General features: G+C 41.6%; 3 protein-coding genes and 1 long non-coding RNA gene across 10 annotated transcripts in view; 2 read left to right on the top strand and 2 right to left on the bottom strand.

The window, feature by feature from the left end:
* Positions 1-14,453, top strand: part of RNLS (renalase, FAD dependent amine oxidase) — a 137,773-nt gene extending 123,320 nt beyond the window's left edge. For 2 of the 4 annotated variants that reach the window (XM_006121453.4, XM_075935090.1), the window contains one exon: positions 14,167-14,452. In XM_006121453.4, coding sequence (XP_006121515.1) covers positions 14,167-14,319 — 153 coding nt within the window. In that variant the 3' untranslated portion in view covers positions 14,320-14,452. Of the gene's footprint in view, positions 1-14,166 lie in introns of all 4 variants that reach the window. The other 2 variants (XM_075935089.1, XM_006121454.4) reach the window with 2 other exon arrangements.
* Positions 14,454-153,164: 138,711 nt separating this feature from the next.
* Positions 153,165-244,026, bottom strand: PTEN (phosphatase and tensin homolog). Of its 3 annotated transcripts, XM_014572722.3 has the most exons (9): positions 243,805-244,026; positions 214,800-214,884; positions 205,855-205,899; positions 196,713-196,756; positions 192,564-192,802; positions 179,315-179,456; positions 174,116-174,282; positions 161,437-161,661; positions 153,165-156,635 (listed from the first exon to the last, which is right to left on the bottom strand). In XM_014572722.3, the coding sequence occupies exons 1-9, from the start codon at positions 243,881-243,883 to the stop codon at positions 156,450-156,452; spliced, it is 1,212 nt and encodes a 403-aa protein (XP_014428208.2). In that variant the 5' UTR covers positions 243,884-244,026; the 3' UTR covers positions 153,165-156,449. The 3 variants fall into 3 exon arrangements, with proteins under 3 accessions (XP_014428208.2, XP_075791198.1, XP_075791200.1); XM_075935083.1 differs by lacking the exons at positions 196,713-196,756; positions 243,805-244,026; XM_075935085.1 differs by lacking the exons at positions 196,713-196,756; positions 205,855-205,899; positions 214,800-214,884; positions 243,805-244,026 and adding an exon at positions 193,853-194,675.
* Positions 244,027-255,756: 11,730 nt separating this feature from the next.
* LOC106731896 (uncharacterized) lies at positions 255,757-258,927 on the bottom strand. Its single transcript, XR_001368154.3, has 3 exons — positions 258,789-258,927; positions 256,727-256,820; positions 255,757-256,012 (listed from the first exon to the last, which is right to left on the bottom strand). It is a non-coding gene; the product is annotated as an uncharacterized LOC106731896 (long non-coding RNA).
* On the top strand, positions 255,887-286,427 carry ATAD1 (ATPase family AAA domain containing 1). Of its 2 annotated transcripts, none has more exons than XM_025183842.2 (10): positions 255,887-256,025; positions 264,678-264,851; positions 267,529-267,627; positions 268,074-268,194; positions 269,964-270,164; positions 272,116-272,222; positions 275,985-276,074; positions 278,007-278,057; positions 283,335-283,468; positions 285,547-286,427. In XM_025183842.2, exons 2-10 carry the CDS (start codon positions 264,690-264,692, stop codon positions 285,665-285,667), a joined length of 1,086 nt encoding a protein of 361 aa, XP_025039627.1. In that variant the 5' UTR covers positions 255,887-256,025; positions 264,678-264,689; the 3' UTR covers positions 285,668-286,427. The 2 variants fall into 2 exon arrangements, with proteins under 2 accessions (XP_025039627.1, XP_006121517.1); XM_006121455.4 differs by lacking the exon at positions 255,887-256,025 and adding an exon at positions 259,218-259,504.
* Positions 286,428-288,358: the final 1,931 nt, after the last annotated feature.

The following is a 288,358-nucleotide window of genomic DNA, read 5'->3' as shown; positions in this document are numbered from 1 at the left end:
AGTTACCCATAGAGAATGAGGGATTAGTGCTTCCAAATTTTGATATTACTTAACAGCACAGCTGCTCTTCTGTATCCCATAGTTTAATTATGGAAAGACTATATTGGCATCTAAAAATCACAAATACTTGCCTCAGGATGTGTCTCTGATATAAAAAGGACTCTATCAGGGGTGAGAAAGTAGGGAGAATAGCCTACACATTGTGGCTAGAGGATGGCTTTGTGACAGCTTTCTGGGCAGTATCTTTAAAAGAAAGACCAGAAGTGTCCAGCATTGACTCCCCATTATTACATGTAGAATTACCAAAATAGATCTCAAAGACATTATTTTGAATAAAATATATAGATCAAACACGATCACCCTGTCTCATTTGATTAGTTTAAAGTCATATTTAAGGTTGAACGCTCACCATTCTCTTATGATTTACAAATCAGAAACAATTAAAAAAAATTCAGAAGGGGAAGATGAAAGATTGAACAAGCAATATACAAAGACCATTCCCCTGCAAGTCCTTCCTCTGATGTTTATGCACGATGTTATTAATATGCAAGAAAAACTTAGAAATAAAATTGTCTATTGACCTGAATAGAAACGTGACCTCAGGCAGGATATATACAGTATGCACACAAATGAAATTATTTCTCATGTTTAATATTAGATGATAGATTATAATTTGCTGTAAATTCCCCTCAAAGAGTTGACTTCTGAAAAAGAAGGTGCAACTCCAACCTACTAATAAAGTAAAACACAAAAAGATGGAGGATGGGAGTTTTTTGTAGGTGGCCCACACAGAAAATCCAAGGTATTCTATGCCATAATGTGTTTTGATACCATTTGCAAGAGAGGGAGGGATTATAAATGAAGCCCATAGTCTTTTCAATGTCTATGAATATTTGAGCTTCTTTAAATGTATCCTCACTGGTCAAAAGCATAAAAATGATGCAACTGTGGTTGTAATGGGGGGAAAATGTTACCAAATGGTGAGGGGTTCTTTATCTTTGTAATTATTTAGCTATTTTATTTTTATATTTTTAAGGGCCTTTTAATACTCCTGACATTACTAAATATTGGTGGTCTTTTGTCACCATGCCCTGGTATACAGTAGGGCATTTATTTAAAAATAACCCCCCTTAGGTCAAATTTATAAACAAAGAGTTCACACTACTAAGCCCATTATTTCAAAATAACGAGCCGCTTATTTCTAAATCTGTACTCCTGCTTTCCTCAGGGAATAATGCTAATTTTGAAATAGTTATTTCAAAATAACTACTCTTTAGAGTAATTTGAACTAATTACTCCCCAGTGCTTCCTGGGGCTCTAAGGCTGTCTACACAGCAGCATTATTTCGGAATAACTGAAGTTATTCCAAAATAACATAGTGTGCATCTACATTGCCAGCCTATATTTCAAAATAACATCAAGCTGGAGGACTTCTTACTTCGTCTCCTGTAACTCTCTTATTTCTTGAGGAATAAGGGAAGTTGAAGGAAAAACGTTCTTCCTTCAACTTCCTGCTGTGTAGATAGCGCCAAAAGCAAAAATAAGCTATTTCAACTTAAGCTACACAATTGACGTAGCTCAAGTTGCATAGCTTGTTCCGACTTCAGCCCTGCTGTGTAGACATACCCTAAGTTGAAGTAGTGCATCCACATTAACAGAGCCTTTCTCTGACCAATTTCGAGGCTTCTCCCTAGTGGAGACACATTATTTCAATTTTGTAAAATTGGGAGGTAAGTCAAATTTAGTTATTTCAAAATAATTTCCTAGTGTAGACATGCCCCATGATTTGGTCATTCCACTTTGATCCTTAATTTGCCCCATAGCATCCTGCAGTATGTGTGCTCTCGATTTTTCCCCTTCTTTTTTCTACTTGCGAAGGTTATTACATGTCCAATGAGAATTATTTTCTGCAGAGGATTCATTTCTATTCCTATTAATTACTGAGTGAAGTATGTGTGACCTTCTGTTGTCAATGGGAAGTGAAAAAACATAACTGGTGAAGTTCTGATAACACTGAAGTCAAACAGCAAAGATCCCATTGATTTCAGTGGGCCAGGATTTCTCTAATTGACTGGAGTTTACGACTGTACTGAAAAGTGACCTGAGTCAGCCAAAATACGTTTTTGATCTGAGAAAGTATAGACAGTTAAGGAAAGAAGGAGGAGAAAATTGAATCTTCCGTATTTTTCTCCTTAATTTCCAGTAATGTTTTCCTCATTTCTACCTTGTTCTCTCCCAAACTTCTGTTGTTCTTTGTTTTCCTTTTCTTTGTCTCTCTCTGGATTATTTTCTTTTTCAAATTTCTCCAGTCTCATTTTCCTTCTCTCCCTCCATTCTCTGCCTGTTTTTTCCCCACGCCTCTCCTCTGCCTGTTTCTGTCATCAACTTCCAACCCAGTTCTTATCTTCTTTATCCCCTCTCCTTTCTCTTCCAGCTTCATTTTACTTATTTTAAGTCCAGACTCCTGCGTTAGCTCATACAGCATTGAATAACTGGTATCAGCTGCATTGAGAAATAGTGATTTCATACAATATAGACATTCAGTCTTGTCACGTACAATGGAAACATGTTAGAACAAGGTGTGAAAATGAGAAGCATGATTTAAAAAACCATCATGGTCTTTTACTATGTTGTTTAACACATTGATGCCATTATTCAAGTTTTCCTGGCATAAAACATCTTACCAAAAATAAACCCTTTTCTCCCCATGAATTCCAAGTACCTTGAAATTAATAGACATTGACTAAATAAAACTTTAAAACCATTTTATTGCAGTAAATGTTGGCATTATCTGGATTCTCCCAGATGATGTTCATTTTAAACTGGATTTTCCCTGCAAGGGTGCCAATTTAAAACTCTCCAAATATCCTATTGAGTTATTTTTAATTATTGATATATTATATAGGTTTGGGTCAAGAGGTTTGTAGGTTTCTATTACTGAGATGCAGTACTGAGGAGCAGCTGCATGGGCTTGATATTATCAGTGGAGAAAACTGGGTAATGATTGAATCAATTGTTTGCCACTATACCCATTTGGTGTTTCACTATACCCATTTGGTGTTCAGAGATTTCCTGTTTCACCAGCAACAAGTAGTCCTGTGGCACCTTAGAAACTAAGCAAAATATATAGAATCATGAGCTTTTGTGGGTACCCACCCACAGAACCCACTTCAGATTAATTGAAATGGAAATAAGAGAAAGCAAGAGAGAAATACATAACTGATGAAGTAGTACCCATGTTAATGAGACCAATTAAGTGGGCTGGAGGTGTCCCATACATAGCTTTTGATGTGGAAATGCAGATGTTAAAGGTGGGAGAAATTAGTTTTTAATGCACCAACCAGTTAATGTCTTTGTTCAAGCCTAGGGCAACAGAGTCTAATCTGTAGATGAATTCCTGTTCTGCAGATTCGCTCTGTAATTGGGTACTGAAATTACTTTGTAGATGAATGGCTGGGAGCTGTAGGTGATGACCAGTGGTGTTCTGTTATTTTCCTTATTGGGCCTGTCCTGAAGTAATTGACTTCTGGGTACTTACTTGTCTGTCTCTGTCAATCTGTTTCCTCACTTCCCCAGGTGGGTATTTAAGGTTTAAGAATGCTTGATAAAGATCTTGTAGGTGTTTGTCTGGGTATTGGAGCAAATCCGGTTGTATCTTAGGGTTTGGCTGTAGACAAAGGATTATGTGATGTGTCCTGGATGGAAACTAGAGTTAAGAATGGCAGTCAGTAGGCTTCTGGTATAGAGTGGTGTTTATGTGACCATCATTTAATTGTACTGTAGTGTCAAGGAAGTGGATCTCTTGTGTTGACTGGTCCTGGCTGAGATTGATAGTGGGGTGGAAATTGTTGAAATCCTTGAACTCTTAAATCTTATAGTACATTTACGTGATGACAGATTTACTCAACATTTTTGTGGCACCTCTCCTAGCATCTCATCTTTTGAAAGGATTTCTGCTCGTCTTTTACAATGTAGCTTTGGGAGAAGTATACGGATGATTAGATGGCTATGAGAAATACTGACTATAGTCTATATGGAATGAGAATTTACCAACTTGCCATTGTGTCTTTGAATGTTTCTCCCAAAGATATTTTGTGGTACCACTGACATCATTAAAACATTTACACCTCTGAAACCTTTTTAAAAGAGGAGCATATTGGCTATGCATGGGATTATTTTTACCCTGCTTCCTTGACCTCGGTGTATAGCCATGTCTTCTTCCTTGGTATAGAATAGTTGTGCTTTCATTATAGGAGAAGTTAAGATGCCCACTCTTCTCTCCACGTACTAGAATTTTCACTAAAATTAACTGGAGTAAACTCTGTGGCTATGTCTACACTACAAGGTCTTTGCTCAAAAACTGGTGGAGCGTCCACACCTCAAGCACGTTTTGCACCAGAAAAAAAAAATACAGTAGATCGACAGGACAGAGAGTTTTTGCCAGTAGAGTTATTCCTCTCCCCACGAGGAATAACTCCTTTTTGCACTACAGCTCTTGCGCAAAAAGGCATGTGTGGATGCTCAGGGGTTTCTTGAGCAAAAAGAGCCTATCGGAAAAAACATAGGTGCTCTGATGGCCATTCTGTTAATGGCAATCAGAGCTTTCTTGTGCAAGAGCATCCATGCAGTGTGATATGCACAAGGTGATATGCTGAGACACAGAAATCAAAGGGAGCTGAAACTGTTTCCCTACAAGTAGAATTGGGGCTTTAGTAAGAAACGCATTCGATTTTTTTTTTTACCAATGCATTCACTTCTATAGTTATGTGCTCTTTTAATCATGTTCCAGTAGTTAAGTGACAAGAGTAATGCATGTTTTGAACAAAGCAGTCATCTCAATGTTAAAGGCGGCAGATGTGTTTTGCTGTAAAAGGATGCTTAAAAAAGAAATAACCCAGGCTAGATTTACAGGTTGCAGATTGAGTCTGCAAAGCTTGGTACTTAGAAAAAACATTTTATTTGATCTGGAAGTCACTGAAACACAATGAATCTGGGATCTCATAATACCATTTTTATAGTCACTTTTCAGAGTAGAACTATAATTTCCACTGGCTAAGCTATATTTATTTGATGGACAGTAAACTAAGAGGCTGGAATTGTGACTTTTCTAATAAAACTTTCAGAAGCCCTTGTGTATCAGTTTTCCCTCCCCACGTTGATAAATGTCCAAACCAAACTATACTGGCATAAACATGTTTGTGCTGATCACTGTCCTCACTAGGAAATTGTACCCATTTAACAAAGTCAGGTATTGTACCAATTTAATTAAATCAGTACAAAAACTGTTTTTTGACAAACACTTCATATGGACACAGTTATTTTCCCCTACTGAATAAGTGGTAAGCTGTGCTATCTTGAATTTCTTTTAATCAGTTGCTAAATCACAGTAAATTGTAAGTAACAAGCCACTTTTGTATGGCTAGGAATGGCCATTGTGGCCTGATGAGTAGAGAATTAGATAGTATTCAGGAGACTTGAGTTCTACTTCTGACTCGGCCAGTGAGCTTATGAGTGATTATGGGCAGGACTCATTGCCTCAGTTTTCCCATCTCTAAAATGGGGATAATGGTACTGTCCTCCTTTTTAAAGTGCTTTGAAATTTACTGATGAAAAGTGCTACATAATAGCTATATATTCATAGTGTAGTGTAGACATAGTCTGGGACACTGCTTCCCAGAGCTCCCATTGGCTGAGAATGGTGATCCACGGCCAACAGGAGCTGCAATGGCCAGTACCTGAGGAGGCACAGGTAAACAAACTAGCAGCTTGCCATTATTAGTCATGACACAGAGTTTGAAAACCTCTGCCATGATTAAATTAGATAGTCTGTCCATCCATTTGTTTGTTCAAGAACTCCTCCTAACAATAAGAACTAGGACCACCAAATTTGGTATACATCTTCCTCTTCTCCTAACTTAAAAAAAGGGTAGGGTTTAGCTGCACTGGGAAAATGGGACTGTGTTTCACAACATGGAAAAGGAGGGGCTGTTTAGAGGGATGTTATATTCACAATCATCACGGGGGGCAGCAAGCACAGGAGAGAGCTATACCGTAGCGTGACCACTGGGAACAGCTGTACCACCAAGAGAATGGCCAGTAGGTCTGGGGCTTGCCAGTCTGGATGTGTGGAGTCCCTCCACCCAGGAGACAACCCGCATTGCTCCTCTGCCCCAGCAGGGGATAGTGGGGAGGGAGAAAGCCCCCGCCAGTCCGGGAGGAGGGACGAGAACACCCACCGGTGCCCTCTAACCTGGGAAGAATGGAAGAAGAAAGCCCCTGCACCGCCCCTGGGGAGAAGCCAGCAGCCACCTGCCACCCCCTGCTCTGAGCCCTCCTTCTCCTTACCGTGCCCTCCCTTGAATCCCTGCTCATCTCCCAATCCTCACTCACACCTCCTCCTTTCTCCAGTCCCTTTTCCTGAGCCCCTCCTCAGTCTCCCACCCTGGCTCCTGCATCCCCCCCACGCTCCTGGCCTCCTGCCCTGACTCCTTCGCCCTCCACCACCAGGCCCCTGCCTTGAAGGCCCCTGGCAATAAGTCTTCTAGAATATATATATATATATATATATATTTGAGAGAGTTTGTCTGTTCAAGAACGTCTCTTAAGCGGTAAGAGTTAGGACTTCCACACTCAGTGTACAGCCTCCTCTGATCATAATTTAAGCCAAGGTGAGGGTTTGATTGTGCCAGGAAAATGGGATTGTGTCTCATAAAACCATATGGAAAAGTGAGAATCACCAGGCAGATGAAAGGGGCTAAATGGGAACACCCCTCCTCTGGGACTGCCCCAGCCCTGAGCCTTCCATCCCCAATCACTTGAAGCTCCCCTCCCCCTGATTCATATAGGGAAGTGGTCTCCAACCTTTTTAAGCACAAGATCACTTTTTGAATTTAAGTTCAATCCAGGATCTACCTCAAACCCAAACACCCTTGCCCCTCCTCCTTCCTGTCCTTCTCTGAGGCACCGCCCCATCTCACTCCATCCTCCCTCTGCTATTCTCACTCACTTTTATCAGGCTGGGGGCAGGGGTTTGAGGTGCAGCAGGGATTCAAGACTGGGGCCAGGGTTTGGAATGTGAGCTCCAGCTGGGCACCGCTTACCACAGGTGGCTGCTGGGTGGTGGTGCAGTGGGGCTAAGGCAGACTTACCCCTACCCTGGCCCTGCACCATTCCCAAAGCAGCCAGCCAACTCTCTCCATCCCTGTCCCCCTCTGTTCTGTGGAGATGGGGTACAAGGTTGAGGGAGGGGCACCCTGACATCATCACCCCCTTCCTCTTCTTCCTGTGCCCTGCACAGCAAGCTGGAGGCTCCAAGGGATGAGGGGCACCTCTAAGGCAGAGGGCAGGAGCAGCACAGCAGTGCTAAGATGGGCAGCTAAAGTGCTGGCACTTGATAGCCCCCGGCCAAACCTCTCGGGATCACCTGTCAAAGGTTCCAAGATCTAGCAATATATCCCCGATCTACTGGTGACCACCGGAATAGGGACATTGCTGTCTGTTCTCCTTTGTCAGGGAGCAAGGGGAAATTGCATGGTTTACTGCATTCCTTACTCTTGTTGGGAAGCACGGGGGCAGACGAACCTTGATCTGCCCCATCTGGGTGACATGTACACCCTGCCAGCTGTGACCACTGAAGCTGAAGTGCCATGGAGAGGCACTTCTCACCTGGCCTCTAGTGGCTTTGGTGAGAGTTGTCTGGAACAGTCCTCTCTTCCCATGGTAGCCTTCATTCTGAACCCCTCATCCCGGCCCCACCCCAGAACAATGATTCAAACAAAGCAGGCACATTTTTATTTTATTTTCCAAAAAGCAAAAATTGAGTTAAGGACCAGAGCAATGCTGGGTAAATCTCCTAGAGTGTGCATATGCACGTACCACACACATTCTAATTTTGGACTTCTGCTTTTTGAGAGGAGACAAGTTATTAGGACATAGGTGAAATCTTATCCTTCTTTGTTTGTATAATCTAGTGTGATCCTGGTCTTAAAGCATTTCAGCATGCTGCTGTGGTCAGTGTTTTATTTTCCTTTATGGTGTGTGTTGAAGTTGTATTTATTTATTTATTTACTTACTTACTAAATGTAAAAACAATATATAGTACAGGTTGAACACCTCTCTCTAGTCTGGCACCCTCAGGACCTGACCAGTACCGAACCAGAGAATTTGCCTAACCACAGGGGGTCAATATTGTTTAGCAGCATTACCAACACTTCTACTGCTTACTAGGCTCTTAGAAGACACTTGGGGATAAATTAGAGCTAAATAAAGGCACAGAACACTGAGAGCCAGGACTGACATCTGTAAACAAACTTTATGGGACCAAGCTCATCTCATCTGAAGAAGTGGGTTTTGCCCACAAAAGCTCATATTATATAGATATATCAACATATATACCCCACTTCTTTTGAATACACCTGCTATTTCAAGATAGGTCTCAAAATAGCGGACACGCTATTTCAGCATCCCTGTAACCCTCGTTCCATGAGGGTTAAAGGATGTCATGAAATAACGTGTTATTTCTAAATTGGGCATTGTATAGACCCACCAAATTTCGAAATATGCTATTTCAAAATTAAAATTGAAATAAAATATGCAACTTGCATAGCACAAATTGCATATCTTATTTCAAGGATAGGGTGCTATGTAAGATGCACGTAGGGTGCCACCAGACTACTTGTTGTTTTTATGGGACCACGGGAAACTTGACCACATCCATGATAAGTGGGCTTCCAGTTAACTAAAATCATGCCAGACCATGAATGTTGCCAGACTAGAGAGTGCCACTCTAGAAAGGTTCAACATGTACAAGGACTTTCAGTCATGAGTCCCCAGTGTGATGAATATAGTGACAAACAGTGAAAATTGTTGCAGATACTCTGTAAGGACAGTGGAAAATCTGCATCTAACATCTCTACCTAGAGTAGACTTCCAATAGATTGGAGCCTTTTGTGCAGGTTATAAATATATAGTTAACTATCTTAGTTCTCTTTCCTCAGTGACAGTTAACCAAACATGATCAGTTTCTAATACAACTTAGAAGTATTAATTAACTCACTCAGTCTTCCACTCACCAAATATTAATCTACTTTCTGTAATAAGATAGTGATAAGAGTACAGAATGCTTTAGAAACAGTGACCATAATGCCATCAGAAAGTACTATATGTAGAAATGCTCCTCTAGAACAAGCAGGGAGACAGCTTACTGGTGTGGGGCGATACAGTGAGCTGAAGTTTAAGAAACCTAGGTTCAAGAACATGCTTGTGCTCCTAGACTATAGGCAACAGAGATGAAAGTTTATAGAAGTGTCTCATTTGATTTGCAAAGTACAGCTCTGGGGAATGAGAAGGGAAATTCAGATATATTCTAAAGCACATAATAAAACATACCCTGCGCATTTTTAAGGATCTGCCTTCTAAACCTCAGGCAATAAAGTATTAAGGCTGCCACACTATCCATAATCTGCTGTACTGGGCTATGTATTAAAGAAATTGCAAGCAAGTCATTTTTCCTGGATAATCTGCCTATCAGCTATGTGAGAGTGACTCTTCTCACTAATGTAAGAAGCCATATCTAGCCCTCTTCCACCAGAGGCCTGATGATTGTACTGCACAGTTTCTGAGGGAGGGGCTAAACAAAAGGGCAGGATTGAACAAAGAAAGGAAAGATTCTGCATGAACAAGAATCATAGAATCAGAGCTGGAAGAGACCTCAGGAGGTCATCGAGTCCAGCCCCCTGCCCAAGGCAGGACTGATCCCAACTAAATCAACACAACCAAGGCTTTGACAAGCCGAGATTTAAAAACCTCTAGGGATGGGGATTCCACCGCCTCCCTAGGTAACCCATTCCAGTGCTTCCCCACCCTCCTAGTGACATAGTTTTTCCTAATATCCAAGCCTGTAACAATGTTTGGGATTCTTCCGTCCCAAGAATGATTCCTAGAAGACCTCCCATCCATTCCCTCAGGAGAGAGGAAACAAAGCTCATTGAGCCCATTTAGGTAGATGCCAAGTTATTGAAAATGGCAATAAATAGGGGTTTTAAATACCTCCCAGTTAGGCCCCAACACACACAAAAATGGTAATTTTCTTCCTCAGGATGATGAGAGCTTCTAGCAACCCATGGAATACATAAATCACAGACTGTAGAATAGAGATGGGGTGAGCCCATGCTACCTTCCCATTCCTTAAACCCCACACCTTGCACTGCCAGAGCCCAAACTAGAGATGAGGCAGGCTTTCTGCACTGGCTGCTGGTCTGAGGACAGACTCTTTATTTACTTCATATTGGCAACATGTTCAGCACTGGACAAGGCACAAAGCTGAAGACCATTGGTGTCCTGGTATGCTGTGCATCTGGAATACACTAGGAACTTAAGGAACACTGTGCAGACCAGAGGAGGGAATAATTTAGGTTAGGGATTATGATTATGGGGTGCGATACGCTACTCCCTCCCCCTCATATGCATTCCACAGCATCTTTGGGATCAGTCTGCCTCGCTCTAGTCTTTGCAGGCAGATTGCCATTCCTGCAGTGCCCCTTGAGCAGCTGTGGCTTTACAAGCTACAGTCTGGCCCTACATTACAGTTCAGGGCAAAGCAAATTTTTTTCAGCCAAGTTAGCCCATCAAAATGGGGCTTTTTAACAAGCAGTCTTACAGACCCGTAACTAGGCTGGCATAGCAGATGTCACTATAATATAGTTCATGACTCAATCTACTATATTCTTGGCCATCCAGCAAGACTGCTTTTATATGGGCTTGTTTTTCATGGGGTTAGGTTTTGTTTTGTTTTAAGAGATTGAGTGGAGTGAAATCAACTGACTACAGGATGTTGTGGCTTAAAACGGTTTCAGAAAAGCAGGTTCCTTCCATTATTACAAATCTAACGCTGCTGCATGGCCCATATTCTGTCAGTGATTTGTAGCGTACTGTACACCATGGCAAGTTTGAAGCATAGCCCATGCTTCAGAATAACCTATATTGAGGCAGAGGAAAACCCTACTGAGAATTCACCAATTTACTACATCACCAGTTCTCAGCTGTGGGTCACCATTACAAGATGGCTCACGAGGGTCTAGAAAGGGATATCAGTCAAAATCCTCACATTTAAAACACATCACATTGCTTCATAGTACACAGATACAAGGATGTAGGCTGAAAGACATGAAATGCTAAAAATCACTCCCTCATCCTACTGCTGCTTTCACTACATCTCATGATTAGCTCTGGGAGAAAAGCAGGCTGCAGGTATCCATTAAGGATAATACAGGCTGCCTGAGCACCAAAGAAGCTAGTGCACATAACATTTAGTTGGGTTCACACCATCTCTGAATAGCTCCACCTCTTCAACCAGAGCATAAGAAGAGGGAGAAAGGCAGAGAGATTACTACTCATGTATGCAGCACCCAATCTCAGCTTTCTCACAGCCATCCCCTATGATCTATGGTCCATCCAACCAATCACAACTACTTCCTACACATGTAGTAAGCAAATACTATGATAAGACTGGATCCAGATCCCATTGAAAGATTCCCATTGATTTCAATCAGGTATTAAAATGGGCTTTCAATAGGCCTACAGACTTCAGTCATTTTCACAGCAAGTAACTATTACCAACAGTAGGCATCCATGTGCCTATACTGCATATGATATTCCTCCCCAAAATACATGTTTTATAATAAAAAAATAAAGGTAATGAAACAGTGGCAAGAGAGCAATGTATAGACAAAAAAAACAACTAAATTCACTACCATAAGGCACTGAAAAATTGGAATCTATGCAGGATACCTGTGCAGGATTGTCATATCACAATTTTACAAATAACGATGATTGACGGGAGCACACACAAAGAGAAGGAATATGGGGGATGGAACTAGAAAGCAAATTCTAAAAAACACTGAAAACAACACCTTATATTAAAATTATTTGAAGTATTATAAATAGTAGCAAAATATACCCAGTATGATAGAGAGAGCTATATAATATAAAACATAACTGCTTATTGAATTTTTGCCATTGAAGCATTAAGTTTAATATGCAAAACTTCTGCTCTCTAATCTTGCCAGAAAGTTTATATAGACATGTCATTCTTAAATTTAATTACATTGCAGTTTCAGACATGCAAATATCAGAGAGATCATTATGAAGAAAAGTGCCATCTCTCATGCATAGTGTTGATCAGAAAATCATGATGAAAATTAAATTTAAGTGAAAAATTGAAATAAAAGTGTTCATAGTCAGAAAATGGAAGGATCTTTCTTTACTCATGACATGCCCCCTCCCCCATGACTCCATCCAGTTGAAAGTGCCAGGGAGATTCTCAAGTATATTAGTATTTATTACTCAGTAACATAAAAATCCAAAGCACCCTATGATGCAGATGAAGAAAGACTGTACACAAGCACATTTAAGGTTTGAGGCAGAAAAAGTAAACTAGCTGGACATGAGAAAGTGAGACAAAGATGCCCTTTTAATAATTAAGCGTTGGTTCTTTTATCTGTGCTGAAAGTTTGTTAAATGCTAGACAGAATGTTTGAACTGTTGACATCGATCTGTGGTTCTAGCCTTTTAAAGAGACTGGACAAATTCCATATCTGCAGATATATAAACAGCTATTGCCATTTACATCAGCGTTTGGGCTGGTCCCTGCTCTGTTTATTTATATTACTCTGTGTTTCTGTAAACAGGCCTATAGATGCTAAAATAAGTACCTTGGGAATTCCAGAGCACAGCCTTTTCCCCAAAAAGAAAGCACAATGGATAAGTTAGAAAAACATGTGAGGCACATTCCATCCTAGGATACATGCACATGATTCCTTGATATTTACAAGGACCTGAGGTCCATCTTGACTTGCCCAGATTAAAGCCTGGCTATGGAACCAGGGTTTTTTCCTCAGATACACATAGGGTATGTCTGCACTAGCCCCCTAGTTTGACCTAGGGAGGCTAATGAGGGCGACTGAAATTGATAATGAAGCGCGGGATTTAAATATCCCGCACTTGATTAGCATATTCCCAGACGGTCGCCATTTTGGAAACTGACTAGCCCTAAGTAACTGCCCACATCTACACGCAATAGAGAAGCGCGATTCCGAGATAAACCCCTTAGTTCAAATTAACAGTTAAACCTCATTCCATTTGAACTAAGGGGTTTATCTTGGAGTCGCACTTCTCTGCTGCGTGTAGTTACTTCGGGCTAGTCAGTTTCCAAAATGCTGTCTAGACATACCCTAGGATCCCTTTTTGACTCGGCATTCTGGTCGCAAACTGGACACCTGGCACCCCTACTCTACAAATCGTCACAATCCTTAGTTATTGTGTTTCACTTATAGATCTCAAAATTCTTTACAGGTGAATGTTCAGGTTTTGTAGTTGAAAAGAAAATGCAGCTTGTTTCTCACAATAAGTTACTTGTCTTTTTCATGCATGATACAAACTGCCTGAATCATTCACAAGGCCTCTAATCTATCCATATTTAAATCCCACCTGTAGATCCACTTCAACTACACTTCCTAACAGTCAATCAGGTTGACATCCAAATAAAAACTACTCACTGTCATTCCCCTAACTTGTGTCCAATTGTCTCTGTCTTTTGAACTTTCTGAGCCTGGACCATCTCTTGGTTTTTTGGAAAGCCCAACCATCCAAAATTAATATTGTAATAATATGGGGAGGTGTATGTGAATGATCTATGGCAGGGGCAGGCAGTAAAATGACGGTGGCTCACCAGAGTTAGCCCCTGGTGAGCCTCTGCCACTATATTTACCTGCACCTTCACAGGAACGGGCCCTCACAGCTCCCATTGAGTAGGAATGGCGATCAGTGGCCAGCAGGAGCTGCAATTAACCATACCTACATAGGCGCAGAAAAAAACAGCAGTATGGGGGCTCACCAGAGGCTACCCTAGCAGACCAGAACTGGCCCATGGGGCAGTATTTGCCTACCCCTGATCTAAGGTTTTAGCAAAATGGTTCTAAGGGTCAAACTGTCAGTGACACTACTCATGTGAGCAAGGTAATTGCAGTTTGGCTATGAAGTATTTTCATGAGCAAAACCAAAATGTAAACATTGTGTGTGTTGTTTTGGCCCGTATTGTTAGAGTCTAATACAGCATCACAGTAATAAGTATTTGGCTATCCTTCTTTCCATATATTTTTCTTTTTTCAGGTTACAAAAGCCATCCCAAATTCTCCAGGACAGATGACTCTTCACATCAAACCTCTCCTGGTGTGTGGGGGTGATGGATTTACTCATTCCAACTTTGATGGGTGCATCGATTCTGCCATATGTATTGTGGAGACTTTAAAGACTAATTTATAAAGCTGTCTTCATATAATTTTAGTTCCATGGTGAATTTTACTATGATGTTAAATTTTATTGCATTGCTGACCTGATTGGTCTATATTTTACATTAAAAACAGTAAAAAAAAACCACAATGTGCTTATATCTGAATGGAAGTAAATTTTGAAGAACCTGGTACATTTTTAGCTGTTCAACTATAAAAGAAACTCCATGGGCCTGATTCCACTATCTTTCCGCCTTATGTCTTCATCTGGTATTATACACTTAAAGGGTAAAAGATGCTTTTACTAAGCAACTCTCTACATTTAAAAAGCCCCCTTGGTATGTCTAATAATTTTACCCTAGGAATGCACACTATTGTCAACACTTCGTCTTTGCCCAGGACTTTCAGTGAAATCTGTGGGCATAGGTCAGTGGTGCAGCACATCGGGATTCTATGTTGGGCCCACGAGACATTTTGTTTACTGCTGCCCATGATTCCACTGGCTACTGTCCAGATGTATTTTCCCCCTATTTGTATTACTAAAAAGACAGGGACTTAAAGCAAGGACACATGAAGCAAGGTGAATGCTAGATTGCACACAACATTGACTGGGAGAGCTGAGCACTCCTGCTACATTCGAAGTGCTGCTATGGTTCATTTGGCACACACTGCAAATCTTGGGATGCAGGCACAATTAGAAAAACTATCCTGTCCTAGTATCAGAGGGATAGCCGTGTTAGTCTGGATCTGCAAAAGCGACAAGGAGTCCTGTGGCATCTTATAGACTAACAGCCATATTGGAGAATAAGCTTTCGTGGGCAAAGAGCCCCTTCATCAGATGCATGTAGTGGAAATTTCCAGAGGCAGGTATAAATAAGTAAGCTAGAGATAACGAGGTTAATTCAGTCAGGGAGGGTAAGGCCCACTTCTAGCAGCTGATGTGGAGGTGTGAACACCAAGAGAGAAGAAACTGCTTTTGTACTAGCCATTCACAGTCTTTGTTTAATCCTAAACTGATGGTGTCAAATTTGCAGAAGAACTGTAGCTCAGCAGTTTCTCTTTGAAGTCTGGTCTTGAAGGTTTTTTTGCTGCAGGATGGCTACCTTTAAATATGCTATTGTGCGTCCAGGGAGATTGAAGTGTTCCCCCACAGATTTTTGTATATTGACATTCCCAATATCTGATTTGTGTCCATTTATTCTTTTACGTAGGGACTGTCCAGTTTGGCCGATATATATAGCAGAGGGGCATTCCTGGCACATGATGGCGTATATTATATTGGTAGGTGTGCAGATGAATGAACCAGTGATGGTGTGGCTGATCTGGTTAGGTCCTGTGATGGTGTCACTGGTATAGATATGAGGGCAGAGTTGGCACCGAAGGTTGTTTCAGGGATTGGTTCCTAAGTTAGAGTTACTGTGGTGCAGGATATAGTTGCTGGTGAGAATTTTCTTCAGGTTGGCGGGTTGTCTGTGGGTGAGGACTGTGAAAGTGAGAGATCATTGTCCAGGATGGGTTGTAGATCACTGATGATGTGTTGGAGAGGTTTTAGCTGAAGACTAGGTGATGGCCAGTGGTGTTCTGTTGGTTTCTTTCTTGGGCTTGTCTTCTAGTAGGAGGCTCCTATCCTAAGGGACCATCTTGGTGTTAACAATTTTGCGCCAACTGAGATGAAGGAGGGTCAGTCATGCAACCCACTCACTAGCCTAGGTTGCCCATTGCTGGCCTAGGTGCTGGAACTAGGAGAGCGGGGGGTGCTGCTGTACATCCTGGCATGACGTGGTGTCTGTTATATACAGGATTTACAGTCTTGTTTAATAGCTCTTGGTGTGCTCACTTCAAAAGTTATCCTAATACCCATCTCAAAGGGGCACTACCACCACTAGGGCAGGGAGGGAACAAACACACCCACACCGCCACCACTACTGCAAAAACACACCAAGAAGGGGGTGTGGCATCTCAGAGGAGTGGCCCTTGTGACAAGAACCACACATCAGGGAGCTAAGCCAGCTCTGCGGGACAGGTGATGTGGGGTGACATGGGACAGGCTTACTATCCAGTACCGCCCAGGGACAGGACTTGACATCCCACACCCCACAAGAGGAACACGTACACCCCAACTGTCATATGGCATAGGGCCACAAAGTTCCTTCATATAACACTGCCCCCCTAGCCATCCAACATACTTTTGACGGATTCTCCTGGAACAGAGTGGAATGAGTAAGGTTGATCATTGGGGCTCTGGCAAATGTGGGGTGGGACATACCTTTCTGCTCTTGTAAAATGAAACAAAATGTAGTCACTATCTAGAGCCAGCTGCACTACCCTTGGGCTAGTCACAGGTCTGACTGTTCCTAAGCCAAAAAATCACACATCCATGCGGCTAAGAGGTGCTAAACCAGGGTAGTTGTTGCCTGCACATTCCCATCCCTGTCCCCACACTGTTATGTTGCAGTCCTACCATGCACGTAAACAGTGACTCCCTCTCCCCTCACTACCACACTTCTGAGCACAGGATTGTGCCCAAAGGGAATAGAAAATCCAACTTGTAGGCTGTGTCTAGACTGGCCAGTTTTTCTGGAAAATCAGCCGCTTTTCCGGAAAAACTTGCCAGCTGTCTACACTGGCCACTTGAATTTCCGCAAAAGCACTGACTTCCTACTGTAAGAAATCAATGATTTTTGCGGAAATACTATGCTGCTCCTGTTCGGGCAAAAGTCCTTTTCATAGAACCATAGAACTGGAAGGGACCTCAAGAGGTCATCGAGTCCAGCACCCCACCCTCAAGGCAGGACCAAGCTCCGTCTACACCATCCCTGACAGATGTCTATCTAACCTGTTCTTAAATATCTCCAGAGAGGGAGATTCCACCACCTCCCTTGGCAATTTATTCCAATATTTGACCACCCTGACGGTTAGAAATTTTTTCCTAATGTCCAATCTAAACCCCCCCCTGCTGCACTTTAAGCCCATTACTCCTTATCCTGTCCTCAGAAACCAAGAGGAACAAATTTTCTCCTTCCTCCCTGTGACACCCTCTTAGATATTTGAAAACCGCTATCATGTCCCCCCTTAATCTTCTTTTTTCCAAACTAAACAAGCCCAGTTCATGAAGCCTGGCTTCATAGGTCATGTTCTCTAGACCTTTAATCATTCTTGTCGCTCTTCTCTGTACCCTTTCCAATTTCTCCACATTTTCTTGAAATGTGGCGCCCAGAACTGGACACAGCACGCCAGCTGAGGCCTAACTAGTGCAGAGTAGAGCGGCAGAATGACTTCACGAGTTTTGCTTACAACACACCTGTTGATACAACCTAGAATCATATTTGCTTTTTTTGCAACAGCATCACACTGTTGACTCATATTCAACTTGTGGTCCACAATGACCCCTAGATCCCTTTCCGCCATGCTCCTTCCTAGACAGTCGCTTCCCATCTTGTATGTATGGAACTGATTGTTCCTTCCTAAGTGGAGCACTTTGCATTTCTCTTTATTAAACCTCATCCTGTTTACCTCTGACCATTTCTCTAACTTGCTAAGGTCATTTTGAATTATGTCCCTATCCTCCAAAGAAGTTGCAACCCCACCCAGTTTGGCATCATCTGCAAACTTAATAAGCGTACTCTCTATCCCAATATCTAAGTCATTGATGAAGATATTGAACAGAACGGGTCCCAAAACAGACCCTTGAGGAACTCCACTTGTTATCCCTTTCCAGCAGGATTTAGAACCGTTAACAACAACTCTCTGACTACGGTTATCCAGCCAATTATGCACCCACCTTATCGTGGCCCTATCTAAGTTATATTTGCCTAGTTTATCAATAAGAATATCATGCGAGACCGTATCAAATGCCTTACTAAAGTCTAGGTATATGACATCCACCGCTTCTCCCTTATCCACAAGGCTCGTTATCCTATCAAAGAAAGCTATCAGATTAGTTTGGCATGACTTGTTCTTCACAAACCCATGCTGGCTATTCCCTATCACTTTATTACCTTCCAAGTGTTTGCATATGATTTCCTTAATTACCTGCTCCATTATCTTCCCTGGGACAGACGTTAAACTGACCGGTCTGTAGTTTCCTGGGTTGTTCTTATTCCCCTTTTTATAGATGGGGACAATATTTGCCCTTTTCCAGTCTTCTGGAATCTCCCCTGTCTGCCATGATTTTTCAAAAATCATAGATAAAGGCTCAGATACCTCCTCTATCAGCTCCTTGAGTATCCTGGGATGCATTTCATCTGGACCTGGTGACTTGCTGACATCTAACTTTCCTAAGTGATTTTTAACTTGTTCTTTGTGTATCCTATCTTCTAAACTTACCCTCTCTCTGCTTGTATCCACTATGTTAGGCACACCTCCAGACTTCTCGGTGAAGACCGAAACAAAGAAGTCATTGAGCATCTCTGCCATTTCCAAGTTTCCTGTTACTGCTTCTCCCTCCTCACTAAGCAGTGGGCCTACCCTGTCCTTGGTCTTCCTCTTGCTTTTAATGTATTTATAAAAGGTCTTCTTGTTTCCCTTTATGCCTGTAGCTAGTTTGATCTCATTTTGTGCCTTTGCCTTTCTAATCTTGCCCCTGCATTCCCGTGTTGCTTGCCTATATTCATCCTTTGTTATTTGTCCTAGTTTCCATTTTTTATATGACTCCTTTTTTTATTTTGAGATCATGCAAGATCTCCTTGTTAAGCCAAGCTGGTCTTTTGCCATATTTTCTATCTTTCCTACACAGCGGAATTGTTTGCTTTTGGGCCCTTAACAACGTCCCTTTGAAATACTTCCAACTCTCCTCAGTTGTTTTTCCCTTCAGTCTTGCTTCCCATCGGACCTTACCTACAAGTTCTCTGAGCTTATCAAAATCTGCCTTCCTGAAATCCATTACCTCAATTGTGCTGGTCTCCCTTCTACCTTTCCTTAAGATCATGAACTCTATTATTTCATGATCACTGTCCCCTATACTGTCTTCCACTTTCAAGTTCTCAACTAGTTCCTCCCTATTTGTTAAAACCAAATCCAGAACAGCTTCTCCTCTGGTAGCTTTTTCAACCTTCTGAAACAGAAAGTTGTCTCCAATGCAGTCCAGAAACTTATTGGATAGCCTGTGCCTCGCTGTGTTAGTTTCCCAACATATGTCTGGATAGTTGAAGTCCCCCATCACCACCAAATCTTGGGCTTTGGATAGTTTTGTTAATTGTTTAAAAAAGGCCTCATCCACCTCTTCCACCTGGCTAGGTGGCCTGTAGTAGACTCCTAGCATGACATCACTCTCATTTTTTACCCCTTTTAGCTTAACCCAGAGACTCTCTACACAGCTATCTCCTACGTTCATCTCCACTTCAGTCCAAGTGTGTACATTTTTAATATACAAGGCAACCCCTCCTCCCTTTTTTCCCTGTCTGTCCTTCCTGAGCAAGCCGTACCCTTCCATACCAACATTACAATCATGTGTCCCATCCCACCAGGTTTCTGTAATACCAATGATATCATAGTTGTATTTATTGGTTAGCAATTCCAGTTCTTCCTGCTTATTACCCATACTTCTTGCATTTGTATATAGGCATCTAAGATACTGATTTGATCTTGCCTCCCTGTTGTGCCCTGACCCTCCTTTCTCCTTGCCATTATAGGCCATAGTCCCCCCCATTTCCAACCCATCTCCCAGTCCTGCACATTCAGCACTTACCTGTGGGTTTGCTCACCTGTCCCCGTCGAACCTAGTTTAAAGCCCTCCTCACAAGGTTAGCCAGACTGTGTCCAAACAAGGCCTTCCCGCTCCTGCAAAGGTGAACTCCATCTCCGCCAAGCAGTCCTTCCTGGAAGAGCACCCCGTGATCAAGGAAGCCGAATCCCTCCTGGCGACACCATTTTCGCAGCCAGGCATTCACCTCCAGGATGCACCTCTCTCTGCCCGGGCCCCTACCTTTGACAGGAAGGATAGAAGAGAATACCACCTGCGCTCCAAACTCCTTCACCCATACTCCCAAAGCCCTGTAGTCACACTTGATCCGCTCAGTGTCACACCTGGCAGTATCATTTGTGCCCACGTGGATGAGTAGCATGGGGTAGTAGTCAGAGGGCCAGATAATCCTCGACAATGCCTCCGTAACATCTCGGATACGGGCCCCTGGCAGACAGCATACCTCTCGAGATGAACTGTCAGGGTGACAGATGGGTGCCTCCGTTCCCCTCAGAAGAGAGTCTCCAACCACCACTACCCTACGTTTCTTCCTCGCAGTGATGGCAGGAGACTGCTCAACCTTGGTGGTGTAAGGCCTGGTCTCCTCCACTGTGGGGGGTGACTCCTTGTCTCCTGCAGAAAGTAAAGTGTAACGGTTATGTAATAACACAGTGGGAGGGTTAGGAGCAGGGGTGGAACAAAACTTTTGCGCAAAAGGGCCAGTGTAGACAGCCCAGATTTCTTTTCTGCAAAAAAGCCCCGATCGTGAAAATGGCGATTGGGGCTTTTTTTGCGGAAAAGCGTGTCTAGATTGGTACGGACGCTTTTCCGCAAAAAGTGCTATCTAGACGCTCTGTTCCGAAAATGCTTTTAACGGAAAACTTTTCCGTTAAAAGCATTTCCGGAAAATCATGCCAGTCTAGACGTAGCCGTAGTGTAAGATGACTTACAACATTATATTTACTTAATTAGATAATAATTTGTCCTCTGAGGTAATCCACTTTTCATGGTTTTAGGTGGTATATTTATCTTCATTCCTAGTCAAGTAACACTGGCTTTAAATTCAGAAGACATTACTGACAGCTTTCTGCCAGCTCAGAGAAGGATTTATTTCTTTACTTGTAGAGATGAAATACCAATAAAATTTGTTGCCTCTCTTAGAGTGGTGCAACCAGAAGCAAAAAGTATGTATGTGAGAAAGGAAGAAAGAAGAGCATGCTTGAAAGAATTCAGGTGAGCATACAAATGAACATATCCTTTCACTAGATTTGTTACTTTGTAGTATTTTCTAACATATACTTTTGCACCTGAACTATAAAAATATATTGTAACACGAAGGTAACATGAGTGAATTTAATGAACACACACAATTACTGGACCAGAAAACAGATTCACGTAAAATAGTTCAGTATTTGCCAGATTAGTGGTCCAGCAAATGGTGAATCATGTCTCAATTTTTTGATCCTGTACTGCCCAAAGAGAAATTGATCCTTAATCTTTTAAACAAGGATGCACTCCAGCAAGTATTGAAAAGGTGCAGGAGCAGCAATAGAAGAATTTGCCATTGCTTTAACGGATACCAAACGCAAAGAAGGAGTGAAAAAAGGACTTTACATGAGCATGATTACATAAAGTGGTAATAAAAGAGCTTTCTGGGTTCAGAATTACAGTAGTCACAATAAAGACATTAAAATACATTTAACTACTCACATCTGGTGGTAAACTAGACTTAGACACTTTCTTTTGATAGAACATTTATAGATGTGTACACTTAAGTAAAACAATTAATTCAATATGACCAGACCTGAAACAGATCAATAAATACAGTTCAATTGCTTTGAAAAATATAAACTCTCAAAATGTCAAATATTTCAAAGCTACCCATGCGATGGCATGTTGTGATAACATGATACATTTTTAGGCCCAAATTGTGAGCTCAACAATAAAAAGTACATGATTCATAGAGTCAAAACTACGAATGTTGACGGTAAAAGGTACAAGAAGGAGACAGAAATACTGAATCAGTCCAAATAAAAAGGTTCACTGATACAAACTTAGGGCTGTGATAAAATCATGCTTCATAAACAAGAAAATAGGGATCCAGAAAGTAATTAACCAAAATTGATGTGTTGGATATTAGGCCTAACTGGTGCATAAAATAATGAAGGAGATGGGCTATTGCACCCATCCCTCCCTTTGGGGGTCCTTAAAATAAGAAAAAATAATTGAGGCCGGGGAGAGAAATATGAAAATACAGTTGGAAACTACTGGAGAAACTTCACCATCATGGCTGCTATCCCCTAGATAGCTCGTTTCCTGGAATCCAAGCCCTCATCAGCATCCTGATTCTAAAAAGTTCTTGACTGGACAGGGCCAGAGAAAGGGACCCAGAAGCATAGGTGCTGAAAAATTAGCGCGTTCTCAGCACCCACTGGCAACCAAGGTCCTGTCTCCACCCCACCCCCCCAACACCTCTTGCTCACCAGTAACCTTGCTGATCAACTCCTCCCTCACCATCCCAGAGACTCCCATCTGCCACAAGCAGCTGTTTTGTGGTGTGCAGAAGGCTCCAGGAGGGAGAGAGAGGATCAGAGATGGGGCACGCTTGGAGAAGGGGCTGGAAAGAGGCACTGTGGTGGCAGTGTGGAGGCCAGGACTTGAGGAAAGGGTGGAGTGGGGGTAGAGGTGAGTAGAGGTGTGGCAGGAACTTGGGGGAGGTGTTGAGTGGGGACAGGGCTTGAGGAGGAGGTGGTGTCAGGCACCTCCAGCTGGAGGGGAAGCGGACGCCTATGCCCAGATAGCATCTCCATCTCTAGTCAGTACAGCTGAATGCCAACTACCATCTTTGATGAAATGGCAATAAGCAGGCTGAGGTCTCTTATGCCAAACCTCACCTTTGGCCCATATATTAAAACTACATTAATACAACAGATACTCCCTGCTGAAGCTAACCACATTTCAACTAACTCCTCCACTAAGTCACAGTTAGCAGTTTGGGAGTACTAGGTATTCTTTGGATTACAGCAAGGAAACAAAATGTCACTCTCAGCACAGACAAGATGGGTGAGGTAATATCTTTCATGGCACCAACTTCCGTTGGTGAATGAGACCAGCTTTTGAGGCACACAGAGCTCTTCTTATCTGGAAAAGGTATGCCCAGTGTCACAGCAAAATGCAAGGTGGGATAAATAGTTTAGGACAAGTAGTTATTGTAAGGCAGTGGTTCCCAAACTATTTTATACTGTGAACCAGCAAAGCCAATCACAAACTTTTGGTGGACTGGTAACATTTTATTTTCATGTTCATTATGCAAATAATGAATATGCAAATAAAATGTTACTGGGCCATCAAAAGCCCTGGCCCCCAGAGCTGCTGCAAGAAATGGCTTCAGCTCCACCAGCCCTCTGCCCTTTAAGACATAGAGTGCCACACCAGATCCCCGTGCCTCCCCCACTGGTGCCAGCCTACTATTTCCAAAGCCCCACTGCACCTGCCTCCCCCCAGTTCCAGCCCTCAGTTCCCAATAATAGCCCCATCCCCAGAGTTCCCCAGTGCCAGCCCTGCGCCAAAGCTGACCCCTTACTAATCCCAGCTCCAGAGCCCCCCAGTGTCTCCTAGTGTCAGCCCCCACCTCTTAGAAATCCCCCCCTGTACACAACCCACAATTCAATAACCGAAGGGTGGGGCACCAAGAGCTGGGAGAGGGGAAGGAGGCTGCTTAGAGTGACCCACATGTGTACTTGAGCAGAAAGTGACAGATCCCAGAACGTGGGAGCAGATGCACAGGGATTAATGGGTTGTCATTCGTGCAGCTGTGAGCCCCAGTGGTGCTGCACGGGAGACTTGCACCACCAGTCTCAGGCCGCTCCCACCAGCCTGGGCAGACTCTAGGCCCAAGTCCAACCCAGCAGCCCCTGCTGGCCAGAAAAGGGCACAGGCAGGGCAGCCGGTGGCCAGAGAGGCCCCTGTCATCCCTTCATGGTGCAGCCTGGTGGGGCCAGGATCCGCGCTTGGCATGTGTGCAGCTAGCAATGTGGCTAGCGCTTCGGCACTGGCCGTTCATCCTGAGGCAGCTCCATCTGCACATGGGCCTCAGGCTGCCCGCATTCCACCCTGCCTGCCGACGTGACCCCCTCTCCTCACTTCCCCCCGCACCACGCCTGGCTGTGGCGTGACTAGCCCAGCGCTGCGCAATACTGCCCATGTGACCTCTCCCCAAGCTGTTCCACAGGAAGGAACTTGCCAGGCTCCATGTGGCTCTCCCGCCACACAGTGAACCGCATCCAGGACGAGACCCCCATCCCTGCCTGGCACTGGTTGGCTGAGAGGCAGGGCAGGACATGCCTCTCCCAACAGCCGTGATGGCACGGGAAGCACTGGACAGTGTTCCCCAGCCCCAGTCCCCAGAGCAGCCAGCAATTCACAGACCAGCAGTGGTCGCAGACCAGTAGCTGGGAACCACTGTTGTAAGGGAGCATTCACGATAGAATGGCCTGTCGGTACATCTTCAGAAAGAGGGGGCTTGGCTGTGGAGACTGTTTTATATCTATGAAGAGACCCCTCATCCTAACCTAACCCAAACCCAAACCATAATAGGCCCCTCAAAGTAGAGGGGCCTATTATTACCTCATTTATTTTGTCTCTACATTATCCTGGGGTCCGACAGCACAGCAACTGCACTGCATACTCTCTGGCCAGGCCTCTACGATAAACTTACATCTATACAATTATGTTCTTAAGGGGTGTGAAAATTCCACACCTCTGAGTGATGTAGCAATACCCACCTAAAACCTGGTATAGTCAGCGCTGTGTTGACAGGAGGGCTTCTCCCATTGACCTAGCTACTGCCATTAACTATGCCAGTGTTTCCCAAACTATGGGCCATGGCCTGGTACCAGGCCACGGGAAAAAATAGTAGGCCTCATCGTGGCTGCCGGGAGGGGAGCGGGCGGGACGGGGTGGGCTGGGAAGAGGTGTGTGGGCGGGGGGGAACCGGCTGCTGGGAAGCAGGGTTGGGGGAAGCAGGGCTGTCCAGCGGAGATCGGGGAGGGGGAGGGGAGGGTGTGCGGCCAGCGGAAGCAGTGTTGGGGGCAGTGGGGCTGTCCGGCAGAGATCAGGGCGGGTGGGCAGTGGAAGCAGGGCTGGCCGGGGGGTGGAGGGGCTGGCCGGGAGAGATCAGGAGGAGGAGGACTGGAGAACCAGCCTCTGGAAGCAGGGCTGGATGGGGGCAGTGGGCTGGCCAGGGGACGGGGAGGAAGGAGCTGGATGGGGGAGATCATGAGGAGGAGGTTGGGAGAAGCAGGGCTGGATGGGGGCAGTGGGGCTGGCTAGGGAAGATCGGGAGGAGAAGCAGGGGGGGGGAGCGAATCGGCCAGCGGGACTGACCCAGGCACATGCAGACCTGGGCACATGAGTGAGTCCGGCCCTGGGGATTCCATTTCCCCCCCCCCCCCCCCCCGCCCCACCCCACCCCCATATCTTCCCTCAAGTAGTTGAGAATTGCCTGGCTGGTAGACACACTCACACAGCATGAGCACATCTGCCAGTTGGGCGGTTCGCAGCTATGGACTGATACACCTAATAATAATAAAACTTACCTAATTAGAAAATACCCGACATTTTATATATTGGGTATTTTCTCAATTTGTTTGCTGGACAGAACCCTCAAATACCAGATTGTCCAATACAAAACTGGACACCTGGCAATCCTACCCCTCCTTGCACCCTCCCTCTTAGCCAGATACCCTACCCCCAATCTGCTCCCACCTCCTGGAGTGCCCATGCGGCACCAGGTCCCCCAAGCTCTGGGCCAGGCTGGGTGGAGCATACAGCTGGGTGAAACACTGAAAATTTATTCATTTTTAATTCTTTTTTATATATGTGTTTATATTTTTGGGTTGCAAAAAACAATACTGAAAAAAAAAACAGGTTCCAACTAAAGTAAAAAGTTTGGGAATCCCTGATCTAGCCAGCTTTCTATCCATCTTACAGTCTATTTATCCAATCCATATTCCCTTAACTTGCTGGCACGAATATTATGGGTGATCATATCAAAAGCTTTGTTAGAGTTGGCACTGGGGGCTTTGGGAGGACCAGAAACAACTTATCTGAATATTCATAATTTTCTTAATGAATATACAAATATGCAAATGAATGTTGCCAGTCTTCCAAAAGCTCATGAATGGATTTACTGGTTCCCGTGTCAAAAAGTGTGGGAACCCCTGAACTATGCCATAAGGAGAAGCTCTCCCACCAACACAGTAGCATCTTCACTGAAGCACGACAGCTGCACTAGCACAAATGTTTTGACCCATACCTTCAAGAAGTAACTACAGCTCAGACTATTTTTAATTAGTACACCTGCACCTTTTGGGGTATTTGAAAGCTCTGACAAGAAGCCAAAATCTGATACTCACAACAAGAAGATCACTATGATTTATTCCTTCAACAGTGTCCATTATTCATGTTACATTTTAAGCTACACTGAATGTAAAAACTCCCTTAAATAATTTGAAAAGCTTTTATGAAGTTCCTAAGTATGCTTCATAGCACTTCTGCTTTTAATGTCAACGTCTTTCTATTAGGTATATATAATTAAACAAAAACCTGTAAATGTGCAGCACTATGCAAATCACAGAGGAAGCCAGATTTCAAGTGATCCATGTTGTTTAAAAGACTTTTGAGACCAATCTGTGGAGCTGTCTCATGAAACCTTTGCCAGGCACAGAATGGAAAGTGTTGTAAACGTGCCCATGTCACTCTTGGAGGAGCAATGCATGGACACAATAATTGCAAACAAATGCTTTACGGGAAAAAAACAAAAAGAAAGACACCAGAGCAGTCGCAAAACACTGATCACTTTTAAAATAAATGTATTCAGGTGAGAAATGGATTTAGCTGTTGCTTGATTTAATACATACTGGCTAGTAAGCACAGTCTTATTTGAAATAACCATGTGATGCAGTGTTGAAGAAACTTTATTAATAAACTGTCTCCTCGAGTCCTACTCAGGAGCTGAGGATGACAAATTATAGTAACTGAGCAGTATTTTTTACCTTTGATAGTTCTAAAGGGAGAAAGAAGACTTGGGGTAAAAAAACCAGGTATGTTTTACTAACATATCTACTGAAAAAGAGTACATCATTGAAGTGCTGGTCCTTATTCTCATCTCTGATACCTCAGATTAATTTTATTAAATGCAATCAGGATGTTAAAATGTGATTATATGACTAATTGTATAGCTGATACAATTTGTATCGACTATACAATTAGTCAATAAGCGCCTCTGCAGAGCCGCAGGGGAGATAGCTCCAGGAGCCAACTGGCGCCGGGAATGAGCAGTCCTGGCTCGTGTTGGCTTCGGAGACACCCCCGCTGCGGCTCTGCATTTTAAATATAGTAAGAGCCACTGGGCTCTTACTACGTTTAAAATGCAGAGCCGCAGTGATCAGTGCAAGCTGGGACTGCTTGGTCCTGGCTTGAGCTCAGTTCAGCAGCTCCTGTTCGCAGCAGCCAGGGTTGGCAACAACCTTTCCGTGGACCCCCTGGGCCCTCTGCAGACAGGCGATGTTTCTTGGCAGCATCTCCTATCCCTATCCCCTCCCCTATCCCTCTGATAGAGGCAGCGGTGGGGAGAGGCGTGCACCCTCCAGATAGTTCGGGGGGGGGGAACTGGCTTTTAAGCCGGCTCCCCCAAACACCACTCCTGTCCCCCTTTCCTCTTCCCCCTTGCTGCCTCTGATAGAGAGAGCAAGGGAGGACGCAACAGAGAACACTGGGTGAGCAGGGACTGCTTGAGTCCCCACTCCCATGCTCCCTGCAGCACTTCTGCTTTGGAAACTTAGAAGAGCCCTGCAGTGCTCTTGTACATTTAAAAAGTGCCTGCAGTAGGAACGGGCGCAAGCAGGGCAAGCAGGGACTGAAGCAGTCTCCACTTGTGCCTGGATGTGCCTCTGCCTCCCTGCAGAGACAGTGCTGAGGGGAACCAGTTTTACCAGTTCCCCCCAGCACTGGCTCCTGCTCCCCTCCCCTCTTGCTGCCTCCATCAGAGAGAGGCAGCAAAGGGTTGGGGGGAGGGGAGCTTATCCAATAGTCTACTGATTGCTTACATCCCTAATACACAGACAGCTGATCCTAGTCGAAATGACCATAGACTCTCACAAAAATTCTAGTGCAAATAATTTTATACAAGAAGGGAAAGTACCTAATTTCTTTCATGGGGCCTATCATCAGGACAGCACGTCTGCAGTTTAGTGTAAATTTCTTTCTCTCTCTTGCTCTCATTCTTCCAAGCAGCAAGGCCTGGATTTTTGTATTTAAATTCCCTTACCGGAGATTTAATGGCACAAGTAAATGCAGACTATTTACTCAATCAAATTCTGAGTAACTGCATTCACTCTAACAATCTTCACAAAGATTCCTTGAAAAAGGGACTTGTGGAAAACAAAGGAAAGGACAACATAGCCATGTAAGAACAGGGCATCCTGCTCCCCCAAACTCCTTATAAATTCAACTGGAGATCTGAATGCTCAAGGAATGCACAGTGAGATTCTTACTTCTCCTGCTTTCCCTTTGCTACTATGAAAGATGTGCCTTCTAAATAGGGCACTTCCCCTTGCAGCCCAGGTTTTTTTTCTGCTTGAATCTGCAGTGAAGTCATTATCTTGTGTTTATGACTCCATGGTCTGTTGCAGAGAAAACTATTGACAGGTCACAAATTCAGCATTATGTGGCGTCAATACAGGATGAAAAAGGAGATGGCGTGTGAGGGAGAAAAGCCCTTGTTAAAACAAATGGCTTTGGTAACTAAAGTTGATATGACAAATTACGCATTTTGAAAAAAGTGAAGGGTGAATAGATTTATATTCCTCCTTGAGATAGTGATTTCATTCCTAAGTTAAAACCATCCAATTCAAAATCTGTCAGCCTTTTAAAAAATTGGACTTCAAATAAGCCACGTATGTATTTCAATCAAAGTCCGCTTTAACAACCATGTTATATGGCTCTTGATTTCTGGTGATATCATAGGCTAATGGAGAAAATAAATTGTAAGGGATTCCTGTTCTGCAGCAAGAACGTACCCTGAATCGCAGAACAGTATTTCCATGCTGGTTTCATTGCCCTGCAGGGCATAGATGCCTGTCAGTGTAGTTGCCCACGAGAAGGACAAAAGTAGTGAAAGGGTGTAAATTACAGAAATTTGAATCACAGCTTTGGGAGACTTTGCGCCAGATAAGTCTGTAGAAAGACATACTGCGAAGTCAATTCTCAGAAGTCAATACAAGGTGTTGAATTCTCAGAAGTCAATACAAGGTGCATGGATGAATGAGGTAAGAATACTGATTTTTTCTGATTCACTCAATCCATGGCTGTTGAACTGCAGCTTTCATTTTGACAAGAGGCAGTGTGTTTAAGTTGAAAGTCGACCACTAACTCCAGGATGTGGAGACTGGCTGAATGGTATGTGTGAGACAGAGGGACAGATTCTGATATTGGTAACACCAGTGTAAATCTTCAGTAACTGTAATTGATTTTGCTATTGTCCATTGCTTTTTAGGGTTGTAAGTGACTACTCGACTATCCAATGCTTTTCGAATAGTCAAGTAGCGACTTGACTAGTCGCCTTCCCCCACCCCCTTGCTGCCTCTATCAGAGAGAGGCAGCAGGATGGCGAGAGCAGGAGCCAGTGCTGGGGGAACCGGCTCTGCGGAGCACCACGCCATCTCTGTGGAGGATAGGGGAGGCAGAGGCACAGTGGGGAAATGGCACAAGTGGAGACTACTTCAGTCCCCCCTCATGCCAGTTCCCACTACAGGCGATTCTGCTTTAGAAATGTACAAGAGCCCTAAAGCAGAAATGCCACAGGGAGCACAAGGTGAGCAGGGACTCAAGAAGTCCTTGCTCGCCCCCTGTTCTCTGCGGCGTCCCCCTCCCACTCCCCACCTTGCTGCCTCTGAGATGCAGCAAGTGAGGGACAGAAGCTGGTGCTGGGGGGGAGCTGGCTTAAAAGCTGGTTCCCCCCAGCTCTCCAGGGTACCACCTGTCCCACACTGCCTCTATCTATCAGAGGCAGTGGGGGTGGGGATAAGGGACACTGCTGCGAAGCAGCCCCTGTCTGCAGAGGCCCTAGCAGGGAGCTAGGCCCCCCTGCAGACCAGGGCTGTTGCTGCCAAGCACCCCCTGTTTGCAGCATGGTCAGGGGCCGCAAACACCAGCCCCTATTCACGGCAGCCAGGGGCTATTGGACTCAGCATGAGCCAGGACAGAGCAGTCTCAGTTCTCGCTGATCACTGCGCCTCTGCATTTTAAATGTAGTAGGAGCGCAGTGGCTCTTACTACATTTAAAATGCAGAGTGTGTAGCTGCAGAACAGGTGGCTCCAGAGCTGGCACGAGTCAGGACTGCTCATTCCCAGCTCCAGTTGGCTCCTGGAGCTACCTCCACTGCAGCTCTGCAGAGCTGCTTATTGACTAATCAAATTGTATTGACCATACCATTAGCCAGATTATCACATTTTAACATGTGTAAGTTATATGTAACTGGCAAGCAACATTTTTGCATTGTTGAAATATAGTAGTTACAATATAAAGCTGTCTTAGAAATTAAGCAACAACAAAAAAGAGTGCTGAGAGCAGAAATATCCTCAGACAATAGTACTGTGTTGAATTGCCAGGTAAGCAATGACATATGATGAGGATTGATTGGGTTGAAATCTAATAACTGCTTACCTTTGGTATAAACATTGAGGAGTCTGGTGGCACCTATGGGCATGTCTACACTGGGAAATTATTTCAAAATAACTAAATTCAAAATAACAACTCCCAAAATAACTATTTTGAAATAAGCTTATTTCCCAAGGAAAACAATAGTAGAGATTTCAGAATAACTAGCCTGTTATTTCAAAATAACGGGCTTGGTAGTGTGGACTCTCTGCTTATTATTTCAAAATGAGGGTGTATTTTTAAATAACTCCCTCATGTAGACCAGGGCTAAGAGACAAACAGATTGATTAGGGCTTGTGCCCTAATCAATCTATAAGTCTCTAAGGTGCCAAAGGACTCCTCATTGTTTTGGCAAATACACACTAACACAGCTACTCTTCTGAGACTTTTACCTTCGGTATGTTCAGCGCCATAACTAAGTATTTTTGCACCTGGGGCAAAATATTAATGATGTGCCCCCTCTCCTTAGGTTAACACCCATCATGCTCTTTACTTTCGCAGCTTATTATTTTTACTTATTGCATCTTTGCGCCCCTGATATGATGCGCCCAAGGCGAGCATCCCCTTGCCCAGTCCTTGCTACAGCCCTGGGTATGTTATATGACAAAGAGCACATACTTCTGGGACTTGATAACTGAAGTTAATAAATTTTGAAAAGTCTGTTTTGGTGGGGAAAGGTTTATTATTATGGTTTACAAATAAATATAAGCAAAACAATTCTATGAATAGATAAATTCACCACACCATCTTATTCACTAAGAAAAAGTTTCAAATTGTCATTAACGTTAGCATTCATTCTCGTCAGTTTAGCTAATGAAATGTAAAGTCTTTGGCCCATCCAACATTCTAAAACTCTTGACAGCTTTTATCACAATGTGTAAATCAAAGTGAGACCTCAATCATGCAGAGACTGATGCATATGCTTAATTCTACATGTGTGTGAATGTCAATGAATCTACTCACACAGATAGGTCACAGTCCTGCAAAGACCTGTGTTATGGCTTAGGCTGTTCAAGCAATCCCTGTTGCTGCATTTGCTCAATGGTGTCTTAGATTACATGATCATGCTACACTGCAGTGAGATGGTAGCTCTTAGCAAGAGCCACCAACAGGTACTGTTATACGCATATTGAAAATACTCACAACCTGAAAACTGTCCTGAACATGAATCTTGCATTTCTTTGGCTCCTGTACTCTTCTGCATTTGTAAAACTGAGAAAGCACAGAGCCACACAGCTGCTCCCCCTTTTCTGAGTTACTATTTTGACCTTTTTGGGAGGCACAGCCAGTGCCAAATCAGAACAACCAGGCCTCATGAGGGGTACTTCTAATCAGAAGGCTGAGATTGAATTGCCCCAGATGTTCCTGCCAGACAGCTGGACCAATCTGAATGCCCCACCTCTCCTGAGCATACACTGATTTCACTGGCTTCTCATTTTGTGTCTCTGCTACGTAGCCACTGATTGGCAGTGTCTTCTTACATAGTATGTTATACTGCTATATGAAGGGAAAATACAATTCTATAAAGTCATATGTAGCTTAGATGCCTCTTGCAACATACAGACAATGATGCAGCAATTGTGTAGAGACCACAAAGAGTAAGTGTGAATACACCAGGGGAAGCATACTACAACACAATTGTCTTTCCCTTTTTTGTAACCTTTGGCCCTCTCTGATGATGTCTGTTCCATCCCCACTCTGCAATGGAAAGGAACAGATGGCTATCATGTAGTTATAACATTTTTAACAATCTAAAAAAAAAAAATTCTGGTGTTATGCTACCATTAATGGCCCCTATCAACCTCTGTGATTCAAAAAGTCTGAGTTGCAGGGAGCAAAATTTCAATGAAATTGAAACTCCTGAAATTCAACATTTTGCACATTAAAAACAAAAACAGGTTAATTTTTGTGGAGTTTTTTGCTACGATAAGCACATTTCTTAGCTACAAGGTAAGTGTTTCCTGGTACAAATGGGACCCTTTGTCCAAGTGAGGATGGATTTGGAGAGACAGGCTAACATTTGCTTTTTCACTTATTTTTGATTGGAAAAGAGCCATCTAATTGAAACTGCAACTAAAGCCGAATCTGAAACTGTTAAAGTCAGAACATTTTGTACAAAATCCTGGAAAACAGAAACTGGGAAGATAATACAGCTCTGACTGCAAATCCTATGGTTTTTACTTTGTGCAAGTGAGACCTGGAAGTTTGAAAATCTCAGCTATTAAGAATAAATCAAAACGTTCCCCCCAAATCAAAGAACTAAGATTAAGATTGCTAATTGTGGTAGCAATGCCTATGCCTTCTATCAATCAGAATCAGACTAGAATACCACAAGCCAAAGACAGATAAAGGGAAATGATTATGACTCCATCCTTCCAGCAATCCAACTTCTATGGTCATTATTAGATCTCAAGACTTCTGATAATATAAAGGGCATTGATTTTTAAGGCCAAAAGGAATTACTGTGACCAGACTAGTTTGACCTTCAGTCATGACTGGTGTTATGTTCTGTCCTGCAGTCTCATGACTGTTCACTAGTTAGTTTACAAACTAACAAATGCCCACTGTAGAACTAGAATACATATTTTAAAAAAAATAAAGTCACAGGAATGAACAAAAATTAATATATCTTTTAAAAACATTTTAACTCTCTCCTTGTGAGAAAACCATGCCTACAATCAGCTAATCAAGAATAAATCTAAGACAAAATATTGTCATCTGGTGGATTTATTCCATATTAGTCTTTCAGTAGCTGATAAAACGACACCCTAGCTTTCTTTCCATTTCTCTTTGGTCTATCAATCCTCATCGTCAAGGGAAACCTGCCCAACACTTTCCAGCTACGAGTCTGAAAGCTTACATTTGTTACTTTACTAGACACCAAAAAACATAAACTGAGCAGACATACTGGATTTATGGCTTATTACAATAATTAGTAATCCACTACCCATTCTTTTGTTCTATAGGGCCTTAACACTCCTCTCTACTTTGACTGGTCCCTTACAAAATATGCTAATTACCTATGCTAAACAATTTGTATTTTTCTGTGATACTGGGACTCTCTGAAGAGCGATGTATAACTCCAAAAGCTTGTATCGCTCACCAGCAGAAGGTGATACCATAAAAGATACTCTCTCACCCACCTTGCCCCTCAGATAAACCAAACACCAAGGCCCCTCTCTGATCAATTTAACCATTAAGTTCAAGGGAAACTGGAAAAACCTTTTGGAAAGGTTTTTGGTTATTTTGCTATCTAGATTGTCTGTGGTGGAGAAGGACATGACAGACATTCCAGAGGATTTGAATCTGCAATGTTTTGTAGTCTAGTCGCACATCACTATTATCTTCACACTACAGAGGAAAAAGATGAGTCACGAAGAGACTGACCTTCACACAGGAAGGCCAGGGCTTGCTGCTGATACTGCAGAGGCCACTATCTGTAGTTGACAGCAGACTCGATCTTTCAAGGGCACTGAAGAAACTAGTCAGATAAATCTGTTGCACTTTTGCCTGGTTAAGTAAATCAGGTATAACCTGTAACTTCCGGCTGCCAATGTGGTATCTCCGGGCCACACTTCATCACTAAATGCAGCAGTTAATGTCTTTGCATCTCCCTCTCCCCTCCCCCCAACCGATACCTCCACTGCAGAAACTCCACAGGACTTAGCGATTTAAGAAACAGATACTATTCAGCATTGTTAACACAAGATCACAGCATTCAGAGTGGGCCTCGCATATTACTTGGCTAGACAGATGTGTGCGCTCAGGAGCTGGATTGGGTGAGGTCAAACTGGGTTGATGGGCAGGTACGTTCTCTTGCAATCTGCCATTTTGAGCTCCAGAACATAATCTTTCACTTTAAAAGTCCTTGTGCTCACAAAGAAAGCCTTCAGAAGCGATGGCTATGTAGTCTGTAGACACCCTGAAATGATAGCTCAGGGAAAAGTGGACTGACCTACTTAATCTCAGAGGATGTTGAATCTGGAACCCAATGGTGCTGATTTAATTATTGATTTTGATAGACAGATGATCATGTTACGAATAGCTTCACAATCTACTCTGAGCAGTGTCTCTTTTTGGCCTCACAAGTCCAGCTTGAGTAGGTATAACAAGGGCCTAGTCTCTTCGTAGTACCCCCCCTCAATTCATGGCAGGGCCATTTATTTACTCATGATAGAGTCATGCTGGTTCAGGCAGTTAATATCAGCCTAAGGCCAATATTCAGCTCTCTAGAACTGAGGGGAAACAAAAATAAAAAGTCTTAAAGATGCCACCACTCGCTTTTCCTTCAGGGGCGTAGGAGCAAGCCACATTCCAACTTAATATTTTCTCAATCAATCATTAGGAAGCATTTATGGTCATTGTTTATAGCGCAGTTCACCTTCCTCTCAGGGAGCTCCGACACTCCTCAGGCATGGCAGCAGACTCTACCCTCTCTCTATACTGTTCCACATAGAATGATCAGAAATCTACTGTCCTCCCAAAGCTACTCACTGGTGGGTTAGGCATCTCCTCTTTTTAAGCCCTTCCTCTGGTCTTGACACTCCTGCAGGTGTTCTGAGGCAAGGCCCCTCAAGCCCATTGGAACATTTAACCCCTTTCTTTTTGCTCTCAGCGTTATACACCATTTATTTCTGTCTGATCACTGTGGCTACGTCTAGACTGCACGCCTTTTTTGGCAGAGGCTTTGTCGACAAAGCGTCTGACAAAAAAAAGAGTGTCTAGACTCTGATCAATATTGTCGAAAAAGCAAGCTGCTTTTTCAAAAGAGAGTCTAAATGCTCTCTTTCAAAAAAGCACAGTTTGCACACAATAGCGCCTTTTGTCAAAAGAGTACTTTTTAAAAAAAGGCATTATTCCTTGTAAAATTAGGCTTACCACTGTTGACAGAACACGGTGGTAGTGTAGACGCAGGTATAGTTTTTTTGACAGAAGTAAACTTTTGTCAAAAAAACTCTGTAGTCTAGACACAACCTGTGTGTGCCAGTGTCAGGACAACCTGTTCCAGATCTTGTGGATGCTGAAACACTTAGGGTACGTCTACACTAGCCCCCTAGATCGATCTAGGGAGGCTAATGAAGGTGACCAAAATTGCAAATCAAGCCCAGGATTTAAATATCCCGCGCTTGATTTGCATGTTCCCATCCGGTCGCCATTTTAGAAATTGACTAGCCTGAAGTAACTGCCCGCGTCTACATGCGGCAGTGAAACGGGATTCCAATTTAAAGCCCCTAAATCAAATTAGCTGGTAAACCTCATTGCAGGAGGAATACCAGCCAATTTGATTTAGGGGCTTTAAATCGGAATCCCATTTCACTGCCGCATGTAGACGCGGGCAGTTACTTCGGGCTAGTCAATTTCTAAAATGGCGACCGGACGGGAGCATGCAAATCAAGCCCGGGATATTTAAATCCCAGGCTTGATTTGCAATTTCGGTCACCTTCATTAGGCTCCCTAGATCGATCTGGGGGGCAAGTGTAGACGTACCCTTAGTCTATGCGGCAAATAAAACCTTGTGACCAGTTGATCGGACAGGCAAAAATACAAATGATGTAGCAGACAGGCTTCCTTCTGAGAATTCTCCATTCTCCTCTCAACTACATACACATACTTTGACACAGAATTACCACTTTTGCTTTGAAGTATCAGCACCCCCAAGCTAACAACAATTTCTACCAGTCTCCCCACATGGGAAGAGCAGTTCTGAAGGACAACACGTAAAGCATTAGAGAGCTGGCTTGGCATCAGGGCACTGGCTGGGAAGTCAGGAGATATGGGTTCAGCTCCTGGTTCTACCTCAGGGCTCGTCTAGACTGCATTCCTCTCTCGAAAGAGGGATGCAAATGAAGCAGATCGAAAATTCAAATGAATTGCGGATTTGAAAATCTTGCACTTCATTTTCATAATCGTGTCCGAGTGCTTTTTCGAAAAAGGGTTTTTCGAAAAAAACCCACAATCTAGACAGGGTTCTTTCAAAACAACTTTTTTTAAAAGAACTCTGTCTATATTGCCGGGGCGGGGGGGGAACCCCTTTTTCAAAAAAGCTTTCGGACGCGATTATGCAAATGAAGCGTGAGATTTGTAAAGCTGCGCTTCATTTGAATTTTTGATCTGCTTCATTTGCATCCCTTTTTTGAGAGAGGAATGCAGCCTAGACATAGCCTCAGACTAGATGTGTGACCTGAGATAAGTCACTTAATCTCTCTATACTTCAGCACCCAGTGTTTAACTGGGAATAATACTACCTCCCTGTCTCTCTAGTGTTTGTGAGTTGCTCAGATACTCGGTGATGGTGCCAAGTACGTACTATACATAGACAGATAGGGACAATGGGGAGAGTGTCTGTTTGCACTGGCTAGAATAGAAGGAAAGAAGATTGGGAATAGACATTTTCCTTATACAAGTGAATGTTTTGAGACCATGATATAGGGGAAAAACTTGGAGAGGAGGGTGGTTAGGAGTTGTCACTGGGGAGTAACATGTGATTGTAGCCTAGCACCAAGGCATGAACTCAATTTGTCTTCTCCTAGCCCATGTACACTATGTAAATTTGCTGAGGTTCATATCATCTCATAGATTTTAGAGGTTAATTCCTACATCTTACAACCTCCACTCACTACACTCATTGTCTGCTTGTAAGATGTCAGCAACATGGCCCTGAGCATGCTTTTGCACTTTACTTTTAAAAAAAAATGAACTACAACCAAATCCCAAGCTGAGGTGAGTTGCTGTTCAGTGGACAGGTAGCATTTCTGAAATGTATAGGCTGCACAATTTTTCTATTAAGAGCTAAATAAATCATAATGTTTTCCGATGGATTTAAAAAACACACCTTGGGTTTTTAGAGTAATGCTTATAAATTGTGTATCAGAGTTACATCAACACGTCACCATAAATCTGTTCATCCATAAGAAATGTTCAAGGATCAGTTGAAGAAAAAAAAAAGAGAAGCAGTAAAAACTGGCAGGGAGAGGAGCAAGAGAGAAAGGGGGGTGGCGGAAGGCCAGAGTTTAAACAGCAGGTCTCAAGTATGGCACTGATGATGAAATAAAAGCAGCAAGGACTATATATTGTTGTGAGGACGCTTAACTCCTGTTCTATAAGCCTAGTTGAAAGAAAATAATTTCACCACTTGAAAAAGAAACAAAATTAGAGACAGGAACTTGCTGGCATAGAGCACAAAGCATCCAGGGACTTTTGTGAGCATCCCATCATGCTGTGCTAATCAGGAGAAGAAAAAAAGCCCTCGGTTTCACCAGGAAAGAAGGAGAGGTATTTTTGAAGACAGTAGTTAATGGCCCATGTACACTGCAAAGTGTGCTCCCTCCTCTAGCGTCAGGCTACGAAACACTTTATTTTTCCCTTAAGTCCTCACCCACAACCCCCTTTCATACTAGCCACCTGCACTAAGGGCATTTACCTTCATCAGGCAGGATGGGTGAGTATGTCAAAATAATTACAGGCAGTCCCCGAGTTACGCGGATCCGCAGTTACGAATGGGACTTTTCTCGCCCCGGAGGATGCGAGCAGCGGGACGCCCAGATGCACCGCGGTCCCGCCGCCCGCGTCCTCCGGGGCCAGAAAAGCTGCTCCGCGTCTCCCTGGTCTGCTGGGGGGGGCTCCCCCCAGCAGACTAGGGAGACGGGGAGCAAAGCCTTGGAGGACACCGGCAGCGGGTCAGCCGTGGCGCGTCTGGGCTGTCCCGCTGCCCGCGTGCTCCGTGGCTTTGCTCCGCGGCTTTGCTCCGCGTCTCCCTGGTCTGCTGGGGGGAGCCCCCCCAGCAGACCAGGGAGATGCGGAGCAAAGCCGCGGAGGATGCGGGTGGGACCGCGGCACATCTCGGCGGTCCCGCCACCCACGTCTCCCTGGTTTGCTGGGGGGGTGCAGCTGGTGTGCCCCCCCCCAGCAGACCAGGCTTTTCTCGCTGATGACACCTGGGGTAGAGCAGCTGGGCGCTGCTGGGTTGGTCCTGCAGCGCCGCTCCTCAGCGCTACTGGACCAACCTGGCAGCACCCCAGCTGCTCTGCCCCAGGCGTCCCCAAGTCAGCCGCTGCTGAAACTGACCAGCGGCTGACTACAGGAAGCCCGAGGCAGAGTTGCTCTGCCCCGGGCTTCCTGGAATCAGCCGCTGATCAGTTTCAGCAGCGGCTGACTTGGGGACACCTGGGATAGAGCAGCTGGGGTGCTGCCGGGTTGGTCCCCGCAGCGCTGAGGTGTGGCGCTGCGGGGACCTACCCGGCAGCACCCCAGCTGCTCTGCCCCAGGCGTCCAAATTCAGCCGCTGTTGAAACTGATCAGCGGCTGATTCCAGGAAGCCCGGGGCAGAGCAACTCTGCCTCGGGCTTCCTGTAGTCAGCCGCTGGTCAGTTTCAGCAGCGGCTGAATCTGGACGCCAGTTCCGACTTACATACAAATTCAACTTAAGAACAAACCTACAGTCCCTAACTTGTACGTAACCCGGGGACTGCCTGTATTTTGATCTCATTCACTCCAAAGCAAATCTGGTACAGCTCTGCTGAAGTCGGTCAAGTTCCACCAGAGATTTCTGAATTAGACATAAGATCAGTGTCAACACCTCTCTCTGTGTCCCAGCCCATAGGATCTGGCACTGACATAATCAGTGATATAATCAGTGCAAGAGCTGAAAAATCTACTACTTGCTGCTGTGAATGTGCCCATGTGACAGACAGAAGGTGACAGACCCAGGCTGTTGGCTGGCAGGATCGCACATGGAACCCCTGGAGCTAGATGCATGAGCCTCTGCTACACAAGCTAAAAGCATCACAAGAAGCAGACATGGGTTATGCCAGGTTTCCATCAATTCAGAGTGGAGTGGCAACTTATTAACCTGGTCCATTGTAATCCTGACTCCCTTATTCCCTCATAGGTACAAACTATGGTAGTCTCCTTGACAGCAGATTCAGGTATCCTGGTGTCCATTGCATTGTGGGAGCACAGTGGCTACTGCCCAGCATCAAAGAGGTTAAGGGATGTACATCCAATAGACCAGGTCTTAAGGGACACTGCCAAAGTAATTGGCAGAGTATTTGTCAATGCTGAGAGGATCTTCTGCATGTGCCTATCTTCAGCCTCCCCACCATGTAACTGGGCATCATCCATATGCATGGTGAATGACTGGTTTGATTCCAGCTCAAGTCCAAGCAATATCTGATGGCAATGTTGTGAGATACTGTATCCTGTGTGAGCATGAAAGACCTTAAAACCATTCCTAGAAAGGAACTTTCCACCCTCACAACTTGTTCTTTCATGGGCTTGAGATCTGGGAGACTGTGCAGCACGCTTTCCCCTAGAAGGTGCCTTTCCAGCACTGGGTTGTACCATTCTGGCTGTGTGAGGGAGATGACTGCAGTAGTGTTGCTTGTGCCCTCTCCCTGTCCCAAGCATTTTATGTGAGCACTGTTAGCAGATTACCATGCTGGTCCAAAGTCTCATTCACACAAACAAAGAACTTAGATGGGGGGGGGGAGAGATTTAAGTTTCAAATGAAGCTTAATAATTTGGGCCTATAGGATTTCCTCAGAGCCACATTGCCTGTCTCCAAAATGTGGCTTTAATTATGTGTTTAAAGAGCTCACAGCCATTTCTACACCCACTTGCAGACCTGCAGTTTCCAAAAAGGCAGATCTGCATGTCTACTTAGTTGGAGCTGGCAGATCCTCCCCGCTCCCCCAAGGGGATGTGGTTTGAGCAGGCGGCACTAAATACTAATCACAGTCAAAGAGAGGCAGATCTGGTGAGAAAATGTTCAGTTCAGCTTAATACAAACCTTATCTGAAATAACTTGCACTCTTTGGCATCTACATCTGTGTAGTCACTGCTTGGTTACAAGTGTATTTACACAACTGTCAGCTGAGTCAGTGACCCAAATGCAAAGTGTAGCACTCAGGAACATTATGTGATGCTCCCTGGAGGGCTATGGATCCACAAACTAAGATATCAATGTGACAGACATAGGAAATCAGTCAATGTTAATTTTGCTACAATAGTACTCAGATTATGCAAACGAAAACTCTGCCCATTTTGCTGAAACTGGTACAGTGGCATGGAAAAAGATTAAACATGCCTTTTTATCCAAACATCCCACATTAGTAGCATCCCTGAGGTGATCACAGATCAACAGGACCTGCCCCTCTCTGCAACTGACTCATCTTTCCCGCTCAGGGCCAACCCATTTCTTTTACTCCTTCCTCAGATCTTCTTTCTAGTTTCCCAGGCCTAGCCCAGTCATTGAGTCAATGGCGTCCTTCTGAGCCTAAAGACAGCCTAGAGCAATGAGTCTGAGTGGTAATCAGAGAGCCATGGTGTGGAGAAAAGGGACTCCTGAGCCTTCCCAAATAGGAAAGGGGGACTATTCCCATGAGCACAGCCCATAACTGAGACTCCTCAAAAAAGCATCAGACATCCATATGGATAGGAAAACATCCAGCATTACAACACTAAGGACTAAAAATACAAAAGTTATGAAGAGATATAAGCACTTTGGGTTTCAGGATTTAAGACTCCCATTAAGGTGGGATAGAGGGGAAAAAGGTTCCGGGGGAGGGAGGAGGGAGAATTATTCTATACTTGCCTTCAGCAGAACTTTTTGCACCTTCTTCTGAAGACTCTCCTATTGACTGCTATCAGAGTGGACGAGAAGGAGCACTGGCCTGATCCAGGCTGTCTATTCCCATGTTACAGCTGGCAGCTCTTATGGAGAGCCCCTGTCAACCCAAGCAGAGGCATGGCCACAATTCTGGGCCAGTCCCACACAAGTTTCCATGTGAGTATACCTAGAGATCTGAACTTGTCTGTCTGAATATCTCTAGCATAGCTGGAATTTTTAATTTCCCTGGTAGCCTTGGACACAGCTGGTTTTGATTCACAGCAGCTCAGCACCCACTCAATAGTCATGCAGCTGCACTCTGTGCCAATAGGCGCCTCCAGCTCACTGTGTAGCAGACAAGTGAAAGGTGACAAAGTTGAGGGTGACCTTTACAATGTCTGCATTAGACAAGAATGAGCACAGGTACTACGGGTTTACATTACTATTTGAGTCAAGGAGCATGCAGTGGATCCAATGGGACTCAGAGGATATGAATCATTATAGTAAAAACTGAACATATGATTCAGCTGAGGGACAGACACAGCTTTTGGGCATCCCTTAACCTGCCCCACCCCACCAATTGGATTGATCTCCCTCTTAGCAAGATTGAATTTAAGGTATTTTAAAAGAAACAACTCAAAAACCCTACAAATCCTATATGCTTGTTCCCTTGTCTCCGGTCCCTTCAGCTACCTAGAGTTAGATTGAAATTAAATATCGCTTGGATCAAACATCTGAGGCTCAAACATGCAGGAGTCCCAAGGTGGAATCACAAAATGGCAACATTAGGAGAAGTGGGTGTTCAGCCCCTTGTTGGACTAATCCCTGTATCAGTCTCTTCATTCCCTAGAATGAAATAACTGCATTTTATTAAAGAACATCTCTACTCCACTCTGGTCTACTTGCCTTTACCCTTAACTGTTTCCATATGTATTCCAGTTGCTTTACAAAAATCTCTCCTTGGTTGTACTTTCCCATTTATTCTAATGGTGCTAGTTATGTATCATATATGTTGCAAGAAGCCCTGTGGTGAAGACTTAAAACATCCTGGAGTGCATTCAATCCCCTCATTTTCCTCCCCTCCCCCCACCCACTTCTTTCTCCGCTAATGCCTTCCCTCATTAATGAGGAAAATTTCTCTGCCCTCCTTTTCCCTAATTGTACAAGATCAGCTTTAAAACTGCATTTCAGTGATTCTCTGGGTTTGGTTCCCTGTAGAAAGACAATTCTGTGATGAAAACCACAAATGTCAGGTTAGTGGGCCAAACAGGTCTGTCTTTTTCCAGCATGTATCTACTGCATCAGCTGTGAGAGGGAGACAGAGTTTGTACTGACATGCTTCTGTTATGCATTGATAGAGCAACAATTTGAAAACATGCTCATATTTCTGAACAGTTGCACCAAAATTGCAAATCATTGTGACTGACAAGTTCCTGTTTGAAAAATGCAGAAATAGTAGCTGAATCGACATAGCATGAACTGTGCAATTATGTTTAAGCATCACATCACTGAGCAACATTTTTTCAGGATTTAACTTAAACTAAATGACTTTGAAGTGAAATAATGAGCTGTGAGGCTTATAACGTGTTATTAAGAGTTTGAGATTGGGTTTGGCAATTGTGATAGGGTTTGGCAGTTCAAATGATCTCTAAGGGAAAAAGGGATATTTCTGAGCTGTTGCACTTTGAATATTTTGAGCCACTGAGAAGATATTTATGAGAAGTGAGGGCTGTTTTTGTCTCTAATCCAGGTTCTGACTCTGATGTGCAGTTTGTAAGCTGCTTTGCACTGCAGAGCTGAAAGCCTGAAATATCAATGATGTCACCTTCTGCTGCTGCTCTGTATTTGCTGCTGCACAGACTCAGTATTAGCTCGGTTATAATTTTGTTAATTCTCTCAGTTGGGTTACAGTTTCAGCCAAAACAACATGGATCAGAGATGATACAACTGCACCATTTTGAAACAAGCCTGAAGCTTGCTGAGATTGGAGTGTTATGAAAAATGTACAGCACTAAAAACAAGACAGTCAGATTTCCAGGAAAATGGATCAGCACAGTGGTGCTCTTGGGCATGGCTCTTTATAGGAGGATTGGTGCCGGCTGTCTTATGCCTTGTGTAAAATATTTCAGTGAAGCCTTCAAATGATGTGCGTTTGTGTTTTTTTATTTTTTTGGTCTTGACAATTTCTGAATTTTCTGAACCAGATTTATTATCCAGAATCATGTAAATAGAAAGCGTTAACAGCAGCCCTATTTGATACATTGTTCAGTGTTCTCACTAAATTAGAAATGAAGTCTATTTAATCATAAAAGAGAACGAAAGTGTACTAAGACAACGTACTCACAGGAAGAATTAGTAGTAAAAGCTATTTCTGCCATCACAGATGATGCTTTTAACTCTTACAGTTCCATACCTCACTCTTAGCCTTTTAACATTGTCCTGCTGTACCACTGGTATATACTGTAAGTCAGTCAGAAGGCAAATGATTAACCTGCTGATGAGTGTTAAATGTCTAGGGAGCACAGAGCATTAAGTGACAAGAAAGTTAATTTTCCTGAGTTCTGTGGAACCTTTTTTTTTTCTCTCTCTCTCAAACCAGATTTGTAGTAGTAAGGAGAGCATTTTAAAGCTCTTCTGCCTTACTGCTCTATGGGAGTGTGTACAGAAGGAATGTACTAAAAGGCTGCATATGGTTATAAAATAATAGAATGAGAGAAAGGATTATGCTAATGAAAGCAAAAACAGAATTTTTCAACAGGTCGGTTGAAGTATGTGTCATAAGGGAGAGAAAAAAATTCAAAGTTTGCCACAGCCAAGGTCTGAAATGTAGAAGTTTTTTCTCCTATATGCACAGGGTTTATGTGAGTGTGTGTGTCTCTCTCTCTCTCTGCTGTGGGAAAATGAACTTTTTTTCAGTCACCCCTGACATCTGACCGCTCAGCTGATCACGAGAACATTGTGGTAAACCACAGCTCAACATGAAATTATCTTTTTTAGAACATAGTTCCTGTCAAGTTGGATGGCACCTCCTGCATCACCTGCTCTTCAGCTGAAAAGCCCTTCCTTTATCTCAACCTTTTGCTCAAATCTGTATTAGTATAGATTGTGCATTTCCAAATTTTTAAAAGCAAAACATATTCATCTTTAAGATCCAAATTTTGCAATCCATTGGGACTGATGGTGTGATTAAGTGCAATTCAGCATGATCGGGATGCCAGAATTTTGCCCAAAATGGGCAAAGGACATTTAAAGAATGTTGGGAAAAATACACAGGGCACCCATTTTGCAATTTGAGCTTGATTTTTATAACATGATGTATGGAAGCATTAGGAACTCATAAGCCAAAATGAACTGTTCCCCAGAACAGAGATCAAGCAAGGTTGTATATATACCATATTCCTGCTGTTGTAACACCCTGACAGTTATGGTATCACTCTATGCCTAAGTAAGGGCAGGCAAATGTACTTAAGTGAAAATAGGAGAGGAAACAAAGTAAGTAGAGTGGAACATTAGAGTTACAAATATCAGTGTAACTGACCAGTCAACCACACACCTCATTTGGAACCGGAAGTACGCAATCAGCAGCAACAGAGAAAAAAAACACACTACAGTACCATGTTAAACCTACCAAAAAAAGGGAAATCAGCATTTTTCTTCTGCATAATAAAGTTTCAAAGTTGTTAAGTCAATCTTCAATTGTAAGCTTTTGAAATAATCACCACAACAATTTGTTCAGTTATGAACATTACAGAGTTACAAACTACAACCACTCCTAAGGCATTTGTAACTCTGAGGTTCTACTTTAAACAAATGCCATCTTATTTCTTACATATTGTGGCTGAGTTTTAGCCATGGGGGTCTATCTCCCTTGTCAACTGCCCTACAGCACTGTCCTCAGAGTGCTTCTCTCAGCCCAAAGAGTGATGACATGTTGATTACCCAGAACACACAGGAGCCCAGTGCACAGAGCTGGTTGTACTGCTCAATTTCCAGTCTGAATGGAAAGGGTTCTGGCCATAATGCAGTGCTCAGCTCCTAATGCATGTCACTGAAATATAGGTCAACTTTTACTGGTCTCTACTCCAAGCAAGCATGGGTCACTAGGGTCACAGCCCAGCACACTGCTTTAGCTACAAGAGACACAAATAAAAGGGGGTAAGAGACAGATTGGGTAGGGAAAACGAGATAGAAGAAGAGGAGAGGATCAGTCTTCATTTTCTGTCTAGCACATTTTAAGTCCCAAACTTTCTTGACCTTTTTCCTCAGTCTCTAAGCTAAATAAAATGTCTCAGTCCTGCAGCCAGGCCAGCAGGCTGAAGGTCAGCATGCAAGGCAGAACACAGCTGCCAATTATTTTTGCTAGAGGCAATAACTTTTCCTTAACACTCGATTCCACTGCAGAAGTGAACAGATAACATGTGTAGCTGTCCCTGAACGTTGGAGAAAACCAGTGACTTTCAATTACTGAACAATTCAGATACAAAGATATGGACCTGCAGATGTTCTTTATCTAGCAGGTCAGTGATATGTCACCTTAATAACTACTGGCCTTGTAAAATTATTACCTCTCTATCAAAACAGTGTGTGGCACTTTAAGTCCAAAACTCAGATTTTTGATATTTCCAAGTTCTGCCATTTTGTATTTAGTGTTTTCATTAAAACCCCAGTTCCTGGAGTCATGTTATATGCAAATCTTAGCTTTCATTTTTTTAAAGGAAATTTTCAGTCCTCATGATATGGAGGAAAAAAGCTTGAAAATATGCACCCAACAGGTTAAAAAAACAGAAACTGAAAAAGAATTTCAAATGTATTATATTTTAATCTCTTGATTTTGAATCAAATCTCAGTTTCTGGGGTCCTGGATCGGGATTTTTTAAACATTTGCTGTTGGAGTACGGGGTTTTGCAAAAAGTTAGGTAAGCTTAATGAAAAACAGGTTTTTACAACACATAGTAGAAATGGAAATGTTTTCAGAATATTTTAACAGTCAAAACCATTTGTTTTCTTTAACTACTCTCCCAGTAGTGTTTCCAGTTGCACCCTGACAGGGTTTGAGTAGTGAGCTGGAACCAGAAAGTGAAATGGAAGATGAAACTGACCAGCCTGTTTTGTGCTCCTTTTCCAATGTAGTTCAATAGCTAGTGTGTCTTATAATGACTATGAATTAAATGTGTTTTGTTTTTAAGTTTTAAGAGAAAACTCTGGTGATTTTGAAAAGGGTTGGGATGATTGGGCTTCAGACCTCTTCTGTGGATTTCCTGGATAACCGTGTGCAAGTTTTCTTTGCATTCACCCACCTCTGTTTTCTGTCCTCAGTAGAAGGAGCCAAAGGCACAGTATTTCATTCCATGCACATTAGGGCACTTCTGTGACCTTTCTCTTGAGAAACAACTCCCCAAGTCTCCCAAACTGGGTTTGATGCAGCCCTGGGACATCACAAATTCCACTAGTATAATCCAAGTGCAGAACCCTGATAGCAGAAAGTACACATGGAAATGAGTTTCAGTAGCTTAATGTCTCCTGTGGAGAGTTAGTTATGAGTGGCTGGTGCTGGCTGTGGAGAAGGCATAGCACGAGCATCAGAACGATGAACTCGTTATCTCCAAACCAGAAGGCACCTGTGCCTTGGTACCCTCCAAAGCAGGTCTCCTAAGGCAGAACATTCAAGGATAGTAGCAGTGTACATGGTGCCTGTCCACCTATTCCACAGAGAGAAAGTAGAGATTGCACCCTTCCTTTCACTGGTGGGGGCCTGCTGAGAGCCAATCTACTACCTGGAGCAGTTGCCAGGCTGTTCTAACTGTATTTTGCTGAGCTGGCCCCAAAGGCAACAGTTCATGCAAGAGATAGCTATGGTGCAGAGGTGTTCCAGTCATGCCCCTTCCTCATGGCCATTCCTCCAACACACTTCGTACACTGGAGCCAGTTGCCTTAAGGCTGACTACACAGCTGTATGCCAGCCAAGGATCCCCTTATACTACTAGCTCCCCCTGTAACCAGTTAAGCATGTATTAATAATCTAGCTTTATGTTGCTCAAACAGTACACCTGTTTGACATCTAGTTACACCGATTTACTGACATGTTACTTACAAGTAGGTATTACTTGCATATTCCTAAGTGGGTGCAGGTAGATGTAGCTTTTGAACTGCAGTGGCAAAGGAACACAAAGCAGGCTGGTCAGTTTCATTTTCCCTTTTGCTTTCTGACTCCAGCTCACTATCCAAGCCCTGTCAGGATGTATTATAAAACCCTTTTTTTCCATCAGGTTTACTTATCTTTTGCAAAATATATCACCACAGACACCGCCTCTGAAGGCTGTTGTAAGTGAATAAAATGTTAAAGATCAGATAAAAAAGTCTGGGGGAAAAAGTTATTTTGCATTGCAGTGAACTGAAGTCTTTTTCACACACAGGTTTACACTGAGTTTATAATATGCTCCGGGCATTCTTCAGTATGGCTGGAAGACAAAGAGAGCAGAAGAGCTGTCTTTTCTTCTGTGGAGAAGAACGGTGAATATTCCTCTCTCTCCAATAAATGGTTTGCCTTCATTGTCCTTGCAAAGGAAGAAGCAGTGCAATCCCTGTCTAAAGAAGCAGCAGCAAATCTGGTTGTAAATGGAGTATATCAGCAGTACAGTGAATGGCTCAGAAAGTGGTGGGAATTTGCAGAAAGCTAATGCTCTAACAAGAGTAACAGACAACTTTCCAGACATTATGAAAACAACAAGAATAGCAATAATTGAGCGGGCTAAGAGAAGAGATGACATCACTCAACTGCAGTTGGAGAAATGCACGCAGGAGCAGAGTGTACTGCCGAGATTTCTGCTCTACAGCTGTCATTTTAGGAGCTGCTTTAGATCTGTTATGTGATTTTGCTGAGGTATTTTCACTGAAGTCAACATTTTATTCAATTTAGAACAGAAATACAGAATTCTGAAAGCAGCCAGGGAAAAGAGAAATGAGAGTAGATCCTTTTATTAGTCAGAAGGGATTGCCTACTGCTTCAGTGACAACAACAGTATCCGTTGTAGGGCAGACATTTTTTCTCAAGTGACTTGAAAAGATTTTAGTTCCATTGTGGTTAACCCATCAGAGGCCTCTTCCTGTAGCTCAGAGAGGACAGCAAGATTCAGCATGTGCTGACCATTTGGGGAACAGATTCATAATGAACAGATATAAGATTTCAGGGGGCCACAGAGACTTAAAGTAACCTCCTGACACTAATTTAGCAATTCATTTTTCCCTTTTATTTGATGCATGGCAAACATATATTATACCAAATATTAGTGAGCCTGGATAGCCTATTATGGCTCATCAATTTGTTTGTAAAACACTTTAGGTTAATGTATTAATGTATCTAGTTGATTTGTATCTAGATGGGGACATGGAAGGACAGATATTAACCAAAATTGCACAACAAGCCTCTTGCAGACCCAAAAACATAGTTCAGAGCTCCTGATTCCCAAATCTCTGACTTAAACAGTTTTGTAGTAGCAGTAGTGTTTAATGTATATTGCTGAAGCATCTCATAGTTGCAACCAGGTTAGAGCCCCATTGTGCTAGACTATGCACAGACATAATAGACAGCTCCTGCCCCAAAATACTGCCCCGTTTGTCTTGAAGATTTCAAACAAAATCACCAAATGATGAAATTCTAGAGCCAAATACTATCCTTGGCTGGGTGTCTTCATGGGGCTGGAGCACTCATACAAGAATGGAAGTTTGTTGGGGCTGTCATTTTGTTCCATTTACATAATAGGAGCCTCACCCAAAAGTTAACTCTCCAAGGGCACACTTACACAGCAGGGCTAAAGCCAAAATAAGCTACACAACTTCAGCTACATCAATTGTGTAGCTTAAATCGAAATAGCTTATTTCGGCTTTTGGCGCTGTCTACATAGCAGGAAGTCCAAGGAAGAGCACTCTTCCGCCAGTTTCCCTTAATCCTCATAAAATGAGGGTTACAGGAGTTGGAGTAAGAAGTCCTCTAGCTCGACATTATCTCGGTAATATGTCAGAATAACTGCTTGTAGTGTAGACACGGACTATGTTGTTTCAGAATAACATCAGTTATTCCAAAATAACACTGCTTTGTAGACACAGCCTACAGGCCTAGTCAAGAGCAGAGTGGTTTCTAGCCACTGCCCATCATGGGAAAAGGGAAGAGGTCCACCTTGTGTCTTCTCAATCACCCACAGGAGGCCAAACTGCCCCCTAAACTAAGAAGCTTGACTTGTCTTGGGTAGCATTTCTAATCCTGGTTGGAGCTCTTCTGCCACCTTTCCCACATATCCTCTACTTCACTTTACTCTCATCTGCTGCATTGCCCTCCTGGTATAGGATGACAATAGAGTCCTGTCAGACTCAGATTCTTAAAGGTGTTCAGATGCTTAACACCTCTGAAATCAAGAGGAGTTTGGTGACCTCTGAGGATCTGTGCCTAAGTCTCTCTGTTGCTATGACTCATTCATTACAAGTTGTGATGGTCTTCAAGACTGGTGAAATTAAAGTTTGTAAAAACCAAGTTTTGTTTTTTATATTGAAAGTAAAACCTATTGAAACATTTATTTAAGGAATGTAGAGTATGTGAGAAAGAAACATTAGCAAACCTTGGGGGGTGAAATCTTGCCTCCATTGAAAGACATTTTGTCAATGACTTTCATTCAGGGTATTTTATATCTTTCCTGGAATGGGGGGAAGGGGAAAACATAGTATAGAGACGATAGGTTTTATTCTGTGTAAGAAGGTAATGTGTGGAGGGTAGTTTTTGCATAGCTCTAATTGACTGATTATGAGCACAAAGGAATAAAGATGGTTGAAAAAAGCAAGAGGTAGATTTTACAAAACCATTGGCTTTGACTTTAGAATATGGTTTTTTCAGCCCCATTTTGGTCCATCCTTGTGTTTCAGGCCTGTAAATGAAGCTCAGGCACCATGGAGAGTAAGGACTGTATGCAAAGGTCCACCAATCAAAGCTTCTTTATATTCACAAACTTGAACTATGTATACATCCACACCCTGAGTTTTCTCTGAGGCCTCTACTCAAGATCATCTAAAAACAACTGGGGGAGGAGGGGAAGAGCTTTCTTATGGGATTTACCCATCCATTCCTCATCTGCAATTGGTGGTTCCCTTTTAGTCCACAGAGTAATAAAAAGACCAATGAAATTTTTATATTCTGTTACATGATGCATGTTCTAGAGAGCTGGATTTCTTTGGTATTAATTGTTTACAGACAAAAATCTGAAGTGGCATTCATTGATTTGTCAACTCAAAGGACTCCATTTTAGCCAGCCAAGTTTGTGGCTAGTAAAACTCAGAGTTTTATAAAGGGACATCTGTTTAAAATGAATGTTTACACTGATCACAAAAGCTAAGGAGCAATACTATATATTACACCAATGCTGCTTTCTTACATGGCCATATGCGCATACCACTATTTCCTTGGATGAAATAGCACATATTTAAATATCAAGAGGACAAAAAAAAAAAAAACCCTCACAAGGAAAGCTCAGAGAGGGTTAATTTTATCCCTCCCCCGTCCCCTTCTTTGAATAATGAAATTAGTTGTTCCATAGTCTCTTGAAGGGCCAAGCTTGGTCTTCTTACAGAACAATACATGCTGTGCTCTCTATGTGAATGCACTTATGGTGAACTTTGAGCTACACATCTGCTACAGAAAAGTAACTTTTATTCCCAATTGGCCATTACTAGCAGAAGATGCAGGATTCATCCATGCTTTAGCATATTTTTATTAGATATACTTCAGCCCTACAGGCATAATAGATTGGTAGTTACTATTTATACACCTCATTAAAATGCACCCTCAAGTTTTATTATTTCCATTTGGTGAATGAGAGCAGGAGCTCTATTTTACTAAAGGTGAACGTTTGACTAATATATAGCTTATTAACAGCATAATCATCTTTAAAAAAAAAACAGAACAAAACATTAACTCCTGACTCTCAGCCACAGAAGTGTAAATGAGACTGAACTAGGAATTTCCTTGGGCCATTTTTGTTTTCTGTATGAATTAAGATGAAGGGTCTGGAAGAAGTGATTGCTGAAAGTTATTGATAAGAATCCATCTTTAGGGAATAACTTTACCCTTTTGGGCTCCAATTTTTCTGGTCTCTTTTCTCTTGAACTTTGATTAAATGAAATAATGGAAGGGAGAAGAGAGGGTTAAGCTGCAAGAGGTTGAATGAGATAGTGCCACTTATCTGCAAAAAGCACTTCTCTTGCTCTCAAGCTGATTTACACATACTCTGAGCTGATTATAAGTAATTTATAGAAAAACTGATTCCATGACCCCTGTTCAAAAGATCAGAGGTTACATTCATATTTGTTGGGTTCTGTAAAATCCCCTCTATCTGGCAGCAAAAATGTCTCAGTTTGTTAGTATGTCTTTGTAAACAATATGTTTGTCTTAGTGGATGGCTTGGTAAAATATTTTAAATAAATATAACTCCCTGCATTTATCACATTGACCTTTGTCTTCTGGTACCATGTGTTACAATTCCAGGTGTAGAATTAATCTCATGCTAAGATTTAGGATTGCTGATACATTCCTCATTAGCTCTATTAATTCCCCAAATTCCATCAGTGGTTGAGTGGGATGGGAATGAGCACATTCAGAGTCTAGTCATCTACCAGCTATAACACTTTGTTGGTCTAATAATCCTGACAGGGATTGGTGAGTGTCACAGAGGTTCTCAGTCTTGAAAAGCTTTCATGGGTAGTTTAAGTGTGCAAGCCATCCCAGGAATTCAGTGACACTAATTTTGTAAGTAAGGGTTGCTAGATCAGTGCCTGTACAATGTAAAGGCAAAGAGTGTGCATCTAGTTGTAGTGAGATGTGTATTAGACAAGTTAGGCTTTTTTCAATTGTTGTTCTTAATGAAATGTATTTGATATTTTCAGAAATATTCAAATATGTTTATCACGGTGTAAAATCAGGAACAAATTTGTTACCTTAAAAGCTTTCATTTGGCTCACATTAATTGAATTTCATTAAAAAAATTCAGTTACCACAGTATTACTGTACAATGATCCTAATACAATAGTTATTTACACAATAGAAGTGAGGGCTATGTGTGTCATTGACGTCAGTAAAAGCTAAAAGGCACTAGATTGCTGCGTAACTTATATTACCTTGACTAAACCCAATATCTGCTGGGACAATGGAGGCACAACACTTAGCACTGCAAGCAGATGAAAGAAGAGAGAGGCCCCCTATCTGTATTTTTTAAACAGCTTTTATTGCAGTAATTTATACACTACCACTCCAAGTAGCAATATGATGACAGATGGTTTCACAGACTGTGATCACAAAACCACGTGAGCAGTGTTGTTATGTTGCTGGTCACCTCTTATACATGACTGAGTCTTCAGATGCTATTCATTTTGCTATGTATGTGCTGTGGTTAAAAAAAACCCAAAGGAAACTAACATATACGAAACCATATTTGATTACAACTGGGAGCAACACAATAACCCAAAGCTATGACTCTTCTGACGAAAGCTGACACACTGATCTCTATGGCTTGTGGCTTTGCAAAGCATTTTTAAGGCAAGTTGCAGAATTTTTTAAAGCAGGTACAGAAGGGTTATTTTTGCTGTTCTCATAAGCCACTTCTTGCTACTCAGTAAGGTTGCCAACCTTCTGGTAGACTCCTGGCCAATCCTGGAATTAGCATCAATCTCGCCCGGGGTGCGCGAATAGCTCGGGCTGGCCCTGTTCTGGAAATTTAATTTAATATTTTAGGAACGTAACATTAGGCCACTGTGGGGGAAAATGTCAGTCAGAATTGGCAACTCTACTACTCAGAAGTCCTAGAAGTTTAAAAATTGTTCAGTCAAGAATGTTTCTGGAGCCTACAGGATAAGAGGAGAGAATAGAACATAGCTGCGAAACCCACCTCTGATAGTCACTCTAAGAAATCCTACTAGTTATCCTAGTTCCTTATAGCCATGGAATTTTGTAACTACAAGTCAGTTAGTTGTAAAGAATGTATGTTATAGCAAAAGGTGTGGATTAAATTTAAATACAAGATGTAGGCCTCAAACAGGCCAGGCAGCTTTGTTAACTTAGCTCCAGCTCTGTTTGATGTTAGCATGTTCTGATGTTGAAGTTAGGAGATGGAATATTGTAATGCATAGTGATGTCAGCATTATATAATGCCTTGTAGAAGACAGAAAGAAGTTTAATATTGAAAGACTTTGTAAGTTTGTTAAAGTGACTAGAAGTACCCCTTTGTTCTGTGCTGCAATTCTGTAAAAGTATTGTTTGTGTGAATGAGAGAGTGTTTTAGGAGAGAGAAGTGTGAAGGACACTGCTTGCTCAAATGGTCAGAGAAGGAGCTGGAGACTCAGAAGCACCAAATAATTATCAACTAAGTGAAAGCATACTGAAGACACAGACTACCAGGGCACACTGATGAACCCTGATGTTAGTAGCAAGAACCCCTTGATAGGGAACCAACTACAACTTTCGCCAGAAAGGCAACACCCCTGAGGGGTCATCAGCATAGGGATATCAAATAACTGTGAGAACAACTTCTTCCTGATAAGCATTTGTTGTAGGAAGATTGATTGTGATGCTGAGTGACTGATTAAGGCCTGACGGGGCAAAATGCATAGACTTGCATGGAAGGAAAATCCTATAAGGATAGTGATAGAGATGCAGCCGTGTTAGTCTGGTCTGGGGTGTCTTGTATGGTTCTTCGGGTTCCCATCCTTCCAGTGGAGAATCAGTCGAGACTGACAAGAACCTGGCTCCTTCCTCACACCCGACCTATCTGGCCAATAGGTTGGGCCGAGTAACAGACGGGTAACTATTCCATCAGCAGGGCGTATGTATGTGTGTGTAAATGCATATGCTACTGTATTATACTATCAATAAATGCGGCATGTTGCCTTATCCCCCTGAAAAATATCCGATCCCTTGTGCTTCTTTTAAGCATAACATCTTGACTAGATACAAAGTCATTTTTCAGCTGGCACTAATTAAGATATATCTTATTAATTTTGACCAGAATATCAAAAGATTCCATATCAGTGGGGAGTATGTATATTATCTGTAACATACTTAGGGAATGTGTGTGTATTTGATGTAGTGTTAGCTTGTATACTGAGATGAAGGAAGGGCACGACGACCCATATTTGATTTACTGTTTCTTATTTTAGTGTCAATTTGCTTTAGCCATATAATTCTTTATCCTGTAAACAGCTTCAGTGTTTCTCCCTATCCCTTAGAAAATTAAATGCCAACAACCCAGCAGTCAGAGGGTAAGACTATACAATATCATACCAGTATGCTGTCCAGAAAGGGAACAAATCTTCAGCAAAGAAACAGATTTATAAGCTTCCAAATTGATATTCAAAGTGACAGTGTGTAGAGACAGGGAAAGGGGAGATTTTTATATATACACCAAAAATTAGGGATGGAAGCAACTAGTCGACTACCTAATAAGTATATGTTTATCAGGTAGTTGAGTAGTAACTCTACTAGTTGCCTCCGGCCCCACACTGCCTCTATCACAGCAAGGCAGCAAGGCGGGGGAGGGGGTGGAAGAGAGAGAACAGGAACCAGTGCTGGGGGGAGCTGGAGTGACAGAGGCACAGTTCGCGACATTTCCCTGCTGCTCTTCTGTCTTTTAAAGGGAGGGCCACAGACCGTTCTTACTACATTTAAAAGGCAGAGGCACAGTGGGGATAGTGAGTGACCCACCTCCACTGAATTCCATCAACTACTCAATTAGCTGATTAATCAAAATTTAACATATCCCTCCAAAAATCCCTTGTCAGGGTCCTTGTAATTTTAAAAAAAAAAGGTATTTTTTTACCTATATAGGTTATCAGTATGTCAAGAACTAGTTTCTGTTTGTATGTAACATAATTAAGGCTTTAGCCATTATTTTTATTTATGAAAGGCTATTTTGTGCCATTAGGGTTTCAAAAATGTCCTCTGGGTAATACCCAAATATGGGATTTTGGGAGGGGAAACATCATGGATATTAGAAAAACAGAATCCTTGTCTCCAACCCTGGCACAAAGCATACGTGCAGCAACAAAAAATGGGCTGCCGCAGTAGTCATGAGCTTTTGGTCTAAATTCTCCACTCCTCCCTCCAGAGTCGTGTGCACTTCAGGCAGTTCCAGGGTTTGTGGTCATTTGATGAGTGCTGTATGGGAATGACATTTTACTTTCTCCTCAGATGTCCTCTCTGTACTTGTTCACTCATATAATTGTCATGGACAGAAGGATCAGCAGCTTGCTCGCATCTCAAATCATTCTCTCTCTGATCCTAAGACTGACTTTCAAGGGCATCAGTGAGCAGCAGCGTTGTGTGTCATGAGTTAGCTAAACTGTGCTCAAATTATTTATGTGAGCATCTGCAAGAGAAATGGGAAGTCACTGAGTCACTGCACACAGCACCTCTGTAGCCATGCAGCTGTTAACTTCAGAGCTGGGTAAAAAAGTTGGTATTTCACAGAATTTAACTCCAACTTTTACCATTCCACTTGACATGACTCCTCCAACTCCCAAAATTTTCTCTTTTTTTAGGTGAAATATTGGTAAAGTGGAAATATGTTGTAAAAGTACATTTCTACATGTATTTTAAAGTCACTTTTGAGTAGATGATTCCTTTTCACCTTAACATGGGCCAAGGAATGTGGCTTCAGCTTCCAACCATTAGTTCTTATTTCAGCTTGCTCTGCTGGAGGAAGCATTATTTTCTCACCATGAAGGTAGATATACACTGGAATTGAATCACTTCTCAGACTTCTTTTTGATAGATCTAGGCTGTCTGTACCTCCAGGAAGATTTTAGGGTAGAAGACAGATACTTCCTTGCAGTAGCAGAATTTTGTAGCAAGGATTGTTATATTCTTCTGTATTAAACATCATGTACTGTCTTCCACTCTCGGTTACACTAATGTCCGTCTTCAGCAGCTACTTTGAAGTTGGTGGCGTTTTTCCAGATTAACACCAGAGCAGATTTTGTCCCCGAGCATCTCTGGCACTGGTTAGTTCTGCTTCTACAGAATAAACATCAGGAACTGTTTAGAAAAAACCTTATGGGATTAACTCAGCCCACTACACAGTAGAGTATCAGTGGTTTGATTCCCTGGTGCAGTAAGCCTGCCAAACCTAGAAGGGCAACAATTCCACCTGGGAAACAGATGAAACTGTTTTAGTACCTTGTCCTTATTTGGGAACAATAAAATTAGATTCAGTGCATTTGGAAGAAGAGTAGTTTTGGCTTCTTTCAATAGCATTTGATTATATATTACTGTATATAATCTAATGATATCCTGAAACACAAGGCATAGAAGAGATCATTTTAAAGGATTAAATTTATGAGTGAGTATAACAACACCACACCAAGTGAAAAAAAATATGTGCCACTGATTCCCATCCTAACATATAAAGGTACACTGGCAGAGTTTAGTCTCTGATAGCAAAAATGGTTTGAAGGTGGGAGAAATAAAAGCATTTCTGTATTTAATGAGATGGCAGCTTCTTTCTCTATTAAGATGGAGGGAAGGGGGTTGCTTCGGTTCAAACCTAAGTCTAATGTAAGAGCCACACACAGCACTGATTCCCCGCTTTCCTCTCTGCTGTTTTAACAGCATATTTCTCTTATACACGAGGGAACTAGGGATCTGAAGGTCACATTGATAGTTTGTAAATAATTGTTTCCATATGTGGTAGGCCATATTTCGCTGATCTGTATAAGGAGCATAAAGAAAAGTTTATAGTAAAATGAAAATGACATGCTTCCAAAATCCAGAATCCATGCTATTTGTGGGAGTCACACAATACAGAACTAGATCCATGCCACCTAAAGCCAGTGCTGATCTGGGGTTCTCATTGGAAAACAAATAGAATATTACAATTGTTCTATTATTATGTGTGTGTTTACAGCTGTGCCAGCCTGAGGGGGAGGGACAGAATAGCCAGCCAGTTTGCAAATACTGAAAGGTCAAAGGGGTATGGCCAGCTGCCATAATTCTTGGAGTACATCAGGAATCAAAAGTTCTAATGGCTTGGCTGGATAATTACTTACATGTAGTTCAGATTAGAACATTGAACTGAGACAGATTCTAGAGCTTGTTAATAGTGATTTTTAGAAAGTGAAAATAGCACTTCCCACTCTTTGGCCCCAAGGCAATCCATTATAGTTGTATTTACTGATTACTTGTACAATGTTTTATACATTGTGAACCCAAGGGCCTGTTTTTCACCACTGATTTACACAATGTGCAGTTATTTACCCCTCTGAGAGCTGAAAGTGCTACCTGATGAGAATTCAGTCACTTCTGCACCCACTTTGTGCAAATCTAAGCCACACATATGATGCAAAGCAGCAGAGAAACCAGCACAACACTTTACTGGGGAAGGTGTTAAGGTTATTAGGGTTTTGGAAAAGTTGTGTTTTAAAGAGGGTCTTGAAAGAAGAAAGGGTAGAGTCACAGCATATTGGTTCAAGAAGGGGTCTGAGCATTAAGGGCTGAAATGAAGAAATTCCACAGAAGAAAGTAATAAAATCTTTGGCAATGTGAAAACAGGTTGAGATAAAAGTGATTTAATCCTTTTGACTCTAGTCAAACCCCAAACCTGGATCACTTAACTGGTTTTGCCTTTGCATTTCTTGGTGCGCCATGAGAGGGACTGTTCTTGTTAGTTTTGGTCCAGATGAAACCAGGAAGGGATAGAAATCTCACATGAGGGCCCATATTTCCAGATAATTGAATTTCAGCCAAGGTCAGACAAGCATCCAAACTTTGTACTCATAGAAGCCAAAGGGTAATTTATTAAAAAAAGATTTTTCCTGCAGATTTGTAGCTGTACAGTGAGAAAGGAAAGTATCTGATATGTACATCGGACTCACCTTAATCATTAGCTGGGGCTTCCACATACTTTGCTACAGTGTTTCACATGTATACTCTGTGGCTTCCAGATGCATTTAAGGCCATTTTAAATATAACTGAAAGCAGAAGAGAAAGTCCTGAGACTACTAAGGAGCAATGCTATGAACTAAAAGCCAAATCAGGGTTCTGACTTGTCTGCACATAATGCAAGAGGGGTGTATTTGGCAGGTGGCGTAATGCTCACCTATGCATGTCTCAGGTCCTGTTTCAGCAGTTTGAGGTACATAGGCAGGCACTGGCCAGACTCCTCACAGCAAAGACAAGAGAGCCTCTTCCACCTACTACCATTGGAAGATCATCCCAGTGCAAAGGTTATCTGTCCAGGGCCAGTTTCACCAGCTTTAGGGCCTGTTTACATTGCTGGTACTCAATCTGCATGTTTGGAAGATAAATTCAGTTATACTCTTATCTTATCTTATATTAAAATCAATATAGCCCTGCTAATTACATGTAGCCCCTTTCTGGAGTGCTTCTAGTCTCCAGACATGGTAGATTCCTCCCACCTGAGGGCATGTCTACTTTGGGGGAGGGAGGATATTTTGAAATAACAAGGTGAGTGTCCACACTACCAGGCCTGTTATTTCAAAGTAATGGGCTTGTTATTTCAAAATAACTCCTGCTTATGAAAAGGAATAAGCTTATTTCAAGAGAGTTATTTCAGGAGTTATTATTTCAAAATAACCTGGTTGTACGCACCTAGCCTAAGCGGCTCAGTGGCTCACTAAGGCTGTGTCTAGACTACATCCCTCTTTTGACAGAGGGATGTAAATCAGACACTTTGAAATTGCAAAAAAAGCCGGGATTTGAATTTCCCATGCTTCATTTGTATAATCGCGTCATGGTGCTCTTTCGAAAAAGCGCTGTTTTGAAAGTGAAACCGCAGTCTAGACATGGTTCTTTCAAAAACAGAAGCCTTTTTCGATAGATCCTGTAAACCCAGTCTGAGGTTTAGACACATCCTAGAGGATCAGTGGATCCTGGCCATTCTTTCCTCTGCAGCAATCATGGGGCCACTTCTCTTCTGGCTGCAGCTGAGCCTGTCCCCACAAACACTGTTCTTGTCCATGTTCTATATACATGACTGGGCAGTCCCACCATGCAATCTATCCTACCTTTGGTAGCCATTACTATGCTAACCAGGTTCCAGACCTAATAACTACTTCTCTTCCATCCAGGCCTGGCCCCCACAGCCTCACATTACTCAGCATCGGCAGACACTGGTGTTCATGAGGGTCCTCCTTCTTCCAGGAACCCCCTAATAAGTGTTGCTAAACAAACTTGTTCCGTGGTCACCCAGCTGCAGCTTCCAAGCTGGTGCTCATGGGAGAAAGTTCCCTTAGGTCCCCAAAATAGCAAAGAAAGAAAGGCAAAGAGCTTCTGCACAACCTGCTGGTTTAAATTGACTCATGTTTTGCAAATCTACAGAACATATTCCCTTTTCACATAAGGATGTCAATTCTCAGTCTTGGTTTGCACAGAAATGTTATAAAGCAAATCCAATTCAGTAGAAGGTTTCATTATGAAATCATATTTTATTGCTGTCTCCCTTCAGTCAGTCCCCCCTCTTCTAAATGTAACCATACAAGAAACAGGCCAGCCCAACCTTCAGTTGCTTTTTGGAAGACATTATACACATTTGCATTCTATATCTTTGGCCCTCCAGGTTCTCTAGGCCTGTCTCCTCTCCCTCCTTCCCCCCCTCCCCCAACACATCTCTCCATCAGATCTTCACAAAGCAGCCATTTGACTCACTTTGCTCAGCCTTCTTCCTCACATGGAGATAGTAGGCTGCCTTTGGCTTTAAATCCTCCTGGGGGAACAGCCACAAAAGCTTTTCCACTCTCACTGCTATAGCGTTACCCATAGCACAGTGCAAATGCAAAGCCATTCGGGGGGAGACCACACTCCAGGGATTCTGGTTTTTTTAATCTGCCTATGTATCTCTACCATACACATCACTGTGCTATCTAAGAGTTAGGTACTCCATAAAGCCTAGGTGCTTTATAGAGTTTTCAGACTTGTTTAGCTGCCTAACTCTCATACCTGGGAGGATTTGAAAAAGCCACTTGGCTCTTATCTGCATCATTAGGCACCTAAATACTTTTAAAAAAATCTGTCCTTAAGTGCCTCCCACAGATTGCATAAACAAGCAGATCCTTGAAACTTTTTCACAGTTCTACAGTTAATGAGACATAGCAAACACTTTTAAAATGATCATATTGGTACAAAGCAAAAAAAATTGAGCATAAAGGGTTAGAAAACAACCCTAAATGCTTACATTTTGTGTATTAGTAACCCTGCACACATCCAGGATTTCCAGCCTCTCTTTTCCATAGTAGGTAATAGTTCACAACAAAAGTGATAATAAAGGAGCACAAGGGTTTTACATGCAGATGTGGTACCTTTTGAAGATGCTGGAATATGTCCCTGAAATGGAGAAATTCTCTTCGGAAGAATTAAAAATCAAATGGATTAAACAAATCATGGTTTGTCTTTAGTAAGTGAGATTTTGATTTCAGTGAGTCCAGAAGGAAGAATCAATAGAAATCTCAAAATAATATGACCTTTACATGGTCTCTACTTACCCAAAGCTAATGTCTGGTAATTGTACACCAGACTCTGCAACTGTTCCATTATTCACTGACAAATTTAAGGATAACCTAGCACACCCACACAAAAAATTTGAAGACAAAAATGTTGTTAGATATTTTAGTAAAATAGTGTCTCCTGGCCAACAAGTGCTTAAGCTAGAAAGTTTGCATCAAGATCTAACTTCTTAAAAGTTTGGAGATGTCCAGCTCTGGACAAATTGGACCAATTCCTAATATTCAAGTTTAAGGGATTCCATGGAAAGAAAATCTTTTTAGTCCCAGTGACCTCCCAAAAATGTGAGTCTACACACTAGCTTAACAACTAGTACCTCTCTTATTAAATACCCCCAGAAGATGCATCATTCTTTGCATGTGCAAATCACACAGGCTCTGCACATATTGTGGTTTTTCATCAATCAATGAAAAAGATCATTGTTATATCTGAAATACTTTCCTTCGTGTATATGTACAGGTGTATATATATATATATATATATATATATATATATATATATATATATTATAGGTTGTATCTGTTTTCGTGTAACTAATCTACAAAATATATACTTTTCTTACTGTTTCTTGGGCAGTTCAGGTTAAGTGCAGGACACTAAGGCTATGTCTACACTCGCGGCTTCTTGTGCGAGTAATATGCAAATGAGGCTAAATGTAGAATATCGCCGAGCCTCATTTGCATACCTAATGAGCCACCATTTTTTTCAGAAGAGGCTCTTGTGGAAGAAGGAGCGTCTACACTGCCCCTTCTTGCGCAAGAAAAACCCTCTTGAACAACTGCGTTACACCTGTTACTTTTCAGGAAGAATGGCATTGCACAAGAGGATTTTTCTTGCACAAGAAGGGGCAGTGTAGACGCTCCTTCTTCCGCAAGAGCCTCTTCTGAAAAAAATGGTGGCTCATTAGGTATGCAAATGAGGCTCGGCGATATTCCACGCTTAGCCTCATTTGCATATTACTTGCGCAAGAAGCCGCAAGTATAGACATAGCCTAAGGGAATGTCTACAGAGCAGTGTTATTTCAGAATAACCGGCATTATTCTGAAATAACAAAAAGTGTGTCTACACTGCAAGCCATTATTTGAAATTAACATCGAGCTGGAGGACTTTTTACTCTGACTCCTTTAACCAGCATTTCACAAGGAGTAAGGGAAGTCAAAGGAAAAGTGTTCTTCCTTCAACTTCCTGCTGTGTAGATGCACCAAAAGCTGAAATAAACTATTTTGACTTAAGCTACGCAACTGACATAATGCAAGTTGCGTAGCTTAATTTTACTTTTGTCCTGCTGTGTAAACACGCCTTAATATTCTGAAACTAAACATAGTGCTGAACAGAGACAGTTAAAGCAAAGCAAAACAGATTCTGCTCCATGATCTTTACCCAATGCTGTGAATTGGCTCAATGTAAGTGTGTGTGTCATTAGCCTCTTTCTTATTATAAATGAAATTTTAGCAACTGTTTTTAATATTAATACCTGGTTCGGATTAGGCCAATAAGTCTCTAAACAGCAGTCTTGTCTACCAGAATTTCAACTTTTTTTAAAAAAACTGAAGGACACTGACTTGTCAGAACTGAAACTGCTCACAAGAAAGGGTCAGTTTCCACAAAATAATTGATTCAAAAACATTTGCAATTGTTTTTAATTGTTGAAATGTCATCTCCAGACAGTCTGTTCCCTTCCCCATATGAAAATAGTTTTGCTCTAAATCTAAGCACAATAAAAATGAAATATGCTCAAAAACAAAAAAATGTCCCAAACATTGAAATGAAACATTTTGTTTGGTGTGAACTGAAATCTTGTTGGACTGTCTGTTCCTGAATATTATCTGGTTTTGACCCAATCCAGAATGGCAAAAGTTTTCAAAAATAAAGTTTTTCCTTTGATGGGAAACCTCTCACTTGTCCAGCTCTAGAAGATATTCATATTTTTTTTCTCTATCTGATCAAGAAGAATGCAATTCTAGCATCCTATGGGAGCCCCATCAAGGATAGCCAAGCTAGAGGAAGCAGCATTTGAGAGCTGGAACTTGAAAGAGTATTTTTTTAATCCCAATTCAACCCATTTTGGAAGCATGCTCTGCCCACCCCCGCCTCCTTTATGATACTCCCACTTCTCTCTCTTTGCTGGCTGATGTCGATTGTGCAGTTTTGAGTGTGGCAGCAGAAAGCTGTACAAAGCTTCCATTAAAAATATCTAGGCCCATTAATGTGGTTTCAATGGATGTACATCTCTCTCGACTATTCTATTCACCATGATAACTGAATGCCTTTCAGCAGGGGAGAAAAATGTGAGTATGTTTCAGGGCATGACCCAAGTTTACTTGTCTAGCACTGATGATGATTCTGACACGTGTTTGGTTTAATTAATTTAAGAGACACTGATAAGCAAAGCTTGAAGACGACAATAAATGCCTGTATTTTGAGGACCCTGAGTGCAGCCCTCTTGGTTTCAGTGGGATTGCTAAAATTTAAGTGAGAAAAGAATTTGACCTATTCAGAATGGCTAATTTAGACCATGAAGTTTTTAGGGATCAATTCACCATAACTCAAACTTTTGATGGGTGATGCTGGCAGATAATCCCGTTCCTTGCTAAAAACTTGGCTCCCACTGAGCCACTTCCTGATTCCAAAGACAGAATTGCCCATTGGCTATTCACTAGCTACAAAATATCATTTGTAGGCTATTTCTTCTTCTCCTTTACTGCTCCAGATGATCCTCCTGCCTCAATAATCTCAGGAGAATAAAGCTGCACAAATGCTCTCCCCATAAAAAACTGTTTGGCAAAAGGGTGATTTTTTTTCTTTCCCTGCCTCCCTTTCACAAATCCTGGCCCCAGCTTTCCTGCACAAGTAACTCCACTGACTGTTGGGAAATTCTGCACCCTCCCTGCAGGCACTGGAATGGAAGCAGACCACTCAATGTCTATTACTCAAGCCTAAGGTTAGAATCGCTTCCCAACTCTGGGAGGGAACAAATGATTCTCAAAAGAGGAGTTCCTGCTTCCCCACCTCATCATGGGTCACCAACCACGAAGCCTTTGCAAGACAGGAATCCACTCATGGATCTCCCCAATCTGTTTGCCTCTATGAAAATTCCTGCACTGGTTCCTTTGTATCCAACATCTCTACATTCTGGAATCAGGATTTTTACATACGTGCCCAACATATTGCATTTGCACTCCAGCTTGGATCTTATTCCACAATGAATATTGGCTTTCACCCCACTAGACCAGAGATTTCACAAACAGACAAGGAAAAGCCTTTTTTTATACTTACCAACTTAGGTTTTACTTACTGAGGCCCGAACTATCAAGTCTCATCTCAGTGCAGAGCTTTTGCTTTTCAGGCTGACAAAAGGAATGGAATTATGGATGGAGTGTCCACATTTTTACCATACAATTGTTATTTTACTTATCGTTGTGCGTAACAGCTCCAGTCATGGATCAAAATGCCACCATATTAGGTTCTTCACAGATAGAACAAAACATTGGTCCCTGGCTCCTGAAACAATGGATAAGTGCCATTTTTGGCTAATGCGTGACAATGAAATATTTACTTCACACACTGGTAAAAAAATTGTAAAATGCAAAAATTAGGACTTTCACCAAACTCTGTGGGAGAATACTCTGAAGTCTCAGTAGGATTGGCAGAATAGGTTCATCAGCATATTACACACCCAGGCTACGTCTAGACTGGCATGATTTTCCGGAAATGCTTTTAACGGAAAAGTTTTCTGTTAAAAGCATTTTCGGAACAGAGCATCTAGATTGGCACGGACGCTTTTCCGCAAAAGCACTATTTGCAGAAAAGCGTCCGTGCCAATCTAGACATGCTTTTCCGCAAAAAAGCCCCGATCGCCATTTTCGTGATCGGGGCTTTTTTGCGGAAAACAAATCTGGGCTGTCTACAGTGGCCCTTTTGCCCAAAAGTTTTGCGCAAAAGGACTTTTGCCCGAACAGGAGCAGCATAGTATTTCCGCAAGAACACTGACAATCTTATATGAGATCGTCAGTGCTTTTGTGGAAATTCAAGCAGCCAGTGTAGACAGCCGGCAAGTTTTTCCGGAAATGTGGCTGATTTTCCGGAAAAACTGGCCAGTCTAGACACAGCCCCAAAGACTGCTTAACAGAGTCTGATCATTGGGCTCAAATAGCAGTAGCAAACTGCAATGCAGGATTGTTGAATTAGAACAGAGAAGAGAAACCAAGGATTTTGTTTGTTTGCTTTGTTAAGGAGTAATCTAGCCACCAGCAAGCCATGGACATGTGCTTAGTGGGGAATCTTTGGTTCAGCCTCAAGAAGTTCATTATGCTGGAACATAAATCTAGTTCCTTTCCCCTCGTCCCGCCCTTCATTCTCCAACCCACTTGTGGCTGTCCCCATATAGCACTTACAGAATTAGGTGAAAGTGGTAGAAAAACTTAGAAACAAGCTGGCAGCTACTAAGCTTGAGGGGGGAGCAGAAACAAAGACCACAGCCTTCTATGGGTTTACACAATGCACTTCGCAAAATACTTGTGTGGTAAACAGAACTCTGAACAGTTATAAAATAATTGCAGTATGAGTCAGAGTATTAATGACCAAATCTGTGGCTGCTTTTAACCTAGGTCTACAATAAGACTTTTCTTATTCAAGCTCTGCTGTGAATCTGTCAGCTACCAGATTGATTTTTTATTTTGTTTTGTTGTTTCATACACTTTTAGACTGAAATTATTTCTTTTTCCTCTACCTTGGAATTTTTCAGTGCTGTCTAATGAAGTCATTTAGAAAATGGGCCAGATCTGAGAAACAATCATGATTTAACCTAATTCTATTCCAGTTCTCTGAAGTATAAGTATAATGGGATTCTGTTTTAGTGATTCTCTTTTTCATTTTTCTATATAGGCCAAATATTGGGCTCCAATCTTGCGATGCAAATCACCTAATCTCTCTACCTTTGTGGAGCCCAGATGACTTCTCAATCAAGGGTTGAGGCCTGACTTTCTCAAAGACATTCCTTTTAATGCTGATGTATTTTCCCACTTGTTCATAGTACCCAGTAAGGATTTAGACCCCCTCTTGCAAAGAGTCATATCATGCATAACTTTCCACGCAGAAGAAATCCCAACTAAACAGGACTACTCGTATTCTTAAAAATTCAGGAGGTAGCCGAGTTAGTGTCTAAATAAAAAAAAAAAAAATGGTCTGGTAGCACTTGATAGACTAACAAAACATGTAGATGGTATGGTGAGCTTTAATGGGCACAGCCCACTTTGGTCATCTGAAGAAGTGGGCTGTGCCCACGAAAGCTCATGGTACCATCTACATGTTTTGTTAGTCTATAAAGTCCTGCCAGACAATTTGTTGTTTTTTTCATATTCTTAAAGTACAGCATATACAGAAGTCTTTGCAGCTCTGGGTTCTTGGTTTTTCTTTCTAAATCAAAAGTGCATCTTAAAGTCTCTCACAATCCTATTTGCTTTTAAAGGATAAATTATATGGACAAATGATAGTTACAGTCTATTATAATTTGACTTATTGACCATTGCACCACAATCTCTGGATGACTTCACTTTCTCCTAGCAAAATAGAAAGTTTGGTCCTAAAGAAATTTATAAAATCATAGAAATGCCAGACTAGAATGGGCCTCAAGAGGTTCTAGAGTCCATTTAAAGCAAAACTAACTCAACCTAAACTGTCCCTGACAAGTGTTTGTCCAACCTGTTCATGGAAAGTGCAAATGATGGGAATGCCACCACATCCCTTGGAATCCTAATCCAGTACTTACCCACCCTTATAGTTGAAAAGGGTTTCATTGTTGTGTGGCTCTGCCTAGAATGATCAAAATGGGGGTTCTACACACTCATTCTTAGGATACGATTCCAGTGAATTAGTAAAGCCCAAGCAATAATAGCAAGTTAAAATTGGTTCTGATTGTGCAATTCATTCCAGGCCCTTTAAGTAATTCAAGGCTGTGTCTAGACTGCATCCCTTTTCCGTAAAAGGGATGCAAATTAGACACATCGCAATTGCAAATGAAGAGGAGATTTAAATCCCCCCACTTCATTTGCATAAAAATGGCTGCCGCTTTTTTTCCGGCTCAGAGCTTTGCCGGAAAAAAGTGCCAGTCTAGACGCGGATCTTTCGGAAAATAAAGCCTTTTCCGAAAGATCCCTTATTCCTCTTAAAATAAGGAATAAGGGATCTTTCGGAAAAGGCTTTATTTTCCGAAAGATCCGTGTCTAGACTGGCGCTTTTTCCCGGCAAAGCTCCGAGCCAGAAAAAAGCGGCAGCCATGTTTATGCAAATGAAGCGGGGGGGATTTAAATCCCCGCTTCATTTGCAATTGCGATGTGTCTAATTTGCATCCCTTTTACGGAAAAAGGATGCAGTCTAGATACAGCCCAAGTGTTATAAATGGTCCAAAACCCAGCAGATATCCCAAATAGGGAATTCCTATGGTGCAGAGATGGTAACAGCCTTACCCCATACTCTGCTAAAGCAATACGTTGGGGTAGGTCTGAGGGCAGTTCAGAATCTAGCCCAATACACTTGCTCACAATGCTGATAGTGCATTATATAACCACGAATAAATGGATGTACTTGAAATTTTAGAAAAACCAAGGGGCCAGCTCCCATTTCAGCAACAAAGCAAGCTGCCACATTTTAAAGGGTGTCCAGACATCACTGCTGCCCCTGAGTCAGTGGGAGCTGTTAGAAGCAGGGCATTTTTGAAAATCAGGATACTTTGCTCCAGCCAGGAGCTGGGCTCTTCTGAAAGTCTAGCCCATTATTTACATTCCTAAATGGGAACTGTTGGCTGCTGAGCTCAGTTAAAGCCTGACCCATAATGTACACTTAAATCAGGAGGGAGATGTGTTTAAGTTACATTTGCATACAATTTTATATGGCTAATGTTACTTTTCCTAGTTTTCTGACTCTGTAAACTTTGGATAGAGAAGTTTTAATCAAATTCTTGTTTATATGCAAGAACAGTCTTCTGATGCACTAAATTGATGTCAATGATTGTAACTACCAGTTTCACTTGCTTTACATTTCATTGGGTTTCTCTCATGTCCTTGTTTGTATCTGGATAAAGACAGTGTTAAGTCTCTCCAAAAATTATTTACTTTGCTGTTGTCAATGGAAACAGAGTTCAAAATAATCACAGCTGAGCCTCTAGTTATAACTTTGTACCTGTTTATATTTGTTAATCTTCAGCAGGGGGAGGTGCACCTAGGGATCTGTTTGAGAAGAGCACAAAAATAGGACTTGAAGCATCCAAGCACTAAGAACTCCAAGAGGAAGTAAGGTTATCTGCAGTACTCCTCAAAAGTGCATATCCAGGAGATACTGAGAGAAAACATGACCTTGCAAAGGCCTTGCTTCATATACTGACTGATATGAGAAGAGCAACTTCTAGCAAAGATAAGCATAGCACAACTTTATTAACCCACAGGAGAGCTGATGCTAGCACTGACTATGGTAGGAGTTTCAACTAAAGTAACACACGTGACATACTCATATACTTCAAGTGGACCTATACTAGCATTCCCTTCCCTCTTCCTCTCTCTGCCCCCTACATGCAGACTGAGTATGTCTGGCACCAGCAGAATGGTAAGAAAAAGTCTCGTGTTGACCTAGCTATTGAGTCCAGCCTTCAGATGGGTGAAGGGAATCTACTAATAAGTTAAGTGAACAGGAGACCAAGTTCCAGAGTGGTCATAAAGGATGCCTGACAAAAGCAGGACACTTCTAAAATTCAATAGGCTTGGAAAATGCAGACTGGGCCTTCTCCTTGCTGACAAACAGCTCTGCAGAGCTCCTGGAATAAAGTAACCCTTTGAGCTTTGTAAGAGCAGCTCAGTCCTAAGCCATTTCTGTTGCTCCATTCATTCATGACCATGGCAGCTCCCACTTTGCTTCTGAAGCAGGCAGGCCTGGCTGCCTCTTTCCCAGCACACTTCAACCTGAGCCTCAGGGGCAGATTAGGGTGCCCAGATCTGCAAAGGGTAGTTCAGAGAGAAGGTACATGGTAAGTGTGTGGTGTTGGGGAAGCAGGAATCAAAGAATAAAAGGCAAGGGAAAGGTCAGAAAGGAAAAATAAGAACAGACAGGAGAGTGGCTGGATCTATAAGGAGAAAAGTTAATGGGGGGGCAGTGTGGGGGAGAGAACTAGGCAGGGGACAGAAAACAGACATCCAGGCAGCAAAACTCAATGATAAGAAAGCAAACTCAGGCCTTCTGCAAGGCAATGTACATCTCTACTACTAGTTTTCTGATGCAGCTCATTTTGTACGCCATCCAATGGAATTTTTTCTAGGTTTCTGGTTCAGATAAGCCAACATACTTGACTTATTAACAGGTGATTGACACCCCTCATTCCATCTTCCTGACCAACTGATAAGATGCCTGAGTGAGTTAGCTTCTGCTTGAGCACTGATCCAGGCTATATTTTATAGAACTCTCCCATGTTATCACAGAAATCATTGAATCTTTGTGATGTGCAGTGTAGTGCATGCTGCCATACTCATGACCTAATTACCCATCAGGTAACTTGCTGTACGAGTCAAATGTAAACAATTTTTTAAAATCCCAAAATGTTCTGTGCAAGAGACTTCCTCATTAAGAGTTAGGTGCCTAAATACCTCTGAGGATCTGGCCCTTGGACTTTCAAGATAGTAGTGTTAAGCAGAAAAAAAACCCAATAACTTTAGTTGACTTTCAAATTATTTTCTTTACAAATATTTTTGGTGTCTGGTGTTCTCTCCAGTTCTAATTTCAGCAAAAGCATTGTCTTAATGGACGAGTAAATGCAATTTTGAGAATCAATGGAACATCCCCATTGTATGGAAGTGTTCAATAGCACACAAATCTAGTTTCCAATCAGAGCAGCAACAGATGTTACTGGCTCAATAAAATAATAATTAGAAAGTGTAAAAATATACAGTGGAACAAATCTTTATACAATTAGATCTGCTGGCTACATTAAGATGTATTTCCTTTGAACAGGTGTGAGTTTGGGAGAGCAATGGCAGCTTAGTATAAAATTATGGCCCCAAGTGCTCAAACATAGCAGAGCTTGGGCAACATTGGGATTTGGTTTGGGTCCCTCATTCAGGGCTGCCTGAGCCTGGCAGAAGTTAATGGCATAGGTGCGGGATGCCCAGCATCATAAGGTCCCTTAGAGGATTTAAGATCTCTCTGTCTCATCTACCTGCCTCCTCTCACCCCTCACCTTCCCCCCCCATTCTAGACTACCACCAGAAAACCCCACTCCTTGCATTTACACCTGGGAAAGCTCAGGAGAATCAGGTGGTTCTGGCAACACACAAGAGAAATTTTGACTCTAACCAGAAGCTTTAAGGCTATTTTAAGCTGTTAGTGATACAGAGTGGCCTGAGTGGATTAGAGAATGCAGCCCGATACATTTGTTTTAGGGTCTTATTGCTGCCAATGTACGCTTTACATTACAATGCAGAGATAATTTTTGCTGTGGACTGTATTAGCAATGTGTGGACACGTTTGGATAAAATAAGATCTAGCACAAAACTTGAACCAAACCTTAACTTTTGAGACTTGAAAAGGTCCTCGGCTCTCATTTTTAAATCCTCATGGGACCCTGTACTCTCTGGGTTCAGCAGGGGACAGGTAGCAGCTATCCTTATGTATCATGCAAAAGACTATCCCTGGAAGATGTACACCTATTTACAGAACAAATAGGTTTGTATATTACCTCTTCCCTGGAGCTGGTCAGGCTATTTTCAGTAAGCAATTTATTCAACAAATAAAATCCTTTTCTGTTAAGAGAGCTATCTGGAGATAGGTCACGACTTAGTATTTGTTCAGTACTGTATTCAGAAATCTACACATTTTAATGTGAGCAAATTTCAGCTTGTAGACTGTTATTGTCTTAACTGTTTGCTATTTGCACTGTCACCATGTTTTTCTGCTCAGTGATTAGCAAAAATTTACATTTGTGAATATGTTTTTTATTCAAGCCCTTCTCTTATTTACAAGAGTTTTGGTCACCCAGCATTCAGCCTGCATACCATTAATGAAACTTAAAATTCAGAGTATTATACTGAAAAAGAGTTTAAAGCAAGTAAGACTTGTATATGGACTACAGAAGACTAATTTCACGATTGAACATCTCCCTCTCCCTCCCCCTCCCCCATGCCAATGTTTGTGTCTCCCTCTTTTTGACGGTTACCAGAAAACACAAAAACTTAAAAAGCATGTTCCCCCCCACAGCTTAGAGTGAAATCCTAGCCCCACTTAATTTACCAGAACAATTTGTCTGACTTCTGAAGTTGAATAGTTTAAAACTACTACACAAAGTAATTAGAACTTAAAAGTGAAAGCTTTTGGGGTAGGACTTGTTCATCCGTGGTTTGTAGAATGCTTAGCACAATGGAGCCCTGACCTGGTTAGCTTCTAGATGCCACCACAAAACCAAGAATGTTTTCTTTTTGTTTTTTTATTTTGCAAGTGTGTAGAAGGAGGCAGTGATGTAAGCACCTCCCAAAGACCACCTATACACTGCAAAAGCAATACAAACCCATACTTTTTTTGGCTTTTAACATCCCCATGCCTGGCCCTCACCTCTTCCCCATCCTGGACAGCCTGCTTTTGATAACTAATTCCCAGTATGAACCAGTGCCAGTTAAGGAAGAGGATATTTTAACATAATACTCCCAACTCTTTGGCAAGCCCCAGTACCTCTCCCCCTATCATTCATATAATAGAAGAGTTACAGAAAAGTCTTTCCATGCCCCAAATTAGTCAGGTGTAAATTGAGTTGATGAAGTGAGAACTAGGTGCTGAGTTCTTGACTACCTGGCTTCTTGTGCAGAACGATCACACTAGTGACTTTTCTTCAGGTTGTTGGGCTGGAGCCCACATGCACAGATAGACAGGATTTTGTTTCCTAAGATGTTGTGAAGAAATAAGGCATCTGAAGCATCTAACCACTGATAGGTAAGATAGGGGGTTTTATTTGTACAATTTAGGCATTTATGGGGCTTCTAGCCTTATATTACCACTCCCTCACACAGAGTGGCCCTGCAATCAAACACCTTCAGTTCCTCTTCCCAGGGTTCCACAAAAGTATTTCTCCAACACAGTCATGGGCAACTAGCATCAATTTCACAGAGATACATATTAATATAGAGACTCTAAGTCACAAGAGAGTTCAATGTCATAACTCAAAAGAACCACCTTCTGTGAGTGCAGCTTCTCCATGAGTCTTAACCTTCCTTCAGATTCCCTCCACAGTCCCCTTCTAGACTCCAAAACACAAAGTAATTACAGAAACAACAGCCACCCACCAAAGACTCAGTAAGAGTCTGAGATCATTCAAAGGCCATTTCCAGCACCCTTCCACTTATTCAGGACTAGCATCGTAAGGCTACATTCATGGGCATTCCCCTAGGTTTCCACAGCCTGCTAGTCAGACTGTGTCTATGCCCTTTGTAGACAGAGAATATCTCCCCCCCCCACACACAGTTTTGTGCTAAGTGAACCAGGCTCTTCCTTTTAAGCCCATCTCTGGAAGTCTGCCTCCCACACCAGATGTCTCAGTTTGTGCTGATTCCCAAATTTCAGGATCTTCTGAACCCAGGTGCTACCTCATCCCTAACCAGGTTGCAGCTGTTTAGTCAAAGGTGCTTTAAAACCCCCTTCCTTAAAGGGGCTCTGTCAATTCCATCAGCCTAATATCTGAGCACCTCACCAACAGCAATTAATTATCCTCATGAGTCAGGCCTCAAAAAACCATGAGATTGGCTTAACAATAATGAATTTAGTGATTCTTTTTTGTAGATACTGCCATAGGTGCAATCTTGCGCAAAAGCGGCCGCTCTTGCGCAAAAGCTTGCTGCCTGTCTACACTGTCCGCGTGTTCTTGCGCAAGTAAACTGATGTTCTAATGTATGAAATCAGGGCTTCTTGCACCAGAACTCTGACGCTCCCACTCAGGAATAAGCCCTTTTGCACAACTGTTCTTGAACAAGAGGACAGTGTAGACAGGCAACATTAATTTCTTGCGCAAGAAAGCCCTATGGTTAAAATGGCCATCAGAGCTTTCTTGCGCAAGAGAGCGTCTACACTGGCATGGATGCTCTTGCGCAAAAGCACACCAGTGTAGACACACTCTTCTAGAAGAGTTTTTGCAGAAGAACTCTTCCGCAGAAGAGTTTTTGCGTGAGAACACGCCAGTGTAGACATAGCCTATGTGTTTTAAAATCAATGTATTTGACACTGCAACATTTACACTGTATTATATTGGGTTAGCAGCTCTGCATCTTGGAACATCACATGGTAGTGTTCTGTAGTACTGCAAAAGGAAATTTCAGCCATAGAGTCTTTTTATTTATTAGCAGGTCTACATTTTCTGTCATTTTCCGCTGAAAACTGTTCAATTGAAATTTTGAAAGGGTAGTAACTTGTGCTGCCTTTCTGGAAGAGCATCTTGAGAGAGATAAGATTTATTATTATCAGGAAATATTTCCACCACTTCATGCTTAATCAAGCACAATTTAATTTAGATTTCCAATAATCTTCTTCAATTACCAGGCAAAGGAAAGTCCCTTTGAAAAAGAGATCAGAGAAGCTCTCCATTTGTTAGCTAGGGCAAATATTTGTGAGAGAGCACAACTTTCCCTGCTATTGTGAATGGTTTGAACAAAAACACATCTACAATTATGTTATTTTTAAAATATCACAGAAGCTGGCATCTCTTTTGCTAGATTTATAGGTAGCATGACTTTTGGATGAGGGAAACCAGAGCTGTAATCCTGACCCTATCATTATTTTGCTCCATGGCTTTCTCCCTGCCTCAGTTTCCCCCTCCATAAAATGTAAAAATGAGCCCAAATCTGCCTGCAAAGTTACACCTGTGCAGCACTCAGTGGGTTTGTTCAGTGTGACTGAGGGTAGAATTTTGCCCAACTGTTTGTACATACTTAGCTCAAAGGGTTGTTGTGAACATTAGCTAATTAATGGTGGTACACCACTTCCAAATGTAAAACAACATATACATGCTAAGAATATTCCTCCTTTACCACAATGTCTTCAAATTGGCAGAAGATATTATTTCTTTGTCATGCATGACCATAGAGAATGCGTTAAGCTGGGTAACAGCCTTTTCATAAGGCAGTAGGCACTTGACATGGAAATTAGCAACAGGGTAGGAGAACAGGGGCTACTCTGTTGAATAGGGGCTTGAATCTTCATCAGCCTCTGTATGGCTCCTCCCCCATACCACCACATAATTTCATTTTTTATCATTATAAATTGTGTTTTAAATGGGTTAAATCCTAGAGATCATTGGTGGAGAACACTTTATAATAAAAGGCCAAGATCCACAACTCTTAACTGCCGTTAATATCAAAGCATGTTAGGAGTCTAATAAAGGACCCACCATGAAACTTGGTGCTGCAAAAATTAGTATCACGATACCTAACTTTTAGGCATGTAGAAAAAATCACAGGCTCAGCACTAGGATCCACATACGCCTGAGTGAGTCACCTAGGTTCCCTATATCATGAATGAGGAGACATGGTGTACTCTACACAGCAAAAGAAGAAACCTGATGCAGTAAGTCTGAGACCCTGGATCAATGACTGAGGCTCAAGTTACAGGCTAAAAATAGCAATGTAGAAGCTCTTGCACAGCTGGGAGCACAGGCTCTGAAGCCCAGGAAGGGGGAAGGAAGTGCAGAAATTAACATTTTCCCCTGCAGCAAGAGGAGAATGCTCTGCTCCCAAACCCAAGCTATTGTCTCAGCTGCCAAGGCCAGAGGCAACCACCTCCAGATGAGGAGGCCGATTGGATGATGGAGAGAGCTCAGCAATAAGAAAATCCATTGGGATCAATTAAAGTGTAATTATCTCACTAGCACTTTTTTATTTATATGCAAGTCATGCTAACTATACCTAACCTTTATACAGTCTAAGTCTGTCTCTGAGATATGATATTTATGTTTTTCTGTAGGAAGAAACACATTTAAGACCAACACTTACTTTATTAGGAGCCTGATATGTAATAATCTTAAGATAAATAGACTTGTTTGCATGCTGAGAAAAATAGACACTTATGACATCACTTGGCTATCATATGTTGCATGTAATTGGCCGGTTTGACTTTATCTGAGGTAGCCAACCCACAGATATAAAATAGCTGGCCTTGAATCAGCTTGGAAAGGAAGAAGTCCATTCTTTATCCTCCTGGGTGAATTACTGAGCAATAAACAGTCTTTAAATGAGCAGTGCTGGGTATTTAATGGTATTTTAACCTTTATACAATCATTACCCACATTATGGAGTGTGAGCCCTAGGGTGTCATGAAAGGGTAGAGGATGTTGATGAGAAAAAAAGGGGGGGGGAAGAAGGTCTGCAGCAAGCCATGGTGATCTCAAGTGGGGTGTGGAGCAGTGGATTCCCCACCCAAGCCACAGGCTATGTTGACTGTACAGTGCTCTAACTACACCCCTAGACCCTTCTCAAAGGAACCTAGAGAGCATGCCAGCAGGTTTATACAGGGCAGTTAGTGTACCTGTAGCTTGGGCAACAAATCCAGCCCCCTACACTCAGCTGTGGCTGGTGCTGACTTGGATCAGCAGCAATGGTAGCAGGGGCTCCAGCACCCTGGAGGAGCTGTCAGAGAAGTTGTTCTTTACTGGTCCCCCCTCTTCTTCGAGTAGTATGCATGCACACAGGGGAGCTTGAGAGGGAGCACAAGAAATCCCACCACTGAATAGGCTGCCAGGAGTGTGGACTAGCTTTGGCATGAGTTTGCTCGACTTTTTGTTTGCATTTTGTTTCTGTTGCAGGTGATTTCAATTATTGTGGCAATTGGGATTGTGTGTCTGGGAGTGTTTGCTCTTTTGTTCTTTATTACTTTTGATCAGCCTCGGGAGCAGACTCCCCCTGTGTGGCTAATAAGGGGGGGGGGCCTGAGCAGACTTTAAAAGCCAGAGGCAGAAGGACTAGGAGAGCCAAGTGGACAGAGGGCTGCAGACAGGGGAGTTTGAGAGGGAAGTCTGCTGTGGTTAGGAAGGCTTGCTGCCTGACAGACCACCTGACCATGGCTGCCTCTACCCAGATCCTGGTGTGGTTTGCAGGGACTAGGGCTTGCAGTTCCCACTGAGGCTATGTCTAGACTACATTCCTCTGTCAAAAGAGGAATGTCAATGAGGCAAATCAAAAGAGCAAATGAAGTGTGGATTTAAATATCCTGTGCTTCATTTGCATATTAGCATCCAAGCACTTTTTCTGAAAAAGGGTTTTTCAAAAGTGAAAGCATAGTCTAGATGTGGTTCTTTTGTGGGGGGGGGATTCTTTTTCCTCAGTAGTATGGGTTCTTTTGAAAAAATGATTCCCCCCCCCCCCCCCCAAAAAAAAACCTGTGCCTAGACTGTACTTTCACTTTTGAAAAACCCTTTTTTGAAAAAGCGGTTGGACATGAATATGCAAATGAAGCCCAGGATATTTAAAACAGTGCTTCATCTGCACTTTCGATTTGCCTCCTTTACATTCCTCTTTTGACAGAGGAATGTAGTTTAGATGTGCCCTTACTTAAATCCAGGTTGTGGGGACCATTCAGTATGAAATGGTCTGCTGGTGGTATCTCTCAGGAAGCAGGTAAGAGAACTATTGGAGGAGATGGCTAGGCTGAGGAGAATCCAAATCCATAAGGAATTTCTTGAGAGTATTTATGTGGGGACAATTGAGTCTGAGGAAGCCATCCCATTATAATAGACTGACACACCAGTGTGGGAGGAAGAGATGGCTCTGTCTTGGGGCACACTAGCAGCTGGTCACTTCTGGCAGTGGGCAGAGTTCCACCCCTTCTCCTAACCCTCCCACTGTGGTACTAGGGAACTGTTATACTGTTCTAGAAATGGGAGATAAGAAATCACCCCCTAAAGCAGAAGAGGAGAAGCCTTATACCCCGACCACTGGGAAGCTCTGCAGGCACCACTGTAAGGAGGACACGTAGTATAGTGATGGTGGACACTCTCTTCTGAGGGTCACCCATCTGTCACCCTGACATGACATCTCGGGAGATATGCTGCCTGCCAGGGGCCTGTATCCAAGACATTATGAGGACAGTATTGAGGATATATGGCCCTTTGACTTCTACCTCATGCTACTCATCCATGTGGGCACTAATGATACAGCAAGGTTCAACTTTGAGCAGATGAAGAGTGACTACAGGGCTCTGGGCATACAGGAGAAGGAGTTGGGAGCACAGGTGGTGGTCTCTCCAGTCTTTCTTGTCAAATGTAGGGGCCCTGGAAGAGACGGGCATCCTGGAGGTGAATGCCTGGCTGCAAAGATGGTGGCGCCAGGAGGCTTTGGCTTCTTTGACCACAGAATGCTGTTCCAAAAAGAAGGGCTGCGAAGCAGGGATGGGGTTAACCTTTAGAGGAAGGCTAAGAGAGTGTTTGAATTCAGACTGGCTAACCTAGTGAGAAGGGCTTTAAACTAGGTTTAATAGGGACAGGTGAACAAAGCCCACAGGTAAGTGAAAAACATGGAGACCTGGGTGATAGGTCAAATGGGAATGAGCATAGGATATAACAGTAGAGATAAAGGAGGAGCAAGACAGAACTGGGGGTCAAAATCAAATCATTATCTTAGATGCCTGTATACAAATACAAGGAGTATGGGAAATAAGCAGGAAGAACTTGAAGTGTTAATAAATATGCACAACTATGACATAGTTGGTATCACAGAGGCTTGCTGGGATAATATAGATGAGGGGAAGATTGGTATAGAAGGGTACAGCTTGCTCAGGAAAGATAGGCAGGGGAAAAAGGGAGGAGGTGTTGCCTTATATGTTAAATGTTTATACTTGGACTGAGGTGGAGATAAACATAGGAAACAGATTTGTTGAGAGTCTCTGGGTTAGGTTAAAGGGATAAAAAACAAGGGTAATGTCATGCTCAGGGTCTACTACAGACCACCAACCCCAGCAGAAGAGGTGGATGAAGCTTTTTTTAAACAACTAACAAAATCATCTAAAGCGCAGGATTTGGTGGTAATGGGGGACTTCAACTATCCAGACATATGTTGGGAAACTAACAGCAAGACACATTATCCAATAAGTACTTGGACTTCATTGGAGACATTTTTTTATTTCAGAAGGTTGAAAAAACTACTGTGGGGAAGCTGTTCTAGATTGGATTTTTAACAAATAGGAAGGAACTGGTTGAGAATTTGAAAGTGGAAGGCAGCTTGTGTGAAAGTGATCATGAAATCAGAGTTCATGATTCTAAGGAATGGTAGAAGGCAGAACAGTAAAATAGACACAATGGATTTCAGGAAGGCAGATTTTAGTATACTCACAGAGCTGGTACGTAAGGTCCCATGGGAAGCAAGACTAAAAGGAAAAACAACTGCAGAGAGTTGGCAGTTGTTCAAAGGGGACATTATTAAGGGCCCAAAAGCAAACTATTCCACTGCATAGGCAAGATAGAAAGTATCGCAAGAGACCTTTTTGGCTTAGCCAGGAGATCTTACATGTTCTAAAAATAAAAAAGGAGTTGTATAAAGTGGAAACTAGGACAAATTACAAAGGGTGAATATAAGCAAACAATACAAGTATGCAGGGGCAAGATTAGAAAGGCGAAGACACGAAATTATCTCAATCTAGCTAGAGACATAAAGGATAACAAGAAGACATTCTACAAATTAGAATTCTACATATTAGAAGCAAGAGGAAGACCAAGGACAGGATAGGCCCATTTCTCTGTGAAGGAGAAACAATAACATGAAACTTGGAAATGGCAGAGGTGCTTAACAACTTTTCTTTTGGTTTTTGTCAAGAAGATTGATGGTGACAGAATGCCTAACATAGTGAATACTAGTGGAAATAGGGTAGCTTTAGAAGTTAAAATAAAAAAGAACAAGTTAATTACTTAGAAAAGTTAGATTATTCATAGTCTAGGATACCTGGTGAAATGCATCCTAACTATGCAAGGAGCTGATAGAGGTGGAATCTGAGCCTTCAGTTATATCTGAAAAGTCATGGAAGTAGGGAGAGATTCCAGAAGACTGGAAAAGGGCAAATATAGTGCCCATCTATAAAAAGGGAAATAAGAACAACCCAGGAAACTACAGACCACTCAGTTTAATTTCTGTGCCAGGGAAGATAATGGAGAAAATAATTAAGGAATTAATCTGCAAACAACTGGACGATAATAAAGTAATAGGTAACAGCCGGCATGGATTTGTAAAGAACAAATTATGTCAAACCAATCTGATTCCTATCAATCAAAGAAAGCTTACCAACTCTTGCGGATAAGGGAGAAGTAGTGGACATGCTATAGTAAAGCATTTGATATAGTTTTGCATGAATTTCTTATCAATAAACTAGGGAAATACAACCTAGATGGGGTCACTATAAGGTGGGTGCATAACTGGTTGCATAACCATTCTCAGAGAGTAGTTATTGATGGTTCACAATCATGCTGGAAGGGCATAACAAGTGGGATTCCGCTGGGGTCTGTTTTGGGACTGGCTCTGTTCAATATCTTCATCAATGGTTTAGAAGATAGATGGCATAGAGAGTACGCTTATTAAGTTTGCAGATGATACCAAGCTGGGAGGCGTTACAAGTGCTTTGAAGGAGAGGGTCAAAATTCAAAATGATCTGCACAAACTGGAGACATGGTTTGGGATAAATAGGGGGGAGTTTAATAAGGACAAGTGCAAAGTACTCCGCTTAGGAAGGAACAATCAGTTTCACACATACAGAATGGGAAGTGACTGTCAAAAAAGGGGTACTGCAGAAAAGGATCTACGGGTTATAGTGAACCACAAGCTAAATATGAATCAATAGTATGACACTGTTGCAAAAAAAGAAACATGATCCTGGAATGCATTAACAGGAGAGTTGTGAGCAAGACACAAGAAGTCATTCTTCTGCTCTACTCTGCACTGATTAGGCCTCAGTTGAAGTATTGTATCCTGATCTAAGCACCACATTTCAACAAAGATGTGAAAAAACTGGAGATGGTCCAGAGAACAAAAACAAAAACAAAAATGATAAAAGGTCTAGAAAAAATGTCCTATGAGTGAAGACTGAAAAAACTGGGCTTGTGTAGTTTAGAAACGAGAAGCCTGAGGGGGGACATAACAGTTTTCAAGTATCTAAAAGGGTGTCACAGAGAGGAGGGAGAAAAATTCTTCTCCTTGGCCTCTGATAAGACAAGAAGCAATAGGCTTAAACTGCATCAAGAGAGGTTTAGATTGGACATTAGGAAAAATGTCCTGACTGTCAATGTGATTAAACACTAGAATAAATTGCGTTGGGGGGCGGGGGTGTTGTGGAATCTCTATCACTGGAGATATTTAAGAGCAGGTTAGATAGACATCTATCAGGGTTGATCTAAACAGTGCTTGTTCCTGCCGTGAGAGCAGGGGACTGGACTCTATGACCTTTTGAGGTCCCTTCCAGTCCCAGTATTCTATGATTCTGTGATTGTAATCCAGAGCCAACTCACAAGCAAGTACAGCATCCCCGACACAGGGCAGTTCTGTGCTGCCTGGGATACTCTCCACTGTGGTAGTCTTGCAGCATAGTGGGTGGCCCCTGCTGTAGCCTGATGCTGAACCAGTCCCACGTAGTTAGGTGGGGAAAGATCCTGGCCAGTCAGCATCTCTTCAGGGGAGGGTAGAGATTATGGCAATAAGAAGGAAATCTTAAGGGGGAACACAATACCACTGCCACAGAGTTCACTTGCCACCACTGGACTTTATAACTTTTAATATAAATTTAAGCTGCTATTTACATGTTTGGTGTAGTAGGGTGGTCTAAATGTCTAAAGTCCGGTCCTATTCTCAGACTTAAGTTAGCAGCAGCATCTTTATACAATGCATGCTGAGAGGCGGATGCCAAAGAATGGGAACCCAGGTGAGCACACTAAACACTAGACTAAAAAACCACTCACTCTTGCTAGCCTAATGAGTATTTAAGAACACAAAATAGAAAAGCTTTTACAGAAGAGCCTGAGAGGAACCTCACCACAGAGCCTAGAGGCTAAGGCATTTATTTAGGAAATGGGAGACCTGGCTACAAGTCACAGGTTCGAGTGCCTGAGTAAAGCAGTATTGCCTACATGGGAGGGGAGTTTGCAAACCAGCAGGATAAAGGAATAATACATCCTGTATTTTGTGCAAGGCTTGTGCCATTAGGCCTGCTCTTAGGCGGTCTTTGAGAAATCTAGGAAGAGAAATGCCTACTTTGAGACTCACACAGGCATTTATGTTCTGAGAAGCTTGATGGTATCCAAGTTTGAGCAGCTTTGGGCATGTCCTCTGGGTGAAATTTTGGTCCCTTGTGAGTTGCAGGATTAGGCAGTCATTAAGAGGGAAGGGATGGTTTTGAGGAGCTAAATTTTCACTTTGAATGTCATATGTTACTTCCGAAGGCAAAACACCAGAGCTGCATCTAGACTGGCAAGTTTTTCTGTCTACACTGGCCGCTTGATTTTGCGCAAAAGTACTGACGTTCTACTGTCCGAAATCAGTGCTTCTTGCGCAAATGCTTTGATGTTCCCGTTCGGGCAAAAGCCCTTTTCCGGAAATGTTTTTGCGCAAGAGGGACAGTGTAGACAACTAAAAACTATTTTGCGCAAAAAAGCCCCGATGGCGAAAATGGCGATCGAGGCTTTTCTTGCGCAAAACCACATCTAGATTGGCACGGACGCTTTTCCACAAAAAGTGCTTTTGCGGAAAAGCGTCCATTCCAATCTAGACACTCTTTTCCGCAAATGCTTTTAACGGAAAAACTTTTCCGTTAAAAGCATTTGCGGGAAATCATGCCAGTCTAGATATCCCCTCTGGGCTACAATGACATATGTTGTAAGTGAAATTGATTTTTATCCTTCTGAGAGAGTTCACAGTATAGCAAGGTCTCATTTATCTCCACCAATGCCTAGCTACCAGATTCACCTGACAGATCACTAGTAATAGAAATTTGCCCGGCTGTGCCTTGAAATAAACCATCCAGAATCTTTATGTGACTGCTCCATCAATGGACTGCTTCATTTGGAATGAAAGATGCCAGGGCTCAAGCAATTAGGTGCTGGTGCTCATGCATTTTTTTTTTTATTATTTTCATAACTGACTCAGCAAGTCCAAAGGTACTAGGAACATGAACTGCCAACACTGCTGCTCTTCAAGGAAGAAATGAGCAAGATTTGGACCTCCTTCTCAAAGCTGTGAGAAGGCACTGAGGGCAAATTGAGCACTGAGGGCAACTCCTACTGGCATCCAGTAATCATTTTGTGAAGAAAAAGGGAAGCCGACAGGAACAGTTGCTCCTGGTGGCCTCCCATGGCATGGATGCCTCCAAAGCTTGGTTTAAGGTAAGCTGATTTCAGTTATGCATTTTGCATAGCTGGAGTTGCATACCTTAAACCAACCTTCTTGGTTTACTGTAGACCAAACCTCAAGCTCTGCTGAGAGCCCTGTAGCTGTGCAGAGACCTAATGGCCCTGGGGACTGGGACAGTACAAATCAGTTTGAAGGGAATAGAAACTGGTCCTTCCATAATTTTTCTGTACTCTTTGGAAACAGCAGGTCAGAAATTTAAACTACCTTTACAGAGTCTATAATATTTCCACATTCTTTTTCAATCTTTTCCTCAGGCCCTTCATTTTACTTCTTCACAGATTCATATAATTCTTATCAGCGCTGTTCAACTCTTACCATTGCCTTTGCATCTCTGCTTGATAAAGAAAATTCTCATGAGAGCAATGTGGAAATAGAAGATTTAAATTGTGATAAAATTGCAATTTTTCTCAGTGCTGCAAAATTTTCTTAAACAAGCCAAATTATTTCCCATTTAACTTTCAGATGATGCTGGTTTTAGTTACACAATTGCTACCAAAAACAAAACAAAACCACTAAATGGAGATATTGTCAAGGTTTCTAAAGAGTCACTTACTTTCATGTTCTTTGTTTCATTAAACTTCTTGGATATTATCTGTCGTGGTATTTAAGAGGTCAGAGTTACATTATTCAGACTCAATGGAGATAATGTATAAGTTTTGATGATTCATCCTCAGATTCTACTTTTGGTTAAGCTTTTTTAAATGTGTAGTAATGTTTTTGTTTTTCTTCCCTGAGATAATATTTTCGCTTCCTTGCTTTTCATATTACTGCATACCAGGATTGAATTCTTTGCACACTATCTGAAATGTTTTGGATGTCATGTTCACAAGCCCCAACCCAGCAAACATATTTGACAGATGCTTAAATGTAAGCATCTGCTTAAGTATTTTACTGGATTTGAGATGTTAATGTCAATAAGTTTATCCTGAATAAACCATTTTGAACACACAAACTAGTTTTGTATTCAAAACTGTCTCGGTTAGTTGATGCATTTACCCACTCTTTACATTCCATTCCTGTTTAGATACTGTAACATACAGAGGATCCCCTGTATATAAGCAAAAGTGCATTTTATTAAGGTACAATACTTGTAGATTCACCAGTATTTATCAGATACATACTTTGTTATTTGAAATTATATCTATATATATAATAAAGGCAGAAAAACACCTACAATACTTTGTTTAAATAACACTTTGATCATTCCCTTTCTGAAATGTCTCCTGTGTCAAGTACATTGTCAATCAGAAAATATCCTTAATTGTTAATATCAGTTTCTTTCCATTTAGCTGATTCACCCTGTTTACACTCAATATCTAGAAAGTATAACTGATAATGTACAGGGGTGGTTGGTGCTTTATCCTATTTATAATCTTTAAACCTGTTTCCCTGGAACCTGTTGTGGGTATCAGAAGGGTACGTTACTTTACCAATCTGCCTGTGAGGGGAAAAAAAGCACAGTTCTTCCAATGTTTGTCCAGACCTCAAATGTCCTTCAGCTGTTCTCCCTTGTTCTAGGAAAGGAAGATGAAACTTGAAGACCCATTGAAATAGTGAACTCCAAAAAATGTCCTATTAATTGAAAGGTCCAACAAGCAGCCCTATATATTCAATAGGCCTACTTATGGGCTCTGGTTTGAGTCCAGCTGTGCACCTGTGCAGGGAGTATGGCAGTAAGGGCTTCCTTTTTTTCCCCTGTATGGTCTACCTACTTAACTAGACCCTGTGTGGTGGGAAACTCAGGCCCCAGACCTTGGGTGTGTCTAGACTACATGCCTCCTTCGACGGAGGCATGTAGATTAGCCAGATCGGAAGAGGGAAATGAAGCCGCGATTAAAATAATCGCGGCTTCATTTAAATTTAAATGGCTGCCCCGATCTGCCGATCAGCTGTTTGTCGGCAGATCGGGGGAGTCTGGACGCGATGCCCCGACAAAGAAGCCTTTCTTCATCGACACAGGTAAGCCTCGTGAAACCAGGCTTACCTGTGTCGATGAAGAAAGGCTTCTTTGTCACGGCATCGCGTCCAGACTCCCCCGATCTGCCGACAAACAGCTGATCGGCAGATCGGGGCAGCCATTTAAATTTAAATGAAGCCGCGATTATTTTAATCGCGGCTTCATTTCCCTCTTCCGATCTGGCTAATCTACATGCCTCCGTCGAAGGAGGCATGTAGTCTAGACACACCCCTTGTGTGGTAGACTGCTATTCCCCACACTCCACCAGTGGGAAGCAGACCATGTAGTGGACTCTGCCCTATCCCCATCATTCAAGTGCCCCTCCAGCTAGTCTACTTTATAGCTCACAATCAGTATTCTGCTGTTTATTTCCTGAGGGAAGTACATGAGTGTTGCAAAAAAGGGGGAAATAAAGGATCTTTTTAGAGTGCAGGTCTTAGGGGAAAATTTGAGAGAGACAGAACAGACTTATCTGTCTAGTTTGAACTGATAACTTTTCTAGTAGAAGAGCACTTTACAACACAGGGCTAATTTTTTCTCATTGAATATGAATTTTGTCACTGACTTCAGACAGTGTCTAATAAATAAAAGCTAAAAGCACTAACATGTATTTATTTCCACAATAGATGAAATTGCTATTTCTTAACTACCAGCTATTTCAACATTCAGACTTGTTCCAGTGATTTAAAAATCACTATATTGCTATACCATCTCACATAATGAGGATTCCAAAATTTATTCTCTGATTGTGATATCATACTTAACATTTGTAGCAATGTGTGTCATTAAGATGTGAAGATGCACTAATTTATTAGAAGACAGCAGATTTGAAAAGAGAATCTTAGTAGTAAAGAGAAATGCTTTCAAAGATGCAGTGTGAAGGCTGAATTTTATAATAAAAGGAAAAGAACAAAATTTGCTGAAGATCAAATTAAGTGAGGGGTGGAAAGAGAAGGTCATACATGACTGAAATTTACCTAACAATAACAGCAAAATCTTTTTCCAACTTCCGTCTTGCTGCTTCAAAATTTTCAGGGCTTATAAACCCTTGTTTGTAAGCCAGAGTAAAATTTTAAAAATCTGCAACCCTTCAGAATTAAATAAAAGATATAGCAGAGACTTTAGATAGTAATAGAAGTCACAGGAAAAAGTACAATCTTCTACTTTCAGTTACTGCTCAGTGCAAGTCTATCTGGTTGCAAAACAGGTTCTATACCTGCTGCCATATATAGAGGAAATCAATCAACAAGGACTAAATTCAGCCTTCCACTACAACACAAAGTGCTTAACTCGGTATTCATATAAATGACTGAAGAACTTCTTAACTTACAACCTATCTTCCAAAGACTACTGATTTCCAGAGTAACCCATGTCTGTAAACCACTTCTTCCCATCCCCCAACATCATCTCCCTGCAAACTGAAACATTTCATTTCCTGTGTCAGTGTTAGCTTTGGGCTTACAGTTACGCTGTTTTCATGTAGACATAAACCAACACTTTAAAATGTCCATTAATTTTGAGTGCTTCTGTGGGTTGCAGACATGGGTTAGTCACTCTTTGGAAGATAGGTTGTAAGTTGTTATGCAACACTTTGAAATATTAGTTTATGTCTACATGCAAACAGCCCAACGGTATCTTCACTGGGGATAGATTTTGTTCAGTAAATACTTTTAAAGTATGAATGGTATATGCTTTTTAAAAGTTTGTCAAATTTCACTGAAGTACAACTCCACAAACCTCTTTTTAGACCCAGGAAAAGTTCTTGTTTATTTTATTATGATGGCCTATGTTTTGTAGACATTACTATATTATTAATATTAAAATAAGTTTCCAACTCCACAGATGTCCACGTCTGCCCTCGTCAAAGAACTACAGAACCACCTAGCCATGACAAATCTAAGCCAATGAAACAAAGGAGCATATAAGATATTCTGGTCCAGATACTCATCTGCTGTAAATTGGCATAGGTTTTCAATGGAGTATGGTGTAGATCTGGCCCTCACCATGGAAATGTTTTAAAAACTATCACAACAAAGTCAACATTATAAAAATAACAAACAACAAAAGGCATTTTCTACTCCAGGATTTTCAGTGTCACTGCAATCACCCACCTATTTCATTGGGGCAGGGATAAAAAGAGTTATTGCAGAATTGTACATCTTTAATTCCATTGTTAGATTCTTCTGCCACTATGTTCTCACATTTCATTAGCTGACTTTCTTGGAAGACTTTGCTGTTAGTTTCTTATCGCCTGTATTCTTTGTAGAATTTGCACTATGGCTATGTTAAAGATGGAGACTTGAACAATATAAATTCCAGAAGTTTTAGGAGCTCTCTCTCAGAAATGTTAACCACCTCTCAGAAAATTTTGCTGATAAATATGATTAATAAGATCAGAGTCATATAATGGCAAATACATTTTGCAAATTAACTTGTGGGTCATTTGAGTATAAGAGCAGAGTTCCCCCAAAACTGTGACTTTACCTCCAGGATAGCAGTTTACAGAATACTGGGAATAACATGCAAAAAAATTGTTAAATTTAGCAAACAAAATAATTCAATGAAATTGACATTTAAAACTGACAATAAATGGAAACACAATATAAGCCTAATCGTGGTATGTCACTTTTGTTAAATATCATGCCCTTGCTAGTGGTTAATGAGGATGATAATCCTAATAAACGTCTATTAGAAATACACATTTTTAATCTGCAAGCCCAGCATATCCTATTCAATCACAGAATTAAAGGATGGGTTTTAAATGCCATTCAACATGGTTTATGGCAAATAGATCTTTTTAGAAAAAATATCTTTATTTGATGAGATTACATATTTGGCTGATTAAGATAATATCTAGCTATAGGCTAGTTTGCACAAACATATAGTTTGCAACAAGTTGGGTGTGTATCTATACCACACTAGCCTGCCAGGGACTGTCTCTATAGACTCTGCTGACACACTTTCACAGTTCCTCAATGTACTTTGATCTAATCACTTTGAAATAGGACGAGATCAAAGCACATTAAACTGGCTGACGTATGGTAGGTTCACATCCCAGCTTGCCACAAACTAATTGTTCATAAAAACAAGCCCTTAGATTTTTGTAACATGTTTGACTTAGAGCTTTGCAACATTCTGATTAAAAAATAGCACTCCACCCCATTAACAAAACCCACATTAAATGGACTGAGAACTGGCTAAGCTGGACTGAACTCCAAAACTAGTTGTCACTAAGGATCACCACCAGCTGGGCACACTTCTAGTGGGGCTTTATGGGAATCAGTTCTAAGCCAGATACTATTCAATATTTTTATTTGCAATCGGTAAGTAAAAATAAAATCTGATAAAATTAGAGAATCATGATACAGACTGACGTTGCGAGAAATAATAAGGACAGCGCTGTCATATAGAATGAGTTGGATTGCTTGATAAGCTGGGCCCAGTCAAACAAAATGTGTCACAGTATGGCCAAAGATAAGGTTATTAGGGATTTTGAAATGAGATTAATCAACTAATCGAATAATTGATGGATTTTCCAGCTGGGGCTCTTGTACATTTCAAAGTGGAAACACTGCATGGATCTAGGAGCCAGCGGGGGACTTAAAAGTTTTTGCTTATCAGATAGTCAACTAGTCACTTACACCTCTAAAGGTCATACATCTAGGAACAAAGAATGCAGGCCATACTAACAAAATGAGGAAATGTACCCTGCAAAGCAGTGATTCTGACAGGGACTGAAGTCATGGGGCAAGAAAAGGAAGTATGACCTTTGGATGTATAAATAAGACCTTAATGAACAGGATCAGGGAGTAGATTTTTTACTTCTCTACATGGCTTTGATAAGATCAATAGTGCATCTAGTTCTGGTGTCCAAATTTGTCAAAGGATGTTCAAATACTGCAGAGGGTACAAGAAAGACACAAACACGCACAAAATCAAGAGCAAGAAAATATATTCCCCAGTGGAAAATTTAAGGCACTGCTAACCAGGCTGTTAAAGGTCTGATTGGCAGCACAGTGGGGTTAAGGGAGGCTCACTGCTATGCATTGGCTCTGCCCGGCTCCCAGAAGCTGTGGTGTCCCCCATTCCGCTTAGCCAGGGGGCTCCTCATGCTTCCTCTGCCCCAATTGCCAGTTCCGCAGCATTCCCAGAAACCCCAATGGGAACTGTGGGGGTGGTGCCTGTGAATGGGCCAGTGTACAAAGCTTGATGATTTCCCTTTTCTGTTCATTCCCTCTGGGATACCTAGCACTGAGAACTATCAGAGAACAGGACACTGGGTTTCATGGACCTGACCCCTTATGGCCATTCACATATTCTTAAATCTTGTTGCTATACAAGTTGCATGGCTGAGGCCGTCTGGCAGCAACTTCACTGTTTGGAAAAAATATCAAGGAAACGTGCACATGGCCTAATCAAACACCAATATACCTAAATATGTCTACCTTTGTCCTGATTTACATGAAGCCAAATATTACTGCAATCTCACTTGACCCTATTATGTAGTGTTGTTTATAATGGGATAGTTCAGCCAGTGCAGCAGAACAAAGCTTATTGCAAAACTTCAATAAGTTGTGAGGTACAGATTCCACTAATCCACCTTTGTGACCCTTTGATCCTGAGGCCCATAGGTGCTCACATCTAGACTCCACCACACATTAAAGTAACGGAGGGATGCTCTAACTTGTAACACCTGCTCCCTGGGGCAATTCCAGCTATATTCCTGGCACCAGTTCAGCTACTTTGCACCACTCCATTGGTACAAAGCATCTCTACAGTTGGTTTAACTAGCTCCTTAGAATTCCCACTGTGTTATAGAATCCTTATTTGGCTTAGCCATACTCCAATCTTATTCTCTTTGGTCAGAAGCTGGAAAGAACATAGGTGCTATTAAGGTGGCTCTAAGCCAGCTGAAGACTACATAATGCAGTGCAAAATAGCTGAAACAAAACCAGAAATCTAGCCCAACATCCTTGTGTGGTAACTTTGCCCCTATACTAAATTTCACATGCTGAAAAATTTCATGTTTTTGCAATAAGATACTAGCAATGATTTTTATTTACAAATTATTATAAACAAAGCAATCAGCTGCATAAATGGAACAGAGCTAATGTGACTCCTGTATGTAGGCTCTCACTTTAACAGTTTACGCTACAGTCTAACTGCGTGTTTTCATAAGAACATGTTGTATACAAAAGTTTTCCGGAGTTTATTTCAGCTGGTCCAATTCATAAAAATCATTTGACTTATTTCCATGTCATTCTTCTGTACTTTGCTGAAGGAAATATGTTTTTCCTCAGCAATTACTGTTTTATAGTCATGAAATCCCAGATTCTCTTTTATATGTGGCATCCTCAATGACATAAATAAGGCTTGTGGTTAGAACATCAAGAAGACACTATTTAATTCTAAAGGGCTCCTGAGTTCAGTCTATAAAAGGCAATTTCTTAATCGAGACACATCCCTTTTGCACACATCCTGGGCTGAAACTATATTTATCTTTATGGAAAAAGAGATATGGTGCAGTTTTCTGAATGCCAGAACAAGTAACGTGACAAGAAACACCAAGAATATAATGGAAAAAAGGCAACACTACCAGCTGCACAAGTGAGGAAAGTTGGTAGTCTTTGAAAGAAAGAGAACATTGATACTGAAGATCAATGAAGGCATGTGCCAACAATGAAAATAGGATGGCTTTAGAGTCATGGGGCTTTGGGGTGATTTCTGACAGATACACGCTATTTAGCTTGTAGCTACCAGAGCTTGCAAGGCATTTTTAAAAACCTGACCATACAGAAGTGCTGTGTTGAACAAAGGCAAAAACTGCAGGGGGGTCATTTATAGACTTTCAGGACTAGATGAATATAGAAGTGAAAAAAAAAAGGCCTTTCAGGAAGAAGTGGTGTATATAGATTTGGAGTAGACAGGCTGTTAGCTCACCAGTGCCTGTTGATCCTAATTCCCGATCAGCTATAGAGGAGTTTGAAACAGTGGGCTATTTAACTCATGATAGACTTTATACCAGGGCTACTCAGCATGCGGCCCGCAACCCATTTGTTTGAAGCCCACAGTGCAGTTTGGGTTTACACGGGGCTCAAGATGTGGCGGGATCCTGGGAACACGCTCCACAACAGCGAGGTAAGTATTTGAAAGACGCAAGTGGATGGGCTGGCTGGAACAGATGAGTACAGAGTGTCAGTGTTTTTAGTCCCCAGGGAGGAGGTGCCAGGAGCGCCAAGGCATTGTGTTAAACAAGCTATTTGCATATATATATATATATATGCCATGTATATGCAACCACACTTAAGTTGCAGCCCTCGGTATATGCTGTGAGTATCATTGTGGCCCTACGGCTTCCAAAGTTGAGTGGCCCTGCTTTTCACTGTGGCCCAAACTATACAGGTCCATATTGGTCAAAGAAATACATAAATTCCACTGTGCCAAATCCAAAGCTTATTGAAGTCAATAGCAAGAGTCCCATTAACTTCAATAGATATGACACCAGGTCAAGGAGAACAATTTTATAGACCAAACAAAAGATAATCCAAACAAGATAGAAATCCACCTATTTGCTGACCAACCAACTCAAGGTACATTTTGAAAGGGGGCCAGCAGCCTTCCCGAGGAACTTATTGGGATATCAAAGAGATTCCTTGTAAGGTCTCTCCACCTTCCACATCTGTGATGATGCAGAGACATCAAACATCTGCCACTGAAATAAACCTGCATATCCCAAACAGATTCCGTACAGACACACCTACCCAGCGCCCTGCCAGATTAAATGTGGATGTGAGCTCAGAGCCTCCACAAGGCAGTGCATAGTGCTGCCATTATTTAGTTTATAGAATACTTTAATCCTTCCATCCCCAGACAGTGTATGATTGGTAGGATCTTATTTCTGAACACATGGCTCTGTAGCAGTAGAGCTTCTAAAACTAACCAAAACCTCCCATATCTGTTTCAGAAGACAAGAATTCATCTTTACTTTTTTTTAAAAATTGTAAATTAATTTTAGACTCACTTTCGCAGTTTCTATGCTGGCAGATGTCCCAGTGTAATCAATGAGAGTCTTAAGTATTACAACGCCTATAGAATCTTCAGTCTTCATTTGAATTCAAACCACCTTGGATGTGGATTATTTAACACACAGCTAATATCCTATTTGGCTAATATCCTTATAGAATGTTTTCTGTTGCTATTTTTTTTTGCTACCAAAATTATGCTCCATATCTTTCACGACAATTCCAAGTTCTAGAGCAGAATTTCTGGAGCAAATGTTGGCATTTACATAAATACGTTGGCATGTGTCTCCTCTCCCAGCCTAGTGACTCCATACATCAGTGATGATGTTAGCACTGATGACATGTTTTGGTTATCAGCTTCAGTCTTTATTTTTGTCAGTTGTTTTGTGAGAATTCCACTGGCGCCTCACTGGCAAGTAGTGCTTCTTAATAAGTTGAACTTTATTGTTTTGCTCTAATAGAATGATGTGATTGCCTCATATGGTCAAGAAAAAGAGAATCCGCATGCCCAAGCTTAAATACTACATTTAATTTCTACTTGCTGTAACTCTGTCCAGATGCTGGTACTCTATGTGCCCATGAAAATTAGACGGTTTTCTTTCTTTTCAGTCTCTCTGAGAATCTCTGTGCTCTGACTCACATTGAAAAAAGAATGGAAGGAATGTGAGGCAACTGCATACAGTACATAGTATTTTGAGAGTCCAGGATCTATTGAAATTGGACTCAAAGCCTCAACACTTCCAACGGTAAGATACTGAAGGTTGCTGAAATTGTATTTCTCGGTGAACAAATTTTAGGCTTAGCTGGCCCTCCTGCTGAAAAGACAGTTGTCTTTTTATTCATTTGTGGTTGAGGTTTCATATCTTGTTGTATGGAAAGCATATTGGTTAGTTCTCTCAAAATTTGCTGCCTCAACTTTTTGCCAAGGGAACATTATTGGGACATCAAAAGCAACAGAGCCTACCTCAGTCCCACTTTATCTCTACACAAGGACCTGATCTCGTACTCTTTTGAAAGCCACGGGCTAAAAAAATCTTATGAATAGTCATAAGGCCCAACTCTCCTCTGCATCCAAATGTTAAAGCCTTATTGACAGATGTGTACCTGCTTGATGTGGGTCCACATAAAAAGGACTTGAGCACTCCTTCTATAATGTGATATTTTCAGTGTACCCCTCACAACCCAAAGTTTGGTAGGACTAAAAGCACACGTAGGATTATCTAAATGATGTTGTCTGGGTTTAGAGGTTAAGTTGTGTTTTCTGTACCCAGCATTTGGTTACCAAATAGAGTAGTAATACCCAAATCCTGAAAAATACACCTGCTATAAAAGTCAGCTAACTCCAAACCTCTCAGAATGTATTGAAAAAAACCAATCCTGCAGGACTACTTGTGACAAGCTGCCACGTCTGCAGCTGTAATGATTCCATGAAGGTCCTGTTTTCTGTTTGCTCCCAGAGCCCACTGGTTTTAATCTAAAAATTTGGATATTTTGCCAAAATGTCATTTGTTCAGAAGAGCAATCTTCTTGTGTGGGAGAAATCATGGATCCAAACAGTGATCATTTTGCCAAATTAAAGTAAAAAGAAGGCTGAAATGGAAAATTTTGTTTAAATCACAAGCCCCATGGATTCGGGTGAATGGCAATAGCTGGGACTGCAAACCACATGTAACATGTTAACATCTTAATACAATAGAAGAATCATAGAATCAGAGCTGGAAGAGACCTTAGAAGGCCATCAAGTCCCGCCCCCTGCCCAAGGCAGGACCAATCCCTGTTAAATCAACCCAGCCAGGACTTTGTCAAGCCAAGACAAACACCTCTAGGGATGGAGACTCCACTACTTCCCTAGGTAACCCATTCCAGTGCTTTACCAGTGTCCTAGTGAAATATCAGAGGGGTAGCCGTGTTAGTCTGAATCTGCAAAAGCGATGAGGAGTCCTGTGGCACCTTATAGACTAACTGAAGTGTAGGAGCATAAGCTTTCGTGGGCAAAGACCCACTTCGTCAGATGCATGTAGTGGAAATTTCCAGAGGCAGGAATAAATATGCAGGCCAGGATCAGGCTGGAGATGACCAGGTGGATCCAATCAAGGAGGATGAGGCCCACTTCTAGCAGCTGATCTGGAGGTGTGAATTCCAAGAGAATAGAAGCTGCTTTTGTAGTTAGCAAGCCATTCACAGTCTTTGTTTAATCCAGAGTTGATTGTGTCAAACTTAAAGATGAACTGTAGCTCAGCAGTTTCTCTTTGAAGTCTGGTCCTGAAGTTTTTTTGCTGCAGGATGGCTACTTTTAGATCTGCAATTGTGTGTCCAGGAAGATTGAAGTGTTCCCCTACAGGTTCCCCTACAAGAAAGAAACCAACAGAACACCACTGGCCATCACCTACAGTCCCCAGCTAAAACCTCTCCAACGCATCATTAGTGATCTTCAGCCCATCCTGGACAATGATCCCTCGCTCTCACAGGCCTTGGGAGGTAGGCCGGTCCTTGCCCACAGACAACCCGCCAACCTGAAGCATATTCTCACCAGCAACTACACACCGCACCATAATAACTCGAACTCAGGAACCAATCCTTGCAACAAACCTTGGTGCCAACTCTGCCCACATATATACACCAGCAACACCATCACAGGACCTAACCAGATCAGCCATACTGTCACTGGTACATTCTCCTGCACATCCACCAACGTAATATATGCCATCATGTGCCAACAATGCCCCACTGCTATATACATCGGCCAAACAGGACAGTCCCTACGTAAAAGAATCAATGGACACAAATCTGATATTAGGAATGGCAACATACAAAAACCTGTAGGGGAACACTTCAATCTTCCTGGACACACAATTGCAGATCTAAAAGTAGCCATCCTGCAGCAAAAAAACTTCAGGACCAGACTTCAAAGAGAAACTGCTGAGCTACAGTTCATCTTTAAGTTTGACACAATCAACTCTGGATTAAACAAAGACTGTGAATGGCTTGCTAACTACAAAAGCAGCTTCTATTCTCTTGGAATTCACACCTCCAGATCAGCTGCTAGAAGTGGGCCTCATCCTCCTTGATTGGATCCACCTGGTCATCTCCAGCCTGATCCTGGCCTGCATATTTATTCCTGCCTCTGGAAATTTCCACTACATGCATCTGACGAAGTGGGTCTTTGCCCACGAAAGCTTATGCTCCTACACTTCAGTTAGTCTATAAGGTGCCACAGGACTCCTCATCGCTAATGAAATAGTTTTTCCTAATATCCAACCTGAACCTCTCCCACTGCAACTTGAGATGGGGGGAAGGCAAACTGGGATTAGCAGGGCCAGAAGAAATCTATTTAAAGCAACAGTGGATTTTTGTAGGCTGTCCTATCTTAATTTCTATATATCAAGTGTATTGCTCCCCACAGGTGTACTGAAGAAGCAATAAAAGCAAAGATAAAGGGGTCCACAAATATTTAGCACCCATTGAAGAAAACTCCTCTAACAAAACCCTGAAGGTTCAAGCTACTGCTGAGGACTAAAGTTAAGAAATGTGAGAACCAACTCAATATCTACAGGAAGTAAGTGCTCTGTACAAACCTCTTGGCCCTTGTGCTTTCATGGAATAAAACTGAACCCTGAAAAGGATCCTAATTATTTACACAAGGTGCTACTGTATCAATGGCTAAACGGAGCTACTGCTGCATAATCTAGAGCTCCATCGTTCTCAGATTTCAAGAATGGATTCTGAAAGCAACAAGGGCCTTCAACATGCCTTTTTGAGGTGAGGGCTTGGGGGTCATTAATTCAATTAACCAGATACTTTGGAGGTGAATATGGAAGAATAAAGCTGCTAATACCAAGGGAAAGGGTGAATTTGATTATGATCAAGAGGAGATTTGAAACAATTGTTTAAGTTCTACCTTGATAACCCAGCAGTATTAGTGATAGCATTCTTTGAAAATGCTTCCAGTCTCTCTGGAGGGTTAGCAAGGTGATCATCTGCAATTGCTCTTTGATCCTTTCCTCCCAATTGAAATGGGGGTGACACACTATTTAATGATGAGGTTGAATACCTGGCTGCATAAAGTCTTACCACCATATCAACTCTCCTGGCTTGAAACTTGTGGGACAAGTTTTTATAAGGAAGAATCTCCACAAGGAAATTTTACCAGAATCTCATCATTCCTTCTGGAATAGGACTCTTTGCTTACAACTCCCACACATCCTAGGAAATCAGCAGAGATCTTCATATATCCAGAAAGCTGGAAACCTCTAGATGGAGGGCCTATGAACATGAAATAATATGGACTAGACCCAGGATTGTTATAACAGACATGAGATTTTAATTCTCTGGGTGAGAGTACAAGGTACAAATGTATGTCTTGTATTCACTATCTATTTCATCTTAATACAAACCCAGAACTCTCAAAGAAGGTAAACACACATCAGGAAATGCATCTACATCAGCTTGCCTCCTCACTGTGTAAAATGTATTCAGATAGCCCAGAGCCTCTCTCCCTAATTCTTTCTTGGCTGACAATTCACCCAGTGCCCTTCTGGAGAAAGCTGAGGTAACAAAGGCCCAGTTGAATCATATAGCTACACATTCCAAGTCAGGTGATTTAAACCTGATTGAATCATTGGAGGTAGGATCTTTATCAAAGCCTTTAAATACCCAAAGAGAAGTAACATAAAAGACTAAATAGTACTAGTCACAACATTCACTAGCCTCAAAACTAGGAATAACTGTCTACGGCTGAAAGCAAAACAAACTCTAGCATGGATATTGTTCAAGAAATGTTTCCCAGTAAAGAGAATGGAAAAAAATGGAGCTACTTTCTTACAGAACTTGTTATGGGGTACAAACACTAGATGTGTTCAGGGCAAAATTAGTTAAAATGGTCCAGTGTGGATTCTTTCCTATGTAAGATGATTGAGGAATAGTGTTATACAGTGATTGATAAAGATGTTAACTTGGTTTTCCTCTTCAGTTTTGAGTTCAAATGATTCAGTAATTCAAAACAAAACCAAACAAACTGTGAAGTTTCATATCATAACATTGTTGAAACTGAGAATTTGTATTCAATACACAATCACAGACTAACCCATGTTTCTTAGTCTTTATGTTGAGTAAATAACATTTTTGAGCTTCAATGCAAGTATTTCCTATGGCTCCATCCAGGAGGCTCACCAATGTGATGATGTTGTGCTCTTAAAATAGGGTAGGCTATTTGTATCCTTTTGTTTCCAAAACATTTAGTGCTATTCGTCATATTGCACTGAAATGAGAATTGCCAATTCCCGATGTTTGAAGCAAAACAAAAAGATAAACGGACATCCAGCCTACGAACTGTAGGAAATCTCAAATCCAAACCTAGATCTAAGCATTGCCATTGTCTCTGCTCTGTAATGAGTCTAACCACAACCAATAATATGAGCCCCTGGAACAGCAAATGTTTGGATCTGAACTTTATAACTCTGGTCCATTTCTAATTCAAATAGAACGTATGGGTCTGAGCACAATGCATTGAAGTCACTGGAAAAAACATTTAATGACATCATGAGGCTTTGGATCAGACCCTATTAGAGCTATGAGATAGAAATGACAAAGGCAGCACCAGGTTCAGTAGCTGTGATTTTAGCCCCATTGCCCACAACAAGTATCTAATACTCAGTTGTCTATGCTACAAAGCACAGGAAACATGTTAAAGGGATTTCTGATGGCCAGACTTAAAGAAGGGACATAGCCATAAGATAGTGTCCTGTGCCTTTAGGTCACTGTTTTTAATCCAAAACAGGGAAACAGTAACCAAAAGCTATTACATTTGATGCCTTGTATGCCGTGAACTGGACATTGCAGAACAGTTTCTAGGGAATGAGTATCCACATCACAAAACCCACCACCACAAAGGACTACAACTTCGAGAAATCAAGGACCTAATGAACATGGAGTTTTAGCCCCTGCCTGAGAGATCATCTGTCCATAACAGGTGCAAGAGAAATTGATGGGATTGTGTGGGGAGGTTGGTATTGAGACAACCAGTGCATTCTCTATCCTGTGGGTAGAAAGTGCATCTTCCAGTATCCTTCAGTTGAACTAACTACACAGTTTAAAAAATTAAAATAAAATGTGCAACAATTCTTTTCAAACAAATGAAGAACATAGACCTGTATTTTTGAGGAGACATTCACGAATAGCTTCGTATGACTGCAACTGCCATATATGTGGCCTTTGTTGATAAAAGCACTGTGAATAGGAATATCCTTTTGTTAGACATGTCCCATGCTGATAACAGTCAAACAAAAATACTCGAAGCAGGCAGCGGTGAGATTACAGAAGCAAGCACAGTAGAAAAGATGTGTTTTTACTAAGCTCCCTTTGGGTCCTGAAGGGGGAGGGAGGTGGACACACTGCTTTATTTTGAGTCTGCATTTCAATGAAGAAATAATCTCAGTGTCAAGTATCTTGTTCAGAGGCCAACAGAGGAAAAAACTATAGTCATGATTTATTCATGGAAAATGGAGCCAATTGAAGTCCTTGGCTACTCCCTCCATATCACAGCAGGCTGACATGCAGGTTATTACCTCTGCCCTATCTAGGACCATAGTCAAAAGTAACTATTTACTGAAGGAGGAATTTCATTTTTTAAAAAAACCCTGGTAGATATGGGTTCCATATCTGATAAATCCTTACTTACAATCATTGAGAATCAAGCCATGTATAGCAGAAAGAAGCAAACTGAATTTCAAAATGGGTCAGTGGCCCAGCAAGAAAATAAGGATCTAGCCCATCGTTTACAGAGACTCAATAGGATTAGCATTCCTTTTGTGTTTCTGCACAGAGAATATTTTTGAAAAGCTATCCACCTTCAAGTTGTGGTTGCCAATGCTCATGTTGACAGAGAGCGCTTGCATATTAACATGCCCTCACGAGCCAAAATCTGCCTTCAGAGATATACATGCTGACTTTATGGAGAGTTATAAACTTATCTAAAAGCAAAATAAGTCCCCAATGAAAATGTTTTCAAACTTCATCTGTGCTAAATATTGCACTAGATCATGGTTAAACCCAGCAACGAGAAGTGATCCGTACTATGGGCTGAAAAACAGTGCTTCATTCACTACAATACAGAGAGATAAAGAAGTATATTAATTGTATAATCTCAAAAATTCGCAAGTGCTCTTTCAAACATTGCCCATACACACTCCTAATGTAAACACAATAAAGTCAGTGGAATTACAACCATGGATTAATTTGGCCAAAAAGTCAGCAAGAGGTTTGCTTGACTGGACTCCAGGAGAAGAGCCCTGAAAAGCCATGCATTGCTAAAGCGGATACCAATTTTGTATCAGTGCAGAGCTCTATCCCTAACAACTTTTATATCGAGGGTAAAAAGACAGAGTTAGGAACATGGTTTGATTGATAATTTTGGTGTTTTTTCCCCAGGATATTTGAAATGGTATTTAGTCCTTTTCTGTGTTATTACGGCTTTTAACAGGGTCCTTTGCCGGAATCTCTGACATTTCCAAATCCTTTGTTCCAATACAGTGTTTTATTGCATGATTAGAACTATGTAACACTCTTGTGAACTTTCCTGCAGGCATTGACAAGTTGAAAGCCACAGTTGAATTTTGTTTGTTTTACAATTATACATTTCAAAGCAAAGTAGGAGAAGTGTCCTTGCAGTTTGGAAAACAGTACTACTATGTCACAAACTTGTTTTCACTGTCTTTCAATACCAAAACGTTTCTCCCTTTCCTTCATCCATATCCAACATCTGCTTGTGTTTTCTTTTCAGTCTTCACATTTGCTCTCCTTTTCAAGTGTTTTTGTAACTATAAAAGCATAGAGAAAATTTGCTTATTAAAAGTGACATATAAGGGTATCTTGAGTGCAGTTCCCTCAGTACCTAGATAGTCAAACTATTGTAAATAAAAGCTACATCTAAGTCCTAGCCAAACGAAGGAGAGTTGCACTAGTGAAGCTATGTTGGTTTTGTTGTATTAGTGCAAATCTCTACAGTAGGCACAATGCTTCGGGTGAAGCGTATTTCTGTATGCAACTAGATTAACAGATCCATATAATTACACAAGGCTGTCCCAATTTCCTTAGTGTAGACAAGACCCATGTTCTCCCTGCAGCAGGCTGATATATACATCAAAATTGCACAGCATCAGCAGTCAAGTGATGTTAGAACAGGGGTGGGCAAGATACAATCCACAGGCCAAATCTGGCCCACCAAGCTGTTTGATCTGACCCACAGCCTGCTCTGACACCCCTCCATCTCCAGGCTAATTGTGACCCGCAAGTAGGGGAGCACATGAAGTCTCCTTCCCTGCCAGGGCTACATGGCACCAGAGAGAACTGCCAGCTGTTCAAAACTTCTGGCGGTTCCCTCTAGGCATTGTGTGCCCTGGCAGGGCCGGGGTGGGAGACTTTGCATGCTCCACCATCCTCAGGCCAATCAGGGCCTGGGGGAAGGGGAACATGCGAAGTCTCCTCCTCCTGCCAGAGGCACACAGCACCAGAGAGAACTGCTGGCTGTTCAAAATGGCTGTTTCCCTCTGCGTGCTATGCACCCCTGGCAGGGCGGGGTGGGGTGGAGACACCTCCCATTCTCCCCCACTCCACGGGGGAGCGTGCAAAGTCTTTGCACATGGTGCCTAGAGGGCCCACCCCTTCTTCCTGAGGCCCCACCACTTCCAAGATTGCCTGCGACCATTACCAATATTTGTAAAGTGTCCCCCTTGCAAAAATTACTGCCCACATCTGTGTTAAAATGTGATGGCAAAAACTTCAGCATGAAGTGTTCTTGTAACATGATCTCTTTTCTGTGGTTCTGACTAGTATGGCTGTTAAGCAATCACTAGCCTCTATATAGAAGCTGAAGTGCTGAATAAAATCTAAAATCTACAAAGCCCAACATGCTTTGAGATAAGACAGCTGGCGCTGGGGGCCTACAACACAATAAATGAAGCATTAGCTTTGCTAGGACTATAAAAAAATGAATTCTCTTTACCTTCTCTTGACTAACACCTTGAATGTAACACAGTGTAATGTACAATACCAAGACTTGGATTTCTACCCTGTTAGTGAACCTAGCTTTTGAATTCTTTTCATGTGTCTTGATTTGTCAAGGTCTGGCTAAAGGAAACATCTGGCTTCCAATCTTCAGCCCTAACCTTCAGTCCATTAACATCCCAATATTAGATAAGACATACATTTTTTTAAAGCAGTGTTTGTGGTTTTCTTTTTCTTGTTGCTTGTTTAACAATAATTTACTGAAGAAGCAGGCTGTGTGTGTTCTTGAGCATCCCAGTGAATTGGTCATGCAATAGAACACATTTCCCATTCAACAAGGAGCTCACCAAGCTAGACCAATACACACACACACACCCCACCCACCTACCCCATGGAACTCCACTGACATCAGTAGGACTCCTCATAAGTATGGGGCTCTGCCAATGAATGGCAGCTTACAGGATCAGGGCCTGCATCTCCTGAAACAAACTTCCATAGAAGCAGGGTCTGTCCAGAGATGTTGCAACAAAGATACAAAGAGTGGGCCTCACTGAAATCAGTGTTTTGCCATCAACTTCAATTGAGCCAGAATTTAATCCCAATATCTTTCCATTTTTGCACTTTCCCTGCTTATTTTAGCATGTGTGATTACTCTCTTAGTTCAAGACCAGTGAATGGCATTAAGAATCATCCTATGCTCTTTTAAATGACTTTTACTCATTCTCCACCTCTGGCTGATATGACGTGCATATAATGTTCTGTAGCATTAGAGATTGTTCAGCTGGGAATTCGATCACTTTCTAAAGTCAAATTAAGTGGCTTTTTTTTTAAAAAGCAGCAGCTTTGGAGGTTTGGGCTGTATTAGTAATTTGCATGACTAATGGCCAAAATCAATGGTTAATAATAAAAAAGCAGCTCTCTTGGGTGTGCAAAGTGACAGAGGCTGAATGCCACACCAGCTTGTGTATCCACAGAAAAACATTTAGTACTGTGTGTGTATAATGTAAAAGACTTCTTGACTACCAAAAATACATGCAATAAAGTCAACAATGCTACAGCGTGTACATGTGAAAACATGTCTAGGATAAAGTCTGCAATTATATACCTAGGCATAAATCCAGATGCACTCCAGGAGAGCAGGATTTGATCCAATAACTCCAGCACAGAAGATCTTGTTGCAATAATATAGTTATGCTAGGCTGGAACTCGCAGCCATATAAAACCCACTGGCCCTCCAGTATGAAAATTTCATCAGGACTGTAGAAATAACAGATAACTAGAGTGATAGGCTTGAAGGTGCCATAGAACATATGGACACCAGATTCATGAAGCTACCACAACCATTATGCACATAGTATTTATGCTTTGGCTCTCTAATTTTGTAGGGATGAAAAGTGCGGGCCATTCATGGCAATGATGTGCAAAGATTCTGCTCAATCAGAAACTAAAGGAGGTAGAAAAGCAGAGTGCTCTGCATCAGCGTTTGCCCTTAATGTTTTGTTTAAATAGCATCAGATCACACCATGACAGAGCATAGACCTTTTAACAAAGCTCTTATATCCAGAGAGACAGGGGGGGCCTGGTGGTTAATTGCTCTTGGCAGAAATACCGTTCTCATTGTCCTGCAGCACAGTAGGTGCAGAATGTGGGTTTTTCCACAAAGAACTTAATAAGAACAAGATCCTGACACAAAAAGGGCATATCTATGCTGAAGTCAAAAACCCACTGATCCAGACTCAGGCTTAATTGCAGTGTAGACTTTTGGACTCAGTCTAGAGTAGTTCAGGAGGGGGGCTCCAAGCCCAGGTCAGCTGGCACAGGCCATTCACACATGCCTAACTGCAGTGTAGACAAACCCAAAAGTAGCACAGGCAACTGCAGGAACTGATGCAGAGAGAACTAATTTTCACATGGTCTGATTATTTTCTACTGGTTTGAAGAGGGACCAGAAACAAAAACCTCTACAGACCCACCCACAGAACTTGATCCTCACCTAATGGGGAAACCCTGAGAAGCCAGATGTGGATCCCTGCACCAGGAGCAAATTCCTCACCAGCCCCAATCCCAGCCCTGATTTGCTTTAGAGCAGACTCTGATGTAACACACACACTCTCCCCACCAAGCGGATGTTCACTAGTTGACAGACACTACCACACTACAATGGTGCCCCAACGCCTCACTCCCTGCCCCCAGTATTCTGCCCCTAGTGGAGCCATATCTCCAGTAAGTGAAACCCATCTGACCTCTAGCCCCTTTGCACTACCAGGACAGTGCAAACAGGATGGATCACCACTCAGGAGCTGGCCCACAGTTGAGCACTACTTTGCAATTGCAGGTAGCAGGAGCGCAGTGCTAGACAAATGCTGTTCGGTATGATCAGAGTGAGATTTCAAGCCAGATGTGCATTAGTGTTAGTTATCAACTTTTGTATCTGAACTGGAAGTAAATGTTACATAGGGGTATAGCAAAAACGTGCTAACCTAATATCACAAGGCTGCTGTAAATTACATTTGTCACCCAACTGACCCCAAGAATTGTGAAAAATGCAAATATGGCTCACAGTCACTTTTGTCCTGCTCTTGCTGGGCTGAGTAGAGCTCTGCTACAATTTACCACCTGGCTCAATATTTTCTGACTAATGCATGAGTTGGTATTGATGGCTGTTTTAGTCAGGTACCCAGCTCCCAAGAAAAGTGGGATATTTACTGAAGCTGACAAGCAGCAGAATTGAAAATATCTGCTGGGAGTCAAATGAAGGTGTGTATTGCCCAGGTACTATGGCTTCTGTCCTGATTTAATACAGGTGTGAGATCAGAAGCAAATCTTTATCTGGTGTAAGTCAGGATAGCCCTGTTGACTTATGTGAATTTAGAGCAGCCAAAGAACTAGCCTACAGTTTCTCTGCTCAAAGAAAATAAGTTGAAATTCAGTGTGAAATAGAGGAAAGATATCGCAAAAGAATGGTTGAGGAAGAATCTGAATGACAGCCAGAGAGGATGCTATATATTCTTCAGTAAAGACAGGGAAAATACATTGCTTCTGGACCTACAATGTAACCTTTTGTAAATCAATGTTTCTATTCAGGGCAAAATTTGGCTCCAAGGTGCACATTGTGGATAGCCTGTTTTATCATCTCCTTCCCCACACAGAATTCTTCTTAATGTCAAGAGAGGGTTTGTGTGGGAAATAAGTAGAGATATCTACAGAAAACTGCACATCAGAGAAGAAATGCACAATGATTATCCAAGAGTTCTGCTCCAGAAAAAGGGAAATGAAAAAAAAATCAGCACAAAGTTTTCTCTATATTGTTTAAGATAAAGAAAGAAAGTGTCGATCCTAAAAGGTTCTGAGAATTATAACTTACACAGATGTGAGAAGCATATTACACTTATGAAGATAAAAGTGGTAGAAATATGTTTTTAACATGAGCGTGCGTATCCCAGGCATCATTCACACAAACAGTGCAAGCAGATCAAAGATATAGTACTATACTAGTGCATGTAGTATCAAGTAAAATAAAAAAAATGAGCATGACCACCACAGAAGAGGAAACAATTTCTATTTCTGTTTATTAAAATTTCAAAAGAGACACAATGGAGAGATACTGCCTTCTAATTTCACAAGTTTATAAAGACACCAAATGAAGTTTTCTGTTAGTTTTGCCAGGTTGCATTAAACACTGGTTTACCAGAGTAATGTCTGCTGTATACATAGTTTGAATCCATAAACAGTAATAATCATGAAGAGTGTACTCAGAAAAGCCTTTGAATATAATCCAAGTGTGAATTCCTCCAAACTCCTCATGCACCACTCGTAATCCTTCAGTATGCACTGCTGTAAGTGAAAGTAAATATATATATTTTCTGAACCAAAAATTGAAAGAATGATTTTATTCCAAAAAAAGAAACTTGTTAGTGCTTTATCTATCGTATGCTGCCCCACCAATTGGCTACATGCTAGGAAATAATGCAGCTGTCTTCTGCTCTTATTTATAGTATATCATAAGCAGCTCTTTTCTGGCTTATGTACTTATTTCACTATAACACTTTTCATGCCAGCATAAATGCTATTCTACAGAATACACGTAGGCTGCAATTCTAACTCTTTTCAGTCACTCATAACTTTTTGAAATATTCACCTTTCAGGCTGAAATTTTTGTACCTTGGTCTCTGACCAAATGTTCTGTATTCATCTTTAAGATTAATCAAAATGGATCAGCTGTTTTAGAGTATAAAAAAGGAAAGAATAAAATCCCCACTTTAAAGAGTTGGAACTTACTTTGTGTAAAAGAGTTCTACGCACTAATTCAAGCACACAAAGTTAAAATTTGGCATGGAAATATCCCTCACTGAGGAAAAGTGCCCTGGAGTTTTCTGGTGAAGTTTGGTGTTAACTGAAATGACTTATGAGCCTTTGGAAATCACATACCAAGCACCCGGAGTACATTTTGTACAAGATTTTTGATGGGCTCATAAAGCAGTTTGCTAGGAAAGGCTGCAGCACACATGTCTGGCCAACTCAACTGCATCCTGAGAAGTTTAAGGCAAGCAAATATAGGCTGAGACATAGGCTCCTGGGACTTTCTGTAAACATCTGTGCAAGAAACATTGTTCACAAAGTTTGTGCATGGGGGAAATGTTGTAAAGATGTAGTACACAAGTATTTGCACTAAAAGCGCTTCCACAGATATTGTGAAGCCACCTTGTAGGTTTAAAAGACACACAACCAGGGAAAAGAAACATGTGAACTAGCAACAGTTATAGCAAATAGTATTTAAGAAATGGGTTATGAAAACTTCTAGGATGCCTGGAAACTTTCTGACAATGAACAAATTTATTTTTAAAATAACTGTTTATAGTTAATTCATTCATGGAAATTGGGCTAAATTCATCAGATCCTTTGTTCAGTGCATATAGTTCACCCTGCTCTAGTCACCACTGAGACCTTCTATGTGTTTCATTTTGCAATTGAAGTCATAATCACGGATTATTCACAACATCATAGTCTTTCCATGGGGCACAAAGTTAGTATTCTAACCTCACTCCACAGTTGAGCAATGGAAAAGATCATTTGGGAGAAAGCCATTATTTCACCAACCAACTCCTTTGAACATTGATAAAAATAGGACAGACTAGGAAAAGTGCATAAAAAAATTCAATGCATGTCACTACTTGTGAAACTGAAAACAACTGCTACTAAAGCCAAGTTTTATTTGACAAATAACAGGAGAGCGATGGTCCACCAAAAGGAATACATATATCTGCCAAAACATACTTTTTGTTCTAGATCCTCAGCTGTAGCTGAAAGGGGAGAGAGCAAAGGCAAGTTTTAAGGCACCTTTGCAACTCCATGAACCCATATGGAAGCCCAAGTGATGTCCAGCTGCTTACAACCCCAAGAAGCCATTCCAATAGCTGAGATGACCAAGGTGTAGCAATACTTCGGCCCTGATATACAGAGGAGCTGATAAAGAACCTCTGTGTGGCTTTTTGCCATCTGGAGATATCATCTGGGCAGGATAAGGGAGGCAGAGGAATGAGCACCAGGTCAGATTTACCAAGTTTGACAGCTTTTGTACAAAAATTGCAACAAACATTTTTAACTCAAATTCAGCTATAAAAAGTGATATTCAAAATTCTAGCCTTTCACTGCCTGCTACTTTGAACATGAGAACCACAGAAAACAGATTACGAAGGGATTAACGTTGGTATAATGAGTGAATAAATTTAAACCTCAAAGAGCCATGACTGCTGACCTTGTTGAAACCAAGTACAGTCTCATTGAGTTCAATAGAGGCTGTCGTGTGTTAGGGCTACAGGATGAGATCTACAATTTGAAATAATATTTTCAAGGTGATCTTTAGTGCAATTTGTTGCCCCCATATCCCATATAGTAGATTATGGAAGATGAGTAAAAACTGGAACTAGGGACAAAATTCCCATCATCCATGACTGGTTTGCAACATGTAAATAATAGGAACTTAATTGTTCCAAACAGATTGTACATTATCGTTATTATGAATTCAAGGTGCTTTATGAATCTGCTGCTAGTTGGAACATATTTTTAGTCTCAATCACAAAACCTGTCAGAATTAGTTTTGTTAAAGCTAAGAGAATGAAACAGGTCAAATCAATTATGAAAAATTTAATTAAGATGGACCCATATGAAGCACTATAAAAGCAGCTGCACATATGGCTATAAAGAAGTCAAAGCGCTTAATGGCATGAATATCCATGACATCATAACGTCCTTTAGTCCTTCATATTTTTGCATATGGGCTACACTGAAAGAAGGAAAAAAAACCTGCCACCACTTTGTCCTCTTAGAAATTTTTCATACAAACTTCTCCACAAATTATCCCCCAACATAAAATTTTCCAAGAGAGTTTAGAATTATTTTCAGAAACACTACCTCTAATATGCTTACTGCTCATAAAACACTCTTATATTCAAAAATTTCCACTAGTTAAATTAAATTTGACAACACAGGATGATGCAAACAAATTTTCCACAATTTCAGGAAGTTCTATATTTCAGCAAAGTCATTTTTATTTGTTCATCATGCTTTTAAAAAGCATGTCTTAACATTCTATTTTAAATTCCATCTTTTAAATAAGAATTTTTCTGCTTTTTTATTTATGCTCAAGGCCCCAGCCCTGCAAATTCTTGTGAGCAGTGCCATAGAGAAGAAGTGGTTTGGTGAGGTACCAAGAGAATATTCACACAAGTGTTTGCACAATCAGAAACTTTGATTTTTTTTTCCCCCAACAAAAAAGAAGGAGCCAACCTGAGGTATTCCTACAAATGCGCTTGGGCCTGCTCCTCTCAACAAACTTCTGCCAGACTCAACTACATTGATGTAAAGGCTCCTAACCTTCCAACTCCTGTCTGAGATTTTCAGAGCAATCTTATGGCATACAGAACCTGCCCTATGGGTCATAGCTCTTCGGAGCAATCTAACTGATGAGGGATCCCAGGTTTCTGTAATGCCCTGGCTTGAGGCAAGAGTATGGGGAGTGAAGAAGAGAGCTACCATATTCACCCCCAACCTATTGGTTCCTATTCCTCTCAGTCTTTCTCTGAGAAAAGTAGTCGTTTTGTGGAGCAGTGAACTACTCAACTCTTGTCACTCCCCAGTTCCATTCAGAGGCCAAAAAACCAGATAATTTCCATTCCCTGACATCAGAAAGAGCAGCAACTTTGCTGCCAGCATTAATAGTAAAAATACAAATACCAGGCCTAACGGAGAGCATGCAGGAGACAGGAAGTGCAACTGACAATTGACAGAACAGCAAAAACAACAAGACATAAAATGTTGTCAAAGTCACCAAGGAAACAAACTGAAAGAGATAGAAAAAATGCCTTTTCTCATTCTTCCGTTTTGTCATGCTGGTCTTGGTGATAATCATAACAAAAGGTCCGACATAAATGCTGTTTACATGTTAAAGTACACTTTGCCACTACTACAAAAGAGGAAGGAAATATTCAGTACAGTGAAGAGAAATATTCCAAATAGCTCATATTAATTGAGGTAAGCAATTAGTTAGCCCAAACGTTAAGAAATACTTCTGATCTATTGTGCTTGCTGGCATAGAATCTTTCAAACATACACATAATGCCCAAAGCCCAGTGAACAACATGCAAATGTGAGTCAAAGGGCACATTTAAATTCTAGTAGAAATATATTTTATAACAAATATCCTACACACAGAAAAATTAATGCCAGTTATGATGTGACCCCTTTTTCACCAATTCTTTTAAGTTAACTGATGGAGACATAAGGAGACCAAATGATTTTTCTAGAGTGAGCTAGTCAAAAAGTTTCTACATTTTCTGAAAAACAACCTTTTTTGTTGCAAAAAATTCCACACATGGCCCCCTCCCCAAATTCTAATTTTCAACCAGTTCCACTTCAGAGAATGATTCAGCTGGGATTTATATTAACATCCTTATGGTCCTACCACTTTACTGTAACCACTACAGGTCAAACCTCCCTTTTCCCCAAACAATACAATTTGCCAGACAAGGGGTGATGAAGGCTCCCTGCCCAGCTATAGGCACTGTTGCCAGCTGGGACTGCACTCTCTGCTACTGCCTCCAGCCCCACACCGTGCCAGGCCTGGCCGGGGTTGTGTCCCTCACCACACAAGCCCCAGACAGGGGCTGGCCACTCTGTCTCTAGCCCCAGCAGGGGCTGACCCTCCCCCCCCCCCCCCCACACACACACACGCACACAGCACCAGCCTGGGCTATGTGCCCAACTGACTCCAGGCCCAGCTGCAACTGTGCTCCTGCACCACGCCAGCCCCGGCCGGGGATGGACTCCTGGTCCTCTACCCTGCCACCTCCAGCCCTGACTGGGGCTGTGCTCCTCACACCAGATCTGGCCAGGGCTGTGCTCTCCACCACGCTAGCTGCGCTGGGCCTGGGGCTCCCCACTGCCAGCCCAGCCTGGATGGTGCTTTTTGAACCTGGACAGGTGGGGCTCCCTGATCCAACAATATTAATGGTCCTGCTGGACCATGGATGTTGCTGGACCAGAATGTCCCACATGTTAGAGGTTCAATCTGTAGTTCACATAGTGACATTCTTAAATATAGGAGACAAAATCCAGAGAGCTTTCATCCACTTACTATCTCAACTATTTAGTATGTGCACTACAATGGGATTGACTTAGATTTATAATTTACAAACTCCCAATGTCTTACACCAAACCTCAGGATTTAAAATACGTAGGATCTTTCGCCAATCCCAATTGTTTTTCGTGAGCTAAAAGTGTGTTAAAATGATCAGAAATGTAACCCTTCTGCCGGGTAGGCCTGGCAGCAACCAGGGCTGGGTTCAATATCCTGGGGTCCATCTCACACAGAACTGGCTCAAGCCCCCACCCTGTAACCTGGGAAATTCACACACCCCTGGGTGCTCTGAGAGGCAATGCTTCCCCACTCACAAGAACAGAGTCTGAGTGTAGGAAAGAAACATTTAATGAAACAGAGAGAGAAGTCATACATCATTAACTTGGGAAAATACCACAGAGTTCATAACCCAAACATGAGCTAAGCCCTCCACCCCCAGCCAAGAATCACCCGAAGTCCCAAAGTCTGACACCCCAAAAGTCTCTGTCCCTGGTCAGTGCCACCCAGAAATCAGAAGTTCACCCGCAGGGTTTCACCTCCCAACTTGGATAGAAATGGGGGTGGGAGGTTTAGATAGGGGCCACCTTATGAGTCACTCCGCCACGCTCCACCAGCTGTCTTGTTCCATGCCACCGGGTGCTCCGCTGGTAGCCTGCCACCGCTCCTATCAGCCACGCTGCACCGCTGGTCGCATGCCGCTGCTCCTACCAGCCGCGCCACGCCGCTGGTCACCGCTCCTCGCCTGCCGCCGTTCCATGCCACGCCGCTGGTCACCGCTCCTCGCTGGCTGCAATGGGTCTGGCTCCCAGCCAAACCAGTGATTTCAGCTCTTAGTGATTTCAACTCTTTAACCACCACCTGGACTGGCAAAGGATTCCAGTTTCTACTGGACTAGCAAAAAGACTCATCATGGAGTCTGCTTTAGGTCTGTCCTTAAAACAAAGGGGGAAAGGGGCAGGTTGGGCCAGTCTTACAGCTCACACCTGGCAGGTGTGAAGCAGGCTGACTCAAGCCCTTTAACCCTTACCCCTAGCTCAGTTCACTCAACTTTGGAAGGGGGGAGGCTTGTTCCTCAGAGACCTCTTACAATGATGGTGGTCTCTCTCCTGCAAGCACTGGTGTCATGTTTTACAGTTCCCACATTTAGGGGTAGCATGATTTGTGACCCCCACAACAGCCCCAAATTATTTACAATACATCACATTCCATTCCAACATTGATCCTCCATCATCATTTTAAGAGGGATAAGGGATCTTTCGGAAAAGGCTTTATTTTCCAAAAGATCTGCATCTAGACTGGCACTTTTTTTCCGGCAAAGCTCCTTGCCGAAAAAAAGCGGCAGCCATTTTTATGCTAATGAAGTGGGGGAAATTTAAATCCCCACTTCATTAGCAATTGCGATACGTCTAATTTGCATCCCTTTTACGAAAAAGGGATGCAATCTAGACGTAGCCTATGGGTGCTAGAGTGGCGCACTGAAGCTATACTGCTGTAGCATCATAACAGATGCTTCCGACATCAGTAGAAGGTGTTCTTCCATTGACACAGGTAATCCATCTTCCCAAGTCAATGGAAGAATTCCACACCTACTCTGGGAGTAGGTTTAACTACAGCAGTCAAGAGTGTGAGTTTTTCACATCTCTGAGTTAGATAGCTAGCTCAATCCAAATATTAAGCATGGACCAGTACAACCATGGTATCTAGAGGAGCCTCCCTGAGATTGCTCAATCAGAGAAAATTGCAAAGAGTGAGGGAGGAAGACAGTTGCCGAAACTGGTGGTTATTCCAATAATTAGATTCACCAAGCCAGCAACAAAACAGCTTCTATGATACCTTTCTGGTTATAAAGAAGCTGAAGTATAGTTTTGTAAACAATCCAGCATTGGGCTCCCGTCCAGGCAGGCAAATCAAATATGTGGAGGATTATTTGCGGTCTTATTCACCATACAAAGTTCTACCAAAACCTATGAAATCAGACATTACTCACCAGGTCAAATAAATTTTTCAGACTTTGCCCAAATACATGCTTATAGCCAATTCTTAATTACTAATCTAAGATTTATTAAAAGGAAAAGATAATGATTATGGTGAAAATATCATTACACATACAAATTTGAGTAAAGTTCCTAGTAGAGATGGTGAGCTTCTGAGTTGCAAAAAGTTTTCAGAATTCATTCCAAAAATTATAAACTAATAGGCTGTCCATGTGCAGAGTCTGTATAAATTCTTCCAAGAGAGCTAACATAGTAATCCAGATTGGAGGTGGAGACCTCAATCTTGTGACTCAAAATTTCCCCCAAGGCAGCAAGCAGACTCGAGATGAAAAAAGTATCAGATACTAAAGTTCTTTTATAGATGTCTGCAGGTAGCACAAAGACCAAGCAATGTACATTGTTGTTTGACCAGTCAATTCCTATTTCCTATGTATACATAGGTAAATAGATGCATTGATTAGCATAAGGCTATTAATCACTCGAAAGTTCATCCATAGTTTACCACAAACTTCAAAAAGAAATAAATGTTTCATCTCATTGCAAATATTTCCTTTTGATCTCTAAATCATTAAATATAGTAACAGTGAGCGATAGATGTCATCTATAAGCTTATAAAATCACAACATACAACTCATCTATGATTAGTAATTACTAATAATTCTCTACCATGCACGGTGGTATTTTAAACACTCTGGCCTACCTAGCTTGGCTTTGATAACTATTGATAAGAAATGGCTCTGTTTACCTTTTCAGTACTTCTCTAATTTGTTTAAAGGTTGAACATGGATTAACTTCGCTTAATGGTTACTTAACCCCTTCTGGCTCTGTATCACAACCAGCATTAAACATTCATCAGGCTGCTTTCCCAAATTCCTCCCTACATGTCAAATAATGGGCCCAGACAAGCAATCATTATAGCTCCTGTCACAGTAACCGAAACCTCTGTCAGCGTGTCCTGTTTTGCTATGAATTATGCCTCCAGGAACTGTGTCACCATAAAGGGCAACTTAGAAAAATTCATCAAGATGTTACTGGATAGGGGTTACCATCAGCTAAGCTTTTGAAAAAGAGAAGGAAGGCAGCCAGACAATGCTAGTTCTAGGTGTGATACATTTTGATCTCTATTTAGCCACACTAAGGATTTGTGTCTTGATTTTAAACTGGAACAAAGATATTTCAACAAGGATAAGTATGCTCACTAATTCTTGAAGTTAACCCCCGTACACGTGTACACACACACACACACACACACACTTTGGTGTTCATGTTCAAGAGCCTTGCTATAGCACTCTGTCACATGTCCCAGTTAATAGAACAGAAGACATAAGCAGTACCTCAAAATTACTTCTTTTCAAACATTGCATGGTCTGCAGTGGCATTTAAAATTAAAACAGATTTTCCTTTGACTGAATTATGAAAAAAAAAATATTTGGCTGACCTGCACAGAAGAATGAGTCATGAACAGAATGCAATCTGCTATCTCAACCAAGTTTGACAGGCCTACTAGCAAATGCAAAGGGAATCCTGCTCAAACTCTGCTTCTCAAAATAACCCAGCAAGAAGAAATTTTTATCTCATGTGCATTGTAGAGTTGAATTATATCACTTTAGGGCCATAAACTCTCTCAGGCTTCTCCAAAAAACTTAAGACAATCTTTTTAATATCTAAGTGCTAAGAACACAAGCCAAATATATGTGGCACATCAGAATGATAACCCAGTGTTGCCAACTCTCACAATTTTAACACAAGTCTTGTGATACTCAATGTTTACGTGAAGCCCCAGCTTGTGGAAACAAGCAGCTATGTAGGAAGCTCAACTTTCATTGTTTCTAAAAGTACAGTTCTAACCTACTTGGTAGCATGACATGAAAACATGACATGAGTGTCTCTTAAAGCAGGGTTGATCAATTTAAATTGAAGTGACTGAAATTACTGATTTTAATCAATTTAAATCAACAAGCAGGAAACTTTGATTCCAATCAGTATTAATTTTGATATTCATTTGTATTTGAATTATTTTTCTTAGGTGGTAATCATTAGAACATGTTCATTTACAGCTAGATATAGTTTTAACAATGATTCCATGCTTCTTTCTCTAAGAGGCTAAAGTATGCCTATATTTCTGTAATTGTGTTTAACTTGCATTTACTCCTATTCTTAATTTTCACATTTGTATTTGTGCTAGAAAACAGTGAAAGATACATTTATCATTTATTAGATGGTGATTCATTTTGTACTCATCTGTGTCAAGCTCCATTTGGATGGACATTAAAATTCAATTTTAAATGCAAAAAACATTTTAAAAATAGTTAAACCAATTTGAATGTGTTGTATGTACAAACATATCAAAAGTTTACCAAAATGTGTTTTGTTCTTAAAATTAAGTGACTTATTAAAAACAGGAAGTATTATCTGTAACTGAATTGAAGTGATTATTCCTGGTCAGTATTACCTTTAAGATTTTAAAAACAGTAGATCTCATCCTCTCACACCTAGTTTTTATTTATAGATTGGAATAGGAAAATAAGCTCTCTTGCTTTTTCAAATCCCAATTGTTCCTTAACTTTGAAGGCATTAGTCATGAATTCAACTAGTTCAATAAACCGAAATAAACATATTTGCTCTGCACTAGAAGAGGAGGCTACCACTGTCAAAAAATACTTTAACACTTCAATAAAATCTGCTTCCAGGTGCTTAGCCAGTGACTTGCACCAATTCAGTTGCGAGGCTTTCTTTAAAACTTCAAAGCAAATGTACTGGTTAATAGTTTAAAATTAATTTAAATTATTTTAATAGATTATACAACTTGAGGCTGTAAGATTGTCAATTTCAACTTTAATTTTAATAAAAATAAAGTTTTATTTGTATTAAAGTACAATTTAAAAACCCAAAACAAAACCAAAATTATATTTTTTTATCCCCCCCACCAGCAAGACCAAAAGCCAGAAGACAAATAAAAACCCAACTTAAAAACAAAATCTCATTTTCAAGCCACTCTCAATTTATTAGCTTGACTAATTATTTTTAACACTTCAAGTTACTAATACTCATTAATAAATATTATGTACCAAATTAATATATGAAACCACCATCCAGGATGCAAGAAACAAGTCACCTGAGACCACATGAAACTGAACTCATATGGCAGTTGCATCTATGACCCATTAGATAGAGTGAAATGAAGGAAGAACTGATATCTTTGCCTCTTCCCAAAACTAATTGTGTTTTCCTACCCTTAATCTATACAACCTTCTAATAATTATTCTATACAAGGAAGGTTTGCCCATTTTATAACCACAGGATTACATTGAACAAGATTAAAGCAAAACAGTCCAATGGTGATTGATATAGTGGCAGAGTAGGTTTACCACACAACCCATTGGCTATAGGTTAATCCATATACCAGCAAAACACTGCCCTTTCACATATGAAAATTATACATTTTAATAGCATTTATGGTTGATCAGTTATTACTTATTTTGAGCAGCAAGAAGTACAGTACATTTTAAAGAAAAAATATATATATCAAGGTCGGTCTTCTGCCTTCATTTACTCCCCACACATTTTCCTTTGTGTGAAATTGGAATGAGAAAAGTATCTTGTTCTATTATGCACAATTGGTTTTCTGCCTTGTTATAGCCTGAGCTATATGAGGCCTATATCCAAGTCTGGAGGATGGGATCCAACAGAAGGCAATCTCTACAGAGCTTGCTCAAAAACAGACCAATTTCAAATACTGTCTTTTTCCCACATCTTCGAAAGCACTGCCAAAAAGCCCCAATGTGCAAATTAGATTCAGCATTCAAGAATGGGGATTGAAGGGGTTTTAATTAAACAAAGCCAAGCTAATTACCGGTACTTAAATTAAAGGTAGGTCCACACCAAATTCAAATCTAGATTTCAAATCCAAAAGAGGGACGTGTGAAGCATTTAATCCAAAGCAGATCAATGGGGTATAAAACTATAAAGTACTGGCTATCCACTGTTATAGTTCTAATCTAAACAGCACTACACACTGTAATAGTGCATGTTGCTCCTCACTACATTTAGACAGGTCCATTTATTGCCCTTTCAAGCAATGACCTTGTTTTTTTACAATTTCAAAATTCAAAACTTTGTTCAGACCAATCAATTGTATTGATGCATTGACTAATATTCATATTTAGAAATCAGTGCTTGAATGTGGAATTAGCAATTTGCTAAGAGCTCAAGAAATGTGTTATGTTGGGGTCATAGAATAACAAAAAAACATTGTAAATCTAGTTGCGAAATGTTGTGATTGGTGGGAGTAGGCAGGGGAAGGAGAAGTCATTTTCTCTCCCCATTAGTTATAACAAAGAATTAGAACTAGACACCTGCATAGATCATTTATTAAGTTCTTGTTGTGGGCCATGCCATGTTCAGGGCTTGAGTACTAAAGCAAAAAGAAAACCATAACTTACAGAATCACCTGTCTCCAAAAAGGCCAAGAATGAGTCAAAATATCCCACTAGGTGTAATGTCAACTTCTACCAACAATACAGAAGTAGTCTCCAGAAGATGATTCTGAAACACAAGGGTCAGACAGCAGCTACATTATTTTTGATACTCTGGAAGAAAAATGTCTATAGGAAAAAAATGTGTTTTTTATTGCCCATACAGCAGTAGGTTTCGATCATCTTACTGGTGCTCCCTTTTAACGCCTCTAATTTGTTTTTCTAACATTATAGGTGAGATACAGATTTTGTTATCGTAGGATTACTTATTAACACTGGACAATTAGAGTGTATAGACTGAATTTTTAGAAAACCAATTCTGGAGCACTGATTCTCCAGCAGGAAAAGTAATTATGAACCATAGCTTATGAGTTTTTCAAACAGGTTAGAAAACTAGAAGTTCAATTTTTTAACCTATTAACTCTGAATGGGGGGAACCCTATAAATAACTTTAATGGGAATTTTCAATAATAATGTATTTCACAGATTTACATTGCCCTAAGTTTACCAAGGCTTTTCACTATGCACTGGAAAAAAATTCTCTTATCAAATAAAGTGTCCCAATAATAAAGATAAAACTAACCTATATACTCTACTCAAGAATCCTAGAGGACACACATAGCCAAGATTTCATCCCCGTGGATGAAAAATCTCAGGCTCTGTTAAACTCAGTTGGAATTCTGCCATTGACTTCAAAGAGCCTCGTTCCAAAATCATGAGACTCTTTGGGATTCTAGTAAGTGCAGATGGATATAGTGTTTAACAGAATATGTTTCTGTAACTCTTCTATCCCCATCTGCATAGCAGAAAGTTTTCACAAAAACTTCACATTGCTAGTGTGACATTTTCTTGATGATTGCCTGGTGGGAAAAATCATATATTTGACCTCTTAACTTGACATACTTATTTTGTGGCATAACTTTGGTGTCTTTACACCAGGCAATAGTGAATTGCTGTTTGAATTCTGGTTCTGGTGACTTTGCATATAAGGTATTGCTAAGGAAAAACTTCCCCAGATAAAAGCAACCTTATCAGGTAGATGGATGCATTTAACAACTCCAGATGCTGCTGCCATGATAGAGTGGCTAGATTACTTACCCAAGATCTAGTTCATGTTGGTGCTATCAAAAGTCATACACCAGAACACTGCAAATGTATCCCTGCTGTGTAATTCCACATGAGCCAGTTTGTTTTCAACATCTTGATAAATACATTGTGCATGAATATATTTGTACATATTACTCAAGGAAAATTATGGGAATTCATTTTCTCAGTAGAAGGCCAACCCTTTGAAAGTGCTTCACTAAATCCCTTTGTCCCATGCACAGATCATTTCATACATGGGACATCTCAAGTGCACAGCTTTGTGGCATAAGACAGTCATTTTGAGAAAAAGGAAAGAAAAATAGTTCCAATCCCATCAAAACTGAGAAATGCACACCAACATGCACAAATCAGCCAATTTATTTATATTGCTAATAAACAGTTTCCTTACTAATGTAACTCAGACTGATTTATGATACTCCTAAAATGCAGAGACAATCAGAAACACACTAGTCTAATTTACAACATGCTGTAATGCATACTTGCTCCTGAACTAAAACCGCACAACCCCAAACTTTGGGGAAGTTCAGAACTAGATAACATAGAAAGGAGCCAGCCATGACAACAGGCAAACCAAAAACTGTATGAAAATTCATCTGAATCTCAAAGATCTGGATCCAGACTTCATGGGTGATGTCCATGGCAGTTTCTTCTTCATCTCCAAGAGCATGCACTCAAGAAAGTGGTATTCTCTCCGCGAGGTGCTCCCTGCATTTAAAAGAGTTTAACTCATTTTTATGTGAAGGTAAATGGGTGGCACTGTAGCCAATATTCTGTTTTCTTTTCAAACCCTTTCAGGCTGATTTGAGTCCAGAATGGCATGAGAAAAGCCCAAACCTATCTGAAAAGTGTCAAAACAAAACATTGGGGAATAATATTCCACGAAACGTCAGATATGACACCTAGAAGTCGTCCCAGGACATCATATAAGAAGATTTCAGACTCTGCATTGTTAAAGAATGGATTGAATGAGAAATAGTTTCCTAGGGAGGTGCTACCACAAGCAATTTGTCAAGCTCTGTTACTGGATTAAAGATATGCTGTACAAACCATATATGACTACTTGATAGTACAATCCCACTCATTGGAGAGAGTGAATTAAATGCCTTATTCACTTCTTATATCTTACTGAGCAAAATAAATACGCAATTCCCACATGCCAGAAAACTGACAGTATCTCCTTTTGGTAGACACTAAAGCATGGCTCTGTCTATATTCTGTCATGCACATAGGCTCCAGATCAATAAGGTATGTACGCATATGCTTAATGTCAGATACAATATTCAGTACCTTGTTGAATCAGGGCTCTAGTCCCTGTTACATCTTCATGCATCTATTTTTAAATGGCATGTTTAACCCATACATTTTGCAAGCACAGCAGTTAAATAAATCCTTCCAAATAACTAAGCAAACATGTACATGTAATGCTATAGGGACAACATTTGTTATAATAAAATTGAGGACAGTGCAAAATTACTGAGTCTGCAGTAGAATGTTTGTCCTGCTCTCTCAACTTTCACTGGTAAGGGAAATACAGGATTCACTATAAAGTATTATATAGCATGACCATTCTGCCAGGTGCTGTCAGTAGCAAAAAAAGATCAGGTGCAAATAGTTTCTCTCTTAAAACTCAAATGCCACCATCTGGAGCTCAATTCCAGAATTTCTGGAATCATTAATGCTTTCCCCCTAGATAACTTTGATAGGCAATATGTTTCCCATGTGCAAGCACTGAGTATGATAACTTTATAAGTGGGAAAGTTAACACAATCAACCTGGGGAAATTTAGCAACAATATAGCTAAATGAGTCATCAAAAATATTCCCCCATGGAGACTTTGTAGTACTGCATTAATTGGCCCCATTACCCCACTGGTGAGCACCCAATAGGCAAATGTCCCTTTACTACATCACTGATCCCTTCCCCATCATCTAAACCCTACTCACGGTCCTGTCTTGAGGCTCCTGCACTTAGCCCAAATGATAGTGTTTTCAGCTTGTGTGTCTTAGTTGGCGAGGCCTCACCAGCAGGCACGCAGGTCTGCTGCTATTCTCCATGACAAAGTGTCTCGTCTGCATTGCACCCCACCCAGGAGCTCTCAGTCATCTCTTGTTTTGAAGTATTCTACACCACCATGAAGTCCCCAGTCTAGGTCTTCTCTTCTTCTAAAGTCTTCTCAATAGCAAAGGCACCTCAGAGAACATGAACCAGTAGTTTATGAGACTCCTGAGCAAAGACCTTGCAATAAAGGTAGAAACCCTCTCTCCCATACTTTACTTTCACAGTTTCACTACCAATCAATTCAGAGTTTGGTGTATTGTTATGGTAGCTCCCAAACAATGGAGGAATTCTGTGTAGAAAGCTCATGCAAGAGGATGTGCTTGCTTTTAGCCAGACATCTTCCTAATGACTGATATAAAGTGGAGGAAGGAAGGTAAAGAGCTCCTTCTCATCTGGACTTCTGGATAAATAGCTTATGCAGATGAAGCAGTTCTGTGGCTATTCTTCCCCCTGTTCACCAAAACAGGGGAGCAGAGAACTCCCCTCTCTATAGCTTCAGGCCACAGGACTCAACCTAATACATTTTTACTTTTGTTTCTCATTTTATAGAAATATGGAAATGTAGAGTTGGAAGGGACCTCAAAAGGTCCTCTGTCCAGCCATTTGTGCAGAGGCAAAATGAAGTAAACTTAGACTATTCCTGGCAGTCATTTGTCCAACCTGTTCTGAGCTTCCAATGGTGGAGAAGCCACAAGCTCACTGGGAAGCCTATTCCAAAGATTATCCATATAGTTAAATTTTTCCTAATATCAATCCTGAATCTCCCTTTAAGTTTAAGCTGATTATTTGCCATCCTACCTTCAGTAGATATGGAGAACAACTGGTCGTACTCCTCTTTATAATGGACCTTAACAGCCAAAGATAGTTATTTAATATGCAGCTGAAAGCAATATCTCGGGCTCAAAATGATATATTCAGACAAGACTTATGAGCAGCCATGATCTCTGTATGGTTAACACTGAGCTATTTCTCAACACTGAGATATTTCTCATCATATGTCTCGATGAAATCCATGACAAGCATGCAACTAGAAGTGCAGCAACATTCAGCTTTAATTATCTTAAATCTCAAAAACTCCCCGTGAAGAGAATAGCATTCAAATGAGAACTTGTCTACCCAGAGTTCCAATCATCACGAAATCAGAGGATTGTTTACATGTCTTTCAGAGTGCTCCATACAATTAATCTGAATTTTAAAACATTAGTATTCTATAAATTTACAATATTCCCCTGATGCTGACATTATGGAATCTGAACTTGGAAACCTTCAGTATGGGGGAAAAGGCAACTGGAGGCAATAGGAACTCTACACAGAGAGGACTTGCAGAATTAGGTACTATCTTCCCTTAAATTACTACAACAGTGTTGCTTTGACTTTAATGTAGAAAGGAAAAACCAATAACATGCTACAAGATACTCATTAAAAACTGAAAAGGAAAAATGGCAACAAACTTTTACAGCATTGTACTCTGCACTTTGTAAGCTACTCACACAACAAGAAACTTTATGAACAGATATTTATTGGGGCAATGAATACACAGACTGCCAGATTGTTAATCTAAATTGAAACAACATGGATTGAATTAACTCTTTCCTTTTTTCAGTTCTTAAACTGAAACAATAAATGAAATCCTAGACAATTTGTAAGTATTTAGAGAATGCTAATCACTACTGTAGCAAGGCCCTAAACAAAGCAAAAGGACAGAAGAATCAAACAGATGTGGACTCTGCTCCCAGCTGGTTACAGTAGTTTCTAGCACTCATGTGGGTGGGGAAGGCAGCTGTTTCGGGGTTTCCCCCTCTCTCTCACTATATACAATGTTCAATACACTGTACAGTCAATTTTTCAAGCTTTCTATGACCTCTCAGAGAAGGAGAGGGTTTTTGCTTCCTTTATCCTGCAGTTACTTAGGTTCCTATAACTTAAACCTGCATATGTACACGCCATTCTTATATTGGAGGCAGTGAAATACATATTTACAAAAGGCACACACTTTCAAATCATTTTGCATGCGTGTGCATGAGTGAGAGAGAGAGAGAGAGAAGGACCAGACAAAGTTAGCAAACCAGCACTGCCAGAATAGTCTGGAATTAAGTCCATTTGAAACTATCTTTTCAAGACCAGTCATTTAACTCTCTGAACCAATCGCAGTCATCTCATTTTGCAACTTCTTCCACATGCTTGCAGTAGCCGCCTAGCCCAGAAGGTGTAGGTTCACTTTATGATTCCCTGACTTTGGTGCAATAGAAATGAAAGACAGATGTAGTTGCTTAAAGATGATTTCCTTAGATTGATTTTAAATGTGGAGCATGTTATTCTAAGTCCTCTTTTGGCTTGAGCCAAAAGAAAGAAAAGGCAAACAGGAATGTCCAAGATGACCTCCTCAATGCATTTCAGAAATATTTTTCCTATCAGCCTCATCCCTATCTCAAACTCAGCAGTGCTGGTTCCTTGTTATAAAATGTCCCCAATGCCTCCAATATTTGTATTGTCCTTCTTCTGTAGCCTTCTCTATTTCTGCTATCTCTTCTAGTGACAATGTAATTCATTCTGAATGGCGTATTCAAGATGATAATAGAATGACACTGATTTATGACAGGGCATCAATGTTTTCCATGTTTTTTCCTCCTCAATACAACCTCTGATTATATTATGTATTATATCTTTTGCCATTTGTTAACCACTGGCTTGCATTGAGTAGGCGTCTTCAATAAACTGTCTAAAATGGACTTTACCCATAATAATCAACCTACCTTTTTTTTTTTTTTTTTTTTTTACACCAGAGTAGTGAATTAATATTTTAATTCATATTGTATTTAGTACAAACCTGCGGCATATTCCACACTTCTTTCCACAAGTTGGCTTATTGGCCTTCTGCATCTCTCCCCCACCCCTTTTTTTTTGTCTTTTCTGCCTCCTATCCATTAGCTACTTTTTAATCCATACCTCCCTAGTTAACACATCCATTTCCCACGGATGACCATAGGCAAGCGTCAGTGACAAAAGACAGATTTCTGGAGACAAACAAGTTTTCCCTTAGCATGAACAGATACACCTGTTTTGAACCTTGTTAATGAACTTCAGTTGAACAGCAGAATTAACATAGGTGATATGGGGTTGTTAAATATTCAGACATGATACTTTTCCCCAGAGTAGAGATGTCCACTGAATTTTTGCTCAACCCTAAACCAAAATCCCAGAGTGGTCTATTTTTGTGTTTGTAAAGTTTTCCACAAAACAGGATAGAACACTGTAACAACACATATCTAGAGTTTGCTGACACAGGACAGCAGTTGTAAGGGTCACTTTGTAGGCTGTGGTGGTGAAAGTTATGCCCATTAATTTTCCTTCCCCATATCTGCCCTAACTTCAGACCAAGACATCAAGACCGCTAATAGATGGCAAATTCTGACACGTAATTTTCTAGGAGTAGCATTTGGTTGACTCCTTCCCTGGCCTGTTCAGTTTCACAGCTGGCCATTATGGTAGCTGTAGCACTACCAATGCATCTTCAGCAGGATTAACCGAACACTGGATTGTTTTGCCTTCTGGATTTAATTTTCTCTTTATTTACATTCAACATGTTATTTACATGTAAATGTTGTGGAGCATTTCTCTCTTTCCTTCCAAAACAGAGTCACTTGCCAATACGATTGTAATCATAGCTTGAAATTAGGAACAAATTGCTGATTTGAACACACTTGAACTAAAATTCCCAGCAGCAGATGCTCTGGTTTCATTTGTAAAGAATGATGCTGAATGCGGATTAAGTTGAACAAGTGGAACTTTTGTAATGCTGGGCTATGTGCCCATGGCTGGGTTGCTTATAGCCTAGCTCCCAGCATTCCCTGGGTTTTTGAGATGTTCTGTCAATAACAGTCCCTCCAGGGAGCATGGGCCCTCTGATGCCATTTCTACTGGTTGAGATCCAGTTTAAGAGTCTGCAAACATTATGTGAAATCATTGGGCTAAATGTTTACACAAAAACTGTCACTTAGATTTTTTTTTTCTATCATGGGACAAAGGCCCCATAGCTCGCAGTATGAGGAGAGTTCATAAACATTAAAAGCACAATAGAGATGGACGAGAAACCACATGTCCACAGTAGCCCAGCAGCATGAGAAGCACAGATATTCAGTACCTGGTCTGCTTGACTAGAGATTTGTTCCAAAAGTAGGTAAGTAAGGTCCAGACCCTTCGAGGGTTTGACTAATTGCAGAGCATGGCTATTGACCAATCCTCACACTTCAAAAGGGTAGACAAGACCAGGTGATCTAGCACTGGAACAATGAATGAGGAACTCCTGAACTCTAATTCCAATTTTACCTCCTAACTCACTGTGTAGCCTTGGCAAGTCATTTAAACTCCCTGCATCCCCTCCTGTATGAAACCTGCTTACCTAACTTCACAGAGTGTCTTACAAACTAGCTAGTAATTGCACAGTGCTGGTAAAGCATGACAAATCTCAGCCCAAACCAGAAAAAGAAGAAACACAGTGTCACAATTTCTGGTAGGTGCATATGTATTCCCTTCTGTTGTCCTTTGAGGATATCCACTTTAAAAGTCCAGCTTCCAGCTGCACCTGACCCCTCCCAACCCCAACTGAAGTTTGAAGTCCGTATAGCTCACTGCCTTAGACTCCAATACCTCAAAGCAGGCCAAGCTATCTAATAAGGCTAGCACCTGCACTTTGCTTTTTCTCCAAGGGCTATGACCAGCATATTGCCAGCAGTTACAAACCACCACACAATTCCTTCTAAACATGCATATTTATTCTTAAGATAAAAGCATCACTCAGTAGTCTTAAGAAGCTTTACTAAGGCAAGTTTTTGCATCACTTCATCAAAGGTTAGGACACATTGGAGAGAAGGACCTGTCCATTTACATGAGAAACATGGCCCTGTGACAGGCCATGTTCATCCTTTATCTCCTAGTCTCTGGAAAAACCCAGCTTAAACCAGTGTATGTAAACCACTCCCACAGGTTAGTACCTGTCCAGCATGGATTAGTCTCAGTGATTTCCTTTGGTTACCACACAAAAAGGTTTTTAGTTTTTGTAGGAGCTGTGAAGTTGCATACAATTCTTGGCGCACAGTGATACAAACTAATACTATGATTCCCAAAGAGATTGCATTTAGATGCAATACTTGCCTCAATTAGAAATAAGTTATGACCTTGAATCCTTCCAACCCTCAAAAAATTATTCGAGTTACATTTGGGGTTTGGTTTAAAGTTCAGACAATTACAGACCATGTGACTTCAACACCATCCCTAATTCTCACTGAAAGCGGGGTTCAAATTAGGCATATTGTTCTCACTTTTGTGGAAGATGGAAATAATTTCTCAGACTTATGGATGACAGCTGTTCAGAAAACAAGCCTCATTTCATAACATCTTAATATAATCTGAACCAGTTAATCCACCTCAATTTGTGAGTATTTACATAAAGTAGAATGAGGGCCTGCTGTTCCCTTCCTTATACCTGGTACCATTTACCCACTCAATACAAGTAGCATTTTACATATAGGTCCCCAAGGCTGCCAGGCCATGGAGAATCAAGGTCTTGTGTGTGTGTTTTCAGTACATTAAAAGAGCTGGTTTGTTTGCTCGCTCACTTTAACAAAGGGCAGTGCAGATAATTTATATAGCCTTTCCAGAGCCCCATGGCAAGGGAAGAAAGATGAACATGAAAGGGACCTTTGCAAAAAGAGGCTTTCAGCAATGGAGCCATCACTTGGAGGCTTCTTCCAAGCTGGGGAAAGATAAGGGATACATCATTTAAATCCCAGCTACTGAGCGATGTTGGGGAACTGGCAATAGAATTGAAACAAGATGACTGAGCTTATTTCAGTACACTGTAGCTTAAGTTAATTGTTCCATTGCTCCATCTTATTTTGGGCTGTAATGTTAAAATTATGTTTGATTCATAATCTGTAAAGAGCAAATGCAGGCCATGTGGAACTCTGCATTTTTAAGTTTCTCAGTTGCTCTAATGTGTTTCGGGATATTTCTGGGAAAATCTGCGGGACAGGGGAGTTATTCTGTTAACTCTTACAGTTTCTCAGGATGTGGCACAGAGTCCCAGATGGGAAAGTCCTAAATACAAAGGATATACTTCACGAGCTGCTACTTTTTCATGCAAGTGACAACAAAATAACTTCAAGAAGCACAGACAGGAGTTTGAAGTATCAAAAAATAATACAACAAATATATCTCAATTAAAATCAACATTATAGGAATTGATTTTAAACAGACTCCATAGGGAACAATTTCAGAAGTTAAAAAAGATTGGCATGATTTTCCATGTCAACACAAATAGAAGATATTTCCTTAGGAACTGATAGTGTGATACAAAATATAGAAAATGCAGTGACAAACTACTTCAAGCAATCAGCACCTTGTTGTAAGAGCTGGTCACTTCAATCACCATCCTATTATTTTCCCACACATAGTACTGTGTTGTTAACAGCTGCAAAAAACAGGGTCACATCTGCAGCAGTCTTGTCTGTAATGGGACCACTTTATTTATTTTAAGAAAAGTACATGGTAAAGAATGCTTGGTTTATTTAGGGGAATGAAAAATCACGTCTCCTCTCTCTCTGAGAATAGCACTTGTAGAGCAAGGACCAGAGAGTTTGTGCAGCCTTACAAAAGATCAGCAGTACCAAAAATTCTATTACTGCATCTTCCAAGTTGATAGTTCTTACACGCCTGTGAGAAAATTGAATGATCACCATAACACTCTCCTGGCATCATCATGATTTAAATTTAACTTTTGTCCATTGCTTCCTATGAACTAATTGTGAATTCTTGAATGGGCTTTTCTATTTGTTGGGCAGAAGCTCTTTAGGGGCAACAATAACTGCCAAGTGATTCATTCGGATTCTATTAACTCTTTAAAGTTTAGTGAGAAAGAAGTAAGGTACATATCACTTAAGGTATAATTGGCACTGGACTTCAATTCAAGATGTAAAGTAAGCTACAAGCCTTACAAGTATTTTATGGGAACTTTAGACATGTCAAACAATTGCTGAAATCATTGTCAGTGGAGAAACATGGTCATTATATGTTTATGCGTGTGAATGCACATGCCCCCCCCCCCCCCACTCCACTGCCTCCACTCCCCCACCCCTGCACACGCACACACTAGAAATTCCAAGATGACCAAGAAATCACAATCCAACAGGAGTTCAGTGAACTCACAGGTATGGAAGGAAATTGCTATTAATCAATTGCAGTAAGCATGCAGGCTTAAGGTCAATAAAAAGGAAAATCACTTTAATGGGCAAAGCAGATGCTTCTAAAAACTCATTGCAAAAGTTAGATGGGCTGATGGCCAGAGGTTGCATGAGTGATGTTGATCTGGCCTCCTAAATGGAGAAAACAGAAAAGTTTTCTTTAAAATGGAATAGCATGCAGTGAGTATTGAAGCTGGATTTTGTAAAACTAACTGGAAAAAATATAATGCTTCCTCCTTCCAATGCTCATGTCTTCCCATCTCATTAAAGTACTTATTACTAATGACAAACATCTAGTGCATTAGCTAAACACAGTCAGTCAGACTACTGTTTCCTAACATTTATACTTGCACTTCCTCAGCATCTCTTCAGTAGTATTTATGGGAAACTTCTACAAACCAGATCCACCTATAAATGGCATCCTTCCATCCGCATCCTGGAGCTGTGCAGATTTATACCAGCTGAGAATCTGCCCCAAAACATGGCCTGCATTTTTTGACAAAAAAAATATTGACTGCAGCTAATACAAAGCCAAAATGTTTCCAAAGTTTTCCTCATTCCACAGTTAAGCTACAGCCATTACTTCCTATCCAAAAGCGTTCAACTGCATACAAAATGGAACTGCCTCTTAATCTGAACTCAGCTGAGTGCTAACTGGCATATTTATCTTATGCTAACAAAGCTGAAGGTTTTGTAAATGGTGTAGATTGCAAGTGTGTAAGAAATGCCTAGTGCTACTTTAACTTAAGATCAATATTTACAACTCTGAAAATAAGAAATATGTTTGCCTGCAGCAGGCTTTTTCCTGCTCTTGAAGGACTGTACACCTAATAAATCAAACTTTTACATAAAATTATCGCCAAAACCATCTAAAGTTTAGAATCTCTAGTCAATTTTTAGGCACCAATTAGTTTATATTGGGTATAATCAGATAGAGCAAGGATGGGAATCTCTGGCCCCTGAGGCTCAGGGACCCTCCCCCCCAGCATCGGGGAGCCTGTCTGGTGATCCAGTCCTCCTAATATTCCCCTAGGGGTGGAGCACACAAAATCTACTAGCCTGGGCCCCCTTTGCTCCAGTGTGAGAGGCAATTTTGGAAAGCATCTTTCTACTTCTCAATCAGGAGCCATAGAGAGGGTTTTTTTTTCTCCTGCTTCTCACTTGTGTGTGACCGCCGACTGATTTTTCTGTGGAACAATGGCCCCCAACCCAAAAAAAGGTTCCTCATCTCTGATATAGAGACTGTTCGACACTCTTAAGGCTGATGGCATTTTAAATCCATTAGGAAATTCAGAGTTAAGTGTCAGAGCCAGGGGAAGATGACGATTTTGTGGGGCCCAGGGCACAATTTTGCGCCCCCCCCCCCCTTTGACACGGCACATGCGCAGGGCTTCTTGAAGCGCGGGGCCCGGGGCAGCCGCCCCGCTCGCCCTGCCCTATATCCGCCCCCGGTCAGAGCACCATATATGTAGTACTACAAAAATGTTACTTATAAACAGCCACAGTTCTAGGAAAAGGTGCAGTCCATTTCTATTATGTTATGGCAAAAACTGTCACATTGCCCAGTATTGTGCAACCATAATGAAAGGCTTTATTGTAATGTACAAAAAGTCTGTCCTTGTGCAATTGAAGTCTCAACCTTCCTGGGTTCATTTAATTAAGACAGTGCACACAAGTAAAAGTAGACAGGCAGGCCAATAAGATTCCAAAGAAACTGTGCCCCACCTTTAATATTTTGGATAAAAAAGCAGGCATGTGTTCTCGGCTTTGCTGCATTTTCACATCGCCCACTGAAATACCCATCAGGATTAACCTTGCAAGAGACCCCTGGCTGAAGAGAAGTGATGTTGTATTAAGTAAGCCGAGCTGTACACTTACAGAGTTATTGAAAAAGAGTACTTTAATCAGCAAAACCAAAAATATAAAATTTGTTTTTTCAGAGTCTAACAACCCTAATCATATAAAAACATGAAAGTCCTCAGACTTTCTTTTGTGTGGTACAGAGAACTTCTACACTATTAGAATGCATTAAAAACCTCTTGGACCTCTTATGGTTGCCAGGAACCCAACAAAACTGAAAAGCAATACAAGTTTTAGTTTTAAATATATATTCTCCAAGTGGAAAAACAAATATGAATAATTTTCATATTGAAAAACTGAAAATTAAAACTAAACTGCAATTAAAAGCTATTTAGGTTTCATTTAATTTTTTTTCCAAAGTGGCACTTGTGTTGTCTCTGAACTTGGGAAGTTTTAGCTCAAAGTGTTTGAGAAGTCAATGAAAACAGGACTTCAGAATAAAACTATAGCATTGCATCTAAAATGCTAAAGGTTAAAGGATTTCATTCAGATATTGGATACACTCGTCTTGATGTTATAATAACTTTTATAGTTTTGAAAACAACCTAGTTTGAATTCTTTTTACAGTTAAACTATTGTTGCTTTAATATGCTTGTGAACGTTTGCGTTGTCCACACACAAATGTCTATGCATGTCCCAAACCACATTAGTTCTTATTGTTTAAACTGGCTCTTAAGCAGCTGTTAAAACATGCTGTAAGATATCAAAGCAGCTTTAATTAACTTCCTGCTTAACTAGTACTTCAAAGAATTTCTGAAAGATTTTAAACAGTGTATTTGTAGTAAATTTGAAAAAAATTGTTGCAGATTTGTTTATCCAAGACTTTTATATTTAACCCATAGGTTTAAAATGAAAATGTTACTAAGTAAAAAAGTATATCGTCCTAGTGAATTTCCTGGCTCTTTGGCACGGTCTATATTTTTAAAAACACACCAATAAAAATTAGAATTAAAAGAGAATCTACTTAAAGTTGTGCAAACCATTATGCAAACCACTTAAAACATCTAAATTCTGCTTTATATTGATGTAGCTCAGGTCTAAGTTACCAGCAAGGGTTAAACCAGTTTAAGCAAGTCTAGTGTGGAGCAATGCTTTTTAAATTAATTGAGATAAGGTTGCATTCTTTACTTGAATCAAAGCGGCCTTATTGGGTTTATCTATACGGCAAAGAAAAACCCTCAGAACTGAGTCTCAGAGGCCAGGTCAACTGACTTGGGGATGCAGGGCTACAAATAGCAGCATAGATGTTCCAGCTCAGGCTAGAGCCTTGGTTGTGAAAGCTGGTGTTTGGGGAAAAAGGTCTCAGAACCTGAGTCCAAATGTTCTAACCCCTGGTTTTAGCTCCACAGCCAGAGCCCCATGGGTCTAAGTCAACTGCCCGAGGCTGCGAGGCTCTACGCCAGGGCTCGGAAGTAATTTTTGACCGGGGTCCATTCAAAAAATTTTGAAGGGGCCCAGGACTGCACTAGAAGGGGCCAGGATGCTTCTGGGCTACCCCATCCACAGACCATGATTGGTCTGAGGGTGGCGGAGCCCCTTAGCACTGCCCCGCCACTAGGCACCCATGCCCCAGCAGGGCAGGAAGAGGCTTTGAATGCTTCCCCATCCCCAGGCCAATCAGGGTCTGGGGTCAGGGTAGCTACACAAAGCTTCCTTCACCCTGCCCTGCATGCACCTTCCACACTTTGAAGTGTTGCGCGCTCCTTGCAGGGTGGGGGGAGGGCAGAGGAAACTTCGCGCGCTCCTCCTGCTCCCAGGTTAATCAGGGCTTGGGGATGGGGGAGCACATGATGTCTTCTCCCGCCCTGCAAAGAGCACATGGCACTTCAAAGCGCTGCATGGTCCTGCCAGGGCGGGAGGAAGTTACTCATGCTCCCGCACCCCCAGGCCTTAATTGGCCTTGGGGATAGGGAAACCCCAGGGCCTCCACATACCAGATCCACCCACTTGGTGGGCCACATCGGTCCAGAGGCCCTTTTGCCCACCCCTGTGCCACGCTGTGGATTTTTCTTTACAATGTAGACTTGTTTTGAGAGCATACAACCTTTCAGTATTTAGTAGAGGGTAAGGCTATTTCCATGTAGAAAGCAGTTGGTCAGCTGTGGGATTTCAGGCCTGTATGCAGGAATTTCTGTGGGGGATGCTTTTTTTTTTTTTTGTAAATGTGGACCACAAGGGTGTGAACGCACCTCTTGTATTCCCCCAAGCAAGCAGGGAAATGAACCCCAGCTTTCCCTCAGGTGTTCAGAGCATGGGGGAAGGAGGCTCAGGCAGCATGCTGCTCCTGCTTTCCCTGGGAGACCATAGCGGGGTACTTTTACACCCTTCACACCTCACCCCTGCATAGAGGCCCGGGTTTGCTTTTAATGTGCACTTTTTTATTAAGAAAAATAAGATGAGTGACATCAGCCTGCTGGCCTCTCTACAGCCACACAGAGTCCATCTTGATTCCTCGTTTTGGTCTTTAGCCACCAAGGCTGTGACTATTGCAATGCCTAGACACACAGTGAAATCCACCACTATCAAATTCATTAACTTCAATAGAGTCAGGAGTTCCTCCTCAGCTTCTCTGACAGACAGTGTAGTCCTGGTTCACTCAAGTCCATAGAAGTGTTGACATTAACTTAAATGGGGCCCAGATTTGACCTAGAGTGCTTCATAACTGTGATTACAATAACTGACAGTTCTGAGGAGCAGCATTGACAGTATCAATGTCCCCCACACCCAAACCAGGCCCTATCTACTTCATTGTTGACTGGCACCATCATCTCCTGAGGGGAGAGTTAAAGTGAGTTTAAGCGCAGGAGGACGGAGAAGAGAAATGTTCCCAGCACTTTGCTGCCTAGTGAAATCAGTTTCAGGAACAGAATGCACAAAAAAATTAGAGACCATTAAGCCTTCCTGCTGAATGACTTGACATTAATTGTACTGAATCTCATCACAGGGAAATATTACAGACCAAACTTCAAAGATATAGTTGCATTTGTACTAGATGCCAAGGTTTAGACCTGTGTCTCAGTGGTAAATTGTACCTTTAGCTGTTGTTTCAATTTCCCAAGTGGCAGCAAAAGGCAGATGGTTATTTAAGCAATATAGATTAAATCATTACCATAGTGAAGACATTTTGGCCTTTCCTACAGCAGTCCAGTAAAAAAAATTGAGCTTAGTGGGTTACAACTGAAGTTTACCACATAGTGCTCACCTTTGGATACTAATACCAGGAGCCATATTCCAGGTTGAAAACTGGCTATTTAACAGATAAGTTGCCAGCTTGAAATCACTCATAAGGTTTGTCATTTTGGTGGTTGCTCGCTTCCTTGCTCACTAGTGGCTTCCTTGTTTTCCTGAATGCTCTCCTTTGAACTGTGTTCTTTGGGTCTCGAGACAAATGATCCTGCATTTATCCATTTGTTTTTAATCTTTTCTGGTCAAAAAGAAATCCCCCCACCCCACCTCCAAGTCTGCCTCCAATAGAAACCCTTATGTCAATGCCCCCTTGGTCATCCCACTTCATTAATGCATTTATTCCCTCAGCCTTGAATATGCAGAAGAACTTTAACAACTCCATTATTGGTTTAAAATGGTTACATTTGTTCAGCCTGTTTCAGTCCCCTAAATACACTATTCAAGTCTATGCACAAAGTCCTGCTATGCTTTAATTTCCCCCCCAAGAGTATTGCAAGGCCAAAAATAGAACATTTTCCAGTCTGAGAAGTAAGTAACATTCGTGGGAATTGTATCATGTTGGCCTATCCAGAACATTTTTGACAAACCCCTACACGCTTATAAAATCATGTTTGGTTGGTGGCACTGCAATGGTAAATGTCCATCCTTATTTTAATTGGAAGCCAGACTAAATAAGACACAACTAACCACTTCATAAAATTGATAGGAACAACAGTATGTGCCTCCTCTGTGTCCTTCTCAACACCAAGGAAAGGGCTATTGCTCACCACCAGGATAATTGTAAAGATATTTCCTCTAAAATCAGATGCTGCAAGCCAGTTAGAGTACAAGCCTTGTATTCTGCTGTCATTCTATGTAATAATTAGCACTAACATCTTCAACAAGACCTGGATTTTTAGACATTTACAGAGCATCCTGCCAGGAAGCAAGGCAATTCTTCATGTTGCAATACATTTGAGATTTACCCAGTGTTGCTCAGGTCCTTTTGTTTTTTGGAAAATAAAATGAAAGTGTAAATGCTTCATTTGAATCATGTATCAGAGGGGTAGCCGTGTTAGTCTGAATCTGCAGAAGCGATGAGGAGTCCTGTGGCACCTTATAGACTAACTGAAGTGTAGGAGCATAAGCTTTCGTGGGCAAAGACCCACTTCGTCAGATGCATGTAGTGGAAATTTCCAGAGGCAGGAATAAATATGCAGGCCAGGATCAGGCTGGAGATGACCAGGTGGATCCAATCAAGGAGGATGAGGCCCACTTCTAGCAGCTGATCTGGAGGTGTGAATTCCAAGAGAATAGAAGCTGCTTTTGTAGTTAGCAAGCCATTCACAGTCTTTGTTTAATCCAGAGTTGATTGTGTCAAACTTAAAGATGAACTGTAGCTCAGCAGTTTCTCTTTGAAGTCTGGTCCTGAAGTTTTTTTGCTGCAGGATAGCTACTTTTAGATCTGCAATTGTGTGTCCAGGAAGATTGAAGTGTTCCCCTACAGGTTTTTGTATGTTGCCATTCCTAATATCAGATTTGTGTCCATTGATTCTTTTACGTAGGGACTGTCCTGTTTGGCCGATGTATATAGCAGTGGGGCATTGTTGGCACATGATGGCATATATTACGTTGGTGGATGTGCAGGAGAATGTACCAGTGACAGTATGGCTGATCTGGTTAGGTCCTGTGATGGTGTTGCTGGTGTATATATGTGGGCAGAGTTGGCACCGAGGTTTGTTGCAAGGATTGGTTCCTGAGTTCGAGTTATTATGGTGCGGTGTGTAGTTGCTGGTGAGAATATGCTTCAGGTTGGCGGGTTGTCTGTGGGCAAGGACCGGCCTACCTCCCAAGGCCTGTGAGAGCGAGGGGTCATTGTCCAGGATGGGCTGAAGATCACTAATGATGCGTTGGAGAGGTTTTAGCTGGGGACTGTAGGTGATGGCCAGTGGTGTTCTGTTGTCCAGTTTCCATCCCGGACACACCACACGATCCATTGTTTACAGCCAAGCACTGAGGTACAACCGCATATGCTCCAACCCCTCAGACAGAGACCTACACCTACAAGACCTTCAACAAGCATTCTGTAAACTGCGATACCCACACGAGGAAGTGAGGAGACAGATTGACAGAGCCAGACGTGTACCCAGAAGCCTCCTGCTACGGGACAAGCCCAAGAAGGAAACCAACAGAACACCACTGGCCATCACCTACAGTCCCCAGCTAAAACCTCTCCAACGCATCATTAGTGATCTTCAGCCCATCCTGGACAATGACCCCTCGCTCTCACAGGCCTTGGGAGGTAGGCCGGTCCTTACCCACAGACAACCCGCCAACCTGAAGCATATTCTCACCAGCAACTACACACCGCACCATAATAACTCGAACTCAGGAACCAATCCTTGCAACAAACCTCGGTGCCAACTCTGCCCACATATATACACCAGCAACACCATCACAGGACCTAACCAGATCAGCCATACTGTCACTGGTACATTCTCCTGCACATCCACCAACGTAATATATGCCATCATGTGCCAACAATGCCCCACTGCTATATACATCGGCCAAACAGGACAGTCCCTACGTAAAAGAATCAATGGACACAAATCTGATATTAGGAATGGCAACATACAAAAACCTGTAGGGGAACACTTCAATCTTCCTGGACACACAATTGCAGATCTAAAAGTAGCTATCCTGCAGCAAAAAAACTTCAGGACCAGACTTCAAAGAGAAACTGCTGAGCTACAGTTCATCTTTAAGTTTGACACAATCAACTCTGGATTAAACAAAGACTGTGAATGGCTTGCTAACTACAAAAGCAGCTTCTATTCTCTTGGAATTCACACCTCCAGATCAGCTGCTAGAAGTGGGCCTCATCCTCCTTGATTGGATCCACCTGGTCATCTCCAGCCTGATCCTGGCCTGCATATTTATTCCTGCCTCTGGAAATTTCCACTACATGCATCTGACGAAGTGGGTCTTTGCCCACGAAAGCTTATGCTCCTACACTTCAGTTAGTCTATAAGGTGCCACAGGACTCCTCATCGCTTCATTTGAATCATAGCTCTGGAGCAGGACTAGGGATGAGGGGCTCAGTATGCAGACTGCTCCAGGAAGAGATGAGTACCCCAGCCCCCTCTCACTGCAGCAGGTTGGGCCAGATAAGCAGCACCCCTCCATGGCCACTGCAGGTCCAGTGGGCACAGCCAAGGGAAGGGTGCATGTCCCCCATTTGAGGCAGGTCTAGGTTTGCCTGCTACCTAAGCTCCCTAGGCAGATTGAGGACTAACTGTGCATATTTCCCTCACTCCCTGATGAAGGGGAACAGCCAGAAATATCCCTGTACAAATTGAGGGGGGAGGGACTTGAGGCTCCCTCCCCTCCCTAAAGGGTGCCTGGGACATGAGAGGCTTGGGGCAGGGGCAGTCCCAGAGGAAGGAGGCATCCCTTTCACCAGTCTGGTGACTGACTGACTCTGCTTTTCAGAAAACGATACAGAAGTCTCACAGCAGGCACATCCCACTTTCCTGGCACAACCATACCCTGACCTTGCTTTAAGTTATAAGAGGGAGCTGTATATCAAATTTGTTGGTCCGAGTTCTTACAGTTTCGGAGGCGCTCTTCAAAAAACTGACAGATGGACAGACAGACTCTCAACTATCTATTAGAATAAGGTGATGATAATGGATTGCCAGAGGAGACTGAAAAAAGATACTTTTGTGTACTTGAGGGTTTTTGTTCCCTGTGGTTTGTATTTTAAAGTTACTTAAACAATTTCAGAAACTCAGAGTCATTTAATTGCAGGCCTACTCAGTACTGTAGTCTGTAGTATTTGCCAAGCTAAGCATAATCAATCTGACTTGTGCAAGCACAGCCAGCTTTAGGAAGTGCGGGGTCCAATGCGAACCAAATTTGGGTTGAGAAAAAAACAACTCAGCACACGAAGAAACAACTCACAGCCCCTTTAAATCCCCAGCTACAGGGCAGAGTCCCGCCTTCCAGCCAAACCCACAGGCCAACTCCGCCTCCCGCAGCACACAGAAGCCACCATGCTCCTCCTCCGGGGCCGACGCCGCCGCCTGCAGCACGCCCGGCACACTTCCAGGTTTAGGGCGCAGGGCCCTCTGGCTTTAGGGTGTTGGGCCCTTTTAGGCACAGGTCCTGATTCGGGGGAATCGGCCTAAAGCTGGCCCTACATTCAAGTCAGTTGAGAAGCATCCACCAATGGCAGTAGCTTAAACTTAATGTAAAAATGGATTTGAGTTAAATCTTCTCAAATTGGGTATACGCGGAGGCCATATCTACACTAGGAAATTTTGAAATTACTAAATTCAATTTAATAACCCCCAATTTATCAAATTCGGACAAGCACATCTACACTATGGGGAAACCTTGAAATTAGTCCAAGGTAGGTTCTGTTAATGTGGATGCGCTACCTCAGAGTCCTAGAAAGCACTGACGCGTAATTAGTTTGAATTACTCTGGGGAGTAATTATTTTGAAATAGTGGCACTGAAGCATCCACACCACCATTATTTTGAAATCACTATTTTGGAATTAGCATTACTCCTGGTAAAAAGCAAGAGTGCACATTTTGAATTCCATGGCCCATTATTTAAAAATAACTGACTTGGTAGTATGGATGATCTGCTTATAAATTTAACCTGTGGGGAGGGTTTATTTTGAAATAGAGTCCTAGTGTAGACCAAGGCACAAGGAGAGAAATCTTCCAAAGTACCAAAAAGTTCCTGAGAAAACTGATTTGCATTTTCAAAAAAGTGACAGACACCAAGTACATCCCATTCATTTTCACTGATATTTAGGCTGCTAACTGCCTACATTATTCTAGAATAGGGGACAGAGAGGCTTTTGAATACAGGCAGTCCCCGGGTTATGTACAAGATAGGGACTGTAGGTTTGTTCTCAAGTTGAATCTGTATGTAAGTCGGAACTGGCGTCCAGATTCAGCCGCTGCTGAAACTGACCGCCAGTTCTGACTTACATACAGATTCAACTTAAGAACCCCAAGCGTCCCCAAGTCAGCTGCTGCTGAAACTGATGAGCGCTGATTCCAGGAAGCCTGGGGCAGAGCAACTCTGCCTCGGGCTTCCTGTAGTCAGCGCTAGTCAGTTTCAGCAGCGGCTGACTTGGGGACGCCTGGGGCAGAGCAACTGGGGTGCTGCTGGGTTGCTCCAGTAGCACCCCTCAGCGCTACTGGACCAACCCAGCAGCACCCCAGCTGCTGTGCCCCAGGTGTCCTGATTCAGCCACTGCTGAAACTGACCAGCAGCGGCTGAATCAGGACCTGGGGCAGAGCAGCTGGGATGCTGCCGGGTTGGTCCAGTAGTGCCCAGAGCTGGTGCTGCAGGACCAATCCGCAGCACCCCAGCTGCTCTGCTCCAGGGTCCAAAACAAAAGCCTGGTCTGCTGGGGGGGGGGGGCACACTATCCGCGCACCCCCCCCCCAGACCAGGGACACGGGGAGCAGAGCAGCAGCGGCAGCGGGGTGCCGCGCCTCTGAGGCTTTGCTCTGGCAAAGTCTCAGAGGCGTGGGACCCCTCCCCCCCGCGGCTGCGGCTTCAGTCCCGGTGCCTGTGGTCTGCTGGGGACCGTCCCCAGCAGACCACAGGCACCGGGTCTCAAGCGGCAGCAGCGGCGGTTCCCACGCTTCTGAGGCTTTGCTCTGGCAAAGCCTCAGAAGCGCGGGAACCCGCCCAGTGCCCCTGGTCTGCTGGAGACTGTCTCCAGCAGACCAGGGGCACCGGAGCAGCTTACGAACGGGGCTCTCTCGCCCCGGAGCTCGCAGGTAGCAATCCGCTACCTCGACCTCCGGGGCGAGAAAGCCCCATTCGTAAGTGCGGATCTGACATAAGTCGGATCCGCGTAAGTCGGGGACTGCCTGTATTTTAACCAAGTCCTCAAATTAGTAATCAAATAGAAAAAATATATAAAAGAGATTCTGATCTTTGGATAAGCCATACTGGTGGCATATATTCCTCATAACACCCCCAGCAGCAAAAACAACTTAGAATGTGCTGATTTTTACCAAGATTAATATTTGGAGCAAGACTCAGACTGAACAATTTGAAAGTGGAAAGCAACTTCAGTGAAAGTGACCATGAAATCAGAGTTCATGATTTTAAGGAATGATAGAAGGGAGACCAGCAAAACAGAGACAGTGAATTTCAGGAAGGCAGATTTTAGTGAACTCAAAGAGCTAGTAGATAAGGTCCCATGGGAAGCAAAACTCAGAGGAAAATCAACTGAAACAAGCTGGCAGTTTTTTAAAGGAACATTATTAAAGGCACAAAAGCAAACTATTCCACTATGTAGGAAAGATAGAACATGTGGCAGGAGACCACCTTGGATCAACCGGGAGATCTAAAGATGATAAAGGAGTCCTATAAAAAGTGGAAACTAGGTCCAATTACAAAGGACAAATATAAGCAAGCAACACAGGCATGCAGGGGCAAGATTAGAAAGCCAAAGGCACAAAAGCTAAATCTAGCTAGGGGCATAAAGGGTAACAAGATGTTCTACAAGTATATTAGGAGCAAGAGGAATGCCAAGAACAGGGTAGGCCCCTTGCTCAGTGAAGAGAGAGAAACAATAACATGAAACTTGGAAATGGCAGAAGTGCTTAATGACTTTTTTAAAATTATCATCAAGAAGTCTGATGATGAACAAATGCTTAATATAGTGAATGCTAGTGGAAATGAGGTAGCTTTAGAAGTTAAAATAAAGAAAAAACAAGTTAAAAATTACTTAGAAAAAAGTTAGATGTCTTCAAGTCACCAGGTGAAGTGCATCCTAGAATACTCAAGGAGCAGGTAGAGGAGGTATCTGAGCCTTTAAGCAATCATCTTTGAAAAATCATGGAAGACAGGAGAGATTCCAGAAGACTGGAAAAGGGCAAATATAGTGCCCATCTATACAAAGGGAACAACCCAGGAAACTAGAGACCAGTCAGTTGAGCTTCTGTGCCAGGAAGATAATGGAGCAAGTAAATTGAGGAATTCATCTGCAAACAACTGGAAGATAATAAGGTGATAGGTAACAGCCAGCATGGATTTGTAAAGAACAAATCATGTCAAACCAATCTGATAGCTTTCTTTGATAGGATAACAAGTCTTGTGGGTAAGGGAGAAGCAGTGTACAGAGTATACCTAGACTTTAGTAAGGTATTTGACAGGATCTCACATGACCATCTTATCAATAAACTAGGCAAATACAACTTAGATGGGGCTACTATAAGGTGGGTGCATAACTGGCTGGACAATTGTTCTCAAAGAGTAGTTATTAACAGTTCACAATTGTGCTGGAAATGTATAACAAGTGGGGTTTGGCAGGGGTCTGCTTTGGGACCGGTTCTGTTCAATATCTTCAGGTCATTTAGATGATGGCAGAGAGAGTACAATTAAGTTTACAGATGATACCAAGCTGGGAAGGGTTACAAGTGCTTTGGAGGATAGGGTCAACATTCAAAACTATCTGGACAAACTGGAGAAATGGTCTGTTTAATAAGGACAAATGCTAAGTACTCCACTTAGGAAGAAACCATCCATTTCACATATATATATATATATAAAATGGGAAATGATTGTCTAGTCAGTACTGCTGAAAGAGATTTAGCCATCATCATGGACAAGTGAAACATGAGTCGTCAATGACACACCATTGCAAAAAAGCCAACATGATTTTGGGATGCATTAACAGGCGTGTTGTGAACAGACATGAGAAGTCATTCTTCCACTCTACTATGCACTGATTAGGCCTCAACTGGAGTATTGTATCCAGTTCTGGGCATCACATTTTAAGAAAGATGTGGAGAAATTGGAGAAGGTCCAGAGAAGAGCAACACAAATGATTAAAGGTCTAGAAAACATGAGCTATGAGGGAAGACTGAAAGAATTGGGCTTGTTTAGTTTAGAAAAGAAAGACTGAGAGGGGAAAAAGGATAACTATCTTCAAGTATCTAAAAGGGTATTATGAGGAGGAGGGAGAAACATGGTTCTTCTTGGCCTCTGAGGATAGGATAAAAAGCAATGAGCTTAAACTGCAGCAAAGGTGGTTTAGGTTGGACATTAGGAAAAACTTCCTGTCTGTGAAAGTGTTTAAACACTGGAATAAATTATCTAGGGGGGTTGTGGAATCTCCATCACTGGAGATATTTAAGAGCAGGGTAGATAGACACCTGTTAGGGATGATCCAGACAATGGTTGGTCCTGCCAGGAGGGCAGGGGACTGACCTCCATGACCTCTTGAGGTTCCTTCTAGTTTTATGGTATCTTTTTTAAACAGAATCTTATATGAAAAAGAATGATGGAGAATCATAGCTGTGCAACCCAATACTTTAGAAAAACTGAAGGGATATAAAGTTATTTGCAGACAAAGCATTAACAGCTAGCAGTGAGAAACATCAATGTTATAAGAAATAAAACATTGGATATAGCTGTGACTCAAAGTATCATGCTAGAAACATTCCACTTTATTGTTCATTTTCCCTGAAGTGGCTGGGAGTGGGGGAGAAGCATTTCAATATCCCATTTAGGATATAGAGAAAATGAAATATCTTTGCATTTAAATGGTCTGCAGTTCTCATTATAAAGACATCAAAACAAATATCAAGCACAGAAAATCTGAGTATAAATGTTAAAGAATTCCAGCACGGATCTATTAATTCTTGCATGCTCTTTCTCCACCTGCTTTTGCAGTGAACATCTGGAAATACTGGCCAAAGTACTTGGCTGCCAGATTAAATTCCTGGTTTAGTCCAGGACTTTTAGACTTGGTCTCTTGCAGGAGTTGTTTCCCACAGAGGCCGATGGCTATCTTCTCTTACAAGTGTCAGGATCAGCCAATCACATTGGTACAGTCTGGTGAGCCTCATTTTTTTTTTTTAACTCTTTTCCCACTATATTATATTCATATAGTAAGTAACTGCTACATAAAAAATTGACTATATAGACCAGGAGAACGAACATGTTTAGACAATAGTAACCCAAATGAGCTCATTGCCAATGCGGCAATAGTGAGGACGAAAGGACTGGAAATTTATACCAAGCACACATCTGGGCTCCTTAACAGCAACATAGCTGAAAAAAGACACTCATTGGGTGGGAAGGGGAAATCAACAATAAGCTTACCATAATACTTTTAGGATGTATACAGTACAGATCGGCTATGGTGCCCTATCACTGTGGGGTTAAGGTCTCTCCATAAGTTTATCATCTTGTTTGAACGGGCGCACGTGCATGCATGTGTGTGCGTGCATCTCTTCGCGTCTCCATTTAAATTCAAGACAGCTGAATCTTGCACATCAAAAGGTCCTTTGAAGCACAGAGTGTTATATATTTTACATTATAGGGCAATGTGCATCCACTGTATTCACGGAACAAAGAAGCAAAAAACTGAGGCATGTATACTAACATTTACCATAGTGTATAAGCATGGAAATTTTAGTACAGACATTGCTGTCATTATGCTATGTTGAAAAAGCATCTGTGAACTTCCAACAGCCAACTCCCCCAGTATGGCATTATATTTGGAGTGGACCATGTTAACATGAAGTAAGTAGTAGTCACTTTAAAAGATAAGCTAAAACTTAACCACAGCTAATGAACCTGATCCAGGAATCACATTGTGAAATTCTAGTGCCCATGTTATATAGGTCAAACTAGAAAATTGCAATGCTCTCTCCTGGACTTAATCTAGGAAGCTACTATGCAATATAAACATGCAGAAAAGGATGATTACAATCAATTATGCAAGAAAAATTTTCTGCAAAAGCTCGAGTAAACATTCTTTAAAAGTCACTTTCCTTGTTAGTGTAGAATAGTGGTAGAAATGTAGCCGTGTTAGTCTGGTGCAGCTGAAACAAAAAACACGACTGTGTAGCACTTTAAGGACTAACAAGATGGTTTAATAGGTGATGAGCTTTCATGGGCCAGACCCACTTCCTCAGATCAAATAGTGGAAGAAAATAGTCACAACCATATATACACCAAAGGATACAATTAAAAAAATGAACACATATGAAAAGGACAAATCAAATTTCAGAACAGAAGGGGGATGGAGGGGAGGGGGAAGGCAGTGAGGTAAATGTCTGTGAGCTAATGATATTAGAGATGATAATTGGGAAGCTATCTTTGTAATGGATAAGATAATTAGCATCTTTATTCAAATTTGCATGTAAAGTGTCGAATTTAAGCATGAATGACAGTTCAGAGGATTCTCTTTGAAGTGCAGTCTTAAAAGGTCTTTGAAGCAGGATGCAGGTAATCAAGTCGTTGAGACAATGTCCTTTCTGGTTGAAGTGGCAAGAAACTGTTTTTTCTTTGTGATCCTGTCTGATATCTGTTTTGTGGGCATTGATCCTTTGGTGAAGTGCCTGAGATGTTTGTCCAATGTACATAGCGGACGGACACTTTCGGCACATGATAGCATAAATTATATTTCTGGATGTGCAGGAATATGTGTTCTTGATCTTATAACTCACTTGGTTAGGTCCAATAATGGTATCATCAGAGTGAATATGTGGACAAAGCTGGCAACGGGGTTTGTTGCAAGGGAAGGTACCAGGGTTGGTATTAGTGTGGTATATCCTGTGGTTGTTGGTAAGAATCATCTTGAGGTTAGGTGGTTGTCTATAGGAGACTATGGGTCTGTGTCCCAGAGCCTCTCGGAGTTTAGTATCCTGTTCTAGTATAGGCTGTAGTTTATTGATAATGTGTTGGACAGGTTTAAGTTGGGGGCTGTAGGTGATGTTAGAGTAGACATAGATAAAATGCTGCCTTAATAGAGAACCTTTCATCTCAAAGCAGCCCAACATATTTTACAATTTAAGCTGTAATATAAGCAGGGATCATTTAGTGGTGAAATGAAGCCTTCAGTGGGGTATATAATTGTACAGCAACAGAACAGGATCCAAACATACCTGAAGCAATTGAAATAGAAGAGGATTTTAGGTCATCTGTATGTTGTAATTCAGCTATATTGCCAAGTTTAATTCTCCCTTATGATTTCAAAAATACTGGGGCTCTTTAAATTACCTTCAGTAAATACCTCTTTTTGGCTGGCAGGGATCATGGCCTTGTTCATTAGAAGAAGGCACTTTAACACCATACTTGGGGCACAGATTGAGTACTTATTCAAGCAGAAGAGAGTGTGATCATCAATGACTCATAATTAAGATCCATTTATTGGAGTGGTCCCCTCCAAATGATGTATTAGCAAGACTGCTTTAATTTGCTAGAATAGGTAGCATCAGCTTCAGTCAAGACCATGTGGCAAGACATGCTTTGAACCAGAGACTGTCCTGCTAGTTGTACTATGTATACCTGTAGGAAAGCCGTACTAAGTGACAAAATGGTGGTGTGTGTAAAAGTGGACTAATGCCTGCTCTAGAATAACTTCAGCACAAATTAATTCATTAATTTTTTAAAAATATTTAGGTCTAAGTCAGAAACAAGGTGTCTAAACTAAATGAAAAATACAAGAATAAGTTTTGCCAACATTTTTTTCGTATATATATATATATATATATATATATATATATATATATATATATATATATATATATACACACACACACACACACACACACAATTTCCAAACACACAAAAGCAACAGTCTCCCATTTAAATCACAGATTGTTAGAAGTTAGTAACATGAAAAATTAAGACACAAGGGTAGGAACTTCGAATCATAGGGTTGGAAGAGACATCAGGAGGTTATCTAGTACAACAACCTGCCCAAAGCAGGAAAACTTATTAATTTCAAAATTAAAATGCACTTCATTAAAAATTACAAAAGATTATGCTGGACACCAGCCAGATGACAGGCAGAATGTTTTTCAGTATCTACAGCTGGCTGAAGATGCAGGTACCCATATGCCCAAGTTCTGCTACAGCAGGCCCATGTGAACAACCATCTGCATTCACAGCTCAGTGTGGAGTTATCCCATTAGCTGCCTGTTCAACTGTATCTGTTCTGCCAGTATATTGGGTAACCCAGGCAGTCCAGTCTAAAGAAAATAAGTCTCAATAGCTCTTACCATACACAAATTTCACTAACACTATGGAAAATTCTTCTCTAGTCAGAGTGCAAATCTCACCTAATACCTACCTTCAGAACACAGGGAAAAAAACCTTAGGAGTCCGCTCCCCACCCCAGCATCTTCTCCGACTGGAAGACATTGCCTTATCAAAGTATTTTTTGTGGAAATCTCGGTGTAGATTCACAATTTACAGACTACTGGTTCCTTATCTGGCACTTTCTACAGTTAGGCAGCTCTCCTTCCTCAGTCTCCTTTCCATATCCCAGAATTCCCTTCACTTCTCATTTCACCATCTTCAGTTTAAGACAGATCCATAAGAAGTTAATTGACTGTTTCCAGTTTGAACTCCAGTATAACTACTCACTTTGATCTTTTCACCCCCATTAACAAACTTTAAAGCAAATTGAAATTTTTCTACCTGATTGCTCTGAACTCCAGTATAAAGAGGGAGAAAAACCTGTTGAGAGTTTATGGGTTAAGTTTAAAGGAGCAAACAGCAGCAGTGATGTTGTGGTTGGTGTCTGCTACAGGCCACTGAATCAGGTGGATGAGGTAGATGAGGCTATCTTCGGACAACTGAGCGAAGCTTCCAGATCACACGCCCTGGTTCTCGTGGGGGACTTTAATCACCCTGACATCTGTTGGGAAACCTATACGGCAGTACACAGGCAATCCAGGAAGTTTTTGGAGAATGTTGGGGATAACTTCTTGACACAAGTGCTGAAGGATCCGACCAGGGGCTGTGCGCAGCTTGACCTTCTGCTCACAAACAGGGAGGAACTAATAGGGGAAGTGGAGGTGGGTGACAACCTGGGAAGCAGTGATCATGAGATGGTAGATTTCAGGATCCTGACCAAAGGAAGAAAAGAGTAGTAAGATGCACACCTTGGACTTCAAAAAAGCAGATTTTGACTCCCTCAGAGATCTGATGGGCAGAATCCCCTGGGATGCTAACATGAAGGAGAAAGGAGTCCAGGACAGCTGGCAGTATTTTAAAGAAGCCTTATTGAAGGCACAGAAAGAAACCATCCCGACGTATAGCAAAGCAAGAGAGGCAAACATGGTAGGAGACCGGATTGGCTTGCAGGGGAAATCCTTGGTGACCTTAAGCACAAAAAGGAAGCTTACAAAAAGTGGGAATGGACAAATGACCAGGGAGGAGTTTAAATGTATAGCTCAAGAATGCCGGGGGTTATCAGGAAGGCGAAAGCGCAAAAGGAATTGCGACTGGCTAAGGATGTGAAGGATAACAAGAAAGGTTTCTACAGGCATGTTAAGAAGAAGGTGATCAGAGAGGGTGTGCGGCCCCTAATGGATGAAGGAAGTAACCTAGTGACAGATGATGTGGGGAAAGCTGAAGTACTCAATGCTTTCTTTGCCTCTGTATTCACTGACAAGATCGGATCCTGGACTTCTGCACTAAGTGACGCAAGATGGGATGAAGATGGACAGCCCGTGGTGGGTAAAGAACAGGTTAGGAACTATTTAGAAAAGCTAAATGTACACAAATTCATGGGTCCGGACTTAATGCATCCGAGGGTACTGAAGGAGTTAGCAAATGTCATTGAGGAGTCTTTGGCTATTATCTTTGAAAAGTCATGGAGATCGGGAGAAATCCCGGATGATTGGAAAAAAGCAAATGTCGTGCCCATCTTCGAAAAAGGGAAGAAGGACGATCCAGGGAACTATAGGCCAGTCAGTCTTACCTCAGTTCCTGGAAAAATCATGGAAGGGATCCTTAAGGAATCCATTTTGAGGCACTTAGATGAGAGGAAAGTGATTAGGAATAGTCAGCATGGATTCACAAAGGGCAAGTTGTGCCTGACCAATCTGATTAGCTTCTATGATGAGGTAACTGGCTCGGTAGACATGGGAAAGTCAGTGGATGTTATATACCTTGACTTTAGCAAGGCTTTTGATACGGTCTCCCACAATATTCTTGCCAGCAAGTTAAGGGAATGTGGATTGGATAAATGGACAGCAAGATGGATACAAGGCCGGGCCCAGCGGGTAGTGATCAATGGCTCCATGTCAGGATGGAGGTCGGTTTCTAGCGGAGTGCCCAAGGTTCAGTTCTAGGACCAGTTTTGTTCAGTATCTTTAATGACCTGGATGAGGGAATGGATTGCACCCTTAGCAAGTTTGCAGATGACACTAAGCTAGGGAAAGAGGTAGATCCGCTTGAGGGCAGAGATAGGGTCCAAAGTGACTCAGACAAATTGGAGGATTGGGCCACAAGAAATCTGATGAGGTTCAACAAGGACAAGTGTAGAGTCCTGCACTTGGGACAGAAGAATCCCAAGCATTGTTACAAGCTGGGGACCAACCAGTTAAGTAGTTTTGCAGAAAAGGATCTGGGGGTTACAGTGGATGAGAAACTGGATATGAGTCAACAGTGTGCCCTTGTAGCCAAGAAGGCTAATGGCATATTAGGTTGCATTAAGAGGAGATCCAGAGATGTCATTATTTCCCTTTATTCGGCTTTGGTGAGGCCACATCTGGAGTATTGTGTCCAGTTCTGGGCCCCCCACTACAAAAAGGATGTGGACGCATTGGAGAGGGTCCAGCGGAGGGCAACCAAAATGATTAGGGGGCTGGAGCATATGACCTATGAGGAGAGGCTGAGGGACTTGGGTCTGTTTAGTCTGCAGAAGCGAAAAGTGAGAGAGGGGATTTGATAGCAGCCTTCAACTTCCTGAAGGGAGGTTCCAAAGTGGATGGAGAGAGGCTGTTCTCAGTAGTGACAGATGGCAGAACAAGGAGCAATGGTCTGAAGTTGTGGTGGGAGAGGTCCAGGTTGGATATTAAGAAAAACTATTTCACTAGGAGGGTAGTGAAGCACTGGAATAGGTTACCTAGGGAAGTAGTGGAGTCTCCATCCCTAGAGGTGTTTAAGTCTCAGCTTAACAAATCCCTGGGCGGGTTAATTTAGTTGGGATTGGTCCTGCCTAGAGCAGGGGGCTAGACTTTATGACCTTCTGAGGTCTCTTCCAGTTCTATGGTTCTATGATACCTATTACTGTCTGGGCTTATCAATGGGCTTTTCTTGGATTAGATTTTGTCCTATCTAAAGTGGTAACAAAATACTAAAAGGTTTTAGCCATTTGTTTTATAAAAACCTAGAGTAGTACCATAATCAAACAACTGCGAAGGAAAAGAAGAGGAGAAAAGAGAATGGAAAATGTAGTCAGAGACTAAGTATTTTTCAAACCACAGACATGCCAAGCTTCCTGCAATTTACTGATTTTTGTCCGACTGCTGTCAGAGGGTCAGATGAATCAGAACTGTCCTAGTGCATTGTGTTCAAAAGATGATGGGCTGAGCTTCTGAAAACACATTTGACCCTCTTTTCATCTCATTTGAAGAAGTGGGTTTTGCCCACAGAAGCTGATGATATATATATATATATATATTTATTTATTTAGGTCTTTAACATGCCACAGGACTACTCGTTACACATACAGAAAGTGTGTCTTACTGGGAAAGATAAGCAGAAAGCTTTTAAAAGGCTAACCCTGTGAAGAACATCCAGACAATGATGGTCTAAGCAGAGCAGTATCAGTCTTAGTTTTCTGAAGAACAGGACGATGGTTTTCTGTGAATGCTGTCTTTCAGAATAGATTACAAAATATCCTTGTTCCTGACCCAACCTGTTGAAAGGAAATCATATTTGGGTGACCCATCCTACCTCATTATCAGTTACAGAAGGCTTCCCTTGTTGCTTTTTTCCTCCCCACAAATGCTGAGATATACTGGACTTACTGTCAGATCTTGGCTGAATGTCTGTTCCTTCTAAATAAAATCTCCAAGCTTTCATTCAACACCTCTGAAATGTTACATGGTATAGTTAATAACTTCCTCCCTTTCCACCTCACCTATAGTTACCCCCATCTCACTTTTTCTACACACCACTTTTGTTCCCATTTCTTCCCCTTTTCCCCTGCCACACTAGGTCTATTTCATCAGGAACACTTCCATTTTTTCTACAAAAATCAAGTCATAAGTAGTTAATTAAATTTATCACTATGTCATCTTTGTCCAGAAGGGCTTTTATGTCCTGTCTACATCATAATTTGCATGGAGAAGATAAATGATTACTTGGAAGTTTCACTATAGCCAAGGGTGCATGGATTTAAAATAATCACTCCAGTTTGATTATGCAAACGAATACATCTAAACAAGCACACTCATCCCCAATGCTGTGCTGATAGGCATCTTTTGGCAACTCAAGAGTGACACTACCATTCCCTGACCTTCTCCCCTATGGGTCACTTTTACTAGCAAACTATAGACTGGGAAATGGTTGAAGACTGTAGGTATAAGGTAGGTAATGGAGAATTACATTTGTAAGTAGGTGTTGTGTAAAATAAAGGAATGCAAATAGATCAATTGATTTCCAACAGTCTCCCCTTGTATAAACACCTGGCTAGCCTCTTCAGGTGCTTTAGTAAGCAAATTATGAGGCTATTTGATAGGTGTTTTAGTAACGAACAAGTCAAGCATTGGAATCCCCGTCTCAAGTGCTTTCCTACATAACCAATCTGCTAAGATCATTCAGTTTATCATACACAAATTAATGAAGGCATGTTATCACTAAAATCTGAGTCAAATTTATCTATATTTGGGTGAACAGTATAAATTAATTTGTATATAATAGTAATTCAGTTAATAATGTACTTTTTTAAACAGCAGATAATAGCAGGTGGTTTTAAAGGGTTGTTAAGGTGTATTTTGTAAGCCTCAGACTGAAAAATTAGGAAAACTAGCATAAAACTTCTGTTTTTTCTAACAGACCAGGTAAAAAAATGGAAGCTTCTAGAAATACAAATATGAACTAGAGCTCCACAAACATACAGCTCTCAAAGTGTAAGTGTAAACATTTAATTTTTTTTAAATGATTGCTGCAGCAGATACATCAAATTACAGCATCAACACTTAAGCCCTGCTTAGCATTGAGAGTTTCTTAAACAACTTAATATAGGGAGTGACAAGTTGGGAACTATCCTTATGTTTTAGCTTGAAGCATCACTAATTGAAGTGTGACATGTCTTCTTCTGATACTTCATAATCTGTGTAATTCTCTCTTGGCTCCTGTGACCGTTCTTGGCTGGTTCTCTCCTCTTACTAACCACTTCAGCATTTTGTTTAATGGGCTCATAATACTCCCCCTGCCCTCTTTCTTGGCATCTCTCCAAGTTGTGTCCTCGGTCCCCTCCTTCTCCAGTTACAACTTCTGTAACATCATCTACTCGCTTAGTCTCAACTGCCACCCTTGTGCAAGTAATTCCCAAGTCTACTACTGTAGCCATAACCACTTCCCCTTTCTCTGCTTCTCTCCAGGTGCCTCCTAAACAACTCTAGTTGGATGGTTTCCATATCTCAATCAGTCTTGCAAAAACTGAACTAATTTTTCCTTCTTAAACCAATCCCATGGCATACCTTTATCATTGTGATTAATTCCATCACCCTTCACATACTAATATTCAGTGGTTATTATCCTATAATATTTTCACATTAAGCTTCTTCTCTGTCACCAAATCCATCCTTTTCCATACCCTTTGGGATATAAGAGCCAAATTTTGGCCAGTGATATGTGATTATCAGAAGCTGGAAGAGAATAGAGGTTGGATTGCTCAAATTGTTCTGTTCATCCCTTCTGAAGCATCTGATGTGGCCCATTATCAGAAGACAGGATATAGGGCTAGATGGGCAATTAGTCTGACCCACCTTGGCCCTTATTTCTGGATTCCACTAGATTAAATACAACATAACCAAATGAAGAATTTGTCTTACAGCAGAAGAATCTTCCCTGAAAGGGAATTTTCACAAGTGGCAGTGTGTACCATGGTTGTGAGGAACAAAGGCTGAAAAAAAAAAAAAGTATTTCCTTTGCACCATAACACTAGCATAATCTTCAAAAGAAAAAGTGTGTGCTGAAAAACGTGGTCCTGGTTAAATGACTGTATGTGTTAAGAACAAATGTTCCAATTAGCATTCACCTCACTGTCAACAAATTCACTACATGTACACCATTTTCTATTATATTGTCCATATATCAACTTATTTTTAGTGCACCAGAAATTAACTCAGACATATAAGTGCAGCTTGGATTTCTTCAATCATACAAATCCAGACTTTTCCTGAAGTCTTTCCCCAAGGGATAAGTGGAAACTGCCTGAATGAGGAGCAGAAAAGTTTTATTCTAAAATTCCAAAAAGAGAAAATAGGAAGTTACCCTTTGCAGTTATATAAGAAAGTAGCAAGTGAAAGAAAGGTATTAGCATAAAGAATGCCCCAAAGTCAGAACATCTACAGAAAGCAAAGTGAAAGATGATAAAAGGTAGAACGGAACATTGACTATAATACAAATACTGATTTATAATAAAGATTGCTTTGCATATTTTCTATTACAATAAATGTTACAGATGAAGGACAGAAGGGAGAATGGAACATGCCCCAATGGGAAAATGAAGGGGAAAGAAGTCAGTCTTAATTAAAATATTTTCAACACTCATATTTTTTCTAATTTTGCAGGTGCAAAAGGACAAAATATAAAGCCCGTGTTGAACCTTTGACTTGCATTATGGTAATATCAATTAACATATCCTTGATCTCACATTAAACACTTGTTGCATTTTTGTAAATGAAAACTTTTGTAATTTGACCTAAGCTTTATTAATGCCATACTAGTCTCAAGATTCAAAACCATGTAGACCAGGATATCACATCGATATCACATTGGCATGATCACTGATCTTCCTCGCTCTCTTCAATTCACACATTTATACATTATATATGCATAATTGTAGGAAAAGAGGGCAATAAAATAGTTTTGGGGAAATGTTTATTTTACATATTACTTATTGAAATGATGTAATTAGGTATGAATTTTGTATAATATAAATGAAAAGTTCCACTGGGCCGGAAACTTCTCTCATTTGGCTGTAATGTGTGCAGCACACTTAGATGGCATGAATAATTTCTCACTTGATATTTAGGTTTTTGCACATCTTATTTCAGCCCAGGCAGGAGTAATTTGTCCAGTTGTTTCACTCACCCTTTCTAGGCAGTTCTATACATTTCATTTCAATACTGATTTGGAAGTTGGTATACACCAATAAGAACAGCCATACTGGGTCAGACCAAAGGTCCATCTAGCCCAGTAGCCTGTCTGCCAACAGTGGCCAGCACTAGGTGCCCCAGAGAGGGTGGACCGAAGACAATGCTCAAGCAATTTGTCTCCTGCCATCCTTCTCCAGCCTCTGACAAACAGAGGCCAGGGACACCATTTCTATCCCTTGGCTAATAGCCTTTTATGGACCTAACCTCCATGAAATTATCTAGATTCTCTTTAAACTCTGTTCTAATCCTAGCCTTCACAGCCTCCTCAGCCATGAAGACTGAAGCAAAGAAATCATTTAGTTTCTCCTCAATGGCTTTATCCTTGATTCTTCCTTTTATATCTCGATTATCTAGGGGACCCACAGGTTTTTTAGCAGGCTTACTGCTTCTAATGTACTTAAACATTTTGTCTGAGTTTTTGGCTATTGGTAATTTTACCAAAATTGGTAATGGTATTTTACTTGGAAAATAGATTTATGCCAACACAGAGTTCCCTTCCTTAAGAGTTGACTATTGCATTTTCACCCTACTTTCCAGTGTAGTGGTTAAGGCTTACTGATTGTCAGGTAGGATTCTTGTAGCAATGCAAATCTGAATCAGCAATCCATTTATATTCCAGGGGCTTGGAAAGCAGATACGTAAAACCACAGAAAGCTGTTTTCCCTTCATCTCCTGCTAAAAGGAAGGATACATTTAGCCACTGTCTTGGTTGGAACAAAAGGTTGAGAGAAAAATTGTTAGATAGACGAATGGATGCACGGTCCCAAAGCAGTTTGTCCTAATGTAATGCACACACAGTAATGAGACAGTGAGGAAATAAAGCCAAGGGTTAAGAATAATAGCAAAAACACTCTCCCACCTGACTGTGGTTCAATCCCAACTTTGTTTCCCAAGCCTCTGAGCTGATTTTTAAAAAATTGTGTTTTCTACAAATACGAACACCTTACAAACATCATTCCATATCTGTTTGTTCCCTCAGACGCTGACCAAATGTCTTCTTTACTGTTATCCACCACCCAATACCAAACACTGTATTGAGATGCAACGTGCAACTCTTACCTTCTTTAAATACGCAGTTTATCATCCTCAAGATTATTTTCAAAGCTCTTATTTTGAAATGGCCTATTCCCCCATTTTTATGTTGTCAGTTTTATGCTTCAATATTTTAAGAATTTTTTTTAATCTACCACTTTACGGCTGAAAGTGGCCTACATAAATTGAGTTTGTATTCAGAACAGTTTTGCATGGGAAAAAAGCGTTCACATAAAACCAGATAATACTTCCACGGGATAGCAGCCAAGTAGAGGTCACAGACAGAATAGACCTGTAGAGTCAGTAAAGTATATTGTGCAAAAAGTTTGATTTGTCATTGCTCATACTACACCATGCACAAAAATATATGGATTATTTTCAGCAGAATATTCAGATGAGACCAGGACTGAACGAAGCAGAGAAATCTAACAGTTGCTTGGCTGGTTGAAGAAACTGACATTTTAGTAAGCACTGCTGCACCCCTGAAAAAAAAAAAAAGGTCATGAAAAATAACCCAGCTTTTGGCTTCAGTAAGCAAAAGCTTAAAGAAAAAAAAAAGAGTGGAGATTACAACCCATAAGCAGAGCTTAAGGACAATACATTCCAAAAATTTTCAGATAAAAAGTAGTAACAAATGAGAAAAAATTGATACAATTAAAGCAGTATCAGAAGAATTGTGTCTTATTAGTTAAGTACCATGCAATTAGAAAGACAGATGAAACTCAGAATGGATTCAAAACATTGAACAAAAAGCCTCAAAGTACAAAGAAATATTGCAATGTAGTTCTACTGCAGATTAAAAAGTAAGCAATTGAAGCAGCCCTTTATTAGACTACCATAGTTACACAGGATTCTATACTGCGCTTAAGTAAACTGTACACTCTCCTAGCTCATACAACAGATACAGAAGAAACAATTGCAATTGTCCTGACACCAGAACCTCTTCATGAAGAATCATTTAAGTCTTTCTAGAAGCCACTAATTGAGCAGAGCACTGAATGAACTTTAAGTTTCTAATTACTTTCATATGCTTCAGACCACACATTCTCCCGCCATCCCTCTCAATAATTATCCCTTTTAAAAACCTGCTTTCAAAATGTAAAAAAAGGAAGAACACAGGCAAAAAGATTATAGGATCAACTCTGAATGGGTCATATTTGTCTTGTTTACCAAAATGCATTACGTTTTAACAAATTCTAATTTGAATTTTGTCAAACAACTAGAAGCATTCCACCCACGTTGGAGAAATGCAATATTAAAGCAGCAAAAGGTTTTTCATTGGTTTTACCATATGGAAATGTTGATGGCTATAAGCATTGAATATTGTGAATTGGTTCACAAAGCAGTATGGGCATCATTTTGAAGACTTCTGAGCCAAACATATGTTAAGCCATTGTAAAATGACAAAGGCACAATAAGAAGGGTAGAAACACTGAGTATGTAGAAAAGTAGTCTGATGTATAATTCAAAATCCTGTTAAATCATCACATGTAAAATAGTAAATCATTTTCTTTCCACTTTTACAGAGCCACTGAAGCTGTAGCACTCTCACTGAATAAGGATAAATAAACTAGCTTCTTCCTTAAGGCTCAAATGGCAAGAAACTGAAAAAAAGTAACAGATACAATATTTCTACATTAAGACATGTACAAAATCTATTTTCAAATCAATTCCAGCAGGACCAGCAGGCATGACAAATTAAAACATACATTTTAATTTTTCTAATCTTAAACTGCCAAAGTCTGCAGCATTGTTTTTTTCCCAAATGGCACTAGAATAATGTATCTCAGTGATCTATATTATATTTTTCCTGAAAAGTTTAGCTTGTTTGTATGGGTAGCGCATTATTTGAAGAGGAAAAAATGTATTGTGGTAATAAAAAGTAGGCTTAAGCCAGTAATTTGGTTTAAGTTCAAGAAACCAGAGTGCTGTATTGTATTTTATAGGTTGCATAGTGCCAAACTGAAAAAGCCACCTAATTTTATTCTAGTTTTTGAAAACCAGTGCAAGTAAAACCCACATTTCCTATTTCAACATTTGTTGAGATTCAATGTAAAAGGATTTTAACATAGTTTCCCTGAAATGTTTTAAAACACACGGAGCTCTGTTTAGAATAATGTTCCGTATTCCCACAGTCACACTTGATTCTTCTTTACGTAATAGTAAATTATCTGAGCAGTTTACATCCACAATATTTTAATAAAACAACCACACTGTGACAAGAATGAGACTTTAATCAGTTTTAAGTGGAGTTTTAACACTAAGAGATAAAGGGTTGTTAAACACAATAACAAACGGACATCTGATTTGTATGAGGCATTATCCTGTACATGTCATATTTTGTTGTTTTCGTGTATCCTCAGTGCATAGCATTACACACAGAGCCACTGTTGCACAGCACAATAGTATCTGAAGAGGCTGAATCAGAGTAAGGCTGCTTGACAGACTCTTTTTTTAATATATATATATAATATATACTCTATATGAAAACAGACTTAAAATTTGAACTGGCAGAGTAAAAGACAGCTCTGTCAAACTGCAGTTAAAGCCCCCTTTTAGCGCTCAGTTCCACCCCTCCCATCTGCATGCATGACATTTTTTAAACAGTATTTAAAGGTAAACGAGGCACTTTGTGGCAACCACAGGCATCGTTAACATATTGCACAAATTTGCTCTAACTAAACATGGAACTTGCACACTGGCACCCTATTTTTATTTTTTAAAGCTGAAACTGATGCTGTATGTAAACTCCACTTTAGTTTACAAATTGTGCCACAGCAAAGAATCTTGATGCTATTTATATAACTGCCCTTTAATAACTGTGGCAAAATATTTCAAGTGGGACTACAGATGACTAGGGATGGTACAGGCCTAAGAGTAAGCTCTTATGAAAGTGATGCCTTCAAGTAATTTCAGACATGTAAGCTGCTGCACATCCAAGAGTTTAAGCATATAGTGCAGAAACTCAAAGAGATTACCTACCGAATGCATTTCAAGCTAATTATGAATACTGTCATAAATAAAGTTTTAATAAGGACTCGAAAACCTTTCAGTCATAGTAATTCTTGTCAAGTTCTATGGGGATGGTAACTGAAATAAAGTATAGGAGAGTATGTATAATATATATTTATATATATAATATATATAATGCCATTTTTCCATTTCCAATGACTACACCATAAAATGTAAGCAAGGCTTCTCAAAAACACTGAAACATTCATAATCAAAACCCTCATTCAGACCTTCACATTCCAAAGGAAAAAACAACAACAGTGCAAAAGCCCCTTATAATGTCATTATTTCCGTTCTGGCCATCAGTGTTACATACTGGAGCCACACAAATTAAATTTTGATATGAGCCCAAAAGTGGGACATAGAACAACGTTAATATCAAAATATTTTAAAGAATGAATGTTAGCCAACATGACTTTCAATTGCTAAAAGCAGACGTCAGGTGAAACATGTATCTAGTGTCTGGTCTTAAGGTAGCCATTGCCTGCTGCTCAATTCAACAATGGGAATTGTGAGTGCCTAGACCAATATGCTTGATTTGGTAAGACCGTCAACACTAAATTAACTAATAAATCAGAAAATCATACACTAGCTTTGTTAGAAATTTAGATGATGAATTGGAGAAGCAAAACTGACCAATAAATAGTGAAAAAGCAAATGATACCTTTATTTTACCAAAGTTTAGGTGAAGTCTTGCCTTGTCTTTTTAGGATTCATATTCTCCAGTAATTCTGTTTTACTGAGCCCTAGTGATCTCAAATTCATGTGTTAACTAGGTAAGAACACAACTAATAAACTATGTCAGCATCAGTAAGTTAAAGTTGGGCTTTACATCTTCAAGTGTAAAGTTTGGGGTAAATAATCCAAGAGTTTGAAGGTCATGGTGTATTTTGTAGTAAACAAATTTAAAAAAAAAAACATTTCTTCATAACTGTATTCAACAGTAGTCGTACTGTTTAGATCACCTGCAGTCTGACATGTCAATCATAATATTCAAAAGTGAAGCTCAATCCCTAGTTCTGACTATATCCCTATGAAGGAATGATACTATGCTGCCAGTTTAAATATCTAATTCTTTTAAAAGCAAACAAAGAAAATATGGGACAAGTTCTACTTTAAAAAAAGTACACATCTTTGTATCTGTGCAGTGTTGAGATTTTATTGCAAGACTGGTTTCATTTGTAATATGTATAATGTTGCTTTTATAACATTGTAGATACTAAGTATTCAAGTAAAATTCCCTAACAGTTAATGACATTTTTTAAAAAGTGTGCAAAACTGCAAAAATCATTGTAATGAATGTTAAGGTCCAAGGGGTGGAACAGCTAACAACTGTTTGATTGAATGCATCTTCAAAATAAACACTAACCTGTAGAATCTCAAACTGAAATTTCCCGTGCACCGTTATAAAATATTTTATATTTAATAAGGAAAAAGCTTGCAATGCAGCACATGAAGCATTCACAGCTAGTATATGATTGAAAAATTAATAAAGTGTAAGATGTTGACTGATGTATGTACTAATAGCATCTGACTTTCATCACTGGCCTTGATTACACAGGAGATGGAACAGCCATTACAATTGAGAAAAAACATTTAATAAATCATTGTCTTTTTAGAACAATTGTTTCAAGCCCATTTTAGGTTGATAGCCTCCACATTTGTATGGTTAAGTCATTGTTGCTGTGTTTCTTATCTGTGACCCCATTATTTTAATATCCCTTCATTTGTGGGTCTTTAAGGTGTTGTGGAAGGTTCATTCCTGTACCCCTATATGGAATCACTCCCTCTAGCTGCCTTTTCTAGCACCATTATGCTTAAAAAATAAAATGCACAAACAACAAGCAGTGACAGCAGCCGATTCCTCAAATGTCCTGGATTAATTACTGCAGCATGCTAAAGAAAGGTGCATGTAAGTAGCCGGATACGGTACATTGTCCAGGGTCCAGCACAGTATATTCCTTTCAGAGCATTTCTTTTCATTCCTCTATCCAGAATACATGCATTAGAATGTAGTACAACCCTTTAGAAACTTCTTAGTCAACTGCAGACTTATCTATTGCCACTTAAGTGCAAATAAAGGGGCAGGATGTGAACCTGTATATCAGAAAGCTCCTCCCCCCACCCCTCCCAAACTGCGGTTGATGACAGAACACAAAAGGAAAAATTCCTACGCATACACATCAGATCTGTCTCCACTTTTATAAAACTGGAATAAAATGGGAAAGTGCCATCTTTATATTTCCTAATTGAAATTTTAATGTCCTTTTGACACAAAAAGGTATATACATAACATAGCTACGTAACCTTTTTCAACTGGACAAGTGTCAAACCCTGTAGATTTATAGGGCAAAATAAGATTGGTCAGGAAAGAATTGTTCCTATAATTGGTAATCTGACACAATGTTCTATTGCCATTTGAAAAGGTCCTTTTTCAGTTTATTCAAGTTTGTCTCTTTGTGGTTTTTTTTCCCAGATAAAAAAAATATTCAGACTTTTGTAATCTGCGTATGCTGATCTTCATCAAAAGGTTCATTCTCTGGATCAGAGTCAGTGGTGTCAGAATATCTATAATGATCAGGTTCATTGTCACTAACATCCGGTGTTACTGAAGCAGAACTGCTAGCCTCTGGATTTGATGGCTCCTCTACTGTTTTTGTGAAAAATAGCTTCACCTAGTGAAGGAAGAAAACAAGAAGTTAACAGTCTGAACTTTTCTTACTTTTAAGTAATGGAGACAATACAGGCCAAGCCTACCCTTGGAAGGCTTTGCTTATATAGCTATATTGGTAAAGGTTTACTAGTATGGACACTGTTTACACCAGACAGCTTATTTCATCTCAGCTGTGTGACTGTATCAGCAAACACACAGTATTTCTAAATGGCAAGAATTTGTAGTATACTTGTAACAGTTGTTAGCTTAAGAGATTACCAAATCACACAGGTTCTTTAAAATCACTGTATCATCAAAATTGGTTTAGAAACTCTAACTACATATAATCTTAAAACATTAAATTTTTGGCATACAAAACTCGAAGTTCCAAATCTAAAACACCTACACATTTTTAGTAGCACAAATGGCAGGAGTTGTTAACTTACCTCAACAAACAAGTACCTTTGGAACGGACCTTCAAGAGCCACCCCCCATCATCATAAGCATTCAGAAACACCCAATTATAATTACTATTATGCCCTTTGGTGGCACTATTACTCAGTACTAACTATCTTTTTTGCTTTACCCATCTTTATACAATATAAAGTCAGTTGGTGTTAAATACAGTTAAAACAGATGGATATTAAAGTGATATTTCCCAACAGCAGAAGCATCTACAGCTTAAAGTAGTATTATGGCTAGAGAGGTAGTATATAGGAATGGCACCACCTTCCCCAAACACAGTCCCCATACAGATTCTGCTATGTCAGCTTAAAGTCAGTTATCTGTTTCATAGCTGGTATTCTTCCAGAGGTATGGCTCACGTCAATTCCACATTAGATGTGTGAGTGTTCACCACATGCACAAGTGCCAGAAGTTTCCCCCTTAGCAGTATCACTAAGGGACCTGACTCTCGGTCCTCTGGAGTGACAGACACATGGAGTGATATAAGGAGTAGCACTGGCTCCCATCCATCCTCAGTTCTTCCTTGTTGGAAACTGACAGTGAAGGAGCATGGGTTGTGGAATGGATGTCAACACCACATTTCAAACACCAGTTATGAAACAGGTAACTGTCTTCTCTTTCAGTGCTTGCTTATTCCATTCCTTATTAGGTGACTCTAAGCAATAACCATGGAGGTGGGTAGGAGTTCATGGTTGCACAGACAGAAGCACAACTCTGCCAAACCTAGTGTGGTTTCTAGCCTGCTGAGCTATGGTGTAACAAGATGTGGTCATATGGATCAAGAACCACACAGACTCTACTTAAGTCCTGGATAGAGAGGTGTACCAGGAAGACTAATAAAGATGCCTGCACTCTATTTGAATGGGCTCTGACCAATTGATGGCAATGAGACCTTTGCAAGATCATTACAGGAGTTTATGCAAGAGGTGATTCAGTTGGAAATCCTCTGAAGAAACTAGAAGGCCCTTCATCCTCTCTGCTGTACCCATGAAGAACTGGGCTGATTTATGGAAAGGCCCTATACACTACAAGTAAAAAGCCTGGGCTCTCTGGGCATTCAGAACTTGGAATGCCAGATGGAACCACAGCTATACAGTTTTTTTTATAAAAATAAGGTATGATGGTTCTGAGGTCAAAGCCTTAATCTCACAGACCTAGATCTGTCATGCTGATAACAGCCACCAAGAAAAACTACCTTCCAGGACAGGTGGGAAAGGGAGCAGGTGGTTTGAAGGGTAGAGCAGGCCAATTAGTTGGGAGAGGTCCACATTAAGATTCCACCACAGGACAGGGAGGGGCCTGCACTTACAGGTAAAGTCTCTCAAGGCCTCTGAGGAACCTGACCATCATGTCATAGGAAAACAGTGTAAACCTGAACTGGCTCTTGGAAAGGAGAAGTTGGCCACAAGGTAAACTCTGACATAATGCTCTATACCAGAGTGGCCTACCAATTAGACACTAAGAGCAGAAAGAGCTGTGGATAGTAGCGCAAAGAGCCACACATCCCTCCCACAGCCAGGCACCCCCAGCCCCCTCCCATTCTAACCTAAGGCCTGGGTCTCACTGGAGATGCCACCACCACAGCCACACACTTTTCCTTCCAGGAATCGGGGCACGTGCACAAAGTGGGCATTCGGCTCTGGACGAGCCATAACCCTGAGAGCCGCATTTCTGTGAGCAAAGAGCCGAATGCGGCTCAAGAGCCACAGGTTGGCCACCCCTGCTCTAGACCTTGGTTCTGGAGGTGTATCAGGCAAGCCTAGATGGACTGCAGAGAAGAATGCAAGGAGGAAATGCTGCATTTGGACATGCAATGGGATAACCACCGAGTCAGGTAGGATACTCTAGTGAATGGCCTCCTACTTCCCAAGAGGACTTGCTGGACCACCTCAGAGCATATGCGTTCCTCTGGGTTTAGCCATGGTGCAAACATGCCAACAAGTGGAGAGATTTGAGGCTGGGGTACAGGAGATGATTATGCTCTTGCAACAGCAGGCCCAGTAGGTTGGTAAGAGGCCAAAGGCCATTGACAGTCTCATCAGCATGTTGAACCAATGCTGGCAAGGCTTCACTGGGCTGATCATGACCAGGCTTTGTTCCTGGGGGAACACATACATCAGATCACCTGATCATAGCAGGAGAAAGGCACTGAGAAGAGGGAGCCCTTGTCAAGGCCTCACCAGGAGCAAAACTGATGCCACCTTGCCAGGTGATGAGCAGGCCTATTTGAGGCATCTCCCACCTCTGGGGAGAACATTCAGGCCACCTCTGGGTGCAGCAACCACTCGTGGTGAGAGGAAAAGGCGTATGTGCACACCACCTCGCGACAAAGTAGACAGGCACAGAGAATGCAGAGACTTCCGCAATGAGGTCTACAGGGCTTGAAATCCATCCAGCACAGAAATGCCCTTCTGATAAATGTTATCCTTTAAACAGGAGCTAACGTGGACTTGTTGTCACTGATTAGGAGTCACAGGGAGTGGATGTGGCTTGCAGGACTGTGGCATTGGGCTGGACTTATGTCCTGGAGAGCAGTCTTTGACAAACCAGTCATCGAGGTAAAGGTAGATCTGTTCATCCCAATGCCTGAGAGAGGCCACTATGACCGCAATATATTTGATAAACACCCTGGATGCTATAGCCAGGCCAAACAGAATGACTACAAACTGGTAATAGACGGGACCCATTGTAAGCCTAATGAAACATCTGAGAGCTGGAAAGATTGCCACATGGAAGCTAATGGAGGCTAGGGAGACTAAAAGAGTTTGAGCTTCCTTAGGCACCTGTTGAAGTCTTGCAGATCCAGGATGGAATGCAGACCATTCTTGGCCTTCAGGATTAGAAAATCTTGTGAATAGAACCCCCTACTCCGACACACTAATGTAACTTCCTCCACCACTTTGAGCCAAGTTGGGAGGAAAAAGGAGAGGTAGTTGCCAAACGGGGAAGCTGGATCTATGGAACAGTCTGGTATGTCCCCTTTGGGTCAACCCTTAAAATGATTTTTTTCTTCTGGTTTAGAGCGGGTCAAGCCCAACTGGAGCTGATAGCCCCCTGCTTTTTTTTTTGGCCGGAAATATATAACCCTCCAGTGACAGCTATATACAACCAAAAAACTGTATTTGCAGAGAATGAGCAGAAAAACAAGTCTGGTCAAAGCCACAGCATTTCTGTGTACCCTTTCTAGTGGCAAAAAGGAACTGGGGGGGGGGGGGGGGAGAAGAGGAGGGGAGGCACAGACACTGTTCATTACACCATGCCATGCAGGCAACACTCCTGAGGTTATTAGGGCTGGGTTCCCTACAAATACTGTTGAAGGAAAAACTTCCAGTACCAATACATGTGGCGAAAACTAACATTTAATGTGGAATGGACATGAGCAAGCCCTCGAAGAAGAACAAGGTGTTGTTTAGCGTTGTGGTAAAAATTCTCAGGTAAATTGTCTTTAATACATTTTGAGTGGTTTACACTTGGGAACTGAAATAAATTTACTTGACTTAGTTTAGGACATGTAGTTTTGTATATGCATTAACCATATGCATTCTGAATCACTGCAGTTAGTCATTCTTTAAAACTCTTCTTACCCTTTTCAGTTGCAATATGTCCTGAGTTTCAAATAGCTCCAAGAGTAATAAACACATGATGACTTTACTAAAAGCAAGCAACTCCAAACAAGATCTGGTACCCACTGGGGACCTCCTTCCCACCCCTATATTTTTCACATTCCTTCCTTTGTGGGTCTTTGCAGAATGCATAGGTGGGAACAAAAGTTTCATAAGCAAGGTAGAGTACCACAGGATTCTTGGAACCATAAATGTCTCTAGTGGAGACAAGGACTTAAAAACACAACCTTAAGAGTTTATACCCCATTGAGGTGAACAGAATCAGATTATGGAACAAATGCAGAGACACGAAGCACCGCATATGCAATCCAGCACACCAGAGAACACCACTCAAATATTTAGGATAGAACTCATGGATCTACTTGTCAGCCCCATGAACAGGCAATACAAGAAACAAAAAGACTATTTCCCTGAGGTATCCTACTTTCTGCTAGACTGAATCCGTGAAGTTTGAGTGTTATAATTTTTCCGATCATGACCACATTTATAATTTATGCGGTATAAGTTTACCAAAGAAACTTCAGAATTACTCTTGAAAAAAATCTACCACTTTCTTTTGCAATAATTCCAGTATGAGTTATTGAATTCATAAAAAGAGATAAGCTTCAGCAATGAAACATCCAGATGTTACCTGCCTCAGTCTAGAAAGTTACGTAACAAATGGCTCCTAGAGAAACATGTTTTGATAACATTAAATAACTTATTGTATGCTCTTTAAAATTAAAATATACTGACCTTAAAGTTTGGAGAAAAATATCTGTTGGCTTTGTCTTTATTTGCCTTGTCTAGATCATTTTTTGTTAATGTAAGGATTAGGTATTCCTTGTCATTATCTGAGCGTTCTGTGCTGAAAATACCATCAAGTTCCTGATCGCCAACTAGACTTCCATTTTCTACTTTGTCTGAATTTTCATCCAGTCCTATGAAGAATGTATTTACCCAAAAGTGAAACATTTTTTCCTGTAGGAAAAAAAAGCAAGCTTGCTTTAGTGTTTACAGATGGTATATTATCTTCTTTGAATACAAGTATCTCTATTCTTTTTTAAAACGTATGTGTTTAACAATACCAAACTAACAAAGGCATAAAAATCTACATAATGCTACATGATTGGTACATCAAATATGTCAGGAAATTTAAATGTTTGGGATGTCCAGTTATATTTGCCAGCATTTCTACTAAGGACATGAAGGACTATTCGACAAGTTGCTTCCCCCCCTCCTTGCTATCTATCAGGAGAGAGAAGGGGTATTTCAAAACAGCAGCACTGCTTGGAGCCTGGGGCCAGACCCTGGCTCCACGTGGTGCTGTCACGTTGAAATGCTGCAGGGAGCAGCACCACGTGGAGCCTGGCATCAGATGGGGACTCCCCCGTTGATCCTGAGCTCCATGGTGCACTGCTGCTTTGAAACACGCCTGGCGTCAGCCTCCTCACGGAGTTTCAAGGTGGCAATGCTGCGTCGAGCCCAGGATCAGTGGGGGGATTCCCCAGCTAACCCGAGCTCCACACAGCACTTTCGCATTTGAAGTGTAGCAGCCTTAGGGCTGTTACTACACTTCAAAGGCAGAGGCACCCTATCGACTAATTGAATAGTAAACACAAAATGCATCAGCTATTCGATTAGTCAATTAGTCGATATTTAACATTCCTAATTTTTACTGATCAAAACAAGGCAGAAACATTTTCTCTTGAGTATTCCAAATGATTTGCCTGTGACAATAAGCAAGGACTAATTATCAGCTACAAAAAAGTACAAACCAGTTCATCTTGCATGACAGTGTTCCAGTGTGCGCACTCATTTACATCTGTGTGTATATTTAATCCAAGTCTCAGATTTATTTATACAGCAACTGATATTACATACAATTAGTAAGTACCAATAATATACACTCTTGATTTTAACTAGAGGTGTTGTGGGATGCTATTGCATATTTCAGTCCTCTCCTCCGCCCCCCAACTCCTGGACAAGCAGCAATAAAGGTGTTTTTAACTTTGCTGGGTTGAGCCACTAATGAAAGTGAAGTTACTATTAAATTTAACCTTTATGGCCCCTTAACATATTGAAAGTATAGACACAGCTATATTAGATTGCTTGTCCCCCTTAAATTAATCATGATACATTTCCTTCTTGAATCTCCTCTGACATAAAATTCAAAATGGATTTTACCACCTTCACAGCAAAATCAACAATCGAATGTTCAATGGTGTAGAATAGGGATTGGATTCCTTCTGAACAAATGCAAGCATATAGATAGATAAAATATATTTGCATTAGTGCTCATGTAACATGAAGGAATCGGATATACTTTTAACAAAAGAAAAAAAAAGCCCAACCCTTCCAGACCATACTACAGTGCTGATGATTTGGGTTAGCACGTTGGGGGTAGCACGGAAACTATGGTGGAACTACACCAACTCAGTATTTCTTAAGCTGCAGGAATACTTCACTAGCTGGCACTGCTTCCTCTGGGATAGCTCTGTGTCTGTGAAGCAATACAAAATTTCCTTAGAGCAAAAAATCTTTTTTCTGTTTTTCTGGTAAAAATTTTAGTGTATTACTGTTTGTGTTACAGAGAGTAATAAAACAGACTCTTGGTCAAACCTTGGTTTCTGCATTCCTTGGCTTTGTATTTCATTGCTGCAACTATTCCTTCACCATTTTACATTTTTTATATATACATATATATATACATACATATACACATATATACATACATATACACATATATACATATACACATACACACACACACACACACACACACACCCACCTTCCCCTGCAGGTGTGTTTATTTTTGCCTTTATGCAGAAGATATACTCGCATTCAAGGAAATTTGCAATATAGGATGGATTTGCAGATCCCTAATTAGAAGACAGATTAAAACAATGGCCAAAATTGCCTATTCAGGCAGTCCCCGAGTTACGCGGATCCGACTTATGTCGGATCCGCAGTTACAAACGAGGCTTTTCTCGACCTGGAGGACGTGAGTGGCGGGACGCCCAGATGCGCCGCGGTCCGCCGCCCCCGTCCTCCGGGGCGAGAAAAGCTGCTCCCCATCTCCCTGGCCTGCAGGGAGACGGGGAGCAAAGCCTCGGAGCACGCCCGCAGCAGGACAGCCCAGGCGCGGTTGGGCTGTCCCGCTGCGGGCGTGCTCCGCGGCTTTGCTCCCCGTCTCCCTGGTCTGACCAGCAGACCAGGGAGATGGGGAGCAAAGCCTCGGAGCACACCAGCAGTGGGACAGCCGCGGCGCGCCTGCACTGTCCCGCTGCCCGCATGCTCTGCGGCTTTGCTCCGCGTCTCCCAGGTCAGCAGACCAGGGAGACGGAGCAAAGCCGGGGAGGACTTGGGTGGTCCCGCCACCCCTGTCTCCCTGGTCTGCTGGGGGGGGGTGCAGCTAGTGCCCTCCCCCCCCAGAAGACCAGGCTTTTCTTGCCTACCTCTGGGGTAGAGCAGCTGGGGTGCTGCCGGGTTGCTCCAGCAGCGCCCAGGAGCCACGCTACTGGAGCAACCCAGCAGCACCCCAGCTGCTCTGCCCCAGGCGTCCTGATTTAGCCGCTGCTGAAACTGACCAGCGCTGACTACAGGAAGCCCGAGGCAGAGTTGCTCTGCCCCGGGCTTCCTGGAATCAGCTGCTGATCAGTTTCAGCAGCAGCTGACTTGGGGATGGCTGGGTTTCTTAAGTTGAATCTGTATGTAAGTCAGAACTGGCATCCAGATTCAGCCGCGGTTGAAACTGATCAGTTTCAGCAGCAGCTGACGCCAGTTCCAACTTACATACAGATTCAACTTAAGAACAAACCTACAGTCCCTATCTTGTACGTAACCCGGGGACTGCCTGTATGTACAATTTGTGGATTTCCCAATGGAATTATTAAATTCACTATACTATATTGAAGAATTTGGATCACCACTCAGTAAACAATATCAAATGGCTGCATTCACATTCCTTAGCTTCCAAATGAAATTACATATGGAATGCCACAATTTGAAAGTAACGTGTTATCTGGATCCTGGACATAACTGTCTTACATGGCCAACATTTTATGTCAGCTGAGGTGGTTAACAGTCATTCGATTAGTATGTTAGAACTGGAGGACGGCACTCTTAGAGTCCGTAAACTAAGTCCACTCCTGAGTTCAATCTATTGAATCGGGCTTTGCGCTATGCCCCGATAGACTAAAGCCTTGCAGAGATATAAAAACTTGTATTCGCATCTTATCTGTGATCTAGGATGTAAATATCCACAGATATTTGTGGATTTGCAGGATTCTGCGAACAGCTTCACAGGTTATCCCACACTAGTGACACAGGTGTGCCAAACCCCCAACCACATCCCACTTCTCCCCAGAGATCTCCCACCACCTACTCCATCTCTGCTGTACCTCCTTCCCACTCCAGGTAGGGAGACTGTATCCTTAGCCCTTGTGCACAGTGTATGTGTGTGTGTGAGGCCTCTCTGATGCTCCTATTCAGTTGAAGTGGCTCTAACACACAGCAGTGCTTGACTCAGTGAGCAGAAATACAGGATAGCATTTTCTTCTGGAAGTTGTAATTAACCTCCTACATTCAAGCTATCTGAGAACTACAACTTCCAGAATGCACACTGGGCTATTGCTGCTGCTGACCGATTCAGAAAGCTGAGCTTGAATCTGGAGGCTGGGTAACAACTGTTCCATCTGAGCGTGTGCGTGCGGCAGAGCTCTGTATAGATACAAAATCTGTATCCTTGTCCAAGCTACAATCCACAAAAATGGTGTGCAGATATCCATGGGTATAAAGCAGGTACATGCAGATTTGCAATGCTTTACTGATAACCAACTCCAATTAATCATACCTTTAAATCCTTAACCTATGTGGGCAATAGGGCTATTTAAGGAAGCTGTGCATTTAACTTGTTTTCAATGTTTATTCTATGCATGTATTTGGAGCTTTTAAAATATCCACAGACTTTAAAAAAGAAGGCGTCAAGTCGTCTTTAAAATATTTTTACATACGTAATTCTAGAATTTTGACATTCAATGACTATACAATACTTTTAAAAGATTCACAGTGCTATGTGGTATGTCTCCACCACTTTAAAAGAATAGTGATTGCTTATTGATCATAATGTTAAAGGACGAAGGGTCACCGAGCTTGATAGGGAAACCTACAAAATATCTAAATTTCATATTAGACAATATTCAGTCATTCTGGAACTAAATTCACTCAAAGTTACTGAAGAAGCTCTTCAGACACAATAGGGAGAAAGTTAAATAAGTTTCAGAGCAAATAACCAACTATGTTCAAATAAGGAAAAAGTTACTTAAGATCTTCTGCTTCTTTGACACTACCTTTTCGGACTCTCAAAATACAGCATCATAAAAGTGGTAAAATTACCTAAACTTGTAAGATTTATTTTAACCCTTACTAAAGCAACTGCAGTAGAATGTGAGCCATATCCCTTACTGGCCTTCAAATGTTACCCACTTTCATTTCTTCAATGGCACAGAATGCAAGGCTCCCAGAAAGCCAAGGAAGTTCAAGATGTCCAATTAAAACAAAGGCCTGAAAAACGAACAAGATCAGGTCTGTGGCAGGTATCTTTCAAACAACCCTGAGGGAGACTGATGCAAAGATGCCACTTAGCATCTCAGCAGTGTCCTTATCCTTAATTGCTCCATTTAAGCCCTGCAATGCAGTAAACCAACATTCTGCAGGCTTCCTATTTCCAATACACAATAGAACCGTGGTCCCCAACGCGGTGCCTGCAGGTGCCATGGTCCTTGCCAGGGCATTTGTATGTGCCTGCCAGCTCATCCTAATGCAGAGGCGGACTGGCCCAGCGGGACTGAGCCACCGGGCTCCACACTCCTGCACCAGAGCCGGTAGGGGCGCTGCTAACACTTACAGCCCTGCCAGAAGACCCTACTGGGCCGAAGGACTCTGGCGAGGAGACAGGCAAGATGATGCCGGCTGGGGAAGGTACCAGGCTGGGGGAAGGGAAAACGGGCACAGGCGCAAGCATGCACCATCAACCCGGGCAGCAGCAGATGGGTGGAGCCAGGGCTGTGGCGTTGTGGCACCATTTTTAAAAACAGCCAGTCGCAGCTCGGGGAAGGAGGCACGCTGAGCGAGGCGTGGGGGAGCAGAGCCTGGCTAGAGGCAGGGTAGTCGTGTTGTGATGGGCCGGGGCTGTGAACGCCGAGCAGCCCAGCTCCAGGTCCGGCACGTGGTCTGGAGCCCAGGCTGCGGGGACTTCTGGGGCCCGATCGCAGCAGACTCCAGCCCTGCAAACTGGAAGGGAGGGGAGGGGAGGGGAGAAGGGAGAAAATAGGGGGAAGGAGTGGGAGAGGAAGGGGCTTGTGCTGATGGGAGGGGGGCAGGTCAGGAGAAGAAAGGGGCAGGCACAAAAGGACAGGGTGGAGGAGACAAATGCTGGGGGGGGGGGGAAGGGGAAAGGAGCAAGTGGAAACAAAGAGGAAAAGGGCAGGAGGGGAAGTGGGAGGGGGGACAGGGTGATGCTGGGAGAGGAGAGGGTAAGGGCATTGGAGGATATAGGGGGAGGTGCTGGGAGAAGGCTTGAAGGAAGGGGTGGGCATGAGGAAGGTGGGATGGAGCAATTCATGTGTGAGGGCACAGGGGGGCTTGAGGGAAATGGGGGCAGAGGGGTCAGGAGCAGTGAGGGAAGGGGGAGGCACCAGGAGAGTGCAGGGGTAAGGGAAGGTGCAGGTGCCCGGGGATTCTGTGGGTGAAGCAGAAAGGCAGACACCTGCAGGGGAGGGACCAGCACCAGAGGAGAGAGGAAGGTGTGTAAAGGAAGGTGTTGGAAGAGGGGATGAGGAGGGGTAGGTCACATGATCAGAGTGGGGCTACTGGAGGAGTGGGCATAGGGGGGAGAGAAGGGCTGGTGGAGGGGGCAGGTCTCAGGAAGGCTGAGGGCAGTGAGAAGGGCAGGAGTCAGGACAGCAGAGGAGGGTGAGGGGTTGGGGGGCAGGAGGCACCAGGGGAGCTGATGGAACAAGAGGAGAAGACATGGAAGCAGAGGGAAAAGGCAGAGATTTAGAAGATATTTATAAATAACTTGGGTGCCACAGTAGCACATCCAAACAAGCCACAGGAACTGAGTACCAGTGCACAACACAAAATTCATTCTGCTCATGAGAGGAAACTCTTAGAGGGAACATTTCCCCCAGCCTCTCCACCCCCGAGTTAATGTCACACATATTGGGTTAATGCAATTGCAGGATAGTTGCATGAGGGAGGTTTGGTGGGGGGCAAACTAATCCCTATTGGTAGGAGGATGGTGGGAAAAGTATTGGGGGGGGAGAAGAGGTGTGTGTGTCACATGACACCTTTTCTTTTGGTCATGTGTCCATCTTGCCCAGAGTGTGTTGCCTCCAGAGGCATGGCTAATGGGAGCTGGGGGTGTGGCTAATGGGGGACCAGGGGCATGGTTAACAGGGGTCAAAGAGTACGTTTAAAAAAAATTCTTTGGGTACAAAATAAGCCTTGAAAAATTGTTGGTGCCCACCACACTCTTCTTAAAACATGAATGTGCTATTGGTCGCAAAAAGGTTGGGGACCACTGCAGTAGAACCTCGAAGTCATGAACACTTCAGGAATGGAGGTTGGAACTATGGTTGTGTTCTCAGAAATCTACAACTGAACACTGACTTAAAAATAGAGATGTAAAACCAGCCCAGAATAGTTAATTGGTTAAACCATTTGGTTAACTGGTCAACAACCAGCTGCCGGCAGTGGGGGCTACTCTGGCCCCCGCTACGGCTGGGGTCCTGCCAACCGGGGCCCCATTATGGGGTCAACAGATAAGCATGCTGATAAGGCATATGTTTACCAGTTTACCGTCAACATCTCTACTTAAAAATGCTGCTTTCACTTTTTTTTTTTTTTAAGTACTGTACATATAGTTCTAATACTGTAATACTCCTAATACTCCTTAGTATTTGATCATAATCTTTTTTTCCTATCTTAATTAACGTTACAGGTTATAATATTAAATGGGTGTGCAAAGAAACTGAGGAAGGGCTAAGATGACATCTTGAGTCTCTCAAAGCTTTCCATTTTATAGCCACTGTTACTGCTTCTGGGAGTTCCTGCACTTGTCAAGTGGATGATAGTTTCATGGGAGATCATGGCCATGAAGAGAGTAACCTGTTATTATTTAAAGGTCTACTTGTTGGGAGTCTTGTCAGGGTTTTTTTTTTTTTTTTGCTTTATTTTTCTATAAATTTGGTTGCAATAATAAAGCCTGAATTCATAACTGCGGCCAGCTTTATTTCAAATAGCGTGGACAATGAAGGATGGGAGTGAGAATTTATATCATGCTAATTGGACATCCAATAGCACAGAAAATCTCCTTTTACTAATTGCTTTATCTTGCTTGGGTTGTGTGTTAGCTAGCTGCTGAATTCAGCTAAGTACTGAGAAAACTGAGTTTGCTATTTACATCTGACAAAAGTTGTGTTGCAGGATGTTCGCATACTGCTGGCACTTGAGCTTGTGGTGTTTCACTAGCTCTCAATGGACTATTGAGATTTGAGTAGTAAGTGGAAGATTACTGGGACTTTGGGGACTCCATGTTACAGAGTTATAAAACTCTGGAGATGAACAAAATATTGCCATTGGTTTGTTAGGAACGATATGAACTATTTCAGGAGTCTTCTGCAGAAGAGAAGAAAACTTGTCTCCTATGCTGCACTGGAAGGCAATTACAGGTATGACGACAGATTTACCTGTACTTTTTTTTTGGGGGGGGGGGGCAGGGAGGGAGAGAACATTCAAGTTTGCTTTCTCCCTTTTTTTGTGCTGTTGCATGGGTATTAGAGAACCAGAGCAGTCTATAAATGCTGGTGAAGAAACACACTGTGGTATTAATGCCTAAAGTAAGAGACAAGAAAAAGTTAGTGCTTTACTCATTCTTCTATTCATTCCTTGACCTCTTGGATAGGCAGGCTATAAAAAAGTAGATAGCAGGATCTACATGTCAGAGACTCCACTGTCTTACATCATGGGGTCATTTACATCCATGCCACACATGTGAACATGGCAGTGCTATATAAGGTGTAGAGCAATCAAGAAGCGGGCCCAAGAGTTTCTGGGAGCAGACTATGGTGATTTTTCCTTGCAGTGCAACAGGGAAAAGTTTTCTGCCTGATACCTTGTTAGACTGTAAGTGGGTTTTACTTTCCAGGCACAGAGTTTTGTCCTCCCTGGTTCTCAGACTCCGACTTTAAGGTCAGAAGGAACCACTGTGATTTTCTAGTCTGACCTCCCACATGTTGCAGGCCACAGAAACGTACATGCACACTCCTGTAATAGACCTCTAACCTCTGAGTTACTGAAGTCTTCAAATTATTGTTTAACGAGTTCAAGTTAGAGAATTCATCATTTACTACTGATCTGTACCCCTTGCTGCAAGGGAAAGGGGGGGAAGTTCTGGCTCTGTGCTAAAAATAGCGCTGAGAAACATGTAAGCATTAAGTGTGACAGAACCTACAAATTTAATATTGTAACTGCGGGAAGGAAGCACAAAAAATGAAGAATCACTAGACTCCTGAAGTAAAAGCAGATGACATGCTGTACTTCATGGAAAGCAACTTGGCTGTCCAGGGGCAATGTAAACATTCACAGCTGTTTAGAAGGAATTATACCAGGGAGGAGCTGTCATGAAGTGACCAGTAGGGGGCCTGGCTTACAATCAAACCTTGAACTGCTCTCAAAAAAGGGGAAAGTTCCAGCTTATGCTAAAGAGCTAAGATTCAGGTATGAGAAAAGTGCACATATATTTTATGAGTTTTTTTTTTAAAGTTTACTTTCAAATACACTTCCTGATACTTTAAGACTTTTCTAAGAGGAAATCATAAGACAAGGATACTGCTTCTTCCCTTCCTCTATTTCCTCTATGTCCACCTTTTTTAGTCTAGGCTACACAACTGGAAGTCCTCTTGATACTATTTTCTCCATATGTACCAACATACCTTATATTAATGCCTTAATTTCAGAAAATAAATTTTAAACATTTCTAAAATTTTTGACAGCTCTCTGTGCCCTATATAGTCTCTCCTGAACTCAGGTACCTGGTTAACAGGGAATATATTCTTGGGGAATCAGGGCATAGTACTCATTGAAGACACCCCCCACCCTTGCTTGAACCAAAACCAAAGCATGAAAAGACAGGAGGAGAACCACCTAAACCCCTCCCTCCAGACAAGGGTGATAGGATTTAAGAAACACCTCTAAACTTACCTGCATAAAAGATAGGACAGAAAGACTATTAGCATACAATGGAATGGAGAATAGCACTACCAAAGTAAGAACCACACTGAACAGCGGACTACAGAAAGCCGGAAAGCACTGCCAGATGGGAAATCTCTGCTCCAAATGCTAATCTAGGTGTGGGCATGCCAGCCTTCATCAGTAATTATCAGGCCAAGTTTAGTAATAAATCCTCTACTGGTATCCAAAACACTTAAACTGTCTAATTGCATTATGAGCTCCCTTGACAGAACATGACCCACAGGTAGGAATGATCAGTTTTAATTGCGTAGCATAAACAAAACAACTTTAGAACACTCTTCAGCCATCCATTTACCCATAAACAAGTGTCTTCTTCTTGACCCATTGTTGTTTCCCTATAAAAACCCTTATCCATGTTCAAGTAAAATGTTCTGATGCCTGGATCTGAATTCTGCATCAATTCCACTGGAACTTCACCTTCTCCATATTCATCATGCTGGAGGCTCTGCTCAGCCTGTCTCCAGCACTCTGGATTCCCCCTTCCATCACTATCTGGGAACCCCAACCAGTTTAAGCTTCATGAACGATATCTCTCCCCCTCTCTCTAGGTATAGGCTCCTGAACCTGCCTTTTGTGATCAATTATTGTTTGCTAGACTTAACATTTGTAATCAGACTGAAGTTGGATTTAATATTTTAACTGTTTTGTTTGTTTGGTTCCCTTTATATGGTTTTTACATAGAAAGAAACAATATTCATTGCTAAGCTCATTGCTTTTTGCTTTTTTCCCCCTCCCACCCTCATAGGGGTGTTGTTTTGGCTTCCCAGTTCATTCTGCAACAAAGTTTATTGTATATAAGCTAAAGATCCCTGTATTACCCAAAATCCTGTGGGGTTTGCTCAAAGGGGGTTACTAGTACAACAGTTGTGGCTGAACCTGAAAGCCATATGAAGGTGGCAGCTTAAAGAGCTGTTTAACCCAGACCACTGAGTCCAAGGCAGGGGTGGGCAATAATTTGTAATCGGGGACACTCCAAGATTTTGGCAAGTGGTCAAAGGCTGCATCTTTACCAAGGGGGTGTGGGGTCTAGGACCTAGGAGATTGGGTGCCGAAGGGAGCTTGGGGTAAGAAACTGGGGTGCAGAAGTGAGTGTGGAGTCTGAGAAGGAGGTTGGGTGAATGAGGGGATTGTGAGCTGGGGCAGAGACCTAGGGTGCAGGGTTGAGGAGGGAGTATGGGTGCAGAAGAAGATTCTGCCCTGAGAGAGGGGCTCTAGAAGGAGATGTAGTGTCTGGGAGGGAGTTGTGACCTGGGTGAAAGGGGTGCAGAGGGTTTGGGTGATGACATGGGGCAGGACAATGGGATGCAGGATCAGGGAGGGGGTATGGGTGCCAAAGGATTCTAGCTCAGGGGAAAGGAGTACGAGAGAGTGCAGGGTCGGGGAGGGAGTTGTGACTTGGAGGAAAGGGGTACAGAGAGTTTGGGTGGTGGCCTGGGGCAGGTGGTTGGCAGGGAGAGAGGGTGGGAGTGCCAGAGGCAGGCTCTGCGTGGGACTCACTTACCTAAGCAGCTTCCAGTCAGCAGCCCTGAAGGAACCTGAAGGCTGCAGTCGCAAGCTACTGCACATGGCTCTGCTCTGGGTGGGGATAGGAGGGGGGAAGGAGGCATCATTGTTTGTTTGCTGGCATCAGGGGCAGCCAATCTCAACTGCAAATGGTTAGAAACTGGTCAATGGGAGCTGAGAGATTTTGTTAAGGGATGAGACAGAGCACAAAGCCTCCCTTGTCACTTCCAGACTAGAGCAGCCACATTTTAAGTGGCTGTTGCTGTGCTATACTTAAGGGTCCCAGCAAGGCACGCTGACAGCCTCTTGCCCATCCCTGATCAAAGGGCACATGAGGGGCACTGCTGTGCAGCCCAGCCTAGTGAGTCCAGGGACATAAGGGGTCAGCTTGAGAATGCTGATTAACTGCTCTCTCAGATGTGCTCTGGTAGCATGTGCGAGTCTCTGTGTGGTTCATCTGATTCTAGGGTAGGAAGAACCCATTCCCGGGGAACCTAGATTCTTCAAAAGAACTTCCTTTGGGAGAGAACTGGCGTAAGGGAGAACTAAAGCGCTATACGAGAACACATGTAACACAAGCTTCATACTAACAGAATTATCAACCTGTAAGAATAACCCTAATAAACAAGCATACCCCACAGTAACGGGCAAATCCGGTTACAGGGAGGAAGAAACAAAAGTCCTGCTTAAATAAAAAAATTTTTAAATCTACACGTATTTGTAAAGCAGTAACAGAGAATACAGGATACATGGAGAACTATCACACAGTTTAACAATATTTGTTTGTATAACATGCATAATTAGTTCATAGCTTTGACAACTACCAGTAATCTATCCATCCACAAATTCAGCTGATAAAACCTTTACATCCCACCACAATGTATTCAATACACACATTCACAGTCATCAGAATCATTTTACAGCCACATATATACATCTATCTCCTTGCTTTACAATCTCTTTGCCTTTTTGTCTCCTAAACTACTCCAATATCATCATCTTCTATTTTGTCTTACCCTAAATCTAAGCATATCTAGGCCATAAATCCTGCCCATATACTGTGAAGTTGTAATAATGGCTGGCAATTCAATATAGAACTATTTATGAAAGAGTGATAAGCAAGTGTTCCAAGTTCATCTAAGCTTTTGCCCTCACCTTTTCCCTCTCCTCTACAAGTTAAAAAACATTATTATACCTCTCACTCCTGAGGAGACTGAACTAAGCTTTCAGGTACTTGGTTAGCCCTTTTGATGCTTCTCCATAAATTTTTTTCAAGTAAATCCACCATGTAAGAGTGGTTGCATTTTTCTTTTTTAGAACAGGAGTGCCTCAGTCAGATCATCACATTTATATGCCAATGCATGCGTTTCTCTCTAGTATACTTTTTATCTACATTCCACACCCAAATGATCCTTCTTTCTAATGAATTCTCATACTAGCCAGTATTGGTTTTGTAGCAGGATGTTGGCAAAGAGGATATCAGAGGCTTCAGCTCTGCAGCGACTCTCAACTCTGAGTGTAACTCCCAACAGACCCAAACCCTACAACTGAAGCACCCAGTTTCCCCTTACACTCCACCAGCATTACTATATTTTCCTCCAAAGAGACAACAAACCTTTTTCAACATCTTGTTCTGTTTGTGGAAGAATTCCACTTTGATATCACCACACACCGGCAATGGTTGAGGGAATTCAAAGTACATGTATTTGTCTTCTCGTCTTGGGGGTCCTGAAGGAGAGGTGAATATCTTTACCTTTAATTGGTACACCACAAATTGAGGATCTGCAGGGTAAAACATAAAAGGCTATTATTTCACAAGTAAAATCTTTTAACTTCCAAAACCTGGGTTAATAGATTCACAAAAGGTTATAATTTGCAATATGAAAAACAGATTTTAAAAGTATTTATTTAGAACTATCCAATGTGATACGATAAACAAGAAAATCACCACTTCGCAGAAAGATCTTTCATAGCTTAAAGCATAGAAACGTCACTTAATAGAACCCTAGAACTCTCAATGTCAGAATTTCAAACTGATATACAGTAAACTTCCAATAATCCGGCACCTTTGGGAGCCAGGGGGTTCTGGATTATCAAATATGCCGGACTATTGGACAGGGGGGCTGTGAAGGAGATGGGGGGCGCGACACTGAGGGACCAACCCAGCAGCACCCCAGCTGCTCTGTCCCAGACTTCGAGTCAGCCGCTGCTGAAACTGACCAGCGGCCGACTCGGGGAAGCCCGGGGCAGAGCAGCGCCAATTGTCCAGCTGCCTGGAGCACTTTCAGGTGGTGCTGGACTATCAGGAGTGTCGGACCACTGGATGCTGGACAACTGGAGTTTTACTGTACACTGAGTGTGAGGCTGATTGAAATGTGGCCATATAGATAGATCACTGTTGCAACCACTCTCATGTTTGCGGCAAATCTTGCACAGTATGTACCAAATGCCGTGTCTATGAAGAGCTGGTAATTCGCTGTTATGATGATGCTGTTGGTATTAGGGAAGTTAGATATCGGGTATCTGAATAATTGTGTTACTGCATGAAATCTTAGTGGTTACATGACTATTTGACAGTCCTCAGGGGCAGGGCCAACAGCCAGTGCACTCCTGGCCCCACTCCTGGGAGCCCACTGCCACTCCACACTGCTGCTGCTGTATCAGAGGCTGCCTACTAAATCTGTCCAGCGGGGTCCGAGCTCCCCATGGACAGAGGATGCACCACAGAATCTGAGCAAACTGTCTGTGGGGAGCTTGGGCCCACTGCAGACAGGGGCTGATGCTGCCCTGTGCTGCTGCCCCTGCATCAGAAGCAGCGCAGGGCAGCAGGCAGTATTCCCTTGCTCACCCTCGTTTAATCAGTTAACCCATTAAAATTTAAGCGGTTAACTAATTAAATGGGATTTTACATCCCTAATATGAAATTATGATTATTGGCTATGAACTTGTCTCTCAAATGTTTGCTTCTCAGAGACCACAACAGGACGTTTGGCCAGCGTATGGTGAAGAACTATTCAGGCTGAATAGAACTACTTGGACTGACAGTGGGCCTAGACAGGTACCAATCCACATCCAATGTGAAAACCCAGACTATGACGGGAGAAATGGCTTCTACCTGTAAAGAACTGAGTCATATGGATAGGTGGCCTGCTCATGTGACAAACTCCATCTTGTACTTGTACTTTTCCAGCGCAAGAACAATGGGAATCCCTAGATATGGCAAAGGATATAGAAAGCCCTGGAAATTCCCATTTTGTCTTCAATCCTGCTACCTACCTCTGTAGTATCTTTGCTACAAACTGAAGCTCCAAACCAGGGCTACTCAACAAGTGCCCAGAGCCCATTGTTTGCAGCCCATGGTGTGGTTTGGGTTTACACGGGGCTCAACATATGGCCCAGGGGTGGGATCCTTTGAACATGGCCTCCTCCACTGGGAACACACTCCACAACAGCAAGGTGAGCACTGAAACACGCAAGTGGACAGGCTGGCTTGAACAGATGGGAACAGGGTGTTGGCATTTCTAGCCCTTGGGGAGGAGGTGACAGGAGCACCGGGGCATTCTGGGAAGTGCTTTGTATTCATACACATCAGTGTGAAAGAAGTTATTTGCATATATATATATATATATAATTTGCATGCATATGCAACCACACTTAAGTTGCAGCCCTCAGCATGTGATGTGAGTATCACTGTGGCCCCCCCATGGCTTCCAAAGTTGAGTAGCTCTACTCTAAACCAAGGACTGAATGGCCCCTCCAAGCTGCAGATATGCTCCAGAGACCTTGGTTAAGACAGCAGTTTAGTCCATCATTGCTACAAGCCTGAACCAAGAACTTTACCACTGTTGATTCCTTTAACAATTTAACTCCAACTCTTCCTTTTTATAAATAAACCTTTAGCTTTCAAGTTACTAAAGGATTGGAGAAATGTGCTTTAACAAGACTGAGTTATAAATTGACCTTAAAATGTGGCTGATCCTCTGGGATGGGAAGAACCTTTTTATTTTATGAGATTGGTTTTCAGAATCTCATCAGTACACGAAGTGTTACAGGTGGTGACACAAGAACTGGAGAGTGAGGAAACTGTTTGTGTGACTTGTTGTTAGTCAGCGTGGTGAACAGAAGTTCTCTTTTTGTCTGGTTTGTTGTACCTTGTAGCAGAGGAACTCCAGTCATGAGCTGTAAGCAGCCCTGTCTCTAAAGCAGTATCCCTTAAGCCCCCACCCCTTGTTACAGTAAGTATAACAGTAAAATAAAATTCTTAGTATTTCATTCTATATTCTAATTTATAATACCATTTTTACATAGTCACTTGTATCTTCTTCAGCCTGATCCCTTTGCATATTTAAAACATATATAGTAGTACCTACTAGTATCTGCTTATTTAATGACAAAACAGTTTTTTACTTTTTACTTCTGCTTGAATTTCAGTTGTTCCAGAATAAACTGGATTCTGCTCTGATTTAAGAGTAAACAGAATGGTTAACTTAATTCCAATTACTGTGTCAAATGTTAAACAAATGTATAGACACACTGACGATAGTACTATGAAATCTGAATTAATCCAGCCCACAGAAACTTTACTGCTAGTCATGATCTAGAAGTGATTAGTAATTTCACTTAACTTTTAGCTCAAGTTAAGTCTCCAAGGACAGAAGTTAGATATGCTTAGTTTGCAAATAGTAAAGCTTATCTGATCTAAAAATCACCAATACACAACATGAAATCCAGCAACATTTATCAGAATCACTTTTCAGTCTAGAAACACACTTCAGGTCTAATTCAGGCTGATCACTGGGCTAGGGAGCTAGCCTTGAGCTAGACTGTGAAGCCACTTTGAATCTACTATTGCAGCCCAAGAAGTGCAGAGTCTATTGCCAGATCCCTATTTACAGCGCTGGATGGCATGACATTTACAGCCTCCTCTCCTCACTCAAAACCTCATCTTCAGTCTTCAGATCCTGCCACCACTCTTCTTTCTGAAGAAATGCCACACGGATCCTGCAGTTAGGGACCTCAGAACTCCTGGAAGGGGTGGTAAGTTTTAGCCCTCAGGCTGTGTCTACATTGGCATGATGTAGCAGCTGCTTTTGCGCAAAAACATGCTGCCTGTCTACACTGGCAGGGAGTTCTTGCACAAGAACACTGATGTTCCAATGTATGAAATCAGTGCTTCTTGCACAAGAACTATGATGCTCCCTCTCAGGAATAAGCCCTCTTGCGCAACTGTTCTTGTGCAAGAGGCCAGTGTAGACAGGCAACATGAATTTCTTGTGCAAGAAAGCCCGATAGCTAAAATGGCCATCGGAGCTTTCTTGTGCAAGACAGCATCTACACTGGCATGGATGCTCTTGCGCAAAAGCACATCTCTTGTGCAAAGGCACATGCCAGTGTAGACGCTCTCTTGTACAAATACTCTAACGCAAAAAATCTTGCGTTAAAAGTATTTTCGCAAATTCTTGCCAATGTAGCCTCAGTGTTTGCTGAAGTTAATCACAACAGATACAGAGATTTAAAAAGCAGTCAATTACAGGTTTCCTACATGAAATGGTTTAAAACCTCAAAGAAACTACACTTTGAGGAAAAACACACAGTGGTAATTAATACATGTGTCTAATAATTTGTTAACTTATCAGAAGTAGAAGTAATAGAGAAGCTTATCAAAGTACAAGTTTAAACCTATTATGCACACAATGTAGAAAACCTGCTCAAGGTAATGTTAAGACTTATAAAAAGTTAATGCTATTAGGACCACACTTTGCTGAGGAGAGAGATTTCCAAATACATCTCTAATCTTCACTTTACCATTTTGGTGGTTTTTCTTTTGTTTGCAGACAGTCACCTCCCTTCCTGTTCCTGCAAATGAAGCTAGTTTTTATAGACCTCTATAAAAACCTGCATTTGGCTACTTTAAGTCTATGCATTTTCAAGTTGTATCTTACAATGGCATTAATTTCAGTCTGTTGCCCCTTACTATAATGCCAATACTGAAATGATGGTAAGCAACATTTTTGTACATAAATAGAAAATGAATGGATGTTACTACTTTGAAACACACTCTTAAAGACAAGGGTGAATACAGATTTTCAGTTAAACTCAAGTCATCGGATAGTTTCCTTCCCAATACATAGCATATTCCCAAAGCAGAATTACATCTGGCTAGATGCGTTAACTTTGTAAGTCTCTGAAATAAGTCCTTCCTTCAGAAAGCAGCAAATAGACAATAAACATGTATGCAGCAGAATCACACGTTTTAGAGTCCATAGAGAAGAAAAATGTCATGTGTTGGTTAAACAATCATGGGAATCTCCTTGTAGTTGAGACACTACATAACTCTCACAGAACCAAAACTTTACTGAAATAATACTGCAGAAAAGTGAAGTTGCTGTGTTTAATTAATTTTGAATAAGCAACAAAAAGAGAGTACACCCTTCTTAACCACTTTAAATGTTTCCCAATTTAAAGTTTAATGAAACAGCACCTGTTTGTATGGTGGTTTAAGACAAATGCCACACAACTTACATGGAACTTTTTCAAAGATAAAAGAGTGCATAGTCAGGATTGGAATCCAACAGATCTCAAGTCTCTAAACAGGATTCCTTATACTACTATGGCATTCTACCACTCAAAAGGATAAGTTGGTTCTGTGATGTAAGGGCATTGGGATGTAATGTTAATCACAAGGAGCTACATAACTATATACAAATTCAAATACCTATACCTCTACATATGCAAATACCTACACATTTTAGCAGACAAGAACCATACACATTTTAGCAGACAAGAACCATTAATACAGAATAAGGGTACTTACTGCAAGTTCCGCCACTGAACATTGGAATAGTTTCAAACATCATCTTGTGAAACAACAGTGCCACTGGTCTATAATCCAGGTGATTCTTTAACAGATAACTATAATAATACACATAGCGTCTCTGACTGGGAATAGTTACTCCCTAAATAAAGAGAGAACAAATTTAAAAACAATCCATCAATTATTAATTACTAGTTCACATTAATAGGCAGGAGCCAATTAAAATAAAATTACTAAAACCAGTTCTAAGTATAAAAAGTCACAGTGGACCCAAATTTAGCATTTATGCATCTTAATGGTAATATCTTAATTACTGGAAATTAGGGGTTAGAAAAAGTTATCCCAAACCTGTTAGTACAAAGACTAAATCCACTAGAAAAGGGGAAAACTTGCCCCCAAACTAATTCCTGTTTTGGAGGGTAGGGAAGTTGAGAGGAAAGGAAGGAGAGGAGAGGTCATCTGTACTTGTGGTTTTCCATTTTTTTTCCAGGTGACCCAACTGAAGAGAAATGTTCATGCTTAACACTCAGCAAAACTAAGGATAAGGGCTTTGGGGTATAGCAGGAGGTTTAGGACTGGGGCAGTGGGTAGGGATGCTGGGGTGAGGGCTGTGGGGTGGGATTGGGGATTAGAAGTTCACTATGTAGGAGGGTAGGGTAGGGGTTGAGGTGCAGGATGGGGTCAGGGCTAGTGATGCAGGCTATGCAATTTAGGGTGCAGGAGACTCTGGGTCTGTGGGGGTTCAGGGCTGGGGCAGTGGATTGGGGTACAGGCTTACCAACCATGGTTTCTGGTGACCAGGAGGTTCGAATGCAGGCTTCCTGCCTGTCTTGGCTTTCTGGACCACACTGTCCCAGAAGCAGTCAGCAACAGGTCCAGCTCCTAGGCTGAGGCGTGCAAGCAGCTACACATGGCTCTATTCTGCAAGCACGGACCCTCTCCACCTCCCATTTGGTTAACCAGATTTCTGGTTAATCTACAGTAAAGCTGGTGCTTAGGGCAGAAGCAGCATGGGGAGTCCTGTGTCCTACTGCTGGCCACTTCTGACACCATGCTGAACCGCAGAACACGTTTGGCCAAGAGTTTTTGAAGTGTGGGTTGTGACCCAGACTTAACTGGCTACCAAGGTCCCTGGGTGCTAAGCAAGGTGATCCAGTGCCTTACTTTCTGCAACCCAGTACTGAGTCGCACTTTGAAAACCAATGATCTACATGGAACACTTTTTCATCTTCCCATACACAGCACCATACCTGCTCTGCCTTTCTTGCAAAAACTTCAAATGCAGCACACCACATGAGATGAGAAGCAATGAAAAAGCTTAACAGCATGGTGTCCAGCTTCTATTACATTGTGCTAAAGGATTTTTCAAGTCTTGCTTACCTTCAACTCATGTACATATTTCCTAATGTAAGGTTTTCAGTAATAAAAATATGGAATGCTACCCTCAATTGTATATATTAAATTAATATAAAAACTCAAATGGCTTTAAGGTCCACAAAGCAATCTACAGCATCATGTTGCTTTTTAGAAAAAAAGATTTCAATTAGTATCACCATATATTTAGTGGGAAGGCCACATGAACCACCTACATTTACAAGATTTCAAGTCTGCAGTAGGTTTTAGGCATACTTGCTAACATTGCCTATAAAATTCTAGTGCCATTATTATTTCCACTATGAAACCCATTTATGAGAGGTTTCACAAAAAGAAGTGGAAATAGATTACATTAGGCCAACTAGCCCAATTCCGTGTCATTACTGGATTGTTCAACTACATTATTTTAAACCTCTGCATTAAATGATCATTTGGAGAAACAGTTGAATAACTTTTCTAAACTAAATGTAACTATTTTAAAATTTTAATGCAGCAATAAGTTAATCAAAAATATTCTGGTTTATTCATTTTTATGATTTTCAGAACAAAAATTAGTGACAAAGATGATCAATATTTTACCTAGAGAATTATAGAGTTCAAAACAATATATAATGTAGTTTGTTATATACAGATTCAAAACAGAACTAGTGCATATTAATGTTCACATTACAATAGGAAAAAAATAGGTATAACTGTTTTCTGAGAAAAGTCATATTACAGATACATGCATACAAACATGCACAAGCACGTCCACAAACAGTTTGGTCTTAGTAACTGATATTCAACTGAACATGTTAATTAAGGAAACATCTCAATTCTGAAGAGGTATGCTATATTTGACTTGAAACAAATTTCTGTAGGACTGTCAATCACAATTTTAAATTGCACTGTTCAACAGAATACCAACAAAAAATTATAAATACTGAGAGGTTTTCTACATGTTCAAAGATATTGATTTCAAATGCAACATAATGCAAAGTGTACAGTGCTCATTTTATATTATTTTTATTACAAATATTTGCACTATGCAACAGAAAAGTAATGTAGTGCAGTCTATCATTTATGCACAAAGTACACATGTAGGTTTTTGTTACATAGCTGCATTAAAAAACAAAACAATGTAAAACATAAGCACTTATAAGTCCATTTAGACGTACTCTGATTCAACTAATTGCTAAGACAAACATGTCTATTTACATTTGTGGGAAATACCTGCTTCTTACTTATAAGATTTCCTGCAAGTGAGAACAGGTGTTCAAATGGCAATTTTATAGCTGGCATTACAAGGTATTTAAGTACCAGATATGCCAATCATTCGTATTTCCCTTTATGCTTTGGCCATCCTTCCAGAGCATGTGCTTCCCGGCTGATGAAGCTAATTAAAAATAACATTAAATCTATGACTGAATTCCTTGAGGGAGAACAATGTCACCTGCTCCTTAGTTTTACCTGCATTCTGCCAAATATTGTGTTATGGAAGTCTTGAATGATGATCCAACATATGCTGTTCAATTTAAGAACACACCTTCACAGATTTGGTAAATGCAAAGAAGGCATCAATGAGAGATTTCTCAAGACAACTACAGCTTCAACACAAGGTTTAAGAATCTGAAATGCCTTCCAAAATCCAAGAGAACCTGTGGAACATGTTGTCAGAAGTCTTAAAAGAGCAACACTGATTCAGAAGCTGCAGAACCCAAAACATCAATAAAGATAACCCTCTGTTACCAGATCAAAATGAACGTGTCAGGCCACACTGCTCTGAATCATCATCCAACAAATCCATCACCAGCATGAAACCATGTCCTCTGGGACAATGGTCTAACCAGGAGGGGGGAAATATAATGTTTAGCATATCTGGCACGTAGTTGTCTTGCAATGCTGGCTACAATGGAGCCAGGCAAAATGTTGGTTCTCACTTTCAGGTGACCATGTAAATAAGAAGCAGGCAACATTACCCCAAAAAATGTAAACAAATGTGTTTGCCTTAACTGGCTGAAGAAGTAGGACTGAGTGGACTTGTACGCTCAAAATTAGGGATGTTAAATTTAGTTTAATCAACCCATAGACTAGTCAATAAGCAGGGGAGCCACAGCAGGGTAGCTAACCCTGCTGCAGCTCTGCCTTTTAAATGTGTTAAGAGCTTGTCGGCTCTTAACACATTTAAAAGGCTAAAGCGCAGCAGAAGGGACCCAGTGCAATATGGGATAGCTGATTCCCAGCTCATGCAGGGTCCGCCCTGCCCCCTCCCCTTTACAACTACGCACCAGCCTTTTAAATGCATTAAATGGCAGCTCTAATACATTTAAAAGGCTAAAGCAGGGCCTGGGGGGAGGAGGAGGGCAAGTGTGAGCAAGGAATTAGCTGTCCCAGCTCACACCAGCACCCTTCCCCCAACTGAGCTTCTGATTTTTAAATGTATTAAGAGCCAACAGGCTCTTAATAAATTTAAAAAGCAGAGGAACAGAGTCTGGGAGTGGGAAAGAGCCAGGAATCAGCTAATTCCCGGCTCATGCCCACTTCCCACCTACACCGCTGCTCCCCGCAGAGACAGTGCTGTTGGGAGGGGGAGAGGGAGACACGACTGGCTTTTAAACTGGCTCCCCCCAGCACTACTCCTGCTCCCCTCCCTTACTGTCTCTGATAGAGGAAGCAACAACAGGGGGAGCGAAGGGTGTGACTAGTCAAGAGACTAGTCAACTATCCGATAAGCTTTCGCTTCTCAGATAGTCGATTAGTCGCTTATATCCCTACTCAAAAAGTTGTGCACTTTTTCGAGTGCAGTTACATAAAACAAATCTTCATTTGTAACTTCCACTTTCACCATAGAAAGATTGAACTATAGTACTTATATAAGGTGAAGTTTGAAATATTTCTCTATTTAATAGTGACAATATTTATAATTAAAAATATAAAGTGAGCACTGTATTACTTAATATTCTGTGTTCTGATTGAATTCAATATTTGAAAATGTAGAAAACATCCAAAATACTTGGTCATTTTCTATTATTGTGTAATGATGTTATTGAAACCACAATCATAATTATTTTTAATCATTTGACAGCCCTAATTTTTTCCTTTTTAATAATGCTGCAAAATGAAGGCCTTTTACAACTCCAAACATTTCTATATTACAGATTTCACCCCCGCTCTCCCATTCCGCTTATGGTACCTGTACAATGGATGCCTACAAGTAGCTATCTGACAACTCTGTCTGATAAGGTTTTGACTTCAGGCTGCTTTATCAGATCCATTTCTTAAAGCAGCTTTTAAATATTTTCCTAATACAAGTCTGGACTTTAAATTCAGAAACATAGCCCAGACACTAAAAATGACCAACACACAGCTTGGCAGGGCTTCAGAATGGGGGAGTAGATTGAAAAACAGATACAGATAGGAAACAGCTTCCTCTTCTATTATATCATTTCCACTCTAACACACTTTTATAGAGACATCTCTCTAATCCTTACCAAGACAGCTAACACTGAGACCAGACCAAGGGGAAAATAGTTATATAGTAATAGTTGATATGCTGAATGCTGTATCAATGCAGAAACAAATATTCTTGAAGATAATAACCAGGTGCCAATCTTGCCAAGTGGCAGCTTGACAAATTTTGGAAACAAAGACCAATTTTCTTTCAGACCAGACAGCAATTATAACTCATCTTATTGCCAAAGAACGTGGTCTTTATGCCTGAAGCCCTAACAAACCGATAGGCACACAAAGCTTAAAGCAGAAAGAATAAAAATCATAGACTTGCGTAAGTAGTAGAGTTTTTATCAAGTCCATGGTATACCTGCTTAACCTTATTGAAGAAAGTTATGACAAAAAAAGAGGAGAAATCTATTAGGGTGGATTGATTTTAATTGTGATTTCAATTTGCAAACAGGGAAACCCTGATCTATACCAATTTAATCTAGTTTCACATTTGTATTTATTTTCCTAAAGCAAGTGAGATAACCATTCCAACATGTTGACTTGCAAATAGAGACTTTATGCTAAATTTAGTACTTCTGTTTGCTAACCAAGGTGACGTCATATCTATGCATAGTTAAGCAAGTAACTCACCTTTGTTAGACAACAGTAAATGAAGCATTTCTTATTTACTAGACTTTATTTGTGTTTTGTAATAAGATCTCTTTGGATATTAATTAACGTTTGTGTGTTGGACACACAAGATAAAAAATGTTTTTGCATTTAAAACTAACAAAATTAAAATTATCTGTAGTGTGTTAATTGAACTGACTTTCTGGTCACTGTGACCCTCTTAAAACTAGATCTTATTCTCAGACTTATTTATCTTTCTCTTCCAGTGTCTGAATAAAAACCAAGTTTTCCTGCCTTTTCAACTCTCAAACGGTTTCTTAAGTTTTAATGAACTAGTCAGCAAGGTAAACCAGTTGAATCAACTGAAATAAAAAAAATTCACTTTGCACCTGCAGACAAAGCTGTTGATGTCAAAAAGCTGATCTAGCATTTCAACAATCCCGGTGCCAAATATTTTGCTAGTGACTTCTACCAATTCAGTGACTTGATTTGCATTAAATCTTGGAAGCAAATATGTACCAAATATTTGAATTCAAATGATTAACAGATTAGAGGAAATTCAGGCCTTAAATAGGTTGTCATGTCAAATTTAATTATAAATAAGTTAGTTTTAAAAATAAACCTAAATTTATATTAAAATCCAATTAAATTTTAGATTTTATTTTAAAAATTCAAATTTTATCCACCTTGATATCTATATTGTTTCCCAAGGAAACTAGTTTGTTGTGTGTATGCTAAACAAGTGTATGCCCACACAAGATGATCTACTGTTATGTGAGCCAGAGTTTGTAATACCTGGATATGGTGTTTCTATACCAGTTGGCAGAAGGCAAAAATAAACAGACTTGAATGCAAAGATCCAACATTGCAAAACACACATGTGGAACATTTTTGCCTAGATTGTTTCCCGAGCTGACTCCAAATTACCCATTATCCCTTTACTTTTGCACCATGACATTAATAGTATATTATGAAAAGCAGAACCTGAAATATTTTTTTTCCAACACTGTCTCTAGTAGCACAATAACAGCAGAAGTTGCAAATATTACCAGATTCAGGACATCCGATTTAAAATAGGCTATCACTCAAATATGTTAAATCAGTCTCTTTGGTCAGCCAGGATCATTCAGATGCAATACAATGGACACTACTTGGAAAAAAGTCAGATATCCAATTATAACTATTCTGAGATACCATTTCAGAAAATAATTCACACTCATTGATTTATTCAGATAGAACTATGTTTAACAAACTTGACATCAACTCTACTGGCTCAAAGAGTTATTCCTCCAAGGACAGAAACATCAAGATGTGGATAGATGCTAAAAAGGGCCCTTGAATGAAACATCCTTAACTAAAACCATGCCATGATTGCTTCCATCTGGGACTAAACCGATACCTACTAGTAGCGCCATAGCTTAAGCAGTATATATTTGCCTTCTCCAGACCAAACTATTGTTAGAACTGCCTTTGAGAAGGCACTGGATGTGGATGCTAGTGTCTCTTTCGATGGGAACATGCAGGAAAGTTCCCTGGTTTCCTGTCAAAAGAATTCTTTCATGTCCAACTTAGAATAGCTAGGCACAATAAAGTTAGCCATTCCAGATCAACCACGGGTTAAAGCATACTACGTCTCTTTGTAACTGCAAAAAGGATGAAGTAGATATACTATAATAATTATTGACACTGAAAGTATTGTTTGTATGAATACATTTTATGCTGATCTTCAAAAAGCCTTATATTTTGCTTCCCAAGGTCCAAAAGTAGAGGATACACGATAAACCCATTTTCCGGGTAACAGAATTAATGTGTTACCTTCTATCCACTACTTTGAATGCTTCTAATCTTTTGTCTATTTTTGGGAAGGTTAAACTTGGACTTCAAGAAGTAAACAGCTGGCAGCCTTTACTTCTAACATCAAGTACACTTTACAGGGCTTAGACACATTCTGCTATCTCTGGAGCCAAAGTATCAAATAATGAAGTTCTGCTTCAGATAACTGACAATCTGAAATGGTTCCTGCAAAAGGCAGCACACCTGCCTTGCCTTTCCATATTTTTGGTCAAGAGTAGGATATATAAGGTTCCTTTGTCTAGGAAATTCAGAGTAGCCTCAGCTTCCTTATCTGGTGTTGACAAAGACGTTTGGGAAATTTCACACCCTGAAAAAGTGAGCCACAGAAAAACTGGAGCCTGTACTCTTCAGTCAGTCATACTTCCTCTTACAATTGGACTCATACTTCTTGTCTACATCGTCTTACGTACCACAAGACCCTTGAGAGAATTCATTTGCTTTGCTTGTTAACTGCAAAACTCTCCCTAGTTACTGTCCCCTGGGATTTGAATCTCTCTAAAGCAGGCTACGTACATATTGTGGGTTACTTTGAGGAGATAATTTAGCATCAAATTAAAAAGACAATTTTCATTTATATATTTCTTTATCCTTGCCCCAATAGAAAAGTAAGAGTTGGTTTTTCTTATGAACCCTATTCTACTTTCAACTCAATAAGTCAAATTAAAATCCTACTAGACACTGTAAATTTTCAAAAAAATAGCACTTGAAATACAACATTAAGATAAAGAGATACAGTGGAAGGGAATCATAAAAGCTACTAGAAACTACATCAATACTACGATTGTTAAAATGTGTTTATTAAAGTAAATGTGTAACCACTAAAAATTTCAGTGGTTACCAGGGGAGGGCAAAAGGGCCTCCGCAGGCCATATCTTGCCGCCAAGTGGGTTGATTAGGCCCGCAGAAGCCCTGCTGCTCTCCCATCCCCAGGCACTTTAAAGTGCCATGTGCTGTTCACAGGGCAGGAGACGATGTCACACAAACCCCCACCCCAAAGCCCTAATTGGCCTGGGGGCAAGGGAGCTGTGGGAAGTTTCCTCTGCCCTTCTCCCACCCTGCAAGTAGTGTTCTCCGGGAGAGGGACGAAGCGGGGGCAGGAGAAGGTTTCTTGCACTCCCCTACCCCCAAGGCCTGATTGGCCTGGGGATGGAGGAGCTTGCGAAGCCTCTTCCTGCACTGCCAGGGTCATGGGTGCCTAGTGGGGGAGGGACAATTTTTTTGAAGTGGCCCTGGCCAAAAATTATTACCCACTGCTGGGTTACACAGTTACATGAGGGAGGATGGCTCCCTGACAGCCGGTGCACATGAGGAGCTGGCTACCCACAAACACTGACTCCCACCTGTCTCCTTGCATTGGTGCCTCTGTAAATGATTACACTTCCACATCTCTAATCAATACATATCTATAAACAGCATTCCTAAAATTAATAATTATCTTTCAGTGAAATAATCACAACCAAGTGGAGGTAAAGACAGCAGATCTTAGAGAACAGAGACTGAATTATCATTAACATATTTAGGTATTTACACAATGAGACTTTAAATAGGGCTCTGACCATTTGTTTAAAGATACAGAATTTTTATAAGAACATCTGTAAGTGCTTATGGCTCAAATGACACAATATCTGATCCTTAACTGTTTACCTCAAAACCATCCTTGAGGTGGATATTACAACCCCCCCCCCAAAAAAAATAAAGTCACAAAACAGAGGGTAGGGAAAATACAAGAATCTTAAGGGACTTATGACCATATATGCATCCTGAAGTAACAAGAATATTTGGTTAAATTATTACAATGGTATTTTGTTTTGAATACAAATTATCTGACAAGTGTCTCTTTTTTTCTAACTAGAACCTCCATAGGGATTTTATTACTCTCCTTGAAAACAAAACACTGAACATGTAGGTATCTTATAGTGCTTGATCATATATACTAGAAGATGACAGATTCAACATTCCTTTGGTTAAATTGTTTCTTTTGCTAAGACAGATCACTAAGTGAGTGTGTGAACAGGTCCACTATTCACTGATTTGTTAAAATCATCATAGTTATGGAGGGAAGTCTTAAGTTGGATTCACAGTATATGATGTTAGGATTTGCTGAGAAAGGACTGGATTTTTAAGCAACATGGGTAGTTATAGAATGGATACAGAAGAGACGAGAGAATATGGGGGCAAAGGGGGAAATCACATCTGTACTAGATGTCTATGTACTTAATGGGAGAAGTTATGGGAAATAAGCAGAAGAACTAGAAATGCTAAGCTGGCATCACGGAGGCTTAGAAGGATAATACACAAGACTGGAATACTGGTATAGAAGGCTACAGCTAGCTTTGGAAGGTCAGGCAAGGAAAAGAGGTGGTGTTGCCTTATATCAGAAACATACACATTTGAACTGAGGTTCAAATGGAAGTATGAGACAGACTTGTTGCAAGTCTCTGGGTAAGGCTAAATGGGTAAAAAACAACAATGGCAGAGGTCTGCTACAGACCACCTAATTAGAAAGAGAAGGTGATGAGGTTTTTTTTTTTATAAACAAACAAAACCCAAAGCACAGGACTTGATGTCCCAACACCATGAACTACCCAGGTATCAGTTAGCAAATAACACAGCAAGGCAAAGAAACCAGCTCTTGGACTGTATTGGAGACCATTTTTTACTCAGAAGTTGAAGAAAGCCACTAGGGGAGATTATGTTCTAGATTTGATTTTGACCAATATGGTTGAAAGTGAAATACAGATAAGGTGAAAGTAATCATGAAATAAGTTCATGATTCTAATGAATGGTAAGTTAAAGAACAGCACAATAAAACGGATTTCAAGAAGGCAGACTTTAGCCAACCCCAGAAAGCTGGTAAGTAGGCTTGCTTTCCAAGGGACCTTAAAGGACAAACAGTTCAAGAGACTTGACAGTTTTTCCATCAGAGACATTAATGCCACAAGAGCAAACTATACCACTACATAGGAAAGATACAAAGTATGGCATGAAACCACCAGGGCTTAATCAGGAGATTTTCAATTACCTGAAACTTAATAAAGAATCCTACAAAAGTGGAAATTAGGTGAAATTACAAAACGATGAATATAAACAAACACCACCACAAGTATATAGGAATAAATTAAGTAAGGCCAACTCACAAAATGGTATTAAACTAACTAAAAGACAAAGGGAACTAGAAAACATTCATTAGAAGCAAGAGGAAGACTAAGGACAGATTAGAACCATTATTCAAATGAAGGAGAGAAAACAACAGTAAATGTGAAAATGGTAGAGGTGCTTAATGATTTTGTTGCAGTTTTCACAAAAAAGTTTAGTAGGAATTAGCCATTTAACCTAATGAATGCCACTGAAATTGAGGTAGGACCAAAAGCAATATGGGGATGAAGTTAGACAAGTTAGATTTTTTTAAAGTTACCAGGGTCTGATTAAATGCATCCTAGAATACTCAAGATGCAGACAGATGTCTGAGTCAGTAGCATTTATTGTCAAAAAGTCATGGAAGATGGTTGAGATTGCAAAGAACTGGAAATATGGTGTCAAACTATGAACAAGGGAAGAAGGACAATGTGGGGAATTACAGACCAATCAGCTTAACTTCGGAACACAGAAATATAATGGAGCAAATATTAAGCAGTTTGCAGACAGACAGAAGGCAAGGTGATCAGTAACAGTCAGCATTGATTTGTCTAATCAACCTTATAGCTTTCTTTAGCAGGATAGCAAACCTTGGGGGGGGGGGGGGGAGGGAGAAGGTGCCACGCTCATAGCTGGTGATGTGGTATATCTTGACTTTAGTGAGGTTTTAGATACAGTCTCCATGACCTTCTCAAACATACTAGGGAAATACAATCTAGATGGAGCTATTAATAAGGGGGTTTAACTGGTTGAAAAACTGTCCGTAGAGAATAATAATCAGTGGTTCCCCAGGCAAGCTGGAAGGGCATATCAAGTGGAGTACTGCAGGGATCAATTCTGGATCCAGTTCTGTCCAATATCTTCAACCGTTATATAGATAATGGCATAGAGTACACAGTTATAAAGTCTGCAGATACCTACCTGGGAGGGGTTGCAAGTAATTTGCAGAATAGAATGACCTGGACAAACTGGAGAAATGGAAAACTGAAAAAAGATAGGATGAAATTCACTAGGGACAAATGCAAAGTTCTCCAGTATGAAGGAACTAGCAGTTACACCTACAAAATGGTAAATGATTGCCTAGGAAGGAGTAATGCAGAAAGGGATCTGGGGATTACAGTGAATTATATGATAGGTAAGTCAGAGAAAACCTATTGCATAAAAAGCAAACATTCTGAAATGTATTAGCAGGAATGTTGCAAGTAAAACATGGGAAGTAATTCTTGCACTCTACTCTATGCTGTTTAGGCTTCAATTGGAGTTTGTTATCCAGTTCTAGGTGCCACATTTCAGGAAAGATGAGGATATACTGGAGAGTCCATAGAAAAGCAACCAAAATTCAAGGCCTAGAAAATATGACCTGTGAGGGTAGATTTAAACAGAACTGGGTTTGTTTAGTCCAGAGAAGAAAAGACAGAGGGGACATGACAGTTACAAATAGAAGTTTGTTACAAAGAGAAGAGTAAAAAAAATTTGTTACCTTGGAGGATAGGAAAAGCAGCAATAGGCTTAAATTGCAACAAGAGAATTTTAGGTTTGACAGAAAAAAATATCCTGTCAGAATGGTTAAGCACTGGAATGACTATGTAGGGACACTGAGGAATCTGTGTCATTGGAGATTTTTAATAGCAGGTTAGACAAACACCTGGCAGGGACTGTAGATAATATTTGGTCCTGCCTTAAATCTGAGGGACCAGACTAGAAAACCTCACTAGGTCCCTTCCAGTCTTCAATTCTGTGACTATGTCTTAGTCCTCAGAGTAGAACAGTTTTAAAGACATCCTAAAGTTCAAGAACTGCTTTGTTCTTGGATATTGTAGCAATTCAGTGATAGCTACCAAGAAAGGACTGGAGCCAACATACCATCAGGAAGCTGTAGCCACAGCATATGAACAAAGACCATTAAGACTACTAGCAAAGAGTTAAAGGCCACAAGTGCCTTCTATCAATGTTATTTCCTGAACTCAGAAATGCCTTTCATTGAGAGGCTGGTATAGGGACTGAAAAGATGATGATGCTTTCAATGAGGCAGGATAAAAAGGAATGCTGACAGCAGCCTCTACTTTGGCCTATTACCCTGAAAGTTTCATCCCTACAGAACAGGAGTCAAGTAAAAACGAAGCAAAGTTAAGGCAAACAAGATAAATTACAGTGGCTCATTACATTTCAACCATGACAAGTAAAGGAGCAGCAGAATGCCTTAGAAGAAAGAGAAGAACCAGAGAGCTCCTCCATTAAAGCAGTGGTTCTCAAAAACTTCAGTATTAATGACCCTTTTTACACAGCAAACTTTTGAGTGCAACTACACCCCACCACCACCACCACCAAAAAAGTTAAAACATCTTTTTATATTGAACATTTATAAGTGCTGGAGGTCAAGTAGGCTTCAGATGGAGGCTGATATTCACAATCCCGAGGGATCATGACCCTCAGTTTGAGGACCCCTGCAGTAAAGGGGACAAACTAGAATAGTCCTATCTTTCAATTGGTTAAAGCCCATGCCTGTATAAGTGAATGGGATAGTTCACCATTTACCACCCACTTGATGTAATATAATGCAAAACACCCTTAGAAGAGGTGGGCTGATATTCCTATGGCTAGCAAACGTTAAGAATCTTCTGACACACAAAAGAAATAAGACACAACTTCAGCATTTTTCTTTCGGAAGCATCTTATTACCAAGAACACAGTTCTGTCATTTCTTTAAACCAAAAGTTAATCTAGCAAATCAACACAATCAAGTCTTCTGTTGAAAGCCTATCTGAATTTATCTTAATTAGCAAAAGCACCAGGGAACAGATGGTAGTGTGGAAAAAAGCAGGGTACAGTAACTCACCTTCTTGTCTCTGGTCCTTACTTCCCCATAGAAATCTAGAGCTTCTTGAGCCTTTAAAAACTTGCCTCGATGTAACAAATATGCACAAATCATTACACCAGTTCGTCCCTTTCCAGCTTTACAGTGAATTGCTGCAACATGATTGTCATCTTCACTTAGCCATTGGTCAAGATCTTCACAAAAAGGTTTGATAAGCTCTAGCTGTGGTGGGTTATGGTCTTCAAAAGGATACTGTGCAACTGTGATAGGAAGATAACATTGTAAATGTTATCTCAAATTTAAAGATTAGTTTCACAAAATGCATATTGCGCAATTAACAGTCTAAAGAGGGTAACTGAATAGGTTAAGTAGATCTGGCACAAATACCATAATGACTGTTTCCAGAAAGATGGCATACAAGATGTGGAACACAGTCTAATAGGTTTGCCCCAGCAAATTCCCCAATTACACACACTTAAGATGACACTGTCCTGTTGAATAAGACATTATACCAGAACCTATTGCTCCAAGAATAGAGGGTTACGCCATGCCCACTGATAACACTAGATAATTCTGCTCAAGAGTTCTGAGATTATGATTCACCCTATTCCTGGGACTTAACAAGTCATAGTTGCATAATTAATTCCAAAAGGCTCAAATACACATGTAACAATGTAACCATAACTTTTGTTTATTTGAAAAAATCTCTGCCCCTCCCCCCAAACAAAAAGCCCACAAAAACAGACACCATTGAAATATGTGAGTTTTACTTTTAAAATGTTTTCTCCCTTCCCTCGCACTTAATACATCAAACAAGAGATGGCAACTACTGAGAATTAGGAAGCAGAAAAATAAAAAGGAAAAGACACTTAAATCTGTGGAGAGAAATAAGCAATAACCAGGAGACTGCAGCACCCAAAATACAACACACCCGTCTTGCAGTGTCAAGCAAAATAGATAATACCTATATTGCTGCTCAGTATATTTAGTCACACAAAGCAGTATTTACTCTGCCCAACAGGTTCCCTCACTGATTTAAGGGCAGACAGACTCTTGCACAATTGCCATCCAAATCTAGTCAAACTGTACCTTGGACACTCACTCTCTAGTTTTGGCCAAAGAATACATAAAGCATCGAATTTTGGGTAAGTCTTTACATTAGTATTTTACTGACTTGTTGTATATAACATTCAAAGGGTATGTAAATTTCTTTGTAGAGACAGTTAAGATCTGAGAGCAAAAGAGATATGACATTTATTGTCAAACCAAGAGATTATTTTAGCAAAAAATTCTGGTGCAGAGCAGCGTACCATTTTATCTGAGGAAAAAAACTGCTAGAACAGCTTATTCACTCACAGCACAGACTTGTTCTTGTTCTCCTGGAAGTACAAAAAAGTCTCAACTGACAAAAAGCAATGAAATTTGACATGGATTTAAACGAGGGTCCATGACACTTTAAATTGGTAAAATCAGAATATTGCCATCTGAAATTTTGGTAAGACCTGGCCAAGGTTCCCTCTGGAGAAAAAGCCACAGAGGAGATCCTGGAAAAAGTTCCAAGAGAAGAGCAGCTTGTTGTGGGAGCTCTCCAGGGGCTAAATCTGAGTCAAGACTAGCATAGTTGATTGCTGACAAGGAGCCAAGGGCCTAGGAAGGGCTCCGCTAAAGATTCCAGAGAAGCTTGAGTTAGGCAAATATTTCAAACAGCCTTGAGAAAACTAGAACAAGATAGTCTGGAGTTTGGGATGGACAAGTCATTCCCAGTTCAGGAACCCCAGGCAAGGGCTAGATCCTGAACTAGCTGAGAAGGCCCAGGCTCCTCTAGACCATTCACCTAAAGATCATGGAAAAATCCCTATACCCAAGAAAGAACTGAGGGAAGCTAAGACAGAAGATGGGTGGAGGACAACTTGCTCCCCAAAATAAGGAGATACAATCCTAAGAGGAAAGGACTAAAAGATTACATAAACTCTAGGTAAACTGTTATGTACCACAGAGACTAAAGGTCTCATTCTGAATAGCTTTTCATTTTGTTTTGGCCTTAATTTTCTCCACAATGAAGACACCTGATTTGGTTGAAAACCCATCCTCTGAATATCAAACTCTTTCAAGATACTTCATGTTGGGCACCCCCCCCCCCCAAAATCACTTCTCTTTATTGAGTACTTAATTACTAAAACTTGCTCTTCTCTAAGGGGAAGGCAAGGTGAATGGAAGAAGGGGATTTTTAAGAACTTTATCATATATCAAAGGTGGATTGTTTTTGTGATGAAAGACAAAAATAATGCAACTCTCCAACTGAACCACCTTAGCTAAGATATGGTAGAGCAACTAGAATAAAGCATAACATTCAACTGTGTTAAGGACTCTGTGATATTCTAGAGTAAAAGGATTTCAGTAAGTGTTTTCTGAAATGTAAGCTCCTTCATAGCACAAAATACCTGAAAGTAAGCATGCCATCTGATCATGTGTTGTTAAAGGTCCACCCAACTTCATTTGTGTGTATGTCCCTCCTACTCTTGGAAGTCCTGGAATCAATCTTCCTCTCCTTACTTACAGGCTTTGACAATCAGTGAAATAGTTTAATGATGTTTAAAGCATCACATTGCACCCACTGAAATGAATGGGGCAGTTCAAACCTATGATTTCTTGTTTTCTGCCTTTCTGCAAACCACAGCAGACTCTGCAGAATCAGTTGAACTCGGATAGTGTTTGACGGTCTCTTTTGCAACCCTAACTAGAGATTCAGCGTCTACTAAGACAATTTAAACAGACTCAGGAAAAATGACTGAGTTCTGTCCATGGTTGCCAGTTGCCCTCGCCCTCCCTGCCCCCCACACACACTTTGAAAAATACTGGAACAAACACCGAGGGAGATTATACCACTCATTAGATACTTAGCTCTGGAGATCCTAATGAACTGGAGTCTGAGTATTACAGCTGCAGCATGGCCTGTTAAAGTTAAAATCTACTCTGTTATTTAACACACTGGAGGGGATTCCTTTTATAGATCCATATGAAGCAAAGTAAGCTCCTACAAAACCTGTTAGATCATCCTTACTGATGGTTGCCAATTTCCCCTGGAAGTGTTCCTGGAGATTTTATCAAAAAATAATTAAAAATTAATCTTAATTCCTGGAGATTCCAGGACTATCCTGAAGAGTTGGCAACTCTATCTACACTGAAGAACCTTTATTTATCTATGCACCCATTCTGAATCATGATATGAGAGTGAACTCTTAATGCACTGTATCCAAAAACATTGCTCTGCCAATGCTCCATGCAGGAATCTAGAGCCACTATGGGAGAACAATGCTGACATGGAACAGCAATATTAGTTTATTTTCGCTAGGTGTCCTGCCAAAAGACTTAGCTTAACCGAGGGTCAAGAGAGGAATAATTATACTCGGTAGCATCCAAAACATCCCCTCAAGTAGCCGGAAAAGCTTCAAATCAGAACACTGAGCTACCCCATTTCAACCATGGCAGAATAGTGAAACTATGAAGCAGTTTCAATTACTTAGATAGGGGAAGCCTTGATTTCAAAACTTTCTGGCAGAGCTGCCTCTTACATTGCAGGGTTAAGAATTACTGCCTATGCATTCTGGATCCCAGATGCAAACGCCATGAGGTGGGAGGCTGTCAGAGCCCAGACTCCAGCCCAAGCAGGAATGTCCACACTGCAATTTTTCAGCCCCACAGCCCAAAACCTGCAACCCCAAATCAGCTGACCTGGGGTCTGACATGTGATGCCACAGTTTTTGTTTTTTTTTAATTGCAGTGCAGATTTACCCACTGACCAATAAGCATGGCTTTACCCATTTTTTGGGAACTAAGTGTTCATCAAATCTAACAGAGTGCTTCAAAGTTTGTTTTAAAATCAGCTTTAGTCATAACCTCAGACTTACACATAAATTTCATCTATTTGTGTCCTTAGCCCATAACAGATAATTGCTAAGAACATACTCTCTGCACAGTGTTAAGCACCACTATAAGCTTCTTATGAAAGACTCTTAAGTTACATTAATACAATTCTTCTTCCTCCCACCCCCCCAAACACTACATTGATATTTGACAGTTTCAGTTTGCACCTTTAGTTCAGAAAAATAAAATGAGAAGATGGGAAGGAAAAGAAGCTAATAGCCTAGACTCTAGGCAGCACAAACATACCTCTGCAGTTAAATTTGGTGGTGTCATAATGTCTTTCAGCACATCTAAAAAGAAAAGATTAAAGTTCAATATAAATACTTTAGATAAGTCTAAGGTGTCTACAACACTTTGTTACATAACAATCAGCATAGGAAAGCCAAGAAAAAAAATTTAAGGTCACATCACCGCTATAGCTCAACACCACAGCTAAACTTGACCTACAAAATTTAGATTATGTTGTTTTAAAATATATTGGTTAAATTGCTATGGCAAATAAAAAAGATATTGCTGAAAACTAAGGATATCCTACAGTAACTGGTGGTTCTTTGGTGAAGATTAGTGGTCACTCCATGTCACTGTCTTGTACATTTTAGAAACTGACACTTCTGAAGAAGATGGAGGCGGTCACTTGAACTTTGGTGAGCCCTGATCCAGGGTCAAAGTAAATGTCAGAACTTACCCATGAGCCCTGCACCAGACCTGGCATCTCTAACCCAGGCCCTTTTAAATCACCAGGTCCCAGGACAGCTGAACCTTTGGCTTCCATCTGACAGCTTCTCTTTTGATAAGAGTCCAGCAGTGCTGCTATAGCAGCACTTTGACATTGCTGCAAGACCCTACCAGCAAGGCTGCCAACGGGGGAGCAAAAAGTTGGCTGTGTGCACACTGGTCTGGCGACTAATTCTTACTGAAACGCTGTGCAGGCCTACTTTCACCTCTGGTCCCGACATTGAGACACACACATATACCAGCTAAATGGAAACAGTGTAAGATCCATTATGTTATCTACATACATATTCTCTGAGCTGGGATGTTTTGGCTTTTGAAACAGCCAGTTATTGCCAGAAATAAAGTAGGTAATCTGTTTGGTTCCACTGATGTAGTAAAGCAATATTCTTGAAACATTCAGTATAAAACAACTTCTCCCCCCTGGTGTGGAATGGGACTTGGACAAGATAAGTTAATTAAGTTGCATCTGAATTAGAAGTCACTTTGGGGATGAACTTTAGTAAGATTTCACCACCACCTAGCAGCTACAAAAGGCTGTATAAAAAGGATCAGCCATAAGAGCTCAGAGATGCTCTCCTAAGCAAAGGAATAGCAATTAAGAATGCAGTCCTCAGAGTGAAATGAAGGAAAGAGCACTCTGATAGGTTCCCAGAAAAAGCCCCTGACTTAAGAGGATGAAGATGTTATCCTGGACAGGCTCAGATTCTCTGATGGGAGAGTGCGAGACAGGTCCTTAGAGAACTTCAGATTTGCCAGGTGAGAGAAGATCAAGCATAATTGTACCAGTGCATGAGTAGCAGAAATTGCAGCACAGGGGACCTAATGAAACTGAACTAAAGGCATGACCATTTTAAAGGAAGATGGAGCCATGGATATTGTGTGGATATTGTGCCTGCAGGGTGCAAGCTATATTGGGCCACACACAAGAAATCAATTCTATTAAGACAAGTAAGTATTCCTGGTAGATGTCACCTGGCTTTATAGAAGCATACCCTGAAATTGCTATCTGTGATACTTAGCCAGCCAACACCCAGCCCGCTGGATGCAGAAATTTCAGGTCAAATATGACCATGGTGCTGTAGCATCAAGTCCTGGTACTCTGGGAGCTGAACAACCAACTAAACTGACATCTGTAGCAGGTCTGAGCCAATACTACTCTAGACAAGAGAATTATGCAAATGATAATTCTTCGGTCGTCCTTTGATTTCAGAAATCACTGTAGGGGGACCAGAATAATCAAAAGAAGAGCACACCTCAATTCTACTGCAGAAAGTGTGTCTGGTAAAGACCCCCAATCTCATGGCCCCTCTGGACCAAAATTTCTGAAACTCAGCATTGTCCTGAGTGGCAAACAGGTCTCTCCCCTAACAGCAGAGTAACTGCTCTATAATGGATCCCTTCAGTGACCACTAATAATTGTTACCTGTCTGCTCAAGTTACCTGCCCGACTGTTGTGGAGAGTCATCAGGGTGACCTGTATTGACAGCTCTGTGTCCAAAGTTTGAGGCTTACAGAGGAGTGATGAGTTGGCAATTAATGGCTTGTTTATATTGCATTGCTCAGGCACAGTCCATCAGGAGCTGCTCTGGGAATTTGGAAGATAGCTTGTATGTCATTTCTACCTAACATGATGGCTCTGGGTTCTAGGACATTGAGTGAAATCTCAGCTCTTCTAGGGTCCAAAACCATGATCCAGCTGCACTCCCCAAACTCTTGATGAAATATTCACAATTACTGTCTTTGTCAGGGAGGGAGTTGCAGAACAGTACAATGCCCTTATATATTCTTGGGTTCCAACTTCTCAGTTCTGCAAGAACATGAGGTGGTACTCAGATTTTCTGGTGTTTTGGTAGAGAATAGACTGGTCTGAGTCAGAATTATAGGGGCCACAGATGAAATCTGGCAAGCAGTGTTACATACATGCATTGCAATAAATGGCCCAATATCCCAAGAGAAGCCTTTAGATCACAGTATGGTTTTATCTCAGCAGCAACCCTTACAGTAAGTACCTGCCTTTGTGTAGATATGCTCCCTCTAGGCTTATTGCTGTTTCCTCCTGGGATCTGCTTCTGATCCCATCCAAGGATAGATGTGGATCCTGTCTTCAAAGGTGAGCCACCAGCAACTACCACTAGGTATTTTGTGGAGCCACTCGATACTTTGGTGAATGCGAATGGCAGTACCTTGTAATGGTAGTGATTTGGCCCCACTGTGAACCTCAACTACTTCCTGTGGGTCAGGTAGGTACTAATTGGAAGTACATGTCTTGTTTGATGACAGATATATTTTTGATCCCAACAAGAGATGGAGGCAAGGGTTGCCAATCTCAATCTGAGGCAGTATATCTGTTCAGTCTCCTCAGCTCTAGGATACGATCCTTTTCTTCTTCAGCACAAAAGAGTATCAGGAGTGAGTCTCTTTCTCCATATTTCAGAGGTTCCTTCCTCCTCTGCTCCTGAATGAAGGAATGAGGCCAATTCTCTCTCAAATAGGCTCTCATGCAAAGTCTCTTGAGAGACAGAGAAAGAGACTAGGGATATGAAAGTGTAACTATGTACACGGTTAACTGATGAGTCTGGGCTCATCAGATAACCTTCACAGTTACATGAAGGCCCCTGGTACATGCATGAAGCTGGCTTAAAAGCTGGCTGCCTGCATGCACCAGTTCCTGGGGAACTGCCTCCTCTAACCCCTGTGCTGCTACTTCTGCATCAGTCTCTCAACATCCCAGGGAGATGACTGCCTCTGACACCCTGGCACTACTCTCTGTCAGGACCAGCAGAGCAGGGAGGGACAGGCAGAAGCCGGTTCATACAGAGACCACATGTAACCTCTGAAATTTTCAGCAGTTACACACTTAAATGCATTTTAACATCCCTAAGGGAGAGAGGTAGGGAATAGAGTGTGGAAACGAACACAGTAGCTATGGGTGATGCTGATGCCTGTTTTATGGAACTAAATCTAAGGACAATAGGCAGGTCATCTCTTCCTTTTCTTGGAAGATACTTAGATTGTCTACTCTAGGAGTAGGAAACTGCCTCTTGTTGAGCTTACTATATGTATTGTTTCTGGTGAAAGCTAGTGTATACACACCTACAGATTATAATATGGCCCAGGAGTCCTTTAGTAAACTGAGTGCTTTCTCTGTTCTACATCCAAGAACTCCCTCCCTTCAAATGGCAGATCCTCTGTGGTGGCTTACACCTCTTTCCGTTTCACTGTCATATAAGAGGGAATGTTGGCAGGGACATGACTGCTCCACCTTTTATACCCTTGCACAGAAGTACAAAAAAGCCACCAGCCACAAGAGGCACTGCTAAGCAAGACTTGTCTCACACTCATGGCACACTGACACTCAAAGTACAGTAGTAAATCTTACCTACTCTTTCTTCATTTAGAATTTTAAACATTTGTTTAAAAGTCCAACTAGAATTGTAATAAAATGTAAGACAGTAAATGAGCTCCTATTTAAGACTGCTTTATTTTCTTTTTTTTTAATTCAAGCTACAGCTGTGTTTTTGTAGCAAATCCTGCCTTCAGGAATCCCTAGCAGCTTCAGTGGCTTCAAAATTTTGAAAAGCCACTTAAGGTTTAAAATGGCCATGGTTTAACCTGTAACCAATTTGGCACCTTCCTGGCAGTCATACAAGCATGAAATATCCATCATTTTGACTGATATGTCTCAAAGCCAAAGAGAAGGCAACAGCTTGTTTCGGCACATGGAACTCAGCATAGATGTAAGAGGACACACAGAGGAACAGCCACGCAACTAATTACTCAAAGGAGAAGGCTGCAAGAATGTTGTATACAAGAAAGAAAGAGGAAGGGGAACAAAAAAGAAGTTAAGAATAAAAAGATAACAATTTGAGTGTATAAAAGTAGAGGGAAAAAGTGAAAGAATATGGGTTAAATAAGACTTCAGAAAACTGAGAACAAGTGATTTAAGGTATAGAAGATGTACAAGAAATAAGAGTGAAGGACAGAACCGAAAGACTAAAAAAAATAAAGGAAACCATTATATTTATAAACATATTCTAGGGCTACGTCAAGACTGCAAGCCTCTTTCAAAAGAGGCTTTTTCATAAGATACTTTCAAAAAAGCCTCTTTCGAAAAAGAGCGTATAGACTGCAACCAGTACTTTCGAAAAAGCAAGCCGCTTTTTTGAAAGAGCACCCATGCAGTCTGGATTCTCTTTCGAAAAAGCACAGTTTGCATTACATAGCGCCTTTTTTCAAAAGAGCACTTTCAAAAAAAGGCGTTATTCCTCGTGAAATGAGGAGTACCGCCGTCGAAAGAAAAGCCATATTCTTTCGATTTAATTTCGAAAGAACGTGGCTGTAGTCTAGATGCAGGTGAAGTTTTTTCAAAAAACCCTGCAGTTAGTTTTTTCGAAAAAACACAGCCTAGGAAGTGAAATGCCAAATTGTCATAATAAGCTCTATCTACACAGTTTGAACACCAATTATTTAAAATGGTTTATAAACTAGGAAAGGGAATTGTTAACCAATAAGTATCACCTTTACCAGGTGATGCTTACGTTATGGTTAACCGACATCCCCTTCCCATTTAAGCAGATAACTGGTTAAACATAACATTTAACCTGTTAACTGATTAAATGCAATTTTACATCCCTATTAAAAGCCACAATTTAAATTGATGCAGCTGTCTGATGTAGATATTGAGATTGCATACACTCCAGATACCTTCCCAGTGTCATGATAGTCTAATGACATGATCTTCTCTCCTCTCTCCCCCTCCACAGGGCCCCACTTCACTTTTTATTAGTAGTACTGTCAACAGCTTTGCTTATTTTTAAATTAAAAATTTAGTGACTTCAAGAGAAGGAACGTCTTCGGGATTGATATACATAGAAGCCATAACACACACATCCCTTGCTGGTGACAGAATGCTAGGATTTGATCCTTTCCTACCTTGGAAACAAATGCTGTGCTAAATTACTCCTGTACAATCCTTACAAATATAACTGTTCAGGCTAGGAGTTTGTACAGATTTTGTCCCTATCATAAGAATTAAGAGATTTTCTGGATTCTCTACACAAATGAGCGGCATTTACAATGAAGAACCATTTTATAACCATTTAATCTATTTTCAATCAACCCGCTTCTTGAAAGAAAAATAAATCTCCTCTGATGCTTTTGTGAGAAAAATGTCTCATACAAAGAGTAAATTTGGTGATTCTGGGAAAGAATTAAGGCATCTGTGCCAATCCTGAATTAACCACACAGAGAAAAAGTGAAATACACATCTTGTAAGGACACAAAACCCAAGACTGTCTTTGTACTCTTATAACTGAAAAAGATCTGCATTTCAGCTTCAAAAACTTGCTGTGAAGTTGAACAAAAGCCTCTGATACACTAATTAATGGGATTCAAAAATACATCAGATAACATTACAAAATCTGGAATGTATTGGCAAAATACATATATCAAAGAGTCATATGCCTAAGGAAAAAAATAATGGCTATTATGCTCACCTCATTTTTAATCCCAAAGTTTTAAAAAAGTAATCAAGTTTTCATCTTTACTATCTAGCCAGCTGTGTGCCTCCAACATTATTTTAACCATCTATATATTAGAGGTTTTTCTCACCTCTTCCTTATAAAGTCTTATGTTCTGACCTGATTTAGAAACTGTAACACATATAGTATGTTTACTTCCATTTTTAACCTGCCACTGTTTATGCCAGTTTAAAAAGACAAGCTCAGTACCGAGCAATTCAACACTTCCTGATCTTGTGAACAATACCAAAGCCACACTTCACTGAAATTGACAGTCATAAGCAGAGAAAAGTAAATTAGTTATCCTATTACATATCAACCCAGGAAAAATGACTGACTTGTACAAACAGTATTTGATGGGAGGGTAGGATGGAAGCATAGAAATATCTTCACTCAATCTTGACAGTTCAACAAATAAGCATTTTAAAATAATTAAGCAAAAAAAACCCCCACTTGAAACACAATCTGACTATGTGACAAGTCCTCTACTTGATAATTATTTTTTAAAATAAATTCCAGAATGCAGATATCAGCCCCCTAGCTTTGGATGACCAGGTTGAACTACAGAAGGACTGAAATCATGACAGAAACCCAAATAAATACCTATTTAGCTTTTTGAGGGAAACATATTCAAATGATTCATCAAGTGCTTTTAGAAATACTATCAGTCACATAGTGCTGGCACATGTGTCAGTGGGAGGTTATATATTCCAATTAGGTTGCCTTCTGAAAAATTTACAGGTACAAGATAAGAACCTCATCATTGGAATGCATGATAAATCACTTTCAAAATTGTCAAAGTTGCATTATTTTAATATATAGTTTGGTTAATATCAATACATTATGCATATCAAGTCTTAAACTATCTTCATATATGTCAAAATAACAATCCAACAGGATTTATTTTTAATGATTTACTATTTACAGTGTGTAGTTATTGGACTGATTTTTTATTAGCAGAAGAAAAATATATATTGGATTAAACAAAATAAAACAAAAGGAAAATGAAGACACGAGTTGATAGTTAGCAAAAACCCTACACAATACTTTGATTACAGATATAGCTACAAGCATTATACCTATAAAACTAAGGAAAGTTCAACTCTAGTTACTATTGCAATAACTTATTCAAAATTGCAGACAGGGATAGCAAACAGTTCACAGATTCAAAACAGTATGGTTTAAATCCGTGGTCACCAAGAGGTCGATCAATCGCGAGGCCACATTTCCCTCCCACTCCCGAGAAGCCCACTACCTACCTCAAGTGAAAATGGAGGTAGTGTCAACTTCCCGGGGATGGACAGAAGTCCAGCAGCTCAGTGCCACTTCTGGCGATTCCAGAAGTGCGATAGCTGCTCTGCCAGGTGTACTGCGGGAGGGAGCATTGGCTCCCTGCACTGCAGAGGAGGGGTGAGTCAGCCCTGGGGTAGGTGCGTGCGGGGCTTCCCTGCGCCGGGGGGGGGGGGGGGGGTATCGGCCCTGGGGCAGGCACCCGGGGGGGGGGGGGGTGAGTTGGGCCCCCGAGGAGGCACATGCTGGCTTCCTGGGGGGGAATCCTGGGAGGAGGCAGATGCAGGGAACTCTCTGCCTCCACTGCCCCGCCCGCCTCCTGTTCCCACTCCCCCATTCCCACTCCTCTTCCTAGCCACAGAACTCTGTCCCCACTCCCCTGTCCCCAGCCACAGAATGTCTCCATTCCCCGAACTCTGTCCCCATTCCCCTATCCCGAGCCACAGAACTCTGTCCCCACTGGCACCCTGTCTTGCCAAAGCACCCACTAGCACCCTTCCCCAGTACTATGTCCCCTGTTCCCACCAACACAGTTGGGGCCACATTAGTGACTCTTGGGAGGGGTTTGCATCTCACTTCTGTGGCCCCAACTGACTTTTCTTGGGTCAGTGACCCCTGACTCAAGGCAGGTACCCTGCCCTTCTCGGAAATAAAGACAATGCAGAAACTTTTTGTTTGACAGTATTTTATTTAAAAATGAAGCCTAGCCAACAAACCCCAAATTGGGACTAAGAACCCATCTGGTCACAGCATCATAACACTCCTGTGCTCCCCTTTCCCCAAACCCTACATCGGAGCCTATCATACACTGGAACCCCCTGCTCTGAGCCCCTCACATACCCCAACCCAAATTCCTGAACCCTCACATCCAGAAGTCTGTGGCTTCCTTAGTACCCTAACCCTACATCTGACCCCAACACTGCCCAGCCTGGCGCCCTCTCCCCGTGCCAGTGTCCCCTTATCCACCTTCTCCTGCATCCAGATTTCCCCCAGAGCTTGCACTTCTCACCCCTTCCCACACCCAAATCCCTCATTCCCACCCCCAGAGCCTACACATCTTGTCTCAATCCAGGGAGCATACAGCTAGACTGCAGGAGTTTTTCAGGATTCCAGAATTTTTCAGGATTCAGGATTCTTCCACTTCTTTTAGTGAAAGAACAAACATGATCTTTCAGTCACCTCTATATTCCTCTTTCCACAAGGAATAAGGGGGCTTCCAAAAGAAGGTTTTTTCTGACCTTTGGTCCAGTCTAGACAGACCAAGTGTTGGAAAAACCTCTTCCTACAGAAGAATTGGGGGGAAAAAAGCAGTGGTATAAGGGTTGGGGATAGCAAGTGGAAAAGAGGAGAATGGAGAGGGCGGGGCTTCGAGGAAGGGGCGGGGTGGTAGATCTTGGCTTGTTCTGTCATTTAAAAAGTCATCTTGGGTGTGAAAAGGCTGGAGACCACTGGTTTAAATAAAGTGTATACTATGATAAATTGCTATATAAGTAGATATGCAGAGTAACATAAAATACCTATTTTGCAGTTTCGTCCCTAAAGCTGTCATTAATGCATTAAAAAACCCTAACGTGAATTACTTTTTATTTTACTACATGGTTTTAAGGATCTAAAATGGGTTGTATGCCATTCAATTTAAAGTAGATCAAGTGACAAGAACCTATACCAGCATTCCATTTAATTTCATTACACTTTACTAAATGAAGTAATAATGCTTTCAGTTTTCCCGAAATAACCTGTACAACAATATATTCAGCTCTGTCCAAGGATGAATAAAACACTTTCACTCATGAGCTATGTTTACAATACTATTTTGAAAGGAATAAATATAAAAGCATACTTACAGATTGTATATCTTGTAATGGTTTTTATGTTTTGAATCCAAAAACCTGAGCAAGAGAAAAGGCAATTTATATGAATGTGTTTTGGTTATTACTGTTTCAAAGATGTTAATATTTTTAAAATACAAGAAAATGCTTTCATATAAATGTAAAACTAAGCACTTCTGAGTTTGAAATTCAGGCTACTCCCACACACCATCTCTTCATACAAGTCATGGGGCCCAATCCTGCACATCGTGCTCATACAAATAGCCCCAGTTGTTTCAACAGGACTACTTGCCTAAGTGAAGGCAGGTTTTAGATCCATGTGGTTAGCTACCAATTTCATTTAATAATCATGCTCAATTTGTCAACTACAATAATTTTTAAAAATGTAATGAGTTTTAGGTTAACTTTTTTTTACCAAAAGGATGTCTAGTTAATAAAAAACAATTTATAATATTTACTTCCAATGTAATCATGTACACCGAGTATTTAACAGAAACATTGTTTCTCAAACGTCTCTTAAGTTTACTGATGCAGCTGTACTGATAAACCAATCAACTATAAAGATCGTAAAAACACAAGAACAGCCAAACTGGCTCGGACAAATGGTCCATTCATCTCAGTATCTGTCTTCAAACAGAGGCCAACAAGTCAGAGGAAAGGAACAGAACAGATACTCATCATGTCACCTATTCCCAGCATTTGGCAGAAGCAGAAGGTAGGTACACTTCAGAGCATAGTTTGGCATTCCTCTTCATCTTGGCTAATTCTCTCTGATGACCCATACTCCATGAATTTATCTAGTTCTTTTCTAACCCCATTAGTCTCCTTCACAACATTCTCACACAAGGAGTTCCACAAATCAATTATGCACTGTATGAAGAAATACTTCCCTTAGTTTGTGTTTCAAACCTGCTGCCTATTAACTGAAGGAGTAAAACACCTACTTGTTCACTTTCTCCACACCATTCATGATTTTACAGACCTCTCATAGCCCCCCTTAGCTATCTCTTTTCCAAGCTGAACAGTTTTACTAATCTTGCCTCATAAAAGCTGTTTCATTCCTTTAGTAGTTTTTAATGTCCTTTTTTGTATCTTTTCCAACAATATACCTTTTTGAGATGATGTGACCAGATGTGGGCATACCATGGATGTATACAGAAGCAATACATTTTCAGTCTTATTTATCTACCCTTTTCCTAATTATTCTAACATTAACTTTTCTCACTGCCACTGTACATTGAGTGGATGTTTTCAGAGAACTAGTCACACCGACTCCAAGATCTCTAAGTGATAACAGCCCCTGGGGGGAGGGGGGACTCTTGTGCATTTCAAAGGGTAAGTGCCCTCCTGGAGCCAGCAGGACTTCCTGCAGGCCCTGGGCTGCATGTGGAGTTCCTGTTGGGGCTCTTGTACATTTCAAAGAAGAAATGCGCAAGTGCCTATCAACTAGTCCAGTAGCTGATGAAAATTCCATCAACTACTCAACTAGTACATTACTCATTAGTTAGCATTCTTAACACGCAGTCCACAGCTTAAGCTCAGCTCCCTCCCCCCCTCTCCCCCACCTTTGCTGTGAGATGCAAAAACAAGCTCCGGCTCCTGCTCACCGGGCCCTTTCAAATGTTCTGAGCAGTTGCACTCAGCTAAGGCAGAGTGACTGGCCAGTCACAGGAGGTGGAGCTACAGACTCTGAAAAGGCTCAAGCCATGCTCCTTGCCTTCCTCCTCTCCCTCAAAGAGAGTCAGTCACCAGCACTTATTTATGGTGGCTCTGAGTAACACACATACGCTACAAGCTGTTCCTTATGCCCCTTCTCCTTGTGCGCCCTTGAGGGGAAAGAAAGGGAAGGCAGCCTGCTCGGAACTTCAGCATGCAGGAGGAGGTGGCCACTGCCTCCCTTGTGGCTGGCAGCTGCACTCGTCCTAGGGTGCAGGGAGTCTCCCTCCTACACTGTCACTAGTCGGACACCACCTCCACCTGCACTCAGCCTGCACAGGGGTGGGGTGGGGCAAATGACAGTGGGGACATGAGTGGGAATGCCTCATTCCAGCTGCTCCCTGTTATGTGTGAGGTATGCGCACCAAGCTCATGGGGAGAGGCAGAGCAAACAGCTCCGTGCGCTGTTCTCTCAGCATGAACCTGCTTCTTCGGCCTCCCTCTGTGAACCTGTCTGGCAGGGAAGGTTGGCGCTTGCTTTACCAACTCCCTGCCTCCCCCCCACACTGGCTGCAGGCTTTCCCCACTACTGCCACTGTCCAGCCAATGGGAGCAACAGGGGCCCAAAGCCAGGTAAGTGTTCCCCCTCATGCCCAGGACCCTTCACCCCAATCCCCCTCACCCTTCCCCCGCCAAGACCCAACACATCCAGCTTGCTCCTACATCCTGGCAAGAAGGCCAAGGCGCCGTGGACCGCACCCACATGGGATGCCACTCCAGCAGCGCTGGGCACCCCAGGGTCATCCGCCATGCCCATTTACCTGAACTATCCCCTGAGCCATCCTGACCTTGGCCTGTGCTGGCAATCCAGCACTGGCTTCCTGCAGGACTGGCAGAAGCTCCATGGCTCCACGCCACTTCCAGGGAAATGCATGTGTGCGTTGCTCCTCCCCTCCTCACAGGAAAAGCCAGAATACAGCCCAGGGGCAGGAGACCAAGTGGGGTGCATGGTGGAGAAAGCTCCCGTGGAGCTTTCATGGTGGAGAGTGGCGTGGCACAAAGCAGAGGTTAAATCTTGACACACCACTTGGCAAAGTTTGCTGACTCCTGGACTATACTCTGTTCACATACAGTGCTACTCTTCCACTAGCACAAGGACCACTATTCTGTCCCTCCAAAATATTTTCTACACTGGTATCACTGTGTCCCCATTGATTATCCTCATTCTATCACTGCAATTAAAAAAAACTTCCAAAATGGATCTAAATAGCCATTATTAACCTTTAACACACTGCCTAAAGAAACCCAATTAGTTCTTTGGGCATAGAGAAAAGGAGGAAGCAAGTTATTTTCTAAGTATGTGAACCAGCATTAATCAGTCACTCTCTCAAACTAGATGAACTTTTTTCCTGTGCTAAAACTCTAGTGACCATTTTGCAATATAATCCTCTACAATTTTACTAAAGTTTCAGATAGCATGAAGATAACCATACTGTGGGATAAATTTGATACTTACACTGATTCAAGTGAGCGCCAATCTTAGACAATCATGTTTTTATAATGTGATACAATCAATATGTCGAAGTCCTTCAAACTGGTTTAATTACATTGCAGGGTACATTTCTTTTAAAGATCACAAGTTACAGAAGTTAAAGACACATTGTCAGAACAAGACTAGCTTTTTAATTGCTTATGGGGGGGGGGGGAGGTGTTACATGTTTTATCTATATTGCAGAAGCCACCATAAATAAATGAAACTGGAAATTTAAAAATAAAATTAATATTCTCACAAACTGCAGTTTCGGTGGACTAGTTTATTTCACTGTTTCCTATTTCATTTTGATCTTGTGCACAAGCATAACTTTGACATACTTGAGCTGTAAAACCTAAAGGGAAATTCTGATCTATTTTTAAAGTAATAGTGGTATTTTTTCCTATTAATCTTAGATTTTGTAAAAATTCTAATAAAGTCTAACTTTAATCCAGTTTCCCTTTAAGTGTCCTTCATTTACCACAGGAACAAAGAAGGTCCACAGCAAAGTGAGGAACAGAACCCATGAAATTTTAAGTGATACCTCAGAAAATGTAAGTAGGATCATCAAGTTTTCCTTGGTTTTTTTTCTGGTCAGCTAATGCCTCTGTCCAAACACCATTAAGGTAGAAGAGAAAAGTCTCTTTTCTACACACTTCATGCAGCAGTTCTAAGAACTAAACTATAACCATGATACACCAAAAGTTCCATGGTTATATATGATGTGTCACCTGACAATGTTCAATAAGAAACAGCATACAAGTGTTCACACTTATCAACAAAGTGTGTTTGCACATCAGCCAGAAAGAATTAAATAAGCCATGGCAGAACATGCTGTTCAAATTGAAAAGAAACATGAGCTGCTAAAATCCTGGAAAGCTCAAGCAAAAACAAGCTCTAGTTATCAGTCATAATACTCCAGAACCACCTCTGTGGTTAAACCGATGCGTTAAAATAAGAACAGATGTGAGTACAGCAGTGAATCCTAGACTGCGATTTCACCTACAGAAAAATATTTTAGATGACTGCTACAACTGGCACTTTTGTATACAGTTTCGAGGGAGGAGAACTTAATCAACAGGCATTGATCCCTAGAGATGACCACACGAGGTTAGAGTTGGGCGACAAAGAGGGAGAAGCTGGCACTGTTTCCGTCATAAATTAATGACTTTGTGGATGAGTTTCCTATCAAATAAGACTTAACCTAAGCACTAAATTCACAAAATTAAAAAGCCTCTAGGCAGCACTACAAGAAACTTAAAAGTAACAGCTTCTATTCTTAAAGATGTAGAGTAATGGTAAGTTACTTCACTTCCTTCATAACAGTTGTTCAAAATGGGTTGCTCGTATCTATTCCAATTAGGTATGCATGGACTTCATGCACTGTTGGCAGAAAGTTTTATCCTAGCTACAATCTGTTGGGTCAGCTGTGGAGCCCCCTAGAATGGCACTAGTGCGATGCCCTTTATATAACTCTGCTGACCCAACTGCCCTCAGTTCCCCACTACTGGACTATCCAGCAAGAAGGAAGAAAGGTGGGCATGGAATAAATATGAGCAACACATCTCAGGACGACAGTTATGAAGGTGAGTAACCATTTTTTGAAATCTGAGTGCTTGTTCACATCTATTCCAATTTAGTGATTCACAAGCTTTACGCAGGAGGAGAGCTCAGAATCAGCGCATGACTGATGTGACAACTACAATACCAAAATCTGCATTTTTTTCTGGATTGTTGCATGGTGACATAGTGGATTGTGAAGGTATGTACATAAGACCAAGTTTCAGCCCTATAGATCTCCTGAAATAGTATAAGCCAAAAAAGCTGCTGAAGAGACCTGCGCTCGCAAGGAATGCGCCATGAGAGGTGATGGGGAGACCTTCGTCAGATAATAAGACATGGATACACGCTGTGATCCAGGAATCGATACTTTGTGACAAAGTGAGTGTCTCTTCACAATATGCCACTGCCATGAACAGGTGCGAGGACTTACAGGACTTGGTCCAGGCAATGTAGAAGGTGCCTCACATCAAGGGAATGCAGTCTATAGTGGTGCTTAGGGTAGAACACAGGGAGAAAAAAGTCCTGCCCGGTATTGAAGCTGGAAACCACTTTTGGAAGAAAAGCTTAGTAAGGATGAAGCTGGACTTTGTGAAAAGCTATGTATGGGGGTTCTGACAACAGGGCACAAAACTCCAACACACATCGAGCGGAGGGGATTGCAACCAGAAAAGCCACCTTCCATGAGAGGTAAAGCAGGGAGTATGCGGCCAGAGGCTCAAAGATCCGACCCATGAGCACTGAGAAAGCCACATTAAGGTCACAAACAGGGACAGAGTGCTGAGCCATAAGGTGAAGTCTGTCCCTACCAGGGGGCTTGAAACATCAAAACCGTTGGCCTTCCCCGAGTGGAAAGCAGAGATGGCCACCATATGCATTTTAAGCAATGAAGTCACTAAACCTTGCTACTTCAGGGACACCAGATACTCCAGCACCTGAGGAATGGAGGTAGACAAATAGGTCAGGTCATGCTGCAGGCACCAATGTGAGAAACACATCCATATGGCAAGTATGAACCTCAGAGGGCTTTCTGCTACTAAAGAGGACTTGTCAGAACTGTTCTAAGCAAGCCAGCTTGGCTACGTTTAGCCACAAAGCCACCATTCTGTGAGGTGAAGGGAGCAGAGGTCTGGGTGGCAAAGATGCCTGTGGTCCTGTGTGATACTGTCCAGGGTCAGAGGAAGCGGGATAGGCGATTGTACCAACAACTCCAAGGACATGGGGTACCAGTGCTGACAAGCCCAGGCTGAGGCTATCAGGATAATATTTCCCCATCTCGGCAGAGCTTGAGGAGCACCTTGTGAACCAATAGAAATGAGGAAAAGATGTACATCAGGCGGTGTACAACAGGTTTAGGGATGTGAATGTGTAGCCAGTAAGCATCATCTTTACCAGGTGTGGCTTACTAGGTACTGTTAACTAGTACTTGGGAGTGACGTGCTGCATGTGAAACCATCTGAAACTTTTTAATGAAGACATTTTAAATGTTTTTTTTTTGAGTTAAAGAAAATAAAGTGTTCTCAGTAACTAATTGTGCTTCCCTTTCAATTCCTTAGCTTTAATTCTTGAAAGATCATAATTTCACTCGTCCTCCAGTTGCCACAGAGTATAATTTTCAAAAGCACCTGAAGTGACTTATGAACATGAGTTCCATCAACTTTTAAATAGTACTTGAACTCTTAACGCACTTGCGTATCTGGCACATTTTTCCCTTTGGTACTTGACATTAGAAATTTAAGGTTAGCTCCTCTGGAAAACTCTGAGATAAAACATGATATTTTTGAATAAGTCATTTAAGCACTCTTGAAAGGCTCACCCAGTCTTTCAGAGCATCTAACGTGGTTTTTTGAAAATTTGCTGCTTGATATTACTACATAAAAAAATGTATCATTATGTTGTAATAAAGAGCTTAAAGCCCAATTTTATTCCTCCTCTGTTAATTATGTTTTACACAAGATTCAAATAGTTCATCCAGAAACTGCTTTATGGTTCACTACCTGAAATTAATATTCACTTATCTTTACATTTATGTACAGGCAGTCCCCGACTTACGCGGATCCGACTTATGTCGGATCCGCACTTACGAACGGAGCTTTCTCGCCCCGGAAGTCGGGGCGAGAAAGCCCCGTTCGTAAGCTGCTCCGGTGCCCCTGGTCTGCTGGAGACCGTCTCCAGCAGACCAGGGGCACCGGGCGGGTTCCCGCGCTTCTGAGGCTTTGCCAGAGCAAAGCCTCAGAAGCGCAGGAACCGCTGCTGCTGCCCCTTGAGACCCGGTGCCTGTGGTCTGCTGGGGACGGTCCCCAGCAGACCACAGGCACCCGGACTGAAGCCGCAGCCGCGGGGGGTCCCGCGCCTCTGAGGCTTTGCCAGAGCAAAGCCTCAGAGGCGCGGGGAACCGCCGCTGCTGCCGCTCCAGTCTGGGTGCCTGTGGTCCGCTGGGGACGGTCCCCAGCAGACCACAGGCACCCTGACTGAAACCGCAGCCGCGGGGGGGTCCCGCGCCTCTGAGGCTTTGCCAGAGCAAAGCCTCAGAGGCGCGGGGAATCGCCGCTGCTGCCGCTCCAGTCTGGGTGCCTGTGGTCCGCTGGGGACGGTCCCCAGCAGACCACAGGCACCCAGATTGAAGCCGCAGCCGTGGCGGGGTCCCGCTGCGGCTCTGCTCCCCGTGTCCCTGGTCTGCTGGGGGGGGGGGGGGGGGCGCAGCTAGTGTGCCCCCCCCCCCCAGCAGACCAGGCTTTTGTTTTGGACTCTGGGGCAGAGCAGCTGGGGCGCTGCCGATTGGTCCTGCAGCGCCCGTGGGCACTACTGGACCAACCCGGCAGCACCCCAGCTGCTCTGCCCCAGGTCCTGATTCAGCCGCTGCTGGTCAGTTTCAGCAGCGGCTGAATCAGGACGTCTGGGGCAGAGCAGATGGGGTGCTGCTGGGTTGGTCCAGTAGCACCCCAGCTGCTCTGCCCCAGGCGTCCCCAAGTCAGCTTCTGCTGAAACTGACCAGCGCTGACTACAGGAAGCCCGAGGCAGAGTTGCTCTGCCCCGGGCTTCCTGGAATCAGCTGCTGATCAGTTTCAGCAACAGCTGACTTGGGGACGCCTGGGGTTCTTAAGTTGATTCTGTATGTAAGTCAGAACTGGCGGTCAGTTTCAGCAGTGTCTGAATCTGGACGCCAGTTCCGACTTACATACAGATTCAACTTAAGAACAAACCTACAGTCCCTATCTTGTACGTAACCCGGGGACTGCCTGTACTCATCTAAGTAAGATAGCTACAGAAACATCTCTTCTGCAACATCCAGCTGATGAAAATCTTGCTATTGTGGATACTGAAGTCACTGATTCACACTTGAAGAACCTTTTTCATTTTAACACAACTAACCCAGGTTATTGTAGCATCTAAAAACCTGATTGAATATATCTAATGTGTACATAAAAGAGAGCCAGGAATAAATCCCTAGAAATACATTTAATTTTATAGTAACAGAACCAAAAACCACTTTTACACAAAACTTTACCCACATCAAGTATATCTAAGCAGAAGATCGTGTGTATTCTATCCCCGTGTTTCTCAACCAGTAGCACGAGTAGCCTTAGGGGTACTTGAGAGAAGTCTGGGGGGAGGGGGGGTATGTCAACACAACTGAAATGGGGAGAAAACGGAAGTTGTTTTAAGTTTTACAGCGCTTTATTATTTTTGTACTTTTTAACACCCAAAAATTTCATCGCCTGCCCAGCTATGATTGTTTAAACAAGTGTGCTGGAATGATAGAAAAAAAATGGTGTCTGAAAACTGTAGGCACTGGGGATACTTTTTTTTTTTTTTAAAGGGGTACTTTATAAAAAGTTGAGAAACACTGCTCTACCCTATCTACTCATAACAGACATTGAAGTCTGAACTATAGTTTGAACAGTATTGCAAAAACACACACAAAAAAGAAAGCGACGAGGAGTCCTGTGGCACCTTATAGACTAACTGAAGTGTAGGAGCATAAGCTTTCGTGGGCAAAGACCCACTTCGTCAGATGCATGCATCTGACGAAGTGGGTTTTTGCCCACGAAAGCTTATGCTCCTACACTTCAGTTAGTCTATAAGGTGCCACAGGACTCCTCGTCGCTTTTGCAGATTCAGACTAACACTGCTACCCCTCTGATACTTGACAAAAAAGAAAGACACACAGATAAGTAAATAATTGAGAGCTTCCGCAAAATATAAATCTTACCTTACTACATCATCAATGTTGTTTCGGTATACTCCTTCAAGTCTCTCTGCAGGAAAACCCATAGCAATTATGTTTGGATAAATATCTGAATATTCATGTTAAGGAAGAATTTGGAAAATACAATTTTGCATAATTTACAAGTTTAACAAAATACTAGAATTAAAAGTTTTAATCAAGATGAAGAGAAATGGCCAAACCACTTCATTACTAAACAGAATTAAGTTTAACAGTTCAAAATACATTAATTATTAAACATGACAAACAAGCAATAAATTCATGAAAGCTATGAGAGGCTTTCCAGAAAATGTTTGGGGTAGGGGTATAGGGAGGTAGGAGAAATACTGTTCAGCCAACTAATCCCAGAGCACACTGAATGTCTTAGATACAAAAACACTGGTTGCAAATTCAGATAATTAATCTACCCGAAACATTCACAGTTGAACAAAACCACTAGCATTCACTAGAAAAAAACAACTGCAGAACCAAGACAACAAAAACTTTGAGGAAAAAGTGTTATACTCCTCCACATCCACAGCATTCACAATCATAAATCTATTTCAAAAAATAAAAATATTATGCAGTTTTAAATTACACAAAACATTCCAAATTAAAAGCTTCTTTAAGCCATCAGCAAGATCCTAAAATAGGCACTAAGTACTAGTCAGCAACATTCTACTTTAAGATACTAATGTACATATATCAGGTACGCAGGGACTAGCAGCCCTACACAAATAGGGATGTTAAGCATTAACCAGTAAGCATCACCCTTAACAGGTAACAGTTAACCAGTACACAGGAAGCAGTCTGCAGGCTGCTCCAACTCTGCCAGGCACTCTCACAGGTTGCGAGCTGGCATCCACACATGGGATCAGAAGCAGCAGTTCGTTGTGGAAGTGACAGCAGTTTCTGAAAGCATCAGTGATTCTGCTGGACCCACCTGGGTAGGAGCCAGCAGCCCCATGCAAGGCTCAAAGAAGCCAGCTAGAGCTGGAGCAGGCCCCCCCCCCACCTGCCCGGTCTCATCAGTTAACCAGTTGAGTTTAATGTTTAACCAGTTAATTAAATGGGATTTTAAATCCCTAACACAAATAATGCAATCTATCACTTGAGAGAATGGTTGAGGTGGCATTCTATCCTCAGTATGTCTGATGCTGTAAATATGCAACATTCACCAGATGAGAATTTACAGTATCCTAGAATGATTATGAAAGTCTCTCTCTATGGTGTAATTTGGACTTCACTCATTTCCCCATTTTGGGGGCAAGTATTCAACTATTCTTTCTGAACTGCTCCTGATTGATACATTTATCTCAATGCCATACATAACATCTGGGGAAAGAACATAAGCATCTACTTTCAAAGAAGTTGACTGTTTTAGAGCAACTACTCCTAGAACCCACAAGGAAAGAGGTAATTCTTGATTTATTCCCAAATGGAGCATAGGTATCTAGTCCAAGAAGTGAATATAACTGAACCAGTTGGTAATTAACGACTGTATTATAATTAAGTTTAACATCCTCAGAAGATAGAGAACACCAAAGAAGCCCAGCATTGCAGCATTTAATTTTAAAAAGGATACTACATTAAAATGACAATGCTAGTTTAATTGAAATTGAAAAAGTACAGTCACAAAGGTAAAATACCTGAAAGCTGCAAAGAAATGTAATAAACCATAATCAGGGTTCAAACTAAATGTATGCCAAAAATTTAAAAAAAGAAGGGGACCCAAAGAGCACAACCATAAATAAAATGGAAACATTGTTTCTGTTACGGGAAATCATGCCTCAACAATTAAAATTCTCTGAAGGGAGGCAAACATGTAGACAAAGGTGATCTAGTGAAGATCGTATACGTAATATTTTCAGAAAGTCTTTAACAAAGTCCTTCAAAGGCTTTTAAGCAAAGTAGCTTATCATGGGATCTGAGGAAAGGTCCTCTGATGAATAAGTCACAAGTTAAAAGATAGGAAACAGAGGGTAGGAAGAAATTATCACTTCTCCAAGTGGAGAAAAGTACATCATGATGTACCCCCATGGAGCAACTGTAATGTGACTAGTGCTCTTTAACATTTATAAATGATCAAGAAAAAACATAGCAGTAAAGCAGCAAAAACTGGAGAGGATACAAAATTACTCAAGGAAGTTCAGCTTTAAGCTGACTGCAAAGAGTTACAAAGGGATCTTACAAAACAGGGAGTCTAGGCAACAAAATAGCAGATGAAATTCGCTGTTGATAAATTCAGAGTAATGCAAATCAGAAAACAACCTACACATACAGAATAGCTAATTTAGATCAATATTACCATTGAGAGATCTTGGAGACATTGTGGATAGGGCTTGTTAGGGACTAGTCGACTATCTGATAAACAAATGCTTACCAGATAGTTGAGTAGCCACAATTAGTTGCTTCCCCTGCTTGCTGCCTCTATCAGAGAGAGGCAGCAAGGGGGAAAGGAGCAGGAGCCAGTGCTAGGGAAAACTCTGTCTCCATGCGGAGCAGTGGGAAAACAGCGTGCGCTGGAACTGCTTCAGCCCCCAATGCTTCAGCAATACAGGCAGTCCCCGAGTTACGCGGTTCCGACTTACGTCCGATCCGCAGTTACAAACGGGACTCTCTCGCCCCGGAGGACGGGAGCGGCGGGATGCCCAGATGCGCCGTGGTCCGCTGCCCCCGTCCTCCGGGGCGAGAAAAGCTGCTCCCCGTCTCACTGGTCTGCTGGTTGGGAGACGGGGAGCAAAGCCTTGGAGCACACCCGCAGCGGGACAGCCCGGGCGCGCTTGAGCTGTCCCCCTGCGTGCGTGCTCCTCGGCTTTGCTCCCCGTCTCCCGACCAGCAGACCAGGGAGATGGGGAGCAAAGCCTTGGAGCACGCCCGCAGCGGGACAGCCCGGGCGCGCTTGAGCTGTCCCCCTGCGTGCGTGCTCCTCGGCTTTGCTCCCCGTCTCCCGACCAACAGACCAGGGAGACGGAGCAAAGCCATGGAGGACTTGGGCGGTCCCGCCACCCCCGTCTCCCTGGTCTGCTGGGGAGAAGGGGGTGAAGCTAGTGCCCCCTCCCCAGCAGACCAGGCTTTTCTTGCCTACCCCTGGGGTAGAGCAGCTGGGGGCTGCCGGGCTGGTCCCGCAGCACTGCTCCAGACCAACCCGGCAGCACCCCAGCTGCTCTGCCCCAGGCATCCTGATTCAGCCGCTGCTGGTCAGTTTCAGCAGCGGCTGAATCAGGACGCCTGGGGCAGAGCAGCTGGGGTGCTGCTGGGTTGCTCCAGTAGCGCCCAGGAGCTGCGCTACTGGAGCAACCCAGCAGCACCCCAGCTGCTCTGCCCCAGGCTTCCTGGAATCAGCCGCTGATCAGTTTCAGCAGCAGCTGACTTGGGGATGCCTGGGTTTCTTAAATTGAATCTGTATGTAAGTCAGAACTGGCGTCCAGATTCAGCCGCGGTTGAAACTGATCAGTTTCAGCAGCGGCTGACTCCAGTTCCAACTTACATACAGATTCAACTTAAGAACAAACCTACAGTCCCTATCTTGTACGTAACCTGGGGACTGCCTGTATACAAGAGCCTCCAGGGCTCTTGTACATTTCAAAAGCAGAAGTGCCACAGGGAGCACTGGGTGAGCAGGGACTAAAACAGTCCTCGCTCACCATGAGAGGCAGAGGGAGTTGGGGGGGGGGGGGGGGAGGGGAGTGAAATACAAGAAAATAGGAGCCAGTGCTGGGGGGAGCTGCTTAAAAAGCTGATTCCCCCAGCAGTCTCCAGGGTACTGCCTGCCCCTCCCCCAGCCTCTATCAGAGGCAGCTGAGGGGGGTGCAGGACTAGAGAACACTGCTGGGAAGCAGCCCCTATCCACAGGGGCCCCAATGGGGAGCTGGGCCCCGTACAGACAGGGGCTATTACCACCAAGTAACCCCTGTCCGTGACCAGCCCTAGCTGCCGCAAACAGGGGATGGTGCCAGAGCAGCCTCTGTTCGCAGCCTTCAGAGCAGAGGCACAGGTGGCTCCAGAGCCAGCTCCTGGAGCTACTTCTGCTGTGACTCTGCACAGCAGCGCTTATTGACTAATCATACAGTCGATACAATCTGTATTGACTATACGATTAGCCAAATAATCACATTTTAACATCCAGAACTAAACGTTTGCTCAAAAATGCTTATGGTGCATCCTACACTAAGAAGTTAACTTATGAAAAACCACTGTTCCAAGACACTACAATATATAAATATAAAAGACTACGAATATACACTAGCAACCTATGCAAAATCAAATTAACATTTCTCATTTTGCTACGTCATAACTAATAGCAAACCTTTCTATTAAAATAGTATTTCTCCATCTCAAGAACATATTCAAGTATTTGACCTTAGGCATGTTCAGCTATCAACTAAGTTTACAAGCCATCTTCCCCTTGAGCACCGGCTCTGTGGACCCACCTGCCTGCCCCCCATGCTGCTACGTCTACTAAAGGCAGCAGCATGGGGGGGAGGGGATGCGCGTGCGCGCAGGAGACGCTGCAGCAGAGCAGACTGTGGATACAGCCTTCGTCCACAGCGAGCCCGGGTCCACTACAAATAGCAGCTGCTCCATGGCAGCCTCCCCTGCCTCCAATTATGATAGAGGCAGCAGCTCGTGCACTGGCTCCTGCCCTCCATGGTTACCTCTGCAGGAGGCAGCATGAAGGGGGAGGAGAATGCGAGACATTCAGACTTACCACGTAGGCAGTGTGGTGGTGGGGTGGAAGGTGGCTCCACAACATTCAGTGCTACTCCAGAAAACGCATTTGAGAATATTCATCCACAGAATCACGATGCCATTATTCTCAACACCTATTCATGTCCCAAGAAAAAAAATATCCCAACCATCAAAAGCTACTATTCTCTCAGTCTATACAACTATATTAACCAAGCTAAATACTTTCCAGGATTTCTGTATGGATTAATCTACAGATGAAATAGATTATAGCAGGGCTACTCAACTTTGGAAGCCCTGGGGGCCACAATGATACTCACAGCACATGACGAAGGCTACAGCTTAAGTGTGGTTGCATGTATATGCAAATAGTGTGAAAGAAGCTAACAGGCATGAATACAAAGATTAAGGCAAGACTACACAACATGCAGGCCCCATTTAAGTCAGTTCTGCTGGTATAAATAAAATGCAATATTTACCTATTTCCACCCATATGACAGCACTTTTAATTAGCAACTACAGTCCAAGAATTTAACTACTAAAACGCATATCAACAGAAGACCATTATATTGACTTGCCATTGGGGACCATGCTCCTAGTGGAGGCCATGTTCAAAGGATCCCACGCATGGGCCAAGTTTTGAGCCCCATGTAAATCCAAACCACATCACGGTCTGCAAACAAAAGGCCATGGGCCAAATGCGGCCCATGGGCTGCGTGTTGAGTAGCCATGGATTATAGGCTACAAAGAGGAAGGACCAAACAGAACATCCAAGTGATAATATTTAAAATGTGCAAGCTAATAGCCATATAATTTCAACCAATACATGGCCTTCAGAGTCACAGGTATAGATGGGAAAGTTTTAACTTGACTAGATCATTTACATATTTCCAATTTAAACTAGGGAAATTAAGGACTAGTTGACTATCCAATAAGCAAATGCTTATCTGATAGTCAACTAGTCACTCCCCCCTCCCCCATCTCTTACTGCCTTTAACAGACAGAGGCAGCAAGGGGAGAGGGGAAGAAGACGGTACTTCAAAGCAGTAGTGCCACACAGCTAATTCTGAGCTCAGTGCAATGCTGCACCCTTTGAAACGCCACTGCAGCATTTCAAAGCAGCAGCAGCAGCATGTGGAGCCCAGGATCAGCTGGAGAGTCCCCAGCTGATCCCAGGCTCCATGTGGTGCTGGCCCTTTGAAACCCTGCCATGGTGTTTCAAAGGGGCAGCACCACCCTATCAATCAATCAAACAGTCAACGTACAAATGCATTGACTATTACATGAGCGAATTACTCGATACTTAATTTAAACCTATTCTGCCCAAAACCATTACTTCATTAACTCTCCCATATAGTAAGGTCAAGCTCTCAGAATCCAAGTAGTACAAGTTTCTTCAATCTCCAAGATATTTGTAGAGGTACACAGTATTAACTATGATTAAATCTAACACTTTTGTTCTCTTAATAATCCAGCCTGTATGTGCCACAAACCAATTTTAGGCCACAAAGATGGTTGATAGAGATTTAATAATCAACCTCTATCAGTTTTTCATCTCTAGGCTGAATTCCATCACCTTTAGTCATGCTGAACATGCTTCACTGTACAAGTAGCTCCAAGAAAACAAATTGGTCAGATGAGGAATAATACAAGTATTTGAATTTTGTCCATTATAAACAGAGTATTATGGATCATAGATTTTACAAAAACTTGACTTAGCATTGCAGGAAACTCATGCCAGATTTCCATGCCAAAATTATTTGCTGGTAAATCTAAAAATCTTGGAATGTATCACAATGAATTTCATTACGTAATTTTGAATTCTGAAGCTCTCAAGAAACTAAAAGAGGAAACTATCACTCCAAAGATGTAGCACCTTAGCCTTCGTACATATCAAATACAGGCTGGACCTCCCTTGTCCAGCACCCTAAAGACCTAATGGGTCCCCGATGAGGGATTTTGCTGGAACACAGGTAGGAATGTAAGCAACTAGTTGACTACCCAATAATCTTATCAGATAGTCAAGTCACCACTCCACTAGTTGTCCCCCCCCCCCTCCCGCTGCTGCTGCCTCTCTCCAATTCTGGTGTCAGAACTCATTTTCAAACTCTGAAGTCTTTTCCAACAAATTTGCATGGAAAGCAAGTTAACCTGGGGGTACACATAGTAACTACAATTTGTGTGGCTCTGAGTGATGAGAGAGAATCCAGACTAGCCACACCAATATTTGAATCTTGTTTTCCTCTGAGCTACCTCTTCAACAGTATGTCCAAGCCACCAACATTGATCAACTGCCAGTCAATATGGGATTTAAATCAGACAGAGCCTACTGGATTATCACAGCCAAATTTAGCAAAATTAAATTAGGATGATAAGGGATGTTAGTGAGCGTGTATTTGAATAGTTGTGTACCCACATGAAATTTTAGCAGATACATGACTGGTAGTCCCCAGAGGATAGGCTGTTAGTCAGTGAACTCCCAGCCCCATTTCTGAGGAGCCCCCTACCGCACTGTACAGCTGCCTCTATCAGAAGCAGCAGCATGGGTGGCATCAGAAGCAGCAGCATGGGTGGCAGGCGGGAGCTGGTCTGTGAGAGGAGCTGTTTTAAAAACCATCTTCTTGAAGACTGGCTCCTGCCTGCCATCCTGTACTGCTATATCAGAGGCAGCAGCGCAGGGTGGTAGCAGCACAGGGTAGCAACAGCATGCATAGGGACTGCTGAAACAAAACAGCCTCCTCTGCCCCCCACATTATTGCCTTTGATAGAGACAGCAACATGAGGGGCAGGGGAGAGGTGGCACTGAAGAGCTGGTTTTGGGAAGAAGCAACTTTTAAGGAGGCAGCACTGAGGGTAAGGGGGACAGGGAGGACCCAGCACATGTGGGGGGAGCCTGCCTGAAAGCCAGCTCCCACCTCCCCTCCCCACTGCTGCCTCAGAGACAGCAGCATGCTGGTGGGCGGCCAGACCCACTGCTCATGCCTTTTAAGCCAGCTCTTCAGACACCAGGTCCTGCTTCGCCCCGCCCCCCTTGTTGCCTCGGATACACTGGCATTGGGAAAGGAGGGGTACAGGTAGTCAACAAGATTAACCAATAAGCCCAGGCTTATCAGTTAATCGTGTAATTGTCTACACACTAACATCGCTAGGATGGATAAAAATTAATGATTTCAGTAAAAAAATATATATTTTTTTATTTAAATCACATTCTTCAAGGCACACTATGCATTGAAGAATGTGATTTAAGAAGTAAATGCAAGCTGTTTACCACATTGGATGTTGCTAGAAAAATTTAGCTTAGTTAATCCTTACAGCTTGTTTAATTAGATTCTAAACCTAGTTAGCTATCACCCAAATATACAATGCAGAAAGTAGGGATATAAAAAGTCAGTTAAAAAGGTAACCATATTACCACTGAAAATCTTAGCAGTTACATGGTTACCTACACCACCAACTACTGGATTAGTTGATAACAGTAAGCATTGCCTGTTTAGGGTAATATTTACTGTGTAGGCGATTAACAGGTTAACCTTCCACATTCCTAACAGAAAGCTACAGTCCAATTGGCACTATCATTTCATATTACATAACATATACCCCTTATTTTGAAATATCATGGCCACCGATTATAATGGCGATGCCCTAAGTCTATTTCCTATTTTACCTCAGCATAACTCAGCTTTTCCAAGGGAACCCCATCCTATACTAGTTTTCCCCAAAAACTCAAGTTCAGTTGGGTTTGCTCCAAAATTAATTTTTTTGATAACTTGCAATTGGCTCTGCATCCTTGCTGGAAAAAAATTAAATAATTACGTGAATAATGGAGCAAGAACTGAGAAGAATGACTATTCAATATCTTTTGAATTGTTTCAGGATCATATGTAAGTGGAAGAGGCTTGGTCTATCTGCAGCAATGTCAGAGTCATCCATGGGTATTTTTAGCAGCAAAGCTGCAACTAAATTTATTTCAGACAGAATATCAGTAGTAGTCAAAAGATTTAAATAATCCAATAAAACTAACACCATGGATAGTTTCATAATAAGGATCAGCAAATAGATCAGCAGTTCTCAAACTTTTTGGACTCCGGAGCCCTCTACATGCGCAAAAATTTATGCAGTGCCCCAGCGGTCCACTGATTGTATGTGTTGTACCTATCGATGTTTCCAGTTTGTCAAACTCGCAGAGCCTCTGGAGATGTTTCTGGCTCCGCGGAGCACAGTTTGAGAAACACTATCATAGATGAAAAGATTGCTCAGTTTGTTTATGCCACAAATTGTCCTTTTTGCATTGTTAATAAATACTTGCACTGACATGGTAGAGTCCCTGTGACCAGGCTATACTCCACCTAGTACAGCAGACACTGGTAGAAGCTTGCTAGAGACAGTCTATGAGAAGAAACTTTAACTATGTTCAAGAAATAGTGAGGGGAAATTTCCTAGTTTAAGCCTTGATGGGTGGAGCAATGTACAAAATGATCCATTAATATGTGCCTGGGTGACAACAGAAAATATGCCATCCTATCTTTCAGAAATAGATATATTGGGAAAAGCCCAGACAGAATATTTTAAAAGAAAAGATCACATGCACAGTTTTGTCACAGACAATGCTGCAAACATAGCAAAGATTTAAAAAAAAAAAAAAAAAAAAAACCCTTTGAAAAAGAAATACAAGTATGCTTCTAAGTAACATATTGCGCCATACCTGTTTAATACATCTTGTACCGTATTTTCCGGCGTATAAGATGACTTTTTATGCTAAAAAAAATCCCCCAAAAATCGGGGGTCGTCTTATACGCCGGGGCTTTTCTCGCCCTGGAGGACACAGACTGCGGGACCTCGCAGTCCCGCCGCCCGCGTACTCCGGGGCAAGAAAAGCTGCTCTGCGTCTCCCTGGTCTGCAGACCAGGAAGATGCGGAGCAAAGCCGCGGAGGGGCTCTGGCAGCGGGGCCCCTCCGCGGCTTTGTGAAGCCGCGGGGGAAGCCGGCGGTGGGGCATCCCAGGCGCACCACGGCTGTCCTGCTGCCGGTGTCCTCAGAGGCTTTGCTCCCGGTGTCCCTGGTCTGCTGGAGACGGTCCCCAGCAGACCAGAAGCACCGGGAGCAAAGCTGAAGCGGCGGCGGGGTGCCGCGCTTCTGAGGCTTTGCTCTGGCAAAGCCTCAGAGGCGCGGGACCCCGCCGCTGCTGTGGCTTTGCTCCCGGTGCCTCTGGTCTGCTGGGGACCGTCTCCAGCAGACCAGGGACACCGGGAGCAAAGCCAGGGAGGCGGAGAGGCGCTGGGGCGCTGCCGGTTGGCCTCTTAAGGGGGGGATGGTCTTATACGGTGAGTATAAGACGAAAACCTATCTTAACTAGAAAATTAGGGGGTTGTCTTATACGCCCAGTTGCCTTATACGCCGGAAAAATACGGTAGCTAAAGACTGCCAAGTACTTTAAATGCAGAGCTGGGGGGAGGTGTCTGTATGTAGCCAGTAGCATTAACCAATAAGCATTCGCTTATCGGTTAATCATTTAACCACATACATTATTATATCCCTACCCAGTGTACTGAAACCTATTATCCATCGCCTTGAACAAACTTCTGAGAAATTGCTGCTGCATTGCTTATTCTGTCAAAATCTGAAGAGCATTTGAAAGACACTGACAAACAACTCACCAGAAAGTTAACCTACAGGCAATAAAAAAGTGCATGGATCAAACACTTACACCACCTCATTTTCTTGCGTACATTCTTAACCCTAGAAACCAAGTATGTGTCTAACTGCTGAAGATGCGGGTGCTGCCATGCAAAGAGCATCTCAAAATCACTCCTCAGTTATAATACATTTCAGGGCTGAAGCGGAATCATAATCAGTAAATGTTTACTGAGGATGTTTTGAACCAAGTCACTCCCCTGAACTGATGGGAATCATTAGCCAGACACCTTGAAACAGAGTTCCTTCAGTTGCTAAGCCAACTTTTCACAGCAGTAGCTTTCTCTGCAGGCACAGACAATATTTTCATCATTTTGTATTTCACACACAAAGCTAAGAAATCAACCAGGAACTGAGAAAGCAGAAAAGCCTTTTATTTTTCTTTCAGTCCATGAATCAAAATGACAGAGGGAGTGAGGAAGAAGAGACACAGTTGTACAAGTTTTAAGAATACTGTACAGTTAGTGTTCAGAGAACTAGGATGTTAAATTGCGAGTAATTGACTAACCGAATAGTCAATGCATTTTGCATAGACTATTTGAGTAGTCGATAGGGCGCCTCTGCCTTTGAAGTGTAGCCACAGCCCTAGGGCTGTGGCTGCACTTCAAGAGAAAGCACCGCGTGGAGTCTAGGGTCTGCTGGGGATTGTCCACTGACCCCGAACTCCATGTGGAGCTACTGCAACAAAACACTGTTGGGAGCCCAGAGACAGGCTCCTTGCAGCATTTCAAAGTGGTAGTGCTGTACAGAGCCAGGGGTCCACGGAGGAGTCCCAGGGCTGACACTTTGAAACACCATGTAGAACCTGGAGACAGTCCCGCAGCTTTTCAAAGCGGTATTGCCATGTGGAGCCCAGGCTCCGACCCCAGGCTCCACGTGGTGCTGCCATTTAGAAGTACCCCCTCCTCTTCTCCCCATTGCTGCCTTGCAGCAAAAGACGAGGGAAGTAACTAGCTGACTAGCCTGTCGGCTATCCAATAAGCATTTGCTTATTGGATATTTGACTAATTGGTCACATCCCTACTGAGGGCTCATCTGTTAAAGTTAATAAAATGTGAGAATGAAAAAAATGTAATGACAACCAGCAACCCTGGAAATGGCTGAAACTGCAGATGTAAAACACATATGAAACATATATTTTATTTAAACTAAATCTTAAATAAGTGCTATTGTGTTTGTGTATGTGACTTTGTTCTTACCATTCCGAATGTACTGCTGCTTTATCTGCAGCTTAACACAGGTAATAAGGATTACATACTATTTTTCAAGTTAATAAAAATCAAATTATCTAAAATACTTGCACAAAGTGCACCCTCTTAGAGGTTGTAAAATGCTGTACTCAACTGTACAGGCAGTCCCCGGGTTACGTACAAGATAGGGACTGTAGGTTTGTTCTTAAGTTGAATCTGTATGTAAATCGGAACTGGCGTCCAGATTCAGCTGCTGCTGAAACTGATTAGCAGCTGATTCCAGGAAGCCCGGGGCAGGGGCTTCCTGTAGTCAGCCACTGGTCAGTTTCAGCAGCGGCTGACTTGGGGATGCCTGGGGCAGAGTGGCTGAATCAGGACACCTGAAACTGACCAGCAGTGGCTGAATCAGGACGCCTGGGGCAGAGCAGCTGGGGTGCTGCCGGGTTGGTCCAGTAGCGCCCAGAGTGGCGCTACGGGACCAACCAGCAGCGCCCCAGCTGCTGTACCACAGGCGTCCGGAGCAAAGCCGCGGAGCACAGGGGCAGCGGGACAGCCCAGACGCGTCTGGGCTGTCCGCTGCCCGCGTGCTCCGCCGCTTTGCTTCCTCTCCCTGGTCTGCTGGAGACCAGGGAGACGGGCCCCGTTCGTAACTGCGGATCCGACATAAGTCGGATCCGTGTAACTCGGGGACTGCCTGTAAATTAACATTTTTGTTATCAGATTTATACCATGGTTTAAGAAATATGAATCAGTGAGAAGCTTGATTTAAATCAATTTTTCTTGGCAATTTAAATTGTGATTTAAATCCATGATTTAGATAATCTTGATTTAAATCAATCCACCCTGATTTAAATACAAATAGGTTTGAAAGTTAAGGTAATTGTTTCCCTGTACACCACATAGTTTTGCTTACACTGATTTTAACATTCATTTTTCATACCAACAAAGACCTTGGTGCACTGTTTCATGTTTCAATGGGGGACAGCACTAGCACAGAAATCCATTCTGGGGCAGCTGTTCGCAGAATCAGGTCTAAAAGCACCAACATTAAAATTTCCAGTTTTCTCTTCATTGCTCATTCCCTGCTCATTTTCAGATGCTACTGAAGATCAGGATGCCTCAAAGAAAACTTGAGGCTTACACTACTAATTTAAGTTTCCAAGATATCAATAAAAACATCTACGTTATCAAACAATCTCCTAATTTAAGATTTTAAGAATAAAATATTTCCTTAATACTAACACTGACAAAAGCAAAGAACTCAGCTGTGAGAACTGTATATACTAGGACTGTGAAGCACTATCACCTGCAATTAACTGAAAACAAAATCAATGCATTAATCTTAACATATTAGTTGCATACCAATGAGTGGAGAGAGAGGTATTAGCTGCATCCTCAGCTCAGGCGCTCTCTAGGCAATGGGGGCTTAAGCCCAGCTCTGCTGATGGCGGGCAACGGGGGCTGGAGCCCAGGGAGACCCCAGCTCCACTCCTACATTTAAAAATATAGAAAACTGCCAAAAATATTTATAAATAGTTCCATTAATCAATTTTTAATCACTTAACAGCCCTCATATCCACTTTCTTTGGATTATGAAAACCCTCTCAAATATACTTCAAGTTCAAAACGTGCATAAGAGCATTCAACATATCACGTAAAACAGTGCAACAGAATTACACTGGCAGTAATAGCAAACATAACGAAAAAGTGATGCTTCCTTGATCGTGAAATAAGATGAAGTTAAAATGTAAAAAACATACTAGTGAACTATTTGTATATCACAGTGTACTATTCTATAATGGTATATTTCTTTATTACATAATCTTGAAATCATTCCCAAAAAGGAAAGAAAATTCTTCCTTTTTAAAAAGTTGAGATGTGTGTTATTTCTAGAGGAATGAATAATAAATAATCATAATCAATTAGGAGTAATTAAAATTAATTTGAAGACTGGTCTTGTTCTTTGGTAGTTACATTTGAATACTAGTCGACAATTAAAGAGTATTCAGTTGGGTTTTTTTAAAATTTTGAGTATTTTAATATTCATTTAAGCAGCCCATTTAGTACGTGCCAGTGTTTTACTACAACTAAATCAGAAAAAAAAAGTTACTGAATAGAATTTTTTATATAACAGAACAATGAACAGAAGTAAGCCTAATAGTTAACCTAAAATATTTTCCAATAATTAAGCTGCTCTTAAATCCACTCAAAAGAACTGTAAATTATACACAACTAAAGCCTTATTTGTCAACTGGAGAACATTATCTTTTAATCAACAATACTAGACCTTTAAATCATTAGACTACCTAAATAATTATATGGTGTACAATTTTTATACAAAATACACCATTAAACCTTTTCTTTCACAGGCAGTAACAATTACCTATGCAACAAGTAGCAACCACATGGCAAATTCTGCATGGTATTTATAAACTAGAGTGCCCATAAAAAAAAATTCTGAAGAGATTAAGAAAAAACACACCTGTTAGTTTGATATATGTTGGAGGACCTTTTGTATCCAGGCATTTGTAAACTATGTAAGATAAAGACACAAAGCCATTCTTTATAAAATCTTAAGTTTTATTCAGTCTCCATAGAGAAAGGCAGCACATTGTTTAGAATTAACTAAAGGTATATCAACATAGTTGCCGAGAAGTGTAATTCCCGGTGTGGAAAGTCACACAACATGCTAGTTCTGCTAGAGCTGGCCCTTAAAAATACTGGCATGGCCACAATGGCTAAGGCAGTGGCTTGGGCTTATTGCCCAAGCAAGTAACCTAGAGTGCCTGAACTCCCACTGTGTTGTTGCTACCACACGGCTACTTCTAGGCACTAGCTTGAGCAATGCTAACATGGGTATGTCTACATCTACCCTAAGACAAATACAGGCCTTGACAAATCCACTCTCCAATTCATCAGGGAAGAGTAATCACTCTCACTTCCTGACAAGTGAAAGCCATCTCTCACCAATCCTGGCAGGTCTTCTATTTTGTTAAAAAAAAAAAAAAAATGTTAAGTTACATTTTTTTGTTCATGTGCTGTCTTCTTGAGTCTACCAAAATTGTCTCAACGTCTGCACCACTAAATCCCACTGATTCAAAAACAGTTACAGATGGAGAGGCAGAAGTCACCCCTATAGTGACATGCACAAACACCTTTGTAATCCACAAGCATTACAAGGAAGAGGGAGAAAAATTCTTCTCCTTGGCCTCTGATGATAGGACAAGAAGCAATGGGCTTAACTTGCAGCAAGGGAGGTTTAGGCTGGACATTAGGGCTGTGTCCAGACTCAGGGGTTTTTTCGAAAAAAGTAGCCTTTTTTCGAAAAAACTTCACCTGCGTCTAGACTGCAGCAGCATTCTTTCGAAAGTAAATCGAAAGAATGCGGCTTTTCTTTTGACGGTGGTAAACCTAATTCCACGAGGAAGAACGCCTTCTTTCGAAAGTGCTCTTTCGAAAGAAGGCGTTCTTGAAAGCAAACAGGCTTTTTAGAAAGAGAGCATCCAGACTCACTGGGTGCTTTCTTTCAAAAAAGCGGCTTGCTTTTTCGAAATTCCGTGTGCAGTCTAGACGCTCTCTTTCGAAAGAGGCTCTTTCGAAAGAGGCTTGCAGTCTAGACATAGCCTAGGAGTAACTGTCGTGGTGACCAAACACTGGAATAAATTGCCTAGGGAGGTTGTGGAATCTGCACCTCTGAAGATATTTTAAGAGCAGGTTGGACAGACATCTATCAGGGATGATCTAGGTGGTATATGGTCCTGCCATGAGGGCAAGGGACTGGACTTGATCTCTGAGGTCCCTTCCAGTTCTAGAATTCAATGATTCTCTGCAACAGATTTAAAGAAGTTTGGCCATATTTCAACTGCCAACGAACTTCTGTGTAGTTTTCCTAGCTACTCCTAATTTAAAAACATTACACTGAATTGCACAGAAGCCTGTTGGCACACACAACATTTATCAATTGGTAGTACAAGTTTCACATCCCAAATCCCAGATTCTCTGGTCTGGCAACAGATGTTTCTGGATGAGAACAACCCGGGACAGGAGGGGCAGCAGCTGAGAGCCCAGCACAGCCCAATAACTCAGGTAGCATCAGACCCATTGCAGTTCAGGCAGCTCAGGCGGCGGCAGAGCACAATTGGGACTACCTGCCACCCAACAGAAGGGCCAGGATGACGGCAGCCTAGGCGAAGAAGCCTCGCCACACATCAGCCCAGAAGAAGGAGGACAGCCAGGGCCACGTGCTGCATAGCCAGCAGTGGAGCCAGGACTGGAGCTAGCCAACAGGCAGGCCAACTGATCTGAAGAAGCCCGCAGTAGAGAAGGGCATTCATCTGCAGGGCTGGTATCCAGGGAGCTCCCATTGTCCAGCACAATTTCCTCATCCAGGTCCAATCAGGTCCCAAGATTGTCAGACCAGGAAGGTCCAAACTGTACTATCCTGTACACACTCTTCCCATTTATATACAGGCTGCATTGCTATTAGAATTGGTCTGGGACAAAGTAAGCTGCTATAGTTCTGTGACTCTGGTTGTACAGGAAGAAGAAAGGAACTGAGAAGGAAGAAAGTTCGTCAGAGTAAAAAAGAATTCCTTATAGCCAACCAAGTGCATTCTGTCAAATCTTCCATCTGACACTCAAAGATTAAGCTTTTTAGATGTAGTTACTGATTTTGCAATATGGAGTAGCACACTTTAAACTAGGGATATGAAAGGTTAATTGGTTGTCACCCTAAACTGGTAATGCTTACAGGTTCCAGTTAACGGGTAACAGGTGGGGACTAGAACAACCTTTGTCCACAGGAACCCAGGCCCGCCATGAACAGAAGCTGGGAGACAGCAGGAGACCCAACCCCAGGGCCGTGAATCCCCAGCGCAGATACTGCTTTAGTCAGTTAAATGTCAGGTCAACCTCACGTTTAACTGGTTAACTTGTATCCCTAATTTTAACTTTTTAATGTCATAATGTTATATTGGCCAAACTGGAAAGTCTCTACAACAAAGGATTATGTACACAAATCAGATAAAAAAAGGTCACACACAGAACCTGTTGGGGAACATTTTAACTTGCCCAGGCACTCACTAATGGATCTAAAAGTGACTATTATTACAAAGCAAATGAAAAAACCAGCTTGAGAGAGAGAAGCTACAGAACTTGGTTTCATTTACAAGTTTGACACCTGGAATTGAGATCTGAACAAAGACCTGAACTGGATGGGCCATTACATTCCACACTAGGGATGTTATACTGTAGCTGATTAACCCATTAGCAAAAGCTTTTAGGTTAATGCTGTAAGACTACATGCATTTCCTCCCCCACCCCCCACACACAATTTTTTTAGCAGCTGGCAAGCAGCCTGTCTCAATCCTGGCCCTACTCCCACTGCAGCTCTACATTTAAAGTGTATTAGGAGCCAGGCAAGCAGGCAGCCTGGCTCAGTTTCAGCTTGTGCCAGGTCCAGGAGCTCAGGCCTCCTCTCCTCCCTGGACGGGGCTGCTGCCACCCTGTGCTGCTGCCTCTGCCACTTACAAACGACATGACTACCTCTCTGAACTGAAAACATCAGATATTAAAAATTTCAAATTAAGGATGCTAAATATAGACTAATGACTAATTGAATAGTCAATGCATTTTGCATCAATTATTTGATTAGTTGATAATACACTTAAGAGGGAGAGGTGCCCTAACAGCCCTAGGGCTGTTGCTACATTTAAAAGGCAAAAGCACTGCATGGAGCCCAGGATCAGCTGGGAACTCACCCAGTGACCCTGGACTCTGTGCTGTGCTACTGCTTTGAAACGCTGCAGAGAGCCTGGCTTCAGGCTGCATATGGCATTTCAAAGCAGCAGTGCCATGTGGAGCCCAGGATCAGCTGGGTACTCCCTCCTTGACCCCGGGCTCCGTGCAGCACTACCACTTTGAAACACCACATGCAGACTGGGGACACCATGAGCATGGGAGAAAATCCTCTTTTCAGTAACTTCACATAAATAATGAAAATGTCTAATTGGAAAACAAAAACTATAATCAAGTTCTATTTAATAGTAATGTGAAAAACCATCGTTTCATCAATTTCTTTAAGTACTACATACATTGGGGTCAGATTCACTCAAGGAGAGATACTTGAGAAAGTTTGAAGAAAAATGTAAGGTGTGCTGAATTTCTAATTGCAACATCCTTTGCAGACTCATGGACATAAAAAGTTTAGGTAATAATAATAATAATAATAATAATAATAATAATAATAAAAAAGATGGCATTCGTTCCAGAAGAAGGCTGATACATTTCCTAAGAAATGGTTCCTGATATTACAGAATGAGGTGCTCTACCACCAACAGAAATAAGCAGCAAGAAAACAAGGTCTAACAAACCAAACTTAAGTATGACTACACTATATTCAAACTACTGAACTGTATCTGCTCAAAGAAAACCAGCCAACATAAAAGCAGCTAGAAAGATTACTACATACTGAAGCAGCTGAAAAGAAATAAAGGACATGGCCTGACCATATTATGTAACTTCAAGTCCAAGTGATCAGTTTCACAAGGAACCATGTATGTGGCCCCAACAAAGTATGCGCAGATCAGTGATTCTCAAACTCTTTGGCCTATAGCCCATCCCACTCAACACAAAACTTTCCACAGACCACCAGCCAACCACCCATGATTACAAAATAGGTGCAGGAGGAGATGGGATGCAAAGTAGGAATGTAAAAGAGTAACTGGTTAACCAGCAGCGGGAACAGCCCCCCTCCCGCTGCGGCCCAGCTAGCAGGACCCCAGCCAGCAAGAGCAGCCCTGCCATACGCAGTGGGCTCTTCAGACCCCCGTTAAATAATTAAAATAATACTGTTTAACTGCTTCACTTTAAGGGGTATATACATCCCTCGTGGAAGGATGCAGGAGTGGGCTCAGGGTTGGGAGTCTGGGAAGGAAGGAAGGAAGATGCAGGAGGTGGCTAGAGTGGGGGTCTTGTGGGAGGAAGGGTGCATGAGTGGGATGGGGGTTTCGGGTCTCAGAGGAAGGTGATGTCTGGGCATGAGGTGGATGGCAGGTCACATACCAGGCTCTGTGCCCCCCCTCCCACCACCACCAGGCACTGCCCTTGCTGCTCCTACTGGCTGAGACAGACATTTTGTATTAAAGAGTTTTGTTATTTCTAATTTAGAAAACTTGGAGTTTACAAGAATCTTATATTAACATCCTGAACCATAAATTTACTCTGGAAGATCATAAATACTGAGACAAAAGAAAGAATTCAAACTATACAAAGCAATCTTCAATACCAGATTTGGAGTGCAACATACTTGTTTTATTCTAATCAATCTAGTCATTTCTAGTCTTTTGGATACAATATTTGTAATACTAGATCAAAAACAGAGTACCTCAGTTGATGAATCACTCAATTTAGCAAATGCACGATCTACAAATCTCTGCAACTTTATGCAGCAAATATACTTAATGATGCAGGGATCTTGCAAGAAAATAATGAAACCCTGTAATTTAAAACTGTATTATACTGCAAGTTCAAATCAGAAGAATTAAGATTGAACAGGAAACCCAAACTCTGATTTTTATCTTTTCTCCACTTTTCTTTGAAACATAAACAGTCATATTTAACACTTTTCATATGCAGTTTCCTAGATTTTCATTTTTCCTTTAGAACAAAATTAATATGATTGGCAGGGGAATGGTGTAAAGTAAAAGCTCTGCTATCTGGCACTCAATTAACCAGAAAGCTCAATTAAGCAGCATTTCTAGTATCTCCCAAAACAAATGTTCAACCTAATAACTGAGAATACTAGTATACTGGCCAGCACATTATCCAATTGCATATTCTGTGCTCTATTTTTATGGAAAGAAAGCAGAAGACAAGTAATCAAGGTGATACCAGGGATTTATTCAAAATAGCAACTTCCACCAGGTCATTGAGTAAGAGTCAGACCAATATCTTACACCTTCTATTTCTACAATGATACCTGATGTTGATAATAATGACACTGCCTGCTCCCCCTCACTCTCCTTTTTCCCCCTAGCACTGCATCCCACCTGATGTCCCACGCTGCTGCTTCTGTGGAAAGCAGCCAGGAAGTGGGAAGGGAGGCAACTCCGTGGGAACTGGCACATGTGGGAAACCAGCTTGAAAGATAGCTCCTCATTGGCACCAGCTCCCACCCCACCCCTGCTGCCTCTGATACAGAGGCAGCAAGGGGGAAGTGGAATGTGTGTAATCATTTGGATTAACCAATAAACCCAGGTTTATCGGTTAATCGTTTAAACATCTATATGCTTCCATCCCTAATGTCTACAACTGGAGTCACAAGACTACCTTACATTTCGAAACTGCCTACACTAGAGTATTAATACAGATGAACATCAGGTGTGAATTTAAAGTTACAGAAGCTATTCCCGAACCCACTACCAAAGCAAATTAAGGTAAACCAGAACAAGACACACTGATTGCCAACAAAATGTATCCCTAACATATAGAGTTAATGCAGAATAGCTATTATAGATAAACTCTTTAAAGGAAGTTTATTCCATACTTAAAATACAGAAGCAGTACCACTAGATCACTTCAGTGAAGATGCTAACTATGCCAACGGGAGGCCTTCTGACAGCATATATATTTCATCTGCATGAAGGACAGGAAAATTTTCCTGTCAACCTTATGCTCGCTACACTGGAGACTAGGTTGTTTTATCAAAGTCACTCTGGTCAACACAACTGAATCATTTGGCCGCGAAAAGTCTTAAAACCCCAATTTCCTAGTGTAAAACAGGCCCCCCCCCCCCCCCCACACACACACACACATACACACTCACTCTCTCTCTCTAAAAACCCAGGAGAAATGGGTTCTATTGCTAGCTCTACCTCCGGACTTCACATATGCTGTTAGGCAGCACTAGAGTAATGAGTGTCAGGGCTAGCCATTTTAGTCTGTTTCAACAAAAATAATGAGTCCTGTGGCACCTTAAAGATTAACATTTATTTTGGCATAACTTTTCATTAGCTGTAACCCACTCCATGAGTTGCATGGTAATGCATACACAGAGAGGACTTAAGACTGCACAGAAAAAGCAATCTTAATCCTTATATTTATGGGGTTTTTATGAAATACATATTAATAGTGTTACCAAGCTACATAAACATCCAAACTGACATACAGAGATCAAACAACATGGTAAATTCCCCACACAAAAAAGTAATCTGAAGTTTTTTCTACATGGCATCTCTCACCAATGCACACCATGAAAACAAAAGGAAATCATTCAACATCCTAGGTACATGCTACTCACTTGTTCCTCCTCTTAATCTCAACCACATTTGCATAGCCTTCAAAGACTAATGTACAAACTTAATTCTATTTGCATACAAACACAGATTTCCATTCTAATTTCTACGTGTACATACCAAATTAGAGTTATAATATCCCTACATTACTTCCTAAACATTACAGAAAAACATCTTGCAGACATTTGCAATTAATTGCAATAGGATTTATAAACACCAATAAAAACCATGTGAATGACATACAATGTAATTATGAAAGCAATACCACTAGTATATCAAGGCAAATCTATATAACACCAATAAGTGAGGTTAGAGTACTTAACCAAAAATGCTAGACAAAGTATGGGGGTAGTTTATGAAACAGAACTCAAAAGGAATGTACATAAGATGTTAAATACCTTACTCTGTTACGGCCTTGCTTCTTATGGCTTGCATTGGTCAGGGATACAGTCTATTACTACTATCTTGTGCGTTAGTTCCTCTGCACTATTGTGTAAAGTTACTATACAACTCAAAAATACTAACTTTAGGTTTTTTTGGCAGGAGATTTTATTTAATTTTTTTCATCAGCTGCATTAATGTGATGCCCAACAACATTAACTATCATTCCATTATAAAAATTAAGTTCAGCAGCACGTGTTAAAGACTGCATTCTAGCCAAAAACTTCAAGTACTAAAGTTCTACCTGATAAAAATTTTAATTTATGCTTTAAAGGGCAATATTATTTATGGTATTAATGCATACGCTGAAAGTTTCCCACTTTGAAATATTTTTTGCTTCCTGAAAGACTACACTCAGGCCACTTCAACAAACAGTCATCAAGGTAAGAGGAATTTCTTTTCCAAAATTACCACAAATCAAGACAATACAGAAACACACAATTTGTGCCTTCTTTCAGCATAAATCGAAAGGTACTTAGCTGTTTCTAGAAATTATTTAACATAATAAAACTACCAAGTTTTTCTAAATAACTGCTACCCACACAGCAAGCATTACACTCTGGAAACATTAAGTAGAGTTATTATGCAATCATTAAGTGTATTGAGAATAATCAGCAATGTAATGATAAAAAAAATCTCTTTACTAAGAAAGCTATTAGGCCAACAATCAACTGCTATGAAGAGAACTCACTCATATTTCTATATATGCCATGCTGCAGCAGTCTAACTAGCTGAAGTGTTTCACAACCTCCATTAAGAACTATATTCTTTTCTGAGATAATATGCTCTCATTCAAGTCAAGAAGAGTAGTTGCATACGACTATATGAGGACACAACTAAGACCTTAATGTTCAGGCAGAGTGATGGGCACCAACTGCTAAACAGGTTCATTTATAAAGTCTGAAGTTGGACCAATCCGTTGACATTTTACATTGAAATCTACCTTAAAGCACAGGTGTATAACGATGGGATTTTCACAAGTGCTCAGTGCTGAGTCTGACTCAACACCCACAGAAATCAGTGATCCAACACCAATGTTCAGCACTTCTGAAAATTCCTCTGGAAAGTAACATGGCTTTAATAATCTTTTAAAAGCAAGTAAAGCCGAAATTAAGACACCTACTTAAACAGCATTTCAGTTGAGCTGTGTATCTCCCAAGAATCCATACTTTTGTACAATGCACTAGAATATAGTCAATTTTCATGTAATAGTTGCTTTGACCTTCAGCTTCCTTAATTTAATTCAAATCTCAATTTTAGTATACATTTGCTCTACTAAACCCTGAAACATTTTACATATTACAAAGCAGTACCCATTTTAATACAAAAATAGGCAAATCCCTTACATATTCCAAAACTACTTGTCCAACTAAGATTCTATTTTAACTCTTTCAGAGCATAAAATTTCACTCAAGACAACTAACTTGACTTCTATTTAAGGAAAAAAAATCACTATTAATTCTGAGCAAGATTTACAAGTTATTCACGGTTTTTCAGTACTTATTTATCGCTCCTACTTGAACAGAAAAACTGTAACATTCTAGCTATCACTCAACCAGTAGCTACAAGTGAAAACATGAAATTGGCAGCTTCTGTCAATTTAGAAGCATACAAAAGTAATTTGTTAATTTTTAACTTTATGTTTAGCTTGTGCAAATAGTCTTCAGCAAAGCTGTGCGCACTGACTAAAATGGTTAGACAATGCAGTGATTAAGCAGTTCCAAATGAAGTTGGCACTATCACAAATCATTTAAAGAACAGGAAAATACTAAGAGCCAACCTATAATTTGAATGAAAATATACTGACGGAGTCGCTCTGCTAACTAACCACTGTTATGGTGGACATTTAAAAATAAAATGTATTAGGTACAATATTACAAGAGGATATATGAATAATTAACAGTGATATTGACACTAATCTTCCATTAACAAAATGAGATTTTAGAAAATTCTCCAAGAGAAGTTCCAACTTGTCACTTTATATTGCTAAGCAACATAATGCATACCTAAACAGGAGTAGTTTTTCCACCAGTAAATAGGTAAATGCATTGATTTACTCGTACATTTAAGAATCCTGAATAATATGGAGATTTCTGTACCTTTATATCATTTAAAAGCTTCCATTACAAAACATTTAATAAGAAACACTATACAGGCAGTCCCCGCATTACATACAAGATAGGGACTGTAGGTTTGTTCTTAAGTTGAATTTGTATGTAAGTCGGAACTAGTACATATTGTACCCCAGGTGTCCCCGATTCAGCCGCTGCTGAAACTGACCAGCAGCTGACTACAGGAAGCCCGAGGCAGAGCTGCTTTGCCCCGGGCTTCCTGGAATCAGCCGCTGATCAGTTTCAGCAGCAGCTGACTTGGCGACACCTGGGGTAGAGCAGCTGGGGTGCTGCCAGGTTGGTCCTACAGCACCAACGTGCGGCGCTGCGGGGACCAACCCGGCAGCCCCCCAGCTGCTCTACCCCAGGCGTCCTGATTCAGCTGCTGCTGAAACTGACCAGCGGCGAGAAAAGCCTGGTCTGCTGGGGGGGGGGGGGGGGGCGCACTAGTTGCAGGGCCCTCCCTCCACAGCAGACCAGGCTTTTCTCGCCACAGAGGATGGGGGCAGCAAGACCGCCAAGACACGCCACGGTCCCGCCGCCCACGTCCTCCGCGGCTTTGTTCCGCATCTCCCTGGTCTGCTGGGGGACCCCCCCCCAGCAGACCAGGGAGACGCGGAGTGGCTTTTCTCGCTGCCGAGGACGCGGGTGGCGGGACCGCCGTGGCGCGTCTCGGTGGTATGCTGGGGGGGGGGCGCGCGCAGCTAGTTTGGGGTTCCCTCACCCCGTTCTTAAGTAGGGATCCGACATAAGTCGGATCCACATAACCCGGGGACAGCCTGTATTGTGCCTCAGAAAGACTGACTAAATGCAACCTCAAATATTGATTCTATTTTCAGTGGAATATTAGATTTTTAAATATTCAATAATTAAGATGTATCATTATTTCAAATCTGTTTTTCTAAAACTGAAAAGCAACCCTTTATGGTAAAGTTATATGATCAGATTTCATTCTAATGCACAATGCTCTGATGGTACAAACAGGGAAAAATTAGTTTTTTACACATTGTGAAACTTCTCTTCAGAATTTTGATTTAAACAATTATGCACAATAATATTTAAATGTAAAAGCAAGCCAACTTTTATAGGAGTTTATTGACAATACTGATAAAAATCACTATCCACATATCTACTATCCATGAAGTCCTAGGCCATATCTTCACTTTCCACGCTGGCTATCAATCTCCTCGTATTCGATATAGCAGGTCTAGTTAAGAGCCGCTAAACCAAAATAACTTTGGTGCCCAGTTGGTGCCGGTACTCCTCGCAGTCACGAGGAGTAAGGAAAGCTGACAGGAGCATCCAGTCAGTCTCCCTATATGAAGACAGTGCCAACCTCAGCTTAAGATATGTAACTGGAGTTGATTTATTTTACATAGCTGTAGTTGCATACCTTTCTTAAGCCAACCTTCCAGATCTAGAGTAGACCTGGCCCTCGTCTTCCTTCAGAATCATTACAGTTGTCCTTGCCAGCAGATCTCAATGCAGGGTAGAACTCTGGCATGCCTGTCTAAAGCTATGAACTGGTATATAAAGATAGGCATCAACCAACAATTTTGTGTTTTTTAGGCTTCTTAATTGACTGAAAACTCCACAAACGATTTAAGTAACTTTCTACAGACTACATCTAAAACCCATGCATTGAAATCCAAGTTACATGAGATGGTTGAATGTACTTGTTACCACTTCATTTTTTTTTTTTTTTTGTTTGCAGTGGTTGAAAGTACATACATAGTTTAAAATAGACTAGGTATTCAAGCACTGAAAAATTATTCAAAAATACAGTTAAGGCATTACTGTTTCTTACAGGGACACCAGTAATACATAAAAAGTTACATTTGCCCCTTTCCACCTGCCCCATTATTTTCATGAAGTATTTTAACACTATTCAGACAAGTAGAAATAAATATTGTAGAAGAAACCAAAGGCAGACGAAAATATGACGTTTTTTTAAATGACCGGATACAGTTCTGAAGGCATTCCTTCCTACAGCCATTCCAAGGATATACCAAAAATCTGTTACAAATGGTGAATTACATGCGACATAAGACATTTAGCAGTTCAATCTGTGTAATGTTTAAAAAATGGTGCAGTCATTTTAAATTATTCATGCAGAAAAACTGATTTTATCATATGACAGTTGTTAAGTGATAGTTTATGATGTTCTGATCATGTAATGTAAAAACATCAGTGGCATTAATCTTCAGATGTGACCATTACCCATACATACACAATTCCACCCCAACTCCAAAAGACCATCTAAATACCCTTGTTAAAAAGAAGTTTGTTTGAAAAATATGTAACTTTAGTTCTTTTAAAACTAACGTGACATCCTTTTTATATTAAAAACACAATGAAAGTCAATGAAAAGTATCAATGAAAGTATCAATGCTGATACTTAAATTGCATAATCATACACCTCATTCTGTGCTACATTTAAAATCTAGTCTCTCTCAAAGTTACGAACAGTCTTTAACCACAAATTCAGCACATCTAGGGATGTAAAAAGTCGTTTAAATATGTAACCATGTAACCGCTAAAAATCCTAGCAGTTAAATGTGCTGTGGGCTCTGCAATATTAAAGCTTATATATCAATTTTATACAGCAGACCCCACAGAGGGAAGTTTCGCTGTCAGTTCCACAACCAGCTCCGCAGGAGGCTGCTGGCCCTGTTGTCAGGGAGCCCGTGTGTAACCTGCAGCTGGAGGGCAGGCCTGCCACAGACAACAGCTGCTCTGGCAAGCCAGAATACCCTTGGCCTGAGGTGGGCCCTGCGGGGCACCCAGGGTAGGGAGCTGCACCAGCTCCTACCTATTAACCAGAATCAGTAAGCCATACCCATTAAGGGTGAGGGTTACCAGTTAACCATTTACATCCTGAAGATTAACCAAGGTTAGTCTGCAGATTTAACTTAATTCCTAATTCATGTAAAGGAGAAAACAGTATAACTTTTGAGGCATTAGACAAAACTAACTACCCATTAACAACTTTGTCAAAGGTCTCCCTGTGCAGGATTCACAAAAAGTTATAAAACCCAAATGCTCACCAATACTTTCAATTAGGGCTTATTTACTACATAGAGCCTTCTTCCATTGTTCAAAATAGTCTACAGAAAATATAGAATCTTATGGGAAAATATTTCATATTACTTTGATATTATTTCATTTAATCTGAACTATTGCTAAAACCAATCTTTCTATGAGCTTAAATAGCCAATTTCTAGTTTAATTTGTTATGTCCTCCAAGGTAAATCTAAAAAGGAAAGAGTTCATAGAACTATTTATTAAGTCAGAAAAGAAAATACATTTTGTAACTATACCTAATGTATTCTTCAAAACTCTGAGCTTGATGAGTAAAATCACTAACTAAATTACAAGATTCTTCTTGGCAAGTAAAAAATAGATAGATATATGTGCAGATGAATAGTTAAAATGAAATTCTGCTAAAATGAAATTCTGCTTTGTTACAGTATGCCATTATGACAAAGTATTTTACAAACAAACCCTAGAACTGGGAAGTATGAAATTAGGTTTCTTGCTATTGGTTTTCCGTGTTTACCAGCATTATAGAAGAAATCAGTAAGTACATCATTTAGTGTAGCAAATAAACTAAAGTCTGTAAGCTATATTTCAGAGCAGATATCAATCTTGCAGGTTTTATAATACTAACTTGAAAATGCAGGTATGTATTACTATACACATCACAGAAAAACAAAAAAGTTTAAAGAACTAAAATGAAATTCTGAAATAGCAACCCATTAATTGATCAATATGTTCCCAATGAAAGAAAAAATATTTACTAAAACCGAAATATTTTACTAAGCAGCAGGTAATTAAAAAAAAGCTAAATGGTCACTTCATGGGATCACACATTTAAGTCTTCAAATATTTAGTTTGAGTCCCAAATCAATGTAACAGTAGATATTCTGTACTACAGGCACTTTTCTCTCTCCATACAGAAATCCAGTACCTGTGATGCAATTCTGCTCACAGTCAGAAGAGCAATAAGCTGATCTTAACCCTACTGTAAAACCATTCTAAATCAGAACCTCCTTCTGAAAATGAATACCATATTCATTACTTAAGCACTAAAACTACTTCATAAATAACAAATTCTACGTTTAGTTAATAGTATCTGTGACAAGTAACAGAACTTAATTCTGATAGTTTAATCTGTTACAATACAATCTTATATACCATTAACTTTGCAGCACATATTCAAAGCCAGACATCTGTCTGCTGTTGCTGCTATAGTACATCTGTTCAAAGGCTATGCAGTTCCTTTTAATGCTCCATGGTTTGACTTGCTAATCCTAATGCAGCTAGATTACATGTCCCCGAACACTACATTTCTCAAGAGTTCCCAAAACATATCGGACAGCAGAAAAAAAGGAACCTCATCCACTATTTTTGTTTGTGAAATGTCCTAATCCATGGGTAAGTCAATGCACACAAAGTCTACCAGTGTAAAATATGGTTGAGTGAAGAAACTGGTGTTCTTTAAAGAGACGCAATTTTTAAATTAATAGTTATTTTCTTACATTCTTGTCATTTATATACAACGTATGTTTTAGTTAAAAACTGGAAAAGTATGCTTCATTCACTGCACAACACATATTTTGTATCTATTTATGCAAAGAACAAGAAAATAGCAGATAAGTCACATGCCCACTAAAATTATGTTTCCAATTCGAAATGCTGAATTACTAATTGAAAAAGGCATCACTATTTGCAGTACAGTAGAATGATTACATTTTATATTTGAGCTAAAAATCAAACATCAAGGTAAGAGGCTCTATTTTAAATGGCATTATGCTGAACATGAGCAATGACATCACTGTATCTAGTACATGACACCTAAAGCAAAAGTGTCAATACAGGTCCTACTAGAATGCTTTGATTTCAAACGAGTACTACTGTTAATCTTTGCAATCACCATTTACTACAGATAATACTCAATCTGCATGACATCATAATTACTGACCAAATAACTATTCAACCTCTATTCTGAACTACATAATAGAATCTAAAACAACAACTATCAAGCAGGTAATGTTCATACCCCAATCTACATCAATCAACTGGAAGACAGACAACAACCGACCTAGGATGTTGCTTTTTCTACAACATAATGCTTTAGTTTCATGAAACAAAGCAATATGGTTGCTAAAAACTGACCAACTTCCAATTACAGTAACTGCAGAAACCTAGCCGCACATCTGACTTTTTAAATCTGATAGTGCTCAAAATAATTATGCCGAACACAAATACACAAAAAACACGAGCAGGCACACTACATAATTACTGTAAGAATCTGATGCAATTGCTGTACGTGCAGCATTCATTTCCATTTTAATCTCATCTCTATCCCGGGTGCTGGGCCTAGGCCGAGCGCTCAGCCTGCCCAACTGGGCTCTGGCTGCACTGGAGAGAACAGCAAATTCAGTCAGGAATATGGCAGCCCTGGAGAAGAGCGGGGGGGGGAGAAACAGACACACATCCCTGCTCAGCATTAACACTACAGGTCGCTGGGGAGATGATCAAGGCACCCAGAGAAACGGCGAGCCAAACGCTAGCGCGGGCCGGGCGAGGATACAGGTTAGATCTAAGTCGAAGCCATCCTCCTGATATCTCCTTTTGTTCCTGCTGACGATCTCTTTGATGATGGCGGTCATGTCTGGGAGCCGGGGGCTACTCAGGAATAGCGAGGACAGGCTCGGCAGCTGCGACGGCTTCTGCAGCGGCGGGCTGCAGATGGCCCTAAGCTCGGCTGTGACTGGTTTCCCACTCCCCGCTGCAGCGGCGGCCGCTGGGCTCTGGACGGCGGCCGGGTAATGGCTGCTGCTGCTGGATGGCACCGTGGACAGGGCCTGCCTCTGCGGCTCAGCCCCAGGCCCGCAAGCGGCGGCTGAAGATGGGGGAAGCGGCGAACCCTCCTCCCCCTGCAGCGGCGGCGGCTCCCGGCGGCGGCGGCGGCTCCCTCCTTCCCCAGCTGCCCAGAGCGGCGCCGGAGCCGCGGCGGCGGCGGCGGAAGGGTTTAGAGTCGGCCCAGGTCCCTGAGTGTGCCGCCGCCGCCGCCGCCGTCTTTGAGGCGATGGAGGCGGAGAGGGGAACTCTCCAGCGCGCCGGGCCCCAGAAATGGTGACAGCGACTCGGGCCCCCCCGTCCCGCTCAGCTCAGCTCCCCGCCCGGGGCGGCGGCGGAGCCCGCGCGATGGGGCCGCGCAGCCGGGCGGGCGCTCCCGGCCTCGCGGGAGAAGGCGGCGCGTCCGGAGGCGCCTCACACCGAGGAGCGAGACCGCGCGGGCTCAGGCGCTGCGGTGCGTGCGGGGCTGCAGGCTGCCCGCTCTCATCGGCCCCGGCCTCCTCCGCGCCCCAGCGACACTGAGCGCCTCAAACTTCCATCATGGCTGCAGCTTCCGAGAGGAGAGGGGCCTGGCTCCGCCCCCCGCCTCCTCCGCCGCTAAGGCGAAATAGTCCCGCCACATCAGCGTCCCGCTGCCGCTGTTACCACCACTCCTCCCATCCGCGGCACCGCCCGCTCCTCGGCTCGCTCCTGCACCCCGGGAAAACGCGGCGGTCGTGATGAGGGAAGTGGAAGAGCCGTCCCGGCGTGCCAACGGCGACCCGGCCACAGGGTGGCGGAAGGATAAATTCACGTTACGACCGCGTCGGAGCTACTTCCCTGTGGAGTCACGTGGGGCTGGTTGGGGCCCTTTTCTGCCTGCGCCGGCGCTTCCCACTTCACCCCCCCTGGCGGAGCACAACTCGCGTTCGATCGGGAGCGGGAGCCTGGCCGCTGATGGGCTTCTCTCGGGCGCGTAGATCTGCGGGGTTTGGGCAGATCCGGGACGCGTGGGCCCCCGCGGTGGGGTAGGTGCAGCGTGATCTGGGTACCTGCCCGCCGCATTTCTTCCTAGCCCCCGGGAACGAGGCAAGGTGCTGTGTCCAGTGCGGAGCTAGCACTGCAGGCAGCTTCTGTGGCTGGCGGTATGATCCTAGCGTTAGGGAGCAGCTGAGAAGCCGAGCTCCACTGTAGTAAATGCTGTTCACGTAGAGCAAACCGGGCCTGGCCCAAGAATCTGAATGAACCTGACAGATCGGACTAAGCGCTGGAGAATGGATATGGTGCCGACCCCCAGTGAACACTGCAGGAACACCGAATGGCATGCCCATTCGTTTTATTTTGTAAGGAAGGTGGTTAGGGTTTTTTAATGAATGGAGATAAGGTAAAGAGGAAGGGGGAGGGTGATGGAGAAGATGAGGAACAAGGTCAAGGTGAAGAGGTAATTGGAATGGAGAAGAGAATGGCTCTTCAAAACTGTAAAAATACTGATGATGTCATCAGTGTCCCTGGAATTCTGCTTTAGATGCAGATGCTGCAGCACTTGGTTGCTGGGAACACCATGTAGAGACTGAAAATATATGAGGGCATCATCCTCCCAGGTAGGAAAGTTATTCCAGAGAAGAGAAGTGTTTATATAGGAAAACTTGAAGGATGGCTGGCTGCATGGAATAAAGCAATCCCTGAATGTAGTGGTCCTGGGGCTGCATCAGGTGTAAGAGAAGAAAGAATCAGATGCGGTTGGCAGATAATTTGTATTAAACCATGTAATATTAGGAATAACTGAAGTGATGTTGGTTGAAATGGTTTGGCAAAATACACTGTTTTGACTAAGATTAAAATTTTAATAGCAATGTGTTTGTTTGCATTAAATTTTTATTTGAAAAGTTTTTGGGTCCTGGGCAGAGAATCTACAGGTGGGTGGATTAGGTTACATAGCTGGGATGTGGGGGAGGTTCAGGTCCTTGCTCTAAATCAAGCACAGCAGGTAATTGGGGGTGAGGGTCTCATAGGGTGTGTCTAGACTACAGAGTTTTTTGGAAATAAGTAGCCTTTTTTCAAAAAACCTTTACCTGCCTCTAGACTGCAGCTGCATTCTTTTGAAACTAAATAAAAAACACAGCAGTTTTTTTGATCATGGTAAACCTCATTTTACAAGGAATAATGCCTTTTTTTGAAAGTACTGTTTCTAAAAAAGACACTATTGACGGCAAACTGCTTTTTCAAAAGAGCGTCTAGACTCTAATTCAAAAAAGTGGCTCGCTTTTTCGAAAAATCTGCTTGTACTCCAGATGCTGTCTTTCGAAAGAGGCTTGTAGTCTAGATATAGCCATAGCCATACAGTCCAGACCAGTACTTTAAGCACCAAGCTAGAGGGAGACTGATGCTACCTCCTTCCTCCAATACAATTCTGTTTTTATGGAAATACAGAAGGAAAACAGTTTCTGAATTTGTGAAACAGAGTTGTCACTTCTAGTTAGGGTGAGTGAGTGTGATCAGTCTGTGGCATGGGTTATGGCACCACCTGTTACCTATGCACAGGAAACATTTGTAAGTCAGCCAGAATCTTTCTGCAAAAAAAAAATCAGAGCTTCAGTTGCTGTCTGTCACACCCACTTCTCGCACCCAGCCTGCAGCTAAGGCTATGTTAGGATCCTAGATATTCAGGCTGCACTGCGCTTTTGTCAATAAAACTTCTGCTAGTCAGGGGTGTGAAACATACACATGCCAACTGACAAAAAAAATAATCTTAATTACAGAAAGTTCCACTATGGCCAGCACTCTGTCAGCAGGAGAGCATCTCCTACCACCAAAGCTACTGTCCCTCATTGAGGTGGTTTTCTTTTGCCAGCAGGAGAGCTCTGTCCTGCCAGCAAAGGACTGTGTTGCATACCTTACAATGGTATGGTGGTCATCTGAAGAAGTGGGCTATGCTCATGATACCATCTATATGTTTTGTTAGTCTTTAAAGTGCTACCATACTATTTTTTTAAGTTTCTCCTATTACAGACTAACTTGGCTACCCCTCTGAAGCAATGGTATGGCTGTAATTGCACAGCTGTGCTGCTCTAAGGTACACAGTGTAGATGTAGCCTAAGAGAGTGATGCTAAAAACATTAAAACAAGACGTACCAGCATGATAGGTAGTGGAAGCAAGAGTAAAAATAACCACAAGCAGCAGGACCATATACCCATAACAGATACCTTGCTATGTAGATTTACATAAAGATAAGGCATACTCGCCCCACATATACAATGTTAACTAACAAGAAATGGAAACACAACCCCATTGGAATGATTATGCAATCAGCATAACAGAAAAGAGAATGCAGTTGAAGTATTTTCCTACTCTATTATCTAAAATAGGAGTAAAGAAGGAGATATTAAGTATCATAAATGATTAAAGGCTTCAAACAATAGCAATTAAAAACTTGTGCATGAGAATAAAGGTGACTATAATATGAAATCTGTATAAAAACCTGATTTTTACTGAGAAATGTAATATGAAAATAAACCACCAAACAATGTGTTATATCTACTTCTGATAAAGTGCTTTTCTATGTTTTCGCAATACTTGTATAACATGTCATGTCAATTCATTAGTTTGATTTTTCTAAAGAATCACCTCTAGGACAGCTGTAGTTTCTGAGCTAGTATATGGGCACCTACTGCCCCCTGCAGCCTCATAGGTCCCAGAGGAGTCAGTTCATCCTGACAGGAGGAACAGAGAGCAGGGCACAATAGTAGTACATCAACAACTGCAATTCACCAACTATTTCTTCCTCATCTCTTCCATGCCCAACCCAGTTGCACTTCTCATTTTTGCATCATTCCCACTATATATGTAGTTAAAGAGCATCAGAGACAGAGTGCAGTGTGTAGATTATGAATGGGCAATTACTTGCCATATGAGAAGACTTGGGGGTTCTGTCCATATCACTTCTGAATTGTGATTTTATGAAAATTAGTCATGAAATTAATGTCATGAAAAGCGTATATATAGATCCTGCCAAATTCATGGCCCATTCTGGTCAACTTCATGGTCATGAGATTTTGAAAAATGTAAATCATTTTTGCACAAGAAGGAAGCAGTGTAGACGTAGCCAACAGGTGGCTACTTAAATCTGAAACTTCATGGTGTTATAATTGTCGTGATCCTGACCCAAAAAAAGAGTAGTGAGTGAGGACCACAAAGTTATGGCGGGGCGGGGGGGGGGGGGGGGGAACGGGACTGTTGTACTGCTACTCTTGTGCTGATAACGCGGTGCTGCCTTCACAGCTGGGTTGCTGCAGAGAGGCAGGTGCTGGCTGGAAGCCTAGCTCTCAAGACAGGAATAAGGATGGCATGGTATGATATTGCCATCCCCTCTTCTTCACTGATGCCTGAGGAGCTGGGACATCAGTCAGCAGATGCCACTTTCCAGCCACCTAGTTCTGACAGCAACAGTGCAGAAGTAAGATGATATTGCCATCCTTACTTCTGTGTTTCAGGTGGTGGGGCAATGCCTTCGGAGCTGGGTACTTGGGCCAACAGTTGCCACTTTTGGGCTGCCCAGCTCTGAAGGGAGCAAAGAAAGGCTACGTCTAGACTGCTTCCTTCTTGTGCAAAAGCCTATGCAAATGAAGCACGGATTAGCATATTGTCATGCTTCATTTGCATAATTAGGAGCTGGTTTTGCACAAGAGATTTTTGTGCAAAAAGGAGCTGTCTACACAGAGCTTTTTTGCACAAAAAACACTGCTTGTGCAAGAGCTGTTCTTCCTGTGTAAATGGCTCCTTTTTGCACAAAAACCTCTTGCACAAAAACAGCTCCTAATTAATTATGCAAAAGAAGCATGGCAATATGCTAATCCATGCTTCATTTGCATAGGCTTTTGCACAAGAAAGAAGCAGTGTAGACGTAGCCAACAGGTGGCAATACTGTGATCACCCCCTAAAAAACTTTGTGATACCCTTGCAACTCCCTTGTGGATCAGGATCCACAATTCCAGAAATCTGTATAGCATAGGGTAAAAGCACACAATAGATTTAATGTGTGGTGGGGGCTAGATTTTATGGCCCATCATGCATTTTTCTTGGTTGTAAATATCGTAGAGCAGTACCTATGAGTATGTGGATCCATCAGGAGATAACAGGGCTGTGTTAAGCTATGTCTGCACTTGCACTTGATAAACAAAGCTTTTGTTGTTTACAGGTGTTTAAATCCTGTGCCCCCCTACCCCAAGTTTTGCCATGGCAAGTGAAAATGTGAAAACTGATTTGTTCAAGGAGGGAGGAAAATTATTCTCCTTGAATTGGATATAATTTATATCAATCAGAGCTTCAAAATCTGTTATTCCATCAGGTGAAATCACCGTCTTCCAGAAGTGTTTTCCATCATCAGGAAACTTGAACTCACAGGTAGTGAATGGCTCAAAAGCATCTTTGTCAGGACTATATTTATTTATCACACTGGAAGGTTTACCTGGTATTGCTTGGGTCCTTCAGGACAGGGGGCTGAAGCTGCGGGGATTCAAGAATCAGGATGGACTTAGGGATGTGGGGGGCTCAGGGCAGGAGACTGGTGGCATGGGGGTGCAAGAATCAGGGTTGGGGTGAAGAGCTGAGGGCAGGGTGTGGGATGGAGGAGTGAGGGCAGGGGGTTGGGTGGTGTGGGGGGCTCTGGGGAAGGGATAGGATGCAGGGATCTGGGCAGGGGAGGGGGCGTTTAGGGCAATAGAGACAACCATTCTCCCCATCCACTGGTTGCTCTCTGGGCCCAGCCTGGGGCAGTGATGACTATGCTGTCTGGCTGTGGACTTCTGCCCAGGGCCCAGCTGGGGTGACAGAGGCCATGATACTTCGCTGGCAACTGCTCCCTGGAGCTGGCCCATGGCTATGGGAATGACTTTGTCCAGCTGCTGGCTACCCACTTGGGCCAGACAGGGTGGCAGGGGCCATGCTGCCTGGCTGGCAGCTGCTCTGTGGCTCGCCAAGGCTGTTGGAGTGATGGGGACCTCTTCCCTGGGCTGGCCGAGGCAGTGGGGGGCTGCACTTCCCAACTGGCGGCTGTTCCCTGGCTCTGTAGAGCAGTTGGGACATCAAGGCCATACTTGCTTGCTGACCCCTATAGTCATTTTGAGGTATAGCTGTCCCCTGTACTTGCTGTTCTTCTGTGGTCATTCTGGAGTATAACTTTCCTGGCTATCCCAGCTCTCCCTTTCTGTTTGATGAGAAACAATCACATTCCATGCACACCCTAATGGCCTGACCAACCAAACTTTATGTGATAAGAGGAAGCATACCAAATTTGGTGGTCCTAGCTCTTACCATTTAGGATGGGGTGGGCAATAATTTTTGATTGGGGGGCTACTCCAAGAATTTGAAAAGTGGTAAAGGGCTGCACTCTTCCATATTAATGGAGGAGCGGTGGGATCTGGGAGTAAGTTTTGGTAAAGGAAGAAGTTGTGACCTGGGTTAGGGGATTAGGTTGCAAGATTTGAGAGGATATATGGGAGCAGAAGGGAGGCAGAGGGTTTGGGTAGTGACCTGGGGCAGGGGATTGAAGTGGGATATGGGTACAGGAGGGGGACCAGAGCATTTGGAATGGGACAGGGAATTGGGGTGCAGGATCTGGGAGGAGATATGGGGGCAGAGATTGGGGTGCCGGATCTGGGAGGGAATATGGATGCAAAAGGAGGAGCAGAGGGTTCAGGTTATGTGGACAGGGGACAATGGTTGGGGTGCCAGAGGCAGGCTTTGGCTGGAAGACTTACCTGCTTGATTCCCAGCCAGCAGCCTTCTCAAGCAAACGGCATGCCTTTCCTGCCCCTCCACTGGCTGCAAGGGCCATGTGGTTTCTGAACTGCTACAAGCCTGAGGGGAGGAGAAGGAGGGTGCTTCACAAAAACTGTAATGGGAAAGATTTAGGGTGCATTGACACAACTTTCTGTACACCAACAATGTTCCAATCCCCTTTCCATTTGACACCTAATTCCAGCTTCTATTGGCTGGGAACTGGCCAATGGGATTGTGCTGGGGTTGGGGGTAGCACATGAAGCCTCTTTCTCTTCCCTGCGGCTCACAGCTGTTCAAACAGAGCTCCGCAAGAGCCACTTTTCTCAGCAGCGTTTGGGGGGCAGGCAGGTAGTCTGCCCAATGTTCCCTGCTGTGACCACAGGCTGGATCCGGCCCGCAAAGTGTATTTTCCCAAAGCCTGGTTTAGGAGGAGTTCTTGAACAGACAGACACACAGATTATCTGAAATATATAGTAAATGACAGCAGTGGTTTATGGTATGGGAGGGATCATTAAGACTTACATAAATTGATGCAAGCAGTTACAAAACACTATTCTCTCTTCTTTTATTTATCAAATTAATGTGGAGTCAGTAAATTAGGTGTCAAATGTAAAGGGGATTGGAACATTGTTGGTGTACAGAAAGTTGTGTCAACGCACCCTAAATCTTTCCCATTACAATTTTATAGCCTTCTGATAAACTCTTTCCTTGAAACCAAGAGGACTCAAGGACACCTGTCTGTCAACATCTTTCCATGGATTGTTGCTTGAAATGAGGTAAGTTGTAGCCGAGAGATTTCCCATGCTGAGAGAGTGAGGTGTTTGGGTTCATAGGAAATACACTAGCCATCTCTCTGTAGAACAGGGGTCAGCAATAATTTTTCCCTGGGGGCCACTTCAAACATTTTTTAAGTAGCCCCGGGCCACTCTGGAAGGGGCGGGGCCTAAAGAGGAAGGGGCAGGGCTACCCACCACCAGACCATGATGAGTCTGGGAGGGGGGGAGCCCCTCTGCCCCCTCTTCCCACTAGGCACCCATGCCCTAGAAGAGGTTTGCAAATGCCCCCGTTGGCATCTCTTAATCCTCGTGACTGCAAGAAGTACCAGCATCTACCAGAGCTGCTAAATCAAATGCCAGAAGATTGATCTCCAGCACGGAAAGTGAAGATGTACCGAAGGAAAGAGAGTATAGCATTTAGGACAACTTTTCTGTTTGTATAAATCAGTTTTTACCAGCAAGTGTATTCCTTATCCCTTTCTGCAGGAGAACTTTCCTGGAATATATGAATTTAAATCTAAGGCCCTGACCATGTTGACTTCATGGTTGGGCCATAGATATACACTGATTTTAGGGACCAGTCTTTATGCAGTCATTTTCAGGATCAAAAAAATTGTAAAGTCCTGTGTTGAGCCTCCAAGGATACAGAAAGCATAATACTGATTATACTTCAGTAAGGATGCAAATATTTGTACAAAACCCAACATTATAAATAATATTACTTTTTTGGCAGAAATCAACACACAACCCAATTTTGTGTGGCATAAAACATAAGCATCTCAACCTTAACTTTGAATGGATATTTGCTGGCTTTTGAAACAATTCAATCACTTTTGTGTGCTTCTTCCAATTTTTTTTTCCATCTACGAAGCTTAGTGTCAAAGTGCCCAAACAGTTTAGTGCCAAGATTTGGATTTTAGAGTTATTTTGGTTTCTTTTTAAATGAATATATTTGAATTTAATTTATTCTTAATTTCAGCAAATGGATTCTTTACTGGGGAAAGAAAGGAGACAGTAGGTAGAGCAGGGAAGAGTCCTAAACATTCTTCTGTGTGGTAATTCAAACACAACAGCTATTATGCTAGTGCTCAAAACACAAAAAGAAAACTGATCAGTTTAGTCCAGTTCAAGATAAGGAAGTACAAAAAGTAAATAGTATAAGTGGAGTAAATTAGTAATGCAAGCTGTTACCATCATTTTTTTTATTTATGCTGACTCTCTTCACAATGCCCTTTGAAGTTTTAAAAAAGAAACAGGAAAGAAAACATTGTCTAGATTATAACTTAATTTGCCCTTAGAGCCTGCAGCAGTTCTGAAAAAGGATGGTCTTGTGTAAACTGATATGCATATTTAAGCTTTCGTGGTCTCTTAGGGTGGGTCTAGACTACAGGGTTTGTTCGAAAAAAGTGGCCTTTTTTCAAAAAAACTTCCCCTGCGTCTAGGCTGCTGCCGCATTCTTTCAAAAGTAAATCGAAATAACAGTTTTTTTGATCATGGAAAACCTCATTTTACGAGGAAGAATGCCTTTTTTCAAAAGTCCTCTTTTGAAAAAAGGTGCTATGTAATACAAACTGCTTTTTCAAAAGAGAGCATCCAGACTGCCTGGGTGCTCTCTTGCAAAAAAGAACCTTGCTTTTTCAAAAGTACTGGTTGTAGTCTAGACTCTCTTTTTCGAAAGAGGCTTTTTCAAAAGTATCTTTCGAAAAAGCCTCTTTTGAAAGAGGCTTGCAGTCTAGACATAGCCTTACTGTCAGACTTGGAGTTAGGCCACTCTGTCCAACAGAATTGCTTGGCTTTCTCTTTATACTTCCTGTTGCCCCCCTGCACTTTCAGCAGGGACAGACCTGGCTTGGCTCTGCCCACCAGGGGCAGAGAAGTAGTCCTTTATTGTCAGGGTCAGATGAGGCATCTCTGCCTCACTATAGGCATTATTCAATACTTATTTTCCTGGTTAAATATTTTTTATTGTGTTGCACTGTAAAAGTATGCAACAAAATAAAAAGCAATAAACTCTAATAGCTCTGAAGAGCTCAGTCTGTAGATATTTTGATAAAGACCATTATTATAAGGGGTTTTATATATGTATGTAGCATTTAAGGGACAGATTGGGCCAAAATAGCTACATATTTTCATACTCATATTAATTTGGAAAACCTGAATAATTATTAGTGCATAAATTTAGAGGTAGAATCCATTAATTAAATGTGTCTCATACCCACAAATAAATCCAAAGTCCATTAAGGTCAATGGAAGGGACTCCACTTGAGTGGAAAATTAGCAGAGTTACTGGAGGAAGTGCTGAGGAGTATTCTCCCACAGATCATGGAGCAGTAGCCGACTTCTGATTCAGAGTTTATTGTAATCTAATAGCCAAAGTTGCTTCTGCATGTCTCACTTTTAGGGTATGTCTAGATTGGAAATTAAGGTGTGACTGTAGCATAGCTTTAATCTATCTAGCACAGGAAACAATACCAATGTAGATGTAGGGGCATGGGCTTTAGCACAGGCGAGGAACCAGAGTATAGTCCCTACATTGTACAGTGGTCCAGCATCCGATGGTCCGGCACTTCTGATGGTCTGGCAGATCGCCCAAACCCAGCTCTTCCGGGTTGTAATCTACTCACCACAGGCGAGTAGATTGCATTATTTGTCGCGCCCTGGCCATAACTAATAATGCACAATAAGGTTAACTGTGTTTATAGCTGAGCAGTCCAAGTGCAAACGAAGGGCTAAAATTATTAGCAGCTGTATTTGAATCAGGAGTTTGTTTCTGGTTCCAGGGAATAAAGTGGAAAATTTGGGTATGGAAGGGCTAGGAAACATACACTTAGGAAATCATGAGACAACATTAGTCAACTCTCTGAACATGAATGTGGTGACCTGGGCTCCCACTACATCCACATTGCTAAGTAACTGGGCTTGAATCTGCTCCAGAACAGGACTCAGGTTGGACCCATACCCCTAAGACTTTTGGCCTGAATCCTGAGAGGTTTCTTGTGCATTTCAGAAGACTTTATTTGTGGACAATAGGTGAATTTGGGCTTATACGTGAATCTAAATCCAGGTGTTCTTTGTAGTACAGACATACCCCTTTGAAATATTTGGGTACTCTGGTTGCTAGTCTTTGCTGAAGCTCTATCAGAAAGAGGCAGCAAGCGGGGGAAGGCGAGAGGGTGCTGGGGGGAGCCGGCTTAAAAGCCAGTTCCCTCTAGCTCCATGGAAGGGGGCAAGGGTACAGCAGTGATGTTCCAACTTTGAAATGAACAAGAGTCCCTGCTGGGGCTCTTGTACATTTCAAAGGCAGAATGCTACTCAAGTCCTTATAGACTAATCAAATAGACGATGGAAATCCCATCGACTATTCAATTAGTTAATGGAAATTTAAGATCCCTAGTCCACAGAGCATTTCCAGGTTGTCCACCATCAAATGGCTTTTTGTTCTCCTGCTTGTTTCCAGCTAAATGAAAACAGTTAAAATTACATTAACTATTTTTCTAATATTACATTTCTATGTTAGCAATAGCTGTAATTGCTATGGGGATGTAATGTGATCTGGAAGTGGAGAGGAAGTGGTTTAGATTATCATGAAGGGAAGGTGGTTCATGCATTTGTGAATCTAAGAGAAAGAAATACATAAGAGAGTCTGGTAATGGCCCTTCCATGAAAAAGTTTGAGAGATTGAGTAGTAAAGTGTATGCTTTTCCTTTAAAAAAAAGATTCTGAGTGTGTGTCTGAGAGTTCTGGCAACATTCTATCAGGGTGCACCCTGGCAACTAAGCAGAAGTTGGGAAAAGTCTTTAGAAAAAAACAGATGAGGTAACAGGGTGGGAGGGATGGGGGAAAGCTGGAGAAGAGGCCTTTGGGCAGAGTGTGAAGATGATGGATACAGTGAGGATTAGTGGACATGAAAAGGACACAAAGTAACCACAAGAAAAGTAAAGTAAAGAAATTAAAAACTAAGTGCAGAGTCAGGTCACATGAAGAAAAAAAACAGAAATAAGAAAGGAAAATTAATAATTAATTTGGAGTCAACTGGGAAAATAATATCCCAAAAAATAAGATACAAGAATAAACAACAGGAGCAACCACTGCAAGTTCTTGGTGGATTAATAATGCTTCACTATCTAAAAGAACTAAGAAATCAACAAAGAAAGCTGAATTTCTTTTAATTCAGGTATTTTAATTTCGGATAACACCTGAAGAATATTGTTCCACATTTTCTGGACTGGCTGTTTGGTGCCCAGTGTAGATTGGAGGGAGGACATAAATAGACTGCAAAGAAAGCAGCAAGTCACATTGTTATAGTTCCTTGGGCCACTGGAGTCCTGAGGAAGCACCTTACAGCAGCTGCAGTTCTAAAGGGAGTCCCATATACTTCTCTTTGAGCAGAATTATGACATAAGGCACTGCAAGCAGAAGGTTGGTGACAAGCACAATGATAAATCAGAAAGGCTTTCAGGACTCTGAGAGATATGAGACATTAGGGATAATTATTAAAATAGTGATTTCATTTTAAAAACATTAACTGCTAACGGAAAAGCTTTCTCCCAATGTAGTTAATAAATATCCTGTGCATTTATTTATATAGCACTTTCCATCTAAGGATTTTAAAGTATTTTACATACATTAATGCGCTAAGCATCACAAGACCCCTAAATTAGATCTCATCTTCAGCACTTTACAGATGAGGCTAAAGCAGAAAAGATGATTACTGACTTGCCTAAGGTCACACAAGACATCAGGTCAGAATCAGGAACAGAGCCAAAAGCATCAGGCTTACTGTTCTGTACTTTTGCTGCAATAACTACTGCTTATTTAAATTACACTGAAAGGGTTCCAGTCTGCCTTCAATAGAGAACTTGTGAAATGGAAGCGTGGCAATCCTGTAATTTGTAACGACAATTTCATTTAATACATTTAATGTATTTTCCAAAAGTAATTTTCCATAGATGTTTGCACTGATCACTTAGTCAAATTTATTGCTTATTAGGGTGAGAAACCCTATAAGGGTTTTCAGATTTTTAGAAATGAGATTAAGCATCAACCCACCATTCTCCAAATACGTTCAAGGACATTTTTCCATATTCAGGTAAATCTGATAATAAAGGTGGCCTACTTACAGTAAAATTGCTCCAGGATATAGAGAAAAGCAAGCACAGATGAATAGGTTGGAAACTGTAGCATCTGGAACCATTTTATGCCTCATCTATCAATCTGCATTTATGGGAATTGAGAATTAACATTTCAAATCACACTTCCTTACTTCATGACCGATGAATCCCAGATCTGAGGTCATTATTCCACCCCCAAAGCAACAAGGAGAGATATCTATGAAGGTTATACTGAAGAATCTTTGGTAACTCTCATTTATACAGTCTTTTCAATAAAAAGGCAACAAGGAAATATATATTGTTATTTAAGATTATAAGAAAAATTCAATTTAAAGTCCTTTCCACCTCTCTTAACGTCTGTTAAAAATGCTTTTGAATTGACACTCTTTATGTGTGTCTGAACAAAGATGAATATTTTTGTAAAGTTTGAAGAAAACTAAGTACTGTAAGTTGTTTTTGAGCTACATACCATAACAAGTTTGTTTGTTATAGTACTAAAAAGTATTCTCTCATAGTAAAATAGCATTATATTACCAAATTAGAATTGTTTGTGGTACAGTGTCCAACATAAAGCTTGAAAATGTTTGTAGATTAATAAGGTTTTTGAAGTGTTAAAATCTTTTTGATATGCAATTTGGTCACATAACTATTTTATTATAATTGTGTGTGTCAGACAGCTTGTGTATTATTATGTGTGTACTGTTCAGATACCTATTGCTTAATATGTGCACTTTTTTTATTCTTTACACGGCATGTATTATGTGGGTCTTGGCTAGGCATACAATATATTGCTATTGTACAGAAATTTAAGATTTGGACTGGAAAAGAGGGATGAGTTGGGGTATGAAGGAAGACATGACTTTCACTAGTTCATCTTTCAGACTTGATGAAGTATTATACTGCCACTGTATCTAAAAGGCATGGATACTTTTTTCTCAAGGCAAGACCCACTCAGACCTTTCATTCTAGATTTATTTAGCATATATTAACACAGAAGGTAAGTGTAGTAAAACTTTAACTTTTCCCCTTTACTTGTTTAACCTAGCAGAGGTCTGTAACTATACAGTTATTGTACTCTTAGTCTGTGTCTACATTGGCAAAATTTTGTGCAAAAGCATCTGCTTTTGTGCAATAACTTGCTGCCTGTCTACACTGGCCGCGAGTTCTTGAGCAAGAACACTGACATTCTAATGTAAGAAACCAGTGCTTCTTGTGCAAGAACTATGATGCTCCCACTCAGGAATAAGCCCTCTTGTGCAACTGTTCTTGCGCAAGAGGCCAGTGCAGACAGGCAACATAAATTTATTGCACAAGAAAGCTCGATGGCTAAAATGACCATCGGAGCTTTCTTGCGCAAGAGAGTGTCTACACTAGCATGGATGCTTTTATGCAAAAGCACATCTCTTGTGCAAAAGCACATGCCAGTGTAGACGCTCTCTTGCGCAAATACTTGAACGCAAAAACTCTTGCGTTAAAAGTATTTGCGCAAAATCTTGCTGACGTACACGTAGCCTTAGTCTAAAGCTACCACGTCATCACTTGGAATAATTTTATTCAATTTTAAAATAGAAGTTAAATAGGGAAAGAAAGATCCTCAGCTGGCATAATTTGTCTTAATTCGACTAAGGTTAAAAGAGCTGAGACAAGTTACATAAACTAACCATCTGGCTCATTATCCTGAAAGCCAGCATGAAATATTGTTATGTCATCCATCTTTCTCCATAGGAGAAGATACAGCTCAAATATAGTAACACTCAAGTCTTCAAAAGATTTATGTAGAAGATCCTTAACATTATAAGCAGGAGGAACACCAATAAAAGTCAATGAGAGCACCTGTGCATAAAGTTAAACATGTATATAATGGTTGCAGGGACAGAGATAATTACAAATGTATGTACCTTTAACTACTGGTTCTCAGTAGCTTAACTGATCTATATAAAACAACTTGCACCAAACAGTATGAAAATATCTGCACTGTATTAGGTAAGCAGTATGTTGGTATGCTGCATGCTAGAACTGAGTAGGGGAAAATATTGGGGGGAAAACAAACATTCCCAGCCCTGTCACTTACTTTCTTGGTGACCTTCAGCAACTAATTTTATTTATCGGTGCCTAGATTTTTTTAAATCTGCACAATGTGGCTGGTAATCCAGGCCGGGAGTGCTCTGCAGCAAATCGGAGGTAAATTCTGCAGCAGTTCCGCCTACGGTTTAAAACGCAGGTCTTTAATTCATGTTCACGTATAATTCAATTATTTTAGCAGCATTTGTGCTGTTTACACTTGACCACCTAAGTTCTAGATGTAACATGATTTTTCATCTGAAACATGCGTAACTGTTCCTGCGGCAGGCGGGGCTCCGGGCACGTCGGAAGGCACAGCCGGGGGCTGTCACAGGGGAGGCAGCGAAACGCCGAGCCGAGGGGTGTCACGACAGAACTTCCCAAACCCGTCACAGCGCAGCAGACGCTGAACTGGCTACAGTGACCAGGCGGGGAGGCGTCTCCCAGCCAGGCCGCACGTCGCAAGCCAACATTATCGCGCCTCTCCGCGGCTAAGGGAAACTGGGCCCCACGGGCGGCGGCCGCAGGGCCTGCGTGGGCTTCTCGCTGCCGGTACAGGCAGAGTCGCCACGCGGGCTGAGGCTGCTCGTCCCGCGCCTCCAGACGGAACCTTTGTGCGGCGCCTCCTGCTTCGGGGGAGGGAATTAACCGGGACTAGCCACCGGCTGCTTCCTTCCTGCTGGTGCGCGCCGGGACTCTGCGCCTCACGCTGCCGCCTGGCTCGCGGTGAGTCGCGGGCAGAGCCGGATATGGGCCCCCTGGGGCCGGCGGGCTGGGCTGGGGCAGCGGGGAGGTGGCGGCGGGAGGGGGAAAGTTCCCGCACGGGCTTGCGATTCCTGTGGGCCCGCGCTCCGACTGGGGAGCAGCCAGTGCCGGGGGGAGGAAGAGGATGGTGCTTCCTGCCCGCCATCCCCCTCCCCCAGTCACCAGGGCGCTGCATCGCTCGGGGCTGCCTCCCCCCGCCGCTTCCCCCTCCGGCCCGGTTGTTCCTTTTCCTTCCCGCCGGTGGCGCGCCCGTCCCTGCCTCCTGTTGCACTTTTGTGCCCCCTGCTCCCCCCCTTCCTCCTTCCCCGGGTCCAGTCAGTGCTGCTGCCTCCCTAGTGGGCAGCCACCCAGCTGTTGCCCTTCAGTGACCGGCGATACTCTTGTGTCCTTGTAGTTTCCTCTAGCTACAGCTTTTAAAGCGTTTTGTATTCATTGAATTGTCCCAAAACCCTGGGTCGCGCCTCTTGCAAACTGAGGCCCATAGAGATCAAATGACTTGAACAGAGTCTCCTATAAGGGCCGCAGCTGAGTTAGGAAGGGACCAGGTATTTCCCGACTGCCCCCTCTGTGTTTTCTTAGCTCATTTATTGTGGTGTGAAAGACAGCGAAAGCCCATATTGGTTATCAACTGGGGATGTAATAGGAATGTAAAGTTTAACCGATTAACCAATAAGCATCAGCTTATCATTTTCTGTTACGGCTAAACACCGTCCTGCTGGTGTACCCTGGCTCCCAGTATAGCAGTGCAGTGTGGCAACATGCTCCCTGGGAGTGGGGCCAGCAGCCAGAGCCAATGCTTAAAAGCTGGCTCCTGGTGTATGCCAGCTCCTAGTTAGGGAAGTTAATGATTACTGGTAAACCTCACTCTTAAAGGGTGAGACTTACTAGTTCTGGTTATCCAGCAGGAGCTGAAACAGCACTCAGCCTGTGCCGGCCAGGGTGCTGCTTCAGACCCACAGGTCCTGCTGCTGCAGTGAGTTGCAGGCAGGTGCTGCTCCTGACCCACAGAGTAACTAGGGTTTAATGGTTACCTTGTTACAGTTTATAAAACTTTTTTATATCCTATTATCAATTTCTGATGCTCACCCTTGACGGGAGGAGGCTAACTGTTGTGAGAATCCTTTAGCTGTGGAGACACCTGATTTCCTATTACAAGCATTCTTGTAGTAGATCCAAAATATTCCAGGTTTAGACTTTAGTCAAAGGTGAACTGGTGATCTCATGCATGTATAGAATAAGAGCAAAAAATATCTTGAGAGTTTTCAGCTGGGGAGGGGAGAGGGATAAATTTGTTTTTATAACACATAAGTGTATCTTTCTCTCTGAAGGTTGTTTTTTAAAATGTGTTCCATGACAGCTGTAGATAGAAAGCTGAAATGGGCAGGAAAATAGGACTCTCTGAGAAATGTCTGTAAGGGTTCAGATGAAAAATATGTTTTGATTTGACTGAGTTATTAGGATTAAAATTCAACATGGTCTTATGTACTGCTATATTTTTGGTACAATTTTTTTACTACTTTTTACTGACAGTCTAAGCTGAGTTGGTAGCTAATTTAACTGTTTAATACATATGCATACTTCCATATAGGAGACATTGAAGGAATCAATTCGCCTGTGGAGCATACATTTTTAACATGTATTGGTAGAATTCTCTATGATATTAAACTCTCAAAACGTTTTGGTTCTTTGCATGGACTGTTCTCTGTACCTGGCGTCTAGGGTGCATCTATAGTCTTCCAGTACATTTCACACTGGGGAGATTGTTTGGGGGAAAAGAGACATACTGGATGTTATAAAAGCAAATAAAGTGTGCTGGAACCTCTTCTCCAATCTTTTGACCTCCCGATGTCCTTGGTGTGGCCTCTTGACTCGCTGCAAACAGCATTGCCACAATAAAAAGTGCTATTTATAGCAAATGAAACCAAAACTGGAAGGAAAAATTATTCACTCACTTAATATCTTTAAACTGTGTGGTACTTAATGAAGACTTCCATTATAAGTGAGCCTGGCTGTTATGTTCTGGGATCAGAATGTGGGATATATTCAAATAATTGATAATCAAGTCTTCAGAATTAAGTCATACCAGTGATTTTCTGGCACTTAAAAAGCCTGATGTTTAGAAAGCGTCTGATGGAATTCTAGGAGAACATTGTGAAGTACTCAAGTATTTGAGGCCCGTTATTTAGTCCATGGTGTGCACTAGTTACATCTTAGGAGGAAGAAATGTGTAAAAGGGTTTGAGGCCGGGTGTTTGCTAGTATGCTTTGTGGTGTAATAGTACATGTTAAATCTCTGTTACGTGGGATTCCGTGGTCCAGCAACATCTGTTGTCTGTCAAGACCACCGATATTCCAGGACCAGAGAATCCCAGAGGAGGGCTGGTGGCTGGGCTCCCAGCGGTGGGGCCAGGAGCCTGGCATGCCAGGAGCTGGGCTGCCCAGCATAGCAGGGAAGAATGTGGGGGGATCGGGAGGACAGCAAAGCTGATGGCAATAGGAGTTGGCCAGGAGGCCAGCAGTTGGTCCAGGGCTGTGGGGAGCCGGTAGCAGGGGAGCCAGATATGAACTTCCCTGTTCCGGCAAAATCCCTCATCCTGAGGGTATTGAACCACGGAGGCCCAAACTGTAGCTCAGAGGCCACAGTTATGGATCGGCTCAGATCCCCATTGAAGTAAGTACTTTACTAATACAGCAACAAAAATGTTCCCTGATCCTCTTTAGAGTTTATAATTTACCAGGGAAATAGTTAAGGGAAGAGAAGGAAAGTCCCTGCATAAAAGCTATCAACTATTATCTGTTTACAAATTGAAAAGAGGAATATTTGCTCTTGAGAAGATGTCCAAGAAAAGTCAAGATTAAGTATGTCTTGGGAGAGGAAGAGGAGCTGTCCAGTTTTGTGTGATTTGGTAGGGATGTAAGCGACTAGTAGACTATCGGATAAACATACGCTTATTGGATAGTCAGCTAGTGACTCGACTAGTTACTATCAGAGAGAAGCAGCAAGAGAGGAGCAGGAGCCGGTGCTGAGAAGATCTGGTTCCCTCCTCCTCATCTCCTTGGGGGAAGAGGCAGAGATACAGTTGGGAACTGGTGGTGCTTCGGCTTTGTTTCAAAATGCTATGTTTCAAAAGCAGAAGCTCCGTGGGGAACACAGGGCGAGCTGGGGACTCAAGCAGTCCTCTGCTGGCCCAGTGCTCCCTGCTTTTGAAATGTACAAGGGTCCCACAGGGCTCTTGTATATTTCAGAAGCAAAGCGCGTGGGGAGCATGGGGCCAGTGAGGGATTGCTTGAGTCTCCCCACTGTCTCTGTGCTCCCTTTGGCACTTCTGCCTTTGAAATGTAGCAAGAGCCGGCAGGGTTCAAAATCCTCCAGCTTGGCACTGGCTGTCAGCTCAATTTGGAAATCAGCCACAGAGAAGGAGCAATGGTTCATATTACCAAAGGATCTCTTATTCAGTCACCCAAGACCTAAAAAGGAAGGCAATCCGTGACTAAATGGAGGCTGCTCAAAATTTTCAGTCTGATCTCCTCCTACTTTAGTAGCGCATTGATCAATCTAATTTTTAGTCCTGATCTATATCTATCTACTAGCTTATGACTGTAAAAAAATTTGCAGTCTTTATGATGCCATTAAGTTGAGATTTCCCTTACTGAAGAAGTGGCTAAGTCAACAGAAACTTCTTCCTGTGACCTAGCTATCAACTCTCAAATTACCTACACTGAGGAGAAAACCCAGTTTGTCAATGTAGGGGTATGTAGTGTAGACAACTGCAGAACCATAGCTGTGCTGCTGCAATGTAGACAACCCATAGATTCCACTGACCCCAGATGCCTAATTGGACTTTTTTTTAACTCTTTAGGACCAGGAGCAATTTAGTAACTCTCTACATTGTGTGTCGTATAGAGGGGCTCTGTGGCCTAATGAAACTTTTTCAAGTTTAAGTATTTGATTCAGAGAAGGTGATGGTCTGCTACAAAGCCAGCATTTGCAGCCTTCTGGGGAACTGTACAAATCAAGTCTGCAGATGTCTTGTAATGGATCCAGACAATTTTCTACTTTCTAAGGCCCAAATGTGGAATGCAAGTCTAAAAAATGTGTTAAGACACCTATTAAAAAAAAGTAGTAGAGGAAGAAGTTTGAAATAATGCATTGTGTCTTTCTTTAACAGGAAGTTTGTTTACTTGTCTTTTTTAATCAACATTTTTTATATTGGTAAATCATAGCAATAAAACAGCAGGCCTAAATAGGATTGGGGTAAACAGGGAACTAAAATGTGGCATATCCTTATTAGTAAGGTATTGTATGGTTAAAAGGAATTCATATATTTTTAGTAAACAATTGTTCTGAAATAAGGACCTTGTTGAATACATTAAAATATAGAAGCAAGGGTTCAATTTACTGTGGTTGCCTTTTGTGCCTCTAACAGAAGTAGAAATGAAGCCAGATGTAGAATACGCCATAGATGTAACCCTTTCCACTCTAAGAGTATGTCTACATTTGCACCCCCTCTTTCACGAGAGGGATGCAAATGAAGACCTTCGAAATTGCAAATGAAGCAGGGATTTAAATATCCTGTGCTTAATTTGCATAATCACGTGATGGTGCTATTTCGAAATACAAAACATGGTATAGATGCGGTTATTTTGGGAGAACACCTTTCTTCTGAAATAACTGTTAAACCTGATTTTATGAGGAAGAAGAGTGTTCTCCCAAAATAACCGCATCTGCACTGTGTTTTGTATTTCAATATAGCGCTATTTCGAAATAGCGCCATAACGTGATTATGCAAATGAAGCATGGGATATTTAAATCCCGGCTTCATTTGCAATTTCAAATGTCTTCATTTGCATCCCTCTCTTGAAAGAGGGTGCAAGTGTAGACATACTCTCATTTTTGGGCTTGTGTTTCTAGTTTGACAGCATATAGACTTTATCATAATTAGAAACGTGCCCTTTAGTTGTTTAATTCCAGACTCAACCAGTTAATTAGTGTAGCATGAAGTTACATATGAGCTTGTACCACTACTCTAAAAATAGAAAACAGTCTGACTGCTACATAAGTGAACACATTTAAAAAAAATAGAATGTGTAGTTTTGAAGTCTAAAGCTTTTTTTCTCCTCTGACTTCTGTTTAGTGTTAAATCAAAATGGTTCATGCTGAAGCCTTTTCTCGTCCGCTGAGTCGGAATGAAGTTGTTGGTTTAATTTTCCGTTTGACAATATTTGGTGCGGTGACTTATTTTACCATTAAATGGATGGTAGATGCAATTGATCCAACCAGGAAGCAAAAAGTAGAAGCCCAGAAACAGGTAAGATCAAACTTTTAAATGTATTTTTTCTCTCTCTCTCTCTCTCTCTCTCATATATATATATATATATATATATATATATATATACATACACACACACACACACACACACACACACACACACACACACACACACACACACACACACACACACACACAAAACTTTTCCTGTGGGACGAAGGTTTTCCTGTCATCACATCACTCTGCATCCCACAGGCTCTGCCCTCGCATAGCCTCCCTGTCCCAGACACTGTTCGGGGACCAGCAAAACCTCCTGGCAGCCTAGCCTGGGCAAATTCTGCCTCCCAAAAGGCTGCCGCCAGAGCTGAGTGGGCAGGACCCTTGGGAGGTGGAATCTGCCCAGGCCAGGCTGTCAGGTGGCTTTGCTGTGCCTGAGAAGTGTCCAGGGCAGAGAGCGACTCTATCCAGGACCTGGGCACTGCTCCAGATCAGCCTGCTGCAGGGAATGGCGCTGCTTCTGTTGCTCACAGGGCAGACCCCAGGCAGAAATTCCAGGGCGCTGGACTTGGGGACATTGGAGGCAGTGTTCCTTCTAAGCTGTGAAGCCGCTTAGAGGGAACACTGCTTGGGGGCCTTCCTGGCAGCCTGAGGTGCTGCATAGGAGCAGGCCCACCGGGGAAGCGCTGGCTGTGCACCAGGCCCACAGACATCCCCCTTTTCTGTTTCAGAGCACCACAGCAATGCCACCTTTGCTGACCTTCTCTCCAAGTAGCTGCCCAGATACTGCTGTCACAGCACCTGGAGCAGCTCCTCCCTCCCACCCTGAAATTCCTGTGTATGGGCCTGGTTAGCTTGCCTGTTCCTAGGAGAGGGCAGAGTGTGCATAGGGAGGGAGGAAAGGGGATAAGGGTGTATGTGGGGATGGGTGGTGCAGTAAGGAGGATTGTGGGGGTGAGGGATATATAGTAATGGAGGCAGAAGGATAGGCAGTGTGGAGGGTGTAGAGGCAGAGGGATTAGGGAGGGTGGGTGGGTGGGTGTAGGAATTGGGGTAGGATAGGGATGGAAAGTGGGAATGGGCGGGATGGCGAAGGAGGGTTAGGGAGAATGGTGGGTATAGGAATGAAGGCACGGGAATGGGGCTGAAGGAATGGAAGATGGAGGTGGGGCTATGCATGGTAGGAGGGGGGTGGGTTTTAGGCCATGAACTATTTTATTGGCAGGTGGGGCAGAAGCAGGAAGGGTGCGGACGGGAGGGACTAGTTGGTGATTGAAGGGCACAAGCGGGTGGGATAGGCCAAAATCATTCGGATAAAGGGACCTGTCCAGGGTTGTGGTATGCAGAAGTGGAGAAGGGTGCAAGTGACTTGGGGCCATGGAGAGCACAGTTGGGCTCAGTGCAAGACTTTGTGTCCAGAGTGGGGTGGAGGGGGGGTTGGCAAGTGTAATGAGCAGGGGGCTCAGGTCACTAGTACTTTCTTTAAAAAATAATTATACAAGCTGCTCTGTATATGCACAAAAACAGTTTGTGAAGCACAGATAGGACAGAAATTGAAAACTTTCAATAAAAATGAGTGGGAATATTTCTCTGGCACAGATCAGGGCCTAAGTGGTCAGTTTCTGCAAAATTTAAAATTTAGTTGAAAATCAATTTTCTAGCTTAGATTGCTGTGAAAACCTTCCATATGCAAAGTAATGTAATGTTGTCTTCCTCATGTCTACAGACATAAGAGGTACTGGAGCTGTCTTCATAGCTTTGCTTAATTAAAACTCCCATCACTCTTGCAACTGCTGTTTAAACTTTGTTGGCAGCTGTAAAACTAAAGAAAGTTTAAGACTATGATAATATTTGCAACTTTGGGGGAATTAGGGTTAATTTAGGCAGTTACTAGAGTTTTTCTTGCAAAGGAGAAACAAAACTTGGGAACTGGAACAGATGTAGGATAAATAGGAAGAACAATAAAAGGCTAGTATGGCTTTATCAGGAGATCTTTAATGACCTGAAAAATCAAAAAGGAATCCTACAAAAAAGTGAAGACGTGGACATATTAAGGAGGAGTACAAAAGAATAGCACAAACATGTACGAATAAAGTCAGAAAGGTGAAGACACAAAATGAGTGATACCTATCAAGAGACATAGGACAATAAGATGAGTTTCTTTAAATACACAGGAGCACAAGAAAGGAGGAGGAAGGGGTCAGCTCTCAACTTACTAGCTACTCCTTTCCAGTAACAGATAACATCAAGATAGCAGAGTTGTTTAATACCTATTTTGCTTCAACCTTCCCTAAAAAGGTTAATAGTGAACTGGGACTCAACAAAAGTAATATTAACAAGGGAGATTGGATGCAAGCCAAAACAGATGGGTGGTGGGGCTCAAGTTTTAGAGCCAACATATCTAACTCCAGGGTTGGGAGGCTCCAGTGAAACAGGGTAATGACCCACTTTGGGGTCCCAACCCACATTTTGAGAATTGCCAGTTTATGGTATGTAATTTTTTTATGTGACATTTGTCAGAAACTGAGGCTGTGAATTAGCCTCATATAGGCCACTGAGTAGAATCAGTAATGCCTTTCTACTGCAAAGGACTCAAGCTATTGTCAATAAATGACTTCCTATCACATTTCTAGTTCCTATCTTCGAAACATCAATATGGGAGCAGAATTTAAACTATTTTCTTTTTCTAATGTTCATGGCTGCTGTTCTCTCTTTTTAGGCAGAAAAACTCATGAAGCTGATTGGGGTGAAAAATGTCAAGCTTACTGAATACGAGATGAGCATTGCTGCACATTTAGTAGATCCTCTTAGCATGCATGTAAGGCTGCTTATTCACTGCTTATTTCCCTCTATTATTCCTATAATAGAAATGGTAGAGTGTGTGTTTGTGTGTAATTTATAAAACAATACATTTGATTCATGAAAGCTTTTAATAGTGTTAGTAGTCTAATCTATACAGCTAGGAATTCTATGTTTATAAATGTAGAACTTTAAATCTTTAAAAGCTCATTGTCAGAATATAAGTAGAAAATAACTTTCTATCAGGAAATCTTAACTGCATCATAGAGTGAAACCTGTATTTTCTCAGCATCTTATTACATTGCTCATAAAAATAAGTAAACTTATGTGGTTTTGAATCTGGGGTTTCGTACTTAAAGTAAAGTTCTTGGAGTCCATGTAGGAATCAGGATTATGTTTGCTGGTCCTAAGTATGATACATTAACTTACCTCCTCCTCTCCCCCATATTGTTTTTTGTACGTCAGGTAACCTGGAGTGATATTGCAGGTTTAGATGATGTTATTACAGATCTGAAGGACACAGTCATTTTACCTATCCAGAAGAAACATTTGTTTGAGAATTCCAGACTCTTGCAGCCACCAAAAGGTAAGGTGAAAGCATTCTCGATATAGCTCATGTGTGGTTTCTTTTATTAATACAAATTGTAATGACTACCTAGGAAAAAAAATGTATTTAACCTTTATGCTTTCAAGATTATTGTTCCAGTCAAGTTTGGTATTAGCAACAATGAGCTTTGTGTTATGGAAAAGGCTCAAATCTCAATTTAATATTTGAAGTTTAAGTCCCCAGAATGATATTTTTCTATCATCTTAATTATTAGAATTGAATGTATAGACTATCACCTCATTGTTTATTGCCCGAGGCTTTTTTCCCAGTGTGCGATTGTTAATTTTTAGCCTTAAAAGCCAAGTTCTTTAGTCTACTTAGGCTTCTATTAACACACAATGTAGATTATTGAAGTCATCCTTTCATGTCCTACCAATCCAAATACACATTTCTGAGACATCCGACCTATGCATTATTTCTGGATTTCATTTGTTTTCCTCTTTACATTAAATTTTCTTTTGCTGTTGTCAGATACAATTCTATGGTAGAAAATGTTTCCACACTTTGATGATACCAGTACGCTGACAGAAACAAAGGCCTTAAATGTGAAAACATGGAAAGCTAATTTTGTGGGTACCCCCCTGAATGCCCTGTTCCCAGATCTCCAATAATACAGCCCATAAGGGAATGGAAGTATAAATATATATGAATAACTCTGGTAGTTAGATAAGTTCATTGCTAACTCAACACAACCAGAGAGAGAAAAGGTCTAAAATCTGCTCCTATTTATAGTGTTAAAAAGTTTGTGTCTCCACTGAAGTCCTTAGAGTCGCAACTGCTTTATGCTCTTGTACATGAAAGTAAAATTTGGACCTAAGTAGCTACATGAGAGAACAAAAGGATAGGGCTTATTTTCTATTGACAAGATCTCATGCATCTTTTCTCTGTATTACATGAAAGCCTTCTTTGTATAATTACTGCATATATCTTTCAATTATCTCCTTAAAATGTTCAGTTATTTTTAACTTGGAAATAAATGTTTTGGGTTTATACAAAATATTGTCAGCTTGTTAGGAATTCATCTTGGCTAGAAGATTGGTGTTCTGTCATGTGCCTTAAGAGGAAGAAAGGACCTTCTGAATAGACCAACCCGCTTAATGTTTCTTTTTAAGTCATGAAGATGGGAGATGAATCTCTTGAGTAATTATCCCTATGTAGATGAGAAAACCACAAACATTTAAATTAAGAAAAACTCATCAGCTTCTGCAGCTTTGTTTATAGTGAATACTCATTTAAGTCTAATTAAATAAGAACTTATTTCCTACTGGAAAGTTTAAAAAATTGACTGATTTTTTGAAGAAAATATTTAGTATATGTACTTCTAAATAATATGTACTGAATGTTTTAAAGTGCTTTTAAAGCAGCTTATGATTTTTTTTCTTAACTCTTTTCAGAAAGGTAGAATGACTAAACAAAGCCATAGCCAATGCCCCAAGTAAGCAAACTGAAAAAATACATTTCCTCAGAAAACTTAAGATGTTTACATTTAAAATGAGCATTATGTATTACCTTCTTTTCTTAGTAAAGAATTAGTGGTCTTGAATAATTTGAAATTTATTTTTTATATTAAGGCCATAATTGCAGTACGATAGTGCACACTGAGTTTGGTGGTAGTTACTGAAAGATACTTTGATGTCACCCTTCGGGAAATCTAGTTTTAATATGACTTCATACATCACTATGTTAGTCACACCAAAGTGTTTACTTCCTTCCAGTGAGCTTAATATTTTATTACTGTTACTTTTTAGGAGTACTTCTCTATGGCCCTCCAGGTTGTGGTAAAACTCTGATTGCCAAAGCTACAGCAAAGGAAGCAGGTTGTCGATTTATTAATCTCCAGCCTTCAACATTGACTGACAAGTGGTATGGGGAATCTCAGAAACTAGCTGCTGCGGTCTTCTCCCTTGCTGTAAAGCTCCAACCTTCCATCATTTTTATTGATGAAATAGGTAAAATACCTGCTTTTTTTCTTGTAGTCATAGAAAAGAAACATTAAACTTTGCATGCAAGTTGATGTGTGTGATTATATCTAATTCTTAGAAAACATATGTTTTAGCATACAGAACAAAATGGTAATCCATCAAGATTTAATAGCATGAACCGTATTCAAGAGCATCCATGGCAAAGAAGCACATCATATTGCAGAAGTCCTGTGATAACTTTATTTAAAATTTAACTCTTATTCCTATATAATGTCTTTCTTAATGAGACTTTCCTTAAATTACTTTCTAATACTAACAGTGTTTGTGAATTTAGAAGAAATAACATCGTGACCTGAAGTTCCTACTTTCTGAGGCTACACTGCGCCTTTATTTCAGAATAAACTATTCTGGAATAGCTATTCTGAAATAGCTTATTTCAAAATAGCACATCTTCACTGCAAGGAAGCCTCAAAATTAGTCCGAGGCAGGCTTCCCTAATGTAGACGTACTATTTCGATGTAGAGCCCCAGGAGGTACTGGGGAGGAATAACATAGAATGGCCTTGGTGAGGGGCTATTTTGAAATAGCAGAAGTGGAAAGTTTACACAGTCCCTATTCCAAAATAATTATTTTGGAATAGGCATTATTCTTCATAGAATGAGGTTTACAGAAGTCAGAATAAGCCTCCCGTTACTTCAAAATTATTTTAAAATAACGCTATTGCTGTGTAGACTCTCGCATAGTTATTTCAGAACAATGGCCATTATGCCGTAATAACTTTGCTGTGTAGACATACCCAGAGGGTCAATTCTAGAAATATATGTTGGTGAGAACAGTGCTAACCCCTTCTTTCTCTATGGGAATAAGTTGAACCTTTAGGAAGTTCACATTGGAGAGAAAAAGTAAGGCTCCAGGTTCCACCCCTCTTTCCTTCCTTTCCACCCCGCTGCCTCTTTCTGATAGAGGCAGCAAGTAGTGGGGGAAGTGACTAGTGGATTAGTCTGTCGACTATCTAATAAGCATTTGCTTATAGGATAGTCAACTAGTCATTCCCATCCCTAGTGTATGTTATCTTCACTTTGTGCATGTATTTATATTTTGTTTTCTTTGTTTTCATTTAAATGAGAACAGGGAAGGAAGAAGATAATTTAAAACAAATCTGTATATGGTTTAGCGAGAAAGAAGTTCTATTTTCTAGGAGCATAAGAATTTGTCGTTCTAACTTCAAAGTCGTGAATCCGTACCAAAGTGAAACAAGTACATGTCATGTTAAAATTGTTTCTGGAAATGCTCTTACTAACTCTTTTGAACAATATATGCTTCTGAAGATGATTAGCGGAACTAGAATTCTGCATGAAAAGTGAGTGAGCCACTCTATATTAAACATACGAAGTAGGGATGTAAAATCCCGTTTAATCAGTTAACTGATTAAGTGGGATTCCATGGACAGGGCTGTAGGGCTGCCAGGTAACTAGTTACACAATACCGGTAAGGATGATGCTTACCATATAACTGGTACCCATTCACATCCCTAATGCAAAATTTCCTTTGATAACTTTGACGCTTGTTATATTCTCACAGGGAGCACTATGGTAGTCTGCATGAGGAGCAATGATGAACATTCATTTTTTACATATCTAGGAATGGAAAATTAAGAGCTGCCTAAGATACTACTTATATATAGCAAGTGCTAGTAAAGTAAAACATTGGCAAATACAGATTTTTCTCCTAGGTTTTCCACAGTATTTTGTGATTATTTCAGAGACAGTTTCATGTGAGATTTCATGTACTTGCATAATGCTTAAATAATGTAACTGAGAAGATCTAACTAAAATTTCAGTGATAGTCAGTATTTTTTCCTTGGTCCTAATTTATTTTTCTTCTGTGATTACAATATTATAAATTTGTCCTTGATAAGTATAGTCGTTGCTGTGGTTGAACGTGAAGGTAAATAATTCTCATCAAATCTTTCATTAAGATTCCTTTCTACGAAGTCGTTCAAGTTCTGATCATGAAGCTACGGCTATGATGAAAGCTCAGTTCATGAGTCTGTGGGATGGTCTGGACACTGACTATACGTGCCAAGTGAGTTTAAAAAAATAAGATGTAAACTACCATAATTATCACAGAGAAGCGTATTTTTTTTTCATTTAGGAAATGACCAAAGATAACCTATTGAACAGAACAGCTGCTGGAGAAGTTGCTATGTTTTGTTTCTGGAAAGCAAAATATGTAGGAACAAGAACCCTATGCCAATAACTACTTTATGCATTCATGTGCTGTGGACAATGATAGACACTTCTTAACAAGAGTTTGTTTCAATAATATGACCATAAGATTTGAGATGACTAAATCTGGAACTTTATTACTTGAAACACAAAATCACACAAACAGTTGTTTCAGGCTAAATGTAATGGCTATGACAAATACACACCACTGTTAGCCTATCTAAGTGGTGAGGAAATAACCCTACACTTTTCCTTCTGAAATTCAGTTACATGGCTCCTAAATCTTAGATCCCAAGAACCTTAGTAAAATATGTAAATATTAATCCCAGTTATATCTGTACTCATTACAGAAAAGCCTAGGCATCCTCCCTGCACCAGCCCAGTTGCTTCTCCCAAAAAATAAAAAGCATAACCCTTATGCCTGTTGAGTGAAACTTGAAAGTATAGGAAGCTTGATATTACCAGAGCAAGAATTTTGACTCATTGATTAATTTAACCAACCCTTCCTTTCTCAAACTTTTGGTAGCAATAGCTGCTGCTTGTAAAATTGCTTGAGAGACTGAAATTCTGTAATTTAGAATGGTTGGAGAGTAACAGGGAAGCTTGCCCCCATATCATCCTATCAACATATCTTAAATTTGACTTAGAGGAATCTCCTTGCAAGGGTGTGAGGACAAATTTCTCTGTATCTGTTAAACACTTGATTTGTGTCAAAATTCCATTTAAACTGATAGTTTTTTTTCTGTTGAAATCTAGGAACTGGACAGATGACTACTTGTAATAGGCCACCAAGCAGTCATTGGATGCTATCTGCAGTCACTTCAAACTGGATTTAGGCTATGTCTACATTACAGAGTTTTTGCGGAAAAACAGCATGTTTTTGCTCAAGAGAATCAAAAGAACAGAGGTTTTTGTACAATTGATATTCCTCTTTGTACAAGGAAGGAGCCTTTTTGCAAAAGAGTTCTTTCGCAAAAAGTTGTGTGTGGATGGGAAGGAGGGGATTTTTGCGCAAAAAGAGGAAAAAGCACAAGTGCCCGGGTGGCCATTCTGTGCGTACCAATCAGTACTTACTTTTGAGAGAGCGTCCATGCAGTCTGGATGCTGTCCTTCACAAAAGCGCATCGCTTTTGCAGTGTGGACACGTTCTTGCGCAACAAGTTTTTGCGGAAGATCTCTTCCAACAAGCTTCTTTCCCAAAAAGCCTGCAGTGTAGATGTAGCCTTAGATTGGAATTCTAGAATTGATAAGGTTTTATTTCCCATAAAAAAAAATCCTGAATTATCCAGTGCCTCAGAGTTCTCTTTTCCGTTTAAAACAAGCTTTCTGCAGGCTGTTTCACTGAGTTTTAACTGATTTTAGAGTTACAAACTAAAAAAAGATATAGTCAGAATGACAATCCATTTAAAATCCAACTTCTCACACATCTTGAATATAATCAGTAACTATATAGCAAAGGTTTCACCTTGTGATTCAAAGACATATAGGCTAATTATAGCTGTTGATTGTCTGCTTTGGAAGAAACAGCTCTATACAGTATGCCAGTAAGATGTTTGTGCTAATAACTTCACCACACAGAACTTGAAATTTAAAGTTGAGTAACCTGATGTTCTCTTAGGCACAGATTTTTCCCATTGTTTTTAACATGATGCCTCTGTAAACACAAAAGTTTCTTGCAAATCCTCAAATGAAGCATTGCTTTTCTTCAGTAAAACATGTATCTGGCCTTGTGCTTCCACAAATGAATCCAGTGTTCTGGGTCTGAAGAAGCCATCATGCCACCTTACATACCACCTGGCTGTAGAATTTTAGGAATTGGTTATGAAATAATCTAAAGTATTTGAGAGCTATTGGATCTATTTTTGGTCATTCCTACTGTTATAACAGCTGTTCATCCACTATGTTGTAAGAAAGGTACACAGTTTCTCTAGGGACACAGAAGAGGGAAGAGCAGTTGTGGAATTTTACACTGTAATCTCTATATTAAACTTTAAAATACCTAAATTGAGCTTAGTCTGTCCCCAAGCATCCTTTTGCATGAATGGTGATATGTTTATATTCGCACTTGGAAATAGATTTTTGGCCTCAGCACAAAGCAGATAGCAGCCATAAAGCAGGTAGATCTAGTTATCTTACTTATCTTATGCAAGGAGAATCTTCAGGTACCATAGAGCTGATTTAGTGCAGCTGCTGTTTTCCCAGAGGAAAGGTAATGTGACCAGGCCACCTGCATGCCAGGTGATTGCCTGCTTCCAGACGGGTTCGTGGGGCCAGCAACAAGGATTGTTATATCGTATTTCATACCTTTGACTTTTGCCAGGTACTGGCCTGCCAATTGGATGGTCCCAGAAACAATGGGTAAATGTGGTCTTTACTTCCTAATGCTGTGTTATGTGCAGATCAGAGAATTTGACCTCTTAATTTCTTCTACCTGTGGCTCTAATAAAGATTGTTGGATCATTGATTTAATTATACTTTTGCTTAGAACATTTTGTTGAACATAAAATATTTAAATGTCTGTTTACCATCTCAGGGCATGTCTACACTACGTGGAAGATCAATGCTGCCGGGCTCGATTTTCTGAGGTTCGATTTAGTGAGTGTAGTATAGACCCACTAGATCGATCTCAAAGTGCGCTCCCATCAGCGCTGGTACTTCTGCTTCTCATGCGGAGTAAGGTAAGCTGATGGGAGCATTTGCTCCTATCGGCTTCCCACTGTGTGGATAGCATCAAAACACAACGTAGGATCATAGAATCATAGAATAATAGGACTGGAAGGGACCTCGAGAGGTCATCGAGTCCAGCCCCCCGCCCTCAAGGCAGGATCAAGCTCCGTCTACACCATCCCTGACAGATGTCTATCTAACCTGTTCTTAAATATCAACACATCAACTCCAACCACATAATTTACATAGCTGGAGTTGTGTATCTTAATTCAGCCTTCTGATATGGTGGAGACTAGACCTTAAAAGTCAAAGGTATGAAATACGCTATAACAATCCTCTGCTGCTGGCCTCAGGAACCCATCTGGAAGCAGACAATCACCTGGCATGCAGGTGGCCTGGTCACATTACCTTTCCTCTGGGAAAACAGCAGCTTCACTAAATCAGCTCTATGGTACTTGGAGATTCTCCTTGCATAAGATAACTAATAACCTGTGCCATAATATTGTGCCTCTAGGTGGCAGCACATCCTAACCTGCGAAAGCAACATAGCTCAGAGAGCATAGCTCTCAATTTGTCAAGCCAATTGTGGAGCAGAAATACAAAATGAGGGATCTAAAATCGATGGGCATTTAGGAGTCTAAAATGATATGGGATTAATTTCTTTCACATTTATGTTTTTGTGACTGAGCACTTGCAGTGTACATAATTACAGTAACAAGTGAGAAAATGAGATGTGTGTGCTGTGGGTAAATTTGCTCATAAATTGGCAGTGAAGCTATAGTCCAATGGTATAAATATGGATAATATGAATGCATTTTATTTTTATTACATTATAAGTAACCTTTGTAAAGATTCTTGTAGCTTCACATCCAAATAATAATACCAAAGTAATTGGTATATTTTGGCATTTCATAATTGCCCTCTGCTATTTAATCTATTTTTCTATATTAAGGTAATAGTGATGGGAGCGACCAATCGCCCTCAAGATCTTGACTCTGCCATTATGAGAAGAATGCCTACGAGGTTTCACATTAACCAACCAGTAAGTCATAGCAAATTATTTCAAATAATGTTGAGGAGTTTGCCTGCTGCGTTAGGTACCATACCAAATAAGGGACTTATGTCTTCACTTTCCAGGGAAACAGAACCAGAAAGCATTATTAAGGTTTGTTTTTCGTTTCTCAGAAGTGCAGATAATTTTACTTTTTAGGATGAAATTCGAGACATAAACATTTCAGCTACAACCAACTTGTTGTAGCACTAGCAGCTTCTAAATCCTGCATTCTGTTCATGCATTCCTCCTGTAGAATAGATTTTGTACCTGTTTTCCATTCTGCCCATCTATACTACCCATCCACACACAGCTTGAAGAATTCATAAAGGTTGTAGAATCTCCATCTTTGGAGATATTCAAGAGTAGGTGAGATAAACATCTGTCAGGGATGGTCCAGATGGTACTGTATTCTACAGTCTCCCTTGGCAATTTATTCCGGTGTTTAACCACCCTGACAGTTAGGAAGCTTTTCCTAATGTCCAGCCTAAACCTCCCTTGCTGCAATTTAAGCCCATTGCTTCTTATCCTATCATCAGAGGCTAAGGAGAACAATTTTTTCCCCTTCTCCTAGTAACACCCTTTTAGATACCTGAAAACAGCTATCATGGATAGTTGAAGTCCCCCATCGCCACCAAGTTCTGTTCTTTGGATGATTTTATTAGTTGTTCAGAAATGCTTCATCCACCTCTTCTGCCAGGTAGGTGATCTGTAGTAGACCCTTAGCATGACATTACCCTTGTTTTTTACCCCTTTTAACCTAACCAAGATTCTTCACAAGTGTGTCTCCAATGCCCATCTCAACCTCAGTCCAAGTGTATGAATTTTTAATATATAAGGCTATACCTCCTCCCTTTTTTCTCTGCCTACTTAGTTTCTTCCTCTGATTCCCGGTTCAAGAGAACAATTATGCATTCACATCCTAAATACCTGGAGAGTTACTGCTTCCCAGTATCTCAGAGAGGGTATCCTTACTGGTGATTCTTGAAACAAGAATAAGTGACTTACCATGGCAACTGGGGTTCTGTAAAGTGGGAAAGTGAATAAAGGGTGTGGATTCATATGGACAATCTTCTTGGTCTTGTGTAAAAATATTCTGCGAATTAATAAAAGAAACCAAAGGATGTTTGGGGCTGTTTTACCCTTTGATTATGTCAGAACACTTTTTGGGATGATGATTGAACCTCAGCAGAGTGTACTCTGGAAAGGCCATGCTCTTTTGCCAGAGTACACTTAGCTCAAGTGTGGTTTTCAGTTTGGATGACAGTCATCTCTGAGCATCACATTTACTATGGCAAGCAGGTTGCTTATTAATCCAAATATAACAAGTGGAATTGGCAGCTGTGAGTACTCAAGGCCATACTCTAGGTAAGAAAAAGGTGTTTGTGGGGCTTGGTAATATGGCAGGCATTGAAGCATATGATAAACTATTCAGCAATGTGCATTCAGTGCATTGACTTTTTATGAATGGAAGTGAATTTGAATGGCAAAAGCTTGTTCCAATGCCTTTTTTTTTTCTTTTTCCCAGTACTTACATTTTGCAGTCTTGGTAAAACTGTTCATTGCTTACCCATCTTTTGCTAATTTCATTGTAATGCATGGCTAATATTATTTAAGAAAGTTTTCCAAGTATGATATTTAGAGTCAATGTGATTTTTTTTAATGGCATTTGCAGCAGTTATATTTGTCCTGTGAATTATGTGAGTAACAAAGTATATTAAATATATAATTTCCATTTTAGATCCAGAGGGACCAGCCCTACCCTCTGTTTTAAGTAATGGGTACTGAAAATTCCAAGGTGGTTACATGGGTTCAAGTCCCACTCAGGGAAGAGTAAGATCTATAGTATTTAATAGGAAAAGAAATGTCCGCCTGTATCATTCCCTTTCTCTTCCATGACTGAAATCTTGTTTTCATTTAAAGGCTTTGAAACAGAGAGAGGCGATTTTGAAATTGATTTTGAAAAATGAAAATGTAAGTAACTTGTTTAAAAAATATTTCTATGCATTATCATGGCCATGGCTGGAACCTTCAGGGCAGTTGACAAAACATGCTTTAGAACCAACCCTTCTTTGGCAATGTATTGATTATAATCAGAAATATGCTGGTAGACAGTCTTTGTGTGCAGCGTATTTATGACTGGGAAGGGTCTGCATTTGGGTGTGACCTCAGATTTCCAAGGCAGAGTTGTCCAACAGATTAAGCATTAAACTCTCTAGAGAAATTGGATTTCTCATCTGTTTTGACAGTGATTCATTGTGTGGTTTGGAGAAAATTATATAATCTGTCTGTCAGTGATACATCCTATAACTGATCTGGGAGGTAGCTATGTATGACTTCGCTAATTTTATCTCCAGCTTGTTGATCGGGAAGAAAAAAGGTTGCCTCACATTTATCCAATATTTTAGATGGGGGTTAATGTCACAGAGTGGAGAAGGAACAGGGAGACTCGGAACATCTGTTCTCAGGCAATTTTACTACTGTTGCTGTTGATAAAAATGTAAGGCCTCCAGGCATAGAGCCCTCATTATCTGAAAAGGGAGTTCTACCCACAGGGAACTCCCTTTTCAGATAATGGGAGTTCTGTGCATGGAGGACTTGAAGGGTTTAATCAGGGATGGGAAAACTTTTTGGTCCGAAGGCCACATCTTGGTATGGAAATTGTATGGTAGGTCATGAATGCTCACGAAATTGGGGGTTAGGTTGCAGGTTCTGGGGTGAGACCAGAAATGAGGCGTTCAGGGTACAGGAGGGTGCTCTGAGCTGGGATGAAGGAGTTAGAAGGTGAGAGGGAGCTCTCTGCTGGGACAAGGGATGGGGATGCTTTTGGGAGAGGGAAGCAAGGGCTCCAGCTGGGGGTGCACGCTCTGGTGGCAGGGCAGGAGATGAGAGGTTTTGGGTTCAGGAGGGTGTGCTGGACTGGGATTGATGGGTTTGGAAGCTGTGAGGGGAATCAGGGATGGAACAGGGAGTTGGAGTGGGAGGGGCCCTGAGAAGGGTACAGGATGTGGGCGGCTCTTACCTGAAGCTGCTCATGCAAGCAGTGGCCCATCCCCCTCCCCCAGGTCTCATGCGGAGTTAGGGCTGTGGAGCTCTGTGTGCTGCACTTTCTATAGGTATAGCCCTTGCAGCTCCCATTGGCTGCACTTCCTGGCCAGTGGGGCCTCTGGCTGCCCCTGCTTCCTGTAGCTAAGCAGTGCAAAGCTAGCCCCTGACCTTGCTCCCCAGGGAGAGCCTGAGGGAAGATTAAAAAGTCCAATGGGCTGCATGCCACCCATGGGCCGTAGTGTGGCCATCCCTGTTTTAGACCCTCCATGTTAGTAATCTCCATAGTTCTTCTTTGAATGTTTGCTCGTGTCCATTCCAATTAGGTGCATGCACGCCACGTGCATGGATTCCGGAGCTTTTTCCCCTAGCAGCATTAAGAGGTAGCAGGCAGGGCAATTGCTCAGGGACCCATGCCATAGGGTGCCCTATGAAGGTATGTTGCTCGGGCTTCTGCTTAGTCCTAGGGCTTCTGCTTAGTCCTAGGGCAGTCAGCCCAGGGCCCTAAATCTTCTATACTGCACCCCAGCACGTAGTGGACCTGAAAACTGCTCATGGTCCCTGGGGGGCCCCAACCTATACTAATTTTAATAATAATATGAGAGTTGATCCCTATGATGGCTAAGCGTTAAGAAGAAAAGCATTTCATAAACTATCAGGATTTCTAGCAGGTTATAGTAGAAATGTAAGGTCCTCTGGCAAAATAAGTTAGCACTAGAGATATGAAAGCAGAATTGATACTTAAAAGAAAATTGTCAGCCTATAGTATTCCTAGAACAGTGGTTCTCTTAACTTTTTTGCACGTGGAGCACCTAGCTCAATGTAAACCTTTCCATGGACCACCAGTTGCTAATGGAAATTCACTGTTAATTACATAATTATGCCTGCGCCATTTTGCTAGTGCTGCAGCTAGGGAGAATGGTTTAATTAAATTAAATCGATGAAGCATTTTAACTTTCTCATGTTAGTTTATCAAATTTCATTTTAAATAAGCTAAAATATTAATGTATGCCCAACACAAAAGGTTTCTATCTTTTCTTTATTTATGGCAAAGGTGGGGAATCTTTCTTTGTCGGAGGCCCCTGACCCACAGAAAAATCAGTTGGGGACCACACAAGTGAGAAGCAAAAAAACTCCTCCAAAACCCTCACTGAGGTGGCCCCCAACTGAGACATCTCAGTTCTCTGGCATTCCAGCCCCACTGCTCTAAGGGAAGGGACAGGGAGGACTAAGGTTCAGGGCTTCCCATAGGACAGATTTACTTTTCTGGGGTTCTGGAATTAGTGGATTTATGGACCCCTTAGGCTCTGGGGTAAAGACAAAATGAGGGGTTCAGTGTGCGAGACAGGGCTGCCAGTGAGTGGGATAGAGATGGGGTGCAGAAGGGGGGGAGGTTGTGAGGTATGGGTGGGAGGCAGGGTGCAGAAGCAAGCTGGGAGTAGGGTGTCTGGCCAGGGGGGGAGAGCAGGAACAAGGGAGGGTGCAATGTGTGGCCAGGAGGAAGGGTGCAAGGAGCAATGGTAGATGTACGAGCAAGGTGGGAGGTAGGTGTCTGGCCAGGAGGGAGAGTGCAGGAATGGACTGAGGGGAGGGTGCCTGGCCAGGAGGGAGGGTATTTGGCTAGCAAGGAGTTGCAGGAGGATGCTTGGGGTAGGGTGTCTGGCTGGGGCAGTAAGACGGGGGTGGAGAGTGCCTGGGGATAAACCTAGGGGGCAGAGTGGCTGAGGGGGTTCAGGGAGATAGAGGGCAAGCTGCCCCATAGAATAGGGCTGAAGTCACAGTGGCTTGGTGGGGGAGGGGTTCCAGGAAACAGGGGGTAGAGCAGAGAGGCTGGGCACAGCAAGGCATGGGTGGGTGACTGACTGATCCCAGGGTGTCCAGTCATGCTGGGGGCAGAGTCCCCTGGGAGTCCAGTCCATGACGCCCTCAGGGGGAGGGCACTGAGCCTTTCCCCCAAACCAAGTCCTCATGGTTGCAAAGCCCCAAAGGAACCGAGCACCCACCTGTGTACTGCAGAGTCCTCAGCCCCGGCGCCACCTGGTCCTGCACAGCCCAGCCTGCAGCTTGCCCCGTGGGAGCAACCAAAAGACGCGCTGCTCTTACCATGGCGACTGCAAGCTTGGTGAGGCCTAAGCAAGGTGGATGCCTAGCAATGGGCAGGACTTTCCCATGGAGCTGGGCAGGCGTCGCTCTTCCATGTGTAGCTCCACAGCCCGTGATGGTGGAGGGGTGAGTTTTCTCTCATGACCGCCCTGCCCACCGGCTGGAGTTGGTGCTACAGCTTGTGGCTGTGTGCCGACCTCAAGGGTCCAGCAGCAGCACAGACTCCCCACTGTGTAGTTAGGGGCTGTTGACCACCTGGGAGGCAGCCCCGCACTTTGAGAACCACTGTCTTAGAGGAAGGGGTAGTTCTGGCTCAAACTTACTGATGATGATTTTAAGTTTGATGGATTTAGCATTGGGAAATCTTTAGAATTATAGACATTGGGGTTGGAAGGAATGTGATAAGTCATATCAAAGCATTTAAACTTTTAGAGCAAGGTGATTTAGATACAGATTTTTCTTTGTTTTTTCCTTTTATTTAAACATGTTCCTTAATAGTGACTTAATTTGCCCTATAAAGAAATTTTTTTAAAAAAATCCACTTGCTTTTCTGATGCAGCTGTGTAAAAAGATTAGCTTCTAGAAGACATCATTTTGTGATGGAAAATATTTATATTTAAAGGTGAGGAATCTTGGATCATACTGGAATTATCAAGAGGGGATCAAAACTCCTGGGTTTTCTTTTTGGGTTCTACCTGACTTAGTGCATGAACGTGGACATGTTGTATTACCTCTCAATGATTCAGCTCTCTAATTTGTAACCTGGAACTAATTCTTCACCACCTCTGAATAGCACTTTGTTAAAATTAATTGGCTTTAATGTGTTTTTGAAATTCTGTGATGAAAAGTGCCAAGAAAAATATAAATATGTCAGTGGCCTTTTCCTAGACTTAGCCTGTGAGGTGGCAAAAGAGTTTATTAAAATGAAACTTTTGAATGCTAAATGTACACTTTCAGATAGGGATATAATAGTGTACTCAATTTACCAGTAAGCAAAAACGTATAGGTTAATGCTATAGACTACATGCATTTCCTCCTCTTCCTCTCCTCCCCCCCATTAAATTTTTTATTAGGCTGACCAGCAGCCTGACTCAGTCCTAGCAAGCAGCCTGGCTCAGTTCTGGCTCACGCCAGGTCCAGGAACTCAAGATGCCCTCCAGACAGGGGCTGCTGCCTCTGTACCAGAGGCAGCAGCATGGGGCAACAGGCAGCTGGTCCATGTGGGGAGCTGGCTTCCTTCATGGATCAGCTCCCGCCTGGCACCCCACACTGCTGCCTCTGATACAGAGGCATCAGTACAGTGGCAGGGGGCTCCTCGGAAGTGGGGTCATAGTGTACTGGCTGCTGGCCCCATCCCCAGGTACTATAGAATAGTCAACTAATCTGTAAGGATTCATGAGGTTACTTGACCATTCAATTAATCAATATTTAACATCCCTACTTTGAGATCATGTCTGAGAAATAAGTTCCTGTGTTGAAAGACAACATGTACTAAAGCAAAACAACACTTATAGGCCTATCTCTAGGTATCAGTTTGCATTATCTACACATATAAAAGGACCTGAGTTCACTAGGTACTATTTAGGACCAGCCCCTTGTAAGGAAAGGGTAATGTTGGAGGGGAACTTTATCTTAATTCCTGTGATCGCATTTTTATCAACTAGTAGTTACAAGATGCTAAGTCATGTTTAATCCTGAGCTGATACTTACACCTCTTCATTTGACATAATTTGTTAGTAAAGAAAAGCTCTAAAAGTGTCATAGAAGCTCCTTCAAGATTTTGTGCTGGGGGCGGAGGTGTACAGGAGAAATGAAATATAATAAGGACATTTTATTGCCTTCTAATTTCTGCCAGTTCCTTTTAACATCTATAAAGTTTTGCTAGTGAAACAATTTTTCTGATACCCTATACCTGGGAAATAATAGGTGAATTGTCTTACATTGTGAATACTTTTAGTACTTTTTAGTTTCTGAAAGGTAGAACCTTGATTTAAATCTAAAGACAATAATAATTTTCCACAGTGACTTTATTTTCTATATTTAGTAGTTTTTTAGTAGAATATCTTGCTTGCCAGTTTTCATATTTGCTTTATTTTCTGTTAGGTGGACAGGCACGTGGACCTCCTGCAAATTGCTAAAGACACTGATGGATTTTCAGGAAGCGATTTGAAAGAAATGTGTCGTGATGCAGCACTCCTGTGTGTCAGGGAATATGTTAATGCTACACATGAAGAAAGGTGCTTGTTGTTTGTATTAAGGCTGCCAAACTGAGGCTGCGCCCCCTTTGTTAGACACTGTACAACTAATTTTAAATAAGGAGCTTTAAAAACTAAAGTAAAGAATATAGTAGTGGTATGTCTACACCAATCCTCACTAGACAGCCAAAAAAAAATCCAGTGAATAAATCACTTCATTTTGATTATGGATGCAATCAGGATTTTGTTGAAAATAGTTTCTGTACCATAGGGAAATATTGTGGTAAAAGGTACACTGCATCTTGTGTGTTTAACTTCATTGATTTTTTTTTTAATGGAACTGTTCATATGCATAAAGTTACACTTTGTATTATGTTTTCAGGTTTCCCTCTGTAATCATAAAACCTATAAATGGGACTACTTGGATTGTTCAGTATATCTTCTGTAGGTTCCATTCATGCACCCCCTGCCTCTTCCAAAGTGCTAAACTATAAATTTTAATGTAAAGGCTCCACAACATCTGTTACAGGATCACTGCCCCCAAGCTCACCTTCGTGTGCTCTTAAATTCAAATTGAAAGTGAACTTTTCCATAAATATCAAAACCACAAATGAGTGAACATGAAATAGTGCCCAAGTTCCTTATTATTTAACTGTAGTTTCAGTGCCCAATCAGATTGTCAAATTTGGGTTTCTTTCTTGTTGAATGAGTTCCTTATTACAGTATCCGTAACTTCTTCTCTAATAATGCCTGAGGAGGAACACACACCCTTGTGTTGCATGGGCCTTGATTCTCTATTACATTGTGTGATTTCTGAATATTGCAGCAAGTAATAGAATAGCTCCTGTGAACTCTTCTCCCTTACCCCTGGGTAGGTCAATTACATACATTAATACAGCAATACACATTGAACCTCTTTAGTCCAGCACTCTCTGGTCCGACCACATATGTGGTCCTGAATCATTTTAGTTAGCTGGATGTCCACTTACCAGGAGTGTGGACATGTTTCCCGCAGTTCCATAAAGTTTGTTTACAGTCACCAGTAGGGATGTAAGCAAGTAGTTAAGTAACTGATAAGCCTAGGCTTATCAGTTAGGTTGACTACTCGCATCCCCCCCTTGCTGCCTATGCATTTTTAAAGCTGGTTTCCCCCCCTCCCCCCAGCATTGTGTCCACAGTGCCACCTCCCCCCCTCCCCTCCCCCTGCTGCTGCCGGGGGGCAGGGGGAGCCTGCCATGAAGCAGCCTTAGCCTGTGGCAGACCCAGGATCGCTGGTGGCAGAAGCTGCTCCTCATCCCACAGAGTAGCCTCTGCCTAGGGAGAGCCAGGGCCCTCTGTTGGCAGAAGCTGCTCCAGCAGCATCCCCATCCAGGACCCTGTCATGACCATGAGGGATGGGCAGCAGCCTGGGGAGAAAGGGCTTAACTGTACCTAAGCCAGAGAGCAGTCAGCCAATACAAATGCAGATAGGGATTTCAAACTGGGACAAAGGAATTTTTGGTTTTTCCCTTCTTTGTCCCTGGGCAGTTTCTTTCCAGATACTGAGGGAGACAGACAACCCCCATGGACAGGGGTTGCTGGACCTGGAGGGAGCAAGGACTGAGCAAGCCTGGCTCAGTCCCAGCTCACACTGGGTGTGGAACCTACCCCTGCTGAGTGCCATCCCTTTATCAACTAATTGTGTAATTAATAAAAAGTCTATTGACTACACAATTAGTGAAATACTAGCTTCTGAACATCCCTAGTCACCAGTCCTGGGTTTGTGTTCTATGCTGCTGTTTAGTTCTAATTTATCCCTAAATGTCTTCTAAGAGCCAAGTAAGCAGTGGAAGGTGTTGGCAATGGTGCTAGACAATATTGCCCTCGCGTGGTTCGGCAAATTCTCTGGTTCAGCACTGGTCAGTTTCCCAGGGTGCTAGACTAGAGAGGTTCAATCTGTACATGATGTATTTAGTGTTCTGTAGTTTCTGCCTTAGTGTATTTGAGGATTATTTTAAACCATATAGTTATTTGTAGCTCACAAAAGCTGATGAGCTAATACCCACCAGAATCCTTGTTGTTTTTTAGATTAATTATGTAACATTGGAATCACTGTGTTTTGTTTTTTATTTTGTTTTTAGCCATGATGAAGATGAAATTCGGCCAGTGCAACAGCAAGATCTTCACAAGGCAATTGAGAAGATGAGGAAGTCAAAAGATGCAACGCTTCAGAATGTTTTGATGCATGTTAGTTTAGACTAAGACTAAACAGTGTGTTTCCAGTTTCTGATGTGGCCTAGTTGACTTGTGCTGTAATCAGTTGAAAAAGGAATGTGGGAGAGGGAAATTCTTTCAATAAGGGAGTTAAATGTTTCATTTCTAGAGGATTTTTATACACTGAATTCTAAGTTATTGAAATCTGATAATCTTAAAGAAATAGTTGTGGTCTACAGATCATGAAGTGGATCAATATAGTCCAGTCCCAGAGTAAATGCTTGTGATTTGTCCAATTACCAATATGTCGTAGCAGCCTTAAAGCAGAGTCTAATGTGATGCATGTTTTGAAGAGCAACGAGACATGGAAATAATTGAATTCCAATTCATGTACATACGTACAAACGTGTGTGTTTATATTAAATGTATATATCCACACTTTTATATATAGACATAATCTGTAGATAATTGAATATGGAAACTTTTTTTATTTACTGAATGAAACTAAATCAGAAGATGTATAGATTTAAAAAAAAACTGTTCAGTGCATATTTACTTTTTTTTTTTTTTTAAAGCAACTCCTGGAAAAGGCAGAAATTCTGCTGGAATTGAGATTTTATTTACCATTTTGAAGTATTGGTAACTTTCACATTAATGTTTGAAGTCCACATTCAGTAGAAGTAGCAAGTGAATACATAAATGAATATTTTTTATTTTATATGAAATTCTGCTATTTGGCTTTTTTTGGTTGTTAATGCTGTTTTTACATCTTTCCTCTGAGTTGAATAAATAACTACAGTAGAACTTTGCTATCTGGTCTTTCATTAAACCCTCCATGTTATAATTCCCTAAAATTATCCCTCTGATTTATTTAACATTAGTCACAGGTTACATTATGACTTCATTTTTTTGAGAATATATATGGCAACATATTTACACAGTGCTAAGAATTATCACAAGTTTTATTTCAACATGGAGGGGAAAATATCTTTTGTGGTGTTTTGCTCAGTTTCTTCCTGTACTAATTTGAAAAGCTGAGAGTCTATCTGGGTCATAGCAATGTTCTACTGTATTTGTTGGCAACAGTTGAACAAATTTATATAATCTTTAAAATAAGAGATTGATAATGTAAGATGTAAATCTTTTCCAAACTTAATATTGTTTTATTATATAACTTTATTTTTTAAAGAACTATGAATTATGCTCTAATCAAATGCATATATACTTCCTAACCTAAATGCCAGGAATATTCAGACCAAAGTATCTTATGTACAGGCAGCATGTGCTAATAAGAAGGTTAAATAAGCATTGAAAAGCAAGTTAAAAATAAGATGAACTTTGAAGCAGCCATCCTAGCATATAAAATGGAAATTCTATCAAGTTTATAACCACTGTATTAGAATATGTAAAAAGTCCCTTTTTCTGAGAACTTCTTCAGTTAACTGTTTATCAGCTGTTGAAAAGATGTTGCTTTGACTCAGCAACTTGTCTTCCCACACCCTCTCTCATAAAGATTACCTTGTTCCTACCAAATGTTGGTTTCCTTTTTGATACTGACAGCTCCAAGTTAAATACACATACCTTTCAGTTGTAGGGGAAAAGTGAAATGAGATTATGCCACAGTAAAGACCACTAATTGGAGATATTTGACATTTTAATCCCAAATATTTCAACTATAGAAAAGTCTAACAAATTGTAATTGAGGAGACTCCAATATCATACAGGATTGTAGCCTTTTAAAAGAAGGAAAATAACAGTCCTTGGAAAATAACAGAACCAGCAAGAAAGAACTTATAAATAGCTGGAGGAAAAGAAGCAAGGATTTATCAGGAACAAATGACAAGCAAATTTAGTTCTTGAATATTTATGAAATTTGAGGAAAATTCAGCAAAGGTTCTAGTAAAGCCTTAGGTACTGTTCTCCCACCATCATCTTGCATGCAGTAGCACTCAGCATATTAAAATTAACTTCTATGTTTTATAATCAGTTTAAATTGCATGTATTATCACCAGCTATTGCTAAATGTAGATAGGAAAAGTCAGTATGTAAGTTTATACATAAGCAATCCATTTTAGCAAAGTGCTTAAGTACCGACTTAGCCTTAAATCTTAGAATAGTCTAATTGAAATCAATGGGACTGCTCATTTTTATATGCTTTTGCTGAACCAGAGCCTTTCAGACCCAATGGTCTCCTTCCTCTCTCTCTCCAAACATCATACTACCTTTTCTGTGTGGTGAATCATATGTGTTTGATTTCATTTACATCTCTTCCTATTCTAGTCAGCAATGATTTAAGCTGCAGTAGTCTGGGCAAAAAGGCTGATCAAATGATCCAGTTTGGGAGGAAATCCTGCTGATATCTACTCATGTGGTCCTTGCTGTTCAGTGAAGGATAGATTAATATCAGTGGTTTTCAACCTTTGTTCCATTTGCTGACCCCCTGAAATCTCAAATGGTAATACAGACTCCTTTGGAAACCTTAGACTTAACTTGTTGACCTTGTGGGCCTCATGGACCATAGGGTCAGACACCTTGATACAGATTTCTGAAGAACACCACTTGACTTGCCCTTCTGCTATTTAAGACTCTCTTTCAGAGCAAGCTTGAAGTTCAACTTTTTCCTTCAGTGCATGGAAGTACAAATAGGGACAATTCACCCACACTTGATATACGAATAAGCAGGGGATCATGGTGCCTGAAGTGTTATCAACAAAACTCACATAGCGGGACTTCTGAAAA

Source organism: Pelodiscus sinensis, chromosome 8, assembly GCF_049634645.1.
Source record: "Pelodiscus sinensis isolate JC-2024 chromosome 8, ASM4963464v1, whole genome shotgun sequence".
NCBI lineage: Eukaryota > Metazoa > Chordata > Testudines > Trionychidae > Pelodiscus > Pelodiscus sinensis.
Note: the sequence above shows the minus strand (reverse complement) of the source record. Positions and strands in the feature narration are given on the sequence as shown.

Excerpts from the sequence above, each read along its gene's own strand:
- PTEN (XM_014572722.3), bottom strand. The coding sequence starts at position 243,883 with ATGACCGCCATCATCAAAGAGATCGTCAGCAGGAACAAAAGGAGATAT. Across the intron at positions 174,283-179,314 it reads GTTCAGTGGCGGAACTTGCA|ATCCTCAATTTGTGGTGTAC; the intron begins GTAAGTACCCTT and ends TTTACCCTGCAG. Across the intron at positions 161,662-174,115 it reads AGAACAAGATGTTGAAAAAG|GAAAAAATGTTTCACTTTTG; the intron begins GTTTGTTGTCTC and ends TTTTTCCTACAG.
- ATAD1 (XM_025183842.2), top strand. The coding sequence starts at position 264,690 with ATGGTTCATGCTGAAGCCTTTTCTCGTCCGCTGAGTCGGAATGAAGTT. Across the intron at positions 264,852-267,528 it reads AAGTAGAAGCCCAGAAACAG|GCAGAAAAACTCATGAAGCT; the intron begins GTAAGATCAAAC and ends CTCTCTTTTTAG. Across the intron at positions 272,223-275,984 it reads ACACTGACTATACGTGCCAA|GTAATAGTGATGGGAGCGAC; the intron begins GTGAGTTTAAAA and ends TTCTATATTAAG.